Genomic DNA, 257,138 nt, shown 5'->3' on the forward strand with positions numbered 1-257,138 from the left:
CCATATCTGGTAAGAGAAGAACCAGACAAATGCTTTTTTTGATGGAAAAAAGCCCTCATTTATAGTACCGGTGAATTGAATGCTTGTTCTGCTGCGCTATTAACTCCCTGCTGCAACTTGACCAGGTCTTGTAATCCTCAGTCTGGCTAGACACATCTTCATGTTGAGGCTATCTTGACTGGTTTGCACTGACAGGATCTGAGCGTCTGCTTAAACAAACAACTGGTGCAAAAACCACAAACGAAACATCCTGCTAAGCATAACTGTGCTCATAGATGTATTTAAAAAATGCTAACACTTAAAAATGTTAGTGTCACTGTCCTGAACCAGAGGACTATAGGTACCAAGTCTCAATATTTATTTAATTTAAAATTTCAGACTTTTTCTTTAATTTAAAAATTCTTCTTGTATATTTTGATATATCTAAGAACTTTTGGCTCTTTAGTTAAAAAACAAACAAACATTATTGCAGAGAAACCTTTAATATAATTTTGATAATGGTACTGGGCTGCACAATATTATGTTCTGATTATATGGACAGATATTGCATGATACTGTATGTGATTTCAATGTGAATGTTAATTTTGCTATATTTTCACTTAAAAAAATATAAAATTGATGATGTAATTTCTGCTGGGTATTGTACCAAACACGCATGAGCCTTTATGATTTGTTGTTCAGGACATCTCTGTAACATTTATAGTGCAAACAATGCAAACATTGTCATGGCACATGGTTATATTGCACTTGCTTATATTGTTATTTTGATTATATTGCGATTAACTGAGCAGCCCTTGTGCCAATACTCAGGTACCATATCAATATAGTATAGAAAATGTTCACACAGTTACTAGACCTATTAATACTCAGGTGAGAGCAAGTAAATAAACTAAAAGATAATTTAGAATTAGGATGCAGATTCAAACCTTAAAAGTTGAATTTCTAGTTGTTTTGGTGACACCTTACTGGTGGCAACAGTTAAACTCGTCATTTCAGTTTGAAATGTCATTTCTTTCAGTTAAAGGAAATCAGCTTTTAGCAGCTACTCTATCAGCAATACAACAGAAGAAGACTCACAAATGATGTATCTGTTTAAATCGCAAATACAATTTCTTTCTTGTTTTTTATCACTGTAGCTGCACTTGTACTGATGCAAATATGTTTATCCTTCAAAATGCCAAAGACCAGCTGTTCTGGATTATCGCTCCAGGATTACATCATTACATTTCTTGTCAATGCCTGTGCATGTGTTTGCCATTTGAATCCAGACTCTGTCACACACTATATGAAAAGATTAAATAATAATTAACTAAAAAGAGTCATATGTGATGAATATCTCCAAGATTTGTTTACTTCAGATTATCACTTTGACTAATTAAGTTGTTTAGGAGGTGGTTCATAGTGGAGGACCCATCTCTGAAGACTGATGATGGACTGACAAAGAAGCAGGGGACTAACTTTAGCCTCCATTAATTCAGCTGCAGTGGCTGAACCTGAGCCCAGCGTGGTCCTTATCTAATGGACTGGACCAGGACTTTCCACTTGGATCGATATCAGCCAGAGGCTTTAATTGTGGATCCAATCACAGACACATTTCTGGGCCACTACTGGAGGAGATGAGCCTCTGTTGAGCGCCTTTCCTCCCCTTCCTTAATAACATCAGCCTCTCACATATCTGTTTTTGTTTTTAATGGACCTGTCTTAGTAAAAGCACTTTTTGTAACATCTACTGTTCCTTCAGGAATTTAAGCTACCTGCTCTGATTCATTAGTTTCACCAAAAAACAGAACCAGACAACTTTATAATATGCTAATTTGTATTCTGTGATTCACAGTTAAAACTCTCTAACTTATTTACTGTTCAGTCCAAACTGCAGGTGAATTGCAGCCCCATTAATCTCCCCAGTCTGCATTATCCTTGGATGTTTGGTGTCATTTGAAGGATCCCAGTGGGAACTGAAGCATCGTCTTGAGTCTCATCTTACTTGTTTTTCCCAGTTCTAGCTCCCAGGCCCATTTCTTTTAATTTCTTTCTTTATTTTTTTTGTTAGAATGTCCCATCTCTACAACAGGTGAGCCTCTATGCGGAGCCAGTGCAGTCCCTGCCTGATGTATCGGACCAGCTCAGTCATGCTGCTCTGCTGACTCAGCGGCTCCATCACAGAGTCCAGCTCCTGGAAGAAATCTACAGGAGGGTGAGGAAGAGACACAGTTACTGAGGCAGACTGGATCTGCTGCTGCTTCTGCTGCAGCTTAAGAAATAAAACACAGCAATCACGTCAAACATCACAAGGCATTATTCATAAATGGACACAACCAAAGCCTTATAATGGTTTATAGCACTCTCCACGATCATAAGTGAGCGGTAGTTTAGTCTATAATAATAATAATAACTGTACCTTGGCTATCAGTGGCCAGTCTGTCAGCCGTCTCCCAGTGTTCATAGCTCCGCAGGATGTTGTTGGTGATGTTAACGTGACTGGCAGCCATGTGGTGAATCCGTTGGGGAATAGCCACGCTGCCTAACGAGCCTGCGGCACCTCCGGATCCCCCTCCTACTCCTCCTACTCCTCCGCCTCCTCCATTGCTGGCTGGGGAGGGGCTGAGTGAGAGGGGAGATGGAGTCCCATTGACCCTGGGACACAGAGAGAGGCAGTCAGGTTTAGGCACCTTACAGGAACTCAAGAGGCAGGTTCTGTATCTGGACTAAACATACAAAGAAGAAAGTGTGCACTATTATCTGTCACCCTGGTGCTTAGTGTAATTACATATGTTACAAACAGAATAACAGATGTGTCTGCTGAAAACCATCTTCATTTGAAAAAAGCTGCCAACTTCTGAAGTCTTCTACAGCTTTTTTCCCCTTTTTTTTTTACTACAGCTTTTTTGATATTTCAGTTTTTTCTGTGTTTAATTGTCGAGCTGCTTTACAGCAGAAGAATTGACACATTCTAACAGAACTGTAAATGGGCCAGGGTGAGTGAGAAAAGGCTCATGGGAACAAAATATCAGTGCCCTCTTCAGAGAGTGCTGTATACCAACAAAATGTTGATATGGTATTTGTGACAGGATGCAACAAGTTTAATTGAAAATGTGGTGCTAAAGCTGTAGGTAATGATATGTTAGCCTCCAGGGGCAGTGGAACAAGCGTATTATAACTTTATAAAGTTTATGTTGGTGCAAAATGATGCAATTTGGTATGTTCAGCAGCCATGTGTCTTGGGGTTAAACCTAATTTATTTATTGATTGGTTTTACTCACATAACTCTGTGGATACGCAGGTAGGTAGCATGCTAATTATCTTTTTCTCCGCTTAAGCACAAGTGTTTCCAGCATGACTTGAAACACTGTGTTATGCTTTCAATTATCCAAATGTTACATGTTATACTGTAGTGGGTGTTGATATTTGTCACATTTTTTTCTGTTAAATTAGAGTTACTTTTACAGTGCAACACTTTTGCACCGTGGGTTAGATGGTTACCATATGGTTGGGAAGGTCATGTCAACGCACACAATTCATTAGCCGTGATGAGATTAAGCTCCAGTTACGGCGCACATATACTTTATATCGAGTACAAGTCTGAGTACAAGATCAAGTCAATGCTTGACGAGTCCAAGTTAGACTCTTGGACTTGAGCACTGCACTTCACCGAAAAGACTAAACTAGAGAGGCAGTGGAAACCCAGAGATAATGTTTTCTATATAGCTTTCTCTAGTCACCTGTGGAGTGACACCTTTCACATTATCAAGAAAGCAGCTTTAAATTGGTGATAGAGCTAAAAACACCACAGGTTACAGAGACAGATGCTATCATTTGTTTTTATCTTTGAATGGTACTAATGTATTATATCTACTGAATTAACAATGCTCAGTATGCTGATGTTAATGTTGCATGTTTAATTATAGTGGACACCTCTCTGACAAAATAATAGTGCTCTGTTTTGGCTTTTACCTTGCAGGGAGCTATAGCAAACACAACAAAAGAGTTACCATTCATGGCCTGAAGGCAATATAAAGTGTTGAGTGTGAGAGTGTGTGTAGCAGCTCTGATATTCACTGTGTAGTGTCATTAGTCATGCCAGTACAAACTGCTCCCCCTGCTTTGCACAGCTGGGTGTGTTGCTCTGGCAGTGATGTAACGTCTGTGATGTGGCCTTGACCCTCGCTGACCCAACGACTTGTGCCTTATTCAGTGCTGCGCGCACACACACACACACACACACACACACACACACACACACACACACACACACACAAACACACACAGACATGCACACACAGCCTAGCAGACACACTCGGAGCTTCAGTCCTGCTGTTGTGCAACGTCAGAGCTGTCCAAACTCATTAGCTTCACATCCACAGCTCCTCCACGCCTCTCCTCCTCCATCTATCATCACTCCCTCCATCACTCCTTCTCACCCTGTACTCAGCAGCCCCTCCAGTGTTCCTCCTCCTCACATCTACAACAAATCAATCCTTTTATTTGCTTCCTGAGGGGTTTGTTTGAGCAAGTGGCTGTCAGGGGCCGCATGGTATTTTGCAGCAGAGCTCCAGTGAATTATAAATTCTCAATTATCTGTGTGAATGAAGGGGGTTGATACGGTGTGTGTGTGTCTGTGTGTGCATGTGCGTGTGTGTGTACACTTACTTCCCATTAGTCCTCCAAGGAGAAGGTGCTTGGTGGGAACTCTTGGCTGAATTCTGGGTCACAAAAAGACATTTTTATCACAATAATTTCATGGGCTGCAGTAACACAGGAGACTGAGGATAGAGAAACGATGACACACCAGAAATCATTGTTTACGTAGTTTGGAATTATCATTATTGATGTTTAGTGAGACCACGGATACCACTTTTACATCTCACCCTACATGCAGCTACAGCAAGAGATTATGAAGGACATAAAATATGACATTAGTGTGAATAAATAAATATAGAGATAAATATTAAATTCCTAAATGGTTCAAATTCCTAAATAAATTAAAAAGTAAATGCAGAATAAATTCATTCATTAATTTTCTATCCTTGTTTTTTTCTACAGTAAGTGAGGACTTTTACATCTGCCTCCTGAGTCGTGCTCTCTGCTCACCTGAATCTACATTTACATATAATAACTTATATTAATATTAATATTTTCATTCTATTCCACAAACATATTCATTTTGAATTGAAGCGCTTCATCTTGACACTGGCATGACAAACTATTATAGACAAAAGCATCAGCTAGAAGATTATGAGTAAAACATTAATGCTAATATAATGGCAGCCACAGCGTTTAAAGGATGTAATGTTACTGGGTGATGAGCATTTAAATCCACTTTAATGTGCCATGTGTATATGTATGTTACAGTCTGTTATTGTGCCCTTTTTCTTTTTACGACGTACAGTTCATTTCCAGTCGCTTCTTCTCTTTCTGTCAACACTTACTGTACTCTATGTACACAGGCTGCACACACATACACAGCTAAACCCCCAGTCAGTCGCTTCCCAGAAATCCAATCCCATCAATGCAAATGTGGCACTGTGATAATGACATCCTCAGTAATTAATTAAACTAAACATAATTAATCAAAACAAGCACATTAAACCCTAACAATCCACTCTGATGATTGATGGAGCTAATTAATACATTAATACCAAAGAGAAAGAATGGATTTTAATAACGTCATGCAAAATTAATGCACAGGCACCATGAAAATGAATATGAAATGTATTCGAGGGTTGTAATTGGCTTTGCGTGTTTTTCAACCACAGAGGGAGAAAATGATAGAGGAAGGAAATGAAGTCCATGTCCGTGCGCGTGTGTGTGTGCGTGCGTGCCTGTGTGTGCGCGCTACCTTGAAGTACTCCATGAGCGACCGTGAGTACTTGACAGCGTGGTCTTTCTTCAGATGGAACATCCTCAGATACAGCAGAGACAGACAGCGGTTACTATGGAAACAAAACCATTAGACAGCAGATGAATCCTCTGTACAAATTCCCTTTAAAGATCCTTTCTCAATATTATTTTCATGTCATCCACACAAAATGCACCTGGACTTCAAACACACACCGTAGGTCCTGGCGGATTAGGAAGAACTTCAGTGAGGTAAAGGTTGTGAGAAATGTGTGATATCGCAAAATGAAAGCACAAAAACACACATTTTCTAATTCACTGTTAAAAATCTTGAGATTGCAAGTGTTTTCCCATGGAGAACTGCTTCTAATAATAGACTGGTATGAAAGGGTGATTGAAGAGAATTTGTATAGCATTCACCATTAGGTATGAATGAAAGCTGCAAGTAATCCAGACCCTCGAGTCTCCACAGGATAAAAACACATCTTTGACTTGTGCATAATGACTGTATCTAATGAATTCAGATCGCTGCCTCAATGTCTTCACTGGCCACTGTCAGGTCATCGCACTTCACCTTCTGTAAGCCTATAATAACAATGTCTGCCACATCCTCTTAACCTGAGATCCAGGTCATTCCCTCGATACGCATTCTCTGTTTCAGGTGTTGCTTTCTTCTTTTTCTTCCTTGGTCGGGCTGTGACTGAATCTTATATCTTGTACATCGATCAGCCATAACAGTATAGCCTGTGTTGTTATATTGCTTGGGCGGTCCATCTCCTATGGTTAATGGCACTTGTTTGTGACTTTGTCTTCTGTGGTCTCTATATGTTGTTTTTGTAAAGCACTTTGTAAACTTGTGTTTTTAAAGGTGCTATATAAATAAAGTTATTATCAAAACAGGTGACTGACTGTTGTTGTGGCTCATTATTTGATTTGATTATTCAATTATATTCCAGGTAGTAATATGAAAAGCAAAGTTTAAAAATAAATACTCTGAGGCCAAGAGTGTTTCTCCTCGCATTTTCCCCTGACATTATATCTGACAGTGAGGAGGAGACATTATCTAGACCACTATGTACACAAGGGAATTAAAGTTTACAGACTGTATATAATAAAATATATGTATATATATCTACAGTGACAGTAGGGAGCTGACAGGAAAGGAGAGGGGAGGGAGAAGGTATGACATGTAATAAAGCTGTGCAGGATGTTACATGGTCAACATTGAACATCCCCAAACCAACAGCAAGATAATAGATAATGTGGGTAATTAAATACAAAGTGCACAATAAGAGTATCAACATGAGGATAGTGTTGTACACACAAACACACACATATAAAGAAAGAGAGACTCATACCACAACACGGCTAGTTTCTTCTCAGCGACAGTAGCTGAATGGCTGGTGAAGTTCTTCAGCCTCATGGCGTACCTACGAGAGACGCTCATTACTCATCTGCTGACGTTTCCGATGATTTATGGCTCACACATAAACACACTTTATTTCCCTTACGCTCGTGAATACATGTATATACTCAAGGTTCGTTTTAATTAGGAAGTGAAGGTTAAGATAAGTGAAGGAGCCGCTGCTCTTTCTGAGCATAAAGAATATAAGAGCGACAGGCCAGTTAGTAATTAATTCCTTCAGCTTGTTGACAGCTGGCATCAACCCTGCTGACGTGCCCCCAGGCAAGGCAAAGCAAGTTGGCTTTATGTGACTCTGTGGAGGGATACATTTCTTCCTTGGTTATTTATTAGGCCTTCCAAAATAAATGCTGAGGGGACGTGTTTGGCTTATCTGAATCAACCATCAATCTAACCACCTCTGTAAAACTCTTCCTCTCCTACTCCCCTCATCCCTCGTCACAGCTAAAATAAAAAATAAAAAACCTCACACGCTGGAGGAAAACGACCGTCTCGACCGCTAAGATTTAAATGTGCAACTTAATTAACACCTCAACATTTAGATATTTGCTTTCAGAAACAAACCGTCTCAGTTTGACAGTGTTTGGCAGCTTCTTGTTAACAAGTTGAAATCACGAGAGACAATCGACATCCTTTACCTCCGTCATTTTCACAGTATCATGTAAAGGCAAAAGATTCTGAGTGAGTGAACATGTAACAGGGCATCTGAGTCTGTCAGAGTGATTGACGAGGAGGATCAACTAGACTCCTTCTCTTTCTTTCTTTCTTTCTTTCTTTCTTTCTTTCTTTCTTTCTTTCTTTCTTTCTTTCTTTCTTTCTTTCTTTCTTTCTTTCTTTCTTTCATATTGATTGAATAGCAGCTACATGTGTAATTCGTCACCTGATTTTATTGATGCCAAACTGAGCAACAGCTGATTCATCGCCTCTTGTCTATGAAGTAAGTTGCTCAATAAAGAACTAATAAAAAAAGTTGTGTGGTTTGTCTGTGGCCTCCTCGGTGACCTGTGACACCCTGCCACTGCTAATCAGTCAAAATGAAATTCGGCGGTGACGGGTGAATCATGGGAGAGGTGTCACACCTTCATCCTCTGTTGATGTCTGGAGAAAAAACACTTGTCTTTCCCTCCACACGGAGGTCAAGGGTCAGAGGTCAGAGACACAGATCAGCCGCTCTCTGCAGGTGGTGACAACTCAGTGTCTTGCTCAAGGACACTTCAGCAAGGATGGATGAGTGCAGCTTGAACCGCAGTCCTTCAGTTAAAAGACTCTCTCCACCTACACCACCCTGCTGACAACCTGTCTGCTTTCAGAGGTGGCAGTCATTTGTTATTCCCAGCTTGCTCTCTTTAAGTTGCACTTTGCTGAAAAGCCCTGAAAGCAGCACAGATCCTGTTCACACACTAGTTACGCTGCTCTCATTAACAGCCCTGCAGCTCTCTGAGGCTTTAGACAATAAAGGCTAAAGAAAAAAAAAGAAAAAGGGAAATGTTGGAGAGTCCAGTGGTTTCTGAACGTATCTCTGGCTTCATGCTAATTAGGGCTTTGTTTTAATTCAAACACAGTTTTGATTTGTCGTTTACTGCGGGCAGAGAGGTGACCATGTGCAACAGCAGAGCATTATTCAAGCTATTATGCTAAATTTACAACAGGTCAGTGAGGTCGGGCTGATAATAGATAATAACAGATAACAGTAACATTTACATATGAATCCTAAAACATATTTTCTCAAACAATATAATTTAGTGGCAATTACAGGAAAATTTGAGAGCCAATTATCTGGGGTTTTCGGAGAGAATACAACAGTGTCACTTATACAGTATTAATACGGCATAATCTGCACTACAATAAACACAGTAACATGGTGGAGTAGCGTTACAGTGTTGTAGTTCTTGTGTTTATTAACAACAATCAGACGTGGATGTTGGAGATGAAGACTCGTGGTTTGTGACATGACCTCATCAATTTGCAAAATTACCCCTAAATCAAAAATACCTTGAGTATTGATTTAACCTCATTCTCCTATGTTGCTAAACTCTACGCTTGGTTGTAATTTAGAGCTAAGAACAGAGACATTTTCCTGTGACCTGATCTTCTTCCTGTTTAACTGAGACTTTGAGGAAAACAAACAGTGGGATCAAAAGATCAAGAGTTCATAATCTCCTTCCCATTCATTTCTCTTGATAACGTCACATGGTCCATACGTACCTGATTAGCTCCACAGTCTCTGAGTACATGGTGTACGGTGATTTGGCCTCCAGTGGATCTCGCTCCATAGCGTTTCCACATTCTATGAAGGAGAGGGCGCCGTCCGCGTAGTTCACCGCTTTACCAAATTTGTCCATCTACAAGTAGTGAAAGCGAAAGAAGAAAGAAAGACAGATGCAGAGTGACAGAGACAAATGTGAAATTAAGGGGAATGTAACAAGAGGATACACAGAGAGATAGAGAGAGTGAAAAAGAAAGAAAGAGAGAGGGGAGAGAGGGGGGGTGAATAAGACAGAGATGGAATGAGGAATATCTTAACAGCATCGTGGCAGATTCATGGCTCAGTCTTCTCTTTGAATAATCTCCCACTAAGATGCAAATCCCCAGATAAATCTGAGGAAACAATGCGTAAACATAAGATAAATAACAAGTTAAATAAATCTCATTTCATTGTTGAGAGGGGGCGGGTGGGGGTCTGATAATTCCTTTGATATTGTATAATCTCGCAGACATCATCAGTCCTTGAATGCAATGTTCCCTCAGAGACAAATAGTGCAATAAATAACACAAATTATACAGTGCAGTCCTTAATATGAAATAGGTTTTCATTCTACAGAGACTCACTGTACACAAGCACGAGCTGTGACACGCACGTCTGAACGAGAACGCACATAATTACAGTCTAGACTGTGGAAGTTAACATTGTGTGTTTTCAAATCATTTTCTCGCTCTATCTGTGTATCTAACCATTTGTCTTCTCTCGGCCTCCTGTGTGTGTTCCAGCGTGGAGGTGCCGATGTGTGTGTGTAGTGTGACCTGTGTTGTTCAGCGGCTGCAGAAAGACTCACCAAAGCATCGGCCTTGTGCTTGAGTCTCTTGGCTTCCTGCATGTAGTAGTCTGCACTGTGGACTCTGCAAACAACACAGTGAAAAATTAAGATGGTAACGTAGCGTGGCTGCACCAACACGTCATTTAACAAAACCCCGGCATGTTATTGGTTTACATAATCACTGACTTAGCTTGCAGTGTGTTATATACAGTAGCCTATTTACGTATACACACCCAAGGCTTAATGTAACCTTAGCACAGCAACAAAACATGTTGTTTCATGAATAATGCAGAAACCCTTTGGGACAAATAAGTAACAAGACAAGATGCATCATCTTTTCAGGAGTCAACACAAAAAGATCAGTGTGAGGTAGTTACAGCTGTTTCCACCTACAATGCACTAATAGGCCACCATTTGCTTATTAAGATAGCAATGCACACGGTATAAAGGCATCACTCCTATAATTAGATGAATTATATCAATAAATAATAATAAGTAGATGAAGAAAGTAATGGATTAGTGCAGTGGTTCCCATCCTTTTTTGGCTTGTGACCCCATTTTGACATCACAAATTTCATGCGATAGTGGCCGTCAATCATGCGTCAACTCAGATATTTTTATATGCTGCATTTTACTTGAACTCGATTTATATTCGAGAAAGTGAACATATAGAATACAGTTTTTTAAGATTGCGTGTGGTGTTTTTAATTATCATTTTTAAAAGAAGAAGAATAATTAGTTAAAATAATATTTTTATCAGTTTTTTTTTTAATCAATTACTATACATTTCAGGCGACCCCATTTGAATTCCAGGCGACCCCATGAGGGGTCCCGACCCCAAGGTTGAAAAACACTGGATTAGTGGCTCCTACTATCCAAGGCACGAAAGTTGTGCAGGGTCTATATCACTGTGAGTTTAACCAGGTTGGATAAAGTCTCATTTCTGTGTCTAATAGTCCAATGTATCTGAATGGACTCTATCAGCTCAGATCATGCAATGTGTAATGATCACAGGAAAAAATATGGTTTTGTGATGGAGAGGGCTTCATTATATTCATTTAACAGAAGCTTATGTGTAAAGCAATAAACAATAAATGGAAAAAAAAAAAAAAAAAAAACTGGATCAGAACAAGAGCTTGGAGGTGGGAGTGATCATCTCCCCTCGCTGCCCTGTGGCCCAGCATCAGAGCCTTGGGCTGGCTGAAGCTGCAGCAGGCAGCCAGCGTAGTGAAAGGAGAAGAGCAGCAGTGTGGCGGGAGCTGGTGGTGTTGAACAGCAGACGTGCGGCAGCATTCTGGATTAGCTGCAGAGGTCTGGTGGCAGACAGGAGTGCCTTGTAAAGTTCAGGGGGAAATGACATGTATTGTTATTCTTTCTGACTGCGGTTGCTGGCTAATTGGTGGATCATCATGCAGCTGCCAGTGCTGCTGTTCTCTCTCTATTAGGGTCGGTTGGGGTCGACTGGATTTTGGATTGGGTCATGGTGGAGATAATTAGCAGCCACTCTCTCATTCCAGCGGTATTGCCAGAAGTAGAGCGGCTGAGCCCTTCACTCACTCCCCTGTTTGCCAGAGAGCGTTCACACTGGAGGAGCAGTGCCACAAAAGAAACTCCCTTTGTGCTATTAAGCGCCTCAATGTAAAATACAATGAAGACACTGAGTTTACAGTAATTATCATAATGTTGACTGAAGAAAACTGTCAAAAAAACAAACAAAAAAAACTCAAGATGCATCCCATTTATACAACAGAGTAAACAAGACAGACTTCCATGTAAAGAGGAAACACCTGCTGTCTCTGAACAAAGGAAAAGTGGGAATAACAAAAGAAGTAGGGGAATTACATACAGACTGCAGGTTTTATGAACAACAGTGATAATTAGGGGAAAGAAAACACGTCTAAAACTCATGTTGCTGAACAGACGTCATGGGGAGATCACGCATAAACAGGAAACCATTACAGTAAACGGAAATGTGTGTGTGGTGTCTACTTACGTGTCGGTGAAGGTCAGTCTTGGCCTGCGAGGTTCTGCAGGTTCCATCGGTGGTTCCGACCACGCCTCAGAGTCGGACTGTCCGTTGGCATGGTAACCGTCTCCACAGGGCTTCTCGTTGTGAGCCTCCATTTCCTGTTGCCACGATGACATAGAAATCCGTGGTTAGAACAGCATTAGTGCGTGCGTCATTCCACAAGCAGCTCCTTAACCGACACTGCTAGGCCTCTCACTCAGTCAGCTGAGTTACAGGAGTCTGTGATTTAGACAGTAATAAACAATAGGTCACTAGTCCGAGTCATGAGCCTTTGGCTGTTGTGCTGCCTGGTGAGGGGACAAAGGGTCTCCTGATGAGACCTTTGCTGCAGCTGGAGCTGCTGCTCCGGCCTGGATGTTGTGAAGCGGGTGGTAATTTCAGTTCAATTAAAAAACTTTGTGTCCCTGAGGGGCAGTTTGCAGAGGCTCCTAGAGCTGCAGTCACAGTACAAAAATGTAGAATAATAAAAATAAATACTAGATAATACCAATAAGAATGTGTAAATGCATAGATAAGCTGTAGGAGTGCAATAAAAGTATAATGCAGTATAATGGAGAATAAGCTATACTCATTATGATGATAAAGATAATGATGATTAGAATCAGTGCAATAAAAATGATAACACAGTATGTGAGGATGGATAGGTCTGTGATATACAGTTGTATGGTTTATTGGAGTTACAGCTTTATGTATATGTATATGTCCTGCTGCGTTTGATGCATCACCTCCTCCGGTACACAAAACACTCTCAGATATTTTACTGACTCTGTCTCCTGAAACTCAGACAAATTGCAGGTAAGGAAGCATGACTCACACCAGTGGAGATGTGTGTCACGCTGTAGATTCATAGGCTTTAAGAAGAATACATCATTAACTCCAGAGTTATTTCTGGAACAGAGTCGAGCGAGCAGCTCAAGAAGATAACACCACTACCTGACTATCACTCACGATGAGTTTATTCACCAGAGCAACCAATCTAGCTGGGCAACATGTACATGTACCGTGAGCTGACCAGCAGGTCTATCATCATGTCATGTCCAGTGATTCACAGAATGCAAAAAACACTTACGCTGCCGTTTCTCGCGTGTGACAACACTTTGCCTTCACCTCTCCGGTGTCTGTGAGTGGATGAGGAAGATGAGGAGGAGGAGGAGGAGATGGATGTAGTGGAGCAGGGCAGAATCCCTGAGGCGCCGCCCTCCTGGCCGAGAGAGGAACTGCTGTCGCAGGGTCGTTTACGCGGGGGCTCGTCAGACAGCGGGGACAGGAGAGGAGGAAGCAGCTTCTCGTTGCGCCGTCGAGACTGTTTCCTGTTCAGAGAGCTACTGAACACACACACAGGCACAAACATTTAGTATAACGGTTCTGAACATTATCTGTTTATTATATACAGTAATTATCTATGTCACTGGTGCATATTGCTTAAGTATAATTTGCTATCTCGTTTCAATTAACTCTAGTATACGGTAGTGGTACGGAGGATGAGACAGGGCTGCAGGGCCAATCTGTCATTCAGCTCGTATCATGGACATTCATTATTCCACATAAAACAATATTATCATTATGACTTGTTGGAAGAATCTCAGAAAACAGATCAGAAATTATCTAGAAAACAACAGGAAATGATGAGGGTTAATAACCATAGCAACAAATGATAACATTTTGAACATACATAACACATTGTCTGAGAACTGCAGCAGCTCCAACAACCACTCGCTCCAAAACTGCTGTTACGTCAGAACACAACTTCAAATAGCACAGACAGATGAACATAGCATAACGCAACTAATGTTATACAATATGTGCTCTTACATATAGTTTCACATACTGTGCTACCCTGTGCCTCTCAGCAAAACAACTACATCTGCTCTAGGGTTTCTGGTTGGATCAGGTTTTAGATTCTCTCACTTTCTGCACAATTACTGCACAAACCTCAACAGCTCCAGCCCAGTGTGTTACAGTGTGTGTGTATGTGTGTGTGCGTGTGTGTGCTTTTATGTGATTCCTGTAAAGAGCACTTTGTGGGGGTCACAGGCCGTGAAAGAAGACTGATCATAAACTATAATTTTGTTGTGGTATTCTTTCACACAAGTTCTTCTGAAATTGCTTTCACCAGATCAAGTGTCCTGCTGTGTGTCTGTGTACGGCCTCTCCATGCCGCCTCTCGAACACATCCTCCAACCTGCCGCGACTCCTTCCCCTCCGTCCAACTCTGACTCCACCTAACTCCCCCTTTAACTGTTGTCTGGATTTTTTTTCTTGAACTTCCTCCCTAGGACTTGGGACTAAAACCTGTGATTATTCCTACTTCCTGTGCCGCTCCCCCCTGTACATCGAAACACCTGACGAGGACGGACTCTTTGTTTTCTGAACAGCCAGCCTGTTCCATCCACGTTTCCCTTCTCATATTACACTTTGTCTGTAGTTTGGTCTTACTTTTATTATCTTACACTGCCATGATGCTACCATCCAAAAGTTTCATCAATATTAGAAAGACAAAAGAGAGAAAATCAGTTCATTCTTGCAACGCAAACACTAAAAGCCTACCTCTATAAGCTGCGTTAACATTGTCTAACTATGTTGTTGCGATTTCATTTGCAGTTGCTGAATGATATTTTCCTTCTAAAACTGTTGTAATTCTGCCTTCCCTGCTTGAGCATCGGCGATTATTCCCTCAGCTGCCTTATTGTGGCTCTTGTGACTCATATTGTTTGCAACACAACAGATAATATTTTTATGTGTTTCCTCTGCCTGGAAACTCTGGGGGTTTGATGCAGTGAGAAAAGTTGCTGAGCTCGCAGAACACCGCCCCAGGCCCCGACATTAGTGATAATATACAAAACCACGGAGACAAAGACTAATTAGTTGTGTGTGTGTGTGTGTGTGTGCCTGTGTGCCAATATGTGAGTGTGTGCGTGTGCTCTCCTGTCTGGGTACAGCATAATTGATGTGTGCTGGTGTGTTTGTGTGTATGACTATACTAATTTGCATGCGTTTGTGTGTGTATATCCTTAAGTGGATGCTGGTGTGAGTGTGTGTGTGTGTGCATGTGAGAGCTTTCATAGTCCTTTTAAAAGGATAATAAGTCAAGAAATTTACATCCCTGTATCACAAAACGACCACGCTGTGTCTGACGAATATTCCTCGGTGATACATCTGCCATGACTCACCTGCTACTGAGCCAAGTGAGAAGATTTCAGACTTACAAAGTTAAAATTCAATTATTTTCTTTTGCTACAGCTCCGTTAATCACGCGTCCTGTGTTTTGTGTTCCCAAGAGGGAGACATTTAGATAATGTATTCTAAGGGCGATGCAGTGTTTAGTGTGGTTGCCTCACAGTTTCTGGGTTTGGCCTTTTTATGTGTACTGTAGTTTGCATGCTGTCTTGCTTACGTGTTTCCTGTGGCTTCCTTTCACAATCCAGAGCCATGCAGCCCAGGTTGACTTAAACTAACTCTAAACTGCCTGTATATGTAATTGTGAGAATGAGTGGTTGTCTGGTGACAGACCGGTGACCTGATCATGGTGAACACTGCCCACGCCTAATGTCAGCTGGGAGTGGCTCCAGAAAAGGCAGTATTTATGTTTCACATTCATGTCTTTTGGTCTCATTAAGGGGCCCCCTCTCTTTATAATAATCTGTTAGAAAGATTGAAAGCTCCTTTTCTACCGCTCCTTCCATGTAAAATGTCTTTACAAGACATTTGGAACAGCAAAACTTTTCAAACAGCTCCTGTAAGACTATTTAAAGGAGCCGCCACTTCTCCTCATTTTCAAAAGCTCAACAAAAAGAGGACATGGCAAGGGTAAAACAGAACCGTCCTTATGATTTCATATCAATCATTAGAATACGACTCTTCTTATGATGTATTGTCAGAATATGACCTAACTGATTGAAACAGGGTGCTAATAACTGTCAAAAGGCACAGGTTAGAAATTACTAAATGAGTCTGAGCCGGGTGATCTCATCATCCAGTTTACAGCTTCCATAAAACAGCCTCCTGGGTGATAAACAGACGCTGCGGTGGCACAGACACGCCGAGACGTCTGCCACACAATGTCATGGGTTCAGCTCCAGGTCAACCCACACCTCCACAACCCCCCCATCCCCCCTATATCCCCTTCTCCTCCACTGTATTCTCTATCATAACACAAAGATGCTATGAAAATATTTCCACAGTGCCTGTCAAATTGAGGCTTATTTATAGCAACAGCCAGCTTAGTCTGTTTTTAATAATTCACATGGAAAGCTGAAATTCACAGTTGTCATCCCTGTGTCACAGCGTGAATTGAACTCGCCTCTCTAATGACTTCATCACCACATTAAAAAATTTAAACCTTGCTAAAAATACCGTCTACCGGTAAACTTGTCTAATGAACTCTACTGGTGCTCGTGGCAGTTACACAAGGTTGTGACATTCGGTGAGTGGATGAGGGGAAGAAGAGGGACGGTGACTGATGATACATTGTTGTGATGCTGATTTGACGGAGATATTCATTTTGTGTTATGAGGTTTTGCACAATGAAGCACTGACTTTGGCTTTTAACCATGAGGAGTGAAGATATTCATGCGCTTATTCAGCTCTAGAAAAAATATCCCCATGATCCACAGTGTATTCTGGCATATTGGGGCAGCATTGTGGACTATTGAGGCTGCTGCTGGTGGATTGGTATTGATACAGTATCTACCTCCTCTCCTAGATCGTAATCCTCTGTGAGTCTGTCTTGTTGATTCCGAGCGACTGTTGCCAAAACCTCACAATTTCCCTGATGCCTCACTGCAGTATTGTGTACTCCTCCTCCTCCTCCTGCTCCTCCTCCTCCTCCTGCTGCTGCTCAGTCCTTTGGGGGGGCAACACTCTTAATACTTACTCTGTGGAGCTGTTCTTGTGGTTGTGTATTGGAGAGATGCAGGGTGGGAGGAGCTGACAGTCTTTGTCCAATCGCAGCTTCTTATTGCCGTTGACGGATGAGTCGGTGTGGTCCGACTGGGAATATGGGAAGACGGAGAACGCAGGAGTTAAGAGATGGACAGAGTGAAAGAGAGCAGATTACACAAAGGACAGACTGGTTAGAGACAACACACCTTGTGTTTCCTCTTGTTCTTGCTGGTGTGTTTCTCTGTAGGGGCCATCATGTTCCCGGCGGCTTGTCTCCGGTGTTTCCCTCCATTCTCTCCTCTTTCCGTCCTCCCAGCCAGCCTGGGGTTGCTCTGCTCTTGCGCAGGGGGGTTGTCCAGGACCCCTAGACCTATGCATACCTTCTCCCTGTCCCTCGCCGTCGTCCTTTCCCTCTCCCCTAGCCCGTACCTATCTCTGTCCTCTCTCTCCGGCTGCCTCTCCCTTTCTGATAATCTGTCTCTGTCACCTTGCCTTTCTCTGTCCGGCACTAATCGCTCATTTTCTTCCTCCTGTCTCTCTCCTTTAGTTAACTTCTGTCTCTCTCTCAGCCCGGGCCACTCTCTGTCTTCCTGTTTCTGTCTGTCCCTCTCTGCCGCACCTGTCCTCTCGCCCTGTCTCTCTGCGTCTCTCCCTTCGCTCCCGTCCCTTTCCGTCAGTCCCACCCTGGACCTTTCCCCCAAACCCTGGCCGGGCACCCTGCCGAGCAGCGTCAGGTCGATCTTCACCCATAAACTCTGGATCTCTGGGTACTCCCTCAGGGGGGAGAGAGGCACCGTGTGTCCCATGTTGGAAGGTGGCGACATGGACTCCAGGTCCTTGCACTGTCCTCCTAACCCTCCAGGGTCAGGAACAGAAGTGCCAAATGATCCACTTATGTTGCTAATGCTTAGGGAGTTGCAGCTATTACTGCTGCCATTATTACTGCTGCTGATGCTACTGTTACTACTGCTGCTACCATTAGTGGTCACATTGCTACCATCTTTGACTCGTAGTCCTTTCCCTCCAAATGCTCCCAGACTGCCCATACTGCCAGCAGAGCCGAGGCACGGGAGAAGAGGCGTGTGTATGTGCGTGTTGGACAGAGTCTGTGTGTTAATCGCAGAGCGTGTTGTTTGCGGCAGAGCGGGGATTTTGATGGCTTCCTCTGTATCCGACTGGCACTCTGAGGAGGAGGAGGAGGAATCTGTTTCGATGAATTCTCTGGACTTGGGGGTGATTTTGGTGCTCGGGCCTCGGTGTTTCCTCTTATCCTGCTGCATGGACAAAAAATGATACAAGAGATAAATAGAATGACTCATAATTATCCACCTGCAGCTATGAGATCAGTATGGAAATGAGATAGAGAGAGAAAAACACACACGGTTCATGTCCTCTCTGTATATTCAGGATATCTCCACCACTGTAGAGCTGTGACTCTCAACCAGTGGGCCATGAGGGTGTTACGAGTGGGCCAACAAATCAATTGCAATTTTGGTAAAATAAGACTAATTGCAAGAGATTAAAAAATCCAAAAGATATAAATTTTTTAATGTTTCAAAATGAAAAGAGTTAATTGATGTTGTTTCACATAGATAGACCAATGATTTTCCCATCTTAAACACTGAAGCAGCTAAAAATGGAGAAGAGGAAGGGTGAAAAGAAAAGAAAGTGAAGAGAGTAAGTCAATAAGTCATCGACTAATCTTCCTTTATGTTTCCCTGTTTTCTGTTCTGTCTGGAACATTTGAGCATTACCATTCAAATAAAAAGAGCTATAAGAAGGCATCATTTGGCCTCCGTACTGGTATGGTCTTGGATATAGGCTGCTAACGTTTTTTAGATTTTCAAGTGTGCTATGAAGTGGAAAGGGTTGGTACTGTAACGGCTGCTGTAGAGTGAGTCGTCTGATGGCAGCGATGATATTAAGCCCTGATTGCTGAATCAGTCTGAGGCTAAAGTGCCTGAGTCCAGATAGAGGTCACTCATCAGCACAGTCTAGATTTCAAAAATGTGGGAATGTGGTGCTTTCGCTAAGGGCTGTATACATTTGTGAACGCTACAGTAACCGCTTGCCCTGAGAACTCTCTCGCAAAGTGAAGTACGACGCTGAACTCTCACAGTTGGGTCTTAGAAGTCAAGTTTATGACTTCAATAAAACTTTCCTCTGTTGGCTCCTGACATAACCAACATATATTTCTACTTAATGGAAACAAAAATACCAAAACGAACACTGCGTTAGTCCAACTGCCTCACTCTGTCTGTCTGTGGCACTCGTATCCCGCCTGAAGACATAAATCCTTGCAAACATGTACTTTTATTTACTTTTTCAAGGGCTGCGTAATTTTCTACAACAGCTGGACACTGCAGTTTTAGTGCCTGTGTTCATTGCTTTGAAGAAGCATGTGACACAGTGTAGCAGTGCAGCTCACTTCTATGCCAAAGAGGAGTGAGCCATCGTATATCTTCCTTGAGCAAAGAAAATACTTGTTAATGATCAAATGATTCTTGGTATTGGGATTTGTTGACAATAAAAAAAAAACACAATCAACCTTTTGTGGATTTGTGCACTGCTATCGATTTAACATCCTTTTTTATACACTTTTTCTGCTTGTGGGAAAAATGTGTGCCAGTACAAGCAGCCACAACCTGTTATGTAGTTGTATATATACAACTGCATCTCTTGCTCTGTATTGTTTCCAATCAATGGTTTCGTTGCAATGTTTAAATCTTGAATTCAGATGTAAAATATTGGACAATTCTTCTGTGAAACGAAAGTAAGTGAGGAGCAGAGCAGTCTGTGTAAAATCAACACACAAAAAATCAACTACAGAGGCAGATGCAGCAAAGAAAACACTGCTCGCGTTCCCAGTCTACACACTAAACCCATTCTCTTGGCAGGAATGAGGCGACAGTCTTCTCAAGCTCCTGGAATTGGTCCAGTGCATGTTGCCATCTGCAAAAATCCATTCTCAATAAATGCCATGTTGTGTTTCTGTTGAATATGAAAAAAGAAGGGAAAATAACTGTCCAGTATAGAATGATTATTTACACTGCTGGGAAAAGCATTTCATTTCTCCTGCCCATCTTTTCTGGAAAGTTCCTTTGACACTAACATTAGCCAGCTGTTCTGCACAGCTACAGACAGACTGGCTGTGGATTAAATGTTACCACCCCTCTGGGTGTTCAGGTCATTCAGGTTGTATGTTTGAGCAAAAGAGGGGAATCTAAGCCATCATAAACAATATACTGTACATCCATCAGTGTGATAGGCTGGCTGAGTCTATGTGCACCATCTAACATAAAATAATAATAAGTGGAATGTTTTTATATTTTACTGTTTTTCCATATATTATTGTTTTAAAAAAACCGAGTGAGCATTAAAAAAATGAATTACATATGAATGATTTTGGAGAAGTTTGGAGAGAGTTGTTGACAAGGTGGCAGAGTCAGACGTGTCAGCTCGTTACTACTGTGTACAAAATATTTAAGGAGTTACACCCTGCCATACCTTTCTTTCTTTCTTTCTTTCTTTCTTTCTTTCTTTCTTTCTTTCTTTCTTTCTTTCTTTCTTTCTTTCTTTCTTTCTTTCTTTCCACAACATTTAATCACAGGTGAAAATGACAAACGATGATCCAGCTCTCTTTCATTCCCTCTCTCTCACACATGTTCCATACTTCTATAAAACCAGTCAGTGTTGAGCCATAATAATCTTGTAATAGAACTGTTTTAATGCTCTGGAGTTTTATGACTTTTGACAAATCATCCAGAAACTGTATGATGAAATGATTATTACAGGATACATGAACAATGTGTTACATATGTGTAGGACTGCATTTACAGATGTGTTTAAGTGAAAAACCCTGCAGTGCTGGAGTCCTGCCCTGACTGCCTATGTGTAATCTCTCCCTCTATGAATTCATTCAGGTGTCTGAGAGATTGTCAGAAACAAACACACAGCTCCACAAACTAACCTGGTTTACACTGACAGCAGGTATTGGCATAGGGGTTTGCTGTAGCGCTGCTGGTGGAGTAACTGTGTTGTTGTTTGAGTTGGTAGCACTGCGAGGTTCTTTCCTGGGGGCTGTTTTCCCACTGGGGGGTTTGCTTCGCGGCCTTGTGGAGTTCTGGTGCTCTAGGGAGGGGGGAGGCAACAGGTCCTTCTCCCTCGCTGCAGGACTGCTGTGGGATAAAACACAGTAAGCTGAGGTATTACAATTCAAATTAGATTCACCCTTGAGCAAGGCACTGCCACTGTGGTGCGGGTTCACTCTGAAGACTCTTAGTCAAAGTTTGCTACGGTCAGCTGCGGGGGGCAAATGTGTGTTGAAATGAAAAAATATAAGACAGCATGAAATAATTGAAAACAGCATGTATTCAGCTGAACTTGTTTAGATGTGGTAAGTTAAAAACGAAAAGCGGGAAGGAAAGAAGTGATAGAGGAAGCAGAGAATTTTTTTTTTTAAAAGCTATGAAGTCTGTTTTTTTTTTCCTAATTAGCCTTGTGCCAAGCTGAGCAGCCAGTTTGGTATGGCTTGTAGTCAGTCTGAACATTTTTCACAACAGATGTGTTCAGTGGTAAGTTGCCAAAAAAGCTTGGTGATGCAGTGAGGCCTCTGAACACTAAGGCTGTGTTCATGCCAGCCTTGTTTAGTCCGGTTGAACCGAACCCTGAAGCATTTACCCCCTCGGTGCGGTTCGTTTGGGTCGGTGTGAACTCTGGCCTCAAACTTTGGCCTCGAACTCTGGTGCGGACCAAAGAACCGCTCTCTGGTCTGCCTCAGAGGGGTGGTCTCGGTCCGCTATCAAGTGAACTCTAGTGAGGTGTACAAAATTTTAAAAAGTTGTGGTATGTTCTTATTACTGTCGTCTTCTGTGATATGACTGTCTGATTGCAGAGCGTCTTAAGCTAAATGCATGTATTACATTATTTACTGCTGTTCATATGCGCAGCGCCTTAAAGTCTTGGACCGTTTGAGTTTGGCCTTTGTGAACGCAAACTGGACCAATTGAAAAATTGCAACAATGCATCATCCTTGCATTGGTTCGAATCAGATAACGGACCTTTAGGTGTGAACCCACCCTAAGTGACAACTCTGAGTAGTTTGGTGTGACTATGTTTCAACACTGATAATAACACAATAATAAACTACACAAACTAAGATGCTAAAATGGTTTTGTTCTCTTTAACAAAAGATTGTCATTGACTTTTATTGTCTTACTTTTCCACAGCGGTAGTTCTAAGTAAGTAAAAACTGTTAAAATTCAGTGACTAAGGAAAAGAACATTATGGCCAGATTCACACGTGGAAAAGAAAGACCTTTAATGGGTTTGCAGTGGCCATTGGAATAGTTTAATTCTATTCTAGAGGTAGATATCAAAAAGGGGGGTATTAATGACCTAATCTGCAACCTGTGGGGTTCCGCAGAGAACTATTCTGGGGCCAGTATTAGTATTTTCTTATTATATACTGATGATTAAAAAACTGCCCATTCATGTGATGTGTTTCTTTTGCAGATGATGCTACACTGATAATGTCACATTAATTTTAAAGCAGATTATACAGTATGCTGAGTGCCAAGCTGCAGAATATTGCAATGTGGCTCTGTAGCAATAAACCCTGTGCCCATTCAGGGAAAACGGATGCTATTTTTATTGGCTCCATCAACCTGAGAAAATAGACTGAACTTTTAATTAAGGCAGGTCAGGCAGAAATGGCAGCAATAACTACTTCATTATTTAAGTATGTATGTTAGATAATCAGCTTTTCACAGAGGCCATGGCACTGAAAGTACTTAAAGTATATGAAAATTGTTAGGTGGGGGAAGAGGGCTGACCATTTTACTTGAGACAAAGCAATGCATTTGCCTAGATTTGGGAAGATGAAATATCCTTAAAGATGAAAGAGAAAAAAAAGCATTACTACCATGCTTTCCAAAAAAAAAATCCCATGAACCTCTGCTGTATTTTGTGTTTCAGCCACCTAAGATGATGATCATGCTGCTACAGTATACTCAGCATCATTTGTGAGCCTGCTGATATTAGTGTCTTAGACTTGTTGACCAGTTTAGCCTGACTTTATCATGGCCTTTCAAACAAAATCCACAATGTAAATAAGCCTTAATTAATTAATTAACTTTATTAATGTTTATGTTTTACATTTTTGATTGAACTGAATGCTTTCAGCGTTTAACTGATCTTCATTACTATCCTACTGTCTATCTAACAATACAGAGATAATGAAGAAGCAAAGGAAATGATCACTGATAATTTTCTGTTGTATAATGGATACAACTATAAAGGAGATGTGACTTCATTCCTTTGTTACCTGTGCTGGTTTGCTCTGCTCCATGTCTGGTTTTGATTATCCTCCACACTGTTTGACCTCTCTGTCCGTCTGGGCTGCTTCTTCCCTATGGTGTTCCTCCGTGGGTTCGTGACCTCTGGCCCTGACAACAGGCCTGGCGACAGCCTCATCTTCGACCTCTGGCCCTCCCCTGAGGTCTTTTGGCTGAGCTTGGCCTTGGCCTTTTCTCTGCCTGGACTGTGGGGAGCAAGAAATAGTTTTTCTTTCATGTCTTTTCTGGATAGAGACACGTTTTAGTCAGTTGTTGCCGATAGAGTTTGTTCATTCATCTGTCAGCGAGCCGTAATTGATTTTAAGGATGTTATTTGAAAAGTTATTTTGGCAAATTATCAAACAAATACCAGAAGGCTCCCCTCGTCTCCTTGTGCTCCACTGCTGGTGCAGCTGGAACTGGGGTGCTATTGGATCCACAGGGTTTGGCCTTGGCAGCAGTACCCACTCCTGATGCTTCACTCCCTGGGGAGAAAGTCTCTGGACCCTGATTGATGGAGCCTGATCACCAGGAGATTATACCAGCATAAGTTTTTCTGATCAAACCAAAGTATGTTTATCTTTGTGACACAGTTACTGTCTGACAAACTGGCTATGATCCTCCATATCTACCTACCTGTGCCATGATGTTCTCGCTGTGGGGGAACTAGAGGTTTAGTTTGAGCTTGCACCTTGTTCAACCAGCTGTCCAGCTGCCACTTGTTGGTGGAGGGGGGCTCAGGCTAGAGTGGAGGAAAACAAGAAAAGAAGCAAATCTCTTAGTTTTCTCTTTCTTTCATTGTGTCTTTTTCTGAGTGTGTATGACTACAGAGTCTCTGAAACCAGGCAGCGAGAGGTTATTGAAATAATATGATAAACAAAACTACCAGTCAGTTTTCTGCAGGTGGATTTCTATGAGTTACCTTGACAGCATTTAATGTACAGACATTCACACTCAGTGGTGAAATGAACAGTAGCAAATTAGGGTGAATAAAAAAGGGGCATAATACTGTCTATCTTTTTACATTGGTAAACAAAATTGGACATATTGTTGAATTTTTTACTTCAATATCTGCTCCAAAATCCAACACTTCTGCCTTTCATAAAAAAGGCAACCAGCAAAAATTGTTGTTTATTGTCACCAAGTTAGGGTTATAAATATGCATGTGGCATAAAAATCCATAAATTGAAATTGATAATAATAAAACACAACTTTTTTCTGATATTGTGATTGGTATCTATCCTTGACGGCATCTAGCTTAAGTCACAATGGGCTACAGCACCAACTACAAGATGATGTGATGTAACACAAAAGCATACAAATTGACATCAACATTATGACATAATCATCAGAACTTTCTTTTTCCATTTATTTATAAATGAATGGAAAATAAGTTTTAATATGCTAGCTAATTTGACATTTGTTTGATAGTACCACAAAAATAAATTTGCTTGTTTCTGCACAAAATATAAATCATTACATTATGGTTATGCTATCCATTTTCGTACAATTCCTTATCATGTTATCCTCCATGTGCACACAGTTATAGGGAACACATTACAACACACTCACACAACACACTTGTCATCTCACCTCTGGAGTGTTTGTGCGGGAGGCCTGGTTATACTCGCTGTCACTGGAGCTGCTCTCTGATTCATCTGTGTCTGACTCCGAGCTGCTCTCTGATTCGCTGCTGCTCCCTGATGCTCCACTTTGAAAAAAAGAAAGAAAGAAAGAAAGACAGCAAGAAAGACAGCAAGAAAGATGGGAGGGAGGGATGAAAGACAGAGTAAGACAAAAAAAAGTCACAAAACCCTTCGTTTGACAAGGACAAATCATGGAATAGAAAATAGTTTCACCACATACTATAACTGAGGAGAGTACATGTGTGCCCTCTCTCTAAATCACTTTCCAGTATTTTAAACAAAGCACATTTGTGGCACTATCTCGTAGAACCACACAACAAACAACAAACAACAAACAAACAATTAACTGTGCAAATCCAGTCCACACAATCAATCATTATGCAGATGATGTTTTGCTTTATCTTCAAGACTTCAGAATTTAGGATGGTCGGTGGTTGACCTCTTCCAGAATAGACAAAGGACCCAGTCACTTAATTTATTTCACCCTGATGAGCATTGTCCTTCCTTTTACTATGGTACAATACAAAAACAACAGCTTTAATGGGGGAAAAAAATAACCAACTTTACAAATAAAGCTTACATATATTTCATGACAAATAGATGACGTCCTGTCATCTTTACTGACTAACCATGCCAGTTGGTCTCAGTAAGTGTCAGTGTATTTAAAGCACCTGCTGGGACACCTTTCCTTTATATTTTTACTTGGGCCTTTGGTGTAATGGATTGTAGCTCCTTACCTACTTGTAGTTTGGATGAGCTGACCTGTGAGTTAGCTGAAATATGTGTTTACCATTCCCATAAAGTGAGAGGTAGGGTACCAAACAAACAGCAGTCATCGATCTGTTTATGGTGTATGTTTGGTACAGGGCCAATTTAATACGAGTACAGAGTTGCACATCGAGTACAGTCTCGGTGCAGCTGCTGTTCTCCTGGTGCAAGCTTTGCAGTAATTTGTTTTGCTATATTTTGTGTAGCCTGAAGTTCTGCAAAGTCTGTTGGGCTTTCCCCTTTAACCTAATTTGAACCAAGTGTTTCTGTTCTGTTGATTTTGGTCTATGTTTGGAGTACTGACCTGAGAAAGAACCTATCCTGGGTAATATCCCTCCACTGCATCATATAGTTGTTAAATCTATCTACTTTTATAAAAAAGAATTGAATTACCAGCCCAACTATAACCACATGATACTGCAAACACAGATTTTTTACAGTAAAACCTATTTTTGTTTTTTGACAACACTGTATTTTAGTGGAGAACCTGTGTGCCTTCTCTCCACTCAGTTCACAACACTTCCTGCAGTTAAATTCCCCTGGTGGATGTTCCTGCCAATCTTCTCCATCCTTACACACATCCCTAGTTGGCACAACTTCACTCAGAAAATCCCCCTCTACACACTGGTCCACTGGAACAAACACCAACACATTAATCTCATTCATGGACATAATTCATACTAAAACATGTCATCGAGCTTGTACGTAAAAAAAAAAAAAAAAAAAAAAGAAGCTCTCTCCAAGTTTGTTTTCCTATTCAGTTGTATTTATGTCTTGTTTTACCACTTTAGAGAAAAGGATAACAAGTGGAGAAGCCAGTCACCTTGTTACTGATTCAATGAAAATGAGAAAGCGACTGACAGAAGATAATAAACTGCTATTAACGAACACATAAACACAGCCTTTTGAACCAGTTCAATTGTCTCATCCTCTCTGGTTGTTCGCTTGGCCTTCGGCTGGTGTTCTTCCATCCTGCGCAGCACTTTGAAATGGCCTCCTAAAGGCAACACAACTGCTCGTCCAACCTTAAGAACACACACAAACACGCTTGCACACAAAGAAATTGCAATTATGTGTAGCTCTCGTTTTGTGTGCCCGTGTGTGTGTGTGTGAGTGTGCACGTAATTTCAGTTCAAGGCTGCCATCACAGCAGGCACCAATCTGTGTGAGCAGTCAAGCAGCAAATCCATCAACTGTTCCTCAGGCAACACACACACACACACACTTACACACACATGCAGTGACAGATACTGTATGAATGCAGTCTCTGCCCTGTTTTTCTTCTTCTATCATTACTCATCTCTTGTCTTTGTCTCTCTGCTTCAGTTTCAATTAAATCCTCACCTCACTTTGCTCCATTAACATCACAGTTGAAACAATATTGGCAAAGTGACGAGTTAAACTCCCTGCGTGTTTGTGTTCCACTCTTTCTTACGCAGACCTTCCTCCATGCAAACACTGCCGGTTGTGTGTTTGGAAACATTAAAGCAGCTTCGGAAACTGCTTTGAGTAAATATAAAAAAGTTAGTTAGGCTCTGATTTTACTAAACAATGAAGGCAGCAACAGAGAATATTAAGAAGTTGTCTCCCTGAGTTTGGTTTTAATTGCTAGTTCTGGCTGGTAAATCTGCATTACAATAAAAAAAAGAAGGAAAGAAAGAAATGTTGTCAGTGATATGATTCCCATTAAATGACTTATCGCTCATTAAATTCAGCTTTCTCTCTAAGGAGAAGGATTTGAATTTCTTTCATCCGCATCATTTCTAAATAACCACTGTGTGGTGTCAGTTTTGTATCTACTGTTTGATGTCAGGGCTGTTGAAACATCTATTAGATAACCTTTATCCTGCCTTGGGGAACATATTGATGAGCCTCGGCTCATGTAAACAAAAGCTGGCAGTATATCACAGCAGGCAGAGCAAGAACATACAACAGGAGTGCCAAAGAGGGGGCTGTTCAAGCCCTGTGCTTCATGTTTACTTTTTTCTGCATTAATCTGGCCACATGGGGGCACTACAACTAATGCAAATGTTGAATTATCACTACATATGGCTAACCTTTAGCTGTTGCCTACATTCTTGCACATAGAGGTCAGAATTGACTTTTTTTTTTGGATATTCACTGCTTTTTAGCTTTGTATTTGGGCTCCACCTAATGCTGAGAGAAAAATATCTGCTTATTTAACAGATGAATGCTAATGCTGGTCGGTAACTTTGTTTGTGTGACATGTGTTGCTGGGCTGGTGGTGTTGAGTGTGGGTGGTTTATCAGAGCTTCTTTTGCCAACAACAAATGCCTGCTGCTGAAAACGATGAGCCTGGTTAGAGAGAAACGAAAGAGTAAAGCTGCGGGCTGTAAAGTAAAAGCATTCACATATGAAAATAGGATAAAGCCTGACGAAGTATGTGTTAAAAATCATTGAGATGTGATGTTTCTTGGATCAGGATTGACAGACATTGTTTCAGATTTTTCACAGTGAACAGCCTGTTCATGCATAGACTCCTGCAGGACTATGGCAGAGATGCCAGACAGATGGTGATAGCAGAGATATCTTGGACTTCTGTCTATGTCTGTTTTTTTTATGTCCCTTATTGCCTTTAAAGAATCTTTTGATGTGTAAGTCCAGTGAGTCAGCAGCAGCTCGCTGCTGGAGAGAAGACTCATTACTATTCCTGCTTCAAATCCTACTGACCAGACTCTGCCACGACTACAGCATAGAACATTATTTATTCTTGTACAAAACAGGCAGCTTTTTGAATGGACAGTTGGATTCTGAAGTTTGTGCCATTGTTGAGAAACACAGACAATCCCATCCCTTATTCTTATGCGCATTCATCTGCACATTAAAAAAACCTGTGTGAAAATACCACAAATTTATTTCCCAAAACTAAATCCTGCACCAAAAGTGTAACTGCTGTTTCAGAGTAGCAGAACCGACTCCTGAATACAATAACGAGTCTGGAAATAATGAAATCATCCTTTTAAACTGTCAAAGTTTTTGACTCCCCTCAGGTTGTTATAACCTCCAAAGATTCAAAAGAAAATTACAGAGGACATGACCTCAAAGGCAGTGACAGAAACTCAGTACATATTCGTCAGGCAGAAGAAACAAAAAAGTAGCTGTTATTTTTTTTTCCTGGAGAATCATGATTATCTGGGATAAATCCAGATTGATTGGGAGTGTTGGAGGTGAAGCCGGTCCAGCCAGTTTATCACAGATATGGCCCAACTGCTTGTTAATGTGGCACATTTGGTGAGTTCTCTCATCCAGTGCACCTTATTGTTTGATGAGTTCCTACATTTTAACTCAGAAAAACAAATTACTTCCCCTGGTGGGCTAGCCCACATTGGTGATGAAACACTGGCAAGAAATCAAAGCGAGAAATAACATCAACTAAGTGTCTGCTCTGTACAAGTGTGCTGTTCTCTCTCGTCATTACTGCTGGAAATGCTGGATGAGATCTTTTGGTTTTTTGGTTGAGCTGAGCCATAAACAAACCCTGAGCCCAGAGCCTGAGGCAGTGCAAAGGCAAATAACTGATTTAACACAGCTGCATTAATATTATTTGTTGTCTATTATTGTATGTTTACAAAATGAAATGTCTTTTTTATTCCTCGAGAGAAAGTCCAATGGGTTGTACATAATAGACAAAATGATTCAGAGGAACATTTAACAAATTTGATGGCAGTCTTTTTATGGCGTTTCATATCTTCCCTTCATTTACCAAAAGATAAAATTGACTGGAAGCGTAAGACACAAGCCCATATTTCCCACAGTGATATGTTTGTATTTTGTTTAAATAGCGCTGTCTGAAGTTAAAGGAAAGCTTTAGAGTGTCTTTTCTTCTCAATGGGATTTTCAGTTGAGTGCTCTCTAGCCTATTTTATTCTGGCAACATAAACAGTATGTGCTGAAGGAGCAAGATGAAAGGAGATGAGAATGCGTGTGAAAGCATTACATCCGGCTCACTTTCCTCTTTTTTTTTCTCCGTAGGAATGAGCGACCAACCGTTGAATGTAATTTTATGGCGTAGTCAGAGCCAAATTCAAATGCTGGTGCAGACTAACAGACGAGCTTTTTGGCTGGACTGAAACAGCAGGGCCACCCTATAATCGTGAATGTCCCTGACTGACTGACTGACTGAGTGATGGTACTTGTACCAGTGTGCAGCAGTGTGCCGAGCCAGTCTATTGAGCAGCACTGGTTTCCCAGCTGCTTGGGAACTACAGGGAAGCAGTACACTATACTGGAGACAATCTCATCTTCGGTGTTGGAGTCAGGTGTCTTTTTGTTCTTTTTTAGTTGTTATTAAATCAAATACAAATCTTTTGCTTGCTAAGCAGACAGAGCCCCCATTCTAATTTCTGTGTCTGTCTGTGTCAGTGTTGCATATAAGTAACACAGATAAGGCTTACAAAATAGCCTTTGTCAGATCTTCAAGCTCCAGCAGGAGCTTTGTTGTCTGTCTGTTTATTTGTGTGATAGCATCACAAGCACGGCAGGGGAAATGAAAGCCTTACAAGCCTGACAAAATGATCTGTTGGTTCGATGTGTCCGGTGGGCCTCACAAGATCCACACGACGACACCCACATACTGACACACCGCAGCGACGCTATAGTAGTGTTCATGGTTGGAGCCATCAACAAGGTCAAGTGGAGAATTGGCTAAAAGCAAATAATGCCTTTCACATTACATAAGAGAGATATCTTTATCTGTGGTGTTGACACAGATAAGTTTAACAATCTTATCAGTAAAATGTCTCAGCTCTGGATGCTGAACGATTTTTTAGGGCTCGTTGTCATAGAGGAACAATAATAACAACTGAGTTGGAAAGCTGCTTGTATTAGGTAGCAACTAATGTAATTTATTGTCATTATTTAATTTATTGTTATAATAGCTTGAAGCAGTTTGGAGCTTGAAACACAAAACTGCTCAAGATAAGCTGTACAACTACAAGCTAAGCTTCTGCTACAAGTCTCTCTCCCTGCATATCAAATACAACAGAGAAATTTGTCCCACTATTATAGCCTCATGGCTATAGTGGGACATCAGGGGAGAAAGGGGAGATAGACCGACTACTACTCTATGAGAGGATATTACTGACCGTGTTCACATACAGTATGTACATATATCCAGCCATTGACATAAAATCATTAATCAACTATTGTTATCACCAAATGAAAAAAACAAAACTTGTGGGCTGAAAGAGAGCTAGAGTGAAAGTAGGGGATGGAACAGCAATGTGAGGTCACAAACTCATAGCAAATCAAGTAATATTGTACATACAAAGTGTCATAAAAAAACAACAAAAGCCATTTGGGCCTCTAGTGTCAAAGGCTAATCCAAGGCTATTTAATTCACATACCTGGTAATTATTCATTCATTCATTCATTCATTCATTCATTCATTCATTCATTCATTCATTCATTCATTCAAAAAGCAGAAGCACAGATTACCAAATGTTCTTTTTGTCAATTAACCAAACAACAAATCTCATCATTTTTCAGATTGGTTTGGAAATCTCCAAAAGTCACCAACCTCACAACCACGGCAGAAAGGTCGCCTTCAGTGATTAGAATTAGCTGAGGTGATGCCGAGCAGACAGCCAGCAGACTGTGACAGCAGCCACCTGTCACTCAAGGCGGCCACGCCCCCACTTATGCATAATTATTCAAATATTCACGAGGACGTCCAAAGAGTTTGTACAGTTTTGTTGGGAGTTGAGATGTTAAATGTTGGAGTTAATTTTCCTAGCAGTCTGTCTCTGCTTTCCTGCAGGTTCTCTTATAAACCCTCCAGGGTCCATGTGCGGTGCAGTGTATAGCTCGGTTCGGACTGCGTCAACATTAATTGACTGACAGGAATTGAATGTAAGGAGGGCAATCAACATCGACAGACAATAGACAGTTGCAGTTTTTTTTCTCCTCTCAGTCACTTCTGCTGGAAAACTGAATTGATCAGCGCCTAAAGACAATGGAGCGTGCTGGCTCTGAGCCAGACAGGCTGCAGCTCAGATTAACCACAGCCAGCAGAGACGAGCTGGAGCGGTGTGACGCAGGAGGAAGTTGCTGAAAAACAGGTAAATAGAGATTCTTAAAATAGCTGAAGGACCGAGTGAAAATGTGAAGAATTCTAATGGTATTATGGCACGGTGAAGTGCAGCGTGGAGGCCATCTGGGCTCAGTTCATCTGTCATCTTATCATCTGCCTTCAGCTCACTGGTTCTGCCCTCCACTTGGCAGGGCTTCCCGCTGCACAGCTGGCTTTACAATCTCTCTCTGTCTGTCTCTCCATCAGTCACATGTGTGTACACTGCAGCTTGTGTGTGTGTGTGTGTGTGTGTGTGTGTATGTGTGTGTGTGTGTGTGTATGTGTGCGTGCCTGAAGGCATATTTGCATGCATGGTTGTTTATCAGACTTTGGGTATGTGAAACTAAGACTGGATTTATGAATTCATTGCAGTTTCTTCACTGCAGTCTACCAGACATATAAAGATATTTGACCCCCTGACCAGGCACCACGAGCAGACACCATTCATACATCTACCCAGAACAATGAATGCAATGCATGTATATTTATGTGTAGAGGTGTGTGTGTGTGTTGTTACAGAAGGCTATAAGAATGGCATTACACCACAGTCTAAATCACTGTGGATTGTAGATTTTATTTAAAACTTTTATTTTGAAGGGTACAATTGAACACCAAATAATTATGTTGTCTTCTTTTTCTATTTTTTCTATTAAAGGGACAACGAGGAGTTTTGGAAAAGCGAAGCGTTTCACACTACATTTATGAGCCTCCGCGCGCACCGTAAAATTCTTTGACCGGCGCAAGACGGACTCATGTTTTCATTCATCAATAATTAAAGTCAGAGGTTCAAAGACGTTCAGTTACCGTCGTAGTTCCGACCATAAACGGCCATTCAGCTGCGTTATTCTCATTAAGGAAACGCTGGTCGGCTCGACCAGCATCTCCGCCACCACTAATAGTAACAAAATAACGATAGAGACAGAACGATATATTTATCGAAAATGGGCCCATTAACAAGTGTGGGTAGCGGAGATTCATCCACATTAACGTGAGACTTTTTTATAACCGAATAGAAACTCCTCATTGTCCCTTTAATAGAATATTAAATATTATTAAAGGAGCAAATATATTTTCATGCAGAACCTATATTATTCCTATATTATAAAAAAATACTACTAATAATAGCCTATAAAGACAACATCTAATGTATCAGAAAAAAAAAACATATTGAGGGGGTAGAGTATCACAGACGCTTACACTGCAGTGATCATGGGTTCAGATCCGCCCTGCAGCCCTTTTCTGCATGTCATTCCTTGTCTCTCTCGCCTCTCTGTCTCTCTGTGCACTGTAATAATTAACATGACCTAAACATAAGTTAAAAAGAAAAAAATATATCATTTGAGTTGGATTTTCATGTGTCGGAAATGATAACATTTCTAGAAACTTCAAGTATGAAAAATAAAACCTTCTCACTTTTCAAAGCTCAGTTGCTTCACTGCTTCTGTGTGTGTGTTTGCCTGAGGCAGTACTGTGAGGAAGGCTATAATAGGTTTCCATTCCTACATATGTAGTGTAATGCTCCCTGGGAGCAGCAGGAGTGACGACGTTTGAAGGAGAGCTTCACATTTAAATTCATGTTACATTCGATGCACCGTGACATTGATCATGACACTGTTTAACCTGTCTGCGTTTTTAACCTGCTGACACATTTGTGGTATTGATCAGAAATGTGAACACATTCATCTCTGATGACTTACACTGCAGGACAAGTGAAGTGAGGCTGCAGATTCCTCTTTCAGCTGTTTTTTTTTTTTTACTGTGGATTGATAAATAACTGATACACAAGTGCACTGTAAACTTGATTGTTATTGTCCTAACAAGTAAAAATGTACATTTGACCAATTTTACCCATAAACCCTTGGTGTTTTAAGGCTTATACATCTACTAGGAAAAAGGCAGAGACAGCATATTCAGGGATCACTGGCCACAAACTAAACTGCACAACTAAACACCCCAAAATAATAAAAAAGGAAATGTCAAAATATGCTTCCAGCAGGTGTAAGTTTAAACGCTGAGTCATGCCAGCTGTTACCGGCAAAATGTCAGAGTAAAACACAACTTTATCTGAAACTTTTGCATCAAGCTAAGCTTTGGTGGCGGTGAACGTCACAGTGACGACCTTTGAGTCCATCACAGAGGAAGACCTCATTAGCAGTGATGCACCTTCCAGTTTTATTGACCCCTCTCTGCTGGAGAACAACAGTTTGCACTCATGAGACAAGAGTCAATGGCTCAAATCACCTCATGAATAAAATCCACTACAGTACATAACTAGCTAGCATGCTAGGTGACTTAATTAACCTGCTGGTTAATTAACTGGCATGATTACAAATGAACAGTTAGTGAGCCGGTTAGCTGCTGACGGCTAACGGCTGCTGACTCACTATGTCATGCCTCCTGCCGACTCGTCAGTGCTTCTCAGTGATGTTCTCATGGCTGCGAATGATTTGAGTCTGGACTTTCTCTGGACGTCTCAACTCCACTGTCTGTTTCAAATTTGGCACGAATGTTCGTTTGGACTCAAGGATGAACTGACTTGATTTTGGTGGTCAGAGCGGCGTGCAAGGGCTAAAGGTCAAACTGACTTCATGTTCTTGTCAATGCAACATGTCTGAAACTCACAGAGGTGATGGATTTGTCTCTGTGGACTGGATTTCATCCTCGTGTTATTTTTATTCTCAAAGATTCAGACAAACATCGTCACATCTGTTGCATATGTGTAGAGGACAGCTATACTGTATATACCTAATTGGACAGCTGTGCTTTGTTGGACACATCTGCAGGAATTCGTTCAAGGGGAAAATTTTATGTAAGGATTATCTTCACAGTATATTTCATCCTTAAGACTACATTTTAAATTAAACAGTTCCACTCTCATTATTTTCCGATATAATTTCATTACTGTAGACGTGGGGTAAGAGACATGGATACATTTTTATTGGGAAATCTTTGTTGTTGTATTGGACATACTAGGTCTTGCATCGACCACAAGCCAATGAAGTTCTCATAAAGACATGCAGAGTTATGGATCCAAAATGGATGAATTGATAGGAAAGAGAGACTAAATGATCCTCCTCAGAGAGATGTACCACAAAACAATGGGTCAAATGGTCAGCTCCAGAGGATCAACAAATGGAAAAACCAGGCAGTGAAAGAGAAATCAGTTTTCTCTATTTTGTAACAATAAGTCTCAATATACAGTTCGTCTTTGATTGTGATTACCACTGAGGGGGGAATCCTAAAATCTCTTTTTCAAGCATGAATACACACACAAACTAAAGTCTCCCCCTCCTCCTCTCCCTTTATCGACAACACAATCCTAGATTACAAGCCCCAACTGGCATTTATCTATTACAGTTGATTTCATATTTTATAGTCATGGTGGAAGACTGGTGTGTGACTTTATTAGGCAAACTTTACATTGAACAATCCAGAGGGTCTATAGAAAAGCACTCTCTTCTTTAAGTTGAAATAAAATTAAAAGACAGACCCTCAATTGTGCACAAGCCCCCCTGGGAATAAGTACATTCACATGTTGCTTTCTGCCATCACTGCTTTTTGTCGTTGCTTTGCACTTAGCAATAAATTTAAATTAAATTTAGAAATGATTTTTTCTGCCACGTGCCTCAAGAAACCTTTTCTCTGACTACATCTGCACACTTTTATTTCTATGAGCCAAGTTTAAGCAACTGAATCAAAAGCAGCGGTTTGCTTGCTCAGTGGTGTGATGGTGTTTGAGGAAGTTCCTTAACTGGAAACGACAGCTGGAGCCACTAATACTGAAACAGTGAAACAGGGAGACTGACAGCTGCCATCTTGATCTGAGTGTCTGCAAGTCATAAACATGGGAATGTGGGAGTGGGAGTATCTGCTCTCCAACATGATGTGAACTCTGCAGAGATCTCAAAACTTACAAAACAGTCCAACTCCTTCTGGTTTTTCTGTTCTTTTCCTTCTTTTCTTTTTTTAAACTCTCTACCTGTCTGTTTTCCCTCTCGTCTCTGTGTTGATGAACTGGAGTCACTGAGCCTCAGGACGAGCACAACTTTTTCACTGAAACCTTTTCAACTCACAGTCATGTGTTCACCTGAAATGTGCTGCCCAGGGCAACGTTGTGTCTATTTCAATCCACTTGCATCTTTCTTCCCCTTTGACATTTTTTATATAATCATGGCACTTTGAGTTCACTCTGAACATGTTTAGGGTCCCACAGAGTTCAGCAACACAAGAAAACAAATATACTAAGTGGAATTAGGAGGTGAGTTCTCCTCCTTAGACTCATTATAAATTTAATCTAACACCAACTAAACTAGATTCTCCTGCTGTACTTCAAATATTCTGTTGAGCTTCCTGCTGGTGCACACAGCACAGGACCCACTGCATCAGCAGCCTGTTTTCATTATTGATCATAAACACAAGCACATTCATCTAATAATACTATGATTACCAGCTCCACTATAACTACACGTATTTTGTTTGATAGGGCCATAAAATACTTAGAATTAAAAGACAAATCCATAAAACTACAGACAGTTTTTCTCACCATCATCTATATTATAAAGGACACAATGAAGAAAATACAGGGAAGAAGATAGATTAAAGATTTTTAAAATTTCAGAATGACAATATAAAACAAAGTGGTCTAATACACACTGCGATGGGATGGATAGGGTAGGTGGTTGTATATATGTGTGTGTGTGTGTGTGTGTGTATGTGTGTGTGGCTGTAGAATAACGATTTGTATGTGGGTGAGGTTGTCAGTGCAAGGATTAAAAAAAATAATAACGTGTGTCTCTATGGAGTGTGGGAGCGTGTGTGTGTGTGTGTGTGTGTGTGTGTGTGTGTGTGTGTTGCTTTCCATGGGGGATATAGCCAGTGGATCGCTCACAGCATCTCCAGTCCCAGTGTCCCCATAGATGTGTGTGTGTGTGTGTGTGTGTGTGGTGTTCTGTAGATTGGGCTGCAGAGTGAATGGGCTCATTAGCGGTAGCAGAGTAACACATGGCCTGGGGCACACACAGACGCACGGCACACTCTCTCTCTCTCTCTCTCTCTCTCTCTCTGTCTGTCTTTGTCTCACGCACACACACATACACACAGACGCGCACACACACAGTCACACTCCAGACTTGCATGCTAATGCCCTCAGTCTGTGAACACAAGCCTCATTTATAAAAGATTCTTATATTCTTATGCACCAGTCTGAGCTTAACAACACATTCCAAGCAAAAAAAAATGAACTTATGAAAAATTGATCTCAGTGCCAAAATCAGCTGTTTACATGAATTCCCTCCAATGTTCTGTGATGTTACAAATGCATCTAACATTTCCTCTAATGATTAATTAGGTGACACATTCCCCCAAGATGTTAACACTTAACAAGAGGACAATAATGTGTAGCTCACACGGCACAAAGTGATAAATGGGAAAATGTTTAATATTATGGAAATGGGCTGGATCACCTCTAGAAAAGACTGGGACGAGACGAGAGCAGATATTATTGACAGATGTTCATCTAATGTGATCTGTCTATTAGATTTACATTAGTGCAGAATCATATATTACAGCGGCAGCAGGAGGAGATCATACCTGGTGCCATAATTAGATGAAACTACATGATGAAAAACCAAACATGCACTCCTCCAGTGGACTCGCCAGTGATGGTTAAAACATCTGTGCAAATATTTTTCATGCATGCCCTCAGCCTGAAATCTGCACTGATATGAGATATTACAATAGTGGGTATGACATTGTCCTTCATATCTTTAAGATCGAAATCAGTTACTTCTTGGGGTTGCTTTATTTTTCAGACTGACAGCGCTGTACAGGAATGATTGACAGAGCAGCGGAGCGACGACGCTCTGCTCCCCTCATCAATTCTTCAGTGTTATTTCTGCTCTGTCACTGACCACCAGATGCTGCTTTGTTGCTGAATCCATTTCAATTATGTCTCAAGGGAGTTGACCAGCTGAACAAATGTACATGTCACTTGTTAATATGTCAGAGGGAACAAATGTCATATACACACATATGCACTCACTGCTGACCAGTTCAATTTCATGAAAGAATCCTAACTGTGTGTTTATAGCTGATATAGTAAAATGTGTTAAATACACACATGCAGCTGAAGTAGCTTCAAATGATAGATCTCAAGCACCTAAATTACAATTATGTATATGACATTACCATAGCCTGAGTTAATGAACAACTACACATTAGGAAATGGTTGACATATCTCAAAGTAAGTGAAATTACAACCCAGTCATTTCAGAGCCAGAGCAAAGCTTTTGATTTCAACAACATAACAACTTTATGTTCACCATATGCTCGCTGCTTTTGAGCGAACGTCAAATGTTAAATCTGATTGAGACATACCTTTAGTAAAAACAGGCCTGGGGAAATCTTACACACTGATATTGGATCATGTTGTATGCACTGTACAGTAAGTATACATGAGGATACACTGATCAGATCACAGAGCTAAGCCCACTTTAATGAATCCTGTACATATGCAGTATATGTATGTGTGCACAAACACAAACATAATGTACACATAACCGCCACCAATTTTAATGTTGTGGCCAATGTGTGTGTGTGTGTGTGGTCCATCCTTTGAACCAGGTGAGCGTAATAGAAGTGTTTAGATTTACACATCAACATACTAACAGTGAGTGTGGAGGACATCTGCTGCCTAGTTGTCAGAGTTGAGTGTGCAGGTGAGTCACTGAGATTATCATGTGGGCACCTGCCATCACAGATGTTTCAGAACATCAGAATGACGACAGAAACCGTGTTGGTAACGACCTCACTACTTCCAAAGAGAAGATCTAATCTCTACTGAAATACTTCACCTTAGCCGCTTGGTGTTTTAGGTTCAAGGGAAAAAAAGAAGAAAAAAAAGCATCTATACACCTCCACTGAGGTTTATGTCACCGCCTGTTGACTCTGATGGTCTACACTCTTAGCGATGTGTTTGACCTTAACACTGCTTTCAACAGCAGCCACAGAAAAAAAGAGCAGGGTCTCACTCACCCTTGACCACAGCTGCCTCTCAACATTTATTCATGGCTTGTTCAACTGATATTTAACCAATGTCTGAATGCACGTTACACCTAGATCTCACTTCCATTTCTTGAAGCCACAGCAACATGTTAAAAAGCAGATCTAACCAGCTGGTATATGCAAAGTGGGTCCATCTTTTCTCCACAACAGAAATGCAATTGAAATAAAGGAAACAATCAAAGGTTACACAGAGTTGAGCTGTTTGTCTTACCTGAGGGCTGTGCCTCTTGCTTTGGGTTTGTCAGACACCTGTCAACACACACACACAAGGAAACCACGAGTTATATGAATGTATTCAGTTTAAATTTAGAGCACAGTTTACTTATTGCTCAAATGCCAATAAAGAATGAAAAACATGGGTAAGTTTCTGCTGTATACAGGTTGTACACAAGTGAACTGCAGCACAAACAGATTCACAATGAACATCTGAGAGACAGCATGTGCTTCTTTGCCGACAGATTAATTTCATGTTATATGACAAATGTGAGACGATTGAATTGTTTGGCAACACTGTAGTGACACTGACAGACTGTGAGAATGATGAACACAGACCTACTTGTGAAGACAAGTGACACTTTAATGGTTTAATTCAACAAATTAAAACGTTTGCAGCATTGAACATGCTGAAAAAGTATTATATTATATTATACTATGTTATGTTTTGTTGTGTGATGTTATGTTATGTTATGTTCCACAGATTGTCAACATGTTTATTTCTGCTGTTAAGTTGGACATTTTAAGATTAGAGTCTATGGGGAGTGACTTGTTTTTATAGTCGGCCTCATGTGGCCATTTGAGGAACTGCACTTTCTGCGTTAGCTTCATTTTTCAGCCCCGGAGGTTTCCTCTTGATTTCTATTCATACTTTCCCCCCTTTCAGTGAAAGACTGGGGTGATTAAGTTTGTCAGCGAAGCCTTTCCTCCCTCCCTCCTTCTCCCCTCTCATCCTCTTTTCCTCCCTCCGTCAACTCCGAGTCAATTTTGTACATGACTACATCAATTAGAATAACAAAACAAAAACAGTAAACTCAATTTCTGCAAATATCAGCCATTAATTCATCTTCAGGCACTGAATCCCAACAATTAAAATGCATTACAGAAACAAAAGCGGGACCTTTCTTCGCCTCTGGTTTGTTGTTTGTCTCCGTCTCTCTCTCTCTCTCTAGGAATAAGGTGATTAACTGGACCAGTGAAGTTTCTGATAGATCGATGCGTAGCTGCAGGCTAGAACAACAAATCTCCTCAGATCTTTGGCTTTGGGAGACATGCTGGGCTCATGGAGAGGATCTATGTGTGAATATATTTAGCTGGCTGGTGGCTTTACTTGGATTTAAATAAAGAACAACCCAACCAGTATTTATTCACACAATCTCCCCCGTTGCAACACAGCTGTGAGGGTAGTTCCTGACAAAGAGGACAAGCTGCTTCACTGAAAGCAGGACAATTCACACCTTACAGCTTTGGAGACGTAAGGAGCTGTATATGATTTATGTTCATTTGTAAAATCTCCATATCCTCTTTCTGCCTCTTCCTCATGTGGGTGCGAGACATGGACGTGTTTCACATCGGGCCTGGTGATGCAGTTTGAACAAGGCTTTAAACGCCCCCGCATCATCTCCAACTGTGGCTGAACAATGAATTCCTTGCCCGTCTATACAGTGTCGCTTTAGTTTGCATGCGAGACTTTATGAAGCATTTCAAACACCTGAACATTGGGTTCAAAATCCTGGATTTCTGATGCAACTCTTGCACAGAGCTTGCACCGCTTGAAATGTAGCAGCCACTGGATTTTCACTAGTGCAAAACAAAGACACAGTATATCTCGAATTTTAGCATCTTTGCATCGGCTGTCAGGTGGATTTAACACAGCTGGTTCACTGCAGACTTTTATACTCCCACTGGCATCTCACCGCATCCACAGATGATATTAGTCTTTCAAAGCGAAGGCATGACCCTAATTTTTTTTTTCTAGAGCAAAACGATACATCATCAATGATCAATCACATACTGACATACAGTACTAGACAAATCCACACTATTTTTCTTTGCCGCATGTCATCCAAGATGTGGGATTTCTCTATTTACTCACCTGCCTTTAAGCACATGTAGTCACTTTCACCCCTTCCATTTACTCTGTGACCCTTTGACCTATTGATCAGCGCTTCTCTATACCTCAAACACTTGTGTTTGCTTTAGTTTGTGCTGACCGTCGAGTTTGCTCTCACCATCTGTTACAAGTTATCTCTTTCAAGGTCGATTAGTAGCCTCTGCACTCGGCTTTTTTTCCAGGATACAATCTGCTGCACTTCTGCAGTCGGCTGTAAACAGCCACACAGCGCTCTGTCAGAAACACAGACTGTATTTAAACAGGTCAGACGCTGTGCTCTCAACATGCACCCAACGGTTTAAATAAAGGCTGAATGAATGAATGAAGAAATCTACAAATGAATAAATAATCTGATTACATCCCAGGGGACACAATGAGTTAAGAGCAGGTCTGTCATTGCCTCAACAATGACCTAACTGATTGTGATTTTACAGACAATAAAGTCAACAGGCTGGAAAATACAAAAGCAAAAACATCAGCTGAATTATTCAGTTTTGAGTTTCTTTAATTAAAGCTGTGTCTTATGCAGCGTTCTGACCTTTGTCCCTATGTCCTCGTCTTTGCTGCAAACATCCACACCTTCTTCGCTTTTTCACTTTTTCCTTATTTATAAAATATCGGTGCCACTGCACATTTAAACCACACCAAACTGTGATTTGAGGTCACTTGTTAACTATATGCTTCAGATACTCAGTGGCGAAGTTGCCATTGAAATGGTGAAAAAAAACCCCCAACAGAAAACAAACTTAAAAACCAAGAAACATTTTTAGCCAATGAGGATGTTTTCAGTTATGACCATGAAGACTTTCCTGAACTTAGACTCCATATTTGAAACATTGTGTGGTTCTGTTTCTGTCAGCACCAGCCATCCAGCATATTTACATCCTGTAATTAACTGAGTGTTCAGTGGTTTTCATTGTCCTGCTCAGGATTTAGATTACCTTCAAATACATGGGACTCACAGGAAAGAGTGTGTGCATGTAATCTAACATCTCTGTTTCTACTTGTATCTCATTAACATCAGCCCCACTGTTTACTCCTCACACTCATTACTCTGAATCATCAGCTGCTGCTAATGCAAATCAAACATTTCCTACTGATGCTGCTTCACATTACAAGTGCTGCGCTGGTGAAACACACACTGTTTTGGACCTGAATTGTTTGGATCTATGATTACTTGCTTGCTTCGTGTCTTCTTCGAGGCCTTTTCATGGCACATAGCTGTGTTTTTGTTTGTTTCTTTGTTTTTGTTCGGGTTCTAAATCTACTAAAGACAATTGAGAAAGAAAGATTTATTTGGATTAGGATTCATTTCCTGTGACGATGTGAGCACCTATTATGACTGATTCTTTTGCCCCTAAGTCATCTGAGTAAAACCTGGAACAATGTTTCACAGGCCACAGATCTTCCAAATATTCTGACACTAAAGCCACAGAGAAAGTGGGAGAAAATATATATTTTTTTTGAGACCAACATTTGTCTGTCAACACAATCTCACTAGATATGACAACACACAACTCTTCTTTCTGTTGTTCCATGAACTGGTCACAGTGGTCACAGGCTTAAACGTTAAAACAGAAAAAAGGGTATCTTTTCTAAACTATACCACTATTGATATTGTTTTTAGTACCTTTTTGGAGAAAAAAATGACATTATTAAATTGATATGATTTGGTAGTGGGGTGATCAGCTAGCAGGTGAAAAAACAGTTGCAAAAATAGGCCAACATTTGACAAGAACAAGCAATAGTCTATTAATTCCTGTTAAAGACCACACAACAAGGGGGTGGCTGAGTTGTTAGAGCACATCCCATGTTGGCATTGCCTGAAGCAGTGATCATTTTTCTGACTCACGACCGAGACAATCTTTACTGCATATCATTCCCTCAGTGTCTCTCATTGCTTTCCTGTGTGTCTTCACTGTCCTATCAAATGAAATGGCCCCAAAAAATTACTTTAAAAAAAGACTCCCAAACATACACAGCATCAGATTGTAAGAACAGGAGCAAAGCATCCACCTTTTAAAGGATGCAGACAGGAAAGAAATCAATTATTAACATTAACTGTTGTACTCCTACTGTCCCATTTCATAGATGACCATGCCCACTTGGGAGACAGGACGACGCCACCAACTGTTGAACAGCATGAACAGTAGGAATATGTATCACATGTGTTTTCTTGTGTATAACCATGAGACACAAACAAAATATAATATGGACCCCCTTGAAAATGAGATGGCACATCTCAAGGGGCTATCCTGTAAAATAAAGTCAAATAAAACAGGCACCTGCCCTTAGAAACACTATGGTCATAACTCCACAGGGAGCCTTTAACTACAGACTTGAGCTAAAACTGAGCTCCTGTGGCATATACCCAGGTTTAATGGTTAATGTTAAATAAACAGTACATGTGCTGCATGTATGGAAACACCTCAGAAAGCCTTCAAAAATATTTTTGTAGCTATAGCTGACGGTGCCAAAGAGTGCAGTAGACGACCATGTTCCCTCAGCGTGCTGGACATTTTTACCAGCCGCAACTGTACTTTTATATAAAGACAGAGCTTTTAAGCTTGACTTTGCTCTGACCAAGGTGATCTGTCATCACGGGCGCGCAGAGAGAAGAGAGAGAAACACAGCGAGATAGAGAGACAAAGGACGGTCCTGCAGCGGTAATTGGGTTGCTGTTTTTCTGTCAGTTTCTAAAGTCATTAGGAACATCTCTCTCTTTCTTACTATCACTCGTTTCCTCTCCTCTTTTCTCCTCTCTCCTCCATCCCTCCTTCCTCTGCTCTGTCTTTCAATTCCCTCCTCTCCTCCATCTCTTTGCTCTGTGCCAAAAACATATTCATCATACTCTTCTGCTGCCTGTGCTGCCCTCACAGCACTGTGCCACAGCATACTAATGACACAGTGTGTCTGAGTGAGTGTGTGTGTGTGTGTGTGTGTTGGAGAGAAAGAGAGACTGTCAGCATGTGTTTATTTATGTGTTTGCTGGCGTAAATGCTCGCGAGTGTAGGTCTGCATGGATACACTGGATATGCTTGTATGAGTGTGTATGGGTGCATGCGTGCAATACACACACACACATCTGTGTATTTGATTGTGTGCGAGTGTGTGTTGTGTTTTACTTCAGGCTATAAAAGCCAGATAATACACCATGCACTCATTTGCTATAAGCCTGTTAACAGCATGCACAGAAAAATGCCACTGAATTCATCCTCTCTCTCTCTCTTCCTCTCTCTCTCTCTCTCTCTCGCTTGCTCTTCTTGTTTTCTTTTCATCTTCCTTGTGTGCATTATCAGTCCGTCTCGTCGGTCTTTGTCTTTGTCTTTCCCTCTTTGTCCCACTAACTTATTCACTTCTTTTCTGTCTTTCTCACTTTCCTCTCTGTTTATTCTAATCACAATCCATCTCCGTCTCACACAGTCATCCAAAATGAAAGAGATGGACGACAAGATAAAAATACAGAGAGAGAGAGACTTAGAAGAATATAGTCCAACATTTGGGGAAACACACTTCTTGAGACACACACACACACACACTTTCCACAGAAGACAGAGTGAAATAAAAAAAATATATAAAAAAACACGTATTTTCCAAGTTCTCCTCCTGTGTGCCTGTCTCCATTGTATGGTTATCTTTTAGCAAATGCCAAATGGAAGTAAAAAAAATATTTTTCACTCTCTCCATTTTCTCTTTCAGTGAAATGTTAAAATATTTTTTGATGACTCATTTTAAACACAAGGGCTTATACACAATGTCCCCAGTCAGATCCAACCCCATCACACTGTATAGCTAATGTGGCTCATCGCAGAGCAGAGTCGCAGTATCTTGGACTTCAGTTGTTTTAAGGCTGACTCTGTGATCTGATGACTTACTGACATATTATGATTTTGTTGGGGGTGAACCGCAGCTTAGTGTAGCGACTGGGCCACCTACCAAAGTCTTGTTGTCACAGTGAGGCTGCCAGGTTTGGTAACAACGTGCCTGTTCAGAGATCAAACCTGTGGTCACCCACTGCACGTGTATAAGTTACAGTTTTTTAACTTTGGCAGTCGGTTCAGTTGGTTTATGATTTCACTGAAGTGGCTGCAGAGACAGGTTGTAAACAAGCCGCACATTAGCCAAATTAATGTTTTATTTAAGATCAAAAACAAGTGTACTACCCTGCATGACTACGGCAAGTGCATGGGGTCAAAGCTCGACCGGGAAGTCTGTGTGTGAACTGTGACAGAGTTTTTCTCTTCTCTTCCCTCTCTGTTTACAGCCTGTCTGATCATCTGACTGCTCATGTTCCTGTGACCTGTTTTCAGCAATGTCACCACATTAAACACGGCGCACAGCTCGCGCACACTGACATGGAAGTAAAGAGCGTCTTCTGTGATGTGATACAGAAAATATCTGTGCGGAGTGAAGTTGCGAGAGGCATTTAAAATAAATCCTTCAGCTGTGACTGGACTTTCTTAGAGTGGGTGTTCACCTCCACCCACACCTCCCTCACCCACACTGTCAGATCAGGAGGAGGAGATATCTGACAGAATAAACACACACTGCCATGCTAGTGGCTATGACCCAGAAGCCAGCTGGTCAGGTGTGGTTTTATAAGGTGGGCAGGGCGATCTTGCTTCTTAAGTCATTTTATAGGAGACACATTTTTGATAGAGATCACTTCCCATATATTTGACACCTATGAAACAAATGAACCCTTAACCAGGACTACAAGCTCTTTCTCACTGTGTCCAAGTGAAGAGATAATGACACCGATTCAGCACAGAATAACAAACAATATGCAGAGACAGACTGAGAAGAAAGAACTGGGGGCAGTGTTTAGCTCAGTTGGTAGAGCACCCGCCCCATGTGTAGAGGCTATAGTCCTCACTGCAGGCGACCCCTGTTTGAATCCCGCGTCGAGCGGACCTATCCTGCGCGTCATTCCCCCCCCTCTGCCTCCCAATTCCTGTCTCTCTCTCAACTGTCCTGTCAATTAAAGGCAAAAAAGCCCAAAAATATACTTTAAAAAAAGAGAAGAAAGAACTGTATCCTGTCGATTCATCCCAATACTCAGAGTACCGGTAATCATATAGTATATAAGCACTATGATTAAGGAAGCCACTTGCTACAGTTCTGAATGCACACTAACTATCTGTAATTAACAGATCTACTTTTAGCATAATTATAATAACTAAAACCACTATAAATGACCTGCCATCAATTATGATTATAATATCTGCCATCATGGTAATTATACAATCAGAGGGCCAGTTAAAAGGGAATGAGAGGAATTGCTATCTTTTCATTAACAGAAAATATCTCACGGACTCTTTGATGAGCGCTGATATCAGTGTGCGCAGTAGGGGAGGGGGCAGCCGCTCAACCCCCACTGACTGCTTTGAACTCATCTCTGGCATCATTAGTGCATGATGGTGATTAGAGGAGAGAGGGCCACCATGCCAATTTTCATAGTGAAAAACAAGACAAGAGGAAGCAGCGTAACTGTGCCGCTCGTATGCAAAGTGACAACGCCGTCTCCTCTGTCAGTGGACACAGGTGTGAAGGATCTGATGCTGCGACACCTCATCCACTGATGTGACAGGTACAGCTTTACAGAAGTCACAAAAAATACCTGTAATTACCATCACTGGTGTTCCTCATGTTTAATTCTGAACAGTTAATAAGTACGGTCAATTTAATAAAGCAATTATGACTTAATTAATTGCATTAGCATTGAAATGATTACAAAACCTTTTTGAAATGACAGTCAAAGTGTCTTGTTAGAAAGTTAATCACACAAGGGACAAATAAAATTACAAAGATGCACAAAATGACCACACAGACACACACACAAAGCAAGAAAAAGAGACACGGATGTTACAGCGTGAAAGAGATTATGGTCGGGAGGAAGGAAGGAACAACACAAGCAAGAAACACTGGACAGCCATTAAAAAAAATCAATCTCACCACAATCCATTTAGCAGCTGTTCTGTCGATGCAGATCTCACAACATGTCAAGAGATCCTTGACTCCTCACAGACAATGTAAATCAAAACCTGATGATAACTGCAGCTCTGATCTGAAAGCTCTGGAACAGTTGCTAAATGGACCTTGTGGTGAAATTGTTTTCTCAGTTGCAGTTTCCAAGGTCAAAAGTGGACTTGAACTTCATTTGTATTAACTGTTTTTCCTCTTTTCCGTTGTTCAGTAGATGTTTGTTTATCCATTTTTATAGTTTTTTTTAAGTAGGTGATGTATGAACGTAATCAGTATAATAACAGTGTCAAACACAATGTGCCACGCTTCCATGATGGAAATGAGATCTGTGGTGGATTTCAGAGAAAAACAGTCGTGCCCAGTTCTGTGGGAAAAAAGCTCTTTATGGGAAAGTATCACTGGTACAGAGTTTACACTTCAGCCTGGAAGTGTAAACTCTCTGCTCTACGAGACTCTTCCTGGAAGCAGTGAGTAGCTGAAAGGCACTTTTAAGAAAGAGGGAGCCTTTCCCACACTGTTTACACAAGGAAATTTGAGCTGTTAGAGCAAAAACCTTTAACAACTTCAGTGTAAACCTTGAACTGGAACCTTTTTTAATTCCAATATAGATTGAATGTACTTCTGTCTACGCTGTTTCTGATATACCTGGCCAGCTATTGTAGCCTAATGTTTTAATATCTTTCTATGACTGGAAAGAGCAACATCACCTGCTCAGGTGTTTGTACATCCTGTACACAACAGGACTTGTTGTTGTGCATAATTGATACCTATATGTATCATTGTGCATTAGCTTTGTTAGAGTTGTCATAATTGTCCCATGTAGTTCTTGTTGACTTGTTGGTTTTTAATTGATAGTTACTTGTTGGTAACAGTGCTTTTATATTCACATTCCTGATGCTGACTCTTCAGTGTCAGACAAACTGATGAAATGATGATGTTGGAGAAATGTGTCAAAGTTGTAGTTGAATGTTTGTAGTTGCGCATTATCACTTGTCACAGATGCTCGCACTACAGCTGCTACCAGTTTCACCTACAGTAAAACCTCAAAGGCAATTTTCTTGGCAATCCCTAATTGTTTAGTACATAATTCATCATATTTTGAAGGCAGTTCACAAATATTCCTCACTTTAGCCCTAGGTGTTCTGAAAAAGACAATGTGCGATACATTTACATTTGACACTAATAGGAGACTCGAGAGATAAATGGAGATAAATGGGAGCATGGGATAACACCCGGGGCTGGAAGGGTTAAACATCCAACGGAGATGTTACCAATATAGAAAGTGACTGAGAGTGATTGGACGCATGGATCCACTGATGAAATAGTAAATGAGAAGTGGGATGAATGGTGAATGGCTGTGTTCAGAAAGAGGGGTTAAATTGATTCCTGGACATGAATGAATCAGTAAATGTCACAGATGAATGTCATGTGACGTACGAGGACGGATGAAGGATTGAGGGACAGATGGAGGGAAAGCAGGAAGAGAGAGAGATGAATGAATGAGTGGACGGAGCGCAGGCGGAGCTCACCTGTTGTTCGGCCTCTTCCTCGTCGCTGCTGATCTTCAGGTCATCCTCCAACATCCTGCGCAGAGACAAAGAGACACGTGTTACTGCCGCCGTGACCTCCTGTCTGCTCGCATTAGGTCGGATACAGCAAGTCATGATCTGCAATTCCCTCCGAAGAACCTCTCCTGGCAAACGGATAAATTACATAGCTAAAGCGGCGCCGGTGGTTCATGTTGGGGGGGGAATGAGGCAGTGGACAGTGGATGGAGCACTTCGCTGCTCACCAGATGTTTCGGCTTTTTAGAGTTTGGAGAGCGAAGCCAGATTGTTTTTTCACCTGGAAATTTTCTGTCTGACAACTGCTGACCTACAGCCAAGAATTCCTTGGAAACACAGAGGACGTGCTCGGCCGAGATCAGTCTCTCGGTCGGGGCTGTACATGGATATTTTAGGGGCTTGTGACTGGTCAAAAAAAAGAAAAAGAAAAAAAAAAAAAGAGGGGCTCTATGCGTGGTGTTTGTTTTATCCTCCTGAAGCTAGAGATCAAATTGGAACAATATAGATGTATACAGGCTATAAAAGAGATATACAAGACACAGTTGATAACATGGCCTCCCTCATAGCATCACCTGCTCTTTACCACACAAATTATTCAGTATTTATGTGCTGTGCATTGGCAAGTTCCTGTGTTTTATTGCTTTATATAAACCTTCCACACAAACTACTGTTATTTTAAGCTGGCACTGCTATTGTTATGACAGGTGAATCCCCTAAAGGGATTTTTACTGCCTCACGAACCACTCTTGTCAGTGCTTGCACCGCTAAAAAACACTCCCCAGTGTTATGGTGTTTTCAGATGGGACCGCGTGAGTCGTGAATAACTGAAGCACAATAAGAAAAAGCTTTGCAGATAAGGGGCACAGTGCAGCACGCGGCGATGATAGATATGTTTGAATGAATGAATAATGGATTCATATTTTATTTCATAAGAGGGGGACAGATGGAGAGAGGGAGATAGTGAGCGAGATGGAGATGATAATGATGGGGAAGAGAAGACAGAAAGAGAGAGAACGAGAAAAAGGAAGAGAGAGGAAGGGGAGCATGGAAGGGGAAAGGAATAAAACGCAACAGAGAGAATGAGCATCTATGAGGACAGATGCAATCAGATGTAAATGAGTTATGGACTAAAGCATCCATGACATGCAGAGCTTCGAAAGCGCAGTATCAAATTTCTACAAGGTGCAGATGCTCTTAGTTGCCTTCATAAAATGGAGACTCTATTTCCTCCTGGCGGAAGGTTGTCTGAGAGGATGTTAATATTTTCCAAGGCCAAATCAAAGCCACACTCAGTTAATGACTAATTGCTCAACACTACGCTGTAAGAGAATTGCAAATGCACATGTGCTCTGACTGCAAAAACAAAATGCACACATCATTTTTTTTCTCTGCTGGCGTTCAGGACAAGCTTTCAGGCCAAACAAGTGCTCCTGCCAATGTCTCTGTATTATTGTCCACAATCAAGACTCAAATATTTAGACCAGCTCACAGCCTTGTCTGGCCCCCTCTGCTTCTTGTCTCTTTGTATTTAAATCTATGTTCCCCTATCATTTATCACTTCTTCACTCCATTACAGCAGCACAGCGATCATTGCTGTGCTGCTTCTCACTCATATTTCGCACAAAGTCTCAGTGAATTATTCAGCTGCTTTTATAATCTTTGCTTTGTTCCGTGTGAATTTGAGAATTTTCCTTCTACAAACTACTCAAATAAAACAGGGGCGGGGGGGGTCTGACTGAGTCGACCATGGTCAGGAGACATATGCAACTGGTGACAAGGGTTGAAAACAGACACTGTTTTGTTTCTGGAGGTCACGAGCCAAAAATGTTCAGAACCACTGGTCTTTTAGGACGTGAGCGCCAGAAACACAAATGAAAGAAGAAAAAAAAAAGGAATTGGATTGAGGTTGAATACCACCACTGTGGTTCATTATTCTGCAGCAGTCTGGAACAACATACACATTCTGAACAGAGACTTTTGAGGTCTTTGTGCAAGGCTGTCATTTTCTGGTCATCCATGAGTTTCCATGATATCTAATGACTAACGTACATATGTGGCTGAACTTGCTGTGTTGGATGTCGTTCTAGATTTGTTGCAAGTATTAGATACACTGTGGGCCAACTGAGAAGGGGAGGGGGGTACTATACTAATAATGCTTTGTGTTCAGGTTTATTAGCTGAGGCCTTTCTGGCTATTTTCACGTATATTTTATCATATTACTAAAGGAAAATATTACATATTTATATTGTACAAAGACTTATTGTATTTTTTCTCCTGAATATATTTGTATATCCATGAATAATTTATGCTACATTATTACACTGCGTTCACTTGGCAGATTCTTCTGTTCAAAGTGTATGACAATAAGTGGTTTCAAACTCAAATTTGGATTACATTATTAAAGCTCTAGTATTGTATAAAGATAGATGTCTGTATGTGTGATTATAAAGCAGGTCTCGGTTCTGTATTGATACATTATAATAAATAATATGATAAATAATACTATGGGATTATCAAAGCCTCAATCCACATAGAAATGCACACTGTATACTCTCAGCCAACTATCTGTCAGGATTTCTGTGACTTAACAATGTCACACCACCTGGACTCCCTGTCAAAACTTGTAAGATTTGGTATCTCTGAATATTTACCAAAACTCTGGTCTGTTTTTATTTGATTTGTTACTAGAGCTCCAGAGAGAAGCCCGAGAGAGGGCATCACTCACTGAGATGATTAATCCTCTACTTCTCTGTTGGTGTGTAGATCAACAACGAATCAATAAAACATAATGGTGTATAATTAAAGTGACATTTAAAAGTAAACAAAAGATCACCACTAACACTTTGGCAGGTTATTGTCTTCCCTCCTCTGACTGCTCAGGCATCAGGGTTAACATTTTTTGGCCGCCACACGGGGAACTGAACCAACAACCCTGGCAGTGTCAGCGCCTTAGGAGTTGAACAAAGTTGTGACTTATATCCAGCAGTACTGGAACAATCATCAGTGATAATAAAAGTGAGAAAACATGGCATTCTCTGAATTTCTGGGCTGTTGTTCACCAGCCAGTCAATCAGTCACACACCATTGTAGCCATCACTGCTGCACTGCCTCTGTTAGATCGCTTTAGGGCAGTGGTTTTTCCAATGAGGGTTTTGGGACCCCAACGGGGGCAAACCTAGGGCTCACAAGAGGTCTAAAAGAATGGCCGGGCAGAAATAACAGATTCCTGCTACATAAAATTATGTTAATTTTCCAGACAAGAGGAGAGTCTTACTCAGTTATTCCACTCAGTTACATACATGCAGTTTTATGAACACCATGCTTTAGATGAGAATGTAATAAAACTCCTGGAGCAGGGAGGTAGATAGCGCTCTCTGCTCTAATGAAAAAAAAATCTCTTAGATTTATTCCTAATGTGGCATTAAGGTTTGGAGCCTATTTAGGAGGGATTACCGTTGGATGAGTTTTCTGTAATGGTCAGACATGGTAAACATTGAGCAAAAATATAGCAATTAGCCTCAACAGGACAATTACTCTTGAATAAGACGAGGTGGGCCTATTCATTATCTTGAACATTTTACGCTGTTGAGCATCACAGTAAAATCAGAGAATAGGCTAATGGCTGCAGTAAACTAGGCATTGTTTGTAACCAATAACAATTATTTCACCCTAATAAACAAAGCAGCATTTATGCTTCAATACACAACGGGAAAAATATTACACCTTAGGGTATACAATAGTAATCAAAAGAAACAGGCTTATCGGCTTTGGAAACAAAACAGAGTAATAAGCCACAAAAAGCTCTACAGCTCCAGCAGACATCATCCTAATGGAGATATAATTAACTATTTAGCTACATACACAAAGAGGAGGAAATGAGAGTTTACATGGCAACCTGGAGGTTTAATCAAACCATCGAGCTGAATTACTGCTAACTAATGACTGCTTTGCCTTTTTCTTTACTTGCATGATTTTTACATCATCTTCTGGTCATCAAGTGTTCATTTTCTAAATGCTGTCTGACACATTTTCCCTTCTTTTTTTTATTAGGCTTCATCAAATGTATAAATAATGCATTGTACTTGGCACTTGAAAACTCTCATTAGAGGTAGAAATACAGGAGTTATGATGATGAGCACATTTTTAATGTAACAGCAGACAGAGCAAAAAAAAAAAGAAAACTAAGTTCTTCAGATGCAAAAAGATGTAAAACAAAAACCAAAACATTTGGATCCTACTTCCTCTCAAACCCTGAGCACCTGTGTCATCTCTAAAATCCTGAGATACAAAATCAATGACTAAGCCCATTCAGCCTGTCCGACTGTTGTACAATATGTGCAATATAATACACATTACAGTCATAACTTATAGTCATCTTTCAAATAAATGGCCCTCCAGACCAGATGCAATTAAAAGCAGGCTCTTCATTTTTGTTTATATCATCTCTTAGCTGATCTCTAAACTCTTGTTAGCAGATTTTATCAGCTGTAGATAACTAGCTCATTAAGCTAATGTTGGTTCACGAATGCTGTTTCCGGCTGATTTTTTAAATACTTCCAGCTGACTTGTTTTTGCAATGAGAGTCTTACAAAATAATTCATGCATTCATATGGTTCTCAAAGACTGAAGCTTCAGCTACTGCGTACTTCCATCATCCATTTTGTAGTACATCTGGTAACTTGACGATAAAAGAGGATCATTGTTCTTGTAGTGTTTGTGGTGCTAAAACTATAAGAAAGTCATTTGATTGGACAAGAGGCATTCAATGACTGCCAGTATAGAGTATAATATTACTAGGATGTCCAACTACATGTAACACTATGCTTTAATTATATTAAAGGTCACTAGCTTATCTTTGGTACATTGTGAGAATCTTTTCAAAAAATGACATGCAAGTTAAATTATGAATAATTGTCTGAAGAAGGCGGCGGAAAGAAAAGACACCTGGATAATTCAGTGCGACCCTCGAGGTGAGCTCACCAGTCTGGGGCTCTGAGCTGCTTTCACACATGGCGAAGTCTCACAAATATAAACAGACTTTCATTCCATTAAGATGACTGGGCTGGATACAGTCTTGGGGCAGTTTATGGATAAATCCAAACAACTAAAGGGGAGCTCCAGAGCAGCAGCAACCTCTCTGGGCTTCAGGCCTGCGGTTAGCTGTTCATGGAAATTAATGCAGGACTCATATCAGCTAATAATGTTTTCAAAGGTGTTGCAAAAGAGCGCCCAGAAGGGCCGCTGTGTTGGAGGAACCAGGACATCTCCTCTGCCCAGTAGCATATCTTAAAAAAATACCTGAGCAACGGCAATCTGCCTGGTGCAAAGGCCCTCTATCTGCAGCCCAGGAGGACAACAGCTGTGACAGGCAGCTTCTGGTATGCCACCGTTCCCCTGGGAGTAAACCAGCTGTCACAGATGTTACCCAGGATGTACAAAGAGTCAGGGACATGCACATCTTACACCAACCACAGCCTGAGAGCCACTGCCATACAGGAACTGTCTGATGCAGGACAGGAGATCATGGCAGCGAGTGGGCACAGGTGAGATGCTCTATAAAAACACACAGGGAATACAGACGAACACTTGTCTCACAGCACCGAAAACCTGCCAAAACATCACTGGAGACCACGGAGAGCAGGAAATGACAGAGCAATGAACTGATCAAGCTGTTCAACCACTGGAATCAATCAAAGTGACTGACTCTTGTTGCACAACGACTGGAAATATGACACATGTACATGATGTAAAGTAGCTGACCAACTGTAACAGGTAGACCTACATAAAGTAGCCAGCAAGCTACTGTGCTGTTGTGTTGTTTCTTGGCAACAGTACAGTTCAAGTCCAATGTTGGTGGAGCCAGTAACAACATCATTATCTGTTGTTGCTTATTACTGTTTATGTTTTTATTCTTTTTAAATTATTTTTTTAATCTTCATTTTTTAATTCTCATTACATTTTTTCTAACCATTTTATGTCCTGTATGTAAATCACTGTGCAGCAATTATAGGTAAAACCTTTCAGTTTTGGAAATGTGCTATATAAATAAAGTGGATTGGATTGGATTACTGTTAAATGACAAAATACATACAAACCAATATCACAGTCGAAGCTGTGAACATAAACAACACGACCTAAAGTGTGATTATCTATGACCACCATGGTGATCCATAATGTAATATTGCTGAATGTAAAATTCAAGTTAGCAGCCTAGTTACACAACACACCTTTACCTGTTTGTATGTTTCATATGTTTGGTGGGCGTCTCTGGATTGCTCACTTTCACAAATTCAATAAAAATCAGGATGCTAAGGTCAGTCTGCACTCACTTGCATCCAGGACAACAGCTGGTCAGTGGGACGTGAGGAGACTTGCAAATAATTTTAAGCAGATAAACACATTGTTTGGGTTTTGATTTTGTTAAGTCTTAAAACCATGTAGTTACAATTTCCAAGCAATGACTTCAGTGGAGGTGTTTTAGTGAACTGTCAGTCTCCAAAACAAAATCATTAAGCTTGTTTTGGTGAAGCACAAGATAAATCAGGGTTGCGAGGTGGATGTACAAGCCAAAATTTCTGCCTTTCCAATTTCACCCTGCTATGAATCCTGCTGTAAAGCTGTGTGAGTGAAGTGGAGTGGGCTGCAGCCAGAGATGTTGCAATATGCTCCTGGCTCACGTTAAATTAATGTAGCTGCACTTTCTCGCTCTGATCCACACTATCTTTTTTTTTTTCCTCCTCCTACTAGCAGTGAATTTCATCCAAGAATCAAGCTTAATTTTACCTGGAGGCAAAAGCACAGCAGCAGCAGCGGGTCAGAAACTCCTTGTTTGTGTGTGTGTGTGTGTGTATGAGAGAGGGAGAAAGAGATACTTACGACTTCTGTGGTGCAGTTGGTGGTTTAGCAGCAGGCTTGTTAACTGATACACTACATCGCTCTGCAACACAAGAGGACATTCAAGTATCACTGTGATGCATGTGTCTTGGGTACTGTGTGTGTTTGTGTGTGTGCACATGACACATGGGGCCAGACGTGTATTATTGTTGTCACACTGGAAAACATGACACTCGTCTCTCCTGCTACTAAAACAGTGTGTGTGTGTGTGTGTGTTTGATTTGCTGTGGTTACTGCAGTTTGGGTAAAAACACAATGATACAAATGGGCCTTTACAATAAAATTCATTGCTTGATAAAAAACGAGAGCTGCTCATTTATTTTCCAAATGGCAATACAGACATTTAGAAGTGATATTTGATATTCTAGTCAGCTGGATTTCTTCTTTTCATAGCAAAGGGTGAAAAAAAAACTGCCAGTGGGGAAATATTCCAGCTTTATATACATCACAAACATCTCAACCCATTACAAGATGGGGGTTAACAAAAGAGCACAAACTTCACAAGAGCTTTTGATGATTTGCTGCCAGCACTGGGAGTCAAAGCTACTTGCATGTGCAATGTGCAAAATACACACACACACACACACACACAGTGTAGAGAGAGGCTAGTTATCACATATACGATATAAAACAGTGCTCTCATGGTCTTGGTTCTGCCAGTAGGATGATCAGATATTGTATTTCTAAATATTCATATCCATATCCATATTCAGATGCATAAAGGGGACTGGAAGAGAAGCCAAAAAGGATTTTTACTATCATATCTTTATATCTCGTAAATCTCTTTAATTGAATTTTCAGAACAACAATACACATCAGTATCACAGTCTTCTCTCACCTCTGGTTCAAACACCGGCTTCTGATAAACAGTCTGTGCTCAGACACCACGCCACCAACTTGTTAATAAATGGCCCAAATGTGTAATTGACCATGAATGGCACCAAATACAATTTAGTGTATTTGATTATCTGCGTTAACAGAATGAGGACAAAGTCTGTGGTCCTTGAGATGCTTTGTTGTTTTTACTATTAAAAAGCATGGAATCCACAATCAGCTGAGCGCTTCGTGTGAAATCCTGTTTGTCTGATTACTTGTTCAGATGAACGCAGGGAGAGATAAAAGCAGAGGTTTTCAGACGACCATCCTCCCGTGGCTATGAATTCATTTGAACATCAGCAGCCTCTCGCGCAATCTCTTCCAGGTGGTATTGCCTTTATGCCCTCTCCAGTGTTACTTATCATACAGCTTGTATGTGAGTGTTGATGCTGGGAAACTTACTCTGGGTGTTGTAGCCTGAGGTCACATGCTGCGACTCCTAGAGAGAGAGGGAGAGGGAGAGAGAAAGCCAGAGGGAGATGAATTGAATGAATAAACCAACAGATGTCATTATGGATTTCACAGTGGTAAAATGATGCCATTACGGAGAATTCACATCTTCTCATCTCCCGGCGTCCACACTCCACCTCATTCTTGAAACTCGCTGGCAGGATTAGTGTGACGCTGGGGGCTGAAAGCCTAATTCATTAACTGCTGGGTCAGATTTACTGCCTCTGTGTTTACATTGTTTTTTTCTTTTGATGTTACCACCGGTGACGTGTTCTGCCTAAGATTGAATCATAAAAAGAATGCGACGGCGGAAAAATTATTACATGCTGTTTTCGTTAGGATATTATTGCCACGTCTGAGATAAATGCTGAATGTAACATTTATGTTGCATTTAATGTGACAAATATCTCCACTATTTACATTACAAGGTTTCATGACGCCTTCTTTGTTTTAGTCGGTGAAACTTTTCCATCATCTATCTTCTGAAGTGGCAATTCTTTAGTCCCTGCTTTTATTGTGTGACAGTCTTTGTTCATAGCTCTTGTCATTTCTTCATTGCATGTCTCAAACGTCTCCTGTCAAACAAACAGTGTGGGTGGTACATCAATGTCATTTACTTGAAATTGCAGTGGATGTACTGTGTACAGTAACTGCACTTTGTTATCACTTCATGTTATTTTTCACTGGAAGCAACAAACCACTGTCCAGACACAAGGCTTTTAAAATAAAATGTAATACAAACGTAACACAATATGTATAATGTTAATTATAGTGGTAACTTTTGGTTTTAACAACAGTAACCTACAGTACAGACGTTGACACATCATTAATAAATAGGCTTAAACCTAAAAGACAAATGAAGTGTCCTGTTCAAGAAGGACAGACATAAGCTCCTGACATTAATTGCAACTTCTAAACCCTTTAATTAAAGCAGGCTTTATGTAAAAGTGGCAACGATACGTTTTATGCAACTTTGGTAGAGCATTAGTTTAAAACCGGACAGACTTCTGCTGTGTCCACTTCCCCACACCTCTGAACACATGATGAGGAGGTGAATAAAACATGCACTCCCTAATTAATGCTGTAATCTCACTGGCTGTCACTTGCGCTGCTGCACAGAATGAGGCAACGGTAATCTGATTTTATCACAGCCATCACCACCGAAGTGGATTTATGGATCAGATCTCATTAGCATAGTGAAGATTTTCAGTGACAGACTGCAGTTATAGTTTCATGATGAGACACCAATAAGGGAAGGGCTTTAAGTGAAGTGGTGGAAAAGATGTTTCACTGACTCATGTGCAAATAAAGATGAAGTCAGAGCCTTAGAAGACAATAAAACAGCAGTGGAGGAAGCATCTGTTGCCAGACTTGTGATCCCAAATTGTTCTGTTAACTTGCTCTATTAACTGTTATTGTGAAAGGATAGGAAGATTTAACTTCGGTGAATTTAACGTGTTTAGAGTAAGAAAGAAAAAAATGTTCACAAACCTTGTTTGGGATGGGGAACTTGGTCTGGTCAGCCTTCCCAGGAGTGTGTATGGCTGTGAGAGGAGGAGGCCAGGAATGGGTCATCTCCTGAACACACACACAATGCACATTAATGCAAATGATTAACAATTTTCTGGTACTATAGCACTAAACTATATAACTCCAAGTAAATGGAAGTTTTTGCCCTCACGACGAACGTACGCTGTGAATAACAATGATGACTAAAGAGGAGAAAATTTAAGCAAAGGGACGGCTTACGCAACACCTTTGATGCAGAGTAGCAGAGTCAGCATTCAATCAAGGTTGTGCTGAACCGTCCCCATCAGAGTGGACGTTAATATAACTTCTAGTAGAAACTGAGAGGTGCATGGGGAGTTGGTGGCACACCGGAGATCAGTGTACTGAGAGTGAACTATAAGTGCAGAATTGTTGAATTACCAAAATAAAAGCTGACTCCAGCCGGTTGCATTACAACTAAGCAGCAGCAGCAGCAGCGGCAGCAGCATCATCTCCTTTCAACTATTCTAATCACACAGTCTGAAGATGCAAGATTTAATTAGTTAACGGTATAAACATGAGTGTGTATTTGACTGTGTGTCAGCATTACACCCTTTGACAATAGTGCAGTGGTGTTCTGCATATATTAGGAAACATTCTCACAAAGCAAAGTGCTTGCATGAAAAATGACCAGGTAGTTTTAGCACATTTTCAGGTTTTCTCTCTCGTTCCATCTCTGTCTCATTGTAACTTATTTAACTCCAAGAAAATTATAAAAAACATCATTAATAGTCATTAAAGTCTGTGATTAAACAAATGCTGCATTTCACCCCGCTTCACACGCTCATTCAGCAGGTCACTAGGTCAAAGGGCTTAAAAAGTTACGTCTCAACATCCCATCATGCGTCTCCTCCCTCTGGAGTTGATGACTCACAGTCATCAGATGACTCATGTTTTCGTTTTCCAGTCTGTTAGGAGATGTGTTTATGTATGAGTGAACTTTGTAGTTCAACATTATTCCTTATTCCTGAGTGTAATATCTATGTGTATGTGTGTGTGTGTGTGTGTGTGTGTGTGTGTGTGTGTGTTTCCTTGCTCTACAACTTCAATGCACTTGGCCTGAAGACATGTGAGGCTTTGCTGGACAACTCTCCACTGACCTCATCATATCCCACCTACGTTGTAGAGGAGTTTTGTTTTTTTTTGTTTTTTTACAGGCAGCAGTCTAGAATCTAGATGATGTGTGTGTCTGTGCATCTACTGTATGTGAATGTGTGTGTTTATGTCTGCAAATGTGTTACTATAGTCATTGCATGTCATTTACTCAGTCATGACACAGGACCAGATGTCACTACGACTTTCCAGCCACTATCTACTGTATTAGTCATATTATCCATCAGTTACCATCATTCACAGCATTCAATTTTATACAGAAAACACACAAAAACGTGCTTGTGTTTGTACTGAACTGGCTCAGTTCTATACAATATATAGACTAGGGTTAGTAATAAGGTATGGTTTTATCATGACACACACACAAAATATATGTGAACTAGAAAAACCAAAAATTATGCATTGACAATATCTCATATCCCACTTCAAAGGAGAGTACCATTACCCTCTGCATAAGCATTGGATTTTGGATGGATAAACATTAATGTTGGAAGGCTTGCAAGTGTTTTGAGTCCCATTATAGCCTTTGAGAGTCAGTCAGGCATAGAAGACTTTGGTTCGGCTGTCCAACAGCAGCTGCAGAAGACTAATGCAACATGCTTTGATAAAGGCAAAGTCAGGAAAAAAGGTCGGCACACTGTGCTAATAGCTCCCAGAAATTCAAACCAAGCGCCAATGAGCAAGATTTTGATCTGCAAGGATCTTGGTCGGGCACTTAGATTTTCTGGGAGCTATCAGCACAGTGTGCCAATCTTATTTCTTACTTTTGCCTTTACTTGAATCTTTTTGATCCAATACCTGTGAAAGTACCTCTGGATCTGCGCACATTACACCCATTTCATTATGCTTTGCTGCAATGGGGGAAATAAAATTCATGATGACTGAAAACAAGTTCATGATATTCCTGGCTCTTCACTACAGAAATGAACCAGGGAGATAATCTGTCAAACAGCCACGATTATGACTGTGATGGATGATGAGGATGAATCTGTGACCAATAGACAAGATATATGGTTTTTCATATGTCAGCTCTTCCTGCATATTGGTCTCTAATGGTCACTGAAGGGAACTTCCCCAGCAGGAAAAAGGTTTCTCCAAAACACAGGGAGGGAGGTGGACTATCTTACACAGGTCATCCTAAACTATATTTGAGCCAATACTGTGCAAATTCAGTACTGTCTATTTGCTAACAGACACTGGAAACATGACAAAGATAGGAGAGATACATTAAAAAAAGAAAAGAAAAAAAAACATCAGTGGATTCAGAATAAATCTTTTTGAATACTACACTACTGTAGTTCTTTCTTTAACTTCTCATTATCAAGTGTTGCCACTTGCCACCAGTAACCACTAGATTAATGCATCATGACATTCAAGACTTCATTCAGTTTTCTCAAGTTAGACATCCACAGGATTTACAGCAAAGGCCTTAACACCAAAGCCACAACTCCTCTTTTCTGACTGGCTGGATGGTGTCCATGAAAGAGAATTAATGGAAGGACTCAAACATTGCTGCCATTGATTGTGTGAAGATAATGAAACTGTAGGTGGTCATAGCAACAGAAAAAACAATAAAACACAATCCTAACCATTAGTTAAACTGACCGCAAATAAATCTGAATGACAGATTAATGGGTGGCTTCACCAGAACTACAACAAGCAATTGTATCACTTTCCACTGGTCGTATCTGTCTGTGCTGAGAGTTTAGGTTCAACTGTGCCGGTTTTCAGATCTGTGTCCTCGAGATTTCTGCTTCCCTTCCAATATCCACTGGAAGGGAATTGAATTTTATTTGTGGTGCCACAGCAGTAAAAGATTATATCTCAACATTTCAAAAGCAACGTCTTTTACCATAAAGTGTTGTGGTCACCGTGCGTAATCCACAGACCTCACAGAAGACACAGTAGCAAGTATTACAGAATATCTCTCTCTTTTTTTAAAGAGAGTTTTTATTCCACTGAAAACTTTCCACAGTGAGGTCTGTGGATTTGTAATCACCACACCTTTGTATAGGAGAAGCAATAGAAACATATAAAATATATATAATATCATTCTGCACAGCTGGATACCATCAATGCCGACAACATAGCCTCCTTTATTTTTGGAAGGAAGGTCACTCGCTTGTAGTCTGTCTTTGATTTGGTTGATGATGTACTGTATATTTTATAGCTTAGATGCTGCTTCTTGTTCACAGACGCCATACCATATGCGATGGCGTGAGGACAGAGAGACGACTCCTTTTATCACGCGGTGGCCCAAATGGTCCAAACACTGCACAAAGACAGCCAAGTCTTTTGAAGTATTGCAGCCGGTTTGAGCGGCTTTGCCTCCGTAAACAACATCGCTGATACACATAGTTACTCTGAATTGTGAAAACATCCCAAACAACAATGTTTCTGTGACAACCGACTTGGAGCTGAAAGGGAAAGATGAACCGCAGGCCCCCGCTCCGATTCACCTCACCTCACACTCTGAACTCCCTGATTTTTCCACTTGACACGGCTAAAAACCACAGACTGAATTCAATAGCGCACCAATATTATTGACAAAGGCTTTTCATGCAGCTCACAGCACAGTATCTGTCACACAGCCTGTTGGCCAGCATATTGATTTGTGCAAGGGAGAGAGAGGTGAGTGACAGAGGGCAGGGAGGGATGAGGAGAGGCAGACAGACAGAGAAAGAGAGCGATAGCACGGCGAGTGATACGGCAGAGGTGAGGGAAGAGATAGAGACGAATACAGAGAGGAACACAGAGGGTGAGGATCGGAACTGACATAAAGCAGTCAGAGAAGGTCCTTGTCTTTATAGTGGCAAATCTTCTGCCTGGCAAGAAGATAAGTGGGGAAACATTTCTGTTTTGACATGGCTCTGAAGGAACACAGTAACAAAACAAACAGACAGGAGAGGGACGAGGGGAAACCGTGGAAAAGAAGAAAAAACGTGCTGCTTGATGTGATTTTGATGACAAGCAGATAGGAAAAGAGGAGGACAGCGAGAAGGAGAGATGTGAGGAGAGTGAAGGAGGGGAGAAAATTGTGGAAAAGATTTCTGCATGAAGTCACCCTACAATAACAAAAACTTGTATAATCATTGACCTGAGCCAACAGATCCCCCTTCTCTCTCTCCCTCTGCCTTTTTACTTCCTCTGTTTTTCTTTCTCTCTCACTCTCCTCTGCCCCCCTCCCTTAAAATCAGACGCTCAGGAGGGAGAGACGAAGGTCTGTGTGAGCAAACAGAAAACAGCTGATAATCAGTGCAATTACTCAGTGTGTGTGTGTGTGTTTCACTGTGTGTGTGTGTGTGTGTGTGTGTGTGTGCAACATACCCGCAAAATCTCTTCAACACAGCTGGAGTCATTTGGTAGGCTGACCTGGAGAAAACAAAGGAGAAAGACAGAAAGACTGACTTCAACACCATTTATAGCAGCATTACAATACATGTGAAACAGCAGAAACAGAGTTAGCGAAGAGAAAAGTAGAGCAGACTCATCCGCTCCACACTCGTAACTTTTCCCTCTCAAGCTTTTTGTTCTCACAGGGCACAAAGGTAGTTTACAGCGATATTGTAACAGTGGCATATTTATTTCATTATTTCAGAAAAAGTATTTCATAGTTTTTGAAACAATGGGTGTTTGATTTCTGAGGAAGAGCAGACTGCTGACAACTGTCACTTCCAGACTTTATGAGCCATAGCAAGCGAATCAAGCTAACATTAGCTCCATTAGGGTTGAGTTATTAGAAAACCCTCTGTTCAATTTTTTTTTTTTTTTATGTTTCCTGCTGACTGGTATAGATCCTAAAAACTTTTAAATATCCTCTTGTCGGCTATATACATTCATCATTCTAAAAGACTGAAGTTAAAGCTGCATGTCCCATGAAACAACTAATCCTCATGAGTCATGGAGAAGACATTTTACGCTAAATAAAACTGATCCTGTATGGAGACCAGAGCTGGCGTGTCCTCTACAGTATCATACTGTGTGTATGGGAAGGGAAACTGTTATTTTGTTGTGTGAGGCTGCAGTGGGTTTGGTGAACTTCCAGGATTGATTTTACTACAGTGGAGGAAACAAAAGAATGAGCTTGACTTTCACATAATGTTGACCTGTGACACTTGAATCAACATGAATACACAGAAGGATAAATGATGTGCTCCTTAGCCTCGGAAGTAACAATCCATCATTAGCATGCTAACTTGCTTACATAACCTTGTGGCAGAGCAGATAAACACACCATTTAAACCATTCCTTACACTTTTGCTCATTTGTGCTCGGTTTTGAAAAATGTGAAGTCTTCGCAGTCCAAGAATTGCTTTTATTGCCTTGTTACTGTTGCTACATCCGCGGTGGAGAGGTTTGGTCAAGGTCAATGCATTCATCAATTTCAAAACATCCATTTAAAATCACTAATTACTCCATGTGCTGAAAATCGATATTAACACTTTGAAAGTCACAACATTTGTGCTTTTCGGTTGCCTAAGAGGATGCAGAGATTTACAAACACAGAGAAAAGTAATAGGTGACGTTTAGAAAACTGAGATTTTTCATGTTTCATGGTCGAAAAGAGCCATAAATACCTGTGGTCTGGCCGATGCTGTGTTAACTACAGGGTCATTTCAGCTCAACAAAATTCATGAGACTGACTGGAGTTTTCTTAAAGGAGAAAAAGAGACTGTTTAAGCTTAGACATATGCAGCGACTCTGATTGAATTTACCAGCTCAGTGGCTGCACACTGCTAATCTGTGTTAACATGTGCCCTTGTCAATTAAGTCTTTCTTAGGACAGGAATGATCTGGACTGGTGACTGAAGTAACATTATGACAGATGTCTGAGCTAAAAATTTAGACAGGTGTCTAAATGCATGATTCAAATGGCCATGGCAAAACGTTCATGTCAGACAATGAAAACAGAAATATCGGCAAATATATAAAGTTTCTGTCAGTTTAGCTAAATGAATACTGCTGCTTGTGTACACTACAGTTGCTCTTTTACATACCATTTCTAACAAGCCATTATGTGGCACTGCTCTCAACACATGGAAAGTCATAAGACAAAACAAATAAGTAAACAAATGTCCGTTGCTGAATTGTCGCTTCCAAAAAGTAATTGAAAACAAAATAAAGCAATTGATTGGGCTTGGATCAGTCCGACAAACAGACTTGTTAAAGAAGAAAGAGATGAAGGAACAGCTGGAGGAAGAGAGAGAGAGACTGAAAGACTGACCGTAAAGCTCATGTCTAACATATTACAGCACCATAACCTCTGTCACACACCATTACTAATAGTACTAACATGAACACAGGAACAGTTTAGTAACTACGGCCGGTGAGAAAGGATGACATCACATTCCCCCTTTAAATCACTGGCTGTTAAAACAACAAAACAATAAAAGTGATAGTGTGTGTGCATGTGTGTGTGTGTATTGTGTGAGGGACTGTAGGCAGAGCTTGAGTTTATCAGTGAAAAATCCCAGTGAATGGGGCGGTGCGTGGCGCAGTGGTTAGAGCGGCTGTCCCCCGGTTCGAGTCCCGCGTCGGGCAGACCTTTCCTGCATGTCATTCCCCCTCTCTCTGCCTCCCCCTTTCCTGTCTATCTCACTGTGCTATCAAATAAAGGCAAAAAAGCCAAAAAATATATACAAAAAAAAAAAAATTCCCTGTGAATGCCTACTAGACACAAGCTGTGGCCCCACACAGCACATCACATCACTCCACATCAGCACATTAATTGCATGAGTTAACAGGAAACCAGAGTGGGCGGCTGCAGATGTGTGATTTCCAATGAAAGGTTTGTGGCCACTTCAAAAAAAAAAAAAAAAGAAGTGTATAAATCTTGCAGAGTATTGCCCCTGAGCAATGACAACATAAAACAGACGTGCCACATGTGTATTGTGCGTATTCAGAGGTTATTTGGTTAATGAAAGAATATCCTTTTCATTACAGGCTCAACAACGCACAAGGTTTAGTTTAGGGAGGGAGATACATAAAATGATCATTTGAATTCAAATCCAAAGTGCAACACACATCAGTCGGTGTCGCGGAAGCTCACGTCGTTTGATGTGCATTGATAACACAATCATACTGAGCGTGTTGCAGAGAGCAGGAATTCATTTTCTGAGAGATGACCTGCAGTTGCATTTCCTGATGAGACAAGATGTGGCCACTGTGTGAGTTTATGTACAGTACATGATGGGCCACTGTGTTACGACAAGCACTACACACTGCTGGTGTGCAAAACCTTTTTAGCCACAACATAACATGCTGCGAACACAACACCTTATTATTATCATTATCATTATCACCTTATAAAGTCCATACAGCAGCAAACAGATGTTTCTAGCAGACACACACCGACATCAGCACATTTTAAAACTTAACAATCAGTCTTAGCATGCGAGCAGTTGAATATTAACTTTACTTTTGCTCTTTATCTACAGTATCTGCTAAATGCTCCCTCCGCTCTGTGCCACAAGCTAGCTGCTAAATTTGTCTGCCTGCTGTTTGGTAGTTCCGGTAGTCACAGGTTGGTTTTGGAGCATCTCTTCCTCATCTCTTAGCTGCAGCTGCAATTGGAAATGATCCTAATGATGACAGTCAGAGTGAACCAAACAGTAAAGATGAAGAAGACGTAGAAGTCAAATGAGAAGCTGGAAAAAACTACTCCACAGAGCCGAGGGGAACCACAAAGACAGGTGATTATACATTGTGGGTGTGTCACTATTATCTGACACCTTTTAGGTGATGCACTCATCCTTTCCATTGTCAATATAGAAACTTTTTTTTCCACTGTGGCATTTAAATAGATGAATAACAGTATCAGTTGACCGTGTTGAAGAAAAAAGGCTCAAAGAAATTCCAAAAACTATAAAAGCACGAGCAGATGGTGGAAAGAGAGAAAAGGGAAAATATATCTGACTCACTTCACCTGTTCCTGTGATCAATGTTAGCCCACCTGCTCTGGTTACATATCTTACTAATGGTTTCATTCAGTGAAATAAACTGTTATTGCTATCTACCTTAACCGTAAGTCATGAATTGCAAATTACAAATTGAAAGTTGCAAAGTTTAAATTATTCATTGTGAACTGTTTAACTGCAAATTCTGCAACAGTCAAGTGTCAATATACTGTAAATTATAAATGGTCAATTAGCAACAGCCTATTCTGAATTGTAAAATATACATTTCATAAATTATACACTGTAAATTTTAACTCGTCAAATATAAGTTGTACAAACTGTACATTTTTAATTGCTGGTGATTGAAATGGTGATTGTGAATTAAAACTAAGCTATGACATTTACATTTACAATTTTACCACTGTATTTGACTGTGACATTTTAAAATGGAGAAGTACAGTAAAGGCTTTCATCTGGAATCAATGTGCAAAGGCCTTTTGTGCAAAAATAGACACTTCCTGTCATTTTCCTAATAGCTTACTGCTGTAAGGTGCCACATATGATGGATACAAACATGAACATTTAAATGTGACTTCCCACTTCATTTTAAAACACAGCTGGCAGACAAAAATGGAAACACTCATATGATTTCAGGCTCGCTGAGTCTGTCTATTTCTGTCTCTATCCAGCCGTCCATACATCTGTGTCTCTCTGCCTCACTCGTAACATCCCTGTCCATCACAGTTGTGTTTAGTTCACTGGAGCATAACACTGACACTATCAAGCCTTGGTGTTTGTTTTCCTGTTTGCAGTATGGACCCCTGAACCAGAATGCATTATAATAAACAACACACCTCTTAGTCATTGCACAGACAGACGTCCATTCGGAGCGCAGCGAATAGAAACTGGTTTTAATGGATTCTAATGGACATCTGACTTTGACATGTAATACCTGTGCGCATGTCTCCTAATTGTACTTACTGTGAGATCACGGTTAATGTCAAGGACTAGGAGTTGGGGAGAATATAAAAGAGAAATGAAAGATGAGTGACAGCCAGAGAGGAAGTCTGCAGGAGGAGAAAGGACAAAATTCAGAGAGAAAATAGACAGCAAAGAAAAATGAGAGACAGAGTAAGAGAGAGAGAGAGAGACAGAGAGAGGGTTCAGAGGGAAAAATATAGCCGAGGCAATTACTGATGCAGAAATCCTTTCTCTCTGAAATAGCTGCTCGGATAGATAGACGTCGTCTACACACACCAACCCTCTCTCACACACACCAACTTAAAGGTAGATGTACTCGGGCATGATAGACGTGTGCATGTGGAAACACAGAAACACACACAGTCACATTTAGAAACATGCAGACACACAAGGCTGTGTGTCACAACAGTTGTTATTACGGTCTTCACTACCGAGTACCGAGTCTGCTGATTATTTCCTTCATACACATATTAATTATTTGACCTATAATTTTTTTATCAGTGCCTGTCTTGTCTCACCAACACCCCATAGGCTAAAATAAATCTAATTTACATACAGAAAGGAAAATAGTGACGGCTCCTGAGAAGATGGAACGAGACATATTTGGCATTTTTGTACGGAAAACATTTTAAATGATGAATCAGATTATTAACTGACAATATCTTTTCTGTTGATTAACTAATTGTTTCAGCTCTTGACACAGACTTTTACATACATACTGTACATTAAAGTCTGAGACCACTTAACTGAGAATACTTGAAACTACTTGATCACTTTGCATAGTGGAATATCTTTTACACCTGTTTAATGCACAAGTCTGTAAAACAGAAAACATACAGCTGCAGTGACGAAGAAGATACTGTAATGTATGCCTTGACCTGCCTAACAAGATCTCATGAGTCACTTATGACTGAATGAGTTAATGAGGTAAACTTTTGTAAACAAAAACAATCTTCCTAAAACTTATTCTGCTGAAATAACACAGATTATCATCATTATTAATAACTAAACCTGGTGTTAATGAACAATGACAGTGAGAACTGTGATCTGGGAGATGGTGGTTCCACTAATGGTGTGTTATGTTTTAATAAGGTACTGCCATTCCAAAACAAATACACGGCCCACCTTTTCATTTCCGGGTGTACAAGGCAAAAAGTATCCACCCACGCTTCAACAGTGTGTGTTACCATGGTTACCAAACCATTCAACATTAAGTTTTTCCACTTACATTACATCACTTACTTACTGCTTTCCATTAGCATATGGGTTTAGCTGATAATAGTCAGTTCAGCTTTGTATTTGTGCTTTCAAACCAAACACACCTGGATTCATGTGAAACCAAATAAAAGGCTCCATTTGAAAAAAACCACACAAAAAACAAAACTGCGGTTACACATTTGGTTAAAATCTATTTTGCATAAGGGCTCCATACTGCAGTTTCATTTACTTAAATAATATAGGCTACCATATATATTTGAAATACCAATTATCTGTGTTATCGTTAGTGTAATCTAAAATGAGCGAGAGAAGAGCAGACAACAATCTGATTGACGATTTGCATTGTAATCTGTATCAAATACTATGATACACATCAATAGCTTTTATGATATTCATAACTGCGGAGGGGCTTTTGTCCTGAAACTCCACTCTGATTGGCTGAATAGGTCCTTATTATATTAATTTTCCATATTAGTGAAGAGCCAGTTTACACACAGCGAGCAGCCACTGATACAATTACATAACAAACACATTTAATGTGATTCCACTCAAATGATTTCCTTTTATATGCCGGTGTCTTTTCATGTCTCAAATCCACCAGCGTCTTGTTTCTTTTGTACTGGAATTAAAAATAATTAAGAGGTAATTATAGTAATGTGTTTAAGACTGGAGAAACATGCTCTGCTCTCTCTGTATGTGTGTGTGTGTGTGTGTGTGTGTGTGTGTGTGAAAGAGAAAGAGAGAGAGAGAGAGAGAGAGAGAGAGAGAGAGAGAGAGAGAGAGAGAGAGAGAGAGAGAGATGAATGACTCAGTGAAAGCATGTGGAATGACAAAATATGAATTAATAAAAAACACCCCAAAAGACATACCGTCTATTCATATCTACAATAACAGAGAGATGATAACATTTGACTTGGAGATTGGCAGAAACAGAAGATGAAAGAGAAAAGAAGAGATACAAAGAGAGAATGAAAGGGGATAATGAGCAAAGAAAATGAAAGATAAGCAAAGACAAAGTCAAACAGAATCAAATCTGGAGCCTGATGAATGTAAACACTTTCCCCTGCACTGTCCTCGGAGAGCTATTAACTCATCCTCTCCTATTTCTGTTTTATTTTAGCACCATTTTCTCTGAATATTTTCTCAGTCAGATGAGGAGAAGGTTTACTTTGTTGGATAAATTACACAAAGTATCTGAGCATTGTCTTCTGACGCTGCCATCCTTCACACCGGAGAGGCCGAAGTGTGCCACAGAGAGAAACTGTTGCTTTGCTGTCACAAAAAAAAGAAGTTAAAAGTCAAATGAAAACTGTCAATCATGCAGTCGGTACGATTGAAGTTTTGAGTCGTGTACGGTTCAGACTGGGGTCCAACAGGGTTTGGAAAATCTTCAAGGATTTTTTTGTCCATGGGCTTCTCGTTTATTCAGTTTCATCTGCTCCTTTTATCATCCATATTTCAGCTGTTTACAGAGCTGGAGTGACCGCCATCACTGGGATTACCAGCATGCTAGATAGATCACAAGCATTGCCCTCAGAGGAAAGTGTGTGTGTGTGTGTGTGTGTGTGTGTGTGTGTGTGTGTGTCTGTCGTGAGGGAGAGAACATGTCTGCGTGTGATTACATTTGTGCACTGATACTCATACTCATGTTTGTGCATGAGGCACCCTGCCTGATAATCTAAAGATGGTTAAACATTTAAAAGTAGGTCTATCACCTCGTGTGCCCTCTCCACACGTTTTCATCGACCTCACCTCTCACATGAAAAGTGCGCTGGTTTTGTGTTGTGGTTGTGGTTTGTAAAGAGCACTTCATATGCTAAAAGAAAAAAAAAATGTGCTAGTTTTGGTGTGAAGTGGTTTTCATTGTCAGGAATATGTGTTTCTCATGTTCTGCCACCAGCTCAGATGGAAGTAGCACAACACTGAGCCAGATCTACAATCTCCACTGAATGTCCATGTGCTCAGTGTGATGCACACACTAATTGTACTGTATGGACCACAGTGAACATATGGACGGGCAAACAGAAAGAGAAATTTTTGCTACAGGAGCTAACGCAATAATGGTTACTGTTCAATGGTATTACCATATCGACATGTGAAGTGGAAGTGTTTCATGCTAGAACAATGCTGGGATTGAGATTCAAAATAATGAGTTGGCACGCACACACACACACGCACACGCACACGCACACGCACACGCACACGCACACGCTTTTATTAAGGGGGACATGTTATGGAAATATCACTTTTTAAAGGCTCTTTAACATACTGTATATTTGCCTTCCGGCCCCCAGCATGTGAGAATTGACAAAATCTGTAATGTGCAGGCTCCCTAGATTGAAATCCAGGTGGTTTTACAAGCTGTTTCCTCAGTTGTCTTCCAGTGATGTAACTAGGATTCAAATTTGCATAATACCACCCCTACCTGGGACCGGTAGAAGGGGCAGGGCGGGGCAAGCAGTGGTTCATTTGCATTTAAAGGGACAGGCACTGAAACCAGCCGTTCTGAACAGGGCTGTTTTGAGAGGATGAAAAGAGCTGTGATGTTTGATTCTTGGGGTATTTTGACCAAAGCATGCCACAGACATGTCTTTAATACACCTGGGAACTATTTTAATTTGTGGAAAGGGGACATATGTCTCCTTTAAATGAGCTATTTCTAAGTTTTTCTTTTATCCATCATTAAAAGTCTAGAGGAAATGTTAGGAGTTCAGCATCAAACTTCATTCACTCACCAAGTAAACTCTTGTTTTGCTTCTGTTTCCATCACTTATTTTCTTCTTACTGAACTTAGCATGCTAGGATCATCTTGTCAAATTGTATTACAATAGCATCCTGAAGAAAAAGTGCTGCTCCAAAGGAATATAATAACCGTCCCTTGTAAGAACTGAGACTCTTGGCAATACATAATGATAAATAAACAGCTGCTTATGCCTATGTTGGCTATGTAACAATAGAATAACAGGCCAGTCACAGATATAAATTGTATGTCTGAGCTGTAGATTAATAACTTCAGTTCCCTGCAATCGACGAAAGCAAAACTTAATGAGATTCAATAAGGGAGCTCAAAGGGTTTTAAAAAGTGGATTTGATTCTGGATTCTAATCTGATTAAACCCCGACCCCAGAAACATTGCTCTAGATACTTTAAACTGCATCTGATATATTCATAAACATATCAGTTTTCATCAACATATCATTTTGGTGAAAGAAAATACCTTTGATTTATAACATTAACAATAATAGCATTTGATAGAGGTGAGCCTGTCACAGAAACCTTGTGTTGTGCATGCTTTCCTCCTGGCATAGTTCACTAGGACACATAAAGAGTAATTGTAATTGATAAGTCAGAAAGCCGTACTCTTCCTCTGCTCTTGTCATCTATACTACCTGCTTCCTGTTGGCCTTGGCCACGATCCCAGCTCCAGCCACTGCAGAGAGCCGCTCCAACATTTAGAGCCTGGTAAGTTTACTATACATACGACTGCACGAACCCTCACCAGTTTTCCCTCTTTCTCTCATCTCTTTTCATTTGTTCTCTGTCCCTCCCCTCATCCTCTCCATCCTCTTTTTTCCCTTCCATCTCTCTCTCTCTTTTCTCTCTCTCAGTCTCTCTCCCTCTCCCTCTTCATCTCGTGCTCCCCACACCAAGCTGTGGAGAGGCAGATAAGGAGTTGATTTACCATCCAATTAAATGTTGTCATTGAAACATTGCTTCAAATAAGCCCGTCGTTTTCACCCTGCGCTAATTGGCCTTCCAATAGCATGTGCATGTGTTAGGATGTGTGCGAGCTTGTGTTCGGTGCGTGCGCGTTTGTCTTTTTGTGTGTATCTGATGCTTTACTTAGGACCAGCAGATTCGGATAACACTTTTTTCCCAATTTAAAAAAAAGAGGGCATTTTGAGTTCAAACTAAGTTTTATGTGTGGCTCCCTCACTCTGTCTCTGGTATTCTTCCTTCCAAACACTAAACCGTCCGACTGAACCAAGTAATCAATTTTGATTAAAAAAAAAAAAAAAAAAATTATAAGGCTCTGTTAATGAATATTTTTCATATTAACATAGAATCAAAAGGCTATGTGCAATTTGAAAAACTACAAAGACACAGAGGATTAGCACCCAACCTGTAGCTCTCACACATAATGTAGCTTTTGGCCTTCATTGATTTATTTTTATATTAGTAATTTAGCGCATGGAACATATTTTTGATTTAGTCAAATCAGCAAGAATTCATTTAATCAACTGATCTCAGTCTTCAGACTGCTGATTGGTCAAACCTGCAGCCACACAGCCCTTTGTGGAGTAGTTTTTCCGATGCTTGGTGTAGCCTCTCATACAAACCTTGTTTCAGGCATCACGAGACAAAAAATGAATAAAATGGTTTAACACTATGAACACCAAACAGGAACTTACAAAGTTAGCAGCTGATGAAGAAAGTAAAACACCTGACAGGTTAATTTATTTTTAGCAGTTATTACCGGACAGTAACATTTTTCAATGCTAACACATTATGGGTAAGTCGGGGTTGTGTATCTGTTACAGTAGCTTGTTTGGGTGTTCTTCTTTAGCCTATAGGTATGTGTTAAATATTCACACACCCATATGGTGTAATAGTCTACCTTTTTCTATCCTGTTCTCTCTCCAGCACACACACACACACACACACACACACACACACACACACACACACACACTTTTATAGAATTTTAATAAATCCATGGGAAAGCGGTCTCAAAACTCATTTATCAAACATTTAACACTGACTTAGCCATTAAAGGGGGCGAGAGAGGGAGCGAGGAGGATAGATTGAAGAAGAGGAGCTATGATCAATGCCAGTGGACCATGTAATTGCACCAGGAGTGGGTTAGCTGAAAACATTAGCCTTGTTTTCTGATGGATCACATCCTGGAGCCAGCTAGCCAAGCTAAACGCTTCAATCTGTATTAGCACGACCCAGAGTCATCCATCTAAAGGGGCCATACCACTAAAATTAGTAAAAGTTTTTTTCTTCTTTTCCCTTTTTTTCCACAATTGATTAGCTGATAGTTAAAATGCTATCATGTCGCTTTAGGGGGAAATAACTGATGGTTGTTATTAACTTTCTCAGCCTAGTCTTTGGTTTCTTTATTACATAAGCAGAAGTCACTTTTTTTCAGTAAATGAAAGTCTCCCTTTCAAAGTTTCCAGCTGTATTATTCAGTCCTTTTCTGACACAACTCTTTCTTCTCCTGGTTGGATTCCTCACTTCGCTTTGCAGAGACGACATAGATTTCTTTCACTCAACGTCCGTACAGGAGCACATACGGTCACATATGAAAAGAAGTACAGCACATCATCTCCTCGGCATCAACAGTCATTGGCACTGGCGTTCCATTGAATCATTTCTTCACCTGGCACACCATTGAGCGTGCAAAGGCGAGAGATTCCAACGCACTCTCACCCCATTACGGCATCTTTTCAAGCTGATCTACTCTGAGAAATACTTGAGATCCATGACAAGAAACCCTCCACTTCAAGAACTGTTTTTTCTCCTCTGCTGTTATTTGCAATAACATCACTAAACAACTGGCAGCTTAGTGATCCAAACTTCTAGTGTTCAAGCCATTGTGTTTCCTTATTGAACATAAAGCCTGTGCTCAGTGTTTATTAGATTTTCATGATTCATTTATCTTGTGTAGTCTTTCTTTTACAAACCACCCTGTGATTCATAACTGCTTAATATCTCTCTGATTAAGTTACAGGCCCAAACAAGTAAGACAAATGTCAGTCAAGTACACTTCTATACATCAGAGAATCTGTAGAGACTGAAAACACCTGAGAGGGTGGAGCCAAAAAAATACAGATTTGCATACATTGACGAGCCTGGATGAAAATACGTATTTGTTTTTCTGTCATGTTTGTTTGGGAAAAATTCTGATGAGGTTAACTCAATAATCATTCCACTCTATACTTATATGACTAAAACAAGTTCTGTATCAGAACCTAGAACTTCTCAAAACAGGGCTGCAAATAATGTCTGAGCAGCATGAGGCTGAGGATGTGGAGTCCAGACACAAGCTAATTTCCACAGATGTTCAAGCTGGAATCGTATATGATGAAAACAAAAGTCAAATCTCTAGACCTTGTCATATTAATCTGAATCCTGGCTATGTGTGTTTGTGTAGCACCGTCTAACCACAAGATACAGTAATTCAATAAACAAAGCGGTTTACATTAATAGTACTGTTTTATTCTGGACATGGGATGTCAACTAGCCCTCTCAGTATAAATTGTGCTTTATAATAAAGATCATCTGCCATCCTTTTCTTGTCTTTTTTTAACCACTTGTCTATTGTTTTATTAGAGAAACAGATGCCTTGACTCCACCCAGATATTCAACCATTGAGAACTGTCACATCTCATTCTGCCACTTACTTTGGCATCTGACCGAAGCTGCTTTGGTGCAACTTCTTTCACCTTGAGTTTAGCCCCACCCTCTGGATTTGTCAGCCTGTGGCCTGTTACCACTGAACCTTTTTGCACTAAAGAGCTTGCGTCATATCTCCGTTTGTGAGTCATGCATTCTGAGTCTAAACCCAGTGGTGAAAACAACCTACATCACACACTATTACACATTAAAGCTGTGATTTCAACAGATTAAACAACAGCTCATTTTCTCGGCTCTCTATTTCCTCAACAGCTCGGTGTCTCTGTGCTGGCTGCTGTTTTCAGCCCAAAAGCTTCAATCAAGCAAATATACACTATGTACCCAGCACCAAGTGTCAAATGAGCAGCTGGCTGGTGAGGAGAGGACAAACACCTGACGGGTAAATTGCTCGGCAGTTATTGGAGACCAAAAAAGAGTTTTTAAAATAGTGAGTTTGTCATTGATGAAATGAAGTGTTGCCATGCTGTTAGAGGCGACTGAAATCTGTTGAGTTCCATCTCCTTGAACAAAGGTATAGTATTATCTTATGCTGTAAAATGTCAATGCAACCTGTCCATCCTGTTCACACAGAATAGTATAATAGTAGCAACAACAACCTCACAGAAGTGTAATTAAATGCTGTTTGGATGAACAATAATACTTGAAGCACTTGCTCCCCAGCAGCTGAGGGGCAACACGGTGCTGTGGATGACATCTCTATATACGACAAGGGGAGGGAGATTCACATCTGTGATTAATAGCCAACAGTACACCTCCTACATACACACACACACACACACACACACACATTCAGAGGCAAATAAAACCCCTTTTATAAATATACACGACACATTCACACACAGCTATATTAATGGAAAGAAAGGGGCTTTATATAGTCACACATTCACCACTGTTTTAATTAGTGGAAAGAAACACACACACACACACATACACACACACACACACACACATACACACACACACACACACACCAACACCCACACACACACCTCAATGCTGCAGCCTCGTTCGCTGAGCAGGGAAAAAAGAATGATTGACATACAGTATGTGTGTGTGTGTGTGTTTGTGTGTGTATGTGTAGAGGCAAAATTCAAGCTGAGTGTATTTGATTTGTTCTGTTGGCAGGATGCATTTGAGTGTGTGTGTGTTTGCGCTCACCGTGTGTGTGGTCTGTCTGTGTGTGGCTCTCAGCAGGATGTCTGTGTACCAACTAAATAAGTGGCTCTTGAGAGGGGAGGGGTGGGGGGTGGCGACGGCGGGGAGGTGGAGGGGTCCTCAGCGGTACAATGGGGCATCAGATGTGTATGGCTGTGTGTGTGTGCGTGCATGTGTTTGTGTGCATGTGTTCCCGTTTGCATTTGTATATTTATCCACACACACATACGTAATTCCCAGAGGACTAAATAAATCCCCTTTGTCCACAAAATAAATGGCATCATTTCAACCAAATGATTTTTTCTAACTTTGATGTTGTGTCTCTTCAGATGTAAAGTGTCTCATCTTGGAGCATCTAATCCTCAAAAAGATATCAAGTGTTTTGTTAAACACAAGCTGCTGGCTCATCCTCTGTCTAAAGATACAGCCCTCATTAACAAGTGACTACTGTTAGTCTTTGGCCGGAGCCACTTGTTCATCTTGTCAACATTCAACAGCACTGTATATTTATCTTTATTATATCTCTGTGTGTTTGTGTACTATGACTTATGACTTTGGCAGGTGTTTATATGTCTGTATGTCACATGTATGAACATGTTTTGTTGCCATGATAGCATTACCCCTATCTCAAAACTTTACAGATGTTAAAAGGATCGTTCAACATTTTGGCAAATTGGCCCATTGCCATAATCCCTATAGTTTTAGGAGTAGGTTTGTTACCTTTAATTTTTGGTGCAAGCTGTTTTTGGAACGGCGGAGCAGAGTCGCAAGCTGCTCAGAGCTACGCTACAGAGGCTCATGGGATTTCTTGGTTTCCCTCCATTAAACTCATCAAATACACAATCCAACAACTCCAAAACGCTCTGGTGGACAAGTTGTGACCTGAACATTCACCACGCTATGAGATAATAACAGAACGTTACGAGACAGAATTGTTTTCGAGGTAAACTCATGCAAAACTGCTGATGCACGTTCCTGTTGGGGGCAGTTTTTCGACAAGCAGTCTCTGCATTTGCCTCGAAATCAACTCTGTCTCGTAACGTTCTGTTATTATTTCATAGTGTGGTGAATGTGCAGGTCACAACGAGAGTGTTTTGGAGTTGTTGTTATTGTGTATTTGATGAGTTTAATGAGAGAAACCAAGAAATCCCATTAGCTTCCGTAGCGTAGCTCTGAGCAGCTTGTGGCTCTGCTTTGCTGTTCTGAAAATAGTTTGCACCGACAATTAAAGGTAACAAACCTACTCCTAAAACTATAGGGATTATGGCAATGGGCCAATTTGCCAAAATGTTGAACTATCCCTTTAAGCTGAGATCAAAATGAGTTTGAAGGCGGGTGTGGTCCGACCCATGAGTACTGAGCACTCCTATAGCGATGCAGAAATGACTGCGTGGTACTAAAGGGTCAGGACCTCAACATGTTGACGAGCACCGCTGTAGGTGTTTCAGTGCTTTTAGTGCTGCCACCACTAAACTGAACTAAAGCATGAGGAGTTGTGCCTTTCTGAGTTAGAAATTTTAATGCGAGTCCATTCAGTTTTGCTGAGCAATGGCCGCAATGTGTCGAGCAAGCAGCAGCCTCTGGGGCCGAAAGGAGGAAGCCGGCACAGACGTGCTGAAAATCACAATCTCTATAGTCTCCCATATTAACAGCAGGAAGAAACATGTTTACAGCCTGGTACCAAAAGAGCTAATTTCCTCCCTCATGACGACTTTAGGGGGTGGGTTGACTTTTTGTACAACTCATCTGTTTAAATTTTCATTGGTTTGAAGTTAATTATAATTGAGAAAGCGTCTACTTTCAGTAACAGGTGGGTGCATTATGCTTGCCACAAGCTGAGTCTCAACTCCTCTACATAACCCACCTCTGACTATTTTTTGGTTAGCTGGGAGTTGAGCTGTCATGCCGCTGACAGCAGAGCGGCCCACTCTGAGCTTCAAACCCGCTCTTCACAAACCTGCAGGCGACATGAAGGAGGCTACATCTGTCTTTATATACAAGCTGTGGTCTGGAGTGGCAATTACAAGAAAACGGTTCGTTCAGTTATGATTCTCTCATGGCATCGGTTTAAAAGACATTGTCCTTCGGTGAACCAGATGAAACACAAAAACATGTCTAAAAGACTTATTGTAAACCCCTAGATTTAAAATCTGTGACATGCTAAAACATGGTCAAACAGTTAGCAAGCATTGTCCGCTTTATCTTCTTATACAACAGCAACAAACTGCTCCGGACAACAGAGGCAGCAGCAAATCGCAAAGAGGCTTGTCGAGATAAGATTTTATTCCAGTGTCCTTCTATCTCTCCTCAGTCTAAGGTCAATGTGAAAGGAGGATTTCAGGGAGAAATTTCAGTCTGTGCTGATTAACAACTTGCACAACTTTTTTTTTTTGACTTGGTCCCAAACTAAGGAAACTGAAATGACATAAAGGACAATGCGGGCTACCCAGCAGCACAGAGGGGCGAGCCGCTGGCCCTCAGCCTGGATGCTGACGGCCACCAAGCTGGGGGACGAGGTGAGACCTGTGTGACTTCACAGGTAAGCTGCGTGTGTTTACACTGCAGCCAGAAGCACTGCTGCAGTATTTCACACCACGGTGGCGCCGACATACTCGCAGGATGACAAGTGATCAAACTTGTGAGACACAAACACAGACTACACACTTTTGTCAGTGTAATTCTTGGCTTCTTTCTTGATCAGTGAGAAATAACACCTCCGTCTGATATTTATATAAATATATTTATTTATTTCCATGTTTTAGATTTTTTTTCTCAGTTTTTTCTTTTGTTTATTCCAAACAAACTTTGCTGTAGCTGGTGTGATTACTTCAACAGTATAAACTGTAAATGAACACTTTTACTAATCTTCCCTCTTCAACTCTTCGTCTGTTGTCTTGTCCTGTTCTTACTTCCCTCCATCTCCTTACCCCCTTATCCATCACTCATCCCTCTCTCACCCACTTACCCCTCTCCTCCTCACCCTCCCTTCTTCCTCTCCTCCCTCTTCTCCCTCTTCTCCCTCTCTCTTCCCTCTCTATGCAGTTTAAGTCTAAATCAGGGGATTTGGAGGGTGTTAAGAGCTGAGGTGTAAAACACCGGCTGGTTCTCTGTAAGCTCCTAAGAGGAGAAAATAATCCAACACAAAGTCTTTTTCTCAACAGCAGCTCTCCTCCCCCTTAATCACCCTATTAGCTTCTCCTCTCCTCTCCTCTCCTCTCCTCTCCTCTCTCGCTTTCTCTCCTCTCCTCTCCTCTCCTCTCCTCTCCTTTCTCTCCTTTCTCTCCTCTCCTCTCCTCTCCTCTCCTCTCCTCTCCTCTCCTCTCCTCTCCTCTCCTCTCCTCTCCTCTCCTCTCCTCTCCTCTCCTCTCCTCTCCTACTTTCTCTCCTCAAAAATAATTAAACATAAAAGTATGTCCACTCTTCCCTCTAAGTTGGTGATTTGGTGCCTGGAGTCTAATAATTCATCAAACTGAGCAAATAATAACTGTCTTGTTAATCATCATTCATGGCTGTTTGACTGAGTTTGCAAGTGTCTGCTTCTTCCTGTATTAATGTCCAGTTAAATCCTCAGTGATGTAGCCGGCGGCACACACAACTAACAATTGTGAGGCATTTGTCCTGATTGCAGGATGCCTTTTGTCCAATCAACCACTCACTCTTCATGTTTATTGATACCCGGCGTTTCCATCAATCTCAGGCTCTGTGCTGAACACAGCCAGGTTCATTTCTCAGCATAACATCAAGGAACGAAACACAAAAACGGAGGAATGCAAAACAAATGGCAGAGAAAGACTGAGGGAGCCATTTAATCGTCTGTCTTCCATGTAATCTCTCTGATGCATTCTCCCCTAGAACTAAATAATAAACTGTTGCACACAGAAAAAGAACAGAAAATGTGGCTCCCTCTCACTTTCCTCCCTAGTCATATCTCTTCTCCCTCTCTCGTCCCCCCTCGTCTCTGTATCCAATGCACTCTCGCCCATCTCTCTCATCTTCCTCCACTCACTTCCATCTTTCTCCCTCTCTCTCTTTTTTATATTCATAGGATTTTAAAATGTCTGTAATGGCCCTGGTAGATCAAAACACTCCTTCTCTCAATATGTGTGCGCATGTGCTTGCTTGTGTGAGCGTGTGTGTGTGTGTGTGGTGTGATTTGCATAACGTGGCTATGCTCTGATTGGCAAACTGGCAACACAGAGCCCAGCGGGGCATTTTTTATTAAAAGGCCTTGCCACACACACACACAAACACGCGCACACACACAAACACGCACACACACAGACACACAAACACATACACAAAGTTGGGAACAGCCACTGGCCTGTATCAGAACCTAATGAATAATACTAAAGAGCTAGCAGTAGGGGTTCTCCATGTATTGTTCTGTAACGCCAAGAGCAATAAAGATTTTTATTACCATATTTTTATGGGCACCAGACATAAGCTGTTATGGAATAGTCAGATATTTTATTGGCCGTTTGGACCATTTTTTTTTTTTTTTTTTTTTTTTTTATTGTTCAAAATGAAGTTGCCTTGTAAATTATCATATTTCACCAGTCAAGATGCATAAGTACTGACTAAGATGTTTTATCACTTTAACGTCCCGGGGAATTCATATTATTGCATTAAAACAGTACAGCATGTCAATTTCAATCACATATCAGTAATTTGTTCAGGAAGGCATACAAAATGTTTAATTTGGAGGTAATGTAAAATATTGAAGAATAATTCTTTAAAAAATTACATCCCTCTTTTATTCAATTATATTAAAGAGTTCAGCGATTTATTATCAAACAATGAGAACTGTAATCTGTTACATGAAGTAGCCAATAGTTTAATAAGACTTATACCACTGGAACAATGTAAAACAGTTATTTTTCAATGGGGACTAGCCCATCCACTTTATTTGGCACCATGTTGGCACATGAAACAATAAATGTCACATTAAATAATAAATGTACTTCCAGAAGCGGCAGCTCCAGCAAGATCAGCGGAGATGATACAGTGGGGATGCAATGAACAAAGGGCAGGGGAAAACTATCAGAAATGTGGATTTACATTTTCTCAAAGCTTAACTGTGTATCACGACTGTGAGGCGCACAGTGTGAGACAATCTTCTCTATTGCCGCTGCAGCAGATTCAGTCGCTCACTGGGAGCCTCAGCCCGAACTGTCAGCCATCTGTTCACACACAATCAGTGGTGGGAAGTAACTAAGTATGTTTAATTAAATACAATGAAGTACAAAGTCCTTATATTTTACTAGAATACTAAATGCTACCTTATAATTCATTAATCATAACAGATCAATATCGCCGATATCCATAGACATAACAGATCAATGTTTTCTATTCAAAACAGCCAGACAATAGGCTCAATAGGTTTTGATTTTTGACACTACAGTACATTACAATTTTATAAAATTTGCCTTTTTATGCGAGGACTTCTTGTTTAATTTATCTAACTGTATGTCTGGTCATTAGTGTAATTTGCATTATTTGTTCAAAGAAACACTTCAACGTTCAAATCAATAACAACAATTTTATTTAATATTATAAACCTTGAGCTTTTGATACTTGAATAACATTTTGCTGATAATACTCGCTGCGTTGTTTCTTAACATGTTGAATGCAGTAGCCTATACTTTAACTTGCAATAGACTATTTCTACACTGGGACTGAATACTTCTTCTACCACACAGCCCATAATTCTTTTATTAAAATGTCACACACTCAGGGTTTTAAACTATGAATTCAAGTCTTGGCCGTGTGAACCCGTGGTATCAGGTACATGCTGCTGCTGGCACACTGAGCCTCCAGATCAGTCCAGTCGATGATGTGGAAGCTGCTGTGAAAGTGCAGGGATTGACTGCTGTGACCCCTGGCCAGCCATCACCGGGAGCCGCCGCGTGTCGAGTGCTTGGCCCTGCCCCGGGTTGAACCGCCGACCTCAGACTCACCAGCACCGTGCCGGCCGGAAAATTTAAAAATAAGGTTTTTTTTTTCCTTTTTTGTGAAAAGACTCTTGGAAATGTCTAATTCAGATGGTGTGAAAGGGGGGATTTACTTAGAGTGTAATGGTCCCTCAGAGCGCTGTCATCTCACTGCTATCAACCTCTCAGTGACGCCACAGATCAATGCTGATCGTTGCAGCTAATCCAGTAAATAGAGCTATAATGTTAATCCTGAGGGTGAACAGTTAATCTGAAATCATATTATGTCCGATATAAACAGCAACACTAAATAGCTAAGTGCTCTGTGGCAACTGCAATCATAAAACCACCAGTGTGTGTGTGTGTGTGTGTGTGTGTGTGTGTGTGTGTGAAAAGCAATCTGTGAAAATGTAAAGGGAAATGTAGTGGTGTACTTTTGACTCTGTCAGCAGTGTTCTGGCTGATGCTGACATGCTTTTCGCTTTCTTTCCGCTTGTACGTTGCCATATGAAACATGACATCACTGTGTTGTTATCTAACGCAACGCCATTCACAGGAACTCATTATCGCAGAGCACGCCCATCTCCAGATGATCTTGTAACGAAACTGACGATGATCTAAGTGTTATAACACTGAACTTTAAAACCCACAGGGACGGGCCTGGGCTGCTGCCCTCTCTCCTCTGTGATCTCTCTTATCGCAGGGCAGCTATTGCTGTGATGACACTCCGACTGCACCTTGCTGATGGGAGACAACCCCCCCCCCCCCCCCCACACACACACACACACACACACTATTGGGCTTTAAGTATATTTCTCCTCAAGCACCCTCTTCTCTGTCTTACTGCAGCCACTCAGGGGTAGTTTGATTCATTGGACTGTATTCCTTGTGTCTAGAAGATGATTTTATGATCATTTTATCATCAGCATAAAAGCTAAATCATTTCATCTCCCTGCTCTCTGCAGAGGTAATTAGTCGCCTTTATGAAAATCAAATAAATTAAAGTGTTAAAATGCTTTTAGTGAGTCTCAGAGAGGCTCCATAGGGCGTCACTGCTTTCTAGATAATACACAGACCTTGCCTAAATATATAAGTACTGTTATAGGGAATGGTTGTGTTGTGTGTGCATATGTGTGTGTGTGTGTGTGCGTTCATGTACGTCTCGGTCGTGAGTTGACAGGCAGCCTGAGGGAAAGAGAGGTCTGATGGGTATTATGCAAATGAGGCCAGCTGTTTGCTGCATTGGCAGACTCCTCATAACTCTCTTCTAGTTCTACTTCTAGAAAATATTTTATCCCCGTTTCCCTCGTCCCCACCACATCCTCTCTCCTCCTTTTTATTTCCTCGGAGAAGGTATTTCTATAGACTGTAATTTTATATACACCCCTCCGTGCACATTTTACCGTTATTCCCCTGCGTCTGCCTGACTATCCATCTGCACTGTTACAGTAATGAATGTGCAAACAGGGAAAGCCTCCTTAAGCATTTGTTGACTTCTGCAGTATAAAGTAAATCATTCAGAGGCTGTGAATCCATAGCTCACTGAAAAACAAACAAACAATGAGCAGTTCTCCATGGATCTGTCTCATGTTAATTTAGATATTTCACTACTGCAGCTACTGCCGCTTCATTTCAGCCCGTTAGTAGAAACATTGTTCCCTCAGAGTAGCATCTATTATCTGTGGTGGTTTTCTCTCCAGTATCTCCCACAACTCCTCGGTTTCAACTCTGCACTCACTTCAGATCAAAGAGGATTCACTGGCACACACAATAAAATACATTTACATGATTCATCCATCTATCCTTTTCCTCTCTGTTCTTCTGAAGCCGTCTCAACCCTGTCCTTCCTCGCTGTACGAACATGACCAAACAAAGCCACTGTGCTAACAGAGGAGTGCTGTTTTCTATATGTTACAGGGACAGTTTCTTTTTTTTCTCCATTGTGCCCAACATGAAGTCCATAATGCTCTGTGTGAACACAATTCACATTTTATCACAAAGGCGTTTATGGCCAACACGTCTGTACAGGACAAAGTCCTGTTTCTGACGATATGGCAAAATGAATGCCACTTCTCTGGCATTTTATTAAGCAACATCTCCAGGAAAATAAAGATGAAGCCAACATCAAAGTGATAAAACCTGCAGTTCCTCAAATGACCACTTGAGGTTTGTGTCAAAAGTGAGCCAATTGACAAACCCAGCACGAGGGTTAAAACCGACATTTTCAGTTAGGAATATTTTGCCATGCCATTCAATTCAATTCAATTCAAAAAACTTTATTCATCCCCAAGGGGCAATTCAAAAGTTGACGTTTCTGCTCCAAACATGCTAAATCTAGCCATCAGGACTGCTACTGTACTTGCTCCACTACATAAACCAGCTAGTTGCTAACTTTGTCAGTCTGCAGCTGGAACAGACAGTAAGAGCGTTAAAGCTGCAGACTCTTCAAACCAAAGCAATGAGATGAAAGTGATAAAACAGGATAAAAACCCCTCTATGGAGCTGAGGGGGAACTGCAGAGTGTGGTGATAATGATCTGCAGGTTCATCTCTACAAGCAACCCCTTCTAACATTACACATAGTCATTTAATCCACTGTTGATATGAATATATTGATTAGCTCAGCTGGAGGATAACAGGGTGACTAAGTGCTGTCTAGATTGATGAGGAATTCACTTACATAGCCTACACAGTGAGCTACTTTGGCTGTGAGTTCAATGTAGCTAGGAATGACTACAGCTAACCATGGCAGAGGGATCTTAATGTGACTCTGCAAGCATTTGCCAGTAAATCAGAACACCTGCTGCTGATTTGCACTGCCTTATACATCATAGGTGCTTGATGTGGCAAATTAATATGCAAATTAGCACGTGACATCACCTGGCACCTCCCGACAACACTTATAGCTGCTTTGTCTCAAGTCCCTGTCACACAGATGCTCGTGTTACGTATTTAACCTACCAGAACTAAACTTAGCAGCTAAAATATTCAAAGCTAGCTCAGGTGACGATGGCTCCATTTGCACTTTTCTAATTGTATCATTGTGTGCAAGATGTTTAACAGAGAATGATGGTATAAGTCAGTTAAATTCTAACCCAGTTACATGTGGACGTTCGTTTTGAAAGCGAATTATTTGCATAGTTTAAACTAGAACAGAATGTCTGGCCATGCCATGTGCACATTGTCATTTTCTGCATGTAGACACTGAAATATTTCAAACTTCATGTGAACCTGGTATCATCCTGCCTGACTGCTACTGCTACCATGTGACCTTTTCAGCTCTGTATTCCAGCTAAATGCGTTCTGCTGTTTATAGGAAATGAAACCAGCTTCTAGTGAAAACACAGCAGACCACAGTTTAGAGGTCAAGAGGCAGCGACGTAGTGGAGAAAGGGTCCAGCTGAACCTGCTTCTTAGCCTGACATCAATATTTACAAATTTATATTCTCAGGTTCCTTTTTATCAAGTCAGTGTATTATATGAAGGCGGGATCTTTTCATGCAAAAAAAGGCGTAAATGAATGCTTTCTCTGAGAGGGGAATTGATTTGGTTGGTGTTGGCCTCACGGTGATTACTGACTGGAGGTCTTAGTCTACCCTGCTTCTTATTTACCGCTACATTAGTGGCGAAGCGCTGTATGCACCTCTACACATGCCTGATGGGAACACCACAGCGGGCCCTCAAATCACTGTGAAATTACATCAGCTCTGTACTTTGAACTACATGTATATAAAACTTGTCACAGTAGTGTTGGAAATGTCACCTGTCACCTCCATGTTTACCTTCTTGCCGCCCCGCTCACAGAGCCTCGCAAATATACTTGTTTATCCACTTGACTTGAGTGTTGTTTACCTGAATGAGAACGCAGGGGGAAGTCAGAGCAAGTAAATGTCACTAAAAGCATAGTGACGGCTTGACCTCATGTGAAGCAAGTGTTTCCGTTAAGTATAAAATATACGTGTTTGTGAGGTGCCTTCTTAAAGGCTGTTTTTTTCCCCTTTTAGGGAAGAAAAGTGTTTTTATAGCGTTTTTAACGTGTCTATCGAGTATGTTTTGACTTTTGAGTTTGAGGGCTTTTTTACAGGTATTTTTGCATGTTATGTGAATTTTGAAAGACAATTCAAGAGAGTTTTTGTCCATAGGTTTGTTAAGAAGACACATTCACATTGCATCTATCAATATTATTTTCATATCACCAATGAATGAAATTGTCCCATATAATTTGAATGGGCTCTCTCATAGTAACCTACTACAAACAGTACCACTTCATACTATACAGACTATTTCAGTGGCACAGTTTCCTCTATATTGTATTTTAGTCTCTTTTTGCTCATTGTTTTGGTTTCTACAGTTTTCATTTTTTAGATATTCAATCAGGCCAACACATTCACCATCTGAACAGAAGCATAACTCCAAAATAAATACTTTGGGCATGTAACATCTACATTTTGGGTAATAATATTTAGTTGTATTTACAGCTTCTTCCACTGTCCATTGAAGCAACCAAAGCATTAATGAATGCTGCTTTAAGGACCAGACAACCAGATTTTCAATCAGGATCTAACTAGAGAGATTCTGCATAAACTACACTGTCATTTACTTTGCTTTTTTTTTTTTTTACAAGATTGAAACTGTGTTGGTAATATGTCACATTTCATGTCCTTCTGTTCGCAGGGTTTACGCAAAATCTGAATCAGGATCAGATGGCAGCTGAAAGATCTAGACTGAATACACATTTTCAGGGGCTCATTCTCTTTAACTTGTATTAGCCTGTGCCTGCAATTCTAATATTTTCAATTTTACTTAAATTGCTTTGATGCATTTGACCCAGCAGATCGGAACAAACAACATAAATCCAGTACAAATTAATCAGTGATAAGTAACTATACAACAACCCAGTCTCATATGTTCCCTCACTCTGAGCTGCTGACAAGTAAATGCTTGTGTGTGTGCGTGTGTGTGTGTCGTGCACGCGCTTATGTGTGTGTCCAGAAGTAGATTTAAGTCTACTGTACAGTAACTGTTAGGAAAGGATCAATAGTGCTATCACGCTCTCTCTCTCTTTCCCTCACACACACACACACGCACACATAGATACACACAGGAATAAAGGACTCAGATCAATAATTCTATAGTGCTAACAGAAAGCTTCCACAGCAGTTAAAAGGCTTATTGCACACAGTCTCTCACACACACAACCACTGAACACACACACACACACACACACACACACACACACACACACACACACACACACACACACACACACGCACACACACAAAACCACTGAACACTTAACAACTGTGAGCCAAATATTGAGTATTTCATACACATTCACGGCACCTGAACTAATCTGAAAACAGTTACAGGGAAAATCAATCACGTTGATTCACTCCACAGGAATTCCTTTTCCTGGGTTTACGTTCACGTGACACTCGAGGACCGCTGCTGTTATTCTCCAGACTGCCGAAACTTTCTGTTCACAGACTCACTAATCAAAGGCTAAAATGTGGACACTTTAAGCCTCGTTTGCCGGCATGAAACGAGCTGCAGGATTCTCTCAGAGCCTTTCATTTACTGTTCGGTTCAATCCTCTGATTTGCTGCTATTTGGTGTTTAAGCTGCAGAACACATCCAATAACTCATCTAACCAGAACAAATACAGCGATGATAAGGTGCTGTAATCAGTCAGTCATTGTCTTCCTCTACCCCTCCTTCCTCCCTCTTCTACCCCCACCCCATCTCTCATCATCGCTCTCCCCTCTTCCCTCCCTCACCCCCCTCTCCTCCTCCTTAGCCCGCACTGAGTTTACATTCTTTCCAATAAACTCTGCGAATAAATATGAGAGGAGTGAAAACTAAATGGCGAGCGGGCGATAACGAAGCATCCTTGGATATGTGGGTGAAACAAAGTGAGAGAGAACCACTCATGGCCATGAATGTACTTCTCTCCTTCTTACCCTCCGCCAGAAAGTGTTGAAAGTAAAGTATATTTTAATTCCCTCCCTCTCTCCTCTGTCTCCCTTGCTTTCTCCTTTTCGGTGCCATATGCTCAAAGCTCCATCTCGGGCTCATTTGGAGTGCTACACACGCGCAGACACACACTGAAACGCACACACACACCAGCTCTATCAAAGCACAGGAACAGCTGGCTTGCTCGATATGGATGACTACTCGCCTGTCAACTAGTTTCACACAGCGCATGCACACACACACACACACACACACACACACACCATCATCATCAAGCCTGGTGTTTCTTGCTGTTTTGAAAAGGCAAGTAAGTGAGAGATGGAGAGAGAGAGAGAGAGAGAGATTGAAGAGTTAAATGAGTCTGAGAGAGTGAGTGAGACTTGTGGAGGAGTGAAGGTAGTGAAGTCAGTTTCATTTGACTTGACAATTAGAGAAGTGTATGAATATTCACCATCATTTCACGTAACACCATCATACGGAGGACGACATTCGAAGAAGAGAGAGCTACTGTTATCACTGAAAATATGCCAGCGGTCAAAGACCAAGAATACCAGCTCTAAATTGAGCACACAGGGATCTTTTCTTTTTTGACTATATTGAATATAAATAACTCCATATACAGTATATGACATAGTCAAACCGCCTAAAACTCAACACTCCTGGAGAATAGAAGGTTATTTGAGCAAGTCCATGTATTTCCAGTCACTTTTTTTCCTCGGAAAATCATGAACTGCTTTCAAATTTCCTCAGAACGATAAAAGCATCTGAAGTTTGTGTCTGTTTTACCTTTTTTATAGGGATATTTTTCAAAATATAAAATCATTCATTCTTATTCAATAAAAAAAAGAATATATATTGAGATATATATTTTTTTGGTTATTAGAAATACATTGGTAAAAGGGATGGGATTGTTCAAAAAGCTTTTACCATAATACACCTATTGCTGCATCACTGATTGGGTTGTGGCCAAAGGCGCAACATGCTGACCGTTTCCACACATGGAGTTTCTTGTGACTTATGAAAATCACATAAAAATGGAAGTGTTAAAATAACAACATGTAGTTTTACTTTTCAGTTTATCCCTCCACAGATATTGCACAGCATCTTCCAGCTGTGACACAAGTTACAGTACAGTGGTCAGAGCTGGTTCAAGCTGGTTGCAGCTTAACTTGAATGTAGAGGCTGACATTGATCTTCTTGTCATTCTTGGACAGAAAGCATAGACATGTATATTCCAATTATTGCTATTTCTCTTTAAATGTTTATACAGTATATATTTGGATTTTTTAAAAGAGTTTCTTTATTACTGTATATTTCTCATTATTCATTTTAGCCAACAGATACACTTGCAAAGCCTGATGTTGAGTAAAATTATGTTTATAATTCTTTGCTTAGGAGCTGATATAGGCTTAGTGTAACATTGTTAGGCTATATGATGTTAAATTAAATTATAACAACCTAATATATTTTCTTGGTATCCAATAAGTGACCTGTTAATATCAGCATGACCATCTTTAACCATGACATATACTGTACATGGATATTCAGTATAGAGTTATTTATACTGTATTCAATATAGTCAAAAAAGAAAAGATCCTTGTGCTCAATTTAGAGCTGGTATTCTTGGTGTTCATATTGAGACAGGCAGATATGTTGGCACAGCAGGAGACGATAGGATTTGTACTTTGTGTGACATCCAAGAGGTGGAGAATTAAATTTGTTTTGTGTTATACTGTCCTTTCTATGACTTCATACGACAAACACTGTTTAGTAAGGTAGATCCAAATAACAAATTTGTGTGGTTGGACGATGCTGAGAAGCTAAAACATCTTTTTCAGTTGAAAATATTTGCATTTTCTTTATTTCTTGAAAAGGCCTGGGCAATGAGAGGAAGAGCGATATATAAATGAGTACTGAAAGTAATCTGAGAGTTGTGTATTTATGTGTGGCATTTGTGTGGCAGGTAATACCAACAGGAAGGACTGTCTAGTTTTTGATTTGTCAGTAAATGTGTCTTGTAATCCCATATGGAATGGGCCACAATGGTGGCATGACACGAAAATAAATATTCATTCATTCATTCATCCATTCATTCATTCATTCATTCATTCATTCATTCATTCATTCATTCATTCATTCATTCATTCATGTCACAGAGGTTGTTGTCTTACCTCCCCTGTGTGGCTGAGACTCAGCTTGGGCAGTTTATTCTTCACATTTCCAGAGTTTCCTCCGTAGGCCTGACTGCTGCTGTTGAATCCCTCGGTGGCCACGAGGGGGGGTTTCAGCTGGGGGGAGTCGCTAGGCGCCTGGTCCTGGCCGTCCATTGGTCGAACATAAGCGGTGGGCTTTTGCTGGACTGCGACCGGCTTCCCTGATAGGCTACCAGGTGGGAAGGTGGGTGTAGTTAGTCCAGACGTGGGTGTGGTTAGACCGGGAGTAGGCGTCGTCAGAACCGAAGTGGACGCCAGCGGGGAGGATGATGTCGACAGGTGAGAACCAGTTTCATTTTCAAACGGGGAGGATTTGAAATGTCCACCATTTTCCGCGTTAGTGGAAGACTTGAAATGGCCACCGTCCATGGTGGAGGATCGAAAATTGCCACCATCTGTGAAAGAGAAGGAGGGGAGAAGAGACCCAAGGAGAGAAGTCAAATCTCACCAAAGCAACACCTGGTGTAGCACAACATTGCTTTGCTCTGAGCTGACGAAATCTACTGAAGGTTGAATGCCAACAAAAATCCCTCTCACAGATGGATGGAGCCAGTCACAATCAAAACAAATTATGGGCTGCTGGGTGGTTTAGAAATCAACCGCAAGATGTGGTTATCATCGCAAGCAGATGTTAATTTTCAGAAATCCCTCCCAAAAGGTGATAGAGTCTATTTTGCAATTACAAAGTTTTTCCATAAATATTAAAATATGCGAAATCTCATTTTTGTTGTCTGAATGACAAATTTAATCAAATACATTCAGAGGTATCCCTCGCTACATTTAAAGAGTAGTTAGACTGTTATTCTCATTTTCATTCCCTTGATAATGAAAAGACAGACAGCTGTCTCATATGACCAGCAGCTTGTTCCACGCTCACCACCATTTTATTTAATTTAGATCATAATTAAGAGCAACCGAGTGGGACAAAAATGTTCATGGCATCTACATGTAATCCTGAGATGGATACTAAACATCTCTGACAGCGACAATACAACAAAGCTGATAAAAACATCAACAGATGTGTCAACAAAGAAATACAATGGCTTCACAGTAGCCAACTCTGGAAGCTAAATTTAAATGAAATCCAATATTAACACTAACACAGTTGATTCAGTAGATTTATAAAGAACTAGATTGCACAAACGCAGCATTAGCTTAGCTCTGAGACTGGGAATAGTGGAAAATAGCTGGAAATAGTGGTGACTTGCAGCTTTATATTTAGACTACAGATTGTCATCCTGTGCCTATTAAGGCTTTTTTTCTATGAAAGACTTACCAGGGAGAGAAAGGGTTTTGGAGGGGTGGGAAGAGTGCCTTCGAGAAGAGGAAGATGAGGAAGAGGATGATGAGGAAGAAGAGGGGCTTGAATCCTCTTTTAGGCCCAGTTCATCTTTAAGTGAGCTGAACAGCTCCTCGTGCCTTTGCATTTGCTGTTCCTCCAACAGAGATATTTTCCCTCTCCCGCTGCCAGCTCCTGCAGCCGGCCCCTGACCGTTCTGTCCTAACCCCAGAACGAGGCCCGGCCCCTGGCCACTCTGTCCGTGGCCCCCCCTTGACCAGTCCATGGAGCTCCGCGACTTCTTCGAAGCCTGGTGTGGGATTGTCGACGTGCTTGATGACGACGTGGTCGAAGCAGGAGGTTGCATCGAGGCTGAAGATGATGAAGGTGCGTTTCCCATCCTCTTGTCTCCACCTGCCTCTGCTCCTCCTCCTCCTCCTCCTCCTCCTCCTCCTCCTCCTCCGCCCGCTCCTCCTCCTCCTCCTCCTCCACCTGCTCCTCCTCTTAAGGCTTCATTGAATAGCTGGGACTCCATGGCGGGCCTTTCTGTGGTTGAAGTGGTCGGGGTCTGCAGGTTGTTGGTGGCGCTGCTGCCTTTGGGGATTCCCACCAAGTGGCTCTGGTTGGAGTGGCTGGTTAACAGGTCTTTCATCTCTTCATAGGAGCCCAGCGTGTTCTGGACGCGACTGGCCAATGCATCACCTTTATTAGTCTGAAAGAGGGAAAAGGGAAGAACAAAAAGACAGGAGGGACGGAGAGAGAGAGAAGAGTATTAATTAAATCTCCCATTTTTCCATTTCTCCACACTTAATGAAAAGCCCTCTTTATTCATCCTGAGAGGAACAGTAAGAGATGGATAGGGTGACCACTGACCAGACATCAGGACGAGATGATTAATTAAACACATGCCACCCTTAAGAGGGTCCAGTCCAGGCTGGAGCAGTTAAATTAATGGAGCAGGAATCATTATTAGCCTGACCCCAGATTCTCAAGCAATCACGGCTTGGAGGACGGTGTGGGCCTCGCTGATGTATGACGGTGTAGCACCTCCAGCTGCTTGGTGGTAATACTGAGATGTTCCTCAGAATAGCTCAAGAGTACCTTCAGTGTCAGTGACTGACAGCCTCTTTAATGATGAAACTATATGATTTGATCATCTGGCATTTTTGAAAGGACAAGGGCAATCAGCAGTCGTTTCAGCAGCCTGAGCCTCTATATATGGAACCAGATTCATGCAAAAAAAAAAGAAAAAGAAAAAGGGAGGAAAAGGCGAAGACAGTAGATTTCTATCATGTTCTCTGACATTTCCTTTATACCTGTGATACAAATTGTGGTGCAACTATTAATCACGAGCAAGTGTGAATTATGCAAGAGCTACAGCCTATAATTTAATCGTGGCATTTCATGATGAATTATAGACAAATGATGAACACTGGAAACACTGAGTGAGATCAATGGTAACTATGACCCAGTAATTTCATTCGACATAACTTCTGTAGATCGGTCAATAGATTTTCTTGTCTGTGAAGGCAAGGTGGTTGATGAGTGGCACTCTGCTAATCCCTCCTGTACACCCGGGGAGTGATAGTGTCAAACACAGTAGAGTGGGTTTAAAGGTTGAGACACTGTATGAGGAGTGAATAAGAAACTGATTTCTAATCTATCTAATTTTCATGACAGGGTGAAATTGCCTGTATTTGGAGAGGTTAATGAATTCATGAATAATGAATTTATCTTCATAGGGAGGAGGAGATTAACTAATCTTAGGTAATGTTTCTCAAAGAGTTATATGCACTGGTAATGAATAATCCCAACGATGACCGTAGTGGGATTTGACACCAATCATGCAGATCTATGTGAGACTGTCAGGATCAATTGTCAAACTGTATTTATTTGGCTGTGATCAGAAGGAAAGAAAAAAAAACATTCATATCTTGCAGATCAAAGAAACACATATCAGTTAATGAATGTGAACCATATATCCTTTATCCCTGACTTCTCCAGAAGGCACAAGTATGTATATCTGTGTCCAGGGCTGTTGTATAGGGGAGAAAGGTGATGATAATTCTAGGGGCCCAGCGCCCAGTAGGGGCCACAAAATACCCCGGTAGTCTAATCTTTATGACTGAATTATTCTGCATAAGACCCTGACTAATACTCATTGTAATGCTGCATTAGCATCAAAACAAAGCTAATAAAACATGATAATACATACGTAGTCTAAGAAAAAAAAGTGGAAAAGTCAGGGGGCAGGGGCCCATTTTAGTATTCTTTCAGAGGGCCCAGAAATACTAGCAACGGCCCTGTGACTGTGTCTGGGTGTGTTCTGTCTGTCCACGGCAAATAGCTTCTGTCTATAACCAAATAATACTGACAACGATCCATGAGGAGGTCTTCTTGTGTGTGTGTGTGTGTGTGTGTGTTGGACATGTCTGCTTCCAAGTGAAGGCAATGTAAATATCATTTGAAGATAACTGCTGTATTGTGGCTGCTGGAGCACTGAGGTGCCACTATTGTATGGAAGCCAGTATTAATTATAATCTACCAATTATTTCTGGATTGATTCATAATTGATGAGTCTATATAAAGTTAAATTATAGGGACAAAAGATCAAGCATCTTAAGTAATGCCAACAACTCTCACAACCAGGTATTAATGTAACTTGTAGCCCCACTCTCTTTCTATGTCTCTCACTCTCTCTCCCTCCCCCCTTCTAGCTGTCTTGCTGGTCTGGCATAAAACAACACACACATTTGGTCTTTAAAAGAACGATGTAGGTGTTTATTTGCATATGGAGCAGTGAAGTGGGATCAGATCAGGAGTGGTCACTTGTGACGCATCTGGAGACACATTTTAATGCCAGTTGTGTTCAGGACCTGAGAGGCAGCACTTCCAGGCACTTAGAGGCACAGCAGCGCTTAGAGCTAAAGTCTAATACCAGCATGTTAAGAAGCTCACAGCAACAATGTTAATAAGAACCTGTTGAGCACGTTCCCCATGTTTACCATTTAAGCTCGGCATATATTAGCATGAAAACAGCAATAAAAACACAGCACAGTCGAAGCTGATGGGAATATCATTAGTTTTAGGTATCTGATCATAAATCAAAATAATGGTCAAATTTAAATGTAGGCCTTGTTTTGGTGCCATAAGAAAACTCGTCTGTACCCAAATGTGCAACATGTAATGACTCGATCCATTAGATGAGATCATTCAGTCTGGACCACAGTGAAGGACTGACGGACTGATTTAACACCAACTGTTGACCAACAGTTCCGTAGAGGGTTCTGCTTTTCCAGGATTATCTAGTAGCTGAGGCATAACTTTTACTTTAATAACTAACTAAATCAATATCCAGATATGACTATTAATATTTTCACCTGATGTATTTCAAAGAACTATTTGATAATTTCCACTGCAACCTGCTCCCCTCGTAGCCTGGAGGAGGAAGAAACAAAGTGTTGGATGAAATATGGTTGAACTTTTTCTTCGACTGGTCTTGTGCGGTAAGAACACCCACCGACTGCACATCTCTGCCATGGTTACAAATCACAGGTTGGCCTGGGTTTAACATGACGAATCCTCACAGCTCCGTGTGCCACAAACACCTCAACTCAGATCTATGTGACTGGAGGCAACGTTCATCTCCTCCACCATGTCTCTCCTCATTTCTCTGCATCCTTCATTTTTACACTCTAATAAAGCAGGAAAACCATGAAAGTACCCAAAAAATGAAACAGTGCAAAGAATCAAGTCTTATTTACAAAAGATTCATACAAGAAAGGAGAGAGCTGCATTCAAATAATCTTAACAGATGTAATTTTTTGTGTGCGCACGCACATACACAAACACTACACACCGTGGCAAGCCAAAGTTAGCTGTGAATAAATTAGCCCATCTCTTCTCCATCTCAGGCTCATGAATAAAAGATCCGGTGGCTGAAGAGGAACAGAAAACACATTTACAGAGAGGCAAAATGGAAAACAGAGGAGAAGGAGAGGATGAATACCTATGTGTGTGTGTGAGTGTGTGTGTATGTTAGTGTGTCTGTGAATAGATCATCCCAAATAGCTGCTAACAGCATAACGCTCTTTAACAGGATTAGAAGAGGGATTAGCTAATAGCTGACAGAGAAAATGAACAGTATGGAGAGCGAGACCGAAAGACAGACAGAATGACGGACACATGATAAATGCACAGGTACAGAGGGACGGAAATTGATGGGGGACAAAATGCAAAAAAAAAAGAAAAAAGAAAAAAAGTATAAGACGAAGAGAAGAGTGCGGGTAAAGGATAAAAGTTCTATAAATCCTGTGTGATAATGAAGAGGGGCTGATAAAGATCTGTAAAGGAGCATTTCTGTAAGTTCAGTCAGCACTTTGACACAAAGGAAGTGCAGTGAGGGTGTATTGGCTCCGGTAAATCCACTCAATTCAATGGAGAAAAGAAACACCTTCAAAAAGAAAAAAAAAAAATTAAAATGTTAGTGTGGCGAATAAATCAGTAGAGGAAAGTGGCAAGGTGTGCCAAAGCCATTTGTCAGGTTTAGCAGCAACACAAGATAAACTGTGGAAGTCTATGGAGGGAAGAGATTAGATAGAAAGAGCTGGAAGATGATGTAAACATGTGAATGAGGTAGTCACATGTATCAGTTTTATCTTCAATTATAGTTCCCTTGTGAAATTCATGATTGTAAAAGATGAGAGCAGAACACTTTGGTCCCCTCAAATGAAGGCATGATGGGATTGAATCAGCTAGTATCCATAGGAACTGCTTCCACACTTGGCAATTGGGCACCACAAGATTTACTGTGCCCAATGTGAAGGTAATAATGTGCTGCAGAAACTAATCAGTTTATCCGCCAAAACTATATCTTTTCCTAACCTTACCCCTACCCCGCATATTGTATGAAGTGAGATTTCTGTCCCACCATCCAACCTTGGGGGATTTGGTTCCTCTCAGTGTTTATCTGAGATCTGCTGGTTTTCATTTGATGACTCAGAGAATAGTTTGCCAATCGGAAGAGGGGCACAGAGCCACAGAGAAGCCTGAGAGACGAGATGTAAAACTACATTGAGATGGTTTTTGGTTCTTAAAACTACAAATATCTTCCTAAGGATCAACACAAAAAGTGCAAAGCATAGGACCTGCAGATATATCTAAAGACATTCTTGTTTGGATATAAGGTAGAGAAGAATCCATATTGAGAGACTTAAGTTAATGTTATTCAGCTCTAAAATAAACCTGTTATATTCTGGTGAATCTACTGTAGGATCATGGGGGGGTCTTCTGGCCTTTTATCATCAGATGCCCTCACAGCTGAAATTATTTCTAAGTATTAACTAAACTGAGTGCTTCAACAGATTCTTGGTTGTTGGGTAATCTTTGATCTGAGGCATACAGCAACAAGCAAACAGGAGAAGTTGTTACAGGAGGAAAAAACAATTAAGATCTAAAGAAAGCTTTAGTGGAGACTGTTTCATTGCAAAACTTAAAGGAAATGAGCTCTGCTCGAACCTGTAACCTGTCTCCTACTTGATGAAAAACACTATGAAGAAAAGATGTTGTTCGTTCTTCCAGTACTTACAAAAATGGAAACAAATTAGATGCAATTTTCCTATTTGGATTTAATATAACAATGCATCATTCTCTCCAGCATCATTAAAATAGCAGCAGTGATCACCCCTAACACAGCCCCGCCGCCCACAGTCATCCTTGCTCTCTCCTCACACACACGCACCTCTTGACCTCACCTCAGCACCATTAATTAGTTGGAAACAATTAGTTGGAGTGTGGAGGCACCAAGGATTTATCAGAACAACCTCTCATGTACTGCCGTCACCCCACCCCACAACCCCCCCCCCCCCCCTCCAAACCTTGAGCTGCGTCTTAGTGAGAAGCCCTTGTGTCCTCTGCATTCAGACGCAGCAGCAGTTAAACACAGCCTGTCAAAATTCAAAGCCAGCGCGTCTCAAGGTCGATACACTTGGCGGCATAACCAAGTGTTGAAGTGTCCGGCAGCAGCAAATGAGAGTTAACAAACCAAAATCAATTTTATACACATGGGGCAGGAGAGTGGCCGTGGGCTTCATGCATGACTAGTTCACATTCAGCTTAAGGAGAAGCGAAGTGATGGCATCTGATCTACCTCAGAGCAGAACAGAGCGGGACCTCATGTTATACTGTAGGTCTCACAGGAGATCATGAGGGAATAAAAGGTTACAATAGGCTAATGATCCATAAGCCATCATTAGCAGTATCACCCACAAAAACAGCATTAAAGTGAAATACACTACCAAACAGCCGCCTTGTGGTTGTACTACACACAGTACAACAACATGCTCATTTATATAGTGAGGAGTGAAAATCTACAGTAGTATCTTACCAAGATAAGTGTCACTATTTCAGTATCTGAAAAATGTGAAACACTAGTGTCTGAATTCTTGAGTTGTAGCCTGAAAAGTGTTTTGACCTGACAACCAGTCAAGTGAACATTTGTGCCAAATCTGAAGAAATTACCTCCAGACATTTCTGATATAATGAATTTGTGAGAATGGGTAGGACGTACAGCCCCAAAATATAATGTCCCCTGGCCACAGCTGGAGGCATAAAAGTATTTGTTGCTTAGCAATAACAATTCCTTTCAACTGATTGCTTGCATGGGGTAAAATTGTTTCATATGGGTCTTAATCACTCAGTGTGGCAGCATGAGAGGGGAGTGGTCCGTCCTCACTGATTAAGATGTCATAAATTCACTCCATTTACTCGAATGAAATTCTGGTGTCAGGTACATCCACTTCTGTTCTCCTCTAGCAGAGATCAGTCAAAACTTAACAGCAAAATATAAAACTGTCTCCTAAACAGCAAAGAGAGAGCACTCTGTGTGGAGAAAGCAGCACTCAGTGTAAAGAAGTGTATAAAAAAGTGTAGTTATGTTCAGATTGTCAGCTTGTCCACTCAACTCACTTTCTCACACTGACTCACCGAGGGATAAGCAACAGATATATTTCGGACACTACTCAGATGTTTGACTGCTCCATAATTAGCCAGTAGATAGATTAGTAATTACTCTCTCTCTCTTTCTCTCTATTGCATGAATAAACAGAGCATCTCCATCACATTTGAGGCAAAGTGCACTAAAATAAATTCAATACAAGATTACAAGACATCCAATATTTACTAATTAGGCCTACTACCCATCTTTCATGTAGGCTGTTGTGTATTTTTTTTATTTGTGTATAGGCTACGTACCATTTTTATGGGTTCTTACTGCTCAGTAGGACTGTTGTTTTCAAAATATGATCCAGACGGGCGTTTCAATAATCTTTTGAAATCCTGTTACTCTAGTCTGGGCAAGGAGGAGATGAGCTGCTGCACAGTGAGGCAGAATAGGCTAGTCTAGTGGGAGTATCATGATCCCCATTAGCTTGTAGCTAGATACGTTAGCAGCCATCCTCTTAGCGAGATGAGTTTAGCAGCACTGTAATAGAGTACCTTTGTTTAGAAGAGAGATAGGCAGCAATACATGATAGCCCAGCCTGGTCACTGTTGTGAACATCTTCTTATCCATACATCAAATTCACTTAGTGAGTGAGTGGATGTTTCAAACAGTGCCTGTGAGTTTACAGGCTTCTGTCAGCCATGAGCAGATGAACAGTTAGCCTACCTTTTAGGCTACTTTGCATGTGTGAAACTGGTAAATTCATTTGTCACTGCTGCTTTGGTTTAATGAGCTTTTAAGAAATGTTTTGAAAAATACATTTATGATCTCATGGACTGGTTGAGAATGAAGGTTAATGTTAGCCTGAGTGTCTCAAAAGAAAATCTCTCTAATTGTCACTGTCTAGACTGTTGTGTCACATTTATTATCTGTACACAAAAATTTAAGTAAAACGTACTGTTTATTTGGATTTAGGTGGAGTTATAACTTTGTATAAGTTTACAGTCATTCATTTTACACTGGGTAGGCTAACTCATTCCACAAAGGGCCGGTGTGGCTGCAGGTTTTCGTTCCAACCAAGCAGCAGCACAGTCTTCAGACAGTTGATTGATAAGACTTTGGTTGGAACAAAAACCTGCAACCACCTGAGTTGCCAATGCCTGAGCTAAACCCTGTGTAAACTCGAGCTAGCTCAACGCTCAACCCTGAGTGGTACGTATGAATCATCTCATCTAACTCTGGGAGAGAAAACAAGTTTTATATCACTTTTAAATAATTATTTATCAAATGATGAACTGTGTGACATACAGTAGCTCTTACTTTGTATGGTTCTCCAAACAGGTTGAATCCAGTTGAGAACAGGTCTTCATCCTGCTGGACCTCCTGATTCCTCCTCTCCCACTCTCTCCTCTTCAGGGCGCTGCGCTCCGACTCCAGATGACTGCAAACACAAAGAGAAATTCTTGTTAGCATCCCCTGCTGAGGCAGACACGGATCCTGCCACAGAAGAAACCCACTGGTTTTTAATGAGCTAACAAGTCATTTTTTTTAACTGCATCGAGCATTGACTGAGATTCTTCTCCTGAGGTGTGATTAGACTGGCCGGGTAGCTAGTAAAGGAAAGTAGATGTCACAGCACTGTCTAAAAAATGTATTAGGCTACACGTAAACAAGGGGGAAAGAAAAAAAAAAGAAAAACTGAATCTTTAGTTTCAAAGTGACAGCAAGAAAAGATATTTCTCTAAAAACAAGAATTTAACAAAGGGAAACATAAGAATGCTAAAAATGCCAAAGTTGTTAAAACGGAAAGCTACAGTTTATTCAAGTTTAATCAAACCTCTTTGGTTATGGTATTGTTTAGTCACTATTACTTGCACTGCCTTATTCTTCTACTCAAACTAATATACTGAGTTATTCCTGTCCTTATTAAATGTAAATACTGTAGCTCAATGTTTGTACTGCCGCTTTCACTACAAGTCTCTTTGAATCAGCTCAACATTGGGTTTATTTTATTCAATCGTCCTTTACTTTGAATAAATTAGAGGAGTCATTTTAGAAAAATCCTATAAAAATTCCTTTTAAATGCATGCTACTTGTGACTTCTTCTTACAAGCAGTCAACAAAATTTTAAAGGAGACATATTATGCCCTTTTTCCACAAATTAAAATAGTTCCCAGGTGTCTTAAAGAGATGTCTGTGACATGCAAAATACCCCAAGGATCACAGCACTTTTTTCATCCGTTCAGAACAGCCCTGTTCAGAACAGCTGCAGTGCCTGTCCCTTTAAATGCAAATGACCCACTGCTTGCCCCGCCCTGCCTCTTCTACTGGTACCAGGTAGGGGTGGTATTATGCTAATTAGAAAACTAGTTACATCATTGCCAGACAACCCAGGGAACAGCTCATAAAACCACATGGATTTCAACCTTAGGGAGTCTGCAAATTACAGATTTTTTTGTCAGTTCTCACATTTTGGGGGCCAAAAGGCAAGACAAACATCCATATGTTAAAGAACCTTCAAAAAGTGACATTTCCATGTCTCCTCTACTGTACAATACGGACAGTTTTATTGTGCCATTTTATCTCTTTGCAGGAGTCAAATGCTATTGTTATTTCAAAACAATGTTATTTTTTTATTTATTTTATTAACCTTTATTTATACAGGTAAAATCTCATTGAGAACCAGGGTCTCATTTACAAGAGACTCCATAATGTGTAACAAGCATCTTATTTGACACATAACTTTTTATCTAGATATAATATAGTTCATGTGCATGACTCAACCTAAAACCTAAAAATTTCACGTGTGGATAGGGAAATACGACTTGTTGAGTTTCAGAGGTGTTGGTGGACATTTTTGTAAGAGCTAGGCTAGCTGCCCCCCCTACTTCCAGTCTATGCTAAGATATGCATACACACATTTAACACATTTGGAACAACAAAATCAAACCAGAAGCAATAGATGAAATTAAAGTAAATAAAGAACATAAGGATCTAAGTCAATTAAAGCAGTGTTACCACAAATACAATATCAGCCAGAGCTCATAGACAACTCTGTACAATTTTTCCTATTTCTATGAGGCTTATGTGATGTAATATGCCATTAGACGGGTACTTTCATTCATGAGTGCGTTCATTTTTAACGTAGGTGAGCCCACTGGGAATTGAACTCCTCGTCCACACAGTGTTTATGACATGCTGTACCCACTGAACCACAGAACGCTACAAAGGCCAGATGCATTTATGTCCTGTCACGATGTCACTGGATGGTTCCCAATAAAATTTGCTTTTAATCTTCTACAGTCCTGTTATGAACTGTGGTGTCTTGATAGCCTGAATTATTGCTTGTGGATTTGAGGCAGGATTGTTTGTTGTGGCATTTAAAATATGAGACAGCTGACAGTAAACAATGATAGTAATGGCTGGAAATAAGGGAGAGTGGCCTGTGAGGAAGGGAGAGAGTGCTGTGGACCCCTGGTTTTTAGAGTAATTCTCTAACATAACCATGCATTTTATTTTTCTTTGCAAAAAACATTTTTACTGGATAGTTACCAATTTATCTTACTCTTCCTCAGTCACCAGCTTTTACCGGGAAATCTACAAACTGGCAGACAAACTCGAATATACGAAGTACAAAGTAATATGTGCATAGTGTGTGTGTGACTGTGAGTGTGTGTGTGTGTGTGTGGGTGTGAGTCTAGTTATGCATGAAGCTGTGGCCTGCTGACCCAGGGAAGGGCATCGTGTTTTACCACATCCACTGCCGAGAGATGAGACAGGCCGGGTAATTAGCGATCAACACAATTAAAAGAGACTCTCTCTTTTTCCCTACCAGACTTCTCTTCCAACATTTAATCTATCAGCAAGATGTGAGTGGGAGGGAGAGAGAGAGTGGAGAGGCAACGACAGAAAAGAGAGAGAAAAAAATCACACAGACCCAGGGGAGGAAGAAAAGACACAGTTTCAGGGCAACAGACAGTTTCTTAAAAAGGAAAAAAAATAACAGAATGATGAAAGACAGGGTTGAGGGATGGGGAGAAGAACGTAGAGTAGAAAGAGAGGAGGGGCGAAAAACAAGAGAGCGGAGGGAATACCAGACAAAATGACTGACAGGTTAGGTGTGTGTATGTGTGTGTACGTAGTGTACGTAGATGTGATCATTGCATGTGCTGGGACTGCTGGTTGATGTGTGCATTGCCTGTCAGTGCAGAGAGATAACTGACAGAGCTGTCACTATGACACGCGCAAACACACACGTATCCAGGACACACATGCACACACACACAGAGTGCTGCAATCCCATGCCAGATATCACCGTCTCGTCTGTCACACAATAGACATTCACATGAAGGGAATCAGGTCAGAGGAGGTAATTAACACATCCAGGATTTATTTCCCTGCTTGTTGCAGGAACAGAGTGCAGCACTATCTGTCACACACAGGTTAGACTGCCTCCAGATCCTTTTACACTTCACTGAACTCTTAGTCTTTACAGGTTTTGGAACCATAGTGCTGTGGTCAGCTCGGTCAGCAAGAAACTTTACAGCTACCTGCGCCGACAGGCTGAAACAGAATGGTGTAAAAGAAAAGTCACAAATCCAAATCAAGGTTTTTTAAGGTTATACGAAACTGGTTAACACAGCAAGTAGACTTCCATCCTAATAAAGTGGATGTTTTAACCTGAATTTTACAAAATCATCAAAAGAATGATCAAATTTATGCAAATTGGTTGAGTTAAGCTGTGGGTGGAGCTGATTCTCCAGTGAGGTGCCATTAATCCACTGCATAAGGACAGGTCTCAATGAAATGATGAAATCAAATAAGCAGCAGTCAATCGTAGCATGGTGTAAAACAGAAATGTAGAAACAATTATGGAAATACAGCATTTATGTTTGTTTCATGTTGAATTTGTGGATTGTCACAGTCTCCTCCCACACAGATCTGAGGTTTTCATCTGATGTAATTTTTTAATCTATTCGGTGGAGCACAGTCTCAGTGGATGGATGTCGAGGATGTCATTGTTAATTTGCTTACAGTGATTTTGAATTTAGAAATATTTTTTCTGTATTTCAGGAAAATCTTTGCATTTCCACTCTAGACATGCACATGAAAACAGTTACAACATAATGCTGAAGTTGATTATACTCAATGTAATAATTAATTTTTGAACTTTTTGCAGGCAAGTTTTGTTATTACTACTGTACATAGTCAGTGTTCAGCATCAAACTTTCCTTTTCTCATCAGCCTAGCTGTCTTCAGAGGTGTGAAGCAACACAAATGTTCATCTTCCTTGTGCCTCTATTTCTATCATCTTTTTTGTACTGAAGTTAGCATCCTAACCATTTGGACTGTTTTATCACTTTCTGAGTCACTGTCGTGTCCAGTCTGCCCTGATGAAGCAGTGTTTCTTAGAGAACCTCATCTTGTTGAAGCTCTAGGCAAGACTAATAAGTAAAAACTGTAAATGCAAACACTTGTTATGTAATAAAAGCACAATTTACAAATCGCTCATTTAAGGAATAACTAAAAATAGTAGATCATTAAGAAATCTAACTGTGTTTATTCTTCCAGCTGTGGTAGCAGCCTGTGTGTTTTCCTGAGGTTACACATTCTTGACTCACTCTAACAATGTCAGTGCTGGTCATTTGATTTGTGAAATATCTGTATGGACAGATATGATTGTTTGCAATATCTAGAGCTGCAATAATTGCTCAATAAGTCAAAAGAATCAATCATGCAAAAATGAACCGACAACAACTTGGATTGTTGATCTTACCATCCAATCTTCTTATGAGTATTTTCTACTGGTAGCTACATTAAATAGGGTTTTGATTTCACTGTCATTAATCATGAATACAGTCAGAAGATTATTGAAAACACATTTGGTGACGTCAACGCAATGTTGATGACGTCGGTTACTCTGCTCTGCTGAAAATAGTAAAACACTCACTTCCTTTTCAAAAGAAATAAAGAAAGATGGACAGACGGATGGATAGGTGGGGATTAATAGCAGCAGTGGTATCAGCAGTGGGCATACTGTTGATGTTGATATTTTCCATGAATGAAAATGTAGTGATGGCAGCTTCCTTTTCCTACCACTCTGCTTTCCTTCGGTGCGGATGTTAGTGTGCGTTTGTGTATGTGTGTGTCCTGAAGTAATGCTGATAGCCAGAGTAAGCTCTGGGAATTTAATCTCAGCAAAGCTATGCTGTGCTCCCCTGATAACTAAACACACACACACACACACACACACACACACACACACCAGTGTCTCTAACACAGCCTCATCATCCTCTCGTTCACTTTCACTGCAAAGTGTTTCAGCTTTGCGCTCTCCACTCTTCACCAACTGCTGCTGCTGCTGCTGCTGCTGCTGCTGCGTGCCCTTTAGCAAGGCAGTGAACCTGCAGCTCAGCAGGCTCTGGCAGCTGTCCAGTGGATGTACAGCCTCTATTCCCTAATGGATGAAGGTTAATCACTGGGTTTACTGTGGGGAAAATTAACTATAACAGCTTTAAGTGGCAACAGGATATTTTAAATTAAAAAGTGTAACTGAGAGGTTTTGCTTCACACCACAGCTTATGTCCTAATGGTAACATGTGCAGGGAAGCTGTGCTAAAAGTGAGATATTTGGTTTTTCTTTGTTGTATCCATTCATTCATTATTGTGAAAATGTAGATGTAGAACAGTCACACTTGAGTCCAGGAAAAAGTGAAAGCTGTTTCCGGCACACCGCACATCTGCAGCCAGATGTTGAGGCCGGTCAGTGGATTGAGTTGAACATGTTGAAGTTTCTATGTTCTGTCGTCAGTGGGAAGAAAGGCTTCAGCCTGCATATGTCATCAAGAGAGTTTCTGGAGCTGCTTCATTGAAAATCTACTGGAGCCTGACTTTGTGGACTCATGCTGCATTTGTGTCTTATGGGAATTACTGTCAGAACAGTTCAAGGCAACCGCTTGGAAATATATTTTAACTCATCTGAATCCATCAAGGCATTTTAAGCAAAGCCGCCTGTACGTTTTAGTCATTTGCAATCAGCTTTTCTACATTTGATATACAGTACACCGTGCTGTGGTGTTTTACACTTCTAGCTTAGATCATACTCTTCCTCATAGGATGAAAAGCATTTGTTTCAACTGTGGCAAATATGTGAATCATATTGTAATAAAATGTATTCAAAATGTTGTTCTGTAACAAAAAAAAGTACTTTTTTTAGATTTATTTGAAGCATACTGGACAGTGATGGGTTAACAACATGCAGAAGATTCACTAATCTGCATGAGGTGAGCACGTTAACACCTTGTGCTGTGAAAATTCCCACGGGCCTTTTTCACAGCAGACATTCAAACTTGTCACAGCCAGAAAAGCACAGGTGCTACAGCACAACGAGGGGTTTGCTGCATTCAAGTGTCCCAGTAACTCAGGACTGCGTGACAGTGAACCCATCAGGACACTGAAACCGCAGCAGCTAAATTGAATCCACCCCTCATCGTGTGTCAATAAGATTTAAGGTAACTCCAAACATGAGATTTTCACACAAAACCAAACCAAAACAGAAATGAAATGCTTTTGTTTCTAATGTTTCTAGTTAATTATTGTGATTTATCTTATTCGCACATGCAAACCACATAAAACCAGCAAATATAATTAAATCAAATGCCACCAACAGACGCCAAGAAGCCACTGGCATATACATCAGACATTGCCTCAACTAATAAAAGAAAAATGAGTAAAACTGAACTAAACTAGTAAATAAAACATGATTTAGCATATTTTACCAGTGTAATCAGTCTCTGTTGAAATACTCATGAGATTGAGGTCAACTACTTTAATCTACCTGAGCTAAATCTTATTTTATGGACTATTAAAACATGAACCAGGATGGTGTCTTTTAGGAGCAAAATATTGGTTTCTTTCAGAATTAAATAAAGAAAAAAAAAGCTGCTCGCAATCATTTGCTCATTCACACTGAAATGGCTCCAAATTGATCAGTAACCATCCAATCATATTCGTATTTACACACAGCAGATAAATTTGACATTTCCCATTTCTCTGCATGCACCATTTACTGAAACCCGCTCTCCAACCTCCTGCATCCATGTTATGTTTTAGGTAATTTGTTGATTTAATGTTGATGTATCTGTTTATTATGGGAAGGTTAGGACTCTTAGCAGACGTCCCGTACTGTAAAACCATTCACTTGAACCTTCATGTCTCAAACACACTCTCATGAACTCAGCATCCTCTCTCCTCACCTAACCAGGATCAGTTTAACCCTGTGCAGCCAGCGAAAATGAGGAGTTTCTGAAACTAAAATAACTCCACCTCCTTTAAACATTGACTCATGTTTAAATAAAACACAAACTGAGCTCTATAGGATTTAAAAAAATGGTATCTTGTATAATACCTGGGTTAACTCTAACCCTGGAACACACAAGTGTACACGCAACGCTTTGTTCACTTTCACAAAACTCTCAGACATGATAAACTAACGAGAGATCCTGTTTTTGTTTTACTTCAAAGTTCAACCCACGCTTTTATTAGTGACACCTGCACCAGTAATGGAGTCATTCTCACAATTTGCTTTAAAATGAATCATGTTATTAATCCATTGCATCCAGAGGATCAACACAGCTGATTATTATACCTTTTAGCTCAAGTGGTTTTATAAAAAGGCCCTCATATTTTCAATCTTTGTATTTAACCTGCATTTAACCAGGCAGCTCAATTAGAAATAAACCCTTGAATTTGCTTGCAATGCGTGAGTGTGTGTGTGTGGGAGAGAGCAAGGGGATGAGGGGGTAGAACGAGTGTTTTGGAATGACAGGGAGAAGTGAGGGGGATAATGAGAGGAGGAGGAAGAGGAGGAGAGGGGGAAGGAGAGAGGAATAGCTGTCAGGCACCAGACAAAAGCTTTGTTTGAAGTGTCAGTTCAACAACGCATTTCGTGTGAGTGTGTATGTGTGTGTGTGTGTGTGTGTGTGTGTGTGTGTGTGTGTTCATTCAGACGGCATTAGACATCAGAGAAACATCAGCAGGCATTCCTGGATAGGCAAGAGGAGAAGCTGAAGATCCAGAATGCCATCAACATGAAAATATACAGCTTTTAGGTTTGTGTATGAGGATGGAGAGTAAGAAGAGGGATATCAGAGATCACTTCTTTTGTATCTTTGTGTGTGTTTGACATAAGAGCAGGTATTATAATGAGACACAGCCTTCAAGCACATTGTTACCTTCCAGCTTTGTTTTCATGCACATCACACAAACCTGTGTATTTGACACTGATGGATAGATAAATAGGCCGAGAGCAAGGACAGAGCAGGAATAAGATAGGACTCTGCTGCTTTGTGGTTTTCACGTGCGTGTCACTTCAGAGGCGAAACAACAAAGACGTCGTATAGAACGGATAGAACGGAGTGCTCTTATTTACATTAAGTACATATCCTTCTGCTGTTTATTTGTTGTCTTGTGTTTGTACCTAGGAAGAAAATCCAGTCAAAATAAAAATATCAGAGGTTAAAAGTCAGAGCTGATTCAAGTGTAACTGTGAATGGGTCTTACAAGATCACTATTTACTAAACATAAATGTGCTTCACAAATCTGACAAACGCAGTTGTTGAGTTTTAGATTTTTTTTGTTGTTGCTGTTGGTTTTATTTTCTGCTTCATTTCCAAAAAGATTTTTACATTTACATTAATTACCTAAAGTATGAAAATCAATAAGTGAACTCTGATCACAGGGAAGTGAACTTTATGAAGGGAAATGTGACACAAAGATGCGGATGGATGTGAACTCTCACAGTCAAGATGATCAGTTACACACTGTGTATGTGGACTGTAGATCTTCATGTTTTAATCTCCATGGAAAAGATGAGGCTGCTTAACTACACTGTCTTTGCCTGATTTTCTAGGTCCATGCTTACTGTGATTTAAAATGTAGCCTACTGTATAGGCCCAATTATTTTTTTTTTAACCCCAGAGACCTTTTGTAAGCCCTGAGTTCAGTCTGCAGGTTTTAATGTCAGCAACATGCAGCGTTACGGTGGAGCAGCCTGTAGCTGTGGACGTACACAGTCTATGAAAGCAGAGAACCAAACTGCGGTTCAGAGGATTATCGCGTTGTGTCACTAGCTGTGTCTACCATTATCATTAGGGGAGACCGGGGATGCTTGTAACATTTTTTGTCTCAGCTCCTATAACTTGCATAATGTTCATGGTAGGGCTCTCAAATTTTGACACAGAATACCCTCATTTGTCCACTACAAGTAGCAGTGCCTTGAACTTCTTAAACTATATCACAGAATTCACTATTTGATGTCAAATGCAAGGAGTGCCAGTGTCACAACCTGGGGAAATTGTAACAGTGAGATTAAAAACTAAAAACTGAGACCAAACCAAAAAATATAGATCTATGTAAGTTTATTGTGCATGTTCCAACACTAAAGCATCTTCCTGTGGTTCAGTATGAACAAAAAAAAAAAAAACCCATCACTGACGGCTAAGTAAGCAGTGACAGTGGTGTGGGATCCTACCATTAGAAAGCTGTATTAAAGAACATTTTCAATGAAGGGTGTGTATGAATGGAAACCTTCAGCAGGAGGTCAGAAGCAGCTAATAATCCAGGTAAAATTCCAGGAAAGATGGTGACACTTAATGACACTTAATAAAACAACAAAGATAAAAGGTGTTACAACCATCCCCACCCCTGTCAGTTTTGTTTGACCAGCTGTACCAGCATGGTGGTTTGATAAACATTGATGAAATGACTCACATTTGACCTAAGAACCTGCTCTTTCATCTTATACAAGTTACCTAATTCAAACGGCAACAGTATCGATACTAGTCAGAACTTGGATTTGATCTAAAACATTAGTTTCTGACTTAAAAAAATGTTTTTGGGCTGTAAAACCTACACACTTCTTCATAGAGCCATTCAAATTCATATGCAATATCAGTGAGGGAGTGATAACACATGATATTGATTACATCACTCTAATGTTATCCCTTGTTGGTAAAAGTGATGCTGTTACAACCATCCCTTTGTTACAACCATCCCCGGTCTCCCCTACGTCACAGGGCGCCACACCTGTCACCGATAGCAACCTTGACAACACATTAGCATGACCCTCGTGCTCTGTGTCACCACGTTTGGGCGAGAACGATCCACCTGCTGGAGCACTGATGATTCTATGGCCTTTCCTATAATGCAGACTTTATTATGGCGGCTGAGTCAGAGAGACTTCAGTACGACAAGCTGAAACTGTAACAGCGAGGGGATTTTAAAAAGCAGAGAGGGTGTACAATAACCAGAGGACACTGTGATTTGAAAGTGGTTCTTTAAAATCAACGCATCGGGTTGTCATAGTTACATTAAGTTACCATTTCTTCAGCGCCTTTGCAATGTGGGAGACAGGAGCATATGAATAACTTCACACAATATCAAAAAGTGTGTGTGCGTGTGTGTGTGTGATAGTGAGAGAGAGAGAGAGAGAGAGAGAGAGAGAGAGAGAGAGAGAGAGAGAGAGAGAGAGAGAGAGAGAGAGAGAGAGAGTGCATGTATCAAATTATGTGTCTCTATTGTCGCAGGTACTCCAACATAATGGCTTTTGGAGCCCAGTGAAACAAAGGATTAAAGAGAGGGAGAGAGAGGGCGACAGACAGAGAGTGAGATGTTGAAGTGTGTGTGATACAATGAAAACAGGCCACTTAGGCACATTTCCGAGTGCAAACACTTTGGAGTAGAATCATTGTCAGAGCAAACACAGACTCTAGTGACTCTAGAGGCCGTTCTCACGCCATCTCATCTCATCTCACTCCGGCCGCCACGTCCCAGAATTCATTCTAAATTTCTGAAATGACCTCTCACTGCTCTTTGTACAATGATCACATTTTAGATAACGCGGCCCTCTTAGCAATTCGAATTATTTGGCTTCACTACGTCCCAGGTGTGTTACGACAGGTGCGTTTTGTACACTTGTCAAAGGGTAGAAGCCTGAGAGGGGTCATTTTTAAAAGCTTGATTTTAGTCTTTTTACTCTGATCCAATTGTGCTACGTGTCACTGATAGCGGCCTATTCTTCTTTCTACTTTACATTGTCAGAGATGTGTGAGAATTCACAGCTAATGTGTGAAGATTCATACTGTTTTCATTAATCACGGAGCATGTACTTCCTTTTCATTAATTTGATGCTGCTGAATAATGTTCAGATGAAGGGCAGGAAAGGATTTTCACAAGTTTTACAAAAAAAAACCCCAAGAAACTGTGGCACCAATCTCTCTTCATGTTTCGTAATTTGTGTCATTGACGGGCAGCGAAGTGTTTCTGCTAACTGGCCATTAGCAGTCATTCAGCAGCTCAAGGTGAACATGTAAACACATTAGTCAGATGACTGGTGATATTAATCATCAGAAACATGATATTGGATTAAGCCATGATCTCAGTTTGAACATGTTTGTTGATATAATTGCCCAGATCTTTCAGACAATGATGAAATGTGGACTCAACATGCTCAGATTTTTTGCAAGACATCATATCAAAATAAAATCTGCAGATAAAAAAAAAAAAAAAAAGATCATGCCAGCACAACTGCGCGGCTGTACTGGATCCTCAGTAAAAAAAAATTAAAAAAAATCTGTCCAGGAGAATCAAGTAAGTGCAATATTGAGTAAATATTCTTAATCATTTCCACCACTGTGAAGACAATTGCTTTGCTTAACCTTCAGTGCACATGTGGTTTAGCATTGTAACAACAATATTATAATATTGTCCAATAACTCATCAAGTAAAACTACTTAACTCCTCCCAAGCTAATATATAAAAAAAGGTAAAAAAAAAATAAAAAAAACTCAACAGATTCACAAAAGACATGAACAAGAAATAATAAGGAACTGTGTGGAAATTATTCAGGTAAGTGTTCTTCAAAACAATTGCAGGGCACATTTTTAAAAATGTTCTTAATCAGGCTTTCATTGAATCAGTGTCTTCATATCCACCGACTTCAAAGGGAATTTTTTTTTGGACTTGTTAACATAACAGCTGATGATCAACCAAGCCCAAAATATGCTTCACAAATGTATAGATATTTCATCATCTATATCCTTGTGCCTGATAAAAAATGAATAAATAAAAACATCATTGACCCTCCAATTCAGTTTAAAATATTCATATCAAATATATTTTTTAACAGGCTCACACAACAAGACGTTTCCTGCCTCTCATTGTTAGGTAAATTTGAAATCTTTGGAATTTTTTTCAGTCTGCACTTGAAAATAAGAATTTTGTTCTTAATTTTCTTGCCTGGGTAAATTAAGGTTAAATAAAAAAAATAAAATACTTTTCTTGTGGTTCATCTTTTTTTTTTTTTTTTTTTAATTTTCCTAATTTTATATAATGAAAATTGTTGTTATTATTATTATAAACTTGGGAAAAACACATTGTAAATATGGTTTTAAACCTGCTGGTCCTGTTTTTAGAAGCTATAACTGACTTATTAATAGTTATCAGTAAATTAGCAGCTAGCTGAATTATAGTGTGAACTCTCTCTCTCCTGGCTTCACCCTGGTTTCCTCACAGGCTGTCGGTGAACTCTGATTACACCCAGCAGAGCTAATGTTTTGACGCTACAGTGGGCTGCTTCCCATCATCAGATTTCAAGATTTCTTTCCGCTCTGCCTTTGATGTGTAACTCCCCAGTCTGCCTTAAGGGTGTTTTCATGTGGCAGCAGGCCCAGTGACTTCCAACAGCACACAAAAAAAACAAAACAAAACAAAAAAAATGGTATGACAGTGATCATTGGAGGAAATGCGTGGGCAAGGGCAACGATGACACTGTACTCCTAACATTAAAATAATGTCAGTGTAATTATTTCACAGTAATGTGTTTGTGCTGGATGGCTACAGGTCATTTCTACACACAAATGATGCAAAACGAGTGACGATGGGATTAGGACAAACACTGCTGCCATTTCAAAGGAAAACCGATTATTGCCTGATTAGCCCGATCACTGATAAGAGCTTTCTTTATGTCCTTACTTTCACCTGATAATGAGGGGTTAATAATTCAACAAACACTCAAAAAACAACCCTCCTCCACACACACACACACACACACATCATAGTTAATCTACAGACTATTAGCTGATGAGAAAGAATTAGCGCTGGATAAATTAGTTAATTAGATAATGAATGAACACACTTAACTACATCCTGTATTCTGTAAAATCAGAGCAGGAGAAAGAGACGCAGAGCAAATGATCAGATAACAGGTTAGAGAGGGAAGGACAAAAGATGGAGAGAGGGAGGCAGAGGGGGGAGGGAGGGAGGGGGCACAGAGAGGGAGAGAGAGAGTCAGACCGAGGCATCTGGTGACGTTAATGTTTGCCTCTGAATGCTCTCAGAGCCAAGCTCTGGAGACAGAGTCTGGCTAAAACAAACACATCCACACATGCACACGCACAAACATACACACACACACACACACGCACACAAACTTGGTATCCCCCACCATCTTTCACAAAAACATTCATTAGGTGGTGTTTGTGTGCTCATACACACTTGGTAAACCGTTGCACAAACCCACACGCATCCGTGCTATACACGACTTTAAACACACACACGCACACACACACAGAGGAGGAGAGAGAGTGATAAGAAAACAATGTTAGACAGGCAGTTTATCATAAGGGCAGGAAGAGACAGAGAAAGATTAGACACCATCCTCGTCCTCACAGCAACATAAACGACTTCCAGAAAATGACTCAAAGGGGAAAAAAGGTAATTTTGGGAGAATTAAATTTAGATTAAATGAACACAGACTTTGCCCTTTTTGTTTGTGTGTGTTTACAGATGTTCATGACACACAAAATCTGACCACTGAGGTTGGTGCAGAGACACATCATTTAGTGAGATGTATGTAATCCGTAACAGGTGGTGGAACGATTTTAAGTAGTTTCATCGCTGACATGTTTGCTGTTGTTTACTGGGAGCTGAATGGAGGGATGAGGTCGACCGGTCTGGGAAATGGTTGAGGTGCGTGCGTAGAAGGAGAAAATGTGACTCAGGGCATTTCAAATGATTCCATATTTAAATTTTGCATCTTCTTGACGAGCTGATTTTGCAAATGTTAGCGACGCGTTTATTAAAGGGTGGACGGTGCGCAACCTCACATCGGAGGTCAGGCCCTCCGCAGCCTTGTGTGCAGACCCTGAGGCTATAAGCTGAGCTGCCGATAATCCCTCCAAGTTGTACAGCTGCCTGCCTTTTAAACTGCAGAGTCTTGTTTTCCATTTGTACAATTGGTAAAGACAAAAGCTGTGGAGGACTGGGAGCCGTTTGGAGCTGAAGCGAAGTGACCAGAGGTGTGACATGTTGTTATGTCTGCTGCTGCTGAGTGACAACTAAACTAATCTAATTCATTTTTCAGTGAGTAATGTGTAATGAGTAATTGATTACAGTTGTGTGTGTCGCCATGTCTAATGGCATTATGCTTGTTAATAGGAGCATAATATAATACTTGTGCTTTGATTTCTGTCACTCACACATATATATACACACACATATATATGTGCATTTCCGTCTCTGTATGTGTGTGTGGCCTGTTAATTTCCACGGTGAATGCAGTGTTTAAGCCTGTTTATATGTTAATGAGATCTGTCATCTAGAACATAATAGCTTTACTAATGTAATCACAGCCATTATCACGCTTATGATCTCTGTCTGCGACATTATCGCTGATGTCACATGCTTGTCATGGCTGCTGGGATCCTGTGACAGTGTCCCCCCCCCCGTCACTTCTATAAATGCACTGGCGACATTTTCCACATGCCTCCTCTGCTGTTCACAGTCAAGGAATTATGTGATTCTGGAAATTTAATTGAAGAGACAGCCATGTAATCCTCATGCTTTAATCTCACTCATTTACATGCGTGTACATAGATGCATACATATGTTTGTAGGAGTGTGTGTGTGTGTGTGCACAAATGTGTGGAGTTGCCTGCAGCTCAGGAACAGGTAAAATAAAATATCAGAGGTGGAACGGAAAATTGAGTTGATATTGACGTTATATTCATAACAGGCGAGTCTGAGACATTAACCTCTGATATTATGGATGAAATTCTGCAGCTCGTCTGATGTTGTGTTATAGATCAATATTACTGATTCTGAAGTGAATTCTGTAAACAAGAATACACTATATTAGACTTAAAGGCAAACAGATGCATGCATCCCACAAGGCTTTGCGATGTCTGACCACAGTTTGCTTCCCTCATTGTGCTGTGGTAAGACCGGGCAATAAGCAAGTGACAGTTCTTAAATGAAACCACGCACCATGACGAACTGGAGGCAGACAAACCCAGCGGGTCACCACTGGATTCTGTTTTAACTCCAAAGGCAACATTTCGAAACTTCGCACAAACAAACAAATCAAATTCAACTCTTAAAAGTGACAAAAAACCCCAACAAAAACCAAAAAAGGCCATTATACATAATATTACATGTCATAAAACGTTCTTCCTCTTCAATCAAATGTTGAATTCAGTTGCACATCAGTCCACTCTGGGGTTTGTTGACATATCTGCTCTTGTATGTTATAGTGTGCAATGTAAGCTAACCTCAGCTCTCTCTCACACACCAACATTTATTCATGTTTTATGCCTGCACTAATTAACTGAGACCTGCACAAGCGCAAAACATTTCTTACATACACCTCTTTTAAAAACTTGATATAAAATATGAGCACAGTCTAATTACATGTAACAAACACAGCAGCAGTCATATAAGTCATTAGCTCTGACTTGGTCTCCACCGGCCCCTGAGGTAAATATCAGCCTCTTTAGCTGCTAAATGCTCCACTGTGTTCATCAGCTAGTCGCTAACGACGCCTATCAGATGTTTGGTGCAGGGCGTCTGTCACAGCTATTTCACTGACAGCAGCTGCAGCTGGAAACAGAGTTGATGAGATTGGGGAGACAGAATTAAATCCACAACAACAAGCAGAAAGATGCAAAGGTTCGTCAGCATGATCAACACCGTTCAAATTACACTCAGCCGTTTGTTTTTCTTTGTTAGCACTGATTAGTGTACTGTAGCAGTAAAGCAACTAGGTTACATGAACATAATACCCGTCGCTGACAATGCCGGAATCTCGATTCACTAGCCACTACAAAGTAAACTAATGTCTGTTTTTTTAGAGGGACTGAGAGCGGAGGAGAGGGTGAGTTTGGACACATCTGCAGTTTATCTTGAGTCCCTGAAATAATCTAAATACCTAAACTCCTCTCTGTTGTTTCCCAGTTGGTTCAACACATATTCATCATTGCTCCATCAATTGATTCTCAGTGGTTGTTGTGCACATTTAAATCTCTTTGTAGGCTTAATCTCCACCCTGATGGGAGTAAAAGTCCTTTTACAATTTGATATACTTGATAATTTTGTAGCATGGGAGTGGAAAACAATGGCAAACTGAAACCATCACATAAAAGCTGTCCCCATAAAATCCACAATAAAATGCTATTACATACTAATGCACCACCCCGGGTACTAAAACAAAACAAACTACTTCAAAATAAGGCCAGAGATTGTTTTGTGGTATTTTTTATTTATTCGTTTATTTTGTTTTTTTCTTTTTTTACGGCAGACCTGTCGCAAGGCAGCAAACCATTCTTTGTGGCACCTTGCAGAGCCAGAACTACCTGTTGTACAATAGGCTGACAGCTAGAGAAAACACTAGAAATAATAAATGAGTAAAAGCCAATTATCCCCCTTCAGTGGCATAAATAAACTCTCCCGCTGTTCTTACATGACCTCGTCTACTCTGCAGCAACACTCTGTCTGTCCTGCTTTTCCTTCTCTCTTTCTTTGTGCATGTGTGTGTCTCCATGTTTTTGCCTGCCAGCGTGAACAAGCTGTACTGGACACACACACGCAGATAAACACACACACACACACACACACAAACAGACAAACACATATTCACTACTCCCTGCCAGTTTGTATATGTGCAACATAGACGAAGGAGCAGCTTGCGCGTGTGTGTGTGTGCATGTGCATGTGTGTGTCTGAAAAAGATAATACAATTTTTGGGACTCCAGCAGCATTACCTCTTCTTCAATGTTGCTATGGTAACAAGCTCCGGACCAGAGAGTGAGAGCGAGAAAGATGGATAGAGACCCCCAAGGACACACACGCGCACCGACACACACGCACACACATGCGAGCGCTCGCACACACACACAGATACACACATTGCAAACATAACATGCCTCCACACCACCTTCTTCTTCTCTCTCTCTCCCTCTCTCTCCCTCTCTCTCTCTCCCCCTCAGACAAAGGCTTTTCCAGCCAATTATCCAGTCCCGGCACATGAAGGGTTAACAGCTGCTTGGTGTCTGTACCACAGAGATTTTACCTCGAGCCATTTGGTCTTGGCTGTAATCGCTGCACGCTATTCTGCAGCCTTACATGTATGCCAACTATGTGAAATAGCATTCACTCATTTTTTGGGACATTTGCAAAAACAGCGTCTCACCACACACACACACACACACACACACACACACACACACACATACATACACACACACACACACACACACACACACATTACAAGGCAGCAGTGTGACATGCTGTATACTGACTAACCATGTACCAGCTGACCATGCTGTGGCTTTGTTCTGTGCTACTCACTGTCACTGCACCCTGAGACAATATCATTTCACTATACTCAATTAGAAAGAAAGAAACCATCACTCACTGACTCTGTAGAAATGTATTTACATTTATTTGTTCAACCAAAAGTACGCAGAATCAATACTTTTCATCTATTGGAAAATCAATACTGCAATATCTATATGCACTAGAGTCAGAGTCAATAAACCAATGTAAATTAGAGACATTAAAGTAGTTCAGAATCAATGTATTGACATATTTTAACGTCATCACACTAACTAGTGATTACATGTTTCAGTACATTACACAAAACATAAACAAAACATTGTCTAAACATCACAACAAACCTTCCTCACCATTATTTGAAACTGAAGTCACTACATGCTTATTTGCCTAAAATGAAAAAAAAAAGCTTGGCAGTCTATTTATGTGTTGTTTTTACGATTTTAAGTAAATAACAATTTTAGACAAAAATCTGTGTTTCTGTCGTGTAATTTTCATGAAAACCTGAAAAGACATTTCACAAACATGGGTAAATGTAATAAAATAAACCAAATCTGTTTTCAAATAAAACTGTGATGCTTGAAGAAGTCAAGGTCCTGTCAGGTCTTAATTGTGTAGCTACTCCTCTTTCAGGATATTATTTAAAATAGTAGTGTGTGTGTGTGTGTGTGTGTGTGTGTGTGTGTGTGTGTGTGGCCCCTTGATAAATGTAAGCCCAGTGTTTTCTGGTGAAGTCAAATAAGCTCTAACATGGTCTGTGTGTGGTGGGGTCATCAGAGCTGGCAGGAGAAGCAGTTGAGTGATGTGAAACTGAACCAAGACATGAAAGTTACACGCCATAAAACTGAAACAATGAGCTGAATGATGCCAAAACGCTCAGTAAGGCTGAGGAGAGCAGCCGACTTGGCTGATAATTTGCAGTGGGTTCACTGATACAAGCTGCACTTTCACATTTCACACAGTCATTTGATCCATGGTTAATATACAAAAAAAATCTGCTGTTTAAAAGTTTAACTTATTTTTTCCAGCTATCATCCCTACTGTTGTTTGGTTAATTATTGCTATTTCTGGTCTTAAAAAAATATTTGAACTTAGAATAACATATTGTGTATCTAAGTCTAAAATCAGAAGGTCATGCTGTTTAAACTCACAGTAGAGAGTAATCAAAATAGAAGTTTTTGTGTGTCTGTATTGGGAAAAGAAATAGAGGCCAGACTACTGTCATTTCAATTAGACAGATCCAAGCAAATGACCTTTTCTGTGGAAGTTTAGCTTTGTTATCCATGACAACACCTTTTGTAATTCATACTACAGTAAGACTGTTTCTTTCTTTTCCATTCTTTTCTCTCTTTTTTTCTTTTACACATAACCACCTACAGCAGATAGATTGACCAGCCGGCTGTTGAAAACCTGATACAGACAGCTGTCAGGGATCTAATGTGAGCAGTTTAATCGCTCTCTGTAGGTATATGGAAATCCTCAGTCTTATCCCTGGAAGAGCAGTCCAGCCCCGGTGGCACTAACTTCAGCAGTTATGAGCACAATGCACAAAGCCAGTGGCTCGGTGAACCCAGTGTGCTTACAGGTAAGACGGGTGCGGGCGATACAGGTATCACCCTGCTTATCCACACAAATAAAAACCGAGCAGGGCTGGCGTTTGTTGACTTCTTCTCAAGTGCACTCAAAATGTGGTGCAGGTCTATAGTGTTGGCCACAAGCTGTTTAGGCTGAATGTAAAGTCTGCTGATCCGGTGGATTCTGTCTTTCCTAACAGCAGGTCAGATTCAATGCACTCCACACACTACATCACGATCAGATCTATCTCTGCAGAAAAGCCCAGAGGGTTCTGTATTATCACCGGCGCTGTTTACTTTGCATACAGATGACTGCAGGAGCACAGCCCCTAATATGTTCTCTCGGAAATACTCCGATGGCGCCGTAATCCTGGACACGTTTAAGAGGCTCCTGAGTGCCGCTAGTGCTTCTGCTTCCTGGAGAAAAAAAAAAGCAATCTCTATTTGAAAGCATCCTAAACAAAAGGAACGGTTATAGACTTCCTGTGTGACCTGACATCCCCCGTCAAATTTGACAGCAGATATTCCAGCTGTTGAGCAGGTGCATGAGTGTAAGCACCATAACTGGCCATGAGCTTCACTTGAAGAGATCCTCTCAGAGTGCCAAAAGAGGCTCTTCTTGAGAGAAAGCAGGTGTTTACATTTGCGAATGTCTGTGCCACTGACTTTTTACAGATGTTTTATTGAATTAGTGTTAAGGTTTGACATCATGGCCCTGGTTTGGATCTGTGTCTGCGTCTGAAACGAGACTGTTAGTGGAAAAATCGCCAGCCAAGATTTGCCCAACCTCGCAGCCATTTACAAAAAAAAAAGGGTTCTTTGGAAAGACTGAACAATACCTGCAAACTCAAATGACATACCTCACACTGAGCATAAACGTCTGCTTGTGGTACATAGATTCAGCTCTGTGACTTTTACAGCTCACGCCAGAAACATAATAAACAATATTTTCGCATTCTGCGGTGATGTCTTTGTTAGATTGGATGATCACAGATATCATAGTCGGACCACGAGACGGCACACATCATAGAAGTTGTCAAACTGGTAGAAAGAGACACACAGACAGTCTTTTGCTAAAGTTATGTTGCTCTCCATGGTGTCATGGTGTCCGTGGTGTTGAAACAAAAATGCTTTTACAGATGGTTTAGTGACGTTATTATCTATTCAGCATGGCTTGCTAGTTTTTCATGTAAATGAAGAGGTTAACTGAGGCCAAATATTCTGAGAGCATGAACGGAGCACCGAGGGGGTCAGAGGGACAATCCTTTTTCAGGAACACCCCCTGGATGTGCGGAGAGTTACGGCCTATTGCACTTGAATTTGGAAGAGCAGACATGAGAGGACAAAACACACACTGGTCTTTTTGTCAGGATGTCCCAGATACAATGTTGGTTTTCCTGCACTTTAACATTATGGCATAAGATGAGCAGTTGTGGTGGCTGATGCTCATTTTTGCTCCACATTTGCAAATTCCTACCATTATCAGGCTGACATTTTGTAGTCTGCTGAAGTTACTGTATATTAAGAAGAATCCTTCTCATCTACAAAGACTTTAACTGCTCCCACTCTGAGCTCCTATAAGCACAACACGTTGCATTAAGAGCCAGTGCTACAATCCAGGTCTACTACAATCTCTTTAATTAGTTACTATGCAGTGCACATATAGTAGGCCTAGTGATGCCATGAGTGCAGCAGTGTGTGGGAAAGTAGCTAGAATTATATAAAATATATTGTACAATAGGTTCTTTTTCTGCATTTAGACCTTTCCCATGCAATCTACGTTTAAAAAGAAAATCTCGGTGCAAGGTTCAAAATGTTTTTAGTGGCCTTAGGAAAAAAACTTTCAAGACAAATATTCTGCTTACAAGATGTGAATGAACTGTAAATATGAGCTGAGGTGACTCAGATGTGTGGTATGCCACATTACACAATTAAAATAATGAATCTCAGAGGAGTAAATAACCATTCAATCTTTTTCTTTCTCTCTGTGTGTTTGTCTAGACAGGCAGAGCTGTACCTGGGGGCTCAAGGAAAGGGCCTGACAGGATAGCCGTTGTTTTCTAGGTCACTTCGTACTGCATGGCAGATCATCAAGGCCACCCACGTACCTGGTCGCCACACCGGGGATATGATGTTTTGAGAAGCCTCGTTCTTCAACAGATTCAGACAGACAAGGACTTTGTGTTCTGTCAGTGTGAAAACGTCAGGGCAGACCTGGAATCTGTTTTCAGTTGTTATCCCTTCCCAGGCACAGGCGGGCTGGCTCATGGTGATGTGGCTTTACACAATGACACAGCCAGCTCCAGAGGAAAAAAAATACACCAGTGCACTAGTTCAGACTGAAAGATCAGTTTGTCAGCCCCAAGCACATCCTCTGGGACGGAGGGATGAAGCCAACAGAGAGGAACTGCAGTTCCTCAAATAGCCACTTGAGGCTGGCTCCAAAAGTCAATCCTGCCACAAAAAAATGGGCTATGGTCACAGCTGATATAAAAAAAAATGTAAACAGCCTGGTTTGTTCTCTATCGTATCTACTCATTCATGACATTTGGGTTTCTGGACCTGACCTCTCAGCCATCTTTGTGGTGTTGATGCCTTTTGAACGATTAAATGTCGGACAAATAAAAAAAAGAAAAAGGCGATGAAGCTAGTGCTTCTGTATTTTAACAAGAGTGAATCTATTTTCTTTATTCATATAACACTGATTAGCAGACCACACTCACTATTCCTGGCTTGCTAGCTTAGCTTGCTTACTCGCTAATTAGTCAGCAAATGCATTAGCCAAGGGGTTAGCCTTGGAGCAAGATGCCCAGATGTCTGGCTGTGCTAACAATGCTAATGGAAGTGTAAAGTTGCCAGTTATTAAACTGGCTTGCTTCTCACACATCCCACCCTTCAAACATTTTTTGGATTAGCAAACAGTTTTGGCAGAGTCAGTTACCACCAATGGAAACAGCTGGGCTTAATGATCACTCTTCAGAAACTTACATAGGCTATGACATCACATAGGATAGGCATCAATCTATATGTCCGACCTATGGTCAATAAACGTCCAGCTGAAGTAATCGGATTTCTTAGATTTTTTTTTTTAATGGTATTTAAATTGATCAATACTTTAGAGAAAGGTGTTTTTTAAGAAGGTCAGATGAACACTGACATGTCTGTTAAATAAAAATGCTGGAGCCAAGACAGTGTAAGCTTAACTTGGCCAAAACAACCACCTTATGTTACCAACAGTTATCCTGACTGAGATCAAAACATGTTCTTATTTTACTAAGAAACATGTTTTAACTGCAGTTTTAACAGAGGAGGTTTTTTGTCTGAATTAAACAAAACACATTTAGCACATGTTCCTTAGCTTTATACTGAGGTAAGCAAACCGTCTCCTGGCTCTAGGTTCATTTATAAAGCATTTTATCAGTGGTATCAAAGCACACATGTATATTTCCCAAGTTCATTATCTGTCTTTGACTGATTGTCATACAGTAGAGTACCCTATAGATTAATGAAAGTTAATCTCTTGATGTACACCGGGTCATTGCCAAAAGTGTCTATGAAAAAAAAGAAAAGTGAAGGTATTAAATATCACAAACAAGGCATTATCCTCAATTTCACACCTGAGATTATCAGTGTAAATATCAAACTCGATGAGCCAGTCAGTGAGTGAACGGGGAAGTATCCCACACATCTCGGAGGTTCCTAAAGGCGGCAGATCAGCAGTGAATCAAGCAGCTGCTAAACAACAGCCCTGGCCTTTTCACCGGACCAACCACGGGTCACCGTTTCTCTCAGTGATGAAGCACAGGTGGAACCAGAGAAGACAAAATGGCAATGATGGCCCCTTTGTCGAGACTGAAGCTCTCACAATTCATATTTATTTTCAGCAACAACCAGCAGGAACATTTACGAGTTGTGATTTATCTGCTACTTTTCCCTGCATCACCAACGGACCATCAATTATACAAAGCCCACATCAGCTGTGTAAAACTGTCAAGCGTTAAGAGAGTGAAAACCATGTATGCAACATTATCTAAAAAATGGGTTGCCTGACTTTTTAGAGCCCGCTAACAACTTCTGAAAATTCACCAAGATGATAAAGGGGGAAAAAATAATCAGAAAAGTAATTACAGCTGGAGTCTCAGCACAGTGCTGAGTAACATTATAGAGATCCCCTTTTAGTCTCTCGAAATAGGAGAGTCGAACATTATCTCTGACTAAAATAACTAAAGCATGATATTCTAAAATAAATGAGGAAAATATTACAAATCCCCATGAAGCCTATAGACTTCAGACTGAAGGATTTACCCTGATAACATGGTGATTATACTCAGAGAACAAGAGCGATAGAGGAAGGAAACCTGAGAGAAATGAAAAGAATAAAGAAGCACAAAGAGTGGAGGAGGAAGGATTGAATTAGCAGCGTATAGAGAGATGGTGGGAATTATGTGTTTATGTCTGAGGACTTGTGGGAGGTGGTATGTATGTTAGGCCTTGTGTTTATGTGTTGTTATTTACAGTAGCATTAACAATTTGACCTGGTTTCTTTATTTCGTTCTATCTTTTGAGGTTCAAGCCCCACAGGGTCTGAGACTCTATTGTTTTTGCTCAGGTTTATTATCCTTATTATTCTCCCCCCACTGTTTCACAATATCCCCCCGAGAGCCTAGAGACATGTGTATAACTATATATCTAATGATGTGCAAATGCCTCATAACAAACGCTACAGTACTTGTGTTTGCCCAAAAATATGAAGATGTTGGGAGTGAATGATTATTTATCTATAGCCAAATTACACATTAGACCTGTTTAGTCATCATGGGCAGAGGGAGTGAAAGTCAAATTGTATTCTCCTTTTAACATTATGATGAATATTGAATGGGGTTATACATAATTTTAAACTCTAAATGCATACATTTGTTTATTCTTAATACACATTTTGGTGGGAATCAAGTATCAGTTATACAAATGTCCTGCTGTCTCTCTTTTAGTCAAAGTTAAGGGGGTGTTAATGAGACTACAGAGTGTCTTTCCTTTTTAACAAGTGAAATAAAAGGTTCATCACCCCCTCTCCACTACTACACTTAGTTTTTATACACTCTCTGCCTGAAATCTGACTGAAATACATCATCAATATTTTGCCATGTGTCTTCCATATTGGAGTGAAGTCTATATGCTACAGTATAACTACATTAAACTACTCTGACAATTCACTTATGTTTTAGTCTTTTGAATTATTTATAGTTAGGTAGTCAGATGTATTGTATGTACTGGGTAGAACTGATGTCAATATACATTTATCAGCAAATGTTGCTAGATTAAGAATTTATTTAATCAACATCAAACTCACCTCAGGAGACCAATGACCCATAGATATTATTGTGTTGTGTGTTTTGCGTTTTCTTGCGAGTGTTTGTGGATACTTGGAGCTCAAAGAAACCCATACCACCACACACACTACCCAAAATGCATCAGCAGCCAATTTCCAACAGTTAAAAAATGCTCCTTGGACTGCTTTTAAAAATCACGCCGATCAATCACACTTCAGCCGACTTCATCTGTCATCGTTTGTGTGTGGGAGCCAAACTTAATGAAACTAAAACACAGCAGATGCATCAGATACACAAAACAACACCTCGGGATCAATACGCATTTAGACAGCCTGGGCATGGTTACAGATGCACATGCACATACACAGATAATGCAAATAGCACACGGTCACACACGAGCCAGACGCTCTCTCTCTCTCTCTCTCACACACACACACACTTAGCGTATTGATTGAGCTCCCTGTTAGCCATTTTCTCCACTGGCTGTATGGGCAGGGTGAAGGCTTACAGCTTGCAGTCTGTCCTCACCAACCCACAGCCATCTATCTACAGGTTAATGAGCCTCAACTAAGGTTTTCTTTTTTTTCATCTTTACTGAGCCTAACAGCCCTGTAGTTGAGATTTTACATAATTATACACAATATTCTGGGATAACAAAATAGTGTGCAGTTTGTGCACCAATAAACATCAATAATAATTATGCAACAGACCACCAGGTCACATTTTACAACTGTTCCTAATAGTAGAGATAGTTCAAGACGACCATGGTGTGCATCATATAGAATGCAACTACTTTGCACAACAAAATAAACGAAAATGTAAAGGGCTCAGTATGCACATTTGAAATACAGTAGACATCTCATCCAATCAGCGTAAAGGGAAAAGTAAAGTGTTCAACTACAGCCTCATCCAGCTGCATCATCACTGCCTCCCTCATCCCTCTCTTCAAACTCTGTCTGTCACATATCTTTGATATCTCAAATGGGAATAAGGACACACACTTTCAGAGAGTCTCTCCTTCCCTCTTTGATGGTGTTGCACTCAGGACACACAAAACATGACAGAATTGGTTGTACAAAGAACAAAAAGAAAAGAAGAAGAGTATGAGAGAAGTTCAAGCCCTGCATTGTGTCGGGATTTACTGTTTTTCAGTCACAGCGCCCTCTTTCCGTGATTTGCTGAGCACATGGTTTGAATACAAGTCAGTCCAACTACGTATTAGGCTGATGCCTGCAGCTCTAACAACATGTTCCCGAACAAGATTGTATGCTGCATGGGAAATATTGATTGAAAAGAACAAATAATCATTAGCAAAAAACAAACAAACACTGAATGTTAAATACTTACAATCTATAGAATCACCTAAAGCCAATGTATTAAAAAAAACAAAAACAATAATAAAATGATTTTGAAACTATAATTGCATTATGCTGATTCAACCATTCACCAGTTCACCTCTCAGATCCCCTCTGCTCTACATCTTTTTACATACTAGCATGGATTCCCTATCACTACTACACCTATTACACAAATTTACTTTATTCTGCTACATGCAGAATGAAGGTGTTTCACAGTGTAACAGCAGCTGTCACACTACATGCACTGAGACATTTCTGCCACTTCAAGTCAAACCTGCACATGACAAATGCAAACATGTCAGCAGTGACAGAGATTAAATTACATGTGCTGCATAAGCAGGGGAATTTTGTTTTGGCGGCATGTGTGGCTGTGTGTGCATGCTTGGAGGTGGAGAGGTTTTGGGGAGGCAGCATTATTTTTTCCAGCATTGTTCAAAACACTGGCGCCGGTAAGAAGGATATGAAAGTAATTTCTCTACGAGATATGTTACTTGTAGGTTGCCGGAAGCCGATTTCCAGCTTCAAACATACAAAACAAATGAGGTTTTCCGTTTCTTTCAAGGGCAGATGCAGGACCTAGGGAGCAACTCCACTGAGGAGCCGATGTTATAGGGCAACATTTAAAGCGAATGCTAATGGGCATCGCTCAGACACCCCATGAACCCAGAATAGGAGCCTGCCAAGGACCCTGAGACCACGCACACAGAGAAAAAACACAGCACAGACTTCCTGAGACACACTGCTGAAGCGAGAGCAGCTGAGAGCGATGGAGATACATGAGCTCGCACATTCACACAGAAAATGGATCTCTGTGTCCTGCTGGCTTTCAGGCAGACAAATTGTCTGCTTGTAGATAATAGAGCCTCAGAAGTGAGGATGAGGAGGCATCCTGAAATTCATCTATTCAAAAAAAAAAATGAAAAAGACAAGAATGAGAGGATGTGGGAAGAGGAGAAATTCAGAATGAAATAGGGGAGAGTGAAGAAGACATCTTGACAGAGTAATAGAGATAGGAGAGACTCAGACAGAGAGGGGGCATGTTAATTAGGGAGTAGGTTGATAACAAATGTATTAGCGGGCCTCTGAAGGAAGCAGGGCCGAGGCACAGAGAGGAAGAGGGGTGAGCGAGATAGGAAAAGGTTAACAGAAAAAGGAAAGAGAGGGAAGACGCTGATGAAAAAGGCAGAGGGAGCGACAGGATAATTATGAATTAGTTGATAAAGAGGTAATAAATGTCCTGGAGTGGAGCAGGAGTGACAGAGACAGAGGACACAGAGGAGCACTGGAGGAGAAAATGAGGACTGGGATACTCTTAATAATAAACTTTGAGCACTGAATAAAAAGTTATTACCGCTCTTATTTACTAAACTTTGATGACTCTTCTTGTGATGCTGTGGTGGGGTCAGGAATGATTTTTCTCCTGCTGGGAGAAACAGGGCAGCCTTTGAAATGGTAAGTGAGCTACTGAGCCTCGTGCCAACAGGTAACGTGCGCTGAATATTGTATTCAGTACAGTTTAGTCTGACATTCAGCTTTACATGAGCTGGAAAGCAGCAATCTGCCACATTTGGTTACTATTGTTCTATATTAACATGCAAACTAGAACAACAGCATTAGAGGGTAGCTGCTTCTTCCCACTCTGAGCCTTATTAAATGTATTTGTTAATGCAAATTATGATTACAGCCTACCTGATGGAGTTTGGCCTGCTACATAATATTTTTCTACAAGAGAACAGTCACATCTCTTAAAGGGGAACTATGCAAGTTTTTTTCTCTATGGAGCTCCCCCTACAGTTTCCGAGTGCATATGTTCACTGTCGTAAAAATTCACCACTAACCCTCCTCCCTCCGCTGGGACACCGGATCAGAGGAGCTGACCTTGTAACAAGCCATTTAACCATCACAATTACTCCAAAGCTGTTCAATTAAGGTAAAAACCTTACACAGTTCCTTTTAGGGTTTCAAAATCACAGACGACTATTAGGTCCCTCATTTAGTCACAACATTATTATTTTAGATAACTTTCGTATCGGAGAGAGAGATAGAATCCATGTAATGTAAAAACTTCATACTTCATTGCCAGTGTTTGGCTTTATTTGGAGAATGGTACTATATTGGAGCTGCACTGTATCTGCTTCATCTGTACACACGCAAAATAGTCAATTGAAACAACATTGTTAATATTTACCTTTTATTTTGTTTTTACACATTAAATTGTGTAGAATTCCCTCGTCAGTCGGGTTGGCCGAGGCATCGTGACACGCTTTCTGCCAACAGACAGACAGCAGTTGCTGCCACTTCAAATAAAGACAAGGTTGATCTAATAATATAAACACCGTTTTGAGCACTTGCTATGGGACCTAAATTAAATATTAAGTCTTATTCATTTAAGACATTTCCTTTCAGAAAAGTTAAATCTAAATATTAATATTTCTGTTCATTCCCAAGTCCCAAACCATTTAACTACAAATCCCTTTGGCTGTTCCCCCTGTATGGATAGCCCAGGGGACACACACAGACACACACACACACACACACACACACACACACACACTAAGCTGGTCTTTGGGGAGCTGGGTCTCCCCCTTCAGGGGAAATAAAAACCACTGAAATGTCTCCATTTCACTGCGTAGTAGACAGACTTTGTCGAGTGCAGTGAAAATAAAGAAACAATCTAAATTGTTTGTGCAAAATAACAGTTATATTTTAATATCTTGCTCTCCATATACAGTCCAACTTATTGCAGTTGCTACAGCATCTTGAAAAGCTTAAGGTTTTGGTATGGGGGTGGGGGTCTGTTCATCTTTAGCAGTTCCCATGGATCAGTTGTCAGTCAAAGAGTTTCTAAACTACACTTTCCAGGTTCACTTGTCACTCAAAAAGGCTTTTTTTTTTTGGGGTAGTGGTATTATTTTTATTTCCGTCTGTCCAGCCTTGCTGCTCATGCTAATTACCCACTTCTTCTTCAGTTTCAGCCAAACAAATGGGAAACATTAAATACATCACTTCCTTAGCTCAACGGGGGTTTCCCCCGAAATGACTTACCTGCATGTCATCAAGTGTTTATAGCAGCAAATTAGACAACTTTAATAAACTGGCAGCCTGTTACAAAGCTGAGGTATTATAGAAACCAGTGGGAGATGACAATAAAACTGGTGTTAGTGCAAAAATGCTGCAAATAACACAGAAAATCTCCCCTTTTTTAAATGCTCAATTTAACATACACTTTGCCTCTGTAGCACTGCACTGAATGTACATGCACACATCCTGCTATAGCACCAAAAAATTAAAACATTAAAATGTTGCAGTGAAACATCACATAATGGTACGGAGGACATAACAGGTCCATGTCAAAATGCAGGTGTTGTGCTTTGATAAGAGCATCATTAGGCAAAGTGTTAGCAAATGTCTTTAGGGTTCTCATGTTAACAGTGTAGACCAATTACAGTCAAACACACACACTCTCCTTGTACTCTCTCTGTGCGTCTCCGGGTCTCACTGCCTCTTTCTACCCGGTGTAAATAATGTAATTTGTCATAGACAGGCCTCCGTGTAGGAGATGACCTTTAGAAACCTCACAGTAAATTGGCCTCGGCTAGAAAAGCTACGTCATTAGCCCTCTCTGTCTCTGTCTCGCTCTCACTTCCTCTGAGTCTCTCTGCTTTCAAATTCACTTTTATTATTTCTGTTTAATTTTAAATTCAGTGTTTAATCTACTGTCCTGTGAGGTTCACCGGCACTCCGTCTGTCTCCGTGTGCCATATTCACACACTCTCACACACATACACACCAAATTGTGAAGCCCTGTTGGGAGTTATTTATAGGTATTTTTCGATTGATACAGTAGGCTTCAGTGAAATGTTCCAAAATCTTTGTTCTCCCCTATATTTGCCTCTTATGTTGTTGCAACATTAAGTGTATTATGTATTGATTTGTCTGACAGGGAGATGAACTCACCACTAAATAATCCAGACAGTGCCAGTTTGGCTACATACAGAGGTAACAGACAGGACACTGAATATTGTCTTAACTGTCAAATCTAATTATTGGCTTTGTGTGGGCTATATTTTTGCACATTTTATTCAAGTAACGCTTCAGTAACCAGTAACCATTTCTTTAAAAAACAAAAAAATAAGTCCTACAATCATCAACAAGCAATTACCTAGGTTTGGAGATGTACTTTAAAATAAAAGAAACAGTCCAGCACAGTAGAGTAAAGAAAGACAGTCAGTTGCTATTTATTCTTACCAAATTAATATTTCAATAATAAATGTATAGTCAATAAACAATAGGCAGGATTTTAGAAACAGTGAGGTAGTATTTTGCTTTGACCAATAGATAGTAGTTCTATTAGGTCTAAAATTAATTTCAAGGTGTTGCAACTTAAGGCCAGAATAAAAGGTCCAGTGCAGAAATAATGAACACCTCATTTATTTTGTCAACTTTAATGTAATAAAGGTCAAATGGAGTCTACACTAGAATTATCCAGTTAAAAAACAACCTTGTGTGAGGTTCCAGTAACTGTAAAATGGAAACCAGGTTGCTAAAACTCCTTAAATTCCCAAGAAAAAAAAAATCCAGCGAACATGACCTCAGTGTCCTCGGTGCACGCTGTGGGCAGAGTGTGTGCTGCTGCCAACAGCTGGTCAGAGTGAGTGGAAATGCAAGAGAACATAATCTATTGGAAACATGGAAAACGGTTTCCCTAGCTGCTCACCCTGCGTTCTGCATTTTTTGCGGGGTGCAGTTGGATCTGTGTTTGATTTAAAGATAATTATGGGTATGGTTGATGGCCCAGTAGTGAGCTTTCCGGGTTCAGGAAAGTGGACATTTGCAGGACTCTGCTGGAAACATCCCAGTGTCTTCATGTTTTTACATATTGATGTTGGACAGAACAAAGCTGCTAAAACGTTTTAGGTTCAGCAGGGTGAACCCCCCACTAACAGCCACATAGACGCGTTTCCAATATGTCTGTGTAGAGGAAGAATGATGTCGGCTCTCCGCCACCTTCAAGTGCTCACACACAGATATACACAAAGTAGGTATCAGCAACATGGCCGGTGCCAACTACAGCAGAGGGGAGAGAACTACTAGCACACTGGGTTCAAGGCAGACTCTGTGTGTGTGTGTCTCAAAAAAAGACTGTGTGTGTGAGTGTTTTTGTGTGCATGCGTTATCATTCCTCAGCACCATGCTCCTCTTGGCAGATGGCTCTGCCAACCTCGGGACCTGAGATGTGTGTGTGTATGTGCGTGCGTGTGTGTATGTGTGTGTGTGTGTGTGTATTGTCTTGGTATCTTGGGGGTACAAGGGCAGGAGCTACCTAGTGTTGACTGCCAAGTCTCTCGCTCTCTTGTGCTCTCTCTTTCTCTAAACCTTCCAACACACAGACAAATACACACACACACTACACACATATACAAAAACACACACACAGAAACACACACTCACAGTCTCCTGCTGATATGCTTTGCCCAGTCACGACTTTTATTGCATATATGATTGAATTCTGTTTTTTTAATAAGGTGCGGCAGTAAAAAGTCAAATTTACGGTTGTGTCCTGATGACAGTGATTATCATAACTCTTATTTGGATTACAAGCTTATTGTTCTTAAAGCAGTATCATAGCACCGTACATCATCTACAGAAATACACTGAGCTCCAGGTGACTGTGTACCTCCAGTTGTGTCTGGACAGTAGGTCAATGCTGTAGAAAATGAAATCTCAGTGAGATGATATAATATCATGCTTGCTGTCTGAACTACCAGTAATTAAACTAATCACCAATTACAGCAAGGCACTACAGGTGAAAAATGAAAGTCTAACTAATAAATATCACCATGAAACTTCCCCTGTTGATGGTTTACATGTAGATTTTTTTTTAAAGTGTCACAGTCCTTTTTTTTTTTTTTAAATTATGTTCAAATATGCAAATATAACATAATGCATAATTAAATATGCACACATTTGCATACATTTCCAGAACAAAAATCTGAACAGTTCAGGTTCAAAGTCCCTGTTTCAGTTTGCAAATTTTATAGTTTTACAGAGAGGGGTTTTGAATATTTCTTTTATCACTCTATAAATCACAAAATGCTGTCATAATTCATAGAAAATCAATTTTTGACATGTTTTAAGAATAATATGTTGTAGCCTATAAATCAGGCTGTAAATAATATACTGTATGAACCAACACCTTCATATAAACCTTTAGAATAAGATTAGAATAAAACTGGAAAGCTTGGAGTATAAGTGTAAGCACTATAGGACAAAAACAAAAAAGATAATTGTTTTGCAGCTGTTACAGATGTTTTGTAAAATTACATCAAATAATGCTGGGCACTATAAACAGAAAGCTAAACCAGTGTCAGAGCACATCATATTGTCAGAAACTGTCATCATACAATAAGATTTTGTATTTGGGTGTAAATCACAGACTGTATGTGATGATGGACAAAGCCTCGGTGATGGAGTGAAGGAGTGAGCTGTTCTGCTCTCGTCATCTTGGCAGCGCCTGACTGCACCGAACTCCAAATGATGACTATGTTTGGATCTCATAAGATTAACAGCAGGAGACGGAGCTTTACAACAACACCTGTGATGACAAAGATTGTAGTGCTGCATGTTGTTTTAGAGTTCTAACTGTAATACAACGCGTCTACAGACACAAATAGGCAGTAAAATAAGTCAAGTAAAACAAACACTTTAATGTGGATTTCAAATGTTTCACCCCCACTAGTTTAAAAAGGACAAAAATCAAAACACGCACACACACTTGATTAACTAATCCTTAATTAGCTCTAATATAATAATAGGGAATGTGATTTCAAGCAACCTCTTCATTAACTAATTAACCTTTTACTAATTCAATTCTCACAGCAAATAAATGAATATTATCTGATGCAAATGTTTGTTAATGAAATAAACATATCACTGAATCAACACAAATAATAAAATACACATTTTATATTTCATCCCCTCCCTACAGTCTATAGGTACTGACAGGAATCTGATCATTTCCCTATCAGTTGTGAGCTTGGTGCTGTGGGTTTGACTGTGGTTGAAAAACTCCACAGCCGCTCACCTTCCCCTTATCTCTACTCTGTGGGTTGTCTGATAAAGAAAACTACCCCAAAAGTGATTTTTTGAGAAGGCATAAGAAATGACTCAGGAGCAATAACTACACAGATAAATATGAGCATTAAAAGGTGGGAAACACTGAACACAATGACTCTGCCAATATTGGAACAGCAGCTGGTGATCTGCTCCCATGGGGAAGATCTAGTACAGTTATGTACACTATTCTGCTTTATAGTCTAATTAGTAGTTACAAGGCTTTTAGTCACATCTATTGACAAGGCAATTGCAATTTGTGCACATCATTAATAGGGAAGTAATGTCTTTAAACAGTGCAACTAGCTCCATTTCAGCTTATTTGGTTGACACAATGAAGCTGCAGCAGCTGACGTGATAATGTTTTAGTAGCTTTACGCTCCCTCTTCTGTTCTATATGTGTTTTTAATAAAGATAACGCAGCTCAGGGATGCATTCATCAGCAGCACTCACCAATGACTCCTATGTCACAGTAATTTACTATATGTCAATTCGTGTTGTTTCTATTCTAGTTACATCATCTATTTGACATTTATTAAAGATAAAAAAAAAGAGTTTTAATCCTTTAATAAAACCACAACAGAGAGCTTCCCTTCTTTCTTTCCAATGAATAACATAATGAAAATGCATGACAATTTAAGAAAAGGCTTGACATTTTTCATATTAATGGAAATGTGATTTATTAACTGGATGTAAATCAAATCATGTGTCATGTGTCTTATTGTTATATTATACTTTACTGAGCCCTGTGGCTTCTTGGCTTATTATCAATGACATGGCTCAACTTAAAAGTCCCCACAGAGTCGGGCGTACTGTGAGCAGATCGGACTCCGCCTGGCATGTCTGGAGTCGTCTGAGGTTTCATAGTCAAGCGTACCACTGCCCAATCATGCCAATTTCCAACTTCCCCACAATCTTTGCTCACTGTTTACACTTTCTGTCATGGCGCAGTCTTTTGTGTGGCACCGGTGTGCATAAACAGAGTCTCGCGTTCGTAAAAAATTGAGCTTTGCGCAGACATGCCATCCGCTTTGAGTCCGTGCGGACCGCTGCAGAGTCCGTTCCGCCTGACTCTGTGAGAAACCTTAAAGTGAGACGAAGTGTAGTGTGCAGTAATAATCATGTCTAAAACCTATTTGGGAAAGTGTGTGATCAATCCTAACCAGTGTTCATATGAATGTTGCTAATAATTAAGTTCTGCCACTTTGAAAAGTCTCCACAGTCGTGATGTTAGACTAAGAGAGAGGAGGCTGCTCCAGTAAAGTTCTCTCAGGGCTGGTTACCGTACTAGATCCCAGTCCAAGTCCTTAGCTGCTCATTATTAGATTTCATAATTTCCTCTACAAGGCCCATGTTAACATTAGACAAGGTGAATCTGAAGCTCTGGGAGCAGTTTATAACAGAACATATGCGTTACTGTGTCCTGCTGAGGTGCAAATTATGGCTGATCAAGCCTCCAAGACCTTCGACACCCCTGAAGAAGTCGCAGTATTCAAATAAGACAGATGGCAGACTGCAGGTTTCTGGACATTTCAGCCTCTCGGTGCATCTTAAATACTAAATGTTGATATCCAACATATTGTTTTTGTTTGTCTGCTGAACACCTCTCAGCTCTGGTGTGACTTTGCCGCAGCTGGAGCCCAAGGCTGAGGTAGGATATTGTAAAGGTTAATGTTTGTGCTGGATGGGTTAGTCTGAAATTAAATATGAGTTGCTACGTTTTCATGCTTTAGGAGGTTATGCTGTTGGTCAAGAGTTTGTATGTATGTCAGTGTGGTTTTGATTTTTTTTATTATCCTTACTATTATTATAGGGTGTCAAAAGCTCCTGCTCATGATGTGATACCAGGTTAATAATCTTTCACCTCTCTAAAGGAGCAGACAATAGAAAAAAAGCAGCTACTGTAAAATAGTGAAGAGGAGCAGATCTTCAATGAATAGTGTAACCTTCATTCAGTAAGTAAAACAACATGCACAGCGTGAACGGCTTTATTATTATATTATTATTATAAATTAGACAAAAGATTTTCCAGGGTTTGACCAGAACATCTATCAATATCTTGAACTTGAGGGGGGATTTATTATAACTATACAAGTCAATTCTTTATCCTCTGAAAAGACCTGAACTCAAAGTTCATTTTGTTTGTGTCTATGGCTGTACAGGAGCATATCTGACAATGGTTTGAGTCAATGTTAAACGTTAGTAAATGGAAATTAATTCAGGAAAGCAGAACTAAAGTCTAACATGCAGATATTTTCAGTCCCATGTCCTGATTTATTTCCCCCCACAACAAAGGCATAACGTGTCTGAGCTGATGAAGACCTTCTTGACGGGAAATCTTCCATTACTGCTGTATTGATGAAGAAATACAAAATTGAAAAACAAAGCCCGTGGACCAGATGGCCATTGTCGTGACTTTGATGAAGAGTTTAATGAAAGTCTGCGTGCAATCGCTCATTTCTCCTCATCCTGAGGAGTGGTGGGGAGGAGAGGGGCCGCACGCTTCTTGCATCTCGGTTGGGCAAAATTTCACTGATAAAGACAAATGTTCTGCCGGGGATTGTATCCAGATGGATACTATTTTACTTTCTTATACGACACTTAAGCAACCGAACAGATGTCTTCGCTCATAATATGGAGCATGTGCAAAACCTAAAATGTCTTCACTGATTTATTCATCCAACAGTAGAACCTGTCTTTGTACCACCAGTGTCACGAAATGGTTTACTTGGATCATCTGTTGAACAATTAGCTGAAAGGCTTCATTATGATTTCTAAGGATTTCTGCAAATTGAGATATTTTATTATCTCTGCCACCACTTTGATGACTGACAGCCCGGTTTGTCCTGCTTCACTATAGCATGTTCAGGATCTCTAAAAGCTTCTGATAGTAAAAAAAAAAAAGATGTGAGAATAAGAAGCTGTCAGCAGTAAGTGATGATGACAGATACCTTCGAGGACACACCTGTAAGAATGCAAAAAAACTGCATGTAGAGCAACAGAGTAGAGAACGGTTCACCTCCTCTCCAGCTTCTCTTGGTAGACAAATACGTCACAGATGTGGAGCTGTGGCTGATTGTTTGTGATCTTGTGCCATATTCTAATCAACACTCAATCGAAGTCCTTCAAGAAACTGAGGACATTTTAAGTTGCCATCTCATCACGACTTTAGACTTCCTTGTTAAAATGTATACACAACTGGAAAGGCCCATCTGTATAATATTACACCCTTTGCGGCAAAGGAAAAAAAATCCAGTCTCGGTCTGCAGTGGATCGATGACAAGTCCTCACAATTACTGCCTGGCACAGATTTGAATAAATATTTCTGTAATACATTAGAGCCAAAGCTGCTTTAATCAGTGTTTTATATATTTAAAAAAACAGGATTAAATAACTGTGATGTGAAAATTGTCAATTCCAGTAATAAACCCACAGGGAATTTCTCAACTCACTGGGTTGTTTTGGTGTCTTTGAGCTCAGTTGTTTTGGTTTTGACAGGCTGCATTGAACTTCCTGTTTTGTTTCCCTCTCCCACATGATGCGCTACATTCTGGTCAGGACTCTCAGGATTATTTTCTACTTGAGCTGATTAAACACTGATGAGTTACTTTTGGGGGCATCAGGTCAGATAGCTACAATGAGAGAGTGACAGGACTGTCAGGGGGGGGGGGGCTTGAAGACCGAAGGCAGGACTAAGCCTTTGTGTTAGGCGTTCTACCAGGTGAGCCACTGCACCACTAGAAGGTTTTAAAGTGAAACTGCTTTATGGGCCTTTCTACTGGTTTCCCTTCATTTGTTATGGAGTGGCCGAAACCTCTGCGGATATAGTCCACCTGCTGTTAAGAACATCCTGATTCATAAGTTATGAGAGAGACAATCAAAACAAAGTTATGGCCCTGTCCCTGACGTCTCATGTTCACAGGATTTAATGTGAAACAGCTTTTGAATGGGCATATTCCCCAGGTTTGTTTGATTTATTTACTTTACAGCCACTAAGAAGCTGGAGCTGGTGAAGACAACAACTCCCACCATCTAATGGTATTTCATGACATCAACCAACAGCGTTTTTATTTTATTTTTTTTTATTATTGTTTTGATTGAGATCTAAATGGTTTAAGTTACGTGCATAGTTACATATGACATTGAAATTCTAATTTTGTGATTTGCATGTGTAATAGTGTTAATTGTGGAATGAAAAGAAGGTTGTTGTTTTTTTCGTTACATAATGCAAACTAAACAGGGTGCTAATTGATCCATGTTTGCCTTGGGTCTTTTGAGGAATCAGGGCTTCAGTTTCCAACAAGCCTGACAATAAATCCAGAAGTAAGAGCTCCAGATGATCTGACTGATTTCTGCCAGCTTCTTCACACCTGCCCGCAGCGCTCCCGTTTTACAGCCCTGAGGGATAATTGCACCACCAGTATGGGATCAAATGGATTTTCTCCAGACAGAGGACTTCCTTCAGCGTTATCTGCTGTGAGTTTTGGAGCGTTTGTTTGTGAATTCTTGGCAGTTTTGGGGATGACACACAGCTTCCTTTCACAGCCTCTGAGTCACTGATGATTTTGGTGTGAAGTATCATCAAGTGGCGCGAGGATGGAAATTTCAGCATTGTGATGAGTGATTGTGCGCGAGCTCGCACGTGTGACTGAGCCGATTGACGGGCAGATTGAATGGCGGACGAATGTTGGAAAGCACCCGCTATAAATTGACTGTCACCATCTTCTCCTAAACCTCAGGCTTAGTTCTTTATGGTCTGAACCGCATCTTGACGACAACGCTGAACATTTTTAACCCGAGTTTTAGGAATTTATTTTAAGGGGTGTCATGTGGCGCAGTGTAGCAGGCGCCCCATGTGCAGAGGCTCTACAGTCCTCGCTGCAGTCGACCCCGGTTCGAATTCTGCATCGGGCGGCCCTTTACTGCATTATTTTCCCTCTCTCTGCCTCCCCATTTCCTGTCTCTCTCAACTGTACTATCAGATAAAGGCAAAAAATGCCCCCCCCCCCAAAAAAAAAATAATAAAGCAAAAGATTCAAACAAATCAAAGATCCTATCAGATCCACTGATGATAATGTTCGAATCAGTTAGATATAAGTTTCAAAATCAATAGATACCATGCTGACGATATGTGTAATCAATTCCCTAATTAACTACTTAAATGGTTCAACCAATCACCATCAGTGTCAATTAACATTCAAAGTGATCTCCCCCAGATTCCACCACCATGATTAGCCAGCTACATGATAGGCAATTACAGTGAGGAGTACGCAACCTTCAATGCCAGACCCATTACAATCATACAAAGCCCTCAGATCTCCGAGTGAGAGAATGAAACAAGGAGTGAGATGGGAGAAGGAGGAGGAGGAGGTGGAGGAGGAGGAGGAGGGAGAAAGAGCAACAAAGAGGAGAAGAGATGAAAGGATATTTCTTCAGGAGGAGGAGGAGGAGACCTACAGTGTTGGATTCGTTCAGACTTAACAAAGGCGTGGGGAGCTTCAAGATTGTTTTCTCTCTCATTTTTTGCCTTAAAGGGAAAATCCACTGTCAAACAGGAGCCGCATATCAATGGCGAGTGACAGACTTTTAACTCCAATCGCAATGATTTTCATGGTTTCTATTGAAGGTGTGTGTCGCCCTTTTATTCCTGTGTAATGCATTGTAAAAACATTTTTTTGGGGGGAAAATAGGCCCATTTGAAAATAACTCTTTCTCTTCAGCCTGGTTCTCATCTTTTAGTGCTGTTTTTCTTCTTATAATCTTGGACAGATATGTCCATTCTAACATTTATTAACACTGAGCTGCCAGATACATCAAAGAGGCTTCACAGAGCTGTTGGTAGGAGACACTGGTTAACAACCGAGCATCATGCGCTGCACTGGCTCCTTTACCGACCACATTCATTACACCGTATTGTCTTTGGCCTGGACTCTGGCTGAAACATTTGACTTATTTTATTATTTGTGTCTGGCTGGTTTAGAGGTTGAATATGCTTGAAATGAACAGTATTGTACCAGGCGATGTCCAACTGTGTCTAAAGGCGAAGGTGTACCTGTTCCAAGTGGCTACACTTGACAGTGCGGCTGTCATCTCCTCCCCTGGCTACAACCTACTTCTTCTTCTTCTTCTTCTTCCACCACGATCTCTCCTCAAGAAATCTGACTTTGAAATGAGACTTCTTTGTAGTCTCGACACAATGGATCGTTCAGACGGGGGATAACAGCGCACACTTTCAGACAGTCTCTCCTCAAAGGCTTTTATGGTGTGGCACTTGTTTGCACATACAGAAAGTGATAGAGGTAGGGGAGTGAACAGCATGAAAAGAAAAAAGCGTCAGGAGAAAAAACCCTGCTGACTGTCTCACCTCTGCACACATGTGATGTTTCCATTGTTGGGTTCAGAAAGTTAAGAAAAAGCAGAAGATGCAGCCACTGACAACAGAGAGGTTTGACATGACCCATACTGACACCCTATGGCAGGTCATCCTGAGGGTCAATAGGTCAACATGGACCAGACTGATTTGGCAAAGTTAACAACAACATTTGTTTTCACGTGTCCTTAAAGGAAAATGATAAACCTCTGCATGCAGCTTCTCTGTGTCATCAATGATACATCATAATACATTGAGAATCTTTGGCTGGAGATGAAATTCAAGGACATGACCTTGACCTCTGAGAAGTTACACTGACCATTTTTTTAAAACTACTTTGTGACCAAACAATTAACAATTAAAGCTGTACAGAAAAGAAAATTGAATTTGAGCCCACTCTGGGTCATAAAATTTGTGTAATAACTCATCTATCAGACGATGTAGCCCAAACTTTGCACAAAATTCTATTTTTGATTAAATCCGGGATGAAAGTGTGGTATTTTTTTTTTCGCATTGGATAATGCAGACACACGGATTATACGTCAGCCTGTACACGATTCACCAGCCACTGATACTGGATCCGTCATCCGTCAATCAAACGTCTGAGACAACACAAACACACGGAACTCGGTCTCGCCCCAAACACTGAATATCTCGCCTGCTCAATAACAACCAATCAAATTCATTTTCCTTACTCGGGTAAACTCGTGTGGCAACTTGTGACAACTCGGCGCGACAAACAGGACAAACGGCCATTTCTGTACACTTTTAAGAATATTACTTGAAGAATTATTGTAAGCCCCATGTGACAGGTTGGATTTGTCAATAAGTTTGGAGGAGTTCCGCCAGAAAGTGATTTTCTTTAGTGAGCTCAGGTTGTTTTGTTTGACTGTTGATATGAAACTACTACTAATATTTTACATGTGTAAAGAGCAAAGATTCAGAAAACATCTCGGAAACAGATTGTGCAGAATAAGTATATTTCCCTCCTTTATTCCTGAGAACAACCTCATGACCCCTCAGGTTTACTGGAGGGGTCACGACCCTAACACACCCAAAGACACGGTGTTAACAGGCTGAATCAGAATCACCTCTTTTTCTAAAGTATGTTTTGCCGTTTTGCTGAATTCTACATGCACATAGACAATTAAGGGCTTTTCAACATAATCAGTCCTGCCCAATCAGGTTTCACCTACCCCTTCATCAAACCATCAGCAGCTCTTTTTATTATTCTTTTTTTAATCAGCTCCACATGTCTGTGTTTCCTTTTTGGTAATAAAGCATATTTCTGTGAGTGAGCCCAATTTCCCATAAGGACCATCTGACAGCGGCAGCGTGATGGAGTGGTGGCAGGGGGAGGGTTACATGTGTAGACACCCTGAGCTTGTTGTTGAGCCCTGAGCAGCTCCACTCCAGCAGTGGGGGGTTAAGTACCTTGCTCCAGGGCCCTTCCATGGCGGCTGCTGAGGGACAGCAGTGTGTGTCACTTTACCGCTCACAGTCTCCCCACTGGAATAAGGATTCAAAACAACAACGCCGTTGCCAAGTTATTGTGCTCCCTCTATAATACAAAGTTGAGCTGGAGATGCTGTTCACTGTGCTATATTGTGGCCTTATGTGAGAAAGACAGATTTCCACTACAGTAGTAATCCAGCGTGTAGTTAAACATGTCTGATGGTGCTTTTATATAAATTCCTTTTCTTTATGATTCCATAAAGGTTTCCTGAGGATGCCTGGACTTCACATCACCTTCTATCACTTTCACACATCCTCAGGCTGAGACTGAGCAGATAAGCATTTCAACAGCTGCACTGCACTTGCAGAACACTGCTCTAAAACAACATCAGCACGTCCTCTAAATTCTGCACAAAATCAGCGTTGTAATAAATTCCAAACCACGCAGAGAGCCACAATTATATTTAACTTCTTTCAGATGACAGCCTCACCGTCCTCTTTTCAACCCCCCCTTCCCCTCCCTCCTGTTAAAAGGCTTCAGCACCTCTCTCCATGTGAGTCTTTGTTCTTATGTGCTGTGCTGCATATCAAATCACCTCTCTGAGGATTGTAATGTATGGATTAGGGACTGCAATTACATTTACTACATTTTATTAGTCATTGCTTTTTATTGCAGATGCTACCCTGAACCCTACAGAATATTTGAGGCTGATACTGATGTTGATATTTTGGGAGCTGGGATCTAATAATGATATATTTATTGAGCAACACACTTTCTCTGCTTGTCACTGCTCTTTGTCTGAATCACATCAAATACATTCTGGGTTTACTTGTCATCCAGCAGCTGCCACACACTGATATCACTACATCTGCAATATAGAATAAGCTTATATCAGCCAACATGTCAGTTGAGCTCTGTTACAGATTAGTCTGTCATAGATATACATTACGTTTATGAAATGCCACTGTTATTGTTTACAGGATTTTAAGGCCTATACCAATGTTGGTATTTTGCATTTAAAAATATATAAACAAGGGCTGAATAGACATTTTTTTTTATAAGCTTCTCTTAATTATACATTTTCTTTATTATCAGTATTCTTATTATTATCATCATTACAGCCAAGACATGAACTAGTTAGGGTATTCTACATTTGAAAACTAACCCGTCTCTTAAATCTGTAGTTACAGTGGTTACACTGTATAAAACTAGATCTTGTTGTCATTTACCAGCCAACATCTGAGATGTATAACCGGCCTGGATTTCCCACTGAGGCCCTCATCCCTCCGACTCCTCAGAGTCTTCAAATGTCCTGTTGAAGTCCAACCACCAGTCAAATACATTCAATATGCCATTTACTCTGATATAAAACAGAGAGAGGCTGCAAATCCTCAGATCAGGGAAGCACTGAAAATTAAGTGTTTACTGTAAGATTTTCTTTTTTTCTTGTTCTTCTTTTTTTAAACAGACAATTATTGCTGTAGTGGCTGCTGAGCTGATTCCTTTTCTGTGGATCAACTGCTTCAGTAGCAACTGTCAACAACATGCAGTAGCCTACTGAGTGTCCAGGGCAAGCTCAAAGCCTCATGACAACATCATGACACAAATGAAGCCAGCACCAGCACAGCTCCAGTTCACAGATGCACCACCAACACAACTTCACTTCTTCATCGTGTGTGTGTGTGTGTGTGTGTGTGTGTGTGTGTGTGTGTGTGTGTGTGTGTGTGTGTGCGCGCGTGTGCGTGTGTGTGCGTGTGTGTGTGTGTGTGTGTGTGTGTGTGTGTGTGTGTGTGTGTGTGTGTGTGTGTGTCCAAACCAGTCCGAGCCCCTCCACCTGTGCAGCTGAAGGCGGAGGCTGAACTCCAACTCTGTTCACCTGCATGTTGCCATCTGCGTCTGACCGTCAGGTTAAATCAACACGACGGCAGAAAACACTATACTAAACTTCTGTCCTCTCTTTACATAACGGTTTGATTCATTCATCTTTTTTAATACCAGCCTCTGTACAACAGTGTCAGTCAGTCAGCAGCGTCCCCGCTCTGCCACAGAATGACCCGGTGCGGTCTCACGTTCAAATCAAACATTCCTTAATGATCCCAATCACACTGTGGAAAGCCGGTGTTTCGCTTGCTCTCCGTGTGGCGTGTGTGTGTGTGTGTAGTGTATAGCCTATATATGTGTGTGTGTGTGTGTGTGTGTGTGTGTGTGTGTGTGTGTGTGTGCAGGCTACGTGTGCATGCCTCCCGGTTCGTCTCAAGCAACAACAACGGCAGCTTTCCGGTGACAAAGAAAGACGGTTTGCACGGTTTTCTCCGGGACTCACTTTGACTGCCTCCTCATCTCCAAAAAAAGAGAGAGAAAACGCAGCGTAAAGCCTTGAATATGGGATGCCATTCCCTCATCCCTCTTTAAATAATAATAAAAATAATAATAACAACCACATCAAAACACACACATGCGTTCAATTAAGAATAAACACAGGAGATAATCATAATAATAAAACAGCGCGTGCAGGACTCACCATGGTTGTTCCAGCTCCCAGTCTCTGAAAAAGTCGAATTCAAACAGATCCATAGCCGCTCCAGCTCCGGCTGCTGCCGCTGCTGCTGCTGCTGCTGCTGCTGCTGCTGGTGGTGGTTAAAATCCAAAGCTGGTGCTACGTGGTTCTACATAGGCTACTGATACTGAGCGAGTGTGTGTGTGTGTGAGAGAGAGAGAGAGAGTGAGAGAGGGAGACAGGGAGAGAGAGAGAGTGTGTGTGTGTGCCAGAGAGAGGGAGAGTAGACACAAGCCGCTGCTGCTGCCAGGAAGCTGCTACGTGGTCGAGGCAAGCTGACAGCCAGGCAGAGGTGGAGGGAGGGAGGGAGAGGGAGAGAGAGCACACACACACACACACACACACACACACTGAATGAGGCTGTGCAAGACAAGTCTCACTGAGATGTTCACTGAAAAAAAATGTTCCTACATAACAAGTGGAGCTATTTATATTGCAGGATCTGACAAAATAAACCTTGTGGTCCAACACACACACACACACACACATCCATCCAAAAATGTGTGTCACTTAATGTGAAGCAGTGACTTGGCAACAGCTTGAAAATGAATGAAATGCCTTTAAAGGGTGTCTGACATGACATGTGATCAGATTGAGGTTGAAGGAAACCACAGTGACACACACACAGCTGAGATGAGGAGACGTCTCTGCTCTGACATCAGCTGTGATGTTCTCCATGTTCTCATGAGTCAGAACCCTCAGAACCTCACAGTCCATAAAAAGGTGTGTTGTGTTTAATCTGTTGGCACTCTGCGAGACGTGTGAAAGGCTCCTCTGATTCAAAGCTGTGACAGGGAGGTTCGTACATGCAGCTCACTGACTCATGAGGCTCCTTTGTTCAGATCCAGGCTGTGCAGGAACACATGGTGCTACGTGAGGGGCTGTATCCAGGATTTTTTTTTAAAGAAATGCTGAGGTCATTAGATTCCCCCATAACACATGTGTATCCTATCCCCTGTTCATTTATTTTCTGAATCTGAATTCAATTTTGTATTCAGTTGATTGTTTGCCTAAATTAGTAAAATACAAGGATTTTTATTCTGAAAGTAGCAGAATTAGGCTCTAAAACCCAGCATGTACAATCTGCATGTATGTACCCAGGCTATAAGAATCATCTGATGAAAAATCTAAAAAAAAAAAAAAAAAAAGGTCCAACCCAGAGGCTCTGTTTTCACTGAGCACGGCGGATGCACACATTGGGTTAAAACGCCAAATTTTGCTGGATTGAGCCGACATGACTCTGAGGCTGCCAGGTCTTCATCAGGCGAACGGCCAGTAGAAATCAAACCATATTGTATGTTTAAGGCCAACGCTGATGCTGATGTTGGACAATGTCATCAGGTTCCTGTAAAGCTGCAGAAATACAGGGGATGAATTCATCGGCCCAGCTGAGGTTGTTGTTGTTATTTTGATGGATTCAAAGAGGTCAAAACTCCAGTGAAGATTATTATCTGATAGATTTTGAATATTTACTTGTTCAAAAGATCTTTTAGTATTGGCTGTATTGGCAGTGCATGTCGCTTTCTTAAAGTAATTAGAAAGAGATTTAATGCGATGAGATTTCTGTGGTTTCTAAAATTGTCTATCAATGCCTCTGCATACAAAGCCTTTGCCTTTTACTGTGTTTTGCAATTTCAACAAAGAACCATCAACCAAAACCAGAAACATTTTATTATGTCCAACCAGTTCATTTGCTATTTTCCTTTTAGGCCCATCTTTATCCTTTTACAGGGCCTAACCCTTGGAAAACATTTTTTTTCTTGTATTAATTATTTTTTTGGACTATCATGCTGTTGTTTCTGCCCCATTTCCTCCTGTTCAAATAACTGTGCTCCAAGTTTGGTTTGTTTCAACCATGTCTATACCTGTCATGACTTAACCTATAGCAATTTACCTTCTTTGAAAGAGGAATCTTGTTATTTCTCTGCTTTACCAAACAATAAAGACACTGCAAACCTGAAGTTCAGAGGACATGTGTTTTTTCCCCCTTTAACTCTTCAGTTTACTCGCCCGTGGACTTGATTTACCACTTGCTTGATATGACCTGAACTGTTGAGTCCATTAAAGTTCAGCAGCTATAATCCACTGTGCGGTTACTCTCTGCTTTTTCCGTCACTGTATCTGCTTTGCTGCACTGGGCCTAAATATAGGACTGGATGTGCACACAACTCCTCCTCTGTATCCTCCAAACTCCGGCCTCCTCAGCAGTAGTGACTGAGAACTCCACATCGACATGGTCTTTTTTGCCTTTGGTGTCTATATGTCACATAAAGCACAGACTGGTCATGGTGAGTGTGTGCAGTTTATTGATGGTTACTGCAGGACTGCTCGGTTTGCACGCCGCTCTGTAATTTGGTTGCCTTGTGCAGCTCTTCTGAAACAAGCTTGTATGCAGAGAGGAAGCACAAAAAGGCTAGTGCTGACAAATGTTCCCTAAAAATACTTCACACTGTACAGTTCTTCATCCAGGTGGTCTTTAATCCCTCAACAAACTGCACTTATCACCTTTGCTTTTGTGTCTTTACCCCTCCACGTCACCCCAGCCTCAGATCACCCGACGCACAAGCGTGTTAATAACAGTTTAGCAGCCCACCATCCTCGTTCTCTGTCATGCACTTGCTGCAACTCATGCCCAGCGGCACGTTTTACTGTTTACGCCTCGCTATGAATAATGATTGACCAGATGGTTGAAACTTCTCACTCAGCATGTGCAGTAGCAGTAGCTGTAGCTGTAACTGTGGTTCCTATGACATCACTGTCCTCTCCTTTAAAAAGTCCTCCCACACAAAAGCCTGCATGTTTTCCTCCTCGTGATGAGAGGGCATACCAAGTGTATTAGAAATAATATATGAAGATATAGTGTGGGTTCTGTGTTTTGGTGTGTGTGTGTGTGTGTGTCTGTTTATGTATGCGACTGTTTTGGGTGGTGTGTCACTGTGTTTGTACGTGTGTGTGCATGTGTGCGTGAGTATTTTGGTCTGGTCTGGGGCAACATGCCAGCCCTACTCTGCATCACACTGCAAGTACAAACAGCAGAAGAGAAGAGAAGAGAAGAGAAGAGAAGAGAAGAGAAGAGAAGAGAAGAGAAGAGAAGAGAAGAGAAGAGAAGAGAAGAGAAGAGAAGAGTTTGCCATCATGCATGATGGGAATGAAACACTGCCGGCCATAAGCAATATTGTCTGAAAGTGCTGTTTCATGACCTTGATCAATTCCAGTCATTTCAAGCTCACAAATCAAAATTCCAGACATCTCCAGACCTCAAAAACACCACATCAAAATTCAACCAATTTTCAAGGATTTTAAGCACCTGCAGGAACGCTGGTTTTGTGTGTGTCTGTGTGTGTCTGTGTGTGTGTGTGTGTGTGTCTGCGTGTGTGTGTAAGAAGCTTGTCCAAAACTAGGTCAGACACTGAGAGACAAAGAAAGACTGGAGAGAGGGAGAGGGAAGGATAGAAAGACGTAGCAGAATTTAAAACAGCAATTTCAGGATGAGTTGATGGAAAATGAGATGGTGAAGGGAGATAAAGAGACGTCAAGATAAAACATAATTAAGGGCCAATATACAGAGAGCTACCCACATCAGTTCATTCCCGGCTCATTACGGCGTCTTTACACCGAGCAGAAGAACTGTTGGAGCAGAGATCTCATTTTTTCCTTTAAGTGTCTTTTTCAGTGTTGTTAAAGCCACATCTGTGCCTGAAATGTATATTTAAATGATGACACAGAGTGAGAGACGCACACACAGACACGGAGCTGAACAGAAATACAAACTGATAAAATAGTCAGGAAGGACCGAGTTCTCAGCTTTGAGCTTATTGTAGTTGCTGTGTATCTTGCAGAAGTTGAGAAGTGCATGTCATGAATTTTCAATATGTGCCCAGGCTTTCTCCTCCTCCCTCTCTCTCTCTCTCTCTCTCTCTCTCTCTTTCTTTCTCTCTGCTACGTGTAGGGGAAGCAGTGATGGAGACGGTTCCACAGCTCCCCCATGTGGTTAAATATAAGTATTACACTGTGAAATAGTATAAGTGTTAACTCTGGGTTTTACCCCCGTTTTTTTTCTGCATAGACCTGCATAGAACCAGCAGTGAATGAGGCTCAGGCTGACAAAAATGGCAAGAATCTGAGCAGTGGTCGAGTCCAAAGTACACCACCTGTTTGCAGAGGCTTCCAGAGAAAGGTATCACTCTTGAAACCTTTCCACTATTGACACAAGTTATATAACAAGTGAAAGAAGTCGAAGATTAAAGTGGAGCTTTTATTCTCTTCTGAGGTTCCCCTGTGTTATTTGGCTCTTTGTACAACTCAATGGTCTATAAAGTTGCAAGGCTTAAAGTACACGCCAAGTGGAGAAGTAGTCGACCGCTGTCGAAGGACAAAACCCATTTTTCTCATTTACATGAAAGGCCTTGTAGGGGGTCCGTGCTGGACTCAATTTCTACACCACAGGATGTCTAACATGAGTTACCAACCCATGGTTTAGAGTCGTTCACCCAAACGCTCTCAGAGAATATCTGCACAAGTCATGGACGCATAGAACAAACTTTAAACAACACAACTTCACTGATCTAAATCCAACACACAGACACACCCACTGCTCTTCAACACAAAATAATGATTTGTCAGCTGTCAGTCAAGTGAGTTCAACTGTCAAGTTTGCTTACATCAGATAGACACCATGCAGTGATTGATAGCAAGTCTTCTGGATGACACACCAGATACTATATAAAAAAAATCCAAACCAGAAATATGTTGCCATGTAATCATTTGCCCATTATTATTATTACTGTTATTTAGCTTCTGGTTGTTGCCGCTGAATGAACTGACAACCATCACTGGATCGACTACAAAGGACTTACTTTTTTGTCTCTCTCTTTCTCTTTTCTATATTTAGGAAAGCTTAATGATGTTATCTTGTGTTCAGGTTGGACAGAATCATGACTCAGGCTATTGACACAAAAGTTGACAATGATTTTCTGTCTGATGTAAGTAACAGATTTGTTAGATTATTGTATTAATGCGATTTGCTTTAGAGATGAATTTGAGTTTGTTGTTTACATTTATTCAAATATAAGACAATAGGAGCTATCGGTGCATTTTATTTATAAAGCAGCTCTCAGATGAAACAGGTCAGAGATCCCTGAAGTTGCAACACAAGACCTATACTGACTTCAGTATTCCCTCAGGGCCGCCCACCTTCAAACTGGACACTCCCAACAAGCTTGGCATGAAGCACAGCACACAATTACTAAATGAATGACTGTTGTAGGTTTTTTTTTTAGCTGTACTGAAGAGAGACTCTTTCTCAGTTGCCAGGGGGAAATCTACTTTCTCTGAACCACAAAGAACTGAGAAGCTGGAATTCATTTTAACCACTGTTCAAACATTTTTACCATGAGTACAGGAAGCTGAGGACTCCTTCAAAAACCCTGCTCAGTTCTCCACTGGATTTTCACAATGTTATTTATTTTTGTAAGAGATTTATTTGTTCATCTTACAGGTACAATGAAATATATTGAACGTTAGCATTTTTTTTTTTTCATTTTTCCCCCCCACTCCAATTAAACTTAAATTTTGTCCAGATTCAAGAAGAGCATAAGATCTTTAAGCCATAGATACATAGATACTTTGGGACAAACGGTGTCTTTTGTTAGCTCATAATTATTTGACTGTGTGGACATATTCCAAAGACGGCCATGTGTCAGTACTATGTTTAATGCCTCAGAGAGATCTTTGAAAATAGTTGCCCATGCATTAGAACCAATGGTATGACATGTTATAGGCTACATGTCCTGTTTCCTGAGTAGGCAAGGTCGTGATGCTTGTTCAAAACATAACAAAACACAACAATAGATACACCAAGAATTTGCACCTGATCTTGCTGCTCGTTCTGCTAGCTTTATATCTCATCATCCAAAGTCCATACTGTGTTTTCCCTCCAAAAACAGTGCAATGATGACAACATCATTATTTAGTGAACAATACTACATAGCATTTTTATGGTTAAATACATGGTTTCACATAAAGGCTACTATACGTCCCTCTAAACTTGGAATGCAACATCTGCAGCAGTGAAATCAAATCAGACCAAAACCGACAGAAACAACAGAGATCTGTTGCGACATCCCATGTGAGTTTGTTGCTGAGACAGAAACAGGTCATGTAAAGTTCATTCTCTCCTGATAATGCTGAAAAGGATCTATGGCTTGTGAAAAATGGCTCAGATATTTATTCCAAAAAAGGTGAAAAAATAATTTTTCATAATCTGTCATACAGGAAATTATTTGACATGTGTCAATAAACTGTGTTTGCTTTCAGTATCGTCATACTATCATTTGTAATCCACAGTTAAACAGTTCAGCTCACTTAACAAGCACACGTGTAAACATGTAATTTAGTTAGATTGACCAGCACCATGAAACCAAAGACAGAAGACAGATTGGTAACCTCCTACCTTTGAAGAAGTGGTAAAGTCCCCTCTTCTTTCCATTTCTAGATTATATTGCTTTTTTCCTTGTTCCCCAAAAGACAAAAAAGACAATCGTCAGCAATGTGACACTGACAACAATACCTGATCACAGTATTGCATTAACAGTTTGCTCCTGACAAAGACGAGGACTGACAGAGTAAGAAAAATTAAATCTTGTAAATCTATTTTAACAGAAACTATAAATGACAAACACAGAAAAATCCATGATGTGTTCTTTTCAAATCTCTCCTTTATATTTAAGCTTTTTGTGTCACACAATACTTCATTAGCATGAACACCTGGCTGACACCCGCTTATTCATGCAGGTATTTAGTCAGCTAATCTTTAGTCTTTGTTTGAATAAAAACTCACCATCTTTTTCTTCTTGTGCATGGTTTTAGCCAGCTCTCCCCAGTTCCATGAGGGAAGCAGCGCCATTGAAGATGGCTTCATATAGGGGCAGGACAGGAAGTGGAGGAGGCCAATTTGGAGGTGCCAGAGGGGAGACGGCCTTTTCTTTATTTTGACCTCTAGACCTCTAAGTTTGATACATGGTTTGAGAGTTATTTTGCATATTTATAGTTCCCCACCTTAAATCTTTGTTCATATTAAGTTTATTTGCAGTATCAAATTAATTGTTTGTCTCTGTGGCTAGCCGGTGTCATTTGCACTTAAGTTGAGTTTAGTTGCTGTTTAGTTGTCTCAGTTTAAGTTAATAGGGCCCTAGTTTGGTTTGGTTATTTTTTTCTCTGTTTTTGTATTTTGAGAAAATTAAATTTGTTAATCTTGCTAATTTGAATTTAAAGCAGAAGTAAGCGATCCGGTCGTTTTGGCTAACTTCTTGTCAACCGATGGAGTTAGCAGTCCCCGCCCTCGTCATGGATCTATTGGTCCTCGTCCCTACATCACCACATTCACGTGCATGCCTTGGCTGAACACACAGAGAGGACCGCCCCTTTATGCCGTTCTCTCTCCAGACCCGTGTTTCAGACCAAACACTCTATGTAAGTGATTGCTGTCGGAAGATATAACTATTTAAGACTTATATTAACACAAACATTCCACTTACTTCTGCTTTAATCTGTAAATAAATAATTTGCTTTACACACCCTGTGTTGTTGAGCCTTGCTGCTTGGACCCTGACATGTGTTTATCTCACTTGTCCTTATTATCACATTTATGTGAATGTGTGAAAGTTTGGTGGTTGAGACAGCGTGGTTAGATGATTCATTTGGCATTTACTGGAATGCATCACCTTTACTGTTCAAAGTGAATAATTGAGTAATGTGACAGTGGTCACTGGTGTTCACGGAAAGAGAATTATCACCAAACTCTGCAGCCTCAATCTGCTTCAATCTTAACCCTTAACACATATTTCCAAAGATGCCTGGGCAACAACTCACGTTCCAACAATTGCACAATGAAAGTTTGTCTCTTTTCCAGTGCCAGTCAACAAGAGTGAACTGTCATTTTCATGGAACATTTTCATCCCTAACATCTTTAACATCCAATCATCCAGGACCTTTATATGCTCTCCTCTCAAATGAATTAAAGAGTTTTTCCTTGTCCAATTTCAGAAGCAGTAGGGGAGTGAAACAGTTTGGCCTTGGCTCTTGATTGTCAGTGAATGGCTCCACAGGGGAGCCTCATAAAACAATCTCTTTCAGTATTCTCATGTGGTCATTTCACTAATGGACCGAACATACTGATCCTATTCAAATCCACAGTGTTTTATTGTACACAGCTGTAATAAATGGTCCAAAGTTGTGACAGTGAAGTGAGCGCTGGGGCCACCACAGGTGCAACAATAAACAGTGATGACATCATTTTTTTGAGTTGTCTTCTGTTTTCGATGTGACAGCAAGCACATCAATAACAGTGTTCAAGACCAACCAGTCTTTAATGTGATTTTCTCCTTGAACTAAATGCACCACACAGATTTGAAATCATTAAAGGTACACCAATTTATATTTCTATATTTATTTATATCTAATATTTATGATCAAATGACTGCGTAACATGAAAGGGCTCACTCACGCAGTTAATAGCTGTGTCCCAATTCAGCTGCAGCATCGTTCAGGGGTTAGGCATTTGAAGACTGAATGCATCACAGCGGCACAATTAGGCTGTCCTGTTCCTAGGCTTCCCCCTTCAAATGCCAACCTATCCCAAGATTCATTGCACACCAGTAATGAAAATAATATACCAGATAATTACACCTTAAATTCATGTGATGGGTTTCTGCCTAGTTCAATAGCTCAAGGTACAACAGTTAAAAACCAAATTAGGGCACAGTTTGTAAATTAATACTGTGTATTTGTTCTTCTTTTATTTGCTGTTGTAATACCACACCAGGAATATCGTACTTAAAGGGATATTTCACCCAAAATCGATAATTCACCAAATTTTCTACTCACTGTCATGCCAAGGAAGGGTTTGGAGAACTTTCAGTCATCAAAACGCTTGTGGAGTTCGGGTGGGTCCAGCTGGCAATGGAATTTCATATAGCGGCGGCTGGTGCTCACTTTTGAATCATCCAAAACACACACTATGAAACATCCAAATACCTACTGACCCAAGTGTCCTGAAGCCGGACATGAAAAAGTTGTTTGGAAATAAAATATTTGATCTCTGTTTTTAGCCTTGATGTAGTAGTAGCTCCCAGTGGCTCTGTTGATGTTTGTGCGCATGCGCGAGATTTGCTGCGAGATGTTTGTTCGTCGTTGTAAACCACTGGATGTCTGATGTAAACACGGAAGAACATCTCGCAGTAAATCTCGCGCACAAACATCAACAGATCAGATCAAACCCTTCCTTGGCATGACGGTGATTGGTGAATTATTGATTTTGGGTGAAGTATCCCTTTAAGCCAGATCCACATGATTACTATTGTTTAGTCATGTATTAAATGGGAAGTTTTCATTGACATCCATCTTAACTTTAAAGTTAATGTTGCTTTATTTCTCAAGTGGGAGAAACAGCTAAAAGCCAACATTTTACAGCATGAGGTTTACTTAGCAACAGTAAAGAGTCTGCTGCATTTAAGCCATGTATGTTTCTGCTGTTCACAAAAAAAGGTCTATTTTCTGAGATGGATAAAACCTCTGGTGTTCATTAATTCAAATTCTGTGTCCATTAACCTTTACTGACTTGACCGTAATGTAAAGGCAAAAATAATGTATCATTGCATTATAAAAGCATCTTCTTTAAGCTTTGACATTTCCACGCAGTAAACACCCTGAAATAAATAACCCTCAGAGATGAGACGCAGCTGACGGAGGAAGATCGACCTTTATTTATTGAAACTGCTTGCATACAAAATATATTGCACTATAACCAGACATGTCAACCCAAACATCTTAAATGCTAGTAGTATGTACAAAAGGAAACAAAAAAAAAATGCCCAAAAGTGCACACAAGGTTTTACAGCTTTTTTGACTACCCTGGTTTTAAGTATCTACAGGTTCTCTGTGTGTCTTCACTCCACTGTGGAACATCACACAATGTGTCTTGTTAGTTGTTGTTGTTGTTATAGTATATGACTGCTGTTATCTGCTGTGAACTGTCAAATGACAGCGAGAGAATTATCAGGTCATCTTGTCTATGTCAGTTCCACATGAACCACTCGCAATCCCATCTTGACTACATGCTGAGTGAGGGCGGGATGCAAAATGGTCCTGTGGTTCTACCTTACGGTTGTTAGGACTGAAAGTTTCTGAACTTAACGTCTAATTCTTGTGCTTCCTGCATTGTCCTCGTATGATTGGCGTATACAACACTTGCTCTTGTTAAGACAGAATCTCTTTGGGACATCCGGGTCATAATCAAGGTTTGTGGATGATGATGGGTATATGCCCTCCATCACCAAACCACATTTACCAGACAACACACCACAGAGTTGCAGCTTTAAGAATACAACTTAAGTTAATTCAGTGTCGCTCAAACACCATATCCATCCTGCAACCCGTTGGATGTTGGGTAAAATAAACTCTGTTCACCAGGACATTAGAACAGCACACCTCCAATCAAAGACAATCACAAGAGCAGACTGCAAGAAAAGAAAACCCCCTAAACACACAAAGATATCATGAGAACATAACCCTACAACTATCAGTAACCTTATCAACTGACAGGACATTTTAAGTATGTGAACAGCTGCCAATACATATTTCATGTAAACCACAAAAAAAAAATACTCCCAGTCAAAATCTATTTCACTTTTCAGTTCTAACAGTCTATGTATCGTGGTGATGCTGGAAAGATCCAAAATGTCTGAAGCTACAAATCCAATTCCTCTATCTGCGTCTGACAGACCAGAGAACTGAAAGAAAACACATTTCAGAGCAAGTTTTATGAACAATCTCATAGCACCTGTTTCTGAAATGTGCCAACAGAATATAAACACTTCATGTTAGTGGCAAAAATTTGCTCATGTAAGTTACAGTTTTAAAAAATTTGGTAGCGTAATTCGACTTTGGACTACCACATTGCCTGATGTAGTACTGTTCTAATGTGCTGAGGACAGAGGATTGCATTAAGGACAGTGTCACACCAATACAACAAACCAAGATATACTGTAAGTGTGACTTGCGTCTTAAGAAGTAAAACTTTGAAGTTCTCAGCAGTGGTCTTAACTGCGCCATTTGGGATCCCTGGGAGTTATTTCTAGTATAGGTACCCTGTATGACACCTTGCATTCTCAGGATGAATCAAAATGTACACACAATGATCGTTGGAGGAAAATATTAGCATGCTGGTCCTTTTCTTAAACTTTGCTTTGGGATCCCAAATGGTTTTCACACCGACTTCTATTGACACAACTTTCTAAATGACCACATTATCAGTGTTTTCCAGAGGTTAGATATAAGACCAAGACACAATTTCTTATTTTTCTGTCATTATCTTATCTGTGCTCAGCATGTTTTGAGTTCCCATTGCAGGCAACTGGAAAACACCAAGATACTGTAGGATAACGACGTCACAACCGGTCAGTTATAGGAGCTCCTTAAGTGAAATCTTCATTGCAGAAATGCTTCCCTAGCACCAATTCTTCTTCATTGACCCCTAACGGTCAGGCCAACAGTCCTTCATTTTTCTAAATTTACATTTTCCACTATAATACAAGCCTTGGTCTAGCATTATGGTTTGTTAGTCATGCCTCCTAAAAAAATCACTCAGCATTTAAAAGAAAAAAAAAAGAAAGTCAAACATAACGTGTTTGGAGGCACAAATTAAAATCCACAACAAGCAGTTTTAAGCCACGGATGCAAATATCCATCGTCACCAATGTGATACATGAGAGGAAATATGAAGGTAGGAGCTTTGTAGATGTCGCGGCACTAACACCTTCCCAGTGCAGCAAACTTGCATGTGGCTATTTTTGTTAGTTCAGGGGGGAACTGGTCTCAGCACGAGAACCCTCCTTTCTTAACAAAAGAAAAGATACCAACTTAAAAAAAAAAATCTAAAATCAACACTTGTTATTATCCATCAATGAAGTGACTGAAAAAAAGCTATGTTTTGGGTCTCTATATATGAAGTTCAGGGACCAATGTACAAGATACATTTATTATCTTAAAAAAGGAAAAATCCACCATAAAATGTTGTTAACATACTTGAGATGCTGCAGGGGGCAAATTTCACTGTGGTACATGCTGATGGAAGAAGATCCACTATACCTTTTTTAAAGCTTATATTGAATCTCACAGTCCGACCGAGGAGCAGAGCCTTGATTGGGCAAAATTCATTTGTGGATGAAGACTGTGAGATGTGGTTTAAAGCCTTCAAAAAAAACAAACAAAAAAAAACACATCAGTGGGCCCGACTATTTCCCCTTTTTTTTTTGTAAAGTTACTGTTTCCCAAGACCACAAGTGAACCCAAACTGTTTTTAACATCAAACTCTCAAGTCCTGTGGGCTTGAAACACGATGTTTAAAAATTGCTTCGGCAACAATAGACTCCAAATGCTTAAACATTCTACTGCAAAAATACAATATGAACTGTAAAAACGTATTATAATTCATTATTACTTATGTTCTCTATGAATGCCGAAACAACCTATTTAAATTAGTGACCAAATCTACAGGTGTAGTTTAAATTCCTGTAGATTTTGTATGGAAGTATTAGTATTAGATATTGTATTAGAGATTGAATTTTAAGGTGGATTTTTCCTGCCAGGTTAAAAGAAATAAAAATCTCACCACCTCTGTCATGTAACATTATTTTTCAAGTTCTGTAGCACTAAGGACATTTCATCATTAATGACAGCTTTGTGTGACTCGACCCTGCTATTTTTTCCACACATCATTAAGTTTATTATCAAGAGCGCTAGCATTTAACTGATATTAAACAGCAAAAAAGAAAATATCAGGATAAGTGCACATTTGAAACAATAGTACAAATCTTTTCTCAGACAAATAATGACATCATTATATACAGTATGCCACCCTCCCTTCTTTTTTCCATCATGTTTTAGTTTTTTTGTTGTTTTTTTTTGTTTTGTTTTTTTACAATACAAAGCAACTCCATACTGCTGATGCTCTATTGACAATATAGAGGTGACTTTCACTCGAGCTGTTTGTCGATGCACTGCAGAGAATGCTTACCGGATAAAAACGGCTGCAGTGTAAACACCAAGTAAAAGCAAAAGTCCTAACAGATTAGTGATAGTGAAACTGACACCGATAATACATTTGAAAGAGGAAAATTAACTTGGAAAAAAAAAGAGAGAGATAGAGAAAAAAAAAAAACTGTTTCATGACTTGTGTTTCAACTGTTTCTGGAGACATTTTCTAAAAGGTAAAAGTTTCCCATGTGTCACCCACTCTAAGCTGATGGTTGTCAGGAGAAGTTACTCATCACCAACGACTACAGCCAGTCTTGGGTTTAGGAGAAATGAGACAAAGTAACACTGATTATAAAACTAAACTTATGTCTTTTTTTCCCCCAACGTGTTCAAAGCTACTGAATGTCTCCAAAATCCATAATAAAAGATGTGCATGCATCGCAAGACTAGGAAGGTTCACTGATCTCTAGTTTAGAAAAGACCTGGCTCAACCTATGAAATCTTTTCAGTTCCTTTCATTACTTCAGTTACATCCCAGGAAGGAAACAAAGATAGGGGACAAAGTCACACTGGGTCACACTACTTAACTTCTCAACATTTCATTTTTAAAAAAGGTGGTCTGCGTGGAGAACGGCTGTCTTCGACTTTTAAATGGAGCCAAAGTAGCCACTCACAGTCATGAATTGCACTGCTCTACAAAAGTTACTGAATCCATTTCACAGATCAATTGAACCAGGTCATAAGCTACAGGCTTATGTTTGTTGACTGTACAAGGATACAACACCTTCAGTGTTTAAAGGGGACCAGGTGGTAAAAGACGGCAGTTTCCTGGTGGACACCTTTACAATCAACACCCACTCTGTTGAGTTTAGAGGAAGCTCAGAAATGCTCAGCTTTGCCAGTGATGACCCAGAGTAAACTAAATTAGTCGCTTCCGAAAAACAGCTATCTTTAACCATCTGGTCGGTCTCAATGTCTCATTATCCCTGATTTTACATGTCTAGGTTGTGATACTAGCCACAATTAAAGGCACATGTCACACAAAATATGGTAAGGTTTCTCTGAGCATTCACAGCTGTCTAACACCAAAGATATTTTGTCAAGTTTTCTTGAATGACAAACCAGTGTACATTACAAATAAACTCCTGTATCTGTTGTGTCCAATTGGTTTAAAATGGATCCACCCTTCTGTTTAAATTTTATGCTAGTCTAATTAATAAGACTCCTAATGGAAGCAGTTTGTTAAAGGGATAGACTGACATTTTAGGAAACATGCTTACTTGCTATTTGTTTTCAAGCAGAGATGGATTTAGGACTGATACAACTCTCATGTCAATTAAGTATTAAACTAGAGATGGCAGGTAGTTAGCTCAGCTTAGCTTAGCTTAGTTTAGTGTAAAAACAGGAAGATGTAACTTAAAAGACACCGCACCACATCAAGAAATAATTCTGGAACAAAATTTCAGTTTTCACGTAAAATTTACAAAGTTAATTGGAGAGTTTTAATTGTGCTAGCTGTTTCTTTGCTGATCTTTCTTTGTGCAAAAATGTCACTCTATTCCTTTAAGGGCACCACAGAGAGGGAGGCTAAATTTGCAGGCTAACGTTTCTCGATTATTCCTGAATGAGTAATGGGCTACAGGAACAATGAATGACTAGATTAGACCTATGAAATTATCGATTCCACAACATTAGCACAAAGCAACAGTAAAAAACCGATAAAGAAATGCCAGTAAGCCTACAAATACACAGAGAAACCTTTAGAAACCTTTTTTTTTTTTTTTTTTGCTTTGCTTTTTGTTTTACAGTGACTTTCTCACATTTCAAGTTACACTTTTTTCAAAAAATATCCAAACAAATGTTATAATGAATCTCTTTTTCGCAAATCCACATATACTCTCTACACTAGACTGTCTCAGTTACTGCAGTCAGTTGGAATTCAGGATATAATTTGGGTCAACTCATATGTAAATGATCAGTAAAGGCCTTTCATGCCACTTAAACTGTGTATACTTTGATGATGATGATGATGATAATGCCACTATGGATCTTTCCATGCAGAATATTTATGAAGTCACTAAATCTCTGTGGTGTCAACCGAACAGCAGGTTGGAAGACTTCAAGGTGAGAGCTTGAAGTCAACACATGTTGTTTGTTTTGTCTGATCTTCCTTTGATGTCTGAAAACCTGCACTGGTTAGAAAAGTCCCTTTCAGCTATTTGATGACACGATTGTCTAGTCCTCTTGTTGTTTAAAGTCTACGTCAATGAGTCACAGAGCTCTGGCACAAGGCAGACGAGTGAGGAGCGAGACTAGACGATTGAACGCTGTCTTGGTCAAAATGCATTAACAGAATCCGTCTACGTCCTCTCGAAAACTATTCTAAGAAATGCATACTTGGTCACAGAGTCAAGCATCCATGTAGGAATAAACCCATGTACACAATGTCGTAAACATAGAGACAAAGAAAGAACTAGTAGCGGTGTTACACAGGGTTTGATCTGTTAGCCAAAAGGTTTTCAGAAGGGGCCTAATTCATTGGAATGGAGGAGCATAAATTTAAGGCACAAAGATTTCAAAAAGACTCATTATGATCTACAGATGTGGCAGAAAACTGACTGGCAGCCACCGAGTGGCAGCTCTATGACTGTGATGAACTCTTAACACAACCCTCTGTGAACCTGCTCTTATATTTTATCTTAGAGCAGTTTTACTAAACAATGCAGTGACGTTAACATAGTCAGGTGACATAACCAGTCCCTCAGCTTGAAGGCATATCAATGCAATAACGATTGGTGAATACAAAAGGATTATTGTTGTTGATTCATACAGATTTACAACAGTGCACAAGAATTGTACTTGGAAGGACATTTGTTGGGATAGAGGTTAGGATTCAGACGCGCTCTTAAACCCTGACATTTACACAATGTACCAAATACCAAAATAAAACCAGATTAACGAAAAAATAAGAGGGATGGGCCCAGAATAAGTTGGAAAACCAGGAGGAATAAAACTTAAACCAAAGTTTTATTTTATAACTCAACAATTTGTATAACTGGACAATAGTTGGTTTCCTCTGCAGTAATACTGACTGTGAAACCAAAAGTTAAATACAAAGGTTTTCATAAATTAAGGAAAAGATCATGTGATCAGGCAATAAGTGTCCTACATTAGGAAAGGAGTTTGAAAAATCACGGTTGCTACTGTAGGTGTGGGTTGGTCTGGTCATGTGACCAGCTCACCTGACAGGTGAATGATTCATTCTGAAATAGGACAGCAGTTCATCACATTTTGCAACCTGCTTCAGACTCTTACAAGTTGGCATCCTCAGTTACAGTTTGTTTTTTTAAACAGTGCATGTGGATCAAAGTGCCTCAGATTTATGTTTCTCCACTGTTATGTCCTGCATTTTTTTTAAAACTAAATCGAATCCACACAGTCCAATAGTCAAAAAGAATGAGGGGTTTTTACAACTTGTAGGAAACAGGAAGCGAAACACAGACGACATAAACGATGAGACTGGTAAATCATTCACTGCTGAGTAAACCCCAAGTGCCTGGCTATGTGTGTTTCCAATGTAGAAATTATTTGGGTGACACCAAAATACATCCGCCCCTTTTGTAGTTTATTAATTAGGTCTCTCTGGAAATGTACCTGAAAGAGGCTAAATGACCTTCTAAATCACTGTAGTTAGATCATAAAGGCATGAGTCTCCAGTGCTGGATTTAGGAGCTTTAAACAGGCAGAAATAACTCATCATGCCACTTCCTACAATTGTGTTGTTAAATCATCTCAACAATTCAGCTTTTTTCAGTTAAATTAATGGAAGATGTTAAAGGAAGGAAAACAAATTTCATTCTGTCTTCTGAAGTGGTTATAATTCCTCTTTCTTCTTATTTGACTCTTTTTTTCTCATGTGAGCAATTACAAACAGGGCTGTGGCAAAATATTCATCCACACCATTCATGTTGATGGGAGGGGAGTATGTTTGTGGTTAACTCCTCTGTGAGAGATGAGCTTTAGTCAAATCCCTCTTCTTCTTTTCCTTTTGTCCAAAAAAGTACGGATTATTATATTTGCCAGCCCTCAGAAGAAAGCACGTAATATACCGGTCAAAGAGAGACCAGACCAGACCAGACCAGACCAGACGACGGCAGATGGCCTCTGGTGTACGACTTCACTATGGAAACCTCCCATGCTGATGAAATATGTGTATTCATGTGTTTGACAAAGACAGAGAAAGAAAAAAGCGAGAGCGACTGAGACTCTTTGCAATGGTTTATGACCAGTTGCCGGTGTGTTGGTGTGTGTGTCTAAGTGAGAAGGTCCTCCAGTGGTGTATTTACGACACTCCGTTCACCAGCGGAGGAGCGTCCTGTTTGTCCTTCTTCATCCCTCGGTCTCTGATGGGTCTCTGATGATGATGACGGGCCGAGCCATCTCCGCTGGAGCCAACGCCACCCTGTGAAGAGGACAGCCCCGCTCCTCCTCCTCCTCCTCCTCCTCCTCCTCCTCCTCCTCCTCGTCCCCCTGACGAGTGCTGCACGCTGCGCTCGTTGTTACCGTCCACACGGATCTGTGAGAGAAGAGTGTAGTCAGATTCCACAATCCACAGGTTCAAACTGAGTATAATATCAATACTGAACCTCGTCCACCTTAATTATTGTTCGTGTTTGATGCAAGCGTGTAAACGTACATTGCTACAGAATGTGGAGAAATCGCCACAGCTCTTTGGTTACCAGGCTAGGGCCAACTAAGAATCATCACTTGAAATACCCCTTATCCCACCAAAATTAGTGTGTGTACAGTATTTCACCTGCAGGTTAACCCACAAATAAAATAAAGTCAATTGACTTCTTTTTCACTGCCAGTCAAGTTTGTCTTTCTGTTTCAGACACAGTAGCTGTACAGCACAGTAGCTGTACAGCACAGTAGGTTTAACAGCTTGTGAAAACTGAGCAATTAATCAAATCTTACTCTCGTTCTTGACTTCATCAGCTTCAAGATCAAACCATTGATAAGCCGCACACTGTTACACACAACACACAGACACTTTGAACTGAGTGACGATCGCAGGGACAACTAATCATTCAAAAGTGTGACTAAGTCTTTTCAAGGAAAGAAAGAATCAGAGGCAATCTAATGACACATCAGTGAAAGGTCATCACACGGAAAAATAAACAGTTTCCAACCGACCATCTTCCATTGTTATATATATATATATATACACACACACACACACACATACATGAAGAAAAAATAAAAAGTCAGTAGAGACCAGGTCCTGTTGGGCTGCTATCCTGCACTCGGATATCTTTAGCTTGTATTGTGTATATGAACAGAATGCTCTTTGTTTTGAAATCTTTCTCTCTTCTGCTTCTTAAAGTTAATCGAACGCAATATGCACCATCTCTGTTTTGCAAAGGCTGCAGATAGGAATGCACATGATTAACCGTTTAACCTTTAACAGATAATAATAACTTTGACCGATTAATACTATTAATATCTGTTAACCTTTTTTTATTAGCTCCAGACTAACTTTATTTACCAGGAGCACAGTGACCCCCTAACTCCAAATTTTAGGAGCGCCACTGCAAACCGACTGATGTATATCAAAGCAAATATTCACATTTTCTTTTCATTCATGATCCTCACACACCTTGGCCTGACACCTGTAATGGCAGATTCCAGATTCTTTGAGTCGCCCCTTCCATGTTTCACCAAAAACAAACAGCCAATTTAGCTACTGTCGTGTTGACACGTGTAGACTACACTGGAGGACTGAGAGTATGTGCCAGTTATGCAGCGCAGTTCCCATGAGGGACGTCTGCATGTCCGTCACCTGTAAAAAAAGGATGGCGCTGTGCTCTCCAGCCGGCTCATCTGTCACTCACCTGCAGCTGACCGAGCTGTCAGAGGAGCTCTGCTTTTCTTCTCTCTGTAGCCTAGTGTTTGGCTGCACTTTGTACAAAAAGAGTAGCCTAGAAATCTAGCTGCACCCTAGCGGCAGCAAATATATTTGCTCCGTAGGTGGGTCTAGAAACGAGCCATAGGAACTTTTTGAGTCTCGAACACCGTTTGTGTTCACCAATCACAGCGCTCTATCTGTTTAGAGAGTCGTTGGGCGGGCTTAACGCCATGACGACATACATTTTAATTGGCTTGTCAGGCTAACATCATCCTGCTCTTTGCTCTGATTGGTCGTAGCGCTACCCTATTGCGTGCAGAGGCAGTTTGAAAGACATTCTTCATCCCGCCCCCTGGATTGAGCCGAGGTCTACCGGTCGTTGCCAGACTAGACATTTTAATGATATAGTCTGGCTTGTCAGGCTACAAAAAGAGTTCAACATGTGAAGCTCTAACATCCATCTAGGGCTGCAGCTATCGATTATTTTTGTAATCGATTAATCTAGCACTTTATCGATCGATTAATCGGATAATTCTTTTTTGCGTTTTTTAACAACCAATACAACAAAAATGATGTGGCTTCAAATGATCAAGCTTTTGGCTTTTTTATTGGCTCCAAAAAGCTCATTTATTGCAAGTGCAATAAGTAGGTAACAACACAGTTAACTTACTGTAAATTTAAACATACAACATTACAAATAAGGATTGCACATTTGCTCCGTCTGAAAATTACCTGAGGCCAAAGAATATAAAATATCAAGCCAAACAGATTAACAATATAAAATGTATATATAAGGGGCGGTGCGTGGCGCAGTGGGTAGAGCGGCCGCCCCATGTAGAGGCTACAGTCCTCGCCGCAGGCGTCCCCAGTTCGAATCCCGCGTCGGGCAGACCTTTCCTGCGTGTCATTCCCCCTCTCTCTGCCTCCCCATTTCCTGTCTATCTCTACTGTCATCACTATCAAATAAAGGCAAAAAGCCGAAAAATATAAAAAAAAATAAAATAAAATAAAAAAATGTATATATAAAAAAAATAAAGTCAAGACTTGGCATAAAAAAAAAGATGTTTTCTATCAAAATTCTGATTAAAAATTGGGTCAGGTCGGACCACGGGCTTCTTTATTTATTTATTTTGCGGTGGTCCAGCCGAGAATTAATGCTCGTGAGTCCAGCTGCATCAGGTCCAGGCTTTAACACTTGCTGATCGGACCGGGTCGGGTCTTTGAGAACCATAGCATCTTAGAAACTGCTCAAACGGGCTTTAAGAGACGTATTCACAGGAACCTGTCCAGCACAGGAGATCAGAGGTTTTTTTTCTTTTTTTGAGAAGTTACGGTAGGTTTACATATGACGGTCTGGGAGACGCTGTGGAGGGGGGGGGGTCACAGGTGCCGGCGCCGCTGCAGTAGACACACTACACCTTGTTCTCTTCCTATGTAAGTATGTAATGATCCCAAACTTTAGATTATCTCTGCCGTTTACGGACATCCCGACTCTCCGCCATTGCGCGCTCGTGGTGTGTTTCCTTAACAACGGTCCGTGTGGAACAATATCCCTGCGCGTCATAGGAATATAACGAAGCTTCGAGGCAGAGTTGTTGCCTTGAGCTATTTTTTGTAATCGAGTTAATCGAGTAACTCGATGAATCGTTTCAGCCCTACATCCATCTGAGCACCGTCAGCTGAGCGCAAGCTCAATGGATGTGGAGCTGCACAGTTGTAGCGGCGTGTGCATTTTATAGCGGCAAGAAAAAAAAGAAAAAAACACACATCATCGATCGTCTTTTCAATTGAGGCTCATGTTGCTGATCAGCACAAGCCTAATCACAGACATTCAATAGAGCATTATAATCTTATCAGTTTATCAGTATCAACGGTTATTAATTGGTTAACAAGCGTTCACTTCTGTTTGTGAACCTTTACACAGGTGCCGTGTTTACAACAGTGCTGATTGGAGCCTATTGAAGCAGAATGTAAACCCAGGTCTACTGCACAGTCATTTGACCCATGTGTGAGTGCTGATTGAACCTTTTTCATTCCTGACAAAAGCCCAGCTTTGGCTTGTCTTGACAGGGCTTTGACAAATGGCAAAAATGGGTTTCAGAGTGTGTGTGTTTTACCTGTAGGGTGTCTTCCTGCCCTCTGGTCTTGAGGTCTCTGACATGACGAGGTCTGGGCTCGCTCCACTGCATGTCGTCACCTACACCAAGACAAAAGGAAACAGGGTCTCAACTTACTGGTTTCATCCTTGTTCACATCAAGTAACTTATTCATTCCACAATCCAAAATGATATCACTGTTGTGCAGCCATGACCTTCACTTTGCAATTACCTTCACACCCATTTATGGGTGTCATACTTAGATTTATGACCAGGAAGATTCATTTTATGGCTCCGTGCTGCAGGTATTATGTTTAGATTATTATGATCGTCGGTCTCTCTGTCCCATTATTGTAAGGTTACGAATTATTCTTCAATTTTCTTTTAATACAAATGTTCACCTCAACTCAATGATGGACTGATAAGACTTTAGTAAAAAGGTCAAAGGTCACTTTTACCTCACAGATCACATGTTTGGCTTTAATTCAAGAGTTCACTCACTAATTAACTGGCTGGTTGGTGGAGGCAGACAACTGGCAAGGCAGCAATTCTAGTTTCTATAACAAATATGGATCTCAAAAAGCAAGCACTCATAATGAGAATTTATTAACAAAGGCAGTCCGCAGAGATCTCATTAAATGATTCACATATATTCTTCAGGCTATGATGTGAGGAAATGCACCTATTTATTTCCATTCACATCACCAATTTACTTCTCTTGCCGTTTATACCACTTAAGTAAAGATAATCTCAATTCATTATCTTCAAAATTAGTTTCATCTTTAGTCAAACTAAGGAAAATGAATAGGTAAACAGTTTCATAACTGATTAGGAAAAAGTTCATCAGACATTTCCACTGGAAAAAATGAACCTGACAATGAATTCCCCATAAAGAGCTGCTAAGAACCCTGGTGCAAACGGATCAATGACGGTCAATGATAATTACCACCCACCTTTGTACCCTCCTCCTCCTCTTCCTCTCCCCCCTCGTCCCCTCGGTCCTCCGCCTCCTGCTCTCTTCCTCCCATCTGTCCGTCTGGGCAGGGTTCCGCCTCCTGTCATCAGCTCCTCGGTGGGGGCCAGCGACCAATCGCTGAGTTCCTCTCTGTGGTCTGACTCAGTCTCTGAAGCGTTGGATGCCTCTGAGTTGGTGCCTGTGGGACAGAGTACACAAGTCAAACCTCATTAAACCGCCTCAGAAATAGACAACATGTTATTAACCTGTGATTAATCGTTTAATTATATTATAATGTCGTTGCCTGGGGTACAGACTCTCCATTCAGTGCTTTCAGTCTTGTACTGTAGCTGCATGTACCTTCCATTAAAGTGTCAAATCTAAACATTTATTTTACTCTGAAATGGATAAACCCATTCATCAAATACGGCTGAAAATAACCTCAGTAGATGCCAGAGAGCCAGCTCTTTTGCTTAGTCACTGTGCCTTTCACATCCACACCTGAGAGAACTTAGAGCTCACAGTGGGAGGCAAACACTTGAACCTGTGATGAGAACTCCTCCTCAGTGCTCCAGTTTTCCTTTTATGTTTGCAGGAGCAGTAATTTCCAAAATGATGTTTTCATTGATTCAAATGAGTTTTCATGAATTCACTTAATGTTTATCAAGATATAATTATTTTTTTCATACCTGAGGTGAAAGCTGCACCTCCTCCTCTTCGCCCTCGTCCGCCTCTTCCTCCCCCTCCGGTGTAGGGCTTCCCTCCTCCACCTCCTCCTCTCCCCATGCCCAGGCCCATACCGTTATCGAACACATAAGTTTTGTCTTTAGGGTTTCGAGGTCCGGTCCCTGATCCGCCACCACCTCCTCCTATCTGTCTCAGCTGCTCGTCAATCTGGAGACGCTCTAGACGGAGCTGATCCACTTCCTGTGGAAATGCATGATGAGAAAAAAACTATGTTTATACAGGTTTAGGTCATACTTTTAGCTTTTCTACAGCCTTCAGGTTTATTGATACCCTGTGACTCCTGTCTGCTAGTTCTGAACCCAAAAGTAAGTTACCTCAGGGGTTGTTATTTTATTAACAAACCGTCCCTAGACATTTAATCAGATTAACTCCAAATTTGGTCAGTGCAACTTGCAGACCTTTTTAATGCTAATGCTACATTCTCAAGCCAAACAGCGTCGTTGAATGCCATGTCTGTGCAGTGAATTTTGTTGCTTTTCTTTAAAAGAAGAATGACATTTTTCACAATTCTCTTGCAAAACTCTGAGGCTCAACACTGCTTCCAGCTTTAACTCTTACTGTTTTAGAGCAGGGACAGGGTAGAAGTTAAAACGTTGTTAAAGATACAACTACTTAAAGCAGATATCAGTGGCACGGCCGTTTCGGCTAATGCTGTGTTCAAGGCAGGCTTTTGAAACCGTAAGTTACAGCTTCAAGTCACAACTACGACTTGGTAGCGTTCCAGGTAACCCGTAGCTCGTGTTTTTACCGTCCTGTTGTCTGTGAAAGTTCCCTATAACGGCCACTCGTAACTTCCGACCCGTGAACTCGTACCAGATCGAACTGGTATGACTTCACAGGAAGGAAAAACACAAAGTACGAGTTTCCTTGAACGCACCATGAGTTAGCAGCCCCCGCCCATGTCAGGCATCAATTGGTCCTCGTGCTACGTCACCACATTCACGCGCATCCCTTGGCTGCACACACAGCCCTTCATGCCGTTCTCTCCCCTCATTGGATAACACTTGTATCCCACAAGGAAAATTTTCTCCTCGGGTTACAGCAGAGCAGAGTGACGGAGAGACTCGTGTTTAGGCTGAAATACTTCATGTAAGTGATTGCTGACGGAAAATAGGACTATTTAGGACTTATATTAACAAAAACATTCCACTGATATCTGCTTTAAACAACAAACCTTTAGGTAGTTGAGATGGTAGTCCAGCAGCACTGTAGCATTTGAGATGCTTTCCTTGGTCCCCACAAATACAAATGGCACCATTCCCTGTGAGAGAGGTGTGGAGCATAGAAGGAGGTGATCAGACACGGTCACTCGTTCATTTATATTTATTATTAGTTGTTTAATATTGAACCAGTGTTCCTTTCTTCCTCGCTGACCTCGTCTGCCGCTGCTGCCGCTGCCGCTGCCACTGCGGGCTTCTTGTCGTTTTCAGGCTCAATTCGAACCCGCACCACACCGGACTTATCCACCACTTCCTGGATCAGTTTACCATTCTTGCCAATCACCTTCCCTGTGAGAGCAAAAGCGTCATCAGTGTCAGTGTGACGGCACAAAGGGTAGAGTTATCTGTCTAATGCTCAACTAAATCGAAGTCGCCACATAGATACTGTTTCAGCTGAGTGATTTTCTCACCTACTAAGTTCCGGGGAACTTTGATGACATCTTCAGAGAACTCCAGGAAACTCCTGGCCATACGGACAGCTTCCTGGTCCTTAGACAAACAACCGCAGAGCAAACATGCTGTATTGTGTCGCTTCATTTCCTCACTGAGGCTTAATACTTTTTCCAGACAATCAAGTATGTACACATGAGTTTAAATGTCACCGCACTCCTGACATTCTAGTAAATCCAGAGATAAGACAGATAAACAGTGCAGCTACAATCAACGTGTCAGTTCATCAGTGTATCAGTGAAGCCCTCCTACCTCTCCGTATATGTGAAAGGTGCATGTTTCTTCATCCAGGTCTATGTTAGTGACCCCGGGGACTTTACGAGCTTGTTGGATGTTGGCCCCGTGAGTCCCAATGGCGAGACCCATTAGATCATCGCGAACTGCAAACTGTTCATGAAACCGCGATGCCAGCTGTCTGGAACTCTGCGCAAAACAAGCACACGCAAAAAGTTCATCAGTGGCACCGCTGGGTTAGCAGGAATTTAGTGACTCTTTGTTGACATCTTTTTGAATAAATCTGAAATACATGTTTACCTCCAGTTGCCTGCTGGCCTCTTCGTTCCTCAGCATGAGAGACAGTTTGGTGCGGAGGCTCCTGAAGTGCATGTCACTCATCATGTTTGCCCTCTTCGTTGTGACCTCATTCACTGACTGTAGAAAAACAATCGAGACCTATTTCACACCAGCATCTGAATGTGGAATAAAAGTGATGGAGGCCATCTGCAAAATGTGATGTTCTTGAAAGAAATACACAGGGTCACACACACTTGGAATAAGCAGAGAAAATGTAACTTTCTATACACAGAGAATGTAAAGGGATGGACTGAAGACTTTTTTCTTGCGTTCTTAAAGAATAAGGTTTTCAGTTTTATACCAGTATGACCAGCTGCTTTTTCTCAGAGTCATAGGTGATGCTGAACGCTCCCACAGCCTTCTTGAAGTCTTTGTGTGCCGACTCTTTGGAGCACCTGCCAAAAGAGAGTTATAAAAATTCATATCCTGTTCATTCATGACCCAAATGATTTAGTAATAATTACCAATTATTCAGGGACAAATGTGCGCAACTGCACATACCTGCAATTCATCACAGATTAGTGCTAGCCTTATAATGAGGTAATCTTTAGTCTTTTCACAGTGTAATACAAAAATGTCTATGTGTAGCCCAATCACTGCCATTTATTATAAATGGCTTATGTCGTTTAATGGCTGCAGGGTTTACTCAGTGAAATCCAGAAACAATGCAGCTTACACTATCTTAAATTGTTGCTACTTATTTGGATTTGGATTGATTGAACATACTAATAGTGTTGCCCTTTTAGCTTTCGCACTTTGCCACAGCATAACACCTGTGTTTCCCTGGCAGGTACAATTCAGCAAGTGTAGTTTAGAAGTTCTATGCTGTAAGTAATATACGAGTACACAAGTGTTTAAATTCACAACCTTACTGTAGAGTTGGTGGTACAACAGTGATTATTGACTGTACAGTTGTCCACTGATGTAATAGTTCCATGATCAAATGTTGCTGTTACCATCACACTCTCGGATGCATCTGGTGTAAAGAAAGGATTCGTGTGTCAAACTTACATCTGCCGTAGATCCTCAGGCACATCCAGTCTGATCTTGATGAAGGTGGTTTTTGTAGCTGGTTTATTGGGGTTGACTGGTCGTAACCTCTCCAGTGTCACTATCTCATTTAATGTAGCGTCACAAGCGGCGTACTCTATTACATAGAACTGGGGACACAGACAAACAAACAGCATCAGCAGGATTCAGTTATGTGCATTATAATGAGCAAAATATGCAACAGTAGGTATGAAAAAAAATCCAAACCCACACATAAAATAAAAATATCAGTCTTAATTGGCTAATTAATAAAAAAAAATCTCTAAAGTGAATGTGGGTAAGAGAGAGAGGGAAGCGAGAAAGGAAGAGACCTATAGATATAAAAAATCAGTGACTGAGACAAGGTGTAAAATGAAGACAGATTAAAAAAAATCGGAAATAGACATTTAGTATTGAAATATCTTGTTTAAACATTTTCTAAAAACTCTTGGGCTTAGTAGGACACTGACCATTAAAGCAGCACTCAAAGAAATCAGGTATGACAACAATGCATCTGACAGGGCTGTATAAAGCCCTCATTCTGAAGAAAACTGCAGCAGTAAAGTATGAATGATTATAAATAGATTACCAGTGACTGTTGCCATGCTGCCTGGTAATGTTAGGAACTAGCAGATAACAGTGCACATATTCTGAGTGTTAATGAGCCTTAAAGAAAATGTGTGCTGAGCCGTACCTCTCCTTTGACCATGCGCACCTTGGCCATCCACCATCCACATGGCTCCTTGTCATTAGCCCTGGAATATACCTGACAACACACACACACACACACACTGATTCCTCCAAATTTTCCAACCGTTACACAAAATTGAGACAATTAAAGGAATCTGACACAGATACAATAAATAAAGTAAATGCAGAAGACAATGGTAATAATAATAGTGGCTTAGGTTTATATAGGGCTTTCCATGATACTCAAAGCACTTTACACAAACCATTATTCTTTCATACCACATTCATACTGGTGGTGGTAAGCTACGTCTGCAGCCACAGCTGACCAGGGGTAATTTGAACCTTATTGAGAACTTCTCCCAAATGATCAATGTCAAAATATTAAATGATTGATTGAGGACATAAAATCATAAATTATCTGCACCATCTTACCAACTGCAGGTGGTTTTGTAAAAACTACAAAACAATGAGCTTAAAATATGTATTGCGGTCTGTCTTTCACACTCTAACTATACCAACTTTGATCTAGTTAGCCATCTTTGGTAGTTGTTTTAACATAAGTCAACATTTGTGAAAGCACTGAATCAGTCTCACCTCAACCTCATCACTCTCATTTATCTCCTTGCAGAACCCAGTTGGAGGAGGAAACCGCACATCCGCGAATGGGATTTGACGCTCTGGCTGCCAACTAGGACAGAAAAATAAAGCAAAACTTTGTGTGAACCTCATCATTGACAAATATTACACATATATTTGGTTGTGCATGTGCACTACTCACTTATTTTCAAATGCAACAGTGACTGATCCCTCGTGAACATCCTTCACAAAGGCCTAGAAGAATGACAGAGGGTGGGAACAAAAGTAAGAACACACAGGGCTTTACATACATGTACATATAAAAGTGCATTTAATGCCCAAAGATATTAGCAACTAAAGAGGCCAAATTGTTTTCTTTATGGACTTTGGGTTCAAGTCTGGTTTGGCTCTCTCTCCCTCTGGTTGTACACACAGTCTGCATCCATGTGTGTCAAGTACTGCAAGTAGGACATGCGATGCCTAGGAGGAAAAGAGAGATAGAGAGGCTAACCTAGCCTATGGGAAGCGGATGAAATGAAGCAAAAATTTCCAAAAGGAGAGCTCCTAAAAATCCCTTAAGACATAGGGAAAGCTGTTTAACTGTGCTAACGTTACAACCTACTTGACCCATTATCACGCTGCAAACCCGTAAGCATAGCTCCTCGCGGATTTATGACTGTTTGACTGCTCGTCACTTTTAGCAACAAAGTTCTGGAGTTGAAAGCCTCCTTTACCTGGACGAAAGGCTGTGAGAGTATCATGAGCTGCTTCTGTGTCATGACTCATGTGCAGGCAGTTTAGCTGCAAAGTGTTTTCAGTACAAGCTCACAACCATGAGCTTTATTCAAGCAGTGCTGCTGTGGTAATGACAACATCCTACCACCAAAACCTTCAACTGATCTAGGCTACTGCATGATTAGCAGAATATTACTGCATTTTGCATATGAATGCAGTCATGGTATTTAACATATTAATTAATGACTTTTTTTTTTTTTTTACATTATTGTGATGCTTAAAACATAATTTTCCATAAATGACCAACAGCTCATTTATCTCTAGCGCTTATATTTAGAAGACTCATGTAGTTGATTGATCATTTAACTTTAGATTTCAAATTCTATTTTTCTTTAAAAGCAAATAACTAAACCTCTAAACAAGCATGTGATCAGCAACAAGCCTGCAACCTATTTAGCTCGATTAAACCCAGTACAGGTACCAAATTTAGCTTGGTATTCCAGGATACAGGCTGACATCAAAGTCCACTTTCACACCAGATCGGTACAGAACCGGTGTGGCTTAGTGATGGACATTGACACATCTGCTTGGGATCAACTGGATGATTTATACTTGTGAGTAGGCCCAGCTAAAAAAAAACATTGATTTAATCTCCATATCCAGTGGTATTTTTGTAAAATTCTTTTGAAGAGGGCTATTAACATTCCCATAGATAGAAGTCTGAAAATGATGTAAGGCATATGGAATTTTTAAAACTAGGTTACAGTATCACTGATCCAGATGTGTGTAATCCTTGCCCACATCTCTGTATGAATTTGTGTTGACCTATAATCATGATTTTTCAATGAAGATTTTAATGATAACAACGTGCGCAATCAAAGCTGCAGGACATCAACCACTTGTAGCATCTGCAAAATGCTGCCACTAACTTGACAAGGAAAGCCCATAGAGGACTCTTTTCTAAATTCAGGAATACGCATAAGTAAATGACTCATTTATTAATGAATTGAAAACACTTCAGCTAACACTTACTACAGCATGAGGAGTCGGTATAAAAGGTAACAGCTGAGTGCAGTAGCAGGAAAGTTTGCTGACCCACTCAAAGTATATTGTATTACAATGCAGACTGCTTTCAGAAGGCTGTACTGCACATTCATCATATTCATGAGTATGCATATGTTATAATAGTTTAGCAGCAGAAAAGCCCCCACTTCTAGAGAGATGACAAGAAGAGTGAATAATAACAATCCAGTCTCATTTACTCGACAACCAAATTAGTGAAGCTCCTGCTATCAACCTAAGGTCGTCAGGTATAGGCTGGTGCCAGTACAACTTTGACCAACTTTCTTCCCTTTGCACAACCACATTTACTTGATGGCTGTGATGTGATGTGTATTTTGAAGACTAAAGCTTTGAAATCGAGAGCTGGGTTCATATTAAAATGGTGGGAGTTGTTTTTATTTCCTCCAATATTTTCTGTCTATCTCCTTCTTGCTTTTTTGTCTCTCCACCTTCACAACCTTAGACAGCAAGCTTTTCATCCCACACCGACCAAACCATGTTATGTTTATAGCCTGAGGAACTTCAGTGCTCATTCTGTCACCGACAAAGGCAGGCCATGGGATCAACACCTGAATATCAACATTTGCCAAAGTGTCTATGAGCAAACCTATAGCAGTCCGATAAGCCAGCATTAAAAAAGACACACCCCTAATTCACCCTCCTCAGTTTATGACCCAAATGTTCTACAGATTCACGTTCAACTTACTTGTTGACTCTTCACTCTATGATAACCCTCAATATTTCAATAGCCTCGATAGAGCACAAATTAAATAAAAAAGTAGATCATTCATAACGACACCCATTTTTCCCTGCTGTTCATATGAATCAAATCAAGTTTTAAAAAAGCACACACCATTGTCCAATCTTTAGCACTTGTGTTATGTGCAGCCAGCTGCCCACCACACTGCCCATCACATCCCAGGTAACACAGACGTCTAACATCTTCATCATTAACACAGCTTATCCGGTATGCGACGACATTATCACCAATAAGTCAGTCATTCAGCTCGCAGCACCGAGGTTACAGCAGCCGAGCCTTAGCTTTGTTTACAGACTGCAGGTCCCGGTGGAGGCTGGACGGAACCAATCAGGCCCGCACACACTAAGGCGATTCCTGGTTAGTTAGCCCAACGCCTGTGCGTTATGTCGTAAGTGAGATAACAGAGCTCAACATAAGTCATTTGCTTACCTTATAAAAGGCCCCACTTGTTCCCCTCACTTCCACGACTAGTTCATCCATGACGCAAGTTACTACAGCTCGCCAGCTAGCTAACCACCGTTAGCGACGTTAGCAGCTAGCTAGCTAGCTGGCTGGCTAGCCTGACGCTAGCCCAGGCAGAGTTTGCTACCGCTGGCTTCGCAAGCTAGCCCAAATAGCCTGCCAGCTGGATGCAAGGAGAGGCCACGATATATGTATGTGACCGTAATGTTGTGTCCCGTTTTATACTGTCTATGAATCTTATTTTTTCTTTCCTTCCGGTTTGCACCTCCGAATGTAAAACAAATCAAAGGCGACCCATGTAGCTAGCCAGGTTAGCTGGTGGCTGCTAGTTATGTTAATGTTGTGTGATTAGTGGTGGAGCAGCAGCTACTGCTGGTCGCATCTCTCCATGTGACGTCTCTCCGCTCTCTTCCTCTGCTGAACGCTCACGCTGCCCACTCAACACGCGTATTGCTGCTGCTCTCCACAGGTGATAAATGGGAATGCCGATTTCACACAGCCCGGACAATTCATCTGATAATAATAATAAATAAATAAAAAAGCATGGCCTAGGCTATATCCTGGAGTGAACGTCATTCAACTTGCCATAAGACAGATAGGAAGGGATATGATGATACAACAGCATCTTTATCCGCAAGTATTCTGGGCGTGACTCTTTCTATTGACTATCTCGATCCCTTGTTTAATTTCACAGTTCACAAAAATCAAGAAAGCCATTAGTCTATTTATTTGAATGATAATTGGATTGGACCACTGGACCCTATTTGGCTGCTCATTCCATAGCATAGTTTCAGAACCTAGGACAGCGACCACCTAACATTGGTTAGGCTATTTCTCACATCTGCCTCAGGTAAGACATTTGTAGGCTACTTGCCACTACTGTTATGCCTATTAACAACTAGTATTTGTAGCTAGTATAATTCATATTGGAATAGTTTCTCCTCAGACTGACATCCATCCATTAGCTATAGGCTACTGGCTTCTTGGTAGGCCTACAGGGTCACTGCAGGCTTGAGCCCAGCTGATACTGGGCGAAGGTAGGGAACACCCTCGGGACAGCCCTTGTACAATTTCATTTATACCTTTGGACACTTAGGCCTAAATGTCACAACCTAGTGCATGTGTTAGGACTGTGAGAAGAAGTTGGAGAACCTGGGGGGGCAAAGACACAGGTAGAACATACTCCACACAGAAAGGCCCAAGGCGTCCAAATTCAGAGCCTTTTTGCTGTGAGGCAGTAGTAGTGGTAAACTGTAGCCCACACCTCTTCACTGTTACATAATTTGGTCAACAACTTTTTGTATTTAAATGTCTTGATAGCTGACTTGCTGGAGCACATTATCAACTTGATTGCTGAAGCTGTTTTTATTCTTTATTTATTTATTTATTTATTTATTTAACGCTGACAGAGCCATTTAGAGCCATTTTGGCTGTTGTTCTTAGATCTGTAGATCAAGGGGTGAATCAATATCAAGAGGAGAATTTAATGCATTATAAAGAATTATGTTTTGCCTTCTGCCTGTGTTACAATACTGCCAGCATTCAGCAGTACTCATCTGCTCTATCCATTAATAGTGTGAGCTGCTAGAGAATTTCATTTTTTAGCCAAAGACAGGGAGAAGCCACAAACCACATGTTTGGGGAAAAAAACGAAAGAGGAGGGCAGAGGAAGAGAAAGCGTTATGCAGATACAATAACACACAGTGGCAGAGAAGGATGAAGAAATTGAAAGTAGGGCTACCAGAGGTCAGTCAAACACGGAGGCACTGACAGTGAGATATGAGACAGGCATAGGAGGACTTAAAGGATCAACTATAGCAAGATCAGGACAGAAATAGAATTAGAGGGCAGTAGAAAGTCGGTGACACATGGAGGGTGAAATAAGATACAGGGCAGACAGAAAGAGAGTAAGTGAACTGAAAAACAGACGTGGAATAGGAAGTTCCTTTGTGTGGGAGGGAAACAGATACTAACAGTAAATACCTCTGTCAGGAAACAAATTGGTGGTATGGTTAAAACAGACATGTTGCTGAAAACTTAATCCTGTATGCGTAAGGACTACAGTCTTCAGAGTACAGAAAAACTTAGTGTGATTGAACTCCTGTTCAAAGAATGACGCTCTGACTCCAGTGAAGCTTCCTCAGCAGTTTTTATCAGAGCTCCCTTTGTGAGATTGTAATGACAACGAAGCAGACGAGGACAATCTGATACAGTCCAAAACAAGTACAAACTCACAGCCCCAAAACATTGTCATCCCAGATTCAACCATTGTAATGGAATTATAACATAAAATATCAAGTGACACCTTTGTTAAGGCTTATGTCTAAGGAGTAACTTGAGACTTTTAAATTAAAATGTCTGTAGCACATAATGCTGACAATTCAAATCCCTGTGTTAACAAGCGTCTGTCCTGCTGAAGGGACTTTGAGTAAGGATTGCTGTTGTGTGACTGACCTATCCCAGACCTCTGGAGTTGCATTAAACTGAATGGAGCATATGCCACAACCTATCCCAGCATCATTCTGCTCATTAAATGACCTCTGACCTGTGTTATTTCACAGAGGGTAGACTTTCTTCACTATTTGTATCACCATGTCAAAATTCACAGAAAGATGAATGAATGTCTGTTATTCATCAGAAATGACAGATTGATAGAGCCCAACCAATTTTATTGATAGGCATTATCAATATACATCTATAATTAGTAACAATTGATAAAAGTGGCAAAGCTGCTGAATTGGTTTAGCACTGCACTCTCCACTCTGTGTTGGTTCATACATGTCAGGAAATGTAACTGAAAAGTTAGTACCAGTATTCAAGGTTTGTCCAGCTTTAATATTTAGGTCATGTTGAATCAAATATAAGAGGTCCATATCAATTTTTAAAAAAAACTTAAAGACAGCAATATGTATACCTCCCCCAAAATCATTTAGGCCATGAGAACCAAAGAATTATCATGTTTTGCCCTATTGATGGGATTCAAACAAGATTCATTGCTGAGTACTTATTCATTTGGGAGGTTAGCCTAGGCTACTATTTTACTGCTCCACCATGCTTACAGCAACATGACAGCATTGATCTCTGTGGAGGGGAAAGAGACGTTCTCCACAGACATGAACATTTTACCATATTGTAACTTTTAATACATTAAAAAACATTGACAAGTTTTCAAAACAACAATAAGAAAGGAAGTTAATGTGAAAATTTAATAATGCTAACAAGCTGCAATCTCCTTTCAGCTGTGTTAGCATCACGCAAAATTCACGTATGTAAACTTTTCCTAAACAGATAAATAAAAATACCCGACTAAATTTCATGTCAAGGCAAATACTGGTTATTAAAAAGGACAAAATAAAAAAGCAAACATTTTAAAAATGAAATGCAGGGTAAAGAGGAGCCATGTTTGCACACTGTACATTTGAATCCTTAACTTCTAAATCTGTGTAAAATATACATTTGCAGTGATTTCAAATGTTCGAAAAAGAAAGTCGAGATGAAGCTGAATGTCATATCATGTAATTGCAATGAGTGACAACCGATACATTTATTTATTTCTTGTACAATAAATCACACTTTAAACTTGTTTTAATACAACAGGATTGTCTTCAAGTGAAAACCTGAAAACAGCTTTATTTTGAAACCAATTCAAATGTTATTTTATTCAGATCTGGTGAATTTATGAAGTAAATGCAGGCACATTCTTCTCTTTTCCACATGTTTTTCTTTTCATTGGACTTGTACAATCATCTGACTTGTATTTCAGCCACTAAATTAGAATTACTAAATTACAACTAACCTGATGGTGGACAGAGCATAGATATTTGTTACCAGACAAAAAGTCGTAGGCTGTTGTACCCCTCCTCTCACGCATGAGCTGGGATATGATCCAGCCACCTACAACCCTGAACAGAATAAGCAGTTTTGAAAATGGATGAATGGTTGTTGTCCTAATTTTTGTGTTCTTTTCTTGTTGATACTATAGCTCTGGGTTGAATTTATTCAAACTCAAATCTCCTTTTCAAGTCACAGATTTGCCTGTTCAATGAGAATTAATGGAGCTCTTCCGGGTATTTTACAGTAACGTCATTTGTAATCACTGTTTGATCCTGCTGCTATTGATACAATCACAAATTAAAGTGATGAAAACAGTTAGGAGTTTGGTAATATCAATAAACAAAACCTGAAACACCTCAGACAACAGTTCTCTGGATTTCACTCGGATTTGCACAGTGTTTGAATTGCTCTATGTGTTGGTTTAATTAGGCCACCAGACTGTCGGCTTGGAGGATGCACTGGCCTTTATATGCTCAGTGATCTGATTTTTTTTTTTTTTTACATATGGCATACAAATATATTAATAGCATTGCTCAAAAGTAGGATACATCGTTAAATCAGGGTAAGATATGGTGAATGTGCTGCTATATCATATTGACAGCATCACAGTCAGGCTTGTGGTCTGACGCTTTATCACACAAACGCTAAGTTGTGCACAGTGTGTTCTTCCACCCACAACCCAGCTGGGAACTACCTCCTGTCAAACATACTGCATCTATGCGTACAGTGAATAATGGATATGGCTTTCTACAGTGTTTCATGCAGCCTGTATCATCCATGGCTCGGATACTCCTGGACTCATTCCTTTACAAAGACACCAAACATAAATTAGTCCACTCATACTATCCTGGCTCAGGCTGTGTAGCAGTATGAGGATCTGCATTATCTACACAGGGATCACAGTTTTCTGTCTTTTTTTCCCCATCCTTTTTGAAACTGGAGGCAGTGATACTGATGTTGAAAGCACATCATCTACGACAAAAGGCCTTCACCTTTGGAAATTGTTTATTACAGAGTGTGGAATTGCTATGGATGAGGAGACTGGGAAAACGACAACTGGCTATCTTAAAGTCACACATGGCAAAGGCTGGATGTTTCTGCATTTGCACACAAAGAGGAAGCTGGATAAGCCACTCTGCCAGAGGGAAAACATGGAGAGGATATGTTTACAATGGGATTAGATGAGAAAGAGGAGCCGTGCCACAATGGCCCCTCTTTGTAAGAGAGTGCATTTCTCCTGCATAAGGGAAAGAGGATCTTGAAGCCTCTAAATCAATATGTGACATGCTGCCTGACAACCTCTGAAAAACCATTTTCAGGAGACCTTATTCTTCTCAAGGTCTTAGTGCAAGTCCTAGTTCCCTAGTTCTCCATGTCTTATGTGTATTCTCACCTTTCCCGTGGATTTGTGATCTCACAGTGATTTTAAGTCAGCCGTCCTAAGTAAATATCAGGAATGTTAAAATTGCTGAGACCAAAAGAATCATAGTCCACTCATGAGGCCGTCAGAGTGTTTGCTTGGTTGTATGAAACCAATATTCATCTCAGGTGGTTAAAAGACTTAATAAGACTAAAACCTCTATGCTACTTTTGCCTGAATGGTTAATTAAAACCAAGAGTGAGGCAGCTGTTAAAGGCAGTAGAAAAAGGCCGCAAGATGCCTCTTTCGTGGATGAAAATCAATGTGGGACTGTGATATACGAGTTCTGATATGGTGTGGTCAGAGCGTTGGTGTTCATAAACACCACGCCAGGGCTGGTTTCAGTTTGTTGTGGATCCCCAAAATGAGTCATATGTTTTATAGTGTTGTGTTTGCTGGGCCCACGGAAAGTGTATTTAGTGGGATTGTGTCTATGTTTGAAAAATGTAACAATTTCTACACTATACTTGAGTCTACAAGGCAACATTGTCTAATTTCTGAATTGTTAATAAAGGTGTCACTCCTTATCCACACCATTATCTCGTCCTCAGGAACACAAATATTGATTATATCAGTCCTTTACACAAGCTTGAACTTCCCACTGTTCTCCTTGTCTTCCTTGAAACACATTTCTCTTAGTATCTGTCTTACCTGCCCCCCCACCCCACCCCCCATTGTCAACCTAGCCTAGAAAAGTTGCACTTAATTTAAAAGACTTGTTCTAGCCTCAGCCTCCCATCATCCTTCTCCTCCTCTTCCTTGACATGTACAGTTACTCTTTCCTCTTCCCTACCATTAAGCCTCCCACTCCTCTTTTTCCTCAACAAGGACAATTACTCTTTGTTTCAGTCTCTTGTGTGAGTCGCACTCTGCCGTCCTCTCTCTCCACGTCTCTGTAGAGCAGGGATTTCTGGGCCTTCAGGCGGCAGGCCAGCGACATGAAGATCGAGTCGACATTCTGACTCTCCCGAGGGTCCTTGGCCGATGTCTCAAACAGCAGCATGTTGTGGGCATCAGCAAACTTCAAGGCCATATTGGAGGGCACCTGGGGAACCGCCAGTGTTTGGTTGTAAACCTTAATTAGATTTAGAATTAAAGTAAATAAAGTATTACATTCTGTTATGGTTCCGCACTAACCTGTATTTGGTCCACAAGGTCACACTTGTTTCCCACCAGGACTCGAGGTACTGATGCTGAAACCCGGTGTCCATTACACTCCTAGAGCAGAACAGAAAGTAGTTTAATTAACTATGACAATGTTTCTATGATATCATAGAGACCATAAATATAGCATCTGAGAGGGAAAAAAACGTACAAAGTGGCCTCTTAGCTGTAATTAAGAGGAATTTGCGACAGCTACATATGTCACACTTGGCAAAAACAACTGTAGCGTGAAATGACTGGTGCCAAAATGGCTGCAAGGTTCCTGTCACCTGCAGTTTACCACCTCCCTGATGTAATGTATGTCTCTGCCAACCTGCCAAGATGTATTTTGTCTATATTCATATTGGTGAAGCCTTTGAAGGAGTTTAGTAAAATGTATTTAGTATCTAGCGATAAGTGCGGGGTGTATGATTAGCTACACTTTGATGTTGACCTTTGAACTTTTCTACAAATGTCAGCACTTCATTATTTCATCCTGTTATCACAGTGACCTCTGACCTGTGGTCACAATTTTGGCCATAGCTGTTGCTAGCTTGAAACACTAATAAAATCCTAAATGAATACTAATACAATAGAGTCATAAGTCAGGCTGCAGTTTTTTATTGCAAGAACAGAGAAAGTTAGCTGTGCGGCTGTGCACCTGAAAGTAATGACTGGACGATTTCTTTTAGTTTTAATGAGATAAAAACAATGAGGGTGCTTTCTGCCTTTTCAAAACGTGTTAAAGTAGAACAACAGCAAGTGTGACATCAGCTTTAATATCACCTGTTAAACCTATGCTGTTAAATGTAATAGTTACCCTGACTTTCTTTACTTGGTTAATGACAATACATACTTCTCACCAGTGTTCATCAAGTTAAAGTTACGTTGAGGAGCGTAAATTTACTCACTGTTTCTGAGTTAAGTTTACTTTGAATATTGAAATAAAGGAAGTAATGATGCTACACCAGTGGGAGGCAGCAGTGCATCCAGCTGTTCCTGGTCTGCCTCGAAGAAGAAGAAATGACACCTCTGTGCATGAGCAGAAGCTGCTCTTCAGTACTGCTCAAAATATATATTACATATTGTCAGACAGTGGCGTGCACAGACTTTTTGAAGGGCAGGGGCAAAAAGGATTTAAAAAAGGGCACATAGCGCGTCCTCACCACTGAAGAGGGCACTTTAGCACACGTTCTGGCTCCTAGAGCAGGGCACTTTAGCACGCGTTTTGGCTCCTGGAGGGCACTTTAGCACGCGTTTGGCTGCCATGAGGGCACTTTAGCATGCGTTTTGGCCCCCATGAGGGCACTTTAGCACGCGTTTTGGCTCCTAGAGGGCACTTTAGCATGCGTTTTGGCCCCCATGAGGGCACTATAACACACGTTTTGGCTCCTGGAGGGCACTTTAGCACGCGTTTGGCTGCCATGAGGGCACTTTAGCATGCGTTTTAGTCCCCATGAGGGCACTTTAGCACGCGTTTTGGCTCCTAGAGGGCACTTTAGCACACGTCTTTCAACAATTGGGCCACAGGGGGGGGGACCGCTGACTTTTCTAAAGAAGTCTTGGTCTGTTTCAGAAGAATTGCCTGCAGCTACTGAACTTACAGTTTTTCACTGAACTGTAGCTTCGTCAATGCAGAATCAAGCAAAGTGTGATGCTATTATTCAATATTTTAGAGGACATTTTGAGTGTACATCCATGTTCCATCTTTATGACAGCCGGGCAAGTGGTTTGTAGACCACTTCCAGACCATGTCACGCTGTCTGTAATGTATGATATAGAATTTAAATCCTCTGACTTTGAATTTTAGATCCACTGGCTGGGATGGTGCGGCTCTGTCATTTACCAGAATGAACTTCTTTGTTTGGCTGGCTCAGCAGTAAGTCTGCAGCTGACTTTGGGCTGCATGCTGTCTTATTGTGTCAGTATTCAAAAAAGTAGTGGTGTGTTGCTGTTGATAATGATAACACTATATCTGTGGATTGAGTCCCTCAAAATCATTTCTTCAATCATTGACTTGATTGCACTGTCACACATTGGGATGACAACATACTCAGATTCATACAAACTGACATGTGTCTATACTGTAACTTATGAGTGTTACATGATCTTTAAGTATTATGTCCACTATCCACCTCCAGGGATCAGATGTGTGCACCCTTATAACAGAGGCCTCCCAGTTCTACTTGGTGATGACGACCCAAGTAACTTCCACAACATCTGCTTTGTAAGTTCTCATACATCTTAAAGAACCACAAAAGAGTATGTGGCAATATCTTACTGAAAGAAAAAAAAATATGCCAGTTAAAGTCCTGTAAGTTCACGGCAGAGATGGGTAGTCTACTCCATGTCACTGGATTTCACTGCTGGGCTTAACAGTGCAACCCTGTAGGTCTGTGTTTGGCACAAGAGGAAGAGCGTCTCTCTCATTTACATAGACTATCTTTGACAAGCCAGTGAGGACATAAAGAGAAACTGAAAGTGAAAAGACTTCAATCCTTGACTTTTACCTCACTAGAAAAATATTTTACTGCCCACATATGTCCATGAAACTGTTAAGTGAAGACACATGTGGAGTGAAAACATAAGAGGTAGGAGGCAGGATAGATGACACTTATACAATACCCTGTGCTGATGTTGTTTGTGTTTAATTTTATACAGCCTTCTGACAGAGGCGTCTGTTGGAGTGCTGATTGTCATTAACAAGGACACACCTTTCTCTCCAAATCATCTCCAGCTGGCAGGTATTATAATGGACGATCTGCCAAACCTACCTGAAGCACTTGGCCTTTTGTTTGGGTTGTCATATGCTATACACTCCTGAGCGTGCAGTGTTTGTTTACATGAGGCAATTTTGTGCAATTGGCTGATGTCTTGACATCATGTTTTTGCATTTCATGTGGAATATGTTTTTTTTTCTCTTCAATTCTAATTTAGTTTATATGCAAAGCCACAGGCTTTGTGATGACATCACAAACCCATGAGTAATAAATAGTTTAAGCAAAGGCAGAACACTAAACTGTGGAGAGCTGCTGATTGTCATTGTGCCAAAAAAGAGTAGTACTGCCTGTGAGAAAAACATTGGCTTGTGTTGTGCAAATGAATATCTGCTCAGTCAACCCTTTCCCACCAACCTCTATCCATGTCTGTAGGTTGCGGAAGGAAGCCATCTTGGTGACATCATACACAAAGACCACTGCGTGGACATTCCGGTAGTAGTGCTCCACCATGGATTTGCGAAAGCGCTCCTGGCCTGCTGTGTCCCATACCTGCACCTGTGAAGAAAGACAAGCTAAGTGTGTGTTTCCAAAAGAGTTAAAATCAAACAGATATTCACAGATAGAGAAGACATAATTAATAAAGTCCCTAAACTGGGTAAACAAATTCATGACATTTTTATCACATTTGTGTAGGTATTTGATTAAATGCATCAGCTCATGTAAACATTGTTCAATCATCAGTCAGAATGAAGAATATGCATAACCATAGCTCGAGAGTTGTCTAAGCCTACAAGGTCTTAAACGACCCAGCACATGGCACTATGCTATGTCAACAGGAAAAACTGCTCAGACATTTGTAGGAATAGGATCTCAGGAGAGCACTGCTCTGTAGCACAGTGGGCTTTTCTGCTTAATAATTAACTCAGGCCTCAGGCAGGACTACTCTATGCTGCACACAGCAAATGATGGGCAGTGTGTCCCATGATCAAAAAAGTGACACAGGCACACAATTGTGAGTTTTAACCCAAAAATAAAAGCAACACATCTGGAAACATCATTACAATATGTATGAATGCTGGCTAGCCAAGGTTAGACGATTTTATTCCCTGCCCTTGTACATAGTCTTTTTACTGATCATCCTATTAGGTTACACCAGTAATCTCTACCTAATGCATGTAGTTAAATATTTTGTATATACTGATCGAGGCTTCTTCTGCCCATATACCTGTGTAATCCCTAATTGCAGCAGTTTTAAAGCAGAAGTAAGTGATATATTTGTGTTAATATAAGTCTTAAATAGTTATATCTTCCGACAGCAATCACTTACATAGAGTGTTTGGACTGAAACACGGGTCTCTCAGTCACTCTGCTCTGCTCTGAGCCGAGGAGAAAACATTTATCGTATCCTACAGTTTTTATCCAATGAGGAGAGAGAACGGCATGCAGGGCTGTGTGTGCAGCCAAGGAACGCCGTGAATGTGGTGACGTAGCGACGAGGACTGTTATGGTGCGTTCAAGGAAACTCGTATTTTTCCGACCGTGAAGTGGTACCAGTTCGATCTGGTACGAGTTCACCGGTCGGAAGTTACGAGTGGCCGTTATAGTGACTTTCACCGGTAAAACAGGTCGGAAAAACACGAGTGGGTTGCCTGGAACGCTACAAAGTCGTAAGTTGTGACTTGAAGCTGTAATTTACGATTTCAAAAGCCTGCCTGGAACGCAGCATTAGCGAAAACGACCGGACCACTTACTTCTGCTTTAACCACAGAGACAAAAAGGAAGTGACCATCATTTTCCACCTCTGTACAAGACAAGTCCTCAAATTGATTTCACATAAAAAAGTCAATCAATTTAGATCGGTGATTGAGTAAAATAATCTATACCTTATGTAAAGACTGATACATCATGGACCAGTAGGTTAGTTAAATTCTCTGAATGCAGTTTATGTATGAACACTGATGTTTCCCAGCACTCTGCCCAGGCCTGTTGTGTAAAAGGACCAGTAAATGATCTGCTTTTACCATTTGAAAGGACAAACCTGGCTGGTTAGCATCACAGGCAGAAAGATGCACTCGTGCTAAACTCAGCTCTTTGTTGAACACACCTAAAATTAATCCCACCCAAAATGACCCTCCATCCAGTTTGTAAATGTGTATTTCAAACCAAACCTAAATGCTGAGAAATAATAAGTAACAAAAACAGGAACCATTAAAAAATGTTATTATGTAGGATTATCTTGGCTGTATGTCCTGCAAGTTTGAGAATCATCACCATTCATTCGACACCTTACTCTACACTTCTATACTTAGTACTCTGCTCTGCTATTTATAGCCCTCTGCAGTTTATAACATCTGTTGTTGCCAGTCTGTGTGCTACTTTTATTCACCTGCCGGATGACTGGAGAAAAGAGTCACCCTGTTAAATCCATGCAAAGTAAATTTGAGTTTGAGTGAATTTTAATGATATGTAAACAATGTTATACTACATACTGTATACTGTGAGCAAAATTGGCACCTGTGCCCATAGACTGTATATAAAAGAGCCTGTGCCACCATAGTGTTTGTTCATTCCTTCTTTTTAGGCACCAGAAAGGGAGCATTGAAAAACTGCACTGTAAAGATCACCCTCTGGACCTCACAAATACACATGATTTTAGCTTTCTGACCCAGTAGGCAATAAATCATCTACAGGAGCCTCCTACGTATATCTAAAGACCCAGTCTGCTTGTCACTCTGCAGCCCCTAATATTGCCACAAGTTATATGACACGAGATCGAAGGTCAACGTGTTCGAGGTGGGTATTAAATTTGGTTCCAATCAATTTGAAGCATGTCCAGCTGCACGGTGGATGGATGAAGCATAGTGCTACACTGTAAACGGAGCAAGTATGTGAGTCTGTGTCATTTCCTGCTCTTCTCTGTGACTAATAAAGTACCTTTACCTTTTTACTTTCTCTGATTGGTTGGTTTGGGGACGTGGGTCGTAGATAGCAGCAGTCACGCTGTGAGAATTTGATCCTAAACTTCTGACACATGTCTCAGTAGGATTTGGATTCATGTCTACAGACTTCAGCAGGTTTCCCTCCCACACACATGTCAACTTAAATCTCAGACAAGCTAAAATCACACAGGAGGAGCCTCAAGTCTAGACTGCTGGTAGCAGCTCTCAAGGCTACATCCTACTGTATATGAAAGATTTGTGGAATAATTAAGGTCATGTTTCCTTGTGAGCATAAATGTGATGATCTCATGGCAAACAGATGCTGATAACTTTTGTAGACAAGTGGAAATTGTGTCCAGTGATGACAACAGAATGAACAATAAAGTTAGGAGGAGTAATCCTCTGATTACCCTGCAGAATGGCTATTATATTTTCTGTAGAAGAAATGGACAGATAAATATCGCCCCAGTCTGATTGTCGCTATGTTAGGAAGTTAAAAACATTCACACACTTGCAACTGCATCAACAAAAATTTCCAGGTATATAAATATGATTATATATATTTTTTTTGTTACTTTTTACTGTTACTTGTATTGTTACTTTCTGCCTAATGTTGATTGGCTCTATCAACAATCACCAACAAACATTACCACAGACAACAGATGTTCAGGCAGCAACAAAGCCAGATGATGCCAACAGTAGAAAACAGTAAAGGACAGACCAGTTGCATTAGTTAGACACACAACATTTAGACCTTCTCACATTGCTGATCATCTTCTGTGTGTATGACCTGTCGTTTGAGGACAACATCAGTGATGCATAGAGGCTGACCTAATAGGTGGAGTGTCCAGTGTTTGTGTGAGTGTGTTTGTGAGTCAGCATTAGGGGGCATCTGGAGGTTGCAGACAAGACGGCATGTGTGTGTGTGTGTGTGTGTGTGTGTGTGTGTGTGTGTGTGTGTGTGTGAGGGGGGTGGGGTTATGCACATTTAAATGAGTGTGTATGACCTGCATATTTATGGATCTATGCGCACAGAGGAAGAGATCAGGAACAAAGTAAGAAATCTCAATAAAAGGCTAATCTTCAGTCACAGTGTCCCTACACAAAATCAGCACTAAAACCTCGATCAGCATCATTTGCCATGATACTTTAATTAGCTTGTTATTACACGGTTGCACTACATTCATTTAGCTTCATCTGCCAATATCTATTCTTACTCCAAATCTAGGAATCATTAAATTTTAATTCAACAATTAACCACCATGCCATCACAGCACTGTGGCCTACATTTCTAATGCTCTAACGGAGAGCATCAGAGGATACATGGCCCATTACAGCCATGGAACTTACATCACACATTTCACAACAATAAAATTGGACAGGTGGTTATTTATAATTGTGCTGGAGTCGGGCAGGTGTCTTGAGACATGCCTGGGATTACAGATATTTACTGCCTCGGCACCCAAAGTGAGTTATTCTCATGCGGTTGAAACCAATGCACCTGTCAGCTTGTGATGGGTTTTCAAAGGCTTGAATATTGACAGAATCAGCAGTTTTTATAAACACAGAGGATACAATGCTGGTGTTCAAATGTAAATATGTATTTTATTGTCCGTAAATTTAGAAATTAGCTCCAAAGTGGAAACAATTATATTACTGTCTTTCTTTGGGCTGATTGCAGATGAGTAGGGACAAAGCATAAAAACATGTTGAATTTCACCAGCACTGAGCTAGATTTTAAATGTACAATGGCTGTAAAGACCCTGTTAAGTGGTGTGACATGTAGTCTGTTGTTTCATTGTGGGGATAAAATGAAAGAACAGGCCCAGTGTGATCCACTGGCAGACTTAAGAGCTGCAGCTGATCAACAAAAAGAAAAGAGGAGGAAGAGGAGGAGGGGTGGGGAGTGAGGAAACACCGCTCATCAACATCCAGCTTCTCTGTTGCTTTTACCTTGATGGTCTCCCCTTCAATCTCCACCGCCTTCTCCCTGAAATCCACCCCGATCGTGGCTTCGGTCTTATCGGGGAAGCTGCCTCCGGTGAAACGGAAGGTGAGGCAGGTCTTCCCCACGTTCGAGTCCCCGATGACTATGATCTTAAAGATCCGCGTCTGGATGCTCAGCTCCAGGGAGGAGGTGCTCAGATCCACGGAGGATGTGAAGCTCGGGGCGGCATCGTTGTGGCTGCTTGCTCGGCTCCGGCTGGCTCTGGGGAAATCCATGGAGGATGTCAGGATGGTGACATTGTCGTCCGCTCGGTTTCTTTGTGCGATTCCTCTCCCACCTCCTCCTCCTCCACCTCCGCCGCCGCCCGGAGCTCGGGTCTCCTCCTCCGGTGAATCGTTGGTCATTAGGCCGGAGGAGGCGATGCACAAAACGGTGTGCGTGTGTGAAGAGGCGAGGGGGTGGACGGATGGATGGATGTGTGAAGGGAGGGGAAAAAGGAGGAAGGAAGGAGGAGACCAGAAAAGCAACAATACCAACGATGCTCTTTCAGCAGCTCACTGTGGCCTTAAAGGGAGAAGCATGAGAAAAGACAGCAAAAGCAAAATTGATCATTTTTATAAGTTTTCTTTTTTTTTCTATTTGAAAATGTGTGTAGGATAATAGGAAGCCAAATACACAAAAATAAACTATACACTAGGCCTATACTTATTTTCAAACAGCTATAGATAATAAATTACCTACAGAAATCAAAGTAGCCTTTATTGTTATTCAACAGATCAAAATAAGTGCCTCATGATTAGTATGAACTCACCAGTGGCTAATCATACAGATAGAGGCTATGGATATTATAGAAACAACTGTAAAATCAAATCACTGCATGAGCACGTTGTGGAGTCCACAGACACAAGCAGTTAATTGAATCCAACATTGAGCCTCGATTACTGCACTTATGTTCCATTTATGTATGTTATGAGGTTATGTGTTGTCAAAATGAATGTAAGCTATATGGACTATGGTTCCCAGTTAATGTACAGTATGCATTTGAGTGCTAGTGGATATCTACATCAGTACACTGTATGAGTGGAATTATCCAGTGTATGTCTGTCAGTCCCGTAACCTGATGTGTGTTTGTAGCTACTGTATGTTTTTTCTTATGTGTTGCAACTCGTTCCCTATCTTTGAGCCAAGTTTCTCCTTGGTAGAGACCAATAAAGTAACCATAACCTTATTTTGAGGCAGCCATGGCCAGTTTTACTGGAGTATTTGTCTTGTGTTAATTCTCCACACAACATACTGTAATGTGCCCCATGGGGACAGTTGTCCTTCACATGTTTCAGAAGCCTTCATTTCACTTCAGGATTATATTAAAAATATGCAATATTTCACAAATAATAGAACTAAACAACAACAACTATAAATCTGTCCATCCACCATGGGCTGGAGCCAATCTCAGCTGACATAGAGCAAGGGCAGGGTACACTCCGGTCACCAATCAACCACAGAGCCGACATATAGAGACAAACATACTCATATTCATCCCTAAGCTAATGTAGACCTAATGTGCATGTCACACACAGGCTCAGGGAGAACAAACAAACTCAATACAGAAAGGCTCTTGGCCCATTGTTCTATGTACAAAGTTAATATTAACACCAAAAAACAGTTTCCCTTTTTGTTAAGCTTAACTTTTTCTTTTAATTCTCCATTAATCATAATGTGACTTATCAAAATAATTTTGTGAGCCATTGGAGGGTCTCTGTGTCTGAAGGATTTGTGTATTCTGCCACGCCTGCATTGGTGTTCCCTGTTGCTGTCTTAAACACACTATTAGCCTAAGAATTACAGACAAAGCAGATGCACAACTGCACTGAAACATACAAATCCTACAGTCAACAAATCACCCCACTACCATTCTCACTCTTTATTGTAGGGGTACATTTTGTCAGTGCATGCATGCATCAGTGCTTCTTGATTGATGCTTCTGGAAACTGAGACTTCCTTCTGGGCTGTAACCGAGAGAGAAAGTGAAAGAGATTTTCACACAGCACAAAGTCATGTGATCTGATCAGCTGGTTAAATTATCACATTCCACAAACCAACTTTTCCGTGATGCAAAGGATTGCAGTGTTTCCAAACCCCTGCCCTGGTTGGTTTCTCTGTTTAAAATGAAATTAATAATGGAAATACCAATAATTCTCAAACTGAATAATAACTGAACATGTGAAACTTAAAAACAACAACCTACTCATTAACTCTAGAGACAGTCACTGGAAGGTACACAGTGCTGTTTTTCCACAGCTCTTGTTTTCTCCCTGAGATTCCCATATTATTTGTTATTGTGCAATCTCTTTTTTTATTCCCAGCAGCCATGTTTAATGCAGAATTAATACCAGTCTGTCTGTCTGACAGAAAGAGTGGGCTGATTGCTAGAGGAATGACCAGCACAGAGCAAACTCAGGCACTTTATAATGGTTTGCTCTGAGTGGGTATTGCTGTAAACAAGGATGCAGCTACAAAAATTCTGATGAGTATGAATGCTATATTTTCCAGAAAATCTGTTAAAATGATCTGCGTTGTTTGCAGTGAGTGAGATTTTTTTATTTTGAGTCCAAGTTACTGAATAGTTGCCTGGGCTTTGACAAAGTGTCTTGCTCACATGGAGAATGATGAGGCATGAACACACTGATATTGCAGCAAAGGATGGCATAAACATGAGTTTCTTGTGCGGATTTGAAACCTTTTTAAAGTAAATTTTGTAGCATTTACAATTTGTCAAACAAGTTAATGATGAGTTGTTAATGATGTGAAAAGCAACAAATCGCAAATTCATCCGTATTGTGGTGAAGCATCTACAGCTATCTGGTCGGCTTTACCTCTAGCGGCTAAATACTGATTACTTTCAGCATTGATCAGGCAGCGTCAATGCTCACAATTTTGCTTTGTTTACGATGTTCACCATTAAAATGGCATGATAACATGCTAAGCTTTATAACACTCAATACTGAGCTTTACATTAAGTTCAATTGAGGCTGGTATGAATGCCATTAGATTTGTTGTTCATAACCCCCGATAGCTGCATTAACATTCTGGCAGGGAAACATAAAGTTTGATTATCTGTAACAGAGGCCATTACAATCCACCCAATAGTTGATGAGACTGTTCCTTGAGAAACCATGCCAAGCCAATAATCACTTTAACCATAACCCTGACCAGAGGGAAAGTGTGAGGATGACCAAATCATTGATATTGATCTATTAGTGACCATCACATAATATATTGACATGCAGTCATTGTATTTCAACCTGGACCTGACAACTGAAATTGTAGAGTGATGCTGCAAGTGAGGCTAAAAATAATGCTACAGCCATAGCAACAGACCGCTTTATTCCTTTCAACTTTCTCCCTGTCGCACTATTACCATGTTTCCCCTTTGATCAGTTTGTCAGCAGCATGCTCACAATTAACTTTCACTCTTTCAGTCTTACAGATTCCATTATGCTCATATTTTAATCAGACAGCCTTTTCATAATGTTTGGAAAGCTCAAAAAGAAAGAATCAGTTTTACTTACTGTATGAAATGTTGCCATACAAGGTGCTGACGGGTGTTTGAGCTGCAGTGCATCCATTTTAACACACAGCAACAGAAAACAAAACACAAAATGCACACACACACAAGCAGAATACAGACATACACACACTCCCTGTCTGTTGATATCAGACTGAAATGCAGACAGAAAAACCAGCACTTGTCCCGTTTTCCCTTTCTAAGTCAGCGCCTTCCCAGCGTGCACACATACACATGGAGGCACACACACTCAGTGTTGAGAACAATCCCTCTTACACAGACACAATCTCTTCCTCACAGACATACACACTCTTTCTCAAAGGGACACACATAATCTCTTTCTCACACACACGCACAACAAACACATAACACACACACTCGCAACTGCATCGAACAATCCCAGTGCCTGTGTCTGACAAAGCTCCCTTCATCCTCAGTAAAAGACCTGTTTGTCTTGAGATGAATCTCAGTGGGACATTCACATTCTGGTGAACACAAACCAACAGTGAACTATAGCATACATACAGTACAGTGTACACATTTGGATGCATGCAGACAGACTAAAGTAAAATCCTGGTGTAACATTTTGACATGTGGTCATTTGAGGATTCATCATAATATCAGATTTTCAATTCACAATTAAAGAATTCATGAATTCATTCAGATTTTCAATATGGTAAGATAATGATAAATATGACGCTAACAGTCAAATCCATCTTTTTGTTTATTGTGTGTTTAGTCTCTTTTTTGGCTCTTTACAGTAAGTACACTCAAACAGTGCAGCTAATACTGTATATGATACAGTAATAGCGGCTCAACATTAGGCCTAAATGTCAAGCCAGCTTGCTTCTGTTAACAGTGTGAATTTGTGACCTCCGTGAAGTGAATCAATGTTGAAAATTGTGCACAGATTTACAAATCAGTTTGGGGTCAAGGGGTCGTAGACATTGGAATTAGATGATTTTTCCAGGAAATTTCACCTGTATTTACAGTAAAGAGATATTGCAACATTTTGGCAAATTGGCCCATTGCCATAATCACTATAGTCATAGCAGGTTTGTTACCTTTATTTGTCGGTGTAAGTTATTTCTAGAACGGCGGAGCGTAGCCACGAGCTGCTCAGAGCTACGCTATGGAGGCTAATGGGATTTCTTGGTTTCCCTCATCAAACTCATCAAATACACAATCCAAAAACTCCAAAATGCTTTTGTGGACAAGTTGTGACCTCCACATTCACCACACTATGAGATAATAACGGAACATTACAAGACAGAGTTGTTTACGAAGTGAATACAGAGACTGCTGCTGAAAAACTGTCCCTGAAGGCAACGCGCATGCGCTCCGCCGTTCTAAAAATAGCTTACACCGACAAATAAACGTAACAAACCTATACTGCTATGACTATAGCGATTATGGCAATGGGCCAATTTGCCAAAATGTTGAACTATCCCTTTAAAGTGGTGAAAAGAAGCTTCATGCAGAAGTTGTAAACCTGTGTTGAGCCATCAAGCCTTGCTTTGCTGTCCTAATATAAAACATTAACATAGATATTTGGAAAAACAAAAACAGCAATACATAGACTACCTGTATATTGTATTTTTTTACTCATAAATTACATACTTGCATATTTCTATGTGCATGGTTGTTTTGTGTTGTCTCTCACCTGTCAATAGCTCTTACCTCACAAAGTAGTTACTGTAAGCTATTCCTTCCCACTATGAATGAACATGAACATGAATACATGATATTGATAGATACAGTAACTCAATTTCTGATTTACTGTACATTGTAAAACAGCAACAAGAGTATTTTGATCCTCATAGAAAAGAATCACTGCTCAAAAAAGTTTCTATTGCATGTCACTTTGGCAAATGTGTGCAATAGTTGACAGATGATCATTAATTGTGAAATATTTGGTGTAAGCCTATTGGGGAAAGTGTCTTGTGTGTTTCCTAGAGCACAGACAGTAATATGTATATAAAGTGTACTTATTACATTTAGATACATCAGTCCCAAGACAGGAGAGTTGCAATGTCATTCTGAAGTAAAACAGTACAGTGAAGTTTTACTGCATACTTGTACGGGCAATGATGGGATGACATGAATGTTCAGTCTGTTCAATACTTGAAGCTTCATTGGTCAGTGGAAACTGCTTTTCACAGTCTCTCAAGCCATTGTATTCAGGCAGCTTTGAGTTTGTCTCTGGACCATCCTTATTATGGACAGTGTAACAAAATCCTGATGGAAGAATACTCATCCAGTCTTAATGAGGTTTTTTCATCGCAGAATAGCTGAAATAGTCATTTAGACTACTTGTAGGTATGTAGATTTGAAGTCTGTTCCAAGTGCGTTTTTGGCGTTGCATTTGTAAATACCAGAGTTCATCAGCACAGGGTTCTGTATGACTAGACTGCCCTCCTCTGTCATGTGAATCCCCCCCTGTACTGTGAAGCGGCTATGTGGAACCAGTGTTGTGCGCCCAGGCAACGTCCATGAAATATCAGGCTTGGGAATGCCTGTTGCAACACAATTTAATGTCACTGGTGATCCCCGGTTTACTCTTGTGATTGCAGTTAGCGAACTGGTGATACGTGGTGGAAAAACCATCACTGCAACTGGGTAGGATAGTGTAGATGAGCCAAAAGAATTGTAGGCTTTGCACATGTATGTTCCTCTGTCAAAGGTGGCGACCTGTCTGAGTTGGAGGGTGCCATTGGCAAGAAAAGATATCCGGCCAACAGTTTGAGGTTTGTCTAAAACAAGGCCACTGGGTAGGGTCCATGTGACTGATGCCTGTGGCCAGCCATCAACAGTACAAGGCAAGTTGAGATTGAGGCCATAAGTAATCTTCATGCCACCTGGAAAAGTCAAATTGTAGGATTTAGAAGATTTCATGTTACTGTAAAATGAGAGATGCGTCAAAATAGAGAGAAGAACATATGTCAACTTGATTATATTTAAGTCTGTGGCATTTTTGGCTTGTATTAGGTCTGGTTTGTTCTTCCTGTTGGTTTGATTATATGGGGCAAATATGAATGCACAAATCATCCTCGGCTACCTGTAGACCAAAACAACCACACCAAGGGTTCTCTCTAATTTCAAATACATTTGTTCCCTATCTGTCCAAATTACAAGCTGTGTTCTGCAAGTTTGAACTAACTAAGGACTAACAAATAAGTAAATTGTTTTCATTTTATTTGGGCATGCTCAAGACATATCAATGTTATCTCAATTTCTTGAACATGAAAAGTGATTAGATCAAAGGAAAAAGGTTTATCAACTACTAATTGGGATTTGTGCAAATGAAAAGTATGTTGGAAAGTGCTCTTTGCTTGTTAATTGACCAAACTATGTAAAGTAAGTTGACATTCAAAAACGTACCTGTAGATCCTCTGATCACTGGCTTCCTGCCGGCCTCCAATGCATAACGTTTTTCTGCTTGTCCTGCCACATTTTTTGCGAGGCACCGATAGACCCCCTTATCAGTTGTAACCGGTTGAGAGATCCGTAGAGTTCCATTACCCAAATGATGGGTAAAGCGTTGGAGTCTTACACCAGGCGCTAACATTGTTCCATTGGGTAGCACCCATGCAAACTCTGGGTTAGGCTTGCCACGAGCAGGACACTCAAGGATCATTTCCCCACTATCTTGCTTTATTGGTAAGATTTCAATGTTGGGAACAGCAAAGCTGGGTTTCTCTGCTAGTGATGCCACATCCAACTCAACCAAAAGTGAGGCTTCACCCAGATGGCTTTTAGCGAGACATGTGTACTTGCCTTCATCTGTTTTCCTCACCCCTCTCAGCTCCAAGCTTCCATTCAGGTGGACTTGGAAACGACCACCAAGATAGGGGGTTGCGAGTGCGTGCCCATAAGGAGTAACCCACCAGACTCTTGGTTCAGGTTTTCCCTCCACTCTGCAATCCAGAAGCATAGTTTGATAGGAAACACCCAAAACCTTTGTGGTACTCTTCCCTTTCATGCCATTGATAAAAGGTTCCTGGGACTCAACTTCAAGTTTCATGTTTTTTACATCATCACCAGCAGAATTTCGTGCGACACATGAATATTTCCCTTCATCAGCAAGTCTTACCTTTTTCACCACTAATGTTCCATTATCCATAATCTGAAATCTGTCTGATGACACTGGTATCACATCATTTTGTGGTGAAATCCATGTGATTCTTGGTACAGGTTCACCTGTTGCTTGACAGTTTAATTTAGCAGATTGTCCCAACTTGACTGTCATCAAAGATTGTGATTTTGATCTGATCTTTGGAGCATTTGGTCCCACTTTGACACTAACCTTTCTTTCATCTTTACCCAGTTTGTTCTTGGCATAGCATGTGTAGTCACCCTCATCTTTTTTGCCCATCTGCTGGAGAAGTAAAGTTCCATTGCCAAAGAAAACATAGCGGCGGTTGCGAAGACCACTATCATCTGATTGAAGGGCGTTGTTGATTAAAGTTCCATCTGGAAGACTCCAGGAAAGCTCTGGATCTGGTAGGCCTGTAGCAACACAGTCCACCTAAAAGAAAAAGGAAAGTCGGAAAAATATGTGTAATTCCTGGTTTAAAGATCTCATTGGTTAGCAAAAACCTGCCCACCCAGCATCAAATAGCTGAGGAACATACAAGTTAGCAACTAGTTGGCATACACTGTGGAGCATTGAGCTTCTATTGAGTTTTTCTAAATTAGCTGTGAATGAATATAGGCAACTATTTGCTAACATCTGTCATACCAACTTTTTGAGGTATTAGTGTTATTTACAGAACCAGCTGTAAAAAAAAAACAAAAAACAAAAAGCAATACTTTACCTTTAACATGCTTTTAGGAAATAACTAATATATGTTTGTATGCAAAGGCAGTACACTGTATAGTATACACAAGACAACTCAGGTGAGTTAGTACCCATAATCCCATTTTAAATTAAATAAAGCTAGCACCACCAAAGATACCTGGAAATTGTCTCCAAAGGTGACCCTGGTATGTGCAGTCCTCACTTGTTCAATTCTGGGGGCAGTCATTAACACCTCCACCTGATAATGCAGATACACAAAAAACCTTTAATGTAAAAGTAAATTTCAGTGAAAACGTGGAGATTTCAAGGCTCGATAGTCACCATTAACGATTACTATAGGCTAATGAAAAGGGTTGGTAGAAAAATAAACCTGTGTTAAGTGGTTATGTGTCCTGTTCATACCTGGAAGAGCTCCATGTCCTCCCCATTGGGCCGCTGAAAGACACACAGATAATTTCCACCGTCTAATTCTGTTAGCTGAAGAATCCTCAGAGTCCCATTACGGAAAACTTTAATTGGCCTCTCTGGACTGCAGGCAGATGAGTGAGAAAATGAGGTCGAAATTAAGTTTAATAGCACCTTCAATCTTTCAGTGTGTATATAGTTTTGTACTACTGCACTAGTATGTGGTGTTATAAAAGTAGATATTTCAGTTACCTGTATCGATATTCCATGATGGTCTTCGAGGGTAGCTGCCAGATCGTCCCTCTTACAGAGCCAGTAGACTCAGGACAATGGAGGTAGACAGCAGAACCGTACATAGCAGAGACAGAGTGTTGGCGGGATGGAACAGTATGGTAGGGGGTTGCAGGAATGGGAAGAGGAGGAAGAGGCTGCCGTGAGAAGGAAGGAGAATCTGCCCTCACTTCCAGCTGGACAGTTCTTTTGGCGATTCCCACAGTGTTAGTAGCCAAACACTCGTACCTTTGAAAAGATTGATTGTAACCTGGTAAACACAGCTTAAGGGCTTAGGCACAGAAAAACATTTTCATTTTAATTATTATGAGTTGAGTAGGTGATTTTGAGCTGAATTTCATCTTTGCCTGTTGGCTTTGAAGATGAATACAATATATTTTGATATACAACAGATCCACTGTCAGAGACTGGAAATTGCATCTCAAATATGAGTGAGTGAGACTGAAGGTGTATACTTATTATGCAGAAATGGAGATGCATATCAGATGGTTGTATTGGTTGCCCAATACTAATAAAGTGATTTCCAAGATGGCAGCTTTAGCATGACTATACCGCCTGTTTTTGGATTTGACTTTTTTTTACGATTGGTTTGTGTTTCATATATTTTTGTGCCTCTCAGTTACATTACAGTAAAAATGGCTGTATAGTGTGGCTCATACCCTGCCAGGATCTCTGCGAGGATACCACAGCATTCTGACACTATCAGCATTTGGACAGTAGCACTCCATAAAGGTTAAGATTAAGGTTATTTCCACTGTCACTTTTCTTCCCTGATTTATTAAACCATACTGCTGACAACATATAACTGTTGGATATCCCTTGACTGTTCTTCAAGCTTTCTGTGTTGGCTCTGAATAAAGTAACTTCCAGTCATAACATATTTTCCAAAGTCAGAATCAGGACCATGAATGTCTGTACCAGATTTCAGAGACCAACAAGTAGATGGTTCAATCTGGACCAAAGTGATGGACCATTAAACATTGCCATGATAACTATGGTTGCAAATAGTTAAATTGTTATTCAATGATAACAGACTAAAAGAAATACATACCTTCCACCATCAGATGGCGAAATATCCTTTACAAGCAATGTCCCATTAGGGAAAACAAACAGTCTGCGTCCCAAGAACTGTGATGGCTTTACATGGACACCTGAAGGGAGCATCCATTTCAGAGCAGGCAGTGGTTCACCTTTCACAGAGCAATGGATATACACACTCCTGCCTGGGGAAATGAGATTTAATTAATTATGAAATCTTGTTACCATACAGCAAACATTTTTGTCTTTTGTCTTTGTTTACCATCCACACCATCTGGAAAATTCATTTCTATGCTATTTTGTTTATATGAAGTTTAATCTAATTATACCTTACCTGGCTGAATGAGTACTGTATCCGCTGCTCCTTCACTGATGCTTGGGGGAAGAGCTGCCACATGAAGATGATAAGTAATTGTATCAGCACCTGCTGCATTACTTGCTATACATTTGTAGTCGCCTTTGTTGGAGAAATTGGCAGAATTAATTTGCAGTGTTCCATTTTGAAGCAGAGACATTGGAGAGAGGAGAGTGCGAACAGTCCCAATTTCACGAACAAACATCCTGTCTGGAAGAATCCAGGAAATTTGAGCTGGTGGTTTTCCAGTGGCAAGGCAATCAAGAGTCAAACTTTTTCCCAAGTAAACTGCTATGTTTACAGACTTTGGTGGTTGGATCTTGGGTGCCTCAGTCTGAACAGCTAAGGTGGTGACCATGCGATCAGATCCAAACCGGTTTTGGGCTGTGCAGAGGTACTGGCCTCGATCTTGAAGCTGGATATTTTTAATAAGAAAAGTTCCATTCTTGAAAACTTCAAAACGAGGACCAAGCTTGGTGTTGGATGGGATGGTGGCACCTGAAAAGGAAACAGAAAAGTAAAAGGTAAATTTTTTTTCTTTTACTATGAATATCCAAAAAGATATAATAACTGACATATCTCACTCTGGTGCAAATAAAAATAACACATGCACTGTGGAAATCTGTGGGAAAAATCTCTTGCCTGTGGAGACTTTGGTCCATGCAATAGTTGGTTCAGGATTCCCTGTTGCTTTGCAGGGCAGGAAGACATCACTCTCTGCAAGCACTGACACACTAGCTTTGGTATCTGTGGTGATGCGTGGCTTCATCCCACCACTTCCACCTCCCAAGACCCATGGGAAAGGTGGGGCAGCTGTGGGCCGTCGAGAGCTGATTCGTCCTGCTAACATATTTGGACAAGTATCAATATTACTGATTAAAATTTACATTAATACACAGCCTATACCTGTGCACCTACCTCCAACCGGCCTCCGACCTCCATACACAACTCCAGGGGTCGTAGGTTGGTAAGGGAGTGGGCTTGGGATGAAACCAGAGAATGATGATGATGAAGGTTTGCCACGGTTTGGAGGCTTCAGGTTGTAGGTGTTAAGAACTGGTGGTATGGGGGTATAGGGTTTCTGCAAGGATGGGAGGTTGGGTCGAGGTGTGATGAGGGATGGGGGATAATAGTGACGTGGTTTTGGTGTCACCAGTCTCCCAAGCTGAGCAATGCGATCGAGCTGTGCCTAAAAACAATCAAAATCAAATGATCAGTGACTAAAAATGACCCATTTACCTGCCATTAAATCTCATCTCTGAGACTTTATGCATTTTTAAATTGTTAGTTATATTACAAACAATACCTTTCAGTCATATAAAGCATATAGTAGTTGGGGGTTTTGTAGTCCCATTGGATACCATTCTCTGATAAATATACTGTTATAGTCGCCAACCAGGAGAAGAAAACATCCACAATAAAACTAGCTGGGACAGACGGATTTTTAGATCGTTGATTTTTTCCACAGCTCATTTTTAACTTAACCTCAAATTGGAGATTTCTTTTCTAAACAATTGCCTGCTGCTGATGAAGTAAGGTTGGATACAGATGTTACAATGAACCACCTGGTAAAACCAAAGGGCTGTAAAATCAAAGAAATGGTAAATGGTCTGTATTCATACAGTATTGCGCTTTACTATACCTGCAATAATACCCAAAGCGCTTTTACATCATACATCGCATTCACAAACTGATGGTGGAAACTGCCATGCAAAGCGCTAACCACGACCCATCAGGAGTAAGCTGGGTAAGGTGTCTTGCCCAAGGACACTACAACAGCAACCAGGACAGAGCGGGATTTGAAACGTCAACCCTCTGATCATTGGACGACCTGCTCTACCACCTGAGCCACTGCGCTGAGCTAAGACTAAGACGAGCTCAGTAAGCTACGGAGTGGTAAAACTCAGTTCATTTCTCTGAGCACCCCCTTTCAACATTACAGTTATTGAGTTGTTGTTTATCTACAAACTATTTGTTAGGTGCCTAGTTTTCAACATTGCTCTGATTTTGAATCCAGCATTGTAATTTGTAAAACAAAACAAATACCATTCACTATTAGCCTACTTATTCAGCCCCTTAGCTGTATCATCAATTCATAATGCCCTTCTCTAAAAAATTGTATTTTGTAATGCACTATTTGACCAGTCATCATACCTGTCTGTATCTGTTCCTTAGCCTTGACAGAAACAGGTGATCTCTGGTTGGAGTCCTGCCACCCATGTGATGATTTTGTTGATTATGATGTGACAGGTGGGGATTAGGCAATGTGAATGTGGGCTTGTCTGTTGCCCTAGAGACTGTGGGTGTGGGTTTGACTGTTTCAGCTGTGATTCCTGGTCTGTTGGTGACTACTGGGCCTTGAGCCCATGGGTGGGGGAGAGGCCATGGTCGATGGGTGGGCACAGGGTGTGACCCTGGACCTAGGAACCAAGAGCAGGTATTTGATCAAAAAAATATCCATGCATCCTCTTGTTCACAATATTGTTATTGAAGTATCAATCATCTTAGTTTTTTTTATTTCAAAGCAGATTTTTTAAAAAGACATTTACACAGTAACTTTATTTACCTTGCCTTGGAATAGGAAATGACCTTTGACCTGGCCAGGAAGGATAGGGGGGGTTGTGATGATGATGTGAAAGCCAACTGGAAGTCGGGGGAACTCTGGGAGGCTGGGAATGTCTGCCTGGATGCATGTTGCTCTGTCCTCCCATATTTCTATTTCTATTTGTGTGTTTTGTCTTGGAAGTGGTAGTTTGCCATTTTTCCTGGTTATTCGGATGGAGCCAGGGGTGAATTGGCTCCATTACTGGGAAACTGTGGATCTCTGGCTTTGCTGGTGACTTGTCTATCTTTTTAGGTTCACTCTGTGTGACCTGTTCTCTTGTTCTTTCTCTGGTTGAATGTGAAGTAATGACCTTTGAAGATGAAGTTTTTGCTTGGGTTGGTGTATTTTGCTTTGGTGAAATAAGTCTTGGTCTATTTTGTGTGGTAAGCTGAATGCTATCCCATGTATTGTAGCTCTGTGTAACCCACTCATTTTTAGCTTTTTCCATGTCTCTCTCACTTGCTTCTTCGTCTATTTTGTGTTTTTCTTGCTGTTCGATTGCTGTTATCACCTCAAGACTGTCATTGTGTTTGCCCTTTTCTTCAGTTTGTTTTCTGTTCTCAACCTTCTGTTCTACTGTTTTCTCTTCATTGATAGTATCTGTCTCCTTTTCATCAACTGTCCTTAAATTTGGGCGGAGGGTGCTATCTGACTTTGGAGTCGCAATTGTCTTTGGACGAGGTACATTATGTTCACCTGGAGAGCTACCTAAACCTGCATTTTTTTCTGTCACTGATGGAAACGTGGTAGAGGTACTATCAAAATCAGGCGTGGTATGAAGAGTTCCACTGTTTAAATCTTCCTTGGTGTCCAAGCTATCACTATCCTTATTGTTATATTCATAATATTCATCTTCATCTTCCTCTGGCTCATACTCAACACTCGAGTCATGGTTGTCTATTGTGGTTGGAACGGGTGTTGTAGTAGTAGTAGTGGTGGTGGTAGTAGTAGTTGTGGTTGTTGTTGGTGTGGTGGTTGTTGGAGGAACAGTTGTTTGGGGCTTGTTTAATGGATGGTTGAAGGGGTTTAAGTGTGGATGAACTCTTCTCAGTGGGGGTTTTCTACGTCTATAAGGGGGCCTTCTCCTGTTTGAGTGATTAGGAATGTTGTGGTTCCTCCTCCCCTCTCCAAAATACCTTTTACCAGATTGATCAACTGGGCTGGTTGTTCCAATTGCTGGAGAGTCTGTGATAGATTTAGGTTTTTCTGTACTCTCAACTACGTAGATCATGGTTGGTTCATGGTTTTTTTCTTCTTTTGAATGATCTTCCCCCAACTGAGCTCTTGTGAACATGGCGAAATTTGTTGGCTTTATTGTGATTTCAGGAGAGGTTGTAGGGTGGGGAAGCTTGTTATTGATAGTAATAATTGTAGTAGGATTAGCTGTGGTAGGTTTGGGGCTACTTGCTTGGATTGTTACAGTACTGGGCTCCTCTAGTGATTGCTCTGTGGGCAGAGCAACACTTGGTTTAGCATTAGCTTTAGCCAACATCTCTGCCCAACGATTTGGATCTAATTCTTTAACAGATTTGTTGGGTTTTCTTTTTGAATCTTTGATTCTTATCCTTTTGGAAACGCCACTGGGGTTCCTTTGCTGTGTTCCTATCCTCTTAGGAAACTGAGTGGCAAAAGGGCGTGTAATTTCTTGGTAATCTCCCCCTGAACCCTCTCCTTCCTCCACGCCAGTCAGAAGGATCTGCTTCTGTTTCTCTTTTTGTACCATAGACCTATCAGAGACCTTTTCTCCTGTAACTTCCACCATGTGTGATAGCATGTCAACTCCATATAGATTTGAGGATAAGCAGCTGTACTCCCCTGCATCTTCTTGTGACAACTTCTTTACCACCAAAGTCCCATTTCCCATCACTTCTGCTCGTCTTGTCTTTTGTGTTGGGAGTAAAATTTGATTTTTGGGAAGGTACCACATAGTTTGACTTGGCTGAACTGAGGTCACGTCACAGGGAAGAGCTATAGAGTGATCCTTCTCTGCTACAATTTTCTGACCATTGAAAGCAGTGGGGCTAAGTGAGAGTTCTTTAATAGTGAGCCTCAGTGGCATCAAATCCACCCCAGCCTTGGTTCTGACCATACAGTGATAGAGGCCAGAATCAGACAGCGTTGTATTTAAAATCACAAGTTGTCCTCTTTCAGAAATGTCTATTTTATCATTTGCATACTCCACAATGGACAAATCTGGAAGAATCCATTCCACTTTCACTTCTGGGTTTGAGGTAATGACACTGCACTCCATGTGAACCTTTGAACCCTCAAGAGCGGTCTGAATCCGCCCCTCTGTCCCCCTGCGAATCAGTGCCCAGGAGAAAGCATTGTCATCTTCCAGCCCTCTATGACTGTTTATGTGCTTGGTAATTAAAGTGGTGAAATCCATCACAAGTTTCTTAGTTGTTGTCTGCTGTCTGTTGAGCCTCAAAGTGACTCTGGGTTGAAGAAGCCAGGAGGGTTCTGCTACCAAATGTCCTTTTAATTCTGTGAAATATGGGGAATTTTCATTGACAGCTTGAGTATACTGATAGGTTACTCTGCTCGCATTTCCTCTCTGTTGACCTCTCTCTAAGATAGCAGGGCTTTCATAATAATATGCAACCAGTTGCCATAGATTTTGCAACATCTCCCGATCAATCTCACACTCAAGGACTGTCACTAGCGATACATTGACAGATAACTCCCCAGATGAATGTGAATTTACAGTCCAAGTCATAGGTGAACTGTCTCCAGGGTGGCGGACATCACATGCCACATGAGCATGGTTTGCGTGGCTGTCAGAGAGGACAAAGGTAAGCTGGCCCAATGGTTTTTCAAAGTCCCGGGTGTATGGAAGGTCAGGCTCTGCTTCAGATTCAGCCCACACTGGATTGTCCCATTGTTTAAGAGGGGACTGTAGAACTGGTCGGTCACAGGTTAGTTTGTCTGCAGTTAACCCTAACAAGAAGGTGCCATTCAGGGGTTGAGGAGAGGAGCACTGGGGGCAAATCTCACTGGAGCCACGTTCCTTCTTGCACTTTATTACACCTGAGAAAAAAGGGGGTGAGATAAAAAGGAAGGAGAAGAAGGAATGGTGGAAATAATCCATGGAAATAGAGAGGACAATGAAGGGGGAAACAGGATAAGAGGGTCAGGTCAGTAAGTCAAAACACAGAAAGGTAAAAAATAATAAATGCAGAAAACAGACAGAAAAAGAATGTGGTGAAAAACAAAAGAGGAATCTTGGGTGAAATTTTATCTCTTCAGTTGTAGTCAAGGTTTATACATCTACTGATGCAATTCAGGCAGTCACATATTCCTGTTTCAAACAAAGCAGGCTATAAACATAATGACATACCATTAATGTCTGTGCTGATACAAACAACTAGCATATGGGACTTGTTAGAGATGAGTCGTGACAATGTCACAGAAGAAGGAATCAAAGCACATGTGTTATTAATAGCACTGGATGGGAAATAAGGGTATGGGAAAAACAATTTAATCAACCTTTTCACTTGCATATGGAGCAAAGGCAGTCAATTTAACGAGAGTGGCTGTGGCCTCCACATGCTGTGCAAAGCTGGCAGACATGCACCATCTTCTGAAATTATATTTTGCAAAAACACCTGACGCCCAGGGATAGGCAGCTCATAACTCCTATAAGATTAATTCAAAGCAGTGTTCATTTAAATGATTTAATACTTAAACTTGAATTTTGCATGGCAGATTGTGTTCCTTAAAGTGGCTACCATTGTTACTTTTATAATATCAGTGTATGAAATGATATGTGATGTTGATGATGATATGATATGTGACAAAAGGTCGCTCACTGAAGCAGCAGCTTGTCAGCTGTCTTGCCCACATTTTTACTGTTTTAGTTCACCGTCACCGCTGTCATATACCAGCATGAAAAGGGTCTAAAAGCCTGAAGTACACCACTTTTCCCGCACTAGAACAGCAGGTAGACACAGTTAATGATGGTAAACATAGTGGAGCATTTAGTAGATAAAGGGCCAGATATTTCCATAGGAAGCTGATAAAGACCAAATAAATAACAAACCAACCATCAGGAAATGATCCAAACAGCTCTGCAATTTCCCTTCAGTTCTTTGGTGTATTTTATCTTTATCTTCTTTAGGTTTGTTGGCCAGAACTTCAATGTTTTTGTTCTCTCTAATTTGCTTAATATTCAGCTACATTCGTTGTCGGTGAAAATCTTCTAATGAACAGCTGAAGACCCAGATGTTTCAATAGGAGTCCAAGGTGTTAATAAGCAAACTGATGGCTAACATGTTTGTGAGGTGATAATGAGTAAGTATGTGTTTTTTACTTTCCCTTAAAGGACAAAAAATCAATTAGGATGCCTTGTAATTTTACACTCCCCACATTAAACCCTTTAGTTGTTGTTTATTGCCAGTTTGGATAGACCTTCTTTGCACCACATCAGGGAGGTTAGGAATAGTGTCACCCTTCAGTTCTAATGTGATTAAAAACGTTTAAAGAAATCCTTCAGCATCCTTACCCTCATGTTTAGAACTCCATTCAACCAACCAGTGAAGCTGACAGTCACAGATCCAGGGATTGCCATGAAGAGAAAGAAGTTCAAGCCTGGGAGCAGTCTTGAGTGCAGCAGCAGGGAGCTGCTCCAATAGGTTGTCTGATAGGTGTAAGTGCCTGAGACAAAACATAATATGATTTTCTTAATTTATTGGTCTCTGGGGTGACTGGGGCAGACAAATAAATTCAAGAACAATGTAGGGTTTCTACCAGACATATATGTCTGTAAAATAGAGGTTGCCAATTTCCCAAATTATTTTAAAAATGTTTCAGTTTTCCAAAAGCAAGAGTTATATTCACTTTTATTTGATTTCTTACTTGAGTCCAGACGTCCAAAAGCTTCCTAGAAGTGACACTGTTATGAAGGTATGAGGGTGGATCTCTTTGAGGAGGTTCCCCTCCAGCTGCAGGAGTTTTAGGGAGGTCAGGCCAGAGAAGGAGTACGGCTCTATAAAGTCTATAAGGTTGTGGTCCAGATGGAGACGGATCAAACTAACAAGTCCCTCAAAGAGACCAGGGTTCACTGAAGTAAGCTTGTTGTAACTCAGCTTCAAGATCTGGAAACAAAAGATTTATGTTAGATGATACTCTGCTCTACTTTATTGAATATTAAAGGACCAGAATCCTGAAAATTGGCTTAAACAAAACAGAGATTCTTATTCTAAAGCGTTCCGCCAAAAACCAAACTTGAACTTGGTCTTGGATGCTTTAGAGTGTCTTGCTTTCAGTTCTATTGTATTGACATGGATCTTTGGACCCAACAAGGCTTCTTGGGACCTAAGAAGACTCATTGTTTCTGATCAAACTTTCAAAGTGCAACTAATTTCAATCTTGAATGTGATTTAGGGGAGGGGGTCCAAGTGTCAATTGATTTCTTTGACACATATTAAAGACAACCTTCTTCTCTGGAGGAGGGTCTGGCGAGCGAGACAGCAACCATAGTCAACCACTTCCTCTCAGTTTGAATTATGGGACCTCAGCAGCATCTATGAAAGACTGTGATTTCTTGCCAAATCAATTCAGTCCCAGATGCAGACGTACTGTATATAGTTTACTCATGGAAATTCAGTTAAACATTAGAGGACACATTGAGAATAGTTCAACGTTATCAAAATACTTTAGATGAGATATCAGGACAATGCCCATACACTACCTGTAGTGATCTAAGGCTGTAAAATGCCCCAGGGTGGACTGTATTGATGTCATTGCCATGCAACATGAGCATTTCCAGTTGCCGTAGTGACCTGAATTCTGACCCCTCCACCTCTGTCAGGCTGTTGTAACTGTTAGGAAAGAGAAAATAAACAGACCAATTTTACGAGCATGAAAGAGAAACAGGTCATTGGGGGTCAGTAAGAAAGGGAGCTGTAATTTGGAAGTGTTTCTGCCTAGATGTGACCTTTCAAATTAAGGAAAGAAGTGGAAGGAATGATGAATAGAAAGAATTTGAGGGATGACAGAGAGACCTCAGTGATGACCTCATTCATGAAGGGTCAACACTGGCAGAGGAAAAACAACCTTCTTAGATTAGATGACACCAAAGACATTGGCAGAGCATTTATTAAAAAATCATTCATAGATGGAATTTTTTAATTTGTTTTGCCCTCTTGTAAACTACACCAACATAGCTCATTAAAGCAGTGGGAGTCCATGTGAACAGGGCTTTACTAATTTTACTAGCGTTGTCATACCAATGGCCAAAACACAAAGAGTTAGTGAAAAACAACTCTTGTGGAGTTTCATTTCAGCAGATATACCCCCAAGAGCTGGACTGATTGCCAAGTACAGTACAGAACAATAAATGCCAGTGCCAAACACATTATTTATCATAGGAATAGAGTCTACGACAGAGGAACCTCTCTGTTGGCAGGGGCTTAGGGTGCTTTACACTATATGAGAGCTATTCAGGCCTTCCAACAGGAATCATCACTGTCTAACAGAGTCTATTATCCTGTAGTGAGTTTCTGAACTGTAAAGTGCAACATTCCCTGGTTGCAGTTATCCTTACCCAATTGAACACATATGGGATAAACTGGAATTTGCGTTTTTTTTTCACTACCATCAATAAAACAGCCAGCTCTCAATATATCATCTAGTGGTCACTTTCATGCACTGTCTCTTGATACTATGAATGCACATATTTTCTAGTCTAGGTTTCAATGGGAACTGAACTTTGAAACTGGGAAGTGTGCGCGTGCTTTGCTTTTATACCTGTTATACCATGCTGTTGCATTCCTCCCATATACAGGGGTTCAAGGTATTCACAGTGCAAATTTCAAGCCTTACTTTACTGTAACTGTGACAGTATAGCCTACCTCATTAAGATACGTTTGATTTATATTTGGTAAATAATGAAATCATCTTTCAAAACTCACCTAACCCCAGTAACACTCTCACTGTTAGGGTGTAGGGTAACATGAACAAATCTGCTATTTGGGACATTATTAATTATTACATTATTCATGTTCATGCAGTGACGTGTCATAATAACACTTGACAATGTGACATGACATAAGTATTTGCTAAGTAAAGGGGTCAGTCAACTTGAAACTAGAGTCATACAAAGCATTGTCCAACTACTGATCATGATTGTCAGATTTAATTTAAAAAAACAAAAAACATTTGAAAGCCAGACATTTGAAACTAGAACCTCAATCAATCAAATCACTGTTGCAGCCTCTTGTGTAGCAACCCGAGTCAGGCGTTGAAAGATGTGGGGAAGGGGTTTCAGATGCACAATTCCTCAGACCTTAAGATACAACCACATTTCAGCGCTGCCCAATTGCACATGAACCAAACCTTGCAACCAAAAATGCCCACTAATTGATCCATCTGGGTATTCTGTGATGTGTTGTGATCAGCACTGGATGTAAGCTTAGTAAAAGCCAGTTAATTTGATTTCAGCACAGAGTTGTCTGTTGTCTTGCTCATAATTCATGATGTTTGAGCAATTGAGAAATTATTGATACCCTGAGGCCTCACTGTCACTATGCCAAGCTTTCTAAATAGGCTATAAAGTATGTCAACATTCATCTCCTTACAACCATAAATCCCTGTCTTTCAGGGATTGTGTTCCTGCAGGTGGTCCACACTATCCTCCATTGCCCTCACTGATCAATCAGCACAAGAGTTCCTTTGAAAGAGCAACAGCACTGCTCTATATTCAAACTAAGGGAAAACAGGCCCAGAGTGTAAATAAGATACTCCAAACATGCTTCAAACATGCCTGGTGTGAACATATACCAAAAGCTTTGCATTAGAGACTAAATCCTTGCCAGTGTTCTCTACAGTAAGCATGGTGGTCTGATGTTTAGAAAATGAACTCCCTAAAGGTTTGGTTACTCTCCAAACGTCTGCTGTACTTCTGAGAAACCAAAACAGACTGCAACATCAGTGTTTTCATTTTTTTGCAAATGACTTCTTGGCTCCGCCTCCCTTACCAACTATTGACACTGACAGATTTGTCACTTTTCTTTTCTTTTTTTTTTGAATATTGGATCATGGGTTATCGTTTCAGATAGAGGTAACATTCCTGTAATATTTTGACGAAGCTGTTTTCAAGGCAAATTTGTAACCGAAACTACATTCCAGACACGGCTGCTGGGCAGAGCAATTTCAAAAGCGCAAGTAGTTCCGAGTATTTGCTTCATGTGTTGTAATCTCATAAAATGATATGTGATTATTTCATAGTGCGGTGAATGTGCAGGTCACAACTTGTCCACAAGAGTATTTTGGAGTTGTTGGACTAGCTGTACTGTTACCTCAGTTGTGTTCACTGAGCAGCTTGCATCTCTGCCCTGCAGATCTCAAAATAACATGCACCGACAATTAAAGGTAATGAACATATGTACTGCTATAACTATAGGGATTATGGCAATGGGCAAATTTGCCAAAATGTTGAACTATCCCTTTAAATTGGTTCAAAAAGCTATCATCACCTGGATTTTTAATATTTCCACCCAACTAACTTGAGAATTCTATAAAAGACACACACATACTAAATTGGCCACATATTCCCAGGCAAATATCAATCAAGTAATTAAAGTAACAGTGTTGATTTGCTAGTTAGCTGGACGTGCTGATTTGGAAAAGGTCAAGAAAAACACTTCTTATATGTGGAGAAATCCAGAGTTTGATGGTCCTGCTATACAATAAACCTACTGTATACCATTTGTGAGGATTTTAGCCCCAGGTAAATGGCAGCCAGCCAACTTCTTGCTTCATTTTACTGCCATATTAAAATATTTTTTTTGTTTGCTATGTCGTGCATTCACTTGATATATTATATTTCTTACTTGTGTTTAGTGTATGTGTACTGTTTGTGTTTTAAGGGTTTCGACCATGTTTCTGTATATCTTTGTCATGGTTAGAAACAGATCATGAAACAAAGCTTAGAAAGCTCTATTGTTGTCAGTATCTGTTCCTTAATTCAATTTTAACCTGAAGGGGGTGGTGTAATTTAATATGAACATCACACATTCTGTTGTTCACATAAACCCCCTCAGTGCAATGCTGGTTGTAGCAGCATATGCATTTTATTTTAGTTTAAGGCGTTAGTTGAATGCACTGATCTGTTCCCACAGTACTGGAGGACATATGGAGACAGTTTATCTCCTCTGGACTGAGCCAAAGTTTGGCACTACAAGGTATCTTTTGCAAACATTTACTTAACTTGAAATGCTTTATCACATTAAGGTGGTAGAGAATTAAGGAGCTACATATGAGCACAAATGTAATACACCTGAAATGCAGTGATCATCTTTCACGCAATGTCGCATGCCAGCGAGAAACGTGTGAACAATAGTGTTTCCCTGACTGTTGCTGCCTGCCAAGTAGTTTCTTATGTACAGAACAGGGGCTTGGCTATCTCTAGTGTACTGGCTGGGCAGTGAGTGAGAGCTCCATCCACAATACTAAGACCCACATGGAAGTGATTAGCAGATTTATTCTCTGCAGGGTCAGTTTAGTACCACATGCTGGTGCTAAGGCCTTATCTTCTGGCTTTAAAGCAGGTTTTGGTTAAATTGAATTCACTTAATGCAATTAAATCCAACTTCCTTTTATTCTCACAGCAGGTTGACATGAAAAACCGATGGCACGCAGCAATAGCCTATGTTTTCATCGTCCCACCTCTTGAGGCAAGAATGTACTTCCTCTACAGCATCTGTGGTATTGAAAAGTGATGTGAAAAGACAAGTCAACAGTATCACGCCAACCAATTACCACTTGCCTGAGTGTTTTTGGTTTGTGAGTTATTCGAGGCAGTGTTGATAATGTGTTAGTTAAAGAAAACATTTCACCGACAAATTACCTACACCACATTCCACACTGTTTCCTGTAGCATGTTTTGTTTTCTTCCCCTTGGGCTGGTATTGGTAACAATGTCCCTGTGCTTCTGTGTGGATGTGTGTTTCTGCATGGCGATGGAGTCTTACCCCAGGTTGAGCCTCTCTGTGTCTTTAGGAAAGTTGTTTGGTACAGTGCTGAGGTGTCTAAAGGTACAGTGGACCTCTTTGACACCTGGGCAGCTACAGCTCCTCGGGCAAGACGGAGCAGCATAGACAGGAGGGATCTACAAGGGAGGAGGAAGAAACAGTCGACAGGATGAGAGGAATATGTGATGGATGGGGAAAAAGGTCAATTTGAGAATTTAGAAAAGACAAGATAAAAGCAGCATAAAAAACAGATCCGTTCAGACTTGTGAAGTAACTGACATTTTGGAAAGATATCAATACCAAGTGTAGCAGATAGACTTGAGGCTATTGTGAAATGAACCAGGTGTATCAAAATTGTGCCCTCCTGTGCCAAGCTCAAACATTTTAAAGATGATTTGTGTATGTGTCTGAGAACCACTATTTTAAATTCAAGATTTCCTTAGAAGAGTGGAAATAAATCTACTTCACACATACATCAGTGATGTTGTGTTTTTCACTCGCCTCATAACTTTATCAAACTTAATATTGGCTAAGGAATTTGACAGTAAACTGGGTCTTGTCCTTAAATACAACATTGTCAGCAAAACAGCATTTTCACATTGTTTTCACAACCAGCACAGTTTTGCCAAGATGTTTTAATGCCATATTGTGAGTTTTTTCAGCCAGGCTTTGATGATTTCAGTACCCAGCGCCTGCCTTCTGTAAGAAGATGAGAGCCTCTGCAGGGAAGATTTACCGTTTGCCACAGCATGAATGAGAAGAGCAGGGGAAACCATGCTGCAGCCAACCTGCAGAAGATCTTGGTGCACCACCACAGCTCCATGACTGGATGGCTGTCTGACTGCTCAGGCCATTAATACACCTGAAGAAAGAAAAATACAGATGTATGTCAAGACAAGCGAACATTTAAAATCAGTCCATGGCTGCTGTAGAAGTGAGATATTTTTCAATGGCCTCAAATTAGCCAAAGGAATACCTTGATAAGTCAGAACGATAAAAGCATTCACCTGTTTTAATGTTATGGCTGATTGGTGTATATGGCTCATATCCATTGTCACTCAATTGCTAATTGCTACCTGCTGTTTTGTGCTGAGTAACTACCAAACCTGAGCACTTTTATTAAAAGCGATACAACACTGATGAGAGAGTGACACTGCCACACCCTAAAGGCTTTTAAAGTAGGAAGGGAGTAGAGTAGGAAGTCGTAAAATGTAAATTTTTCTGAGTGAACATCTTCAGACAGCTTCCTGCAAATACCTCTGAAACGATATATGCCAGGGCCCTAACATATACAGTACATACCTATTTTCAATGTTTTGGCTTTTGACACATAAAGGGTCAAAGAAAGGCTACAACTGACTCTCATTCAGGTTTTATCTTCAACTAGACACGATAAAAGAGAAAATTACCATAATCAGTTTGCTGAATGCACCTAATCAAGAACGGTTGAGACAAGTCAGAGCTGGTACACCCTCAAACATTAGATTAATAATTAAGAAACACAGAGAGGTCACCTAGTCCCTCTGCTCTGAGAGGGAAAGTTACAGCTGTGAGGAAAACCTCCATACCTGAGTAAGTTGACATCTGTAACAGGCAGCTCCCTTAATACCAAACTATTTGCCCTTAAGGTTGTTAAAACATAACAGTGTTTATACCGGAGCAGCCTTCACTTCACCTTTCCTTGGGGATCTCAGTGAAGTGTAAATCATCTTTAATCCAAGATAATCATGCCCAGAACTGTATATTTGTAGACTCACAAGAGACACATCATCTGTTGGTGTTGTGGATTAATGCCTCATAGTCAAACTGGCAGAAAAAATCCAATACTATTGGATTTAGTGGAATAGTGGAAAATAACCACTTAACATTGGCAGCTGTGGTTTGCTACCGTGCCAGGTGGTTTGGCAGTCAGGTTGGTTTAAATGTTACCATCCTCCTTTAGGGGAGTTACACACCAATTACATACAACCGTGCTGACTGAAATCACATAGTATCCCACAATCACACACCACATGAAAGAGGCAGAGGTGATCACAAGGAGAAGCAAACAACACATATTTCAAGTCATTAGAGGCCAGCTGAAGGTTTCTGGTTTCTCCCTCCGTCTCTGTTGTTCTCCACTCACAGGAGGGATAATTCACCTAACAGCTGTGTCCTGCGTGTGACAGGAAGACAAGACCAAAGTGTCCCTCAGTGACCGGGATCATAATGTGTTATCATTATATGAGAATAACAGTTTGATAATCATACTCTCTCACTCTCTCTCTCTGTCTGTCTGACAAACACATTAACCTACATAGAGGTAAGTCAGACTCAGATTCTCTCATTGATGGTGCTTCTGATAAAAGGTCGAGTTGAGTAGTTGAGTGATTATTGTAACACCTGACAGCTGGTGAGACAAATGTCACCTATTGTCAAAGTCACATTTCTTTTATTACTTAATGACCACAGGGTGAAGGCCACCGCTTATTATCTTCATACAATAACACTCTTACCATTCTGCTTTAAGAGAGAGTTCACCAGTGATTTCATGGCAGATTTTTTGAGATTTTAAGTCTGGACGAATGACTGACTAATGCACAACCCATCCAGCCTGGCTACAAATTTGATGAAATAATATTATAATTATACTATCAAACCTCTTAGGTCTCTTGGTATTCATCAGTGATTGACTAAAAAGCAGTAGAAATCTCTGGGAAAAAAGATAATTATATGGCTTCAAACCTGCAATGACTGATTAGAAGTGGAAACAAGCTGTAATCACAACATTGACAATTGACAGTGAGCTTGTTAGCAAATTTCACATTGAACTGAAAAGGAGCAACATTGGTCTTTTTCTTGGGCCATTTTCCTGCCCATCTGACAAATGCAAATCCAGCACCACTTGCCCATGTAGCCCTCTTTTTATCGGAAAATTTAAGTGCTGTTTTGCTGCTAGCCGTATTAGAGTGAATATTTTCAACCATTTATCATACTGTCTCATCTTTTGGACAAACACTGTAAACAGGCATGTCACCTGGTCTTAAACCAAATGCATTCTGGTGAGAGTGAGCTGTGTGCGAGGCTGTGCAAATTAAAAATATACAATCACTGACTGTGGTGTGTACCAGGAAGACACCAGTGAGATGGACTGGATAAGTCTTACCAGCCTGCACATCAGCTAGCAGCTTACTGATTGAATCTGTGGTATTCCTTCCACTGTGTCAAAGTCCAGCTGAAAATTGCTACCTATTCTGCTGCTACGAAAACTCTGAGATTATTTGCTATTAATATGACATGTGCATCCTGGTGATTATTGATTTATCTACAGAGGGGAGTCCTCTCCTGTCCACAGGGAGGTAAGAGGTCAGGGTCAACTATAAAACAGAAGCTCTGGTGCAGTTTGAGATTCTTGGCTGTGGTCAAGGATACCCCTGCCGGAGGGAGTCTCTGCAGCACACGAGCTTGAACCTGTGCCCTTGGGTCTCTAATGACTTTTCCACCTTGCGGAAGATAATAAAAAACCCGTGCTTAACATTTAAAAAAAGTTAGTGTCTGACATTAGTCGTATACTATACTGATGGCTCACAATAAATAAAAGCCTCATACTGTCTATGTTAGTTTAGCCATTCACTCTATATTTTAAATGGCATGTTGAAAGGACACTTGGTACAGTTTATTAGGTGTTACACCGGCAGCCGTTATTCATTGTACGACTCAGGTAAGACCTTAACCTGCTGCTGCATCTGCAGGTTCTACATTGATTTTACACAGCCGTAAAGGTGTCTGTTCAGTCCCAGCTTCACTAGAAGTATAATGATCACAGGTGAAAGCTAGCTCTCCGCTCCTGCTGCCGCTCTCTGATGGCTTTACCAGCTCTCCTGTGTTAGCACACCAGAGACACAGAGAGGACAGAAATGAGAGAAGATAAAAACAGAGAAGAGAGGAGGCAAGGAGGGGAAGGAAAGGAAAGATGATAAAAGGAGGTCATTGAAAAAAAGAAGAAGTGAAAACAGATGAGAGATGAGAAAGGATTTTCCCGTTCTATGAAATGACTTATACCTTCCCAGACTCTCACCTGACATAGATGAAAGTGCTGTAGCCAGAGCTCCACACTGTCCAACCCCTGCTTATCAAAATCACATGTTCACATTGTGGCACATATAGTGGTTTTTTCTCATTCCTGCCAAAATACATATATCATCCCTTTGTTTGTTTCTGTATGGTTTGGTCTTCACTCTGTCTTACAGTCACCCATTTATTCCGCGCTTTTAAACATGATTTTATGAATAAAATAAATAACTGTCAATCAATTACAAAGGCATATAGTTTACATAATGTAATTTGAGAAGAACTGTATCACTGTCAATCTGCAATGTAATCTCAAATAGATATCATCATGGAAATGAAAAAACAAACAAACCACAGGTAGGCCTACATGTTTTCACTTGGTGGTACTATGAGTATGGTGTCATACCATGCAGATGTTCTTAGTGTGGGACTGTCATCAAACATGGGAAGTTTGAGGCACATGGGACAAAGTATACAATAGTTACTGGCCTCTATAACTTCTTGTTTCACAGCGAAACCTCAAAATTTGCGGCATTGGCAAAGCTACTCTGCACAAAAACTCACAATTTCACAATGAATCATCATGAAGTTGTATTTTTTGGGGCATGTTTGATTGATTGGACGGTGTATAGTCAAATTACTACAAGCACCTGTTGCAAAGTTTCAGCACGACACTACAGCCTCAGATGAAAACTCACAACTTTCTTGTTAGCACAGTCAGTTAACAGTTTCCGAACAAATGAACATGAGAAAAACCCTGATTGCAAATTGCACTTTTTTGTAAGTTTTGACATGACACATATGCCTACCGATTTTCTTACAGGTATGGGGATACCAGTGTCTCTTAAGGGCACCATCAAGCCATTTGAACCCATAAAACTCATGAAAGAAATTTTCACCAGGCCTGATGTGCAAAGTGCAGTTAGTAGCCTACTTATTAGGTAAAACACAACAAAGACACCTGCTGAAGTTGTACAGCTAACAGCAGTTGTAACAAAACACACTGTACCTGAACATTGGGATTATATCTCTATGGTCAATTTTGATTGCAAATGGTAAGATGTGTTTCTGAAAATGCAGCACGAGTCCTACATGAACATTGGAGCTAAGTGATGTACCTGTAAGGTAGATTAGCGTCTGTCTACCTGGATATACAGTTTAACAGTTATTTTCCCTGACTAAAGCACTTGTCTTGAAAAACATTTCCAGTATCAATGCAATCACGGTAACATGAGTCAATGATCAACCAAGGAATCTCGATCGGAATGAGAAGTTTGGTGTCTATAATTTAAAACTGCGGAATCACTGTACAAGAACACCTGATGTGCATGCAGTTACATAAACACTGACTACAATGTGAACCTGTAAAGACTAATAGTCATATTACATTACTGTTGTACAGCTAACAGCAGTTGTAACAAAACACACTGTATAAACTAAGACCACACAAACTGAACATCACTGGGATTATATGAAAATTACTCTATGAAAAGTCAATCCATAAGGCACATATTACCACTAATACGATTGCAACCACTCTGGTAAGATGTGTTTCTTCCTTTCTTTCCACATGCAAAATGCAGCACGAGTCCAACAAAAATGGAAGAAAAGTTTGTAGTTCATGAACATCCCCTGGAGCTAAGTGATGTACCAGACACAAATTACCACACCATTATAAGAACTCAAGGTAGATTAGCGTCTGTCTACCTGGACCAGACTTTGTTGGCTTAAGTTGACAGTCAGTTAACAGTTTCCTTACAACAGCAGGAAAACCCCCTTTTCCCTGACTAAAGCACTTTAAATGAGATCTTGAAAAACATTTCCACACATCTTGTATCAATGCAATCACGGTAACATGAGTCAATGATCAACCAAGGAATCTCGATCGGAATGAGAAGTTTGGTGTCTATCATTTAAAACTGATTAAAAGCCAAAGGAATCACTGTATAATTGTGTATACCTTTAAGAACATCTGAGTGAGGGCAATACATCTTAATGTCAAAAGCATGATGCTGACTACCAGCCAAGTCACAGCTGCTATATTCAAGATAACACATGTCAAGAAAGGACTACATTATGATTCCCACATGTTTTCCAAGCAAGTCTGTAATATCATGTGCTGCCCATATATCCTCATTCAGAAATCTCTTTCAATGTAATTTGTCAAGTGTTGGTATCAAATACCAACACCGTTTCCTATAGATTAAACAGATGCATTTTCTTACAGACTGTATTTTGACATTTAATTAAACTAATAGTTTCCATCGTGATTAGAGTAATCTATTTAAGTTTATAACAGCAGACCTAACCTTTTCATCATTTTAAATCCTTCTGGGTATACATCGGGAACACTTTGGATTTAAAAACCTTTTCATTTATAGTCATGTGTGGACGAAGAGAATTTGACACCTTAACTGAATTTATGCATTGAGAAACAAAATCTTCGACTGGATGCTACTTGATCTCTTTCATGGTCATATAACTTAAAATATTTCAAACTGTTTTAAATCTTGCAAGATTTGTTGTTCCTCCAGCACTTTATCCCTGAAAGCTGGTTCTCCTTAGCCCTTACAACAAAGCTGTATGTGGCTAATAAAAAAATGAGTGTATTTACATTCACCGTATGTTTGCCTGAAGTGACTGAAGTGAAAAGGACCTGGTTATAGTAAACAAACGTCTTCAGCGACAGGCTGTGTTTGACAGAAATGAGTGTGTCTTGCCGAGAGTATATTATGTATAAATATTTGCCATTTCAGATGCTCTTTGAACAGCATCATATGGGAATCTTTTTTTTTTTTTTTGGTTGGGGGTGGACAAAAACATTTTACATATAAGTCAGAAAGAGCATGAAAATGGTTTTGAGCTGTGGCATGAGCTCACAGCTTTTCGGAGAGGTCAATTAGCAGATGAATTAGAGCAACACCAACCACATCTGTCTCCACATGACAGTGAGTATGAAATCAGATTTCAAAGTCTGATGGGTTTCCTCGATGTTGGAAAGACAAATATAGCTGGACAACTGTCACTGCAGCCTCACACAAATTTATAAAGTAACAGTTTAATAGAAGAAAAAATTGATACCAGGGATAATTCACACTTCTGTCAGTTGAGCCTTAAGCTTTGGTAGAAATTGACGCACAGTTTTAGCACATTTTTCATGTGAAGATAACTTTTAAAATGATAACCATGGTGTGAAAGTGAGTCCTGGACAGAAAACTTTTCCCTTAAAACTAACAAACTTAAAACAAACAACCCCTGTTAAAGTTACTATTACATCTGGGAGCATTTAACAAGTTCTCATTATAAAAACCACAAGAGACTCACCTGGAAATTCCTGCAGAAGTGGGGAAGAATAAACTGTTGAATACAAAATAGACCGCAAAAACAGGTCCTTCAGTTCTGACTGCAGCCTGGAAAGTCAGAGTTTTACAAGAAAAACAGGCATAAAAAGTATCCAGTTGATGTTTTGGTCCTGTGGATGTTTGCTGACTTGTAAAGCGCAAAGAGGTCCTGAGGTCTGAGAGACAGAGAGAGAGAGAGAAAGGGGACGGAGCGCACTGCGTGTGTGTGCTTATGTGTGTGTGTGTGTGTGTGTGTGTGTGTGGATTAGTTTGACCCTCTGTTGGTCCTCAAGGCATCTGGATTTCAGATTAACTTCTCTCCCTCGTTCTCGTCTCGTTCTGTAACTGTGTGGTCAGGAATGCAGCTTCTCCATCCCCTTTTACACCTACGCTCCGTCCTTCACCTCCTCCATTCATCTCCTCTCCCACTCTCTCCCTCGCCCTGTTTTACCTACTACGCCCCGCTCTCTCTCCCAAAACCTTTTTCTCCTGGCGGAAATATAATCACTTTTCTTTCCTTTTCACTGTTTTCTTTCTTTCACACTCCTTTGTGAGTCGTTTCTTCTTTTTTTTTACCTCCTCTTACTCTGCTGTCTTGCTCTTTTCTTTCTCTGCCTGTTTTTCTCTTTACATGCTTTCACCTTCCCAGTCCCTCCACCTCCACCTCCCTCTTCCTTTCTTTTCTTCCTGCTGGGGTATAGTTCAAGTTGCTGAATACAGATTAGACAATTATAATAATCTGTACATAGATGGTGAGCCTGTGCCTGCGGCTACATACACTGACACGAACACGGCACAAAGTTGGCAGAAAGTCAGGATTATTCATGTGATCGCCTTGAACAAAACTTAAGAGTATATCAAACACACTGAGGAGGTTCAAACAGTCTCATGTCCTTTAAGCCTTGGTATTGTACTTAACGCCTGCTGTGGTGAAATACTGTGGCACCACACTGTGCTCTGATGACATACATGTTTACATAACTGAAGTCTGTCATGTAGAAAACAGTTAATTCTGGGCATTTCATGACATGACTGGTGGCATGTGTGAACCAGATATGGGTCTTACACATATTGTGCATTTGTTTAGTTTTTTTGGTCCCATTTGGAAACACTTAAGTCACTGACCTGCTCATTTGTTGCTCAAGTGGAACTCTAAACAAATCTATGTGAATAGGCTTTGTGTAACAGAGCTCTTTTGTTAATGCACTCCCCCTCTCATTTCACTCTGGTTTACATCAGAGAGAGTGAGGGGAGTGTGAGATGCAGCCACTGTGTGTGGTTTACAAGCTAAAGCTTGTAGAACATCTAGCAAAGGCTTGTTGATACACCTGTAGAATGTTTTATTTGTGCGTTTGTCTTTGTTCCTAGTCCCACCTCTGTTCTGGAAAAACAACATTTTCATTCTTTTTTATAAGAGCAAATAAGTAGTTTTGAAAAATAATATTTTCTAACCACTCCAATCCTGAAAGCAAAAAATCAAAGAACAGTTTAAGTTAGGAACATTTTATCACCACCCTTCTGCCAATCCCATCAGGCTCTGTACGTCTTATACATGTCATTTATTTGTGCAGTTAATCTTTCCACCGGATGGAAGTTTGAATTTCTGCCTTTACATAACATACATTTTGAGCCACAATTGGTCAGAGCAGTGCTGTCTTTGTATTAAGCTACGCAAATTGAAATTGCAAACACATGATTTAAAAAACAAAACAAAACTCAAATGTCACAGTTTTCTAAGTCTCAAGTTGCCTGTAGTATCCAGGCAACTCTGAAGAAGCACTAGCCAGAGATCATATTCTAACCTGGAGACCTGTAAAGACAACAATGGCTGAAGTAGCAATAGCTACATGTACAGTATCTCCTTCACTGTTAGTTGTACTTTTTTTGCACATTCAAGCATTTATTTTCTCTTTCACCCTCTCTCTCGACTACATCTATTGATCTGTCCATCTATCCATCAGTGCATTCATTATTTTCTAATCCTCTTGTCTCAAACAGGAGACAACTGAATATTTACATCACTCAGCACGTTCTCACTGCAGGTATGCACTACACACACACACACACACACACACACACACACACACACACAAATGCAAACTTCCATCATCAGCTTGTCACACTGATGACATAGCCTGGTGCCAGCCTCTAGCCTCATGGGCCAAATCTCACTTAATGCCACCTTCTCTTTCTAAAAAACACCTACATACACATAAACACAAATGTAGACACACACACACACATGGCTCACTGTAAGCTTTACATCCTGTTTTGACAGATGTCTTTTTTCCCCTCTTGTAAGGTTTTTCTATGCACATGTGCACTTCATTTTATAACAGCATTTGCACACTAGCATTTCAATGGCTCATCCATTGTAGAATTGAAAAATCCTTCTCTGTCTGTTGGTGGCACATGTGCCAAATTGCAGAACAATGATTTGTCCCTAAGCAAGCTTATTAAAAAATCAAACAGATTATAGTAAATGCTGCCTGGATTAGACAGATTAATTTTTGGAACTACTTCATCAACTCCAGATCCTTGTGAGACGTCATCATCATTTATTCATCTGTTCACCAGCTAAGAGATCAACATTTACACCATACGAGTCAGTGCTACTTTGGTTTAACAGAATTTGCCGTCAGTTTTCTTTCTGTGATCTCTCCACTATTAAACTAAAGATTCTACATCAGACATGTTGAAAATACTGGTTTGTACATTCACTTATGTTTCTGCTTCAGTAGTTGATTTCCTGCATTTTCCAGAATGTTGGAGCGATGAACAATATTGCAATTCCACAGGAATGGTATATTTATATCCTAATTCCAGGCAGTGTTATCTGCCTTAGTGTATGTTTTAATTTACTTTGTGTTTATTGTGACCCTCAACTGAAAGTTCAGGGTGCAGTTATATTATTCTGTCTAACCCTTTGAAAAGCTTTCTGGTGATCTCCCTCAGTCTAAGTCATTACTTTTAAATCTCTCACTGGTGGTTTCTCCTTCTCTTAATCTCTTAAAATCTGAAGACCCCTATTATCCACCCACATTTATCTACCCACCTCCATATTTCTTTAATCTGCCTGCTTTTTCTCTTTGTTTCTTTGCCCCATATTACCGTATAGTCCTGTGGGCTGAGAAGCAGATTTCAAAGCGTCTCCCCTTTGAAAGAAGAAGAAGTAGAAGATTATTTGTAGTGGCATTAGCAGAGGAGCGGCTCCATTCCAGATATTAGCTGGTGGATTACACACTTGTTGGCTGTAGCTCAACTGATGTCTTGACTCATCTGGCGGGCCCTCACCCCTTTGCTGTGAGATAACTGTGGATTTAAACATCATAAAAATACACGAGGATGACGTTGCATGTTGTTACATGATTTGTGTGTGTGTGTGTGTGTGGGGGGGGGCTGACAACTGTTTAAAAATAATCTCTATTCTGAAACATCTCAAAACAATAAATAGGAAACTGTGCCACCTATAAAATGAGTCAAGTTCATGGATGCAAGTTTCATCAAAATGAGGCTCCAGTCACTGTAACAGCTGTACGAGGCTTGGGCCAACATATCAGCATGATAATCATGTTCACCTTCTCTGCAATCTGTAAATTTCAGCATGTTCAAAAAGTAAAATACTGCTTGTCAGGGTTAGGGGAGAAACTGGAACCAAATGCGGATGAGGACAGGTATTGTGCACAAAATATATTTATTTGAAAAGCTTAACAACAAAAAGGGGTCTTCAAAGTCCAATGGAAAATAACAAAGTATCAACAAAGAGGGTCTATAGGCTTAAGTCCCGGACAAGCACAAGGAGGAACACAAAGTTCAGCGGAAAACAACAAAGTACAACTCAAGAGCCAAAGAAACCCAGAAACTGCTTAGCACAAAACACAGTGTGCACCTGATCGGCTGTCTTTTTTTGTTAATATATTTTGGTCTTTAGAAATAGTACATCATCATGCATGCTAATAATGGACCATCACACTTAGTTCATACAAATCCTAGATTCATTCATAGGAAAAAAACTGATATGTTTTTCATGCCACCCCATCTAGTGTGTTGATATACAGTATTTAGTCTTGAGCCAAATGGTGAACATCAGACAGACAGACAGACAGACAGAAGCTGCCACCTCTACATTTGTTGTAAATAACTGTAAATGAGTGAGATAGCCTAGAATGCTAATTGTGTGCTGTTTTGCACATTGCTACAATTATTCACACCAATAAAGCTGGGTCAACTGTGGCCTCTTGTCATCAACATTTATATTCCCACAGATTTCTTAAAGATTTCCTAGGAATGTTTAAAAAAAATAGATACCTCATCTGTAGTTTGAAGAGTGACACATGACTGCATGTTTTTGTCCTTAGGGGTTTCCTCTTCTTCTCTCTCCTTGTTTTTGTCCTTTATGGTACCTCTCAGGTTCCTCTTCTTCCCAGTGCTTTCTCCAGCCCAGCTGTGTTGATTTGTCAGCAGCGATGTCAACAGATACAGGAGGAATTAAAGCACCTGTGCATCTCTCATATATTTCTCTCAGGCTCTCACGCACTCTATTTCTCCGCTCCTTCACCTGCTCCCTCAAAGAGCCAAGAATCCATCATCTGTTACAATTTGAGACAATAAAACATCAATACTCTCCATTTGCATTTCACTTTTTTGTATTTTCATCTACTAAAGTTCCCGCTGTTCAGGAAAAATACAGCTCTACTTTTAAGAGAAGCATAAAGTTATGAAGTAAATATCAATTGCCGTTCAAAGTTAGTGAACAGTGAGCAGCTATTACATGAATATCACCCTGCAGCTGAAACTCATTGAAGAACAAATGCCACGTTTCCTTTTTCCACATCTGTAAACAGGTCACTTCAATGTCCACCCTGCCAGATACAACACCAGAATCTCAGCCCACAACATGTGCTGGTCTGGCTACACCTCAGACCTCTTTTCGGCCACGCTAGCGTTGCCGGCAGTAGGTAATGTGGGTAACAGCAAGTTAGCTAACATTAACATGCAACATAACTAAAACTAAAGTAGAAAAACATGTTGTGTATCCATTACGTTCCTAATGATTTTAGGAGAAGAAACGCAGTTCCATGTAAGACTGGAGACATTAACCCACTTGTAGGACTCTCTCAGTAAAGCCAGGCCTGGAGTGGCTCCATGGTCTGACTTGGACTAATCTGCCAGTTCTTGAATGACACTAATGGAGCCAGACAGTGAAACTTTAAAAACTTTATGGATGTTCCACATTGTTTCTCAGAGGCCTTTATAGATGAAAAACTTAGTTTCTTTACTGAATGATACTTTAACCTCAACGCTGCCTAATGCACTTTATCATGTCAACCCATCACAAGGAAGGAGGACCAACATTTCAGCCATGAGGGACTCAGATACATTAACCAAACTACACAAACAACAACACATGACAAACAGAAGAACAGAGAAACCTCTGTATATAATCTATGAGAGAAACTTATACTTAGGAATTTCATCAGTAGCTAATTCATTTAGCAAGTTTCTGTCAATTCTACAGCGAGCACAAAAGTTAACTGTTGAATTCACAAAGCTTTTCTGGTGATTTCAATCACACTCCGTGGTCTTCCTCAGCTCATGGAGTTTCTTGGTTGTCATCCTATGACCTACATACACTAATGGCTACATGTGAATAGATAGTGGTTTACGGTATGCTGAAGTTTGAAACCTCTGTCTCTGGTTCCAGATGTGAAAGGCTTCAATCTTTTTGCAGCTGTCTAATGGCGCCCAGTTGATGATATCACCAGATGCATTTGATAGATCGAAAGAGGACACTGAAAGAAGAGGTTTTGGTCTAAAACTGTGATTCTTTCCCTGCTGCTGACACAGCCTGCAGTTTGGAGCTTAGACTAGAGTAATGTCATCTTTCACCAAGACAAAACTGAAACTGAAGTATTTTATTGTTGCTGCTTTTATGAAAATCAAGTCATGGCCAAACAAGTCTTTGTGGGCAGCGTGTAAGCAAATAGCTCCATTATCAGTGATTGCAAAGGCAAATTACATGAGTCAGCTGGAGAATCAATCCACCCATGTGCCTAAACACTTTACCTATAATTAGACCAGGCAGGTTAAAACCTCTCTGATAATTAATAAAGAACTATTTAATGTTGAAAACAATCTAAATCTATTGATCAATGTGTTATTATCATCATTAAAGCTACTTATGTACACATCCATCACAACTGAAAGATCTACTTTATCAGATGGCTTTTATCCAACCTAGCTGCTTCATCCGGTAGAGTCACAGAATAAGCTAATTCAAAATCAGTGAGAATTGATAAGCGGCTTGTGTGATTCTTATATTTTATTTTATGAGTGCATATTAATATGAGTTCACAACCAATTTCCTGGAGGTAGAGCGTTTGATGTTCAATGTTTTTTTCATAGAAATCTCCTGAGGGTAATGACAGTCAGGTTTCTTTAGATTTGTGAACACTTCCAAAAACTATTCAGCGCTGCTTGCTACAACAGGTTTATCTGCTCTTCATAAAGCTTACTCATGCTCCTGGTATTAGGACTTTGTGTTGGATACCTTACCATCAGTTTAATCCCTCCTTAAAATCAAATAAAAGCCAATTTCATTGTTAACAGTCTACAATTTGAGACACACACACAGCTGTTTCAAATATTCCCTGGTAACTAAGATTGTCAGTGTTGATCTGTCACCTCCTGTTCTTTGTGAGATCTGTGACAAAAAAAAACAATGCTGTTTTTTCTACAGCTTCAAAGGTCATAGCTCTGACCTCTTTAACCTCCTCTGGTTTCACTGGATTAGACAGGTGTAGACCTTTCATAGCAAAGACTTAATGTAAGGCTACCTTGTCAGAATGTATAGTTCTTAACTCCTGCAGTGCTACAGGCAACACAGTGGGATGAGTATTTGGTTTAATAAACAGACTCTATGGCGAGAAAACTGAATAAATATAGCAAGGGAAGTCAAACATTGAGCCAAGCTATCACTCCAGTCCCAAACCTTTGATCTAAGCTTCTATCTGAAGTCATCATATCAAAGATCTTCTACATAATTCAGAAAAGTACATTCCTTCTTATGTCATTCAAAAGAAGCTGTCTGCAGTGTGAGTATTACAGTTTGACAGAGCTTCCAGCCAATCAACCCTCTGACACTCCACTTCAATGAACAGCCTTAAATCACTTCTGCCTTAGTCTACATCTCAAACAATGCCAAATTACATCCCACACACCTGTAGAACAACACTGCACACTTAATATTTTTGGCATTTGTTTGTATAGCAACTGTTGGGATTTCACAGCTCATTTACTGTATCTATCACACACAAATCAGTGTGTAGGACAGACTGTGACAGTATAATATTAATAACCTATATCCACAGCATGATTTACTGCTGAGAGTGTTCTCTATATTGGGTCGGCACTGTAGTCTTTGGGTTTTCTTGCATTTTGTCCAAGCACAAATCCCTGGGAGGGGATACTGCCTGGTAGGATCTATGCCTGCTTTAACTTTTCAATTTTTCTATTAATTCCAGATGCAAAATGAATGAATGAATCGTCGTAAGACTAAGACACAACAGGCCTGTGAATAACTCCATGAAGTCTGTAGGCTACATCTGTTACTAGTACGTTCCAATGGGGTGTACCCCCAAGGATGAGCGTAAGTGGTGTCTGAGGCTTGACTGCCTCTGTTATAGGCTTTGCTTTAGCTTCATGGCCAACATCAGCTGTTCATAGTCTATTTCAGCATCAAACTCTATTCCTTTATTATTATGATTATTATTATTATTATTATTATTATTATTATTATTATTATTATTATTATTATTATTATTATTATTAAGGGCTTTCCCCATGAAGAACAACATTGATCTTAACTTTTTGTCTCTTGTGTCCTTTCTTCTACTAAAGTTTGCATGCCAACCAGTTAGCGCCAACCCACTGCACTTTATTGCCACACAATAAGCACATTTAACAATCTTTTGTTTTGTTCATTTGTTTTTTTGTCAGTTACAGCAACAGCTCTGTTGCATTTTGTTTAAGCTATCTATTCATCCCTAGATAGATAGGGATGAATAAAGTATTCTCTATCTCTATCTATCTACCTATCTAGGTTGGCTGCTTGCTGACACTAGGAGGACAACTTAATCCAACATAACACCCTGATGTCCAAACTTGTAATACACAAGTAGAGTTAATCATCTGCTGAATGATCACTACAACTTATCAATGACCCCTCTGAAAGTCCCAATGATATACCTGTCTCAGTTTAAATGATGTAGTGTGTCTGTTGAAAGATGCCAACAAAAACCATGTGGAAAAAAAAACCCATTTATACCCTACTCGACTTTGTCCTGATTAACATACATCCAGATGAACCCCAGTGGATATACTGACATCATTGCTATCATCAAAATCACTGTGAAGTGATACCCTCTGCTACAGCTCTCAGAACAACATCATCCATCATCCATTGACAGCACTGGGCTGTCAATAGATGATGGATGGGCAAAGCTTTCGATGGGCAAAGCTGGGCAAAGCTCTGCAAACTTGGCTGCTACTGAGGCATCTAATAGTTTTTCTGGTGCTATTGATGAGTGTAATTCTGAGATTAATATAACAACCACAATGTAATGTACAAACAAGCTTTCCACTCCGTTCATATCCCAACTCGTCTTAAACACCTTTCTTGGCTTCTTAACACTTGGCTACACCTGCCTGGACACACCAAACAACACCATCTCTGAAAACTTCTCCAACCCTGCCTTGGAGAGATGGCCTTGTCAAGGCTGTGGAAACTGAACTATGCTTTACCATAAAGCATAGTTAAGTTTCCACAGCCTTGACAAGATATATGCTGACAAAAAAGAAGGAAAAAAAAGACCAAATATATGATCACAAATGGCAAACGTAAGCCTTTACAATTGTGATCATATATTTTTATTCTTGGTCTGGACATCTGTCATGCAGCAGGTGAGGTCATAGATGATGACAGGTGAGGTGCAGGCTGCTGAGCTGCTCTCAAACAGCAGCCAAGTGAAGTCAGTGGAACAACAGTGGACTGTTGGACTGGACTGTTCCAAGTTTAGTATCTGTCTACTCTACATTGTAGGGTGATAGTGGATAATGATTGTGTTTTAACTCTGATATAGGTTTGTACACTTTAAATGACAGATCAAAGAGAGAAAAAAATCGTATAAATACCTGAGAAGCAAGACAAGAAAAAAGTACCCAGACATTCAAACCACAACGAGAAGAAAGAGTCTGTGTCTAATGCTAAACAAATGTGTTCAATGCACCATAAATGCTCCATGGAAACACTCAAGCTTCAAACCTGTCGCATGAAAGTGCTGACAGCTCCACTGTACACAATTCTTGCCCATTGTTATCAAGTCCATGATCAACCCAGATATATACTTGGTTTTTAATAAATCATGTTGTTTTGTTTTCAGGGTGGCACACTGATAACAGTGGTTAGCACTGTTGCCTCTCTGTGAGAAGGTTCTAGATTTGATTCCTTGGCCCCATGCACTGGCTACTCTAAATTGCCTGTTGAATGTGAGTGCCTGTGTTTGTATGTCTCTATACTGTATATCAACCTTGTGATATTCTGTCCAGGGTGTACCCAGGATGTACCCTGCACTCGACCTACTGTATGTCAGCCAGGATTGACTCCAGCCCCCCACAGCCCTGCATACATAGACAGTGTAGACACCGTTTTGTTTTTCAACAGGTAAAGGAAAATTAACTAGACACAGATTTGGAACTGGAATTGTTTGAATTATAATTGGGATTCCTCTGTTGTTGCAACCACAGCCTATTTATTAGACCTTATTGAATCTAACCTGCTATAGAGTAACATACTTGACCATTGTGCAACTTGCAAAGAACTCTATTCTTTCTTTCCTCATAGGAAGTGATCAATATCCACATTGTGTGTGTGCGTCTGACATCACCATGTGTTTTGTGTTTGTAATTGATAATAGACCTCTGTATATTGTATATGTATCGCCATGGCAATGACATACCAGAATGAGCCGGAGAGGGCACTTCTCCATGTATGTGTGTCTGAGTGTGTGTGTGTGTATGAGTGTATAAAAGTGAGTGAGTGTGTGTTTCTACAAACAGGCAGAGACAGATGCTTGACAGAGCAGATTTGGACCCTGGGGCCAAAATAAGCCATGCAGCTAAGGATGAAGCTCATGCACGCACGCACGCACGCACGCACGCACGCACGCACGCACACACACACACACACACACACACACACACACACACACATAGTTAGAGTTTATTAACTTGAGCAGCAGAGATGTTCTTGTGCTACCAAAATTTGAATTAGAGGAAGTCAAAAAAATTATTGCTCATTGTGTAACTTCAGGGGCCATAATCAACGATATATAGTATGTCTGCATCAAATGTAGTTTAAGTCAGACATCCAGCCAGCCAACTCCCTAAAGACAAGTTGCATTAAAGGAGACCTTTTCTATCAGTAGGGTGAAACAACATGCCTGCAGGGAGCCAACTTGTTTCTTTGTCAGTTTCAAATCACAGGTGAGATGAAATGAAGTAAATACCCTTATAATTTAAAACATTAAAAAAAATCCAACACTGAAAATTGTGTTCAGTGTGAAAATGCAATTTGCCACAAACAACATCCTGAGTGGTTCCTCTGGTTAGTTTAGTGGGATTCAAATGAAACAGTGACCTATAGCTGTTGGGGGACCAGGAGACAAAGTGGGGAGAGTACTATTGTGGTTGGCAGAACATTAAGACTCTGAGTGGGTGAAGAGAGTTGGAGTTCACTGGGGAAAAACAAGGGGAAACTAGAGTCATGGCCGGAGCTGTGATAACAATACAAAACAACAGATGGACCCAAAAATGACCTGATGACTGATTGACCCTCATTACTGCATCAAAGGGGGAATGAGTCTCCTAAATGAGGGGGATTCTAGATTCACTTCTGGTTTGTCTGTTACACACACTCACACAGGATGTATGCCTCATGCTCACCTGTGATGAATCTACAATAACCCATAACATCAGGAATACATAATCCAGTACATAACCCATTTAGGCTACTCCAGAGCAACGCTGCCATTTAGCTGCAGGCAGAGAGACATCTAGAGGAGACTGAGACAGAGAGAGAGAGACAGGAAGCAAAGTCAAATGTATTTTCAGGCATTCCAGAGCAAAACAGCCGACAAGCCAACACACATACTGTAGAGAGAAGGCGGGGCAGTGCCTCCCAATAAAAAATACAAGTCAGATCTTCAAGGCGCCAATGACCAATACCATACAAAAGACAAAATCCTCATGTTATAAAAAGTTTCACATTATCAACAACATAGTATATGATTTAGTTAAAACAGCTGTACAATAATTTCTAGAAAAACATAAAGGGTCACATATGGAAATGGTGCTATACCCTACTTTCTGAAATTTTATAGATTTGAGATTAATTGATAAATTTGAGAAAAGAAAATACTGAAAATATAATATACATAAATAGAAATAAATGTTTTTTGCAGCTCTAAATTATTTTGTGTGATGATTATAAGTTTGCATGTGTGCACATACTGCAGATATCAGTGTTTCATTGGGTGCAGCTATAAATCAAAACAAATTACCCCAAGACACAAACCTGTAAACACAAATTTATGCACACACACATACACACACATGCTGCAGGTGGACATAATGCTGTTAGGATGTGTGGGTAGATCTCTTGGACATCTGGTCTCGCCATCACAGACAAACAAATGCACACACAAACACACACACTGATGGGAATCAAACTGAAGTTCGGAGATGAAGGAAATGAAGAGGAAATTTCACTTGAGCATCTTTGAAAGACATTAAAACTCCGTAAGGAACAAACAAATTGTTGAGCCTGTGTGTATGAATGTCTACTGCATCTGTGTTAAAGGAATAGTTCACCAAAAAATGAAATTCAGTCACTGTTGACTCACCCTCATGCTGATGAATATTCCGGAGTACTTTTTTATTCCTCAGAGTGAATCGCCTTTCTCCAAACTCAAATATATCATTTGGGGGGCCGAGGTGAGGCTGAGGGGAGTCCAACGCAGAAGGTCTGGTTGAAATCGGGCCAGTGGTTTTTGGAGAAAATGAACAAAATGGGCGATTTTCAAAATGTTTAACCCGCGGAGGTGTTGAATTTTTTATTTTTTTTGCAGAAGTAAGCAGAATATCTGTGTTAATATAAGTCTTAAATAGTTATATCCTCCGACAGCAATCACTTATATAGAGTGTTTGGTCCGAAACACGGGTCTGTCAGTCACTCTGCTATGCTGTAAGCTGAGGAGAAAACTTTCCTTGTATCCTACAACCTTTATCCAATGAGGAGAGAGAACGGCATAAAGGGGCGGTCTTCTCTGTGTGTGCAGCCAAGGGATGTGCGTGAATGTGGTGACGTAGGGACGAGGGCGGGGACTGCTAACTCCATCCACTGACACGAAGTTAGCCAAAACGACCGGATCACTTACTTCTGCTTTAAAATAAATCTTGACATGCTAACTGTGTGATTGACCTCTCTGTCACTGTCTTGTTAGTTTTGTCACAGTAATTATGTACAACCTTTATGATTGGTCTATAAAGTTCTTTGACCTCACATAGCTCTACCCATTTTCTGGCAAAAGTCCAATTGGACAGTGAACACAACACATTACAGTATTCCTGACTGTACGACATGACATTAGAGTTTCCCCTTCTTGTGTAGGGGCTATACCTAGATCATTTTACAAGTGCCTGCACTTTAGAGGAATGATCATTGTCTTTATTCCTAATAATTATACCTTGAGATGTGAAATAATACTAGTTATCCTACAAAAAATGTTCACTGTATTGAATTTATTATATTCTGTTGTATTTGGAGAATATTACTGTATATGGACCACCAACTTGGTTTGTTATCACCCAGGTGTGTGGGATGAGCTGCTGCCCCCTTTATGTAATGTGATGTATTCCTATTGGATCACACCGGCCTACCAGCCAAAAAAAAGAGACTCAGTCCCTCTGCTTGACACCCTCAAGTAGGTTAAACAACCGAAACATTGGCCTTTTAATAAATCAAAAATATTGCAAGTGAGAAGAAAGTGTGCTGGAGTTTCTTCACCAGTCCTTGTTTTAGTTTTTTTTAAATGATTTTATCTAAAAAAATGTATAGTATATTTATTATTTTTACATGACTTGTCACAGGAGGGAAATTACAGGTTTAAATAATCAATCATTTCAAAGCTGAGTTCCATTTAGACGTTTCATTCTCAGGGTTTTGCTGTTGGTCTTGCTCTCTTACTTGCTGGAAATCTAAATGTATGCTGTTTGTGTCAATGATCAGACTGTAGCCCGAGGAGCCAAAACATGTTAGAAAGTTGATACTAGAAAGTGGACGCCATCACTTCATTGCCTTTTAGATGTGCAGTGGATCAGGGCACTTTTCATGTACAACAGGTCTAGACCATTCTCTTTATAATATTATTTTCAGAGACCCAACATCCCCCCCATGAGCAAGCAGCAGTGGTGAAAAGAAACTTTCCTCTCAGAGGCAGAGCACTGGCAGGCGGCTGTCTGCATCAACAGACTGGGTCAGGGGAGACAGAGGGAGAGCAGGGGGGAAGTGGACATACAGTAGCATAATGTAAGTTCCACATAGGTAGAATAATAATAATGACAATATCCAGACTTCCAGGGGGAGAAACAGTGACAGGAGGAGAGAGAAGAGAACTGCAGGGGAGAGAAGAGACAGAGTTAACAACATAAATTAATCTAATATGACTGGGTACAGATGGAGAGGGAGAAGGGGAGAGAGGAGCTTTGGTGCACCCGGCAGTCTGTGACCACAGCAACATAACTACTGAGGTACAGGCAAGTCTGAGACAGCTGTACAGTTTTCTCAGAAAGGAAGGTTTTTAAAGGGATAGTTCAATATTTGGGCAAATTGGCCAATTGCCATAATCCCTATAGTTTTAGGTTTGTTACCTTCAATATCGGTGCAAGCTGTTTTTAGATCGGCGGAGCAGAGCCGCAAGCTGCTCAGAGCTACGTTACGGAGGCTAATGGGATTTCTTGGTTTCCCACATCAAACTCATCAAATACACAATACAACAACTCCAAAACGCTCTGGTGGACAAGTTGTGACCTGCACATTCACCACGCTATGAGAATAACCAAACGTTACGAGCCAGAATTTTTTTTTAGGTAAATTCAAGCAAAACCGCTGATGCGCGTTCCTGTCGGGGGCAGTTTTTTGGCAAACAGTCTCTGCATTTGCCTTGAAAACAACTCCGTCTTGTAAAGTTCCTCTTATTGTAGCGGGGTCTATTCTGCATTGTGTCTGGCTCAGGACAGGACGACCACGTGGGTTCAGGCACATTTATTACTCCTGCATGAAAACAGCAGAGCACAGTGGTTTTCTGAAATGGTTTCTTCACAAGGATTACTGCGCCTTCTCCCACTGAATCCAAGGAAAAAGGGCGAGAACTCACATTAATAACATGCATTCAATTAGAAAAAATCAAATAAAAGACATAAATCTGAATAAAACAATATCCAACAATATTTTACATTTGTAGAATGACAACACAACTTGCATTGGGGGAAAACACAACAAAACACAGTGCAACCTCACATACCTGCATGAAAACAGCAGAGCACTGTGGTTTTCTGAAATGGTTTCTTCACAAGGATTACTGCGCCTGTTGCTAGTACTACATTACTTTTAATACATTTTTTATACGAAACAGCGACACAAAAATTATATTGCTCCGATTATTATAACAACATGAACTGAGCAAAGAACTACCTACCTTCTCCCATTGAATCCAGGGAAAAAGGGGCCATCACTATTGCGGTGACGGGTCATCTCAGCGCAATGGGAGAATCCATTAAACTAATTTCTCTTTAAACACTTACCAGCCACACAAAACCACAACCCCTGGGATTCAGTGCGATTCATAAAGAAGAAAATACTTTACTTTTACATTTCTAACAACACAATAGCTCCAATAAAATAAATATAAAGATGCAGAAGTTACCCACCCTTTCTGAATTGAACTTTACCGCCATTCAAAATAAAGGTTCTTCTTGGAGCACGTATTGGTTCCTATCAAAATAAAACTGCATAGTCATAATCTAGGGTAACAACATCTCCATGCTACGTCATGTCATAGCGTGGTGAATGTGCAGGTCACAACTTGTCCACCAGAGCGTTTTGGAGTTTTTGGATTGTGTATTTGATGAGTTTGATGAGTGAAATCAAGAAATCCCTTTAGCCTCCATAGCGATTAATCCAGGTGTATCTGAGTAGTCACAATGATCAGTCACACCTGGATAAATCACTTTGTCCAATAATGTAAGACAGGAAATAAAGGAGCTGCCTTTAGTTCAGGAAGTAGTGGAGCTGTGCATAGAGTCCATAGTAAGTTAATGACTTTTAAAATGCAACAAATGAGGAGGGACAAGGTGAGAAATAGATATAAAAACTCAGTGCATCATGGGAGTAGTCTAACTAAAAGATGGTTTAGGGTTGACCTGAGTCTGTTTCATCAAAGAGGACAGTTTGATGCCTCCTGATCCCAGACTGGTTGCTGTTTCCACAGGAGAGGAGATGGCATTGTATGGATGTCGGCATATAGTACCCTGTTTGACCAGTAGGTGGTGGCATTGGACTATATAACCTTTCATGTAAAATGTGGAATTTGCTTGAAGATGCTCTGTTGGCCCAGGAGAAGTTAAACCAGCTGCAGCTTAAATGTTTCCTATTGCAAACTGAAATAAAGTCTGGTAAGAAACTATTTGTCACAATGTGCCACCGAGATCATCATTAGGAGAAAATCCATCTCTTATCAATCTTCTCATCTTCTGTAGATCTGTCATCAGCTGTGATAGAAAATATTTCCAGCTCTTCATCTTCTGACAGATACTACGTGTGTTTGTGTTTTTGTTAAGGGATGAAGTGCTTTCAAAGCAAGGAGCTACAGCACAGATAACACAATATATGACAGTTATTTGAGTCTTGATGTCATTAATAACTCATTGTCATACATTTAACCTTAATAGCTCCAACACTGTTTCTGCTTCCATGGCGTCAGGATTAAGACAAAAAGAAAGAAAACACAACGACAGACGCTCAGACAGGAGAGGTCGAGTTAACGTCAGGATAATGCCAGACACTCAAATCTCTCTAGAGAGTAGAGCGAGAGAGAGTAGAGTAAAACTTCAGGGAAATTCAAATGTTAGGGAGCTAACAACAACAAACAAACAGATAACAACTGCCACACTTCCTATTCATCCAAATGAGCACAAACTAACATAGAGCATAGACAGTACAACAACATACCATAAAATAAATTAATATAAATTAAAGTGCAAGTGTAGAGTTCAAAATTAATTAAAAATTAATCTTAAAATTGCAGACTGACTCTACCACCACATCTGGACCCTGCTGCTTCAGAATCAGAGATAACCTACCTCCTGAATGAGGCAGAACAGAGATACATAAAAATACTAAGACAATAGTAAGTTAATGACTTCTAAAATGCAACAAATGAGGAGGGACAAGGTGAGATAGATATAAAACCTCAGTGCATCATGGGAGTAGTCTAACTAAAAGATGGTTTAGGGTTGACCTGAGTCTGTTTCATCAAAGAGGACAGTTTGATGCCTCCTGATCCCAGACTGGTTGCTGTACAGTAGGAGAGGAGATGACATTGTATGGACGTCATCATATAGTACTGTACCCTGTTTGACCAGTAGGTGGTGGCATTGGACTCTATATAACCTTTCATGTAAAATGTGGAGTTTGCTTGAAGGTGCTCTGTTGGCCCAGGAGAAGTTACTTTTTCTTGATTGTTTACACACATTTTCTGAAAGCATGCCTCATACTCTCAGAGCTCTACACACAAATCCAAAAACACACACACAATGGGCAAAACCCCTAACTTCTCCTGCAAAATGAAACTTTACATTCAAAACAATTTTATTTATTCTCAAAATGCTATTTTTGTCTCATATGACACACACAAACCATCATATGACTAGACATTTATAAGAACCAGTTGAACACTGATGTGCTCAGTGTAAAACACTATGATGAATGGAAAACACTTCTACTCCATTCATCATAATGACTTAGGCTTTTGTTTTTGTTTTTTACTGTAACTACAGACAGTATATATATAAATGTGTTGTAAAATTTTAGAATATTGTTTTGATACTCAGAACACTAAAATACACCGTAACAAATGAAATACTGTAAGACGCGACTGAGGTGGTCGTGTGACGATGCAGCCGTGCTGATGTGACCACAAAAGAAAAGAAAAAAAGAGTCAGTCGGGGTCAGCTGGTTTACGGCCGAACAATTTTGAAAGACTGATGACATAATTTTGACAAGATGAGACTACTGTAACATGTAGCTCACCTAGTAGAGCAGCACTCTTTGTAGTCACAGACTTTGTTCTAGTCTAGGTTTGAATCCTTCCATCGACATGCAATTTTTGGTGATCAATTCATTTTCTTTTCTCATCATCATTACGTAAACCAGCTGCAGCTTACAGTAAATGTTTCCTATTGCAACCTGAAAGAAACAATTTGTCACAATGTGCCACCGAGATCATCATTAGGAGAAAATCCATCTTTTATCAATCTTCTCATCTTCTGTAGATCTGTCATCAGCTGTGATAGAAGATATTTCCAGCTCTTCATCTTCTACATCCACCAAACATGTTGCTCAGAGATTCTAAAGAGCAAAAGATGGATGCTATGTGTGTTTATGTGTTTTTGTTAAGGGAATAAGTGCTTTCAAAGTGAGGAGCTACAGCACAGATAACACAATATATGACAGTTATTTGAGTCTTGATGTCATTACTGTAACAGTAATGATGACTCATTGTCATACATTTAACCTTAATAGCTCCAACACTGCTTCTGCTTCCATGGCCTCTGTCAGGGGTCAAGATTAAGACAAAAAGAAAGAAAACACAACGACAGACCCTCAGACAGGACAGGTCGAGTTAACATTAGGATAATGACAACTGTAAAATGTCAGGAGGAGCTGCATGGCAACACAACAACCTGGAGCAAAGCAGCATGGGATGGGCCAGTGTTACACAGTGTTAAGGAGGTCATGAGGGACAGATGTGCAGGCAGCAGCAGAGGATGGTGACTGTCAGTGGCAGAGAGCTGGAGAAGGCAACCAGGTGGAGTCTGACAGTAATGAGAGAGAAACAATGTCATTGTCACAGTCCCTTGTATTGCTCATATGCTGTAATATTTATTTACCATGTGCAGTGGCTAGTTGATTGTTGTTTACTGGCAACTTTATATTGCATGTACCTTTTTGACTGATAAGTAGGATTATTTGACTCACAAATATTGAAAATAATTAATACTTGTCAATGAAAGGAGCATCCATTACATAAATCAGTCATGTATTAAATGTCTCAAAATATTAGTAAAAGCTCGAAAGTTATGTGATTCATTTTTTTGTCCAGAGACTTAGCTCTTTTTTGCTTCCTCTCATGCTGCCTGCAGTGCCTCTACTGCCAGTGAAGTACAGCAGGTAAAACTGGTACAAATCTCTGCATGTTAAAAAATGATTTCAATGGCTGTACAGAGTTAGGTTCATTATATCAACCTGGCTTGGTACAAAGATATAAAGTGTATATTATGATTGAAATTATTATCCATCCTTCTGGTCAGTCAAGCAAAGTAGTCCCTCACCCCAGGAACATTCTCCAGGTCCTCCTGGAGGTCTTGAGGTGTTCCCGGGACAGAAGAGATAATCTCTCCAGGATGTTTTGGGTCTATTCAGAGGTATCCTGGTATCTCCTACCCTCACTCGTGATCAAGACCCCAACATACTAAATTAATATTTTGACAGGACATCAGACCTCACACCACTCCACATCAAACAAATGATATACTCATTTCCCACTTTATTATTTTTTAAAACAAAGACAGACAACATTCTCTTATCCAAAAAGGGGACAATCAGAGACACAGTCCACAAATATCAACATTATTCCCTTAATAATGGTGCAACTTCAAATGAACAGGACAAAGACCCCAAGACCCCAACAACACCATCATGTTACATTCAAATTGCTCAATTTCTGATGGCTCTTACAATAGTTTAGCCCTAACTGAGCCACATTCTACTGTAACTAAGTAACTTTTAATTATGTTTTCCAACTTTTATTCATCCATGCTGCCTGCTCTTGTGCAATGAAGTACACAACCAGACCTGCCCACAACAATAAGACTGACAATAGGTCAGTCTTATTGTGCTCATGATGTCAAAAAAGAATATTACAGTACTTCATCAAATCCCCTTTGCAGTCAGCATAGTCATTATTTATACAGCATATTGTAAATAGCTTTAAGCAGGGAGAGAAACTGGGGGATTGACATCCAGTGAAGCAGTGAAGGTCGTCTCGCTCGGGAGTCGAACCGGTGATCACTGTTTTGGCTCTGCCAACATGGGATGTGCTCTAACCCCTTGACAACTGAACATCCCCAGGAAAATATGGAAATTATTGAAAAATTAAAGGTTGAATATGGAGAATGCTTATTAAAAGCTATATTTTTATATTTATATCTAAAAGTATTGCTTTTCCATAAAAAAATGTATTAAGTCTGAATTAATTAATTTAAATTTTGACGGGTTCGACAGTGACTTACTGTTTACATCATACCAGCCAGTAGCCACCATTGGGGGTCACTTCTCCGCTGTTTTACTAACCTTCCTCCCGGTTATGTGCATTTGTTTTCAATGAAGCCTTTGATAATCAATTGGTGGATCGATGGATTATCATATGCGTTTGTGTCGCGGACTTGCGGTACCACCGGGTCAGAGGCTCTGATGCAGGTTTGGTTTTACAGCCACAATGTGGAAGAAGCCTCCACTCTCCCTGTAACAAGTCACAAGTCATTTATCCAATTAGTCCGAAGCCGTTTAATGATGGTAAAAAATAAAATATAAGGTATCCCGCATAGTTCTTCTCCTCTATGTCCTCTGATCAGAGCGGCGTTCCTAGCAACAGTGTGTTATAGGCCTACTTAGCAACAGTCTGACAACCAACTGCAGGAATTATTTTTCTGTTATTATTGTTGCCTATCTTGATCAATAGATGGAGGAATACTGGTAATTCTCCATGTTCAACCTTTAATCCACAGTTGAATCTTACACAAACATAGGATGAACAAAATGCCCAAAGTGAATTGCAAAGGTTCTGTAGCAAAATACAAGTTTGTGTGTGTGTTTGTTTGTTTGTTTGTTTGTTGACACACACATATGTCGTACATAGAAGTGACCATTTCCCACCTCTCTTAAATACATCACACAGTCTTCTTCCCATCTGGGAAAAAAAAACAAAAACAATTTTGCTTGGCCACTTTGAAACACTTGGTGGCACTGTTGCTCCATGATTAAAAGAGCAGAAAGACACTGCAGCAAGAGTGAACAAGACATAAGAGGTTGTCCATCATGTCCTGGATCCTAAACCTCGTCTCCTTCATCTTCTAATTCTTTCCCTGCATCCCTCCATGCTTCAGTCTGTTTCAGACATTACTGGAATGTCATTACCTTCTTCTCTTTTACTTCCTGGTTCAAACCAAAGCACATCACCGCACCATTTTACACACTGTCACACACAACTAGGTTTAGTCAGTGGAAGACACACATATGGTACCAAACTTGACATATCATTAGCAAACAGTGTTTCGTCATGGGAATATGAGGATACTGTAGATGGACTCTGCTTCACCTTTTCCCACATTGCACAGAGTGTTTGGTGATGAATTCTCACAGGAGGATGTTGTGCGGGGGGGGCAAACAACAGAGGAAGGAATGAATGGGATGGAGGGATGGATGACAGGGAGGGGGAGAATGAAGAGCTGGGATGTCAGCGCTTAGACCGAAAAGCGTCAGTCATGGAGAGATGGAATAGATGAATGAGGTGGATGAGGATGGTGGGAGGTGGGACATGGCAGAGCAGGGGGTCGAGGGGTGTCGCACTTTGCAGGAAAGTCACACTTAGAGCACCCTCACTCTCCTTTCCTAATGTCTGTAGCTTTCATCTTCTGCTTTTTGTCCCTCCATTTTCCCTGGCTCAGAGTAAAAGTAGTAAAAGTAATCTTTTTCCTGCTCTCTTCTCCTCTACTGCCCCCTCCCTCCATCTCTCTCTCTGCCGGGTGTGATGGACTGCTGTAGTTTGCGAGGGCTTTCACTTCAGATAATGTTCTGCCTCAGGCTGCACGTAGTTTGCTTTCCAGGAGAGACCAATTTTCAAAGCATTGCAAGTCAAAGGTCACTAATTTCACTCAAAACTCTTTACTGAAAATAAAATAAAATATAGATAATACTGAATATATGGAGATGAATAGTGAGGGTGTTGTGTTATTACGTGTCATTGAGGGTTTTGAGTTAAATTGAGTTGAGTTTGTTGATTATGCCATCCATACCTAACCCTATGTGTTTGCAGTCAGTTGAAAACTATGGGATATTTAAAATGCTTAAAGGGATATTCCAGTGTAAGTTTAACCCATGGTGTTACAAACGGGTTAGGTCTTTTTCCTTTCTATTTCTTTGTTTGTTTGGAGCTGGTTGTGTTAACATGTGATGCACCGCTGTCACCATGGTTACCGTGACATCACCTCGCAGTCGGTTGCTCACATTTTGTGCTCGCACTTAAATGTCTGCTGCTTTCTTTCAAAATTTGTGCTTGAACTCAAAAATCACATGCCTGTGCTCACATTTCTCCTTCTTGCACACAAAAATTTTGCCCGCATTCAAATGTGCCCTGTGCTCGCTCAGATCTAATCTCTGCACACTCAGATATAAGTGCACGCACTCAGAACACATACATGCTCACAGGTCAAGGTGCCTGCTCAGACTCAAGGCTCACCTGCCCTGTGTTTAATATATTGTGTTATGCCAGCCAATAGGGAGACAGCTAGACCGTGGCCAATCAAGTGACGGTTGCCGCCTTCTGTGCCTTTGTTTTCTTTTTGAGCGCTCCGTAGGGGCGTGTAGCCGATATGGTCTGTTTGTAAAATTGCTTCTCTCAAAATACACCAATTCGCCATATTAGCCAGCTAACTGAATGGTCACCTATTTAAGATGCCAGCATATTTATGTATGAACCTGCAGTGAACCTGTGGGTTCAGTGAATTTCACACTATGTGAGAAGGGTCCACCGTCTAAATCATTGGCATCGTGTGCACAAGGTGCAGCTGCAGCTGAGCATGCTGTGTGATCAGAAATGAACACATACACAATGACAGCGTCTTGTGAGCAGCATTTTTCTCCTTTGGATGGAACTAACGTAATACATACATTTTTTCCCAAAAAAATTCACCTACCACAAAATATACCACAACAATAAGGTGTGAAGGTAGTAGGCCTATGTGTGTTTGAACTGTGTGCCTCACAGAATGTCTACAGCAAGTGTGTGCTATTGTATTCTGTTCCCACAAACACTTTTCCTCACACTCTCTATTTTCACACATGGGTCTTTTTTTTCCAGACCTCGTACATCCAGCTACAGTCTATATCACTAATCCATGCAGGGTCACAGGGGGTGGGGGCCAATCCCAGCTGACATAGGGTGAGGGCAGAGTACACCCTGGACAGGTCACCAGTCTGTCACATGCAGAGATGAACAACTCACCTTCAAACCTACTCTCCCATCATTGCATGTTTTTGGACTGTGGGAGGTGGAGGACCCAGAGAGAACCCATGCAGGCCTAGGAATTCTTGTGAATGAGGGACAATAAATCAGTGTATTTTCGCCGCCTACGACAAGTCGAGTTGGTTAGTTCCAGATGAAGTAACTTTTTTTCTGAACAGCTGGTGCATTGTAAATTTTTACTTTATATTGTACTGGTAAACTGGCAAGACATGGGCAATCAAGTGAAGTCTTTCTTAAGCTTCATTTGTCAAACACAGTTTCAACAAAATCACCATACAGTTACATTTGATTTGGACATAAAGGCCAAGAGCTATGATGCTGTTCTTCTGGTGGTGACAGTCTCTGTCAGATTCAACACTATCAGTCAGATTGCATGATGGATGGCTGATGTATCCAGACTGAGACAAATCATCAACTGGCACCGCCCATCTGTGCACTCTTACTTTAGAAAATATGTCAAATCAAACTCCAGCAACAGCAATGGACAAAACACAGTGCTCCATCAGTCAGTGCATCCTGCATTATATCACGTTGTTCTCCGCTTGGCTGGTTTGCAGAAATATAGTGCAGCGGCGGTCCTTCAGTAAAGTTTGTGGTGAGTTTGAGAGAATTTTGACACAGGCTTTCTTTTGCTGGCACAAGTCCCACATTGCACTCGAATTACTGACCTAAAATTTCATCACTTTCCTTTATAACGCCAACTTTCCTCTGGGACAGCCCAACGTCACATCACATGCGTGGACCTTCAGGGACTGAAGAGTCACTGAAGTCATCGGGAATAATGTTCTGTTCTGCTGTTGGGAGTTCACAATCCACTTGAGATCCCTTTAGAGACAATGACAGAAGTTGGACTGGGGTGGTTGGGCTGAAGATCTTTGTCAGGTACTTAATGAGACGTGTGTTTATTCTGAACTTTGTCTCCTCTGTAGATTATACTGTTGTTGTGGTGACAGGTCTTTGCTGAAGGCACATGGGAGCAAATACTGTGATTTACTGTGGGGGAAAACAGGAATATATTAAAAGCAATAAGAGACAATCCTGGAGACACCCTCCTGTTTGCTGTTGAAAACATACCTCCCTAGATAATATACTTCCCGTGGGAAACTGACTCTCAGATAGCTGTTGCTCCAGATTTTTTGTACGACTTCAGTAGTTAAAAGTCTAACTTTTTTAGTGCTGCTTATTAAATATTTTTGTTGTTTCTGCCTAAATCGTCAATGCAGTCGGACTGTGACGTCATCATCATCGTCAGTGACTTCTATTTTTAAATCGCTGCTGCAGTGAAAATAATATAAATTATCCTGAATTTAATGCATGACATGAGCTGAGGTGTGAAATGTGATGATTTAAACTTTTGCTTAGAACAGTGATTCCCAAATTGGGGTACTGGCCCCCCCAGGGGTACGCAAAGTGATGAAGGGGTATGTGGGGGTGTAGTGTTAATGTAAAATATTAACAGAAGGCGGCGATGGTCTCTGGTCCACTTTATTGATGGATGGTGTTGTTTTCGAGGTAAATTCATGCAAAACCGCTGATGCACGTTCCCGTCGGGGCCAGTTTTTCGGCAAGCAGTCTCTGCATTTGCCTCGAAAACAACTCTTTCTCATAACGTTCCGTTAATATCTCATATTACAACTTACAACTTGTTTTTTGGAGTTGTTGGATTGTGTATTTGATGAGTTAGATGAGGGAAACCAAGAAATCCCATGAGCCTCCGTAGCGTAGCTCTGAGAAGCTCACGGCTCTGCTCTGCCGTTCTAAAAATAGCTTGCAACGACAATTAAAGGTAACGAACCTACTCCTAGGACTGTAGGGATTATGGCAATGGGCCAATTTGCCAAAATGTTGAACTGTCCCTTTAACTGGACTTCACTTTACGTTATATTGTAAAAAAAAGTCTGACATTGAAAAATAACTACACTACAGAAAATAGTTTCATTACAACACACAGTGGATTTTCACAACTATATTCAATATGCGGGGGTGGCGGAGGGGACTGGAAGGTCTATGGTCAAATCCTGATTTTAGAACTGTCATCATCTGACAAAATCCCCTATCACACACATTAACGACAAAAGTCTGTTCAATGGTTTTAGCTGTATTTAATTATAAAATGATCACTCACAGAGGAAGTCAGAAGAGACTATCTCTCAGCTCGCTGCCTCCGTCTGGGATCCACAATAGTTTGACTTTTATTTACTTCCAACTTCAGGATGTGGACAGATTTTAATTAAGGCCAGGTCTTTAAATCTAACTGTAGTAGATTTCAGTTTGATATCTATAATTGGTCAGCGCTGCACTTTGGTATGAAGCCTTGTTTTCAGTCACTCACATTTGTTGTATTAAATTTACAGCATTATGTGGTGATAAAAACTCCTTTCTTCCTGTAACTGTTTCAAATTAAAAGTCCCTTGAAGTGGCACTGATCTGTCTGGCCCACTGACCACCATGTAGGGCAGCTTCTCCCACGTGTCACTCAAATTACCCCCCAATTTGCCCCTTTGTCTGGTTCAAAACCCCTTTCTGTTTTTACTTTTGATAATACATTTTGTCTATCCTATGCTCTAGAGTGCGCTTTAAGTTTTTTGAATTTTTACAGTGTTATTATAGGCTTGGACTAGTCGCGGTAAACTCCGCCCACCATTTTTATTTCCTCTCCTTCCATGGTATTGAGGAGATTCAGGAGGGTCTGGTTGAACCTCTCACAGGCCCATTATCTATCGGATGATAGGGAGGGATCAGACTTTTACAACACCCATAGATTTGGCACAATTCTTTGATCAACTACAACTCAAATGCCCAAAAGCAGCCCTACCAAACAAGGCGATCTTTAGTACATGTCATTCCCCTTTGGTTCCCCTCCCTGCTTTCCTGTCCATGTTCGCTGTTCAATCAATCAAAGACAAACCATTAGTTTTGGGGTGTCTTCGACTAAGCGTTTTCATTGTCGAATCTGATAAGTCAGATTTTGACCATAGTCGACTAATCGTTGAATCATGTTGTTTTTTCCCTCATTGATCCATGATCTCATTTGCGTCTTTTTCCGCTCCAGAGAAAACAGTTAAAACACCCAAATAAACAAATTTTTCAGTTGGCGTTAGATAAGAGGATATTCTCATAATCACATTTTGCGACGATTCGACAACGACGTTGATAGTCGACTCCAAATCAAATCATCGAAGTCAACTATTTGAGGTCACCCCTACATTAGTCATATCCAGTTACAGAATTACTGGACTGTGCTAAGTTGAATTTTGTTGTACTTGTTGTAAAATCAAAGCAGCTAGAATTTCTGACTTTGTTGTCAGCCAGTCCCACAGAAACATACTTATAATATGTGTTGGTTCAATTCTTGATATTCTCTGTGTCAATCAGTCCCTCACACTGTGACTGTCTCTAAAAGAAAAAAAAGTCTGGATCAAATGAGAATGAACTTTAATCCAGCCCTTGCACTGCAGAATAGACATGATTTCATCTGGCAGCCTCTGCCTCACTGGGACAAAAGCCAGAAGATGCAACAGGATATACATTTTAATGAAGATGTAAATCTTTAAATACAGGTCATAAATATTTAATATGTATTGGAATATAAAATGATGAAGTCAACTCTAGAACAGGTGTGTAGTGTATTTTTTTAGTTAATGCTTTCACACAAATATTAAGAATGATTTTTTGTTGTTGTTTCTGTATTTCTTGTTCGATGTCTCAGTTATTTAAATAGTACAATTGACATTGACAGATAATTATAAAATGTGTAAGCATGTGATTTTGCATTTTGTACCTGTGCAGCAAACACAAACAGTTTTTAAATGCGTTCCCAGTGCCAGGTTTTTTTTATTATTGTTGTTTTTGTTTTTTTTACTCGGCAACCATCCTCAGAGCCAAATTCATTACCACCTTAATCCAGCTCTCTTTTCATCACGGCAACCAATTAAATGCTCTCACACACTGAATCCTTAATATTATAACTTTCACTTTCTGTGTCTGTTGCTCCCCAGACCCCCTCCAGACCCCTTCCCCAGCATACACACAGACGCACAACAATGCCTTTCTTAAGAGTGCGCTTATTGTGCATTTAAATTAAGCCTCATTCAAACAAATAAGCACTTGGACATGACTCATTACACAGAGCTAAATTAGTTGTTCCACAGGGCTATGTTTTACCCCGGTCAAACTGAGAAATTGTTCTAGGCTCAGATTGACTTTCACAATGTAATTTGATCTCTAAACAAGAAAATCCAGATTTGAATTAGTTATTTTGTGAGCTTTCACTGCTGGCATTGGCCACCAGGAGAAGGGCTAAATTCCCAATGAATGATTTGTGCTTTGTTATCGGAATTTATTTGACTCTTTAGTTGGGGCACCCATTTGCAATTTCAACAAAAATTGAAAATTAAGTTCAATGATTTTGTACTATTTTGGGTTATGCGCTGTGTACAATTCTTTATTTTGTTGTGATCAGAAATTTAAGTGTACTGATTAATTTCAAATGTCTGTGATCTGATCCTATTGTATTAATGCGTATATATATATTATTATTATTATTATTTTTTTTTTTTTAAGGTAAAAGGGGTAGGGGTATATAAGCTTTGGCTTCAACCTACACCCTTTCGGTTATATAAGCTTGATATACCGAAATAAATTCATTCATTCATTCATTCATTCAACAAATTTGTTTTGATCGATTTGCCTTTTTGGGGACAACTCCACATCAGTACTCTTAAGTTTAAAAGGGATACGGATGCTAAGACCAGCTTCAGTTTCTCTTCCTTCAACCGCTCCTTCCTCTGTTCTATGAGATCAGAAAAACAGAGGAAAGAGTACTGGTTTTCAGTATGGGATTGGGTCACAGGCAGAGACCAAAACTCGCCTCAATTTTAATGATGTTGATAGAAGGAGAATAATGTAGAACAAATGCTGTAGAATTAGCTCCCCCTTAAGGAAGTTGATACTCTTCTCAGATGTGATGAAGTGCACATGGTGTGGCCAAAGCCTTAGCAGAACTCAGTATTTAAGGTTTTTGCTTTAAATGTTGTTTCATGCAAAGTCATAAAGAACCACTCTGATGTTATTTAGCATGACAAGGGAAAGATAGCACCATATTGCATCCTGCTTTCTCTATCAATCATTTTAATTGGAAGGGAAAAGCAAGGCAAAGTGGGTGTACTGTAAATGTCTTTAATAATAAACCCTTTTGTTGTTCATCTTTGTTTTCTCTTCCAAATTCCAAATAGACATTTGGTTCGACTTGGAATTTGTCCAAAGCAGTAGAAATGGATTTTGTGGTCAGTTGGGAAGATCAGACAACAGGAGAAAACGGTAATGGTGCTTTGCATTTACAATAGAAGTCAGAACTCGGAGCTCGGAATAACGTCACCTCCGAGTTGAGCCCTTTCCAGTTGAAAAACTAACACTGAAGTCAGAAAAATTGACAATTAATATAACAAAATGGAAATACAACGATTTCATACTTGCAGATGTTGATGCTGCAGATGATTCCAATGCTAACAGTTTATAATGTTTTTTTTTTTTTAAAGCCTTACAAATTTTTTCAGCCACTGCTAGCCATTAGCATTTACAATTTTGTTGATAACACTCTTGGCTGTTTTTACACATACAAACAGCATTGGAAAATGTCTATAGGGACAGAATTGAACATTGCTATGCACATGGCTGACTTCAATGTGAGACAATTAAAATAAAATTGCAGTGTTCACCACTGTTTACATGATAAGCAGCCATCATGAATTCTTATGTCATCACCGATTTCAGTATTTGACGTTAACAATTAACTCAGATAAGCAGGACATTATATCACATACAAATCACCTTATGTGTCACAGTTCTTGCACTCCCATTACTGCTTCCTATAACTTTCTAATGAACAATAAACATACAGATATGGGCTGTTCCCCACTGGTGGTACAGCATTACCATAACAGCAGGAATCCTTGAAAACATGAACTGTCTACCCCCAGCTGCTCCTGCTGCAAAAGACAATGGAGAGAAAACAGTGCCGCAGGCTCTCTGTTTAGTCATCTGCATAATTCAGTGGCAAAAATGCAGGTCAAAATTAATGAATCTCATCATCTAATGTGCCTGGGAAGTTAAAAGCTGTTCGCTGCTCCTGCATCACTCGACTATTTATGCCGGACCCTCCTTCCTCCACTTCTATCTTTCTTTTCTTTGCTTATTTGACTCTATACTCTTCTTCTCCTTCATCTTTTTGCAAATGTCTGTCTCCTCCCTTTCTAATGTTTTGTCTTTCAACATCTATTAGCCTGTTAACAGGAAGAGTTTGCTGGATATTTGACACTTGCATTGTTCTTACACACACTCACACATACTGGTATAGCCTTCACAACAGATGGTCAGGCTAATTGGCTGCTCTCTCAGCTTGGTTGCCCCTGTGTCTGTGTGCTGCTTTGTTTTCTCTGTGTGTGTGTGTCCAAACTGTTACATTATTTTGCTTAACATGTAAATGAAGAGAGAGAGTGTGTGTGTGTGTGTGTGTGTGTGTGTGTGTGTGTGTGTGTGTGTGTGCACTGTTGTTCCTATCTAAGAGGGGACATCGGCGTCGTTACACATTCACCAACAGGGGACCAAGCAGCCAACAGGGGACTTTTTTTAGGTCCCCTGTTGGACATGCTTTAAATCAACTTAAAATCATGTGAAAAACCTTCTGGTTAATTTTTTTAACTTTAGCCAAGAGGGGACCTGAGTGTGTGTGTGTGTAAAATACCATATTCAGCAGTGCCCTGGCAGGCTGGAGCAGGGGTTTTAACGACTCATTCACACACGTCGTTTCTTACACTCCTCCATAGTGTGAACGACTTGCAGCCCCGGCAGCCTTTCAGACTGTAGAGAGGCTATCAAACAGGCTCCTTAGTGAACAAACCAGTACCTTGAAACATAATTTGTTATTCTTCGTAACAAAATATGAAGGTCCCAGTTTCATGGATGTCTTAAGTTTAAACTCAACACTGTATTAGGTATAATAGAAATTTTAAAATATTGAAAAAATTGATCACCCATGACACAATTTGAGATAAAATGGTCATTTAGATAATTTCTGTTGAATTCTGATTAAACATTAAAAATAATTGACCTTGCTATTGTTGCTTGTCCAGTTTTTTTAAGCACAGGGTTTCAATTTTACAATATACATGTGTTCTCAATCTGTATAGGAATTATTAGTTGACTTACATTGCAGAAAAAGGTCCACACTTGGTTTATATGGAATGACAGGGGTCCACTGTTGGTTGGTGCATAATGACACACGATCCCACTTAGTTAGCATGGAGTGACATACACACTCCATCATGTATGAATAAGAAAGAAATAAGCAAAAGTGATAGTTTTTAAGAGAAAACTTTCATCAAAACTTAAAACAAACATTTCTAATAAAGTAGCACCAATAATGTTGTAATTATTTTTTAAATGTAGGGTGTACTACTGCAACACACATTTCTACAGTCTATTCATTTTTTAATAGAGGGTTTTAGGATTTAGGGTAATCTTAATGTACTTGCATCATAAATCTGTATTCATAAGGATGTATTTTATTTACTGTTTTATATTACAGAAAACTCAATGGCAACCTACGATGATATATTATGTACAAGTAAACCATCAAAGAGTAACTGATATTAAAGTATTGGCACGGCAATTTGTTATCTTTGGGGAAAATACAGAGGGTTTGGGAGATCATCAGTTTGTCAGAGATACAAGGGATAATTCATTGAGAGGATTAATCTCACAAAGTCCCTATGTTAAACTATTGCCAGACACATTTCTACAGTCTATTAATTTTTCACTGTACTGGTGTTTTATACTACTTAACTGCATTGTTGTCACGGGAAAATACTTAAACTACTCACAGTTTGACATGGCCTGATGGCTCAGAGCCACAAAAAGTTACTTTTTGGCCACGTACATCTCATATAAATGAATCCCTGTTGGGGCCACCTATGGTCAGACTTTTACTTTTTAAATGCATGTGATTTCAATTAATTTTAATGTATTTGCGTCATAAATCTGTATAGGAATTATTCGTTGATTTACGTTGTAGAAAAAGGTCCACACTTGGTTTATATGGAATGACAGGGGTCCACTGTTGGTTGGTGCATAATGATACAAGTTCCCACTTAGTTAGCATGGAGTGAAATACACACTCCATCATGTATGAATAAGAAAGAAATAAGCAAAAGTGATCATCTGTAAGAGAAATTTTTCATCAAAACTTAACACAAACATTTCTAATAAAGTAGCACCAATAATGTTTTCATTATTTTTAAATGTAGGGTGTAGCCTACTACTGCAACACACATATCTACAGTCTATTAATTTTTCCCCTACATGAGTTTTATACTCCTTGACTGCATTTTTGTTATAGGAAAAATATTTGAATTAAAACTCAGGGTTTTAAGTCATTTTAATGTACTTGCATCATGAATCTGTATTTATAAGGATGTATTTTATTTACTGTTTTACATTACAGAAAAAGGTCCACACTTGGTTTATATGGAATGACATGGGTCCACTGTTGGTTGGTGCGGAGTGACACACACACTCCAGCATGGGTGGATAAGCAGAAATGAGAGAAATTGCTAAGTTTTAAGATACATTTTAAATCTAAATTTAATACAAACATTTGTAACTATCAATACACATAACACACACACACACAAACACATGCAAACACACATATTTAGTTACTTAGGGTTAGTTACTGTGAAAACTCAATGGCAACCTATCATGATACTTAAGGGAATATTTCAGTTATTGACATTTATGGATCAACAATAAAACATGTATGGGAAAATAAAAGAGGAGCTGGAGGGTCATCAGTTTGTCTGAGATACAAGGGATAATTCTTCTAGAGGATGGATTAACCTCAAAAGCTCAAAACTTTCATCAAAACTTAATACAAACATTTATAATGAAGTAGCAACGGTAATGTTGTGTTTTTTTATGTGGGGGGTACTGTGAAAACTCAATGGCAACCTACGGTGATATTATGTACAAGTAAACCATCAAAGAGGTAGCCTACTGATATACGACAATTTGATATGGGAAAATACAGAGGGAATGGGGGATCATCAGTTTGTCAGAGATACAAGGGATAATTAATTGAGAGGATCCCTATGTTAAACTATTGCCACACACATTCACACAGTCAAAATGTTTTTAAACTGTCACGACCTCGAGAAAGCCATCCATACGTTGCAGTAATCAGTTCTAGATTGGACTATTGCAATGCACTTTATGTTGGCGTCTCCCAGTCTTCACTCAGTCGCCTCCAACTTGTCCCAAACGCTGCTGCCCGTCTTTTAACTAACACTAATAGACGTGAGCACATTACTCCTGTTCTTAACATATAACTTTTCAAAGCACTTAACGGCCTGGCCCCACTGTATTTATCTGAGCTACTTTATTTGAAATGTTTGTGTTAAGTTTTGATGAAAAATTTCTCTTAAGGATGATCACTTTTGCTTATTTCTTTCTTATTCATACATGATGGAGTGTGCATTTCACTCCACTTACTTACATTCAAATCAGACTGACTGAGACATGGGTAAATGCAATATAGAGTCACAGAGCATTTTTATGAGCTACCATTCTCTGCCAGAAATGTTGTCTGGGAACAACAGCTTACTTAACATGGCACAAGAAATTAGGATTCATCAGATTGTCAGAGATACAAGGGATAAGGCATTGTGTGGATGGAATAACCCCAAATAGCTCAATGTTGAACTGCTGCAACACAAATAAAAAAAGTTGACAGTGGTGTGGACCGTGTCTGAGGAATATAGTTCTTGCTGTGTCCTAATTGTCCTTTACAAGGCTTTGTAAGGCTTTGCATGTGTTTTTATATTTATGCATTCCTTTGTTTCCCTTGATTTTCTAAATACCTTTTAATGAGTAATTTAACAGGGGGGGTTTTGGGGTTATTCCGTCCACACACTGACATATTCCCTGTATCCATGACAATCTGATGAATCCTAATTTCTTATTCCATGTTAATTGTTCTCAGACAGCATTACTACTAGCAGACAATGGTGGCTCATATAAAGGCCCTGTCACAGAATATTATAACACACCTTCACAAAACTCATCAAAGAACTGACAATTCTTTAGACAAAATGGAATATTGCTGGTACACCCACTCTTTACAGTTGCCACAGAAGTTGAGTCACCAAAGGCCATAGGTGCGTAGGTAGCACATGGCCAACCTAAGACCTGGGAATACCTGTGTCTCAGTCGGTCTGATTTGGATATAAGATATTGGCTGAAAGAAGGTAGAAACTCTGAAGCCCAACCTGAAAAAGCTTAACGACCATCGTCAGCGACGACAAACCATCCCCCACACTGCCCACACTCAAGGACTGACACAGGTCATCTGGCTCTCACTCCGCTCTCACTCCATTCACTCACTTCTCAGATCCCAGTTCAACAACTCTACCTTAAAGTTAGGATCTGTGAAATACATGAGTGCTGGCGACTTAACTACTTCAATGTAGAGGAATGATTTGTGCCCACATCATAGACTGAAACCCCATTAAAAATGTTCAACTCGACTTAGAAAACTGTGTGTAAATGTAATGAAGTCACATTGCTTACTACAACATGCACAATGTTATACCTAGATAATAAGGAATATACACACTTGTGTTTAGCTGGGTACTGAAACGAAAGAAAATCATTAGGAAACAACCAAAATAGATACGAAATGAATTACTTAAAAATATACATTAATTAGATAACCATCTTCTGAACACAATTAATTGAATTTGTTTATAATCCACTTCAGATGCTATGAATAAGGTAATATGGGATTGTTGAATGTACAATCCACACATCCTGAAAGCAATCAGACCCATTTCTGCTGAGCACCAGTGTGAACTGAATACAGCTTTTATTGTGTACTTCCCATTTAATGTAAACTCTCTGATCCTGTGCCAATCCTGTACCTTTTGACAACTTTAAATTAGGTTTCAATTTATACACCAATTTCATCTATAGATGTGTATGACGATGTGATACAGTGTGTAATATACAGAAAAAAACACAAATTTAGCTTTAGTTTTCATTTTTGTTGTGGACCAAAAATATTCAGACAGGTATAACATGAACTCCAGTAGAGCTAACAGTTTGGTAAGTAAAAATGTGTGTTGCAGTAGTTCAACAGTGGGTATTTTGGAGTTATTCCATCCACTATAGCTGATTTATCCCCTGTATCTCTGGCAATCTGATTAATCCTAATTTCAGACAACATTTCTACTGGCACACAATGGTAGATCATATAAAGGCTGACAAAATATTATACTGATCACAAGGCATCACACACCTTTACAAAACTCATCAAAGACTTGACAGGGTGGATTATTGCTGGGACACCCACTCTTTACAGTTGTCACAGAAGTCCATAGGTGTGTAGCACATGGCCAACCTAGGACTGGGGAATTCCATTGTCTGCTAGTCTGATTTGGATATAAGATCTTGGCTGAAGGATGTTAGTCTTTTCCAGGTTGCCCTTCAGAGTTGCTAACGACCATCGTCAGCTACAAGAAACCATCCCCCACACTGCCAACAGTCAAGGACTGACACAAGTCGTCTGGCACAGATTTAAAGCCCTCACTCACTTCACTCACTTCTCAGAAGCCAGTTCCACATTTAGAGTGGAGAGTGGAGGTAGAGTTAAGCCTACCACACACATAAAGATAATCGGGCTGATTTTGCCCCGATTTTCCCCCTTCCGACCAAAGACAAAAATCGGCCGATTATCCTAAGGTCTTAAGATTATTTTATGAGATTCTCTTGTAGTGTGTGGTGTGTTAAGAGTCAAAATTCTCACAACAATCGCCTCGGAAAACGTTTGACGCCGATAATCGTAAATATTAAACATGTTCAATATTTACAAATCAAAAGTCATCTAAAGCTGGTGTTGTGCTGAGAAGTGCCTGCTTGCCAAGCTCTGCATGCTGCTCGGGGCAAGCCACTTCTCGACACAACACCGGCAATCCCACAGAGAGCCACGGTGCAGCCCTGGCATTACATGAGGTTCACACAGACATTCACGCATACACGGGAGATTTCCTGATAGCCGATAGCAAAGACGGTAGCGATCATAGCCGGCAACAGCCAGCAATAGAGCAGCCATGTTTAAGCGATCATGTGACCGCCGCTCACAGCCGCTTGACTGCTCGGCGTCCGAAGCCACAGACACACAGACACACACAGACGGGATCGTTGTAAAGGCTGAAGTGTCCCGCTTTCATTAAAAAAAAATTACATCGCTCTCATTGTTCATTCCAGAAATAGACCCGAAAGAGTAGCTACAACAATACTGATCTCTTTCTGAGTTTTCTGACCGGAGGGTCAAGATTCTGAAAAATCTTAATGTGTGTGGTGAGCTGTGTTTGGAATATCACAGCACACCACACACAATACGATCAAAACTGTTCAATCACAGATTTTTTATCTTCATGTGTGGGGTCTTTCACAGATAAAAAAAATTGGTTGAAATTTAGAGAATCTCTATGTGTGTACCAGGATTTAGGATCTGTGAAATACATGAGTGTTGATGACTTCACTACTTCAATGTAGAGGAATGCTTTTGTGTCCACATCATAGACTGAAGTCTATGGGTGGGAACTGAGAACCGGTTCCTCTTCAGAACTGGTTCCCACGTGATCATTTCCTTGGGATTGTGTGTGTGCATGCTTAATGATTCCGCTAATCGATTTAGCTTTTTTTCCTTTGCAAATGTGCATGTTTCTAACCCAAACAACACATGCTGTGTTCAGGTCAGAACGAAGGCAAACACGGCGTCGAGACAGAAGCGCTCTAAAGTGTCGGGGTAGATGTGATGTGACAAAAAATATTCAGATTTATAAAACACTGCATACACACACTTGCAAGTAAAGTGCCTACAAGGCACATACATACTGTAGATAGTAAGGAATATACACACTTGTGTTTGGCTGGGTACTAAAACATCAAAAAATCATTAGGAAGCAACCCAAATGTGTAACAAATTAATCACTGAATCAGATTGCCAGTCTACTATTTGTTTTCAAAATAAATTTGATTAGAATTAGATTTATTGTGTACCTCCCACTTAACTCATTGAGTGCCATTGACATATGTCAAACACAGTTTTCTGCGGCTGGTAAATGGGGACGCTGTCGCCCACACTGTGAGTAATTTTGGGGCTTCTGGGATGTGTAGAACGAATGAGACTGTAGATCAGAGCAAGAAGTGAAGAAGAAGGAGAAGACGAGTGCGATCGCTACGGAGATAAAAAAGTTGGAAAAAGTTTCTATTTCTAGAGAAAAACGACGGGCAGAGCCTGGAACAAGTGTAACGTGGAGCTGTGATGAAAGAGTTCTCTTACGGATGATCACTTTTGCTAATTTCTTTCTTATTCATACATGATGGAGTGTGTATTTCACTTCATGCTAACTAAGTGGGCACTTGTATCATTATGCACCAACCAACAGTGGACCCCTGTCATTCCATATAAACCAAGTGTGGACCTTTTTTTTCTGCAATGCAAAACAATAAGTAAAATGCATCCCTATTAATATATATTTAGAATGCAAGTACATTCAAATTGATTGAAACCATGTGCTGTTAAAAAGTAGAAGAGTGACAATAGGTGGCCACCACAGAGCTTCATCTATATGGGACATTAGGTGACTACAGAATAACACTTTGTGGCTCTGGGCCATCAGACCATGTTGAATCCTGAGTTTAGTTATTTAAAGTAGTTTTCCCATGACAACAATGCAGTCAAGGAGTATGAAACTTCAGTAAGTCAAAAACTTGACAGACTGTAAAAAGGTGTGTTGCAGTGGTATATCATATTATTTAGTGAGGTTAATCCATCCTCTAGAAGAATTATCCCTTGTATCTCAGACAAACTGATGACCCCCCAGCGCCTCCTTTATTTTCCCATACATGTTTTATTGTTGAGCCATAAATGTCAATAACTGAAATATTCCCTTAAGTATCTTGATAGGTTGCCATTGAGTTTTCACAGTACATTCCATGTTTTAAAAAAACTACAATGACAACTTCACCAGTGCTACTTTAGTTTAAATATGTGTGTTTGCATGTGTTTGTGTGTGTGTGCTGTGTGTATTAATAGTTACAAATGTTTGTATTAAATTTAGATTAAAAATGTATCTTAAAACTTAGCAATTTATCTCATTTCTGCTTATCCACCCATGCTGGAGTGTGTGTGTCACTCCGTACCAACCAACAGTGGACCTCTGTCATTCCATATAAACCAAGTGTGGACCTTTTTCTGTAATGTAAAACAGTAAATAAAATACATCCTCATAAATACAGATTCATGATGCAAGTACATTAAAATGACCTAAAACCCTTAGTTTTAATTCAAATATTTTTTCCTATAACAAAAATGCAGTCAAGGAGTATAAAACTCTTGTAGGGGAAAAATTAATAGACTGTAGATATGTGTGTTGTAGTAGTACAACCTACATTTAAAAATAATGAAAACATTATTGGTGCTACTTTATTAGAAATGTTTGTGTTGAGTTTTGATGAAAAAAAATATCTTAAGAATGATCACTTTTGCTTATTTCTTTCATATTCATACATGATGGAGTGTGTATGTCACTCCATGCTAACTAAGTGGGAACCTGTGTCATTATGCACCAACCAACAGTGGACCCCTGTCATTCCATATAAACCAAGTGTGGACCTTTTTTTTCTGCAATGCAAAACAATAAGTAAAATGCATCCCTATTAATATATATTTAGAATGCAAGTACATTAAAATTGATTGAAACCATGTGCTGTTAAAAAGTAGAAGAGTGACAATAGGTGGCCACCACAGAGCTTCATCTATATGGGACATTAGGTGACTACAGAATAACACTTTGTGGCTCTGGGCCATCAGATCATGTTGAATCCTGAGTTTAGTTATTTAAAGTAGTTTTCCCATGACAACAATGCAGTCAAGGAGTATGAAACTTCAGTAAGTCAAAAACTTGACAGACTGTAAAAAGGTGTGTTGCAGTGGTATATCATATTACTTAGTGAGGTTAAATCCATCCTCTAGAAGAATTATCCCTTGTATCTCAGACAAACTGATGACCCCCCAGCCCCTCCTTTATTTTCCCATACATGTTTTATTGTTGAGCCATAAATGTCAATAACTGAAATATTCCCTTAAGTATCTTGATAGGTTGCCATTGAGTTTTCACAGTACATTCCATGTTTTAAAAAAACTACAATGACAACTTCACCAGTGCTACTTTAGTTTAAATATGTGTGTTTGCATGTGTTTGTGTGTGTGTGTTGTGTGTATTAATAGTTACAAATGTTTGTATTAAATTTAGATTAAAAATGTATCTTAAAACTTAGCAATTTATCTCATTTCTGCTTATCCACCCATGCTGGAGTGTGTGTGTCACTCCGTACCAACCAACAGTGGACCTCTGTCATTCCATATAAACCAAGTGTGGACCTTTTTCTGTAATGTAAAACAGTAAATAAAATACATCCTCATAAATACAGATTCATGATGCAAGTACATTAAAATGACCTAAAACCCTTAGTTTTAATTCAAATATTTTTTTCCTATAACAAAAATGCAGTCAAGGAGTATAAAACTCTTGTAGGGGAAAAATTAATAGACTGTAGATATGTGTGTTGCAGTAGTACAACCTACATTTAAAAATAATGAAAACATTATTGGTGCTACTTTATTAGAAATGTTTGTGTTAAGTTTTGATGAAAAAAAAATATCTTAAGAATGATCACTTTTGCTTATTTCTTTCATATTCATACATGATGGAGTGTGTATGTCACTCCATGCTAACTAAGTGGGAACCTGTGTCATTATGCACCAGCCAACAGTGGACCCCTGTCATTCCATATGAACCAAGTGTGGACCTTTTTTCTGCAATGCAAAACAATAAATAAAATGCATTCCTATTTCCTATTAATTGGTTGAAACCAAATGTCTAGAGCATTTTGACTATTTAAAATTGAGATGATAGTAGATCCCCTCTTGGACTGCTAAGAATGACAGAGGCAACGCATTTATGGATGAGTAAAGACGGACGAGCAAATTATCTTTGTTAAGAAAAAAGAATTAATCTATATTAAAGCCGGTTTAAAGTAAATGTTGTTGCTTATACTGCAGAACTTGATATTAGTGCATGCAGTCATGTTACTTCTGAACTGCATGCAATTCAATAAAAAATATTCACTCTCAAATGTGGCCATGATTATATATTTATATACAATTTGTACTACAGAGACTTTAAAATAAGTAATGATAACTCTAAAGTTATATTATCCATTTTTGAAAGAAACTGAGAAAGTCATTGTTTTGAACAAGGACTCATTAGGTGAATGAATGGGTGCAGACAGCTCCACTGCAGTATGTGGAGGTCCACTCTTTGATAGGTAAATGTCGCTCAGAGATCCAAGTCCCCTCTTGGCAATTTCTCTAAAAATAATTAAAAGTCACATTTTCAGTAATATTATGGTAAAACACCTTAAAAGTAAATTTTATATTCCATGTTTGTTTTTTCAAAATAAGTGTAAACATAAGACCCCTCTTGGCAGCTTGGCCCGACAGGTCCCCTGTTCCCCCTATTG

At 40.3% G+C, this 257,138-nt stretch overlaps 4 protein-coding genes across 11 annotated transcripts; all 4 read right to left on the minus strand.

Moving 5' to 3' along the window:
* Positions 1–2,015: 2,015 nt before the first annotated feature.
* On the minus strand, positions 2,016–143,454 carry aff2 (AF4/FMR2 family, member 2). 8 transcript variants are annotated; one of them, XM_085788516.1, is made up of 27 exons: positions 143,038–143,241; positions 99,973–100,093; positions 92,205–92,424; positions 91,710–92,156; positions 90,392–90,828; positions 62,970–63,014; positions 58,473–58,559; positions 56,934–56,970; positions 55,638–55,698; positions 48,726–48,780; positions 39,316–39,353; positions 25,131–25,248; positions 24,174–24,279; positions 23,908–24,058; positions 23,528–23,743; positions 21,174–21,378; positions 17,410–18,477; positions 17,196–17,311; positions 13,392–13,647; positions 12,287–12,420; positions 10,312–10,375; positions 9,464–9,600; positions 7,194–7,265; positions 5,837–5,930; positions 4,648–4,700; positions 2,399–2,634; positions 2,016–2,184 (listed from the first exon to the last, which is right to left on the minus strand). In XM_085788516.1, exons 1-27 carry the CDS (start codon positions 143,088–143,090, stop codon positions 2,063–2,065), a joined length of 4,749 nt encoding a protein of 1,582 aa, XP_085644642.1. In that variant the 5' UTR covers positions 143,091–143,241; the 3' UTR covers positions 2,016–2,062. The 8 variants fall into 8 exon arrangements, with proteins under 8 accessions (XP_085644642.1, XP_085644643.1, XP_085644641.1 ...); XM_085788517.1 differs by having other exon boundaries at positions 13,392–13,644; positions 21,174–21,381; XM_085788515.1 differs by having other exon boundaries at positions 21,174–21,381.
* Positions 143,455–156,487: 13,033 nt separating this feature from the next.
* Positions 156,488–173,846, minus strand: fmr1 (fragile X messenger ribonucleoprotein 1). The gene is made up of 15 exons (XM_085788518.1): positions 173,336–173,846; positions 170,552–170,604; positions 170,368–170,461; positions 169,778–169,849; positions 169,066–169,214; positions 168,356–168,449; positions 168,016–168,132; positions 167,734–167,904; positions 167,442–167,520; positions 167,186–167,319; positions 166,986–167,072; positions 165,754–165,991; positions 165,063–165,263; positions 164,131–164,210; positions 156,488–160,681 (listed from the first exon to the last, which is right to left on the minus strand). The coding sequence occupies exons 1-15, from the start codon at positions 173,384–173,386 to the stop codon at positions 160,448–160,450; spliced, it is 1,854 nt and encodes a 617-aa protein (XP_085644644.1). The 5' UTR covers positions 173,387–173,846; the 3' UTR covers positions 156,488–160,447.
* Positions 173,847–177,166: 3,320 nt separating this feature from the next.
* On the minus strand, positions 177,167–191,525 carry rab33a (RAB33A, member RAS oncogene family). Its single transcript, XM_085788519.1, has 5 exons — positions 190,942–191,525; positions 187,378–187,936; positions 182,900–183,040; positions 179,760–179,840; positions 177,167–179,667 (listed from the first exon to the last, which is right to left on the minus strand). Exons 2-5 carry the CDS (start codon positions 187,774–187,776, stop codon positions 179,443–179,445), a joined length of 846 nt encoding a protein of 281 aa, XP_085644645.1. The 5' UTR covers positions 187,777–187,936; positions 190,942–191,525; the 3' UTR covers positions 177,167–179,442.
* A 1,532-nt stretch (positions 191,526–193,057) lies between these two features.
* Positions 193,058–218,409, minus strand: LOC146980229 (matrix-remodeling-associated protein 5). The gene is made up of 17 exons (XM_085788521.1): positions 217,781–218,409; positions 211,143–211,268; positions 210,407–210,543; positions 206,125–206,254; positions 205,290–205,528; positions 204,937–205,088; positions 200,394–203,462; positions 199,982–200,247; positions 198,746–199,016; positions 198,470–198,670; positions 197,807–198,325; positions 197,486–197,657; positions 196,396–196,662; positions 196,141–196,267; positions 195,896–195,976; positions 194,319–195,465; positions 193,058–193,795 (listed from the first exon to the last, which is right to left on the minus strand). Exons 2-17 carry the CDS (start codon positions 211,227–211,229, stop codon positions 193,242–193,244), a joined length of 7,419 nt encoding a protein of 2,472 aa, XP_085644647.1. The 5' UTR covers positions 211,230–211,268; positions 217,781–218,409; the 3' UTR covers positions 193,058–193,241.
* Positions 218,410–257,138: the final 38,729 nt, after the last annotated feature.

The sequence above is a fragment of the Trachurus japonicus genome, chromosome 10, assembly GCF_045865225.1.
Source record: "Trachurus japonicus isolate A0001 chromosome 10, Traja_1.0".
NCBI lineage: Eukaryota > Metazoa > Chordata > Actinopteri > Carangiformes > Carangidae > Trachurus > Trachurus japonicus.

What these genes read in the sequence shown, in the direction of transcription:
- aff2 (XM_085788510.1), bottom strand. Translation starts at nt 143,090, where the DNA reads ATGGATCTGTTTGAATTCGACTTTTTCAGAGACTGGGAGCTGGAACAA. An exon ending in CCCGCACAAACACTCCAGAG is followed by an intron (nt 24,280 to 25,130) that starts GTGAGATGACAA and finishes CCTCCACTCTAG; the next exon opens with CCTGAGCCCCCCTCCACCAA. An exon ending in ACTGGCCACTGATAGCCAAG is followed by an intron (nt 2,185 to 2,398) that starts GTACAGTTATTA and finishes ACCCTCCTGTAG; the next exon opens with ATTTCTTCCAGGAGCTGGAC.
- fmr1 (XM_085788518.1), bottom strand. Translation starts at nt 173,386, where the DNA reads ATGGATGAACTAGTCGTGGAAGTGAGGGGAACAAGTGGGGCCTTTTAT. An exon ending in ACTGTTGCATTTGAAAATAA is followed by an intron (nt 170,462 to 170,551) that starts GTGAGTAGTGCA and finishes TTTCTGTCCTAG; the next exon opens with TTGGCAGCCAGAGCGTCAAA. An exon ending in AGGAGGAGGAGGGTACAAAG is followed by an intron (nt 164,211 to 165,062) that starts GTGGGTGGTAAT and finishes GTCTTGGTGTAG; the next exon opens with GTGACGACATGCAGTGGAGC.
- rab33a (XM_085788519.1), bottom strand. Translation starts at nt 187,776, where the DNA reads ATGACCAACGATTCACCGGAGGAGGAGACCCGAGCTCCGGGCGGCGGC. An exon ending in ACCTACAGACATGGATAGAG is followed by an intron (nt 179,841 to 182,899) that starts GTTGGTGGGAAA and finishes GTTCTGCTCTAG; the next exon opens with GAGTGTAATGGACACCGGGT. An exon ending in ACCTTGTGGACCAAATACAG is followed by an intron (nt 179,668 to 179,759) that starts GTTAGTGCGGAA and finishes GCGGTTCCCCAG; the next exon opens with GTGCCCTCCAATATGGCCTT.
- LOC146980229 (XM_085788521.1), bottom strand. Translation starts at nt 211,229, where the DNA reads ATGGAGCTGTGGTGGTGCACCAAGATCTTCTGCAGGTTGGCTGCAGCA. An exon ending in ACAGAGAGGCTCAACCTGGG is followed by an intron (nt 206,255 to 210,406) that starts GTAAGACTCCAT and finishes CTTTCCTAACAG; the next exon opens with TTACAACAGCCTGACAGAGG. An exon ending in AGGTCGGAGGCCGGTTGGAG is followed by an intron (nt 198,671 to 198,745) that starts GTAGGTGCACAG and finishes CAAATATGTTAG; the next exon opens with CAGGACGAATCAGCTCTCGA.